We start from the raw sequence: 225,104 nt of genomic DNA, 5'->3' as shown, positions 1-225,104 counted from the left end.
TGGCAGCAGTACAATTGTGATGGGAATCAGGATATGAAAAGTAAAGTACTAATGGATAAATGAGGGAATTAATTTTGGGCCTTATCCAATTAAATGGCTCTCACTGACTTCAACTGGCATCAAATCAGATCCTTTATCCTCGGAGACAACCTCGTTTTCTTAATTTGTAGGCTGCCTACCATATAAACTGTGGGATTAGGTTAAAAGAACCAAAGCTGTATTGAATGGAAAACTTAAATTTCATATCTGCAAGAAAAGATGTACAGATTAATATATACATGTATAATTGAACATTAGTTCTTCCTAGTACCTGCCAAGTTATGTATATATTCAGAGTTCTTTCTCTCCTATAATGACTGGTACTGTTGCCAACACTCAAACCAGTACAAAGAATGCAGCACCCTGCGCTGTTCAGAGGTCAGGAATGTCATCATGGGCTGCACCAAACACACAGAACTTTCCCTCCTTTATAATCTCTCGGTGGTATTAAATCTAGTGTGTAACAGCACAATTGTTTCTGTGTTTCAGACACTGGACTATAATCCAACCAAATTAATTAGGCCAAAGGACCAGGCCCACAACAAAGGAGATGGTTTCTCTTAATAAACAATTATGCTAATACTCAGTACATGCAGAAAGGCCATGACACCTCTTTGAGGTATTTAGGATTAAAAAGGAAAGTTTACGGAAGTGTGGCAGTGGTTCTTTCTTCCTCTTAGCATATGCACAACATGCTTCAGGTGGCACATGACCAGGATTCATCACCAAATTTGGTCCACTAGTTGGATCATTATCTTCCCTGGCCTGGGCTGGGTACTGATGGGGAGTGCGATGTAAACTGTTTAATACACTGTTTATGTCAGTACAAGTGCCTGTTGCTACTAGAAAGAATCTGTTAAACCTGAATAACATTGAGCAGGCAGAAAATAGAAATAACATCCATTAGTAGTTTTTAATCATGGTCACCTTGGGGATTTCATGTTACTGTTGTGACAGACCCAGACCAGTGGGATACAGGAGTCTGGATGAAGGCAAATATATTGGCCACTGGATGAACAGTTTTCTGTTCCCTGAGTGACCAGAGCAGGGGTTGCCCTAGAACAATCAGGAACCTGCCAGAACCAATTAAGACAGGCAAGCTAATAAAGACACCAGGAGCCAATTAAGAACTTTCTAGATTCAATTATGGCAGGCAGGCTCATCAGGACACCTGGTTTAAAAAGGAGCTCCCATCAGTTAGTAAGGGGGGTGTGCCAGGAGTAGGAAGTGAGAAGGTATGTTGCTGGAGGAGTGAAGAGTTTAAGTGTGATCAGGCTTCAGGATGAAGCTCTTGCAGTGAGGATAAAGAAGGTGCTAGGGGGAGGGCAATGGGGAAGTAGCCCAGGGAGTTGTAGCTGTCATGCAGCTGATACAGGGAACATTGTGGATAGCTGCTATCCACAGGGCCCTGGGCTGGAACCTGGTGTAGAGGGTGGGCCTTGGTTCCCCCCCCTTCCCCCAACTCCTGATTGGACACAGCAGGAGTTGAAGCTGGTCTTTGAGAAACACCAGAAGGGAAGGCCTAAACTGGAAAGGGATATGACCTGTCCCCGACCCACTAGGTGGGACACAGAGACTGAGGGGATTGTTCTCTGTTTCCTGCATGCTGGCCAGTGATGAGGTTAGCTGAGTGGGCGGCAGGTTTGAGCCACTAGTAAGAGTGGCCAAACTGAGGTCTGCCATGAATCTCTGAGGCAAGCAAATCCGCCAATAAGCACAGGACCCACTGAGGCAGAGGAGGAACTTTGTCACACTGTGCATTTAACTATTCTGCTTCTCAAATGGATGTGCTCTTCAGCTGTTTAACATCCATATCATTGTAGTGGTTCAACCATATCATAATACAGAAAATAGCTGGAGTTCCCGCACAGCTAACAAGTTATGCTATGGGAAATAATACTGGTGATTCTGTAGGTGGCACTATTCCCTCTGGGCTCGCACATAACCAATATCCCTGCACGGTATTGTACGGCTAGAACTGCTTGTCTTTCTCATGAGACGTAAAACCAAGTTCCTGACCTGTGAGACTTGCTGCAGAAGCTGTATAGTTAACATCGGCATACTGGGTGAATTCTGTTTGGGATAATTACATTCTGCCCATGTGCCTTCTTCATGCAGTGTCAATTGGATATAGTAGCCTTCATTTCATGTTCTAAACTGTTGTGTATAGTGTTTTGTGCTAATGCTAAAAGAGTTGCTGCAAGTAAGAGGTGAATTCTTGAATATAGGTAGAAATCCTGTGGCATATTTCAGGATGGAAAACACTATATAAACAATAGACTAAATGACGAGTACAGACAAATCCTGCTATGTACTATAGAATTATTGGGGGAGGAACAAGTAACAAGCTAGATTAGAATATGACTGGGTATTGGGTGCATGCCCAAGAATATCAAGCAAGATAACAATAAACCTGTATCTGAAATATTTCTACTTTAATAAAGATAGCTCTGTATCTTGAGGACATCTGAAGTATTCTAAAACAATTATACAATATGCTGTTTATGGATGGGTTCTGCTTGTGATGCCTATTACCTATAATACTACCATATAATTTAGTTTATTGCACCCAAAATATCCTTATTAAATCTCTCCAGTAGTTTGAGATTAGAAATAGTTTTCTTATATTACTCTAGCAGCAAAATTGTATTTCACAGTATTGCCTACAATATGGCTTGACAAATGGTCTCCTAGCCTCCTTTTTTTAACTTCAAGATCTCCTGTTTAGATAAACTGGAGAGATTTAAAGTAAACAGTGCATTCCATTCAGTAACTCAATTGAGAACTGGAGGCACATCCATTTTAATAAAGGATTCTGCTCTATTTCAATAAAAATTGGAATGTAAACATTCTTTTCAGCAAATTTCTGAAGTTAAATCTTGCTGTATAATACAACAAGAAAAGGAGTCTATCCAAAAAAAAGGTACCCGTTCTAGTTAGTACTATCCAGTCACCTCTCCTTTCCAACACAGACTACTCCTTCAGTTACTCACCCTTGGGCCCAAAGAGACGTAAATGGAAAGTGAGAAAATAATTGTATGGAACTTTCAAAAGCTGATTGGAGGGCGGAGAAAGAAGATCCATATTACTTTGATTTGTGTTGCGGTTTCACACCCCTTCCCGTATCATGTAGGAATAATGTTCTTGGCATTGGAAGATGCACACAATAAATGGACTTTAGGGGGAAATCCAATGTTTCATATAGTAGTCCTTTTACTAGTTTTTATCAGACTTGTCCGCATTATATCATATGGGGTACCCTCTTGGAAGAAATCAGCTTAAAAATTGATTCTGTAATTCAGTCTGCAGATGCATTTTCCAAAGTTCTTCAGTCATTCTTATGGCTTTTTGCTGAACCCTCTCCATTTTTCCAGTAATGGTTTCACCAATGCCACAGGCAGGGGTAGTTAACCTTCCTATCGCTACTTGATATTCCCATTTATACATCTGAGGATCATATTAGACATTTTGACTATAGCATCACACCACAAATAAAGCCTGCTCTATAGAAATATAGATATGAAATACAGGATGATGCACTAATTACCACCAGTTTCAGAGTAACAGCTGTGTTAGTCTGTATTCGCAAAAAGAAAAGGAGTACTTGTGGCACCTTAGAGACTAACCAATTGATTTGAGCATAAGCTTTCGTAAGCTACAGCTCACTTCATTGAATGCATACTGTGGAAAGTGTAGAAGATCTTTTATACACATAAAGCATGAAAAAATACCTCCCCCCATCCCAATCTCCTGCTGGCAATAGCTTATCTAAAGTGATCACTCTCCTTACAATGAGTATGATAATCAAGGTGGGCCATTTCCAGCACAAATCCAGGGTTTAACAAGAACGTTTGAGGGGGAGGGGGTAGGAAAAAACAAGGGGAAATAGGTTACCTTGCATAATGACTTAGCCACTCCCAGTCTCTATTCAAGCCTAAGTTACTTGTATCCAATTTGCAAATGAATAGAAACGGTTGAATTGGAATTCATTTGCAAATTGGATACAATTAACTTAGCCACTCCCAGTCTCTATTCAAGCCTAAGTTATTATGCAAGGTAACAAGGTAACCTATTTCCCCTTGTTTTTTCCTCCCCCCCCCCCCCCCCACGTTCTTGTTAAACCCTGGATTTGTGCTGGAAATGGCCCACCTTGATTATCATGCACATTGTAAGGAGAGTGATCACTTTAGATAAGCTCTTGCCAGCAGGAGAGTGGGGTGGGGGGAGGTATTTTTTCATGCTTTATGTGTATAAAAGATCTTCTACACAGTATGCATCCGATGAAGTGAGCTGTAGCTCACGAAAGCTTATGCTCAAATCAATTGGTTAGTCTCTAAGGTGCCACAAGTACTCTTTTTCTAATCACCACCAGTAACTTGCAGCTCTCATTAATGTTTGAACAGTTTCAGTATTTTCAGTTCTTCTATATGGAGTACCATTCTTTATATGATTTATACAAATAATAATGAGACAATCCTCAAACAACCCTAAGTTAGAAACCCTGAATATTTTTATTTGTATTATGGAAGGGATGTTATGGTAATAGACAGGCATTGCAGATACCTTTACAAAAAATTAAAGTCAGTTTTCTGCTGGTTAGATAATCCTACCATTGCTGCTCTTTTATCCGAATTCACCATTTAGAATTAAACACTTTTCTGCATTCTGTGTTCTAGAGACTGAGATTCCTAGTGAGTTGGGTAGCTAAATATAAGAAGCACCCATGCCCTTTCTCACACTTCTCACTTCAGCATTCTCTTGTCAGTCACACAAAGCTCTGAAAAGTGATCACTCAGGCTTTTAAAATACATGTCACAAACGTGTTTCTGTCTTATAGAGCTACAGGTTACATGTAGCCTTAACTTGCGTCAAATCTTTATGGCATTTTATATAAACAACAGGAGACACTATTGTATTGTTTCTTTTTCAAAGATACATCTCTTTCACTTGCATACTACTTTGTAAAAGACTGATTTATGTCTCTTATAGTGCATTCCTAATTATATGGAGCTTTTATATAACTGGAGTTTGGAAAGAAAGTATAAACAACATAGTAGCATAAATGCAAGTGTAATGCCGACAGACCCCCCCTCGTCGGCGGGTGAGATCAACATAGTAGCATAAATGCAAGTGTAATGCCGACAGACCCCTGTCGTCGGCGGGTGGGGCCTTCTGGAGCTTAGTGCATGAACCTCTATTGCATGAGCTAAAAGCCAAATGCTTGTTAGCTAAGGCTTTAGAGCAAACTCATTAATTTCTCTCTAAGTGGTCTTGGTGCCACTAGATGGGACAGAACACCACACCCAGAAGGTGTGTGGGTTACAAAAGGAGCACTCATTTTAATTGATGTATAATCTCTTCTTTCTCCCACTATATACATATTCTTCCACTCTTCTATGTGTGTCTCTCTCCCTTCCTACCTCTTCTGTTTATAACCTTGTCTCACTTTGAAAGTCAATTTGGATTAAGATAGGATGTGAATTTAAAGCACAGTAGCTATTCCAGAATGACTCCATGTGTAGACAAGCCCGCATCCAGCATTAATTATCAGGAAGGAAAACAGTTGTTTGTGAACTTCAGATGAATAAAATAGGACGTCCCCTCTTAAATTAAGGGTTGATGCTGGGTGTCTATAAAAAAGTGGTAGATTTAGCTACAATTTGTTAGCAGTATGTCGAAAGAACTCATATGAATACTGTAGGATTTTATTCGAGACCTTTGAGAAAATGTATGTATCTGAAGCAGTTGGAAACAGTAAAGGGGAGTAGAGAAGTACCTGACTTCCCTGATAGATGTTTGAGTTCATTGAAAACAACCCTATGACTTGTTACATCAAATGCAACAATAGATCAAATACTAAAAAGAAAACCTTATTTTTTGTTTCTGAAATAAGGGAAAAGAATGTACCCCACACAAAATGGTACCTTGGGAAGAACAGAACTAAATGTCAATGAATGGATTGTCCTCTAAATCTCTCCTCTACCCCACATCTTCAGCTAATATTCCACAGCTAATGCTTAGCTATGCTTGTATGCTCCCTCTGCTACTCTCATGATTACAACTGAAGAAAAGAAAACCCAAGACATTAATGTGACAGCTGACATGGTTATATGCCTAAATATGTAAAAATAAAAAACCTCTCCTTTCTTGTTTTTGTCTTCTCCAGTCTTTCTGATGTGTTTACTTGTTGCATCATTCTAAATTACAGTGGAGCAGAACTGGATTTTTTTATGTATGGGGAAACCCCCCCACACACACACAATGGCATTTAATCTTTAGTACAAGCTGACACGTTCATACCAAGCAGCTACTGCATAAAAGAGCAATGTGACCATCAGTCTAAGGATCCTAGAAGACTGCATATCACCAGATCCACACTCAACCCAGCAGATTCTCTACTGCTTACGTGCACATTTGCAGCATTGTGTGCATAGGATTAACCCTACAACTGATGTTATTGTTAATAGAAATGGCATCTCTAATCCACTATGCACAGGGCTGAAAATGTGACGTCAGGCATTCAAACCTCTAGTGAGAATATGCAGCAATAATGCATACAAATCATATGGCTTCATTCCTGCTCTGACACTTATTTTCAGAATTTAACATTGACTGAGTTATATACTGTGTAAACTTTAGAATATCAGCCAGCTGTTTCTGTAATATAAAGTAAGACTTTTCTCCTGTTCATTTATTGCAGAGATTGTGTACAGAATGAACAATTGAATGTTCCCATTTTACATGATTTATGATTTATCTCCCTTTGAGCTAGTTTGCTGGTGATCCAAATATATACTCTGTTTATGAATTTGAGCAGTTCAGCACATGATTATTGACCAGTACATAGTCTTGTCATTTTTGCAGTCTCTGAAATTCAGCTTGATTCTGTGTGAGATTACTGGGACTATCATAAAAGAAAGGGTTTGTTTTAATTTGTCTAACATACAGACTCTTGTGTGCAAAGTATTGTCTAAAATTATTTCACAATTGCTGCTGTGCAACTTTCCTGGAGATTCATAGTCTTCCTTTGTTGACATCATCTGTTACAGTACACTGCACCTGCAACAGACTGCTTAACAAGGTTATTATTACCTACATGACTCAGTTGTTATAATTGCTTACCTACTTGTGGCCAATTTTCACAGCATTACAATAAGAGAAAGAAATGTGACTTTCCAGAGGAAAATACTTCATATTAAGTGAGACGTACATGTGGTTCTTTAGAAGGGATGCACAAAAAAACTTTACACAAAATAAAGGCTTACAACAAATAGCTTTCCAGACCCAATTTTTGGGGAGTGTGGTTGGTCTGTTAATGTCTGAACTCTGTGAATGTTCCTTCACAAGGAGAGGAACAATCACTGTTTAAAGGACTAGCAAGTGAGCAGAGACAAAATGGTAAATTACCAGGAAAAGGAAACCCTCCATTTCCCTTCAAAACCAGCAGCCACATTTTAGGCCCTTTTTCACACCAGATACATTTTATAAGCAGTTTGTTAATGACTATGCCTGGTATAGTATATGGCATAATCTGGAAAAAAGTGTTCTCATAAATTAATCCTTTAAAGCTGTTTTACTTAATAATAAAGGGAAGAAACAGCAATGTTTATGCTAACAATACTAGCCAGCACCAGGCGGAAAAGTTAGAAACACTGATTCCCAGTTCTTCCATATCTAGTCTAGTGAAAGCCTATGATAGCTCTCGATGTAAGAAAACCCTGCCTGCACCTTTATAAATAAACAGCAACCTACCCATACAGCACTATACATGCCATGAAATAAGACATTTGTGCAAGTGTTAGTTTTGTCTCACTGAAGCTATAAATTTGTTCCTGCCAGCATCCAGAAGCCAGGCTTTCTTTAGTCCCAGAATCAAACGAATGATGCTTTAGTTAGCAGAAGTAAATAAAAAATCAGGCTTCTGGCAACTTAGTTGGAAGAGTCAGCTCTTCCACCAGCTTACTTGGGCAAAATAGCAGGATGGATAAAAATTATTTTTCCAAACAAAATAATGTATTAAATTTAAATACATTTTTCTTTTAAACAATAGCCTGTTTAAAATTAAATTTGAAATAACATATATAAAGGCCTAAATTTATTATAATTAAAATAGTTTGAATAAATATAAAATGCATAGATAATGAGCCCTCCTTACATTTTAATAAGTTAAAGCATGCTGCTTTTTAATTCAAATCTCTGATCCAATGACTATTCAAACATTTATAAACAGTGGAACAGCTTCAACAGAAGAGATTGAGCCAGTCCTACATCACAAGATCCTTTAGCCCAGTAGCTAGGTCACTCTCTTGTGATGTGGGAAAGCCATATTCAAATCCCTTCTCCACATCAGGTAAAGGGGGGGGAACTGAATCAAGCTTTCATGTTAGCTAGCAGTGGCAGAGAATATTTTGTTCATTTGAACTGGTTCATTCGAAGCTGAGAAACCAATTGGTTGGGAGTTGAAAAAGCAGGAAAGTTTGTTTTCCTCTTCCAATCTATGAATAAAAACCAGGTAGGAGAGCATGAGATCTACTAATTCTAAAATCTTGAAGGAGATGGGGCCAGATTTTCAAAGATAATTAAGATATTTGAAATCAATGGGAGTTAGGTTCAGAACCTAATTAGGTGCTTTTAAAAATCCCACAAGGCTCCTAAGGACATCTTTAGGTGCCTAAATACTTCTGAAAATCTGGCCCATGGTGACCAGAAACTACCCATTAATTCACCAACTACAGATAATGTGTCCTTATTTTTAAATGCAAAACATATTTTGAGAAACTTACTTTTTCTCTTTCCATGTCCAGTATATTTAAGATTATTTTATGTAAAAAAAATAAAATGTAAAATGCTGTTTTCATGCATTTTTAATTTTAATTCCAATTTCCATTCAAATGCAGTTTGACACAAATTGAGTGAATCATCATGTAAATATATCACTCACTTTCTAAAATAAAAATGGAAAAATTAAGAATCTGAATAAATATTAAGATATATAATTGCTTAAATAAGTGTGTGTGTGTCTATGTAGATATAGAAAAAAATTCTGGTTAGCAAAAAATACCAAATTTAGTTTAAGGGCTATATTTAAAACTTTTATTTTCAACAACCAGTTACACCAACCAATGAGAACAAACCTTTCTTCAGGAAAATAATTGAAAAGTACACATAGAAAACAAGATTAAAATCAATTATTTAAATCAATTCACCATGGAAATAGGCTATCAACTCTCACAGAAAAAGGTGTTGCCCAAGTTTCTTCTTTTCCTTTGGTTTATATCCTCCACCCATTGGAAAATAGAAGTCCTAGCCCTTGCATCAAGGAACTCAAGTTTTATAATAAACAATACTACGCAGACAGATTTCTTGGAAAGTAATGGGAAAACAATTACTAAAAAAAACAAACCCTAACACCTACTTTTGTTAGTGAGACAAGGTGGGCAACGTAATATAATCTATTGGACCAACTTCTGTTCATGAGAGAGGCAAACTTTCAAGCTTATGCAGAGCTCTTCTTCAGGGTGTTGATGACAGACTAAATGGAAGACTATTTTGCATTCTACTAAAATGTAATCCAGTGGTTCCCAAACTTGTTCTGCTGCTTGTGCAGGGAAAGCCCCTCGTGGGCTGGGGCCGGTTTGTTTACCTGCCGTGTCCACAGGTTCAGCCGATCGCAGCTCCCAGTGGCCGTGGTTCACTGCTCCAGGCAAATGGAAGCTGCTGGAAGCGGCACGGGCTGAGGGACGTAGAAAATGGCTCAAGAGAATACAACCCAAAGCACGGCAAACTTTAAACAGCAAAATTATAGCCACAGCACAAATCTTATTTAAAACAGACGTAAATTAAACCTGCAAAAAGTCTGATTTAGATTTCAGTGCATTTCTGTAGCTAGCAATAATTAATTGCCTTTTCTGGTTATTAATTTAGTGTGAGTGTATCCATCTCGTGAAACCTCTTGTTTCAGCAGTTCTAGCAAGAATAATATTTTTTTGCACTGAGAAAGGAAGAGGAACAGAACTTCCTTTAGTTGTGGGGCTAGATGTGAAAACAGAAACTACAATCACACAAAAATCAAGCAGTTTTCCACATAAACACAGTCCCTTCTTTTCTAGCAATGCACCTGGAAACAAAGAGGCTAGGATTCTCCATCTCTGCCCTCATTACTGCCTACGTCCCCTCCCACATCCTACTCTCTACCCTAACTATTCTCATGACTCACTCATGACTTTGTGACTTATTTCATACAACCTCACATACTTTGGGCAACCACACACACAATGCAGCCAAGCTATGTATGTAGGACCTGAACCACTAAGGGCCTTAGACACTGCACCGCTTCACATCACACCACCTAATTTTTAGGGGCCTAGAAACTCTCAGGAGCAACGTTGTGACTCACAAAGCAAAGTAAGGCACATAGGTTTCCTATACAATGAATGGGGAGAGAGAAGAGCCGAAGCATATGATCCACACAAGCCAATATGCTAGACAGGGAGTTGCCAAAACTAGCCAATGGGAGATGCCAACAACAATAGGTGTGTGTGGTAAGCCTCACAAATCTCTCAGAGACAGGCACTTATCTCTGCTAGTGATCCATGAACAGGAACCAGCCACCTGAAGTCAGGGGGGCTTAAATGCCCTATGCCACGTGTGAACATGAGTTTGGCACCTGTCTTGCTGCACACAAAACAGCTGGAGGTGATGGTGCCAATGCCCACCTTATAACTTTTAGCACAGTATTTAAATAACTCTTGGGAGGTGGGAAACCCCAGTTCAATTCCCCCCTCTGTCAGAGGGGGAGGGAAAAAAACTGATACTTCTATGCCAATGCACAATGCAAAATTTACACAGAATAAATGTTTCCTGCAGAATTTTATTTTTTCCCACAGCATTTGTGATTTCCTCCCAACACTCCTATCTGCACCTGGCATGGATGGCTGGGGCTCCCACAGACAGCAGGAGCCTCAGCCAAGCAGGACTGACTGCAGAGCCCGAGGCACGTGGGGCTATCAGCAGGACCCCCAGCTGCCTGGGGCTGACAGCAGAAGTGTGATTATGTTGTATTTTGACAAATAAAATATGCAGAATTTTAAAATATTGTGCACAGAATTTTTAATTTTTTGGCACAGAAGTCCCCAGGAGTAATTTGAATAGGGTCTCCTATCTCTCAGGAGAGCTCTCTAATCACTAAGCTCTGGGATATTCTGATCTGGGGCTCCCTCAATCTCTCCTGATGAAACTGTTCACTGGGGCTAAATAACAAAAGAACAATTGGAGAAGGGGGACTGGCTGAAGGGTCTCCCACCTCCCATGTAGGAACCCCAACCACTGAACTACAGAGTAATTCTTGCACTTGTTCTCTCTCTGGCCCCATAGCTATTTAAATATTTATCCAGAGAGAAACAGTTTAAAGAGGAGAGACTGAGGGAACCCTCTACTACCTCCAGCTCAGTGGTTAAAGCACCCTCCTGAAAGGTGTGGGAGACCCCTATTCAAATCCTTCTTCCTCCTCTCAGAGAGAGGTGAAAATGGAACCTGGGTCACCCACATCCCCAGTAAGTGCACTAACCAGGAGGCCAGAACTTATAAGACCACCATGTCATCCAGACAGCTTTTGAATGGGACTTGACCTAGTAGGCATGCTCGGAAGCCACCTACCAAATCAGGCCCTGCATGTGACTTAGGTGGACTAATGCCTGCTTTTCCATTTGTGACTAGTTCTGGGATTTGGCAGGGGATAAGCACCCACGTGCCTAGAGCAGAACGTCCCTCGGCCCGCGCTGCTTCCAGCAGCTCCCATTGGCCTGGAGCAGCAAACCACAGCCACTGGGAGCCGCAATCAGCCGAACCTGCGGATGCAGCAGGTAAACAAACCGGCCCCGGCCCACCAGGGGCTTTCCATGCACAAGCGGCGGAACAAGTTTGGGAACCACGGGCCCAGAGAGATGCAGCAGCATGCATGCATCAGGGTCTAAAACTTAAGCACCTCAGGAACTCTTACTCAGGAAAGTTAGGCAACAAGTGAGATTAGGAACCTTGAAAGTTAAGCAGCAGCCAAATAGGAATTTTGTGGATCACAGTGGTGCTGCATACAGGGAGTTAGGCCCCTGGAGTTTAGACATCTAAGTTGCTTCATGGATAGCACCCCCAGCCAACCAGTGGAATCCACAAACTCTAGGTTAGGTGCCTATGCTCTCTATACAATGCATGGAGTCGGAGACATACTGATGCCCGAGAATGAGATCCAGAAAAGTCTGAGCTGCCTAAGTTAAATAATTGTAGATGTGATGGAGAGGGGTGTATCCTAAATCCTAACCTTCTTGGGGAGTTAAGCACCTAAGTCTGAGTTGGAGGGAGGCACATATCTCTGTTTGGGATCCACAGCACCTAACTCTTTTCTTGCAAGAACAGCAGCAGTGCATGCCAGCTCCACACAAAAGGATCTTGCGGGAGGAAGCAGAAAGAAGGCAATGGCAGCAGCAGTCTCCTTTATAATTTTTAGCCCAGTGGTTAGGGTACTCACAAGGGGCATGGGAGAGCCCAGTTTAATTCCCCCTCTGTCTGACAGGAGAAGGGACAAGAGCATGGGTTTTTCATCTATAAGGCGAGTACCCTAACCACAGGACCACCTCCTCTCTGATTACCACTCATGTAGCATTACCACTCATGTAGCATTAGCAGCAGCACATATAGCAATTGTTTACATGGCAAAATAATATTTTTAAAGTATTTATTGTATTTTTAACTTCTTTTAATGCTATTATTGAAAACAAGGAGGAGAAATCACCACCAGTCAGCTATCTGCACAACCACCAATAAGTGGTCCACAGACCATAGTTTGAGAACCATTGACCAAACTTCACCTTGAATAACAAGGAGGGCATACATTTGGAAAAATAAAGATGGGCAAAGAATTTCAAAAATGGTCCTTTAGCCACAATTAGACTCAGGATTTTGCAATATAAACACTGGGAGAGGTAGGGAAACTCCATTCACTGCTATTGTTCATGGTTTTTACCAGTTTGTTAAAAATATTTAGAATATATTTGAGGAAGAATATAGTTAAATAACTGCTTATTTTTAGGTATATCAATAATTATGGTAATGTATAGTGTATTTTATTCTAGATCTGCCTAGCTCCAGGTTAATAAAGCAATTCTGAGTAAATCTGAATTTGTCTTTTTCTTATGTCCCATTATCCTAGTCTTTCCTATTCCTAAATCTTTGCGAGAGGTGGAATTAGTTTACAAGGATGTCACTGTCCTACATCTTACTGCCAGCTAGTAGCACTTTGCATAATACTTGCAAAATAATTGTAGGTTGACAAAACATTGTGTTATGATGCCAACAGGTTTGTCCACCAGGACAATTTTATTCAAAGGTGGCAACTCAAAGGTGGCCATATTACAACATTCAAAACAGAGATGAGAACTGGTGCATTGAGACACATGGATATGCAATACAATTTTTGATATTTATGAACTGTCTTTTTAAGGCTATGCGCACTGCTAAAAGGTCAGAATAAATTTATGGTATATTAAATAAGCAGCTGAAGTTACCACATGACCTTCAGTCTAGGATTTTCAGCCCACTCTCTTCTACCTGCAGAACCAAAATAAAATATTATTTGGTTGTATTGTGGGCTCCAAGGGTTCATAAGAGTCATCAAATCTCCAGCTGGCTCTCTCAGCTAAAAATCTTTAATTTACCTTTTAACAGCCTATTCTATTTAACATGTTAAAAATTACCTCCAATTATATTTAAGTATTCAGTGTCTTGACAAACAATTTACATGGTATATGCTGAAAGAAATGAAGAACACAGAAATCAGCAGTTCAAACAAAAGAGGATTTTTTATCCATACAGTAGATCCAACAGTATGACTAATTAATCTTTTTCTAGACTAAGAGAAATGTTGGTAAGACTTACATAACCATATGATATTTGTATATATGTAATAGAATAGGCTTATTTTGCTGCTTTGACTCATAACAGATTAACATCTTCCGAGCTGTTAAATTAACTTTATTTTTATAGTTCTGCAAAACAAAACAATTTTTAAAAGCTACACGAAGTGATTTCCAAAGAAGCCTTTGAAACTTATTTGTGAACAATGAGAACCATAGAATCATTACATCAGTGTCCTTGGCTACATTTCTCATCCCTTATTGTTATGCACTATTGTATGGCGGACAGCAGCCAGCTGTTTCAAGGGCAGTGTAGCTATTATGATCCTGTAGGATGCCCAGGGACAGGGTGCTAGAAATAAAGAAATATTATTGCATTATTTTATCTCGTCTTTTTCCTGTAACAGTTAAACAACCTCTGTTATTTACTTATTGTCAGATGGATTGCTTGAGGATGCTTTTGTCCTTCAGGCTTCACGTCGCACGCCGCACTCCCGCACCTCCGGAGAGCGCTGATCAGAAGGGTTACACCTTCACTGAGGGCTCCTTCCTCCGGCTCCTTCCTGCAGTTGTCGCTGCAGCCTGCTTTCAGTGTAGGGCAGGAGGAGGCGGGGATGGGGACGCTCTGAGGACTTTGCCCCTGCAAATCCGCATTCCCCACATTCCAGCAGCGGGTGACGCCTGTGGGAAGCCTGTCAGCTCCGCTGCGACAAATGGCCCTGTAGAGTGGCCTTTTTCCTGCAGCCCCCCTGGGGCAAGAGCCTGGACCCCAGAGCGCCTGTTAGCGCCCCGGTTCAGTGATGGGAAGCAACAGTAACACAGAACATGGCAAGCAGCGGGGGGAGGCGGGGACAGCCTACGTTTGCTCGGGAGATGGAAGTCGCAGGCCAGGTCCGCTGCCTTGGGAACAGGGCGGGGACGGGCCCAGTTTGCCCCTGCAGCGGGCCCAGGGTGCGGCGTCAGCAGAAAATGAGCGCGGCTGGGGTGGGGGGCAGAGCAGGCGCTGCACACGAGCGTGAGGAAAAGTGGTGGCGGGCCGGGCCGGGCCCTGGGGAGAGGCCGGGCGACGCAGCGGAGGAGCGGACACAGCCCGGCAGCAGAGGACGGGAGAGGGTCTGGGGTGACAAGGCAGGCGCAGAAGACAGGGGAAAGGGCTAGGACACCTGACAATAAAGGGCACGGATGGGAGGGGGGAGAACCTAGGTGCCCGGGGGCGGGGCCCCGCTTGGGGGCGGATAATAACAACACTAGCACAGCGAGAGAGAGAGAGAGAGAGCGAGCGCGCTGCTGGTGTCACGTGGGCTAAAGGCCCCGCGCGCGCGCGCATGCCTTTTACCCCCCCCCTCCGCCCCATCCCCCTCCTCGATCGAGGCGTTCCGTCCCGGCCAATGGGGAGGCGGCGCTGTCGTTTAACCCCTGGCCTGGCGGAGCGGCAGGGAACGCGGAGCAGGAAGCGCTGAAGTGAGGGGCTGGGGAGCCCGGCCGCCGCCGCCGCCCTCTCCCCGCTGTGGGCAGCAGCCACCGGGAAGCGAGGCCTGTGGGGAAGCGAGAGGCGCCTCTCGTCGCTGCGGCCACGGTCTCCGCTTCCCCTGGCCGCTGAGGGAAGCAGCCCGCGCGGCAGCTAAGGCGGCTGGGAGCGACGGAGGCTGAGGAACCGCTCCGGAGATGATGCCGGTGAGTGCGAGACCCGCTTCGTCCAGGGCGCCCCGATCCCGCGCTGAGGGCGGCTGCGCTCCTCCTCCCTTGTAGCCGAGTCCGTGCTCATTTCCTTGGCCGGGCATGGCCAGCCCGGCGGTGAGGCTGGGAAAGGCGCTCGGCACCACAGCCCCCCTCTTCGGTCTCTGTTGTGTGTAGGCCACTTCGTGGTGGGGGAGGGGGACCCAGTCAATTACACCCCCGGTGCGGGCTGAAATGCCCCGTGCCCCGGGGTGGGCGTGGGGCCCCATGTCACCCCCCTCCCCATCTTTGCCTGGCTGAGGAGGTTTCTCTCAGAGCAAGGCGGCAGCCTCGTCTGTCCCTGTCCGTTTGCCCTGCGGGCAGAGGGGCTGCCCAGCCTCCTTGGGGCCGCGCGTCTGACAGCCAGCCCTGCGCGTGACGGGCCAAGGACCCTGTGGCTTTCGCGCTCCGCACTGCATGGCAGGTCTCCGGGCTCTGGAGACCGCTCGTGCTTCTGTGGTACATTAGTTTCCTGCTGATCCGTGGGGAGCAGGTTCGAGCCCTGTGGTTCCTCAGCGGTTACAGCGTGGGCTGGATTTTTTCGGCGTGAAGCCTTGTTTGTTTTTCTTTAAACACATTTTCATCGGCCACGTGTGAAGAAGGGTTAATAAGAGCTCTCTCGGGTAGGAGGTACATCTTTGGTCCTTTCTCAAGCGGCTTCATGCGCTTTCCTGATAGGAGGAATCCATGGAGCAGCTATATCTTCAGCCTCTCCATCTCAGGATGGCAGGACATCTCTCCCGTGTCTCCTTTCTCTGCTTCTTGCGACTTCAGTGTGGAGATTATTTAACTTTTTTTTTTATTTTTAAAAGTTAAATAAACAAATTAATTTGCCTCTCTCACAACATAAGAGTGGAGATTGCGTGTGGGTTTGGTGCAGTGGCCAGGAGAGAGTTGTGCTTGATGCCGGTATTAGGTTTGTGGCTAACTCTTGAGACTTGAAAAAAGAAAAGGAGGACTTGTGGCACCTTAGAGACTAACCAATTTATTTGAATGCATCCGATGAAGTGAGCTGTAGCTCACAAAAGCTTGTGCTCAAATAAATTTGTTAGTCTCTAAGGTGCCACAAGTCCTCCTTTTTCTTTTTGTGGATATAGACTAACAGGGCTGTTACTCTGAAACCTGTCTTGAAACTTGAGTAACACAGCCATATTCATTTGATTTCAAGTTCAAATTTGGGTTATTAAAAACTAGCTTCTAAAAAGTTCATATTGGGTGTCTTATTTTGATCTGTTTTTTTAATTGGAATTGAAATGTGTTTTTAAGTTTAAAATTCCTCCACCCTGTAGCCAGAACACTGCAGCAGGCTGCTTGTCAGTGAGAATATGGAAGTGAAATTGAGTTAAAACTATTTCTGTTCAAGCTTGAGAGGAAATTCAGAAACTAAGAGTAAATTAGATCTAAATTTTCATTTTGACCAGTACAAGGTGGTGGTTACCATGAGATATTTTTAAATGATTTTTTCATCTAGTTTTCAGCTACCAAATACAAAAGGATTCCATTAAGATTAAAAAAAAATCTTGTAAAACAGCGACAATAAGAATAATTGATTTGTAGTCCATAAACCTATGGATCTTGTGCAGTTTTAGAGAGTGGAGGGAAAAAATGACTGGTAATTTTATCAGCTTTTATGCTTCAGAAAAGATAACATGTAAACTATAGGTCATGGAAATCTCTGATTTAAATATACTTGTTTGCCATTGCTTCCTGTTAGCATATGATTTTTGGACTGGGAGAACTTCAGAAGTGAAGTGTTTGGACTCTTTCTAGGCCTTTGATTAGTCTGAATGTTTTGTATTCACTCCAGGCTAGTTTTAAATATTGCAGTTGCTTGTGGTAGTCTTGAGGTAACTTTTTTTTTATGTTTCTGAAACTTACTTCAAAGTATTTTAGTATTGATGTCTTTTTAATACAAAAATTCCCTTACAACAGCTATTTCAGTTTTGAAAACTAGAAGTTACTAAATCCAAATTCTGAAATATTTGATTTGTTTTCCTTTCTGAAGAATTGAGTGAATCCTGTGGTAATGAAATTAATAAATAACACTCACTTGAATCTGCCATAATGTAGCACATATGTGTACTTCAATAACTTTTTGAGAGTGCACCTCAATCCTGATCTAGTTTATCCTGGATATTCTACTTTTGGACCTCTACAAAAATGTCAAATACCAAATTCTCTCTGTGTAGTGATCTAGTTTTGTGAGCAGACGATCTGGGGGACTGGAATGGGACTAGACTTAGTTTCACTTTTGACTCAAAATAGGTTTTGAGCCCAGATTTTCAGGAGTGAAAGGTTAATGCCCTAACTTATTGTATGAGGTAGCTCCTAAACAAATTAATGAAAGATTTCTCCTTCATGAAATAGCTTTTGAATAATTAGTGAACAAAAACATGTTTGCAAAACACTTTTTACATATTGCCAGACCTACACTCTCTGTGGTTAACAGCTGTTTAGCCAGTATTTGTTTTAACAAGGTAAATAGAAAAGTTTAGAAATAATTGAAATCTGTATCCAACTGTTCTGTTGACTCAGTGATCAGATATCCAGGAATTGAATGGTAAACTTGACAGCTAATGGGTTGAAACTGGATTTCATCCTTAATTCCTAAATGTCTCAACTTGATGGGGAAGCATGATTCCTTTCTACCTTCCCTCCATGCTTCTCCCCCCCACCCCCCCACACAAAGGGAAGAGGGAGGATATCCTCTCCAGAAAGAGGTTTTACCAATAAGGATCTTCTTGCCATTTGCACACCTTTTCTCTCCTCCTTCGAAACTCTTCTTCCTTATTCTGCCACATCTTGGTGGAATACAAGAGTAACTGTTCAGTTGGTGCTTCCTGTGGTCCTGGGTGGTTGAATTCCCTGTAGTAATGGTGCAGAGTGGATTGATTTAAATCAAGGTGATTTTAAATTATTTAAATCACCAAGTAAAAAGCCTTGGTTATAAATCTATCAACTTTTCCATTCATATTTTAGTTATTTTCTAAAGAAAGGTGCATTCCCAATTCTTGATCTAACAGTTACAAGAAGTTGATTTTTACAACTAGAGCCTTTACACTGGTTATGCCGTAACTGTGTATATTTACTTAAGCAATTATGTAGCTTAATATTTCCAGGTTCTTATTAATTGTACATTTTTAGTATGTTAGAAAATGGTGAATACTATATTACTTATTTACTAGATAATTTTTTGCTCGTGATGTGTTAAGCTGCATTAAGATGATAACTGGAATTTAATTAAACGCAACAGCATATAAAATTTATTTTATTAAAGCAAGCCCTTAATACAGTGCATGATCAGTTGTGCCATATTTGTAAAGCTTGACCTCACGCTAGGTATTTTCCTCTGATGTCTTTAACTCAAAATTTTTGATAGGCTCCTTGATTGAACATATTTATATCGTTTGAGAGATCATTTTAGGCCTTGACACCTTTAATATGTTGTGTTAAATTCATATTTAATTTTAAATCTTCTTTTAAAAAATAAACCTTATGTGACAAAGTTCCTCCTCTGCCTTGGTGGGTCCTGCGCTTTATTGGCAGATTTGCTCGCCTCAGATTCATGGCAGCCCTCAGTTTGGCCACTTTTGCTAGTGGCTCAAACCTGCCTTTCATTCATCTAACCTAATCACTGGCAAGCATGGGGAAAGGGAGGAGAACAATCCCCGTAGTCTCTGCTGATCCACCTAGTGGGTCAGGGGACAGGCCAGGGACCTTACCCTCTGGTGGGACCCACACTCCAGGTCAACTCCTCTTGTATCAAATAGGAAGATGAGGTGGGGGGAAGAAACCCAGGCCCACCCTCTACTCTGGGTTCCAGCCCAGGGCCTTATGGATCACCGCTGTCTACAGGTTTCAGAGTTGCAGCTGTTAGTCTGTATTCGCAAAAAGAAAAGGAGTACTTGTGGCACCTTAGAGGCTAACCAATTTATTTGAGCATAAGCTTTCGTGAGCTACAGCTCACTTCCACAGATGCATACTGTAGAAAGTACAGAAGATCTTTTTATACACACAAACCATGAAAAAATGGGTGTTTATCACTACAAAAGGTTTTCTCTCCCCCCACCCCACTCTCCTGCTGGTAATAGCTTATCTAAAGTGATCACTCTCCTTACAATGTAACAGCTGTATGACGGCTACAACTCCCTGGACTACTTCCCCATGGCCTCCTCCCAACACCTCCTTTATCCTCACCGCAGGACCTTCCTCCTGATGATACTTATACTCAGTCCTCCAGCAGTACAGCTTCTCACTCTCAACTCCTTGTGTGCCTCTTGCTCCCAGCTCCTCGCATGCTCTTTACTATTGAAGTGAGGTCCTCTTTAAACAAGGTGTTCTAATTAGCCAGCCTGCCTGCCTTAGTTGGTTCCAGCAACTTCCTGATGGTTCTGAAACAGCCCATTATCTTACTTGGGGAGAAAGAACCTGCTGAATCTGGGGCTAATGTATCTACCTTCTAGCACTCTCCTATAGCCATCTGGCCTGACCCTGTCACACTCAGTATAACTCAAATAAACTTTTAATCCACCCTACTAATGGGAAATGGACAGAACACCATGCAGTTTGCCAGTTTTGCTCAGCTGGGAAATATTATGCAGGAGCAAAAATGGTAAACTTTTGGGTCTCCAGCTAGAAATAGGGATGATGAATACAAAAAGTCAGTGATTCTGCAGACTGTAGTCCCCATCGCAAAGTACTTTAATCAAGACATACATGTCCATTTTTTATAAACGGTTGATATCACTGACCTACTTTCACCAAAAGAAGTAAAAACATCTTTGATTTTTGTCTGATTTGATCTTAGTGGTAAGGCAAAATGTACAAAACCAGTAACTATCTGATACCTTTTCGTCATCTAACTTAATGTGGCTCTTTACAGGTTAAAATAGCCATTATGAGTGTTGACTTCCAAAAGTGCTGTGGGTACTCCTGGCAACGCAATTGCATTGACCATAACCAGTTTTGAGGAGGCTACTTTTCTTTTCCATCACCAACTGTATAATTCTTAGTCTATCATTATTACATTGAAGTGAGCTGTAGCTCACGGAAGCTTATGCTCAAATAAATTGGTTAGTCTCTAAGGTGCCACAAGTACTCCTTTTCTTTTTGTGAATACAGACTAACATGGCTGTTACTCTGAAACCTAGAACTGAAGGTTTGTGAGGTGGGGGGATGGAGTTAACTGGGGAAGACATCTTCAAGGAGAAGTGCTTTAATTGCATATTCCCTTTGATGATGGCTTCAAAGTGACCTGACCTTGCAGATTACTATCCGCCCTTTTCCCTTTCGACTCACCAGTGTCTTTCTGTCCTACACAAGAGGAGATGTGGTTGGGGAGGAGCTGCTACAGTAGAGCTCGGCAACAGACATAAAGTATTCCTCCAATATACCATTTGATTTCTAGGTAGTTGTTGGTAGGTTCTCACTTCCACATCCTATGCAGGGATGTGGATTTCATCTCTATGGCTTGGGAATGAATACTTGTGGGCTGTGCACCTTTAGTAGAGAGACATGGAAGAAAGATATTGTGATGCATGGGGTTCATTGAGATGAATTTTAGGAGTTGCTTGAAGAAGATGGGGGAAATCTATTTTGTTCTGTGGAACTTTGGCCTAGGTGTTGATTTCTATCTTGGATAGGTTGGCCTGCTGATAGCCAGTATCTGTAGTCTTGTGGTCTGGAAGGCTTCAGCTGTCTTTGTCTGGATAGAATCCTGTGGTGGTTAGGATGAAACCTTAACTTTGGATCTAAAGTTAAGATGCGTGTGTGTGGTGTTTTTTTTTGTTTTTTTTTTTGTGAGGGCTAATCAGTTACTTAGTGTGTTTGGTTTTTGTTCCTTTGTGTTTTGCAGCTTACTATGGTAGTACTTGAAATTATATCCCTTTTCCAAAATGCGTGGTGGCTAAGTATATGAAGTTTGAGTCAGTCGCAGTCTGGAGCCCTAATGTATGTATGTTTTTTTTTTTTTTTTTTAAAACAACAACAAGAACAAAAAAATCTTTACTGCATATATAACGGAACTGTTTTTAAATAAAATTTGCCAAAGGAGTCTACTTCTGTATTAAGTGCCTGCAGGACTTTTTTTATATATAGAAAGTTGGCTTTCAGATGAATGCTGAGAAGCGTACACTGTCATAAAGGTGCAGACAACATTTAATTTTTTTAAATTTATATTTTCCAAGAAGTCAAATGTGGGCATGGCTTGACCCTAATTTAAATCAGAATAAATATACACTTCCTTTTACTCAGCAAGGTCAACTGTTCTGTATTCTAGTTGTAGAGGTACATATGTCAACTTGACATTCGTAAATTCAGTTTCAGTTTGAACGCTTGGAGTTGGCAGTACTGCATTCATCCTGATTTATGCCTGTTCTTGTTGTTCTTCCCCATCCTCTTGATTCCACTATGGGTATGTTTCAGACTGCAAAAAAGACCTGAGTCAGCAAGTCCAAGACCTGGCCTACACTACACAGTTATATCGACATAGGTTGACATAAGGCAGCTTATGTCAGTGTACATACTATAGCCTTGCTCCTGCTAATGTAAGTGCCCTACTACACCAACATCATAACTCCACCTCCACAACAGACATAGGGCTTGTGTTGGTGTAGATAGGGCACTGCGTTACAAGACAGCCAACAGCTGATGTAAGTCAACTTCATGGCTAGGCTGGAGCAGTGAAGTTGACAAGAAACCCTGGCACCAGGTCTCTGCTCCAAACCAGATTGCCACCCAGGCTGCTAGCTTGGGCTTCTCCATGGGCTCCCTACTGTGCCCCCCCCACCCCGAGTCCCAGCTCTTGGCTGCCAGCAGCCAGTTCAGAGCCCAGCTGTCCACCTCCTGCTGGTCTGGTTCTTGGTTCCCCACCGAGAGCATGTCAGCTGGACTCTGGGTGTGGATCTCCCTGCTGGAGGTGAGAAGCCCTGGGCAGCTTCCCCCAGCTGGGAACAGGAAGGCAAGAAGCCCTGGGGCCAGCTGGGTTCCTAGTAGGGAGCTGCATGGGGCTGAGAGTCCTGGCTCTCAGCCCCCCCCACTGCCCCTCTTCAGTCAGTGGAAGTACTCCTGGTGAGGATGTGCACCACCAACAGAAGGAGGTTAGTGTGGACATCTACAGCCACCACGTTAATTCCTGCGGTGGCTGTAGGTCGACCTAGCTTAGGCCCACTTAAGATTGTAATGTAAATATGCCTTTAAGAGCCTGGATCAACTGATTCACCCCCATTGCTGGCTTTTGAGCTATGTCTCAGAGACCAGGCTCCAGCCTGAACCCCTATATCTGCACTCTATTTTTAGCATTGGATTGTGAGCCCAGGTCAGTTGACTCCAGCTTCTGAGACTTGCTGCTGTGGATATTTTTTTGGAGTGTAGACATAGTGTTCTTTAGGCTAGCTCTTAAGAGGTGGAAATAAAAGTAAGAGCGTACTGCTTTCACTTTGTGCCATTCAGTTGGGCAACAGACTGCAGTGTGTGTGTGAGGGGATATTAACTTTGAACTAGGAGACATGTATATATGTTGGTTTACTGATTCCTGTCCCTAATGTCTACTTTAAGGTAACATTTCATCAATTTGCATTCTGAAGAATACATTTACAAATGAAGCCTTCATTTTTTAATGACAGGTTTCAGAGTAACAGCCGTGTTAGTCTGTATTCGCAAAAAGAAAAGGCGTACTTGTGGCACCGTAGAGACTAACCAATTTATTTGAGCAGGAGCTTTCGTGAGCTACAGCTCACTTCATCGGATGCATACCATGGAAACTGCAGAAGACATTATATACACACAGAGACCATGAAACAATACCTCCTCCCACCCCACTATCCTGCTGGTAATAGCTTATCTAAAGGGATCATCAAGTTGGGCCATTTCCAGCACAAATCCAGCTTCTCACCCTCCACCCCCCCCCACACAAACTCACTCTCCTGCTGGTAATAGCCCATCCAAAGTGACCACTCTCTTCACAATGTGTATGATAATCAAGGTGGGCCATTTCCTGCACAAATCCAGGTTCTCTCACCCCCCTCCAAAAACCACACACACAAACTCACTCTCCTGCTGGTAATAGTTTATCCAAAGTGACCCCTCTCCCTACAATGTGCATGATAATCAAGGTGGGCATGAGAGTGAGTTTGTGTGTGGGGGGGTGGAGGGTGAGAACCTGGATTTGTGCTGGAAATGGCCCAACTTGATGATCCCTTTAGATAAGCTATTACCAGCAGGACAGTGGGGTGGGAGGAGGTATTGTTTCATGGTCTCTGTGTGTGTATATAATGTCTTCTGCAGTTTCCATGGTATGCATCCGATGAAGTGAGCTGTAGCTCACGAAAGCTCCTGCTCAGATAAATTGGTTAGTCTCTACGGTGCCACAAATACTCCTTTTCATTTTTTAATGAAATCTTAGGTTTTCTGCAGACTGTTTTACAAAAAGTATGGGGAGACCTTTTAATTCTTTAAACACACAATTTACCATAAATAGACCTCCAGTATAATCCTGTTCAGCCGAACTTTAGGTTCTGAAAAGATTTACATCAGAAGCAATGTTAGGAAATAGGCTACAGAAAATTAATTTGACATTACCCAGCTCAAAAAGAAAATGATTGAGCCAAGTAAATAAAGCAATGGTATCAGTACATGAAGACTAGGTTTTGTAGATTTCAGTTACATCCTGGGATATTGCCATAATTTTGTAGTGGTAGAGTTAGTGGGCATAACTTGAATTTTAATCTATATTTTAATTAAAATGTGCAGTTTTTAGGTTTCTTATTGACTAAAAGAAATCAATTTTATAATACATGAAGCACCTAGATTTGTAATACTGTTGAGAAGATGAAAGCAAATATATAAAGTCTCATCCTTCTTGTTTGAACACATGAATAGACTTGTTGCAAGAAGCTAAATTTTAATTCTTCAAGAATAAGGGAGAAATTTAACCAATCTTTAAGGGGTTGACTGAGGATGGGGAGAGAACATTGTCTTGATAACCTGGGTCTTTGGAAGAGTGGCAGTGATGACTCAGGATCTGGCAAAGACATGCAGTGTGGTGGGTAGCATGGGAAATAAGCATCTCTGACTTGTGTGGTTATGATGCATATGAATTTAACCAATAATACTGTGCTTCAACATGTGGATTGGACCACCCAAGATGGAAACGGTAATGATTTGTTTGTAAAATAGACCACCAGGATCCACTTGTGGCAACCATCCTTCACATACCCAAGAGGCTAACAGTTAGTTTATGGATGTTTCAAATCTTTAGTCTTAAAGTCGTAAAATATGAAAGCATCATGTTTCAGACTCCTTCAGATACCAATTAGTATTCAAATAGGTAGATAACTTTCAGTCAAATAGTTAATTTTTATATTGTATTTAAAAATGACAAGCCACTGGCACTAATAACAGGCAAATAAGTGAAGCCTGATATTTATTTGTGCCTTATGAAGGCATTTAAAACTCCCTCCTTCTCTATGGTTACCAGTGCTTGTTTTTTATTTCACAGGCTGTTTAATATGTTCTGTAGACTAACTAGCATTAGGGCTCAAAACCAACTGGACTGTCTATTTTTGAAGATTAGATAAGATACTTTGATTAGTGTTCACTGTATCTTTTTTTAATATTGTCTAAAGAAAGCATCTCTGAATATTTCAGCATGTCTGCAGGATTACTACTTTTTTGTCCACAATTGTCTAAGTTTTGGAGAAGATATTTGAATCAGATTCTTTGGCATGTGAAAGATTTGTAGTGGGAGACCTACTCTGTGCTCTTCAATCATGTCCGAATCAATTTAATTATTTTAAAGCCACACCCATAGACTGTTTGTTAAAACAGACACCATCTCCCTTGACATGACAGCATGTTCTATTTGTTTTAGCTGTCTTCTTCTAAATTTTTTTTAATGCTGTAGCTTACCTGCTTTATTCTGCAACTTACTATTTTTCTTCTATCTTGAAAGAAGGGAAGAACTTAGGGCCTGATCCATGGTTCCTCCTTTGGCAAAAAGGATCCAAAAGCTGCTATATGAGGGCAGGTGGAGATTCCATCAGCACTAGGGAATTCTTCGTTGGCATAGAGCTAGTTTGGCTGGCTCTATGTCCTTCTTTCCTAGTGTAGGCCAAGTGTGACTTGTGATTTGATGTTTCCCAACAAATGCTACAATAGCGCCTTAAGCTATAGCAGCCCTAAAATGATCTAATGTAGACTGGAGGCCAAACTGGCCACTAACTGTCATGGTTTTCTAACTTAAAAATATAAACTTATGTATATGAAAAAGGCCTAAAAAGTAGTTAAATATTTTCACTGTTTTTTTCTTAAATACTAGGAATGTAAAATCTGATCTTCAGTGGTTCTCCAACAAGCCACAGAAGTGTAAAGTAGCTTGGTCTGAGGCATTACATGCTCAGAACTGGCCTGCACTTAAATTAGGTTGACATAGCCATGATGCTCAGGGATGTGAAAAATCTATACCCTCTGATTGCTGTAGCTATACTGACCTTACCCTGGTTGTAGACACAGCTAGATTGATGGATGAATGCTTCAGATGACCTAGCTAGCATTGCTCAGGAAGGTAGTGGTCTGACAGTGACAGGAAAAACCCCTTCCATCACAATTCAGGGTTATACTGGCATAGCTACAGTGCCATAGCTATCCTACTATAGGCTCCATAATGAAGACGTGGTCTTAATTGAATGAGCAATGGCGTTAAATCTTTAACAAATGCATAGTCTTTTCAAAATCTTAGTTATGAAGTTAAACAGGTCCTAACAAAAAACAAACACATTAATTTTAAATTGTTAGGTGGTTTCTTTCCCTCTTAACAACTAAATTTTATTTATGTATGTCTTGTGATGTCACAATTTCACTAATTTTCCAGTCATTAAGGGTCATCTCTACCCTAGAAAAAAACAATATTATAAAGCTTTCCAATATCCTCTTGGCTAACCAAGATGTAGAATCTAATAAAGACAGAGAGAAGCTGTTTTAAAAACTACTCTATTTGTTACTATATATATTAGGTGTTAAATTGTCTAACATGCAGATAAGGGCTTCGTGTCTTGTTTAGGCTAGAAGACTTAAATCTCTAATGTAAAAATAACTCCAAGTAGAATAAAATGTTCTAAAAAACCGAAAACAACATTCAGGTCTCTTTAATGCAGCATAAAGAAACACACAAGGACAAATCCAATGTGTCTTCTTTGGAAGTTACATTTTTAAGTGCAAACATGAGGAGTGATTGCTTAGAGACCTTACCTATTTTTGTTTTTTAGCCCAACTTCCTTCTTTCCTAACACCAAAATCTAGTATATTCTTCAGCAAATTATGCTACTGGTGAACTGTAAGTGTACTTAAGAATCCATGCTTTCATTTTAAAACAAGCAAGTTTCTAGCCCATGTGGTTGCAAAGAAAACCATCCAAACAATCTGTTTCTTAGAGTTTTATATTCACTTCTGGGGGAATTCTGCACCAAAAAATTAAATTCTGCACACAATATTTTTAAAATTCTGTATATTTTATTTGTCAAAATAACACAAATTACAATTGAAACTGGAGTGATTGTTTCAAAATACCTGTCAACAATACAGATGAGCAAAAAAGATTCCCCCAGGAGTAGAGAATTAAAAAACAACTCCTACAACAACCCAGTTCCAGTAATGGACTGCTGGAGGGGGCTCTGTGGCAGACACCAGCACCCCTCTCCTCCTAGAGCCCCTGGCCCAGACACCAGCACCCTGGGAACCTTTACTCCCCCAAATTTCTTCCCTGTCCTGCCAGGGGACATAGTGTGGTGCAGCCCTACCCTTCCTTACCCTTTGCGAGAGCTGGCTGTCTCTCCCAAACCCTCTCCTGTCCCTGGGAAAATGAGGATCAAAGAGTGCAGCCTCCAGTCCCTCCAGGCTGGGTTCTCTGCTCACTGCAAGCTGGGCTCTGTAGAGTCCAGTGGCCCCTAATGGCGTCCGGAAATTCTGCAGGGGGAACAGAGAATTTTCTGAAATTCTGCATTGCGCAGTGGCACAGAATTCCTCCAGGAGTGTATATTGTTGCTGATCACTGTAGTACCCAAGTGCTTTGTAAACGTGACAGTACTAATGTCACATGAATTAAATTTAAACTAGTGCAGACTCTGAAGTGTTAATTGCCCCATTCATCCCTGCATGGAATGGGAGTCTAACTTTGAAATGTAGTGATTTACATTTTTGGTGTCAACACCAACTATTTCACTTTAATTTAATTTTAATACTTGGCTAACATGTCAATGCTAAAACGACTTTTGCAGATGCCAGAAGCCTCAACTGTCAAAATGTCCAGCTTCACCTGACTTCTTACTATAGTACAGTTTTATGTATTACAGTACACATTTCTGTAGCCTATTAAAAAAGAGAATTTACAGGCAATGTAAGCTAAATTAAATTTAACATCAAATTAAATGAGGAGGCAAGTAGTAATTATTCAGTCTTCCTGTGTTTGGGGCTGTGGACATGACTGGGGCTCCTTTCTTGGCATTACTGAAATTTTAAATAAATTCTTGCCTGGAGCTGTCAAAGAAGCTTCCATCTGCTACACTGGAGTGCTGAAGAATGTAGAGTGTTTTTGCCACAAAATCTAGAATTTTTTTTATTATGGGGTGTGCAGGTACTTGCTGTCTTTTCAGAAGCAAGAAAGAGAGGAGGGCCTTTTGAAAGCTTTTTCTGAGTGCCTTTAAAAAAAAAAAAGGCATCTCTTCATATGGCAGGGCCTCAGGGGCCCCCCTCTTCTCTTCACCCAAGTTCAGGGATGTAGGTAGAGTATGATTGAACTGTTGCAGTGGGCCCCTTGGACTTTGGGTTGAGGGGAGGGTAAGAAAACAGCTTCTTCTCTTATCCTCTCTGCCATGCTTGGAAAGATGTTCAGTACATTCATACCAAGTCAGTATGTCCCTTCATGTAATAGTATGTTGGTACTAGTATTGTTTTAGACCATAGCCACTCAAACAGTCTATCTTTCTAAAATCACTGGGGGGAGGTGGTTTAATAACAAAAACTCTTAAAGTATGCTGGGTAGGATATCTGTTCATGTAAAAAGTGTCTGTCTATATAATTAAATTTGTTTGAACATAATTAAGACAAGGGGAAGAAATAATTTGGATTACCTTAAGTTTGTTTGCTCTGACTGTAAAAGCCAAATGTCATCAGAGATCATATCCTATTTGGAGTATTGGGTTTGCAACTGTTATGGTGTAATAAGGCATGAATTTTTTTCATTGAAGCAGAATATATTTAAGAAAGGTGTAAATTGACCTGTCAGTTTACCCATGTGAGGGTGATATTTGAATCTTGTCACTTGGAATGCTACACCTTTACAATAAACTAAAAGGTGAGGATGGGTGGTGTCATAAATATAAAGGGAGGGGTAAACACCTTTAAAATCCCCACTTCTGCCACCATGTCAAGGTTCCTTCCCCACTCTGAACTCTAGGGTACAGACGTGGGGACCTGTTCATCTCTACCTTGGACTTAACTGAGGGGGTACTGGCAGGTACTGCTAGATGAATCTGCCAAAGAAAGGTCAGCCTTCACCACCCATGTCGGACTGTATGAATTTAATGTACTCCCTTTCTGGCTGCAGAGTGCACCTGCCACTTTCCAAAGACTTGTAGATGGTCTAGTGGGATTAGGAGAATGTGCAATCACCTACCTTGACGATGTGGCCATATTTTTGGATTCCTGGGCAGAACACCTGGAACATCTACAAAAAGTCTTCAAGCGCATAAGGGAGGCAGGACTAACTGTTAAGGCTAAGAAATGTCAAATAGGCCTAAACAGAGTGACTTACCTTGGACACCAGGTGGGTCAAGGAACTATCAACCCCCTACAGGCCAAAGTGGATGCTAGCCAAAAGTGGCCTGTCCCAAGGTCAAAGAAACAGGTTCAACCCTTCTTAGGCTTGGCCGGTTATTACAGGTGATTTGTACCGCAATACAGTCAAATCAACTCCCCACTGACAGACCTAACCACAAAGAAACAGCCAAATGCCGTTCAGTGGACCGAAGAGTGTCAGAAGGCCTTTAACCAGCTTAAAGTGACACTCATGTTTGACCCTGTACTAAGGGCCCCAGACTTTGACAAACCGTTCCTAGTAACCACAGAAGTGTCTGAGCGTGGTGTGGGAGCAGTTTTAATGCAGGAAGGACCAGATCAAGAATTCCACCCTGTAGTGTTTCTCAGCAAAAAACTGTCTGAGAGGGAAAGCAACTGGTCAGTTAGTGGAAAAAGAATGTTACGCCATTGTCTACACTCTGGAAAAGCTACGCCCATATGTTTGAGGACAGAGCTTCCACCTGCAAACCAACCCTGGTGTGCTATGGTGGCTTCATACCACCACAGGAAATAACAAAAAATGGAATGGATATTCCATTTTTTGTGTCTTTTTGTAATCTAAGGTTTTGCTTAGAGGGATTCTCTATGTTTTGGATGTAATTACCCTGTAAGGTGTTTACCATCCTGATTTTACAGAGATGATTCTTTTACTTCTATTAAAATTCTTCTTTTCAGAAACTGAATGCTTTTTCATTGTTCTTAAGATCCAAGGGTTTGGGTCTGTGGTCACCTATGCAAATTGGTGAGGATTTTTATCAAACCTTCCCCAGAAGGGGGGAGGTAACATTTGGGAGGATTTTTTGGGGGGGAAAGACGTTTACAAATGGACTCTTTCCTAATAATAATACTGGTTAGACGTTTGGTGGCAGCAAAAATCCAAGGGCAAAAGGTAAAATAGTTTGTACCTTGGGGAAGCTTTAATGTAAGCTGGTAAAAGTAAATTTAGGAGGTTTTCATGCAGGTCCCCACATCTTTACCCCAGAGTTCAGAGTGGGGAAGGAACCTTGACAGGTGGTAATTGTATTTGCTTGTGTGGTTGTGTTTTGTTTTTATTTCAAGTGGTAGACCCTTTGCTTCACTGTTTTGATTATCTATGTAGGGGGAACAGGGAATCGCAGTCCACCACTTTTTTTTTTTTTATTGTAAAGTGAACCTACATGAGGATGGGTGGCAGTTGTAGTTCATTGCACTATGACCCCCTTCTGACAACAAAAATTACTATATGACCTCAGTGCTCTGTCAGGACTGGTGTTAAGGAGTGGCAAGCAGGGCAGTTGCCTGGGGCCCCATGCCATGGATGGCCCCATGAAGCAAGTTGCTCAGGCTTTGGCCACAGGCAACCCTGGTGACCCTTTTAAAACAAACTTGTGTCCCACTTTGGGGTTACAACCCACAATTGGAGTATTGTTGGCTTATTGTAAAGGAGTAGCATTTAAAGTGACAGGTAACTTATATTTAAATATAACTTTTATCTCTGTGCTTATGTAATGCTGACAGACCCTGCTTGTCAGCGGGTGGGATCAAAGCGGGGACTTCTGTAGCTTAGTGCATGAGCCTCTACTGTTTGAGCTAAAAGGCAGCTGACTGTTAGCCAGGGCTGTGGAGCAGACTCATTTAACTCTCTCTAAGTGGTCTCTGTGCCACTAGATGGGACACAGCACCCCACCCAGAAGGTGTGAGGGTTACACTTAATTTTCTTCAGTTATAGTAATCTTAGCTGTTTGTAATAATGGCAGGTAACCATTTTTGAGCTGGAAGTGGCTTTAATGAGGTCTCTTTATAGTGAAATTCTTGAGATTGTGAAAGATATAACTTAGTTTTGTATAACTGTCAAGGCTGAAGTCTGGACCTGACAACACTGCCCAGTGGTGATAGTCAACAGCCATGTCACCCAGTGATGGGTAAATTGCTGGGGGTAGGGAAACCTTGGCCCGCTCTGCTCCACTGGGTTCTGACCAAGGGCCCTATGACAATTCAGTTGTGTGGTCAGGGGGCTGGTGCTCCTGTACTTGCTCCCTGGGCCACTTCCTATCTCAGCTTCAGTTCCTCCACTGGTCTGCGTCTGGATCCTCCTGGAGTCCTTTCTGATCATGCTCTGAAGGGTTTTCTTCATGACAGGGTGGATTTGATTTAAATCAAATTGATATAAGTCACTAGTCAGGAAGACTCTATGCAATCATAGTTTTCTACATAAAAGTGCATTCTTGTTTGTTGTAAACTTAATACATATTCTTCACAACTCCAAGATGTAGGTTTCATTTTTAGAATGATTTATTATAAAAACTTTTCTGATTTTAGTTTTACAGCTGTATCAGAAAATGAATGATTGTTTATTTCATTTACCAAAGGTAAATGAAGCAGATACTTATGAAGTCATTGGGAGTGGGAGGTGAACTATCTCCAATTCAACAGGTTAATTCATTAATATTTGGAGGATTTTTCTTGCAATGTAGTATTAGGAGGAGAACATTACCAGACAGACATTTTAAATTGTTTTAGTTAACTAAAACAATGTTGTGTTCTGGATTTTTTTTCTTCAGCAAACATATTTTCCAAAACAAGCATGAATTTTTGAATTTAAACATTCAAGATTTTTAAAATCAGGTTTGTTTTTATTCAAGTTATTTTTAACTAAATTAAATGATTTGATTTTTTAAATATTTCAGCTATGTCAACATGAGAAACTTAAAATATTGGCTTCTGCAGCTAACTTGGTCATCTTCACCTTCACTTTCCTGTTGGTTCATAATCTGGAAAAGAAAAATGAGCTTTCCTGCTTTTTCAGGTCCCAAATGATTTCTCAGTTTGGAATTAGTCCAAAGGAAGAAAATATTCTTTCTACACCAGCAGAAGAAGCTACTGCTGTTAAAAGTGAGATTATCACTTCAACAGTCTCTGGAAGTCACTTAAGCACTTGGATTCACCAGTTCACTGGTGTGACTTTCTTTAAAACATCATCAGCAAACACATTTCGTGAATGGTTCACCCTTAGCTCTGAAGTTTATTCTAGTTGGTATTATGGAGGGATGATTGTTGGATGTCCAGGTCATAGCCAACTCCTCTTCTTCAGCAGATCAGGTTTGACCCTGTGTAGGGAGCCAGGGTGGCTTCCTCTGAACCAGAGGGTAAAGAGCCACCCTCTCAGCCTAAGTGGGCAGGGCCAGACCAAGCTTACACCAATCCCTGGAAGGGGAGGGGTGGGACAGGAAGTACAAAGGGCGGGGCCCTTTCTCCAGTGAGAGAAGCACCAGGGAGGGAGACAGACACAGGCTGCTCCCTCCAGACCCTGCTGCCTACCCAGGGAGGCCCTGGGCCACAAGGAACCTGACCGGGAGGAAGGCCTGTGGCAACCAGGACTGCCAGCTGCTGAGTACCCGGAGGACCTGGAGGAGCCAGACTGTAACCCAGGCCAGCGTGAGCCCGACATAGACAGGGAGCTGGAGCTGCCAGCAGCTGAATACCCGAATGAGCTGGAGGGACCAGAGAGGCCTGCTTGAGAGACTGGGTAGGAATTAGCCCTTGGGCAGAACTGCACTGTGTGTGGTAGGGGTATTTGGTCAGCGAGGCATGGATGGCCCCCCCGCTGACCCAGCAGCAGGACCTTCGCCTCCCGCCACTGTCAGGGCCCTGGGCTGGAACACAGTGGAGTTGGGTGGGCCTGCGTTCCCCTACCTCGGCACTCCCCTGGCTGAGGGGCATGCTGCCGACTTGTGCCGGCGCTCCCTTTCCGCTAATTCCCCAGCGCCTGAAAGGTGTGACTAAGGCCTGCCCATGGGACCATAGCTCTCCATTTCCCCCTAGGGGCTCGGTGGACCGATTGAAACTTGTCACACCCTGGTTCCGAGTATTGAGAATCATTGCAAGAAAATGAGCTGTAGATAGTACTTGTCCGATTTGTGTGGTTTTTTTTAAATGCTTGTAATTTAACTGTCATTGCATATTTAAGATCTCACTCAGTTTCTTCCAAATTTAATAGCATCAGCAATAAAACAGCTATTTTGCTGCATTTTGTTCAAGGCTACAGAAATAGGCTTCAGGGTACTCAGTATGTGTTCAACATTTCTCTTAAGCCCAATGTTGAGAAGTTTGGCTGTTACAGTGCCATCTGTTTTTTCACTATTTTGTTCACAAACTGTCATCAGATTAGGCCAGTTCTTGATATAGTGCTCAAAACAGTCTACTGAGTTCCATCACAGGTCTTGTGGAAGCTAGTTTGGTTCCACCCACTTTTTTTTAGAGCAGCTGCTGCAAAGTGGTGGTTGTTGAAATTGCAAAATACTTCCATAACATATCACTATCCTTGGCAGATAACTCCAAAACTATAGAAAATGATAGTGATCTTGAGGGTGGATAGCCTTCAGAATCCTATAGGTTGAGGATGGATTCTCAACAAAATAAGTCAATGCAGTTATTTAATTTATTAGCATACTGTTCATTTAGTATTACTCATTGCATTCACTGACTACTATTATTCAGAACTACTTTAAAGGTGATATTGTAAAAGGAAGATCTGCCTATTTCAGCTATTTATTTTTTTATCAACTGCATCTAAAATGATAGTACTATAGTTTTTTTGCTCAAACATGAGATTTCAAGACTAGTCCAGAAGGTAGACAGGCAGTCCTTAAAGTATGAAATAAAAAAGTTTACCAACCTGAAGATCCTGTATGTTCAGACATGTTCCTTTCATCATCTTCAACACAGCTTCCTCCTAAGAAGGAACTCTTCTCATGATGTTTCATTTGGGCAGCCAGGCCTTGCATTTCTTTATTGTACTGTTTGCATTTTGCACATGTGCCTGTCTTAACCACAGGTAGAGGAACTTCATTAAACTGTTCCCAAATGGGTCTCCCTTTATGGGCTGCTACCATTATAGGTTTTCCCTTCTAGGTAGATCTCAAATCAATTAAGGGTTACACTCAGAAAGACCTCAAGACTTCTGGAATATGCTGCTCAAAGAGTTTCACTTTAGTTTCTACTGCGTGTCCCTCCCTTCTCTCATTTATCTCCAGACTTCTTCTCCTTGTCCAAATCTAATCCACCCCCAACAATTTTCTGTTCATTGAACTTTTAGAAACTTTGCACTTTTAGAGTGAGGTAAGGGATTGACTGTGTACACAAATTTGCAAAGGGACAATAGGGTTGAGGTCTGTTTCTCACCTCAATGTATGTATATTTACAAGCAAACATTTTTGCTGTTAAGAAGCATGTTATCTCTGGAGACACAAATCCACAGTTTGAGAACTGCAAAACTAAGCCTCTCTGATGGTATCTTCTAGACTGAGCACTGAGTCCCATTGGGTGGGTAGAAAGAGTAACTTAAATCTATACAGAAGCCTGTGGCACCCTGTAAGATTGGGTTCCTAATCCATGAACTACTAGAACTCATTTACAAAACTTTTCTTAAACATTACATGAATATATTGTCTCGTACTATAGAATTAGACTTTATAATCCCTATTCCATGATGAGATATCTTTAGATTGCTTTTTGAGGGGGGGAAGCATTTATCAAAAACTATTTTTAAAAAAAAAAAATAGTTTTTTATCCACCCTGCAATCATGTCCCTTCTTCATTAGCTCTTCTTTAGCCAAGCTCTTAAGGTTTCCTCTCATAGGATAGGCCCACCATTTTCTGATCATCCTTGTAGCTCTTCTCTGCACTTGTTCCAGTTTAAATTAATCTTTCTTGAACATGAATAACCAGAATTATGCACAGTATTCCAAATGAAGGTCTTCAGATGATGGCATTAATATTACTTTATTGCTACTGGAAATGCCTTGCCTTATACAGGATCGCATTTGTCGTCTTCACAGCTGCATCACTTTGATGGCTGTAGTCCCCCTATGACTGACCCACATACTCGGGTCTCTCCTCCTTTGTCACTTACTTCCAGTTGATGAGCCCCTAGCTTGTTACGAAGTCTTATTAGACCTTGAGTGCATGAACTTTCACTTTGTACTATTGAATTTCATCCCATTTCTTCAGTCTTCAAGGTCATCCAGATCTTCTTGTATAATATTCTGATCCTCCTCTGTACTGACAATGTCTTCTAACTTTGTAGCATTAGCAAACCCACCTACTTCTTATGCTAAGGTCAATAACAAAAATGTTGAATAAGATTGATCCCAAGATGGATCTTTGAGGAACTCTACTAGTAACCTCTCTGCAGTTAAATAACCTTGCAGCATAACCCATTGCTGTCTCCCCTTAAGATGCTTGTACTGATCTCCATCTTCCCTAATTAGACTAATTTCCCATGTTGTACAGTGCCAAGTGCTTTACTGAAGTCCTAATAGATTAGAGCTACTGCACTTCCCTTATTGAAAAATTCAGTTTTCTCAAAGAAGGAAATATGGTTAGTCTGGCACAATCTACCTTTGAACTCCCATTGCATTGCCATTTACCTCTAATTTAATTGTTCTTTACTTCACGTTTTTGCTTTAAAACCTTGCATAGTATTGATCAGATTAACAAATCTGTAACTGCCCAGATCACTTTTTCCTTTCTTAAATACAAGTATGATATTCTCCAGTCATATGGTACTACCCCTGACTAGACAGATTTATTAAAAATCCTAGCTACTGGATTAGCAATCTTGTGTTCCAGTTCTTTCAGCATGCTGGGATGGAAATTATCTGGACACTCCTCTCCCCTTCCCCCAATTTGAGTTCCTTAAACTCTTCAAGCTTTTCCATCTCAGATGTGGTAATTTTCCATTTCTAGCTGTACTGCCTTCGAGCACAAGTTCCATATTCTTGTTACTGAAATCTGAGGCAAAGTATTCATTTAGTTTTTGGGCCATACGTATAATCTTTAATCTCCTTCCAATCCAGACTGCATAGCAGCCCACCTTTATCCTTTCTTCTTTTTATTTATATAACTAAAAAACTTTTTTTAATTTCCTTGGCAAAAGCTAATTTGGCTTGACTTTTAGATTCTGCATGATGTAGCTTTCTTTGCTGATCAGTCCCTTTTTTCTGTTCCCTGCAGGCTCTTGGCTTATTCCTAATAACCTTTTGGGGGTGGTTATTAATCCAGCTGGGTCTGGAGCCTTTCCCTACAAGTCCTCTCCCCACTCTTTCTTGGGATCCAAATTTCAGATAGTGTGCGCTTTTTTTTTTTTTTTTTTTTTTGGTGAGGTTGATTTAAAGAAATTCCAAGCCTTCTCATTTAAGTCTTTGAGCTCTTCAGGTCAAATGATGACTATTTTAATTCCCTTTAATTTCCCAACATCTGTTTTTTGAAATAAAAACCCATAGCTGATGACCTGGTTTTGATTATCCTTCCATTTAATTCCAACTGAATCAATTCGAGATCACTCAGTCCAAGTTATTTCCTATGACCAGCTCTTCTATGGTATCCTCATTACTTACTAAAACCAAGTCTAAAATGTTATCACCTTCTGTTGGTTCAGTGTCAACTTGAAGAAACCTGTCTAGTACATCCAAGAATAACTGGGCCCTACTAATATTAATAGCATTTACTCTTCCTGATTCCTGCTCCCTGAATCTAGCCTGGTACTGCCTGTGATCTCTGGTCTCTAATTCCAGCCTGACTCTTGCTTATGGGACCTGGCTCTTGCATACCTGGGCCCAGCTGTGATGGCTAGGTCAGACTGGCTATGACCCAGTCCCTTACAGAGCTCAGTTTTAACTGTTAAGCTTGAGCTGACAGTTAGACATCCACAAGGAGATGGCAGAGAGACAGGCTGAGTTTGGACAAAATTAGACAGGTCTAGGGAAGAGAGCTCTAGGAATCCTCCACAGAGATTGTAGTTGAATTTGTGTTTGTGGATGAGATTACGTGTAGAGGGATAAGAGAATGGATCTGAGGACAGAGGATTGTGGAAAACCCACAAAGCTGGAAAGGGGATGGGGAGGATACTCTAAAGGAGCAATTAGAGTAGGAGGAGACAGTCATGGAAGCCAAGAGTAGATGTGATTTCAAGAAGAGCAGCATGGTCAACTGTTAAAGTGGCTGATAGATCAAGGAGGATGAGGATGGGAGTACCGATTTTTGAGATTTGGCTAGGAACTGGTCATTAGAGATGTGGCAAGAGGAGTTTCAGTTGAGTGCAGTGAGGTGTAAGCCAGATTCAGTAGGGTCTAGGATGGACTTCCTCTCCTACAACTCCAGACAGTAATTATAAATAGCACATTCAATGACCTTAAAGGTGAAAGGGAGATGGGCGGCACTTGGAGATACAAGTGGAGTAGAGTGGGATTTTAAAGTTGGGAGAGCCTACAGTATGACTGTGTATTGTGATGTGAAAGAGCTGGGGTAGGGTGGGGTGGGGAGAGAAGGTAAGGATGCAGAGGAGAGTGGGCACAAGGCAGGTTAGGATATGGAATTGAGTCATTGTGACATGTTAAGGGGTTAGTGGAAGAAAGCAGATGAGAAACTTTTGCATCTGTGAAGTGGGAGGGGAGAATGAAAGGCAAGCTGAGGAGAGGAGGAAGGTAAATTTCTCTTGAAAGAAATCCTTTGTGATTCTATTCAGAGAAAAATTAGAGGAGGAAGAAGGGAGGGTATGAGAAGTGAGTCAAAGGTGGCTGGGATTGTGGGGCCTGGGATTCAGTTAAATTGGAGAAGTAGAGTTCTTTAGCTAGAAAGATGGCAGAACTAAGAGGAAAGTAATGAATTTGTAAGGGAGGAACTCAGGCTGGCCACAGGACTTCCATCAGACCTCTCACAGTAGGAGCAGAGGAAATGTGGGTGTGAGCCCAGGGATGAGGAATGGGCAAGCCAGATCTCATGATGGGAGAGTGAGGTTAAAGGAGTCAAGGGTGTAAGAGTGAGGAATGGACAGATTCAACAACCATCTTGGTGGAAGAAAGTTATTTAAAGAGAAGTAGGAGATCTGTCATCTTCATATTGCAATCTGAAACACTAATCCTGCAAACTTTGAGTGTTGTGCAGATTTACTCATATGAACATATGCATAAGAGTTTGCAAGATGAGATGCAAGGAGATGAGATGAAGGAAATGAAAACAGTAGGAGGAGTCAAGGTGATTGGGGGGCAAAGGTTATAAAAACAAAAATATGGGTTAGCTAGGTAGTACTACACAGGTCTTACTATTCTTTTTGAATTGCCACTATTTTGAAGTAATTTTTAATCCTTGCTTATTGCCAGTGTGTATTTGTGTTTTTAATTGCATACTTCAAGTAATCATTTTTAGCCCATGCCTATTAAACATTGTCTGTTTGTATTCATTATCTCAATAATTCTTGACTCCTTTTAACTTGTGACTATTTAAAATGTCTTTTTAATACTTTTACTGTTTTCTCTTTTCCCATCTATCCCTGTTGGTTTTGGTGGAACTCTAAGGGGGTCATAAGGTTCTGCCTGTTTAAAATGCAACAGGATTAGGGCCCACATTTGTATTTCTCAGTGATTTTATGTCATTTAATTAGGATTATGGAACAAGCAGAGCATGTCCTGTCCTTGCAGTTATCCATCCCCAATGTTTTGCTCACTAAGGACTTTATTTCACAAGACCACTATTTCAGAGACTCTCATGAGCCTCTTGGACCTTGCATCTATCTGGCTTGTATCTAATTCAGAGTTGAAATCCAAAACCTATTGCTGTAGGTTGTATATACCCGTCTCTTCTCCTTAAAACTAATTCAGAATCTGACCCTTTGGGGGGAGGGGGGGAATTCATGCAAAATAACTTCTTTACGTACCCTGATACTTCTCTGAAGTAGGACCTTATTGATGACTTCAACAAATTAGCCAGTCAGGGAGCTGTTTAACTACTCTCTTCATCTGCTGTCCAGTGTTTAATATTGTTCCTAAGTAAGGGATTTTTTAAGCATTTTAGATCTTACAGACAAATGACTTGGGCCAAGAGCTCTGATTCAGAAGCCGTGCAACTATGGATCAGGGTTTTGGGAAAGAGTAGAAGAGACTACCCTGTGCTTGCACAGTTCTTGATTACTGCATTATTTAACCCAATGGTTCTCAAATTTATTTAATCAGGCTCCCCTCTCCTTTCTTTGTCTGTAGTTTATGCCACCTCCCACAAGTACATATATTGCCACCCAGCTCTGAAGGCTGGGCTGTGCCAGCAGCAGCACAGAAATAAGGGTGGCAATATGAAAAGCAATGGATTGGAGGGGAAGAGGTGAGCCCAAGCCTGGGCTGCCTCCTTGTGAGGGAAGAGGGGTGCAGGGGAGGGAAAGGCAAGCCCAGTCTCCAGCATCTACTTTTATCTCTGCCACCTGGTTGTGCATGGCCCTTTTGCAGGAGCCCTAGCTACCAAAAAATAGCTTATGCCTCCCTTGACACATTCCTGCACCTCCCAAAGGCATGCTCCATAGTTTATTGGGTAAAATCAGCAGTTCTTAGATACAGGTGCTATTCATCCTTCTGATGTCCTTCTTTGCTGAATTAAAAAGGTTTATTTTAGTTCATGGTTTTCTTTAAAAGAACACCGAAGAGCAGCTGACAGACTTGGAATTAAACCTATCAGTGAAGTTTTGCCTGTGTGTGCGTGAGCACAGGCACCAGCCAAGTCTACATAACAAGGTTTTGTGAGCATAACTGTTAAGAGATGTGAAAAAGCCAGAAGCCACCTAGCCAACATAGTTCTCCTGGCAAAACTCCCAGTGTAAATGCAGCTATGCAAACAGTACCTCTGTTATCATAAGTAATGTCATTCATTCAGGGATGTGACATTACTGTGCTGGCAGGAAAAACCCCTTCTGTGGGGATATGCCACATCTACACTTGTAATGTAGACAAGGCCTCTATCCACAATACCTCTTAGAGAAGGTTTCTTAAATTTCAGTATGTTTCCTGTTTCCAAGAATGGAGCAAGTATGCGTAGTGTAGTGATGGCACCGTGTTTCCCCTATTATCATAATATGTTCTCTTCAATTATGGATTATTTGGAAAAACCTCAATCTTCTTTACTGGCAACTAAATTTGCTGTCTGTGACAGTCCTGGGTTTGGAGAATTAAATTTCCCATTCCTTCAAATAAAATCAAAAGGTAACATTTTAGTTCTATAAAATGTTCCCATTTTCTAACAAGTTAAATGGTTCTGTTTCCCTCAAAGGAGGTCTGTGATGATCCTCCCAACTTTTTTTTTTAATAGACCTGTCACCCATGAAGGCCTCCTTCTGAGGAGGGAGGGAGACTGCTTGGATCAGCTATACCTTCTGCTCCCTGGCACCCCCTCCCACCCCAAACACTTCAGGAGCTACTGGTGATGTGTAGCTCAGCATGTCAGAGGGTTGTGATATGTGAGATCCACTGGTGGCTCCTATTTTTGCTTGTGGGGATACTTTGTCAGAGCCTCTTCTTTTCCGCCTTTAATTAGGTTCTCCGAGTGTGAGAACAAAAGGAATGGAGGGGCTGGAAAATGTGCTGTAGCTCTTCTGATGCCTTTAGGGAGCTGCAACTGGGTTCATAGGTGGAGTCTCCTGCAGCTTTGGATCCTGTGTGGTAGAGAAGAGGGTCTGTTGAGGAGTGGGATGGTGATGATCACTCTCTGGCCTCTGAGGTGCAGAAGCAGCAATAAACACAGCTTACCAGTCATTGTGCAGTAGCTGTTTGACCCACATCCAACAGAAGGCAGATTTCTGCCAAGAAATGGACAGGGCTTGAAAAGTGTGTGTGTGTATATATATATATATATGTGTGTATATATATGTGTGTATATATATGTGTGTATATATATATGGGTTTTGTTTTAAGCAAACAGACTGGGTTTCATTCTCAACTGCTTTGTTAGCATGTTTAAACATTGACATTAGAGCCATTCTTAATGTTCTTTGGGGCAACTTAGCATCTTTTTAACAAAAAAAAATTTGTGTGTTTCTAACAAGGATGGAAAGAGTCTTGTGTAATGATTTAACATAAATACTTAATCTTTGCCAACACTTGTTATAATCCCGAGCAAAGATGAATATTGCACAATAAGATGGTAGAACTCTCCTAGTGCAAGTTTGCCTAATTAGGTGAAACTTGATCCTCTATCTTGTTCCTGTCACAGCCCTGGCCTGTCTTCTCTCATTAGAACATCTTATCACTGCTCGTCATTACTTGTATTAATATGCCAGTAGACCAAAGGGACATCCATTTAAGCAGATTCTCAGTGTAGCCGCTGGTGCATAGAAACTATTTTAGACTTCAGCAATACATCACCTATTTAAATACTTTTTTATGTTCACTATTGTTTACTGCTCTGCACATGAAGAATATTTTAAGAATGGTTCTTCAAAGTATTATAAACAAGTCAAAAGAAAAATCTTGGCTACCAGAAAAGATTGGACTGAAGCCTGAAAGTAAGAAAATGGACAAAGTAATTAAAAAAAAGGTGGGATTCTATTGTTGTAGTATTTGCTCTGAAACTAAACTTTAATTTGTAACCATGTTTTATAAAGACTAACCATGAAATTTTATGATGGCTTGAAGCTTATAAGTGGGTGGGATTTATTCCTTTGATTTTTAGGAGCTTACATTTGCCTGATAACAGCCCTCTCCTATGTGAATTGCCTAAAAATAGCAGTTCTGAGTTCACTTTGAAGTTAAAAAGTAGTCAGCTAAATTTAAGTGCTCAGAACAAAACAGATGTTTTATGTTCTGCTTTCAACTAAAATTTAGCTACAATGTTTTTGTAATGCTCTAGCAGAGTTGTTACTCAGTGGTTTTGCAACTCACCTGAGGAGTATGAGAAGGAAGGGTCTGTCTTCAGACAGTCTTGACTTCTAAGGGATCTTTGGTTTCACTTTTTAAATACTTCTCAAGCCGGTAAACAATATATCCAAGATCAAGGGCTTGCTACAGTTTTAAAACAGCCTACCAAACCACTTATTAATTTTTTTAACAAGTTTCTAAGCTGTCAACTTCTCATGTCAGTGCTTGATAATAAAGAAAATGATCTAGAATGCCTGTGTCTACTTGCAGCAGGGTCTGTGCTTACACATTTTAAAGAAGCTGCTGCTTGCTTGGAGCATGTAAGTGTTCAAATTCAACAAGGCAGTCCTGAAGGTATGGTAGAATGAGAGGTATAGTACCTTTAATAAAAACTATTACTTTGTATATAACTTTTTTTTTTGTGGGTCAGTCTTACGAATAAGGAGGGAGATATTAAATGTACTAGTAGCCTTGCATATCTTGTCAGACAGCTGTTTGCCATGAAGTCCATACAATTTAATTTCCTGAGTCACAGTACATGGTCAGTCACTTCTGGAAATTAGTGGGAGTTGTGTGACCTTTCAGTGATTATTCACAAAGCCAGACATGGGACTGTAGCAAACAGCACTTCTTCACTATCCCAAACCTTGCCTAAAATACCTCTTACTACAGAGGAGGGTAAGAAGTCTGTTAAATGATGATGCTATTCATGCAAACTTTTGAAGATTGTGCCTCCTTTCAGAAAAACAATTAGTTGCCTCCATTCTCCCTCTTCAGTCCTGCTGTGTTAAAATCCTACCCAAAATGCATGGTCATTCAAAGCTGACTACAGTATTGAAGATCCCAAACATTCAAAAATCATGAATTAGGCCTTTTTAAAAATATATATATATATATATTTTTTGGGTTTAAGTGGCTTAAAATCACTTAACAAAATTTCATCTGGGTTCTTGAGTCTTTAGTGTTCACCATGATGGCTAGAAACTTCCTTTATCTAAAAGGAAAGCTGAGAGTCTCATGCAGTCAAGTGATTCCTGAAGTTGCAGCTTTAAGTAAATTAACAAATTTTATGTAACTCATGAACCAGTGATCTATCCTCGTCCTCCTTAAACCTTCAGCTGTCTTCAACCATGCTCCTCCTGAAATCTTGTCCATCCTTGGCTTTTGTGACTGTCCTATCCTGGTTCTCCTGCTTCTCATAAAGGCTTGTTAAGCGTGTCCCACATCCTCCCTTGCCCCCCTCCACCAGCCATCTGTGGACAATTCAGAGCTCTATTAGGGTGCTGAGGGAAAAGGGGACCGATCTTGGGATAATCTCATCCATAAGCACAGATTCAACTATCATCTCTGACACACTGATTTAAAAGACTAGTCTGCTTCTATCCAAACTAAAATCTTAGCCTGTCTCTGACTTCTCTTTGTGGATGGCTAGCCATTAGTTCAAATTCAACATGGTTAAAAAAGAGCTCCTAACTTTCCCTCTGACATTCTATAACTTGGAGTGTCCTGTGAACCCCATATTCCTTATTTTTATATAATCATGATCTTACCTTACAAGGCATGCTTTATATGTATTGGGGAAAGGTTTTGATCTGCTGAAAGTCTTTTCTCTATCCATATGTATATCATTAATACATATGAAGTTCTGACAATTGTGTTGTATGGTGGTCACTAAAACATGTTTTAAGTTGGGGAATCAGCCAGATATTAGCCCTCCAGAGACAACAGCAAGGACACCATGCCAAACAACCTATCAACAGCCCTTGTCCGGCAAGGGAGCTACAATTCAGTGACTCACCTAGATGAGGCCACACCAGGGGAATTGCTCAACCTTGTCTAGAGACTCAGTAATTCCCACCAGACATGCCAGGACTTGTGTGTTCCCCAAGCACATGGGACTTAGAACAGGGTATGCTTGTCCTGTTTTTATACCCTTCACCCACCTACACTGCAAGCAACAAGGACATTCTGAAGGGCCTGGGCCCAGATTTCAAGGGTGAAATCTGTGTACTATGAACAGCAGCATCCAGTGGGGTGAGAGAAACTGCTTAGTCTAGTTGCCCATTCTAATAGGGTTGAGAGTTTAGACTGCGTGCTTTGTTTTATTTCTTTTGGTAACTAACTCAGGCAAAAAGTCAGTCAATTTATCTTTTGTAATCAATAAACTTGTTTTACTGTTTCTTTACCAGTGAGTTTGTATGAAGTGTGTGGCAAATCTGCTCAGGTTTTGCAAAGGTTGGTGTATATCCACTTTCCACTGATGAAGTGGTGAACCAATTATTAAATCTGCATTGCTTGTCTTGAACAGCTCAAGACTGCATATTCCTGAGATGCAAGGCTGGCAGCTGGGGGATTGGGCTGGTGCCTTTCCCTGTCATTCATGAATGGCTCTTGGAGCATTCATACAATATAACTGGGTGTGGGACTCCACATGCGGTTGTGCTGAGTTATAACAGTTCATGGAGAGGTTTGCTGCTGGTAACTAGCAAGGCATTGTGAGAGAACTCTCTCTCTCCCTCCCTCCAGCCTGGGCTAAGGGGGCACAGCGGTCCCACAGACTCTGGCTGAACACCAGGGATCCCATCACCCTTCTTCCCCCCCCCATCTCTTTCTCAGTCACAAGTCCATTCTATATTACAAAGTTAGGTCAACGTAAGCTGCCTTGCGTTGACCTAGTTGTGCATATTTCTACACTTAAATCTGTTTTCCACTGGTGTAAGTGTCCCGTTTACAGTGGTACAATAACACCCTCTCCCTCTGCTGCATTGAGCTATAGTTGATATGCTGAGGTCAATGCAGCATAAGTGTAGATGTTGCATTACTTATGTCAACCCTAACAGTTCTCCAGTAGCTATCCCACAATTCCTGACACTGACTGCTCTGGTCACAATTGTGAACTCCACTGCCAGGGGTCACACAGACCAGAAGGCCTCCTACCACTCCCACCCATCTCCTTTAAATACCTTTTTCCTGATTGTCCAGCTAGCCAAGTACACATAGCAGCTTTTCTTTGTGTGCAACTGCCCCACTGACCATGCTGACTACATGCTTCATATGCGCTCCAGCTTGGAGCAGACTAGATATTTGATCTCCTGGCCCTGTGGGGAGAAGAGGCTGTCCAAGGACAGCTGTGGACTTAGTGTAGAAATGTGGACATCTATGAGCAGATTGCCATGGGGGATGCACAAGAAGGCTACCAGAGGGACTAGCAGCAGTGCTGCATGAAAGTGAAAGAAATGCATCAGGTTATCAGAAGACTAGTGAGGCCAACAATTCATCCCAATGCTGAACCACAAACCTAGTGCTTTTACAAAGAGGTGTATGTCCTCCTTGCTAGAGCCCACCACCATGGATCCCTCCAAGGAGTTGGAGTCATGGGCCCACCACATGAAGGGTGAGGAGGATAATGGGTGATGTAACCAGGGGTTCAGCTAAGCCACAAGCCAGGACCTGTGCCATAAATATAAAGGAAAGGGTAAACACCTCTTAAAATCCCTCCTGGCCAGAGGAAAAACCCTTTAACCTGTGAAGGGTTAAGAAGCTAGGATAACCTCGCTGGCACCTGACCAAAATGATCAATGAGGGGACAAGATACTTTCAAAAGCTGGGAGGAGGGAGAAGAACAAAGGGTCTGGGTCTATCTGTGTGATGCTTTTGCCAGGGACAGAACAGGAATGGAATCTTAAAACTTAATAAGTAAGCTAGCTAGATATGCGTTAGATTATGATTTCTTTAAATGGCTGAGAAATTAAGCTGTTCTGAATAGAATGGATATTCTTGTCTGTCTTTTTGTAACTTAAGTTTTTGGCTAGAGGGATTCTCTGTGTTTTGAATCTAATTATCCTGTAAGGTATCTACCATCCTGATTTTACAGAGGTGATTCTTTTTTACTTCTATTAAAATCCTTCTTTTCAGAAACTGAATGCTTTTTTCATTGTTCAAGATCCAAGGGTTTGGGTCTGTGGTCACTTATGCAAATTGGTGAGGATTTTTAGCAAACCTTCCCCAGGAAGTGGGGTGCAAGAGTTGAGAGGATTTTGGGGGGGAAGACATTTCCAAACAACACTTTCCTAATAAATAAACCCAGATAAACATTTGGAAGTCCAAGGGTAAAATAGCTTGTACCTTGAAGTTTTAAGCTTAGGAGGTTTTCATGCAGGTCCCCACATCTATACCCTAGAGTTCAGAGTGGGGAAGGAACCTTCTCAACCTGTTTGAGACTACACTCAGTTCAGTCCTAGCAGTCAAGCATGGGCAAGTCCCATGCAGGAGGATGGATCCTCCGGTAAGTGTGTACATTCATTTCTTGTTACAAGTGATTGGGGGGGGGGCAGCTTAACAGGACACAGTTATTGACTTTTCATTAATTTACTCTTACTAAAGAGGTAGTGATGTCTGCTTTTCACTCCTCTTTAGAGGTTTGGGAGGGCACATGAGGCAGTTTATGTACACAGGAATGTCCCTTGAATCCTGCTGAGATCTTAATGAAACTTTCATGGGGGTACTTTGTAATCCTATTCTGAAGGGTTTTTAGGGATGGCAGCCTTATTTCTTCCTCCAGTGTAGAACACACACCTATATCAGTCAACAGTAACTTCAGGAGGCACCTTTGCATACACAGGCAAGTAGCATTCAGGTCTAGTTGGCTTTGGGACACCAGCAGCAGCTGTGTTCTCTCTGCCTTTGTTACCCTCAAGAGTGAGATCAGCTACAATCACTGCTGTCTGGAAAATGGTGCCAGTATTCAGTGCCGTTACCCTTTACTCAGTTTCATGCAACTGAACAATTCCCTCGTCATTTTCCCTCATCCCAGGCAGGCCACGTTCACCAGGGCTGGTGCTGTGAGCACTTCTGTGCACAAGCACTCTGAAGCAAAAATGCTGATAAGCATGTCTTTTTTTTTTTTTTTTTTTTTTTTTTTTTAAAAAACTTTAGGGGAGCAAGGGAAGGGAGTTCTGAATCTTAATTTTTTGCTTTCTGTTGTGACTGTACTGACCATGGTACCTCCTGTGTTTCATCTGCGGTTGCTGTGGCCTTGAGGGGTTCTCCCTTCACATGTGTGGAGTGACTAAACCAGATAAGAGGACTTGGAATGATATGTTCAGTGAGTTTCTGCAAGCCAGTGCTGCATGAGATTGAGCAAAGTGCCTGGAGGGTGAACATTGCAGATGGCCTGGAGAAGGAAAGAGTGAAGAGAGTCTCAGCAGGAAAAGGAGGGGGAGATGCATCCAGACATAATGGGGCTTCTCCGGCAGCAAACACAGATGCTGCTGACTCTTGTGGACCTACAGGTTCAACAATCACCAGCTCATTTCCCTTTGCACTGCACGGAGAACTCCATTACAGCACCTCCCTTCAGCATCCACATGGCGTCAGGGGCTGCATCCCTACCACTCCACCCTGGGGGACATTAAGGACAACCCTAGCTTCATGTACACTAGAGATCTCAAACTCAAATCACCACAAGGGCCACATCACTGAAACCTTTTCATACCAAGATACAAAAGCCTGGCCCTGGCCCTGTCCCGACTCCACCCCTTCCATGAGGCCCTGCCCCTAGCCCTGCCTCTTCATCTTCTCTGAGTGCACTGCGTCCCCACTCCTTCCCCTCCCTCCTAGAAAGTCCTGCCAAACAGCTGTTTGGCAGCAGGAAGCACTTGGAGGTAGGTGGAGGAGCAGGGACATGGCATGCTTGAGGGGTGGGCGGGGAGGAGGGGAGCGTGGCTGCTGGTGGAGTTTATGCCTGCAATGGGCCCCCAGGAAATAACTCTATGGGCCGCATGTGGTCTGCATGTTTGAGACCCCTGATGTACAGTGACCTGTGAAAGCCACAGTTGCTGTATTTGTAGGTAAAATGGATGTGAACATGCTCTCCCCTTAAGTTCTGTTCCATTAAGTTTTTAATGTATTTGCTCTTACATTGTACACTTTTTGCACTAGTCTTATTATTGAATAAAATTCTATTTGGAAAATAATTCACCTTTATTAGTTCACAACATATGCTGCAGAGTGCCTAGCAGTTCAAAAAGCACCGACTTGTTACTATACAGTGTGATACAACTCATAGGATCAGTGACTGTTTGTGCTTACTGTATATTCATGATTATTAAAGTTTTTAATAGGTGCATTGAAGGTGTTATATTTATAGATGTACACCAAGCACCACACAATTCATAACAGGGCCCCAAAACAGCAGTGCCAGATAGAGCACAGTACACAAAAACCACATTATTGTGGCTCACTGTCAAAGTGCTCTTTCAAGCCTACCTGAGTTGTATAGCTCCACATTGAACTCGTCTAATAGCCCTTTTGTCTGACTGGTCAAACTCAGCAGCCACTATTCCACTTCTGCCCTGCACCCTGGCAGCAACTCTTCTCTTCCCCCACCTTGCTTCACAAATACTATGCAGAACACAGTAGGCAGCTATAACCATTGCAGTTTTTCCCCCATTGAGATCCAATCTTGAGTAAACACCAGCATCCCTCAGTCTATTAAAAAGTGCATTCAACTTTCATTCTGTACTTTCTCAGCCAGTAGTTCAACCCTTTCCTTGGTGCTGTCGAGGAGGCTGCAGTATAGCTTCATGAACAAGGGGTAGGCTGGCTCACCCAGGATCACTCTTGGCATTTCAGCATCACCAATAGTAATGCGATTTTTGGGAAAGTCGGTCCTTGCTTGTAGCTTTCTGAAGAGTCCTGTGTTCTTAAAGAAGAGTGTCATGCACCTTCCCTGCCCACCCAACACTAATGTCAGTGAAGTGTCCCCAGTGATCCACCAATGTGTGCATAACCATAGAAAAGTAGCCCTTTCTGTGGATGTACTCTGGCAAGGTGGTCTGATGTCAAAATAAGGATATGCATGCTGTCTATTGCTGCACCACAGTTATGGAAGTCTGTTTCTGCAAATCCATCCACTATGTCATGCACATTGCTGAGTCATAGTCCTGCATAGCAGGAGATGATTAATGACTGCACACTTGCATGACAGTGGCGCCTATAGTGAATTTTTCAGCTAAAAATATTCTCTCTAACTGGTAGCCATTTGGCATTGCAAATATTTTCAGTACGTTCACCATTCGCTTCTCCAGTATTATTGCAGTTCATTTTTGGTGTCCTTGCAATTGGAAGGTTGGGGCAAGCTGGGCTCTCAGATCCAGGAATGTGGCCTTGCACATCCAAAAGTTCTGCGGCTGCTGTTTGTCTTCACTTTCAAGTCCTTTATGATGTATCCCTACCCTAGCTATCCTTTCCTCATTTACTATTGAAATGTCAGTTTTTCCTCATCAGTTGGCAAATGATGCCTGCCTCCAAAGCCCATGAATTAAATTTTCTCACAAGCATCTTCATGCTTTTCTCTCTTGCTGTCCCTTATGCTTTAGGATCTTCCCATGAACATAAGAATGGTCTGACCCAGTAGGACCAAAGGTGTACCTAGCCCAGTATCCTGTCTGCCAACAGTGGCCAGTGCCAGGTGCCGCAGGGGGAATTAACAGAACAGGTAATCAAGTGATCCATCCCCTCTCGCTCATTCCCAGGTTCTGGTAAACAGAGGATAGGGACACTATTTCTGCCCATCCTGGCTAATAGGTCCATCAATGGCTATCCTCCATGAATTTATGTAGTTCATCAGACTTCAAGAATTAGAACATTCAAAAACCAGTTGGAGAACACTTCAATCTCTTTGCCACTTTTGGGCCTGTAATTGAGTGACCAATTCTTCAACAAAAAAACTTCAAAAACAGACTCCAACCAGGCTAAACAATAAAAGCTAAACAATGTTAATGGCTTATTGAGAACGCACACAAGGATTACCCTTGGAACTGTGTACAACAGAAACCACTCAGATAGCACTGTGCAATGGGAACTGTTTGACCCAGATCACAGGAAAAGAGTTTTCCAGCAAGTGGGAAGAAGATATAAAAGGGGGACAATGACATCCCAATGGAAACATCTAAGGAACAAAGACTGAACTGGGGGAAGTGATGGTCCCAGGCTAAAGGGATTTCTAGCCTGTGTATGGGAAACTCAAGCTGCAAAGCCAAGGCAGCTTGTGCCTTAGGAGTCTGCCAGCCTGTTTATCACTCGGGGTGAGAATTTGCATATTCATATCCCACCTGTCTAGTATGGTAAGATCAGTTTTGCATTTTTGTTTATTTACTAGGTAATCTGCTTTGATCTGTTTACTATCACTTATCAATCCTTTCGTAGTTAATAAATTTATATTTTAATCCAAACCAGTGTGCGTTTTTAACTAAGGTGTCTGGGGGAAAAATCTCAGCTTGGTTACCACAAGTGTGCATCGGCATCTTCACATTGAGGGAGAGGCAGACCAGGGGATAAACCTTTATACTGGCCAGATTTAACCAGGGCAGCACAGTACTGCTCTGGGATCAGAGGCTGGTGATTAGAGAGCCTGCATGTAACTGCAGCTGGATGTATCCCTACCTTTTTGAATGCTAGTGAAAGCTTGGGGGGGCTCTGCAACTTGTCACAGCAGCACAGTGTGAGAGGGAGCCTAGGCTGGTGGGTCAGAGGGCTCAGTGGTACCCCAGTTCAAGGTGGCACCCTAGGGGGAACCTGTCAGCTTTTCCTAATACCTAATCTAAATCTTCATTGCTGCAGATTAAGCCGATTGCTTCTTGTCCCACTTCAGTGAGCATGGAGAACAGTTGATCCCCATCTTCTTTATAACAGCCCTTAACATATTTTGAAGACTTATCAGGTCTGTCCTTAGTCTTGGTTTCTGAAGACTAAACATGCCATGGTGCACACCCCCCGCCCCCTCCCCCCCAACCTTTCTTAATAGGTCAGGTTTTTCTAAACCTTTTATCACTATTGTTGTTCTGGACCTCTTCAATTTGTCCACCTTTTTCTTAAAGGGTAGCACTCAGAATTGGACACAGTACACCAGCTGAGGGCACAAGTGTTATCTCCTATGTCTGTCGTGCAACACTCCTATTAATACACCCCAGAATATTAGACTTTTTTTGTAACTGCATCACACTGACTCATTTAATTTTCTGATCCACTGTGTTGGATCATATTAAAGAAGTTCTGTATTAAAATCACAAATGAGTTTGATTCCCCATAATTAATAATACCCTGGAATTTAAACTAAGGTCTCTTGGTTTTTGGTACTGTTTCTCTCCCTCTGTGTGAAACTTGCAAGCTGCTAATTGTGTTAGTACATTCTAAGACAGTCTGTTCTCAAAGCAATTCACAGAGAGAGACTCAACGCAATACTCTGTAACAACAGAAACAGCACCCAGAGACTCCCCGCCCTTTTGGTGTATTAACAATTGTGATTAAAATAGAGATAGAGGATGTATGTGGATGGATGCTTGGTGTGGATAATAACTGAATGATCAGGGAGGTGCCAGCCTAAGAATCCAGTGTCCATCGGCTGAAGGTGTCAAGTGGGAAATAACCAGAGGACCCCCCCCCCCCCCCCGGGAGGGCAGACTGGAATCCACCCAACAGCGTCAAGAATGGGAGAACCAAAGAACAAGATAACATCTTGGAGCCATCAGGAATGTGCTATCTGCTGATTGATTGATTCAGCAACAGCATGATGAAGCAATTCCCATAGACTGCCATAGGAAGAAATTCCTATAAAAATAGACTCTAAAAAGTGAGAACTTTGAGGTCTGATTCTGCAAACCAACTTCCAGGAGTATCAGATAAGCATGTGACAAGGCCCTGCTCCCTCCTCATGTCCAGGCCACCTGGCCAGTGGCTTGGCATGAGCAACTCTAAGCTGGTAACTATGATAACCTTGCAGAACGTGTGTGTGTGTTTGTATGAACCAATGTGTGAATAAATATGAGATTGAATGGAATGTTATAACTATAACTGCTTACTATGATTCTTTCTGTATGCACAATAAATGTGGTATTTTGCCTTTTCCCCTTTAAGATCCTGCTGGTTTTTATTTTATTGGTATAACCACTGTAACTCCAAGAAATTTATCAGTGTGTAGCTATTTCCCGTTTTGTAGTTGTGCATTTGATTTTTCTTTCCTAAGTGAATAGTAAATAGAACATAATGTTTATATTCTGTTTTGGTTTATGCCCTGTCACTTTATTTTTTACAAAATAAAGATTTAAAGCTCTTGGTAAAACTGAACTTTGTAATGCAACCTCAAGTAGCAGGGCTGTAGTTAGCAAAGGCAAGGTTGAAGAGTGCCTTGCACTTGAAATGAAATTTGGGGTGGTTTTTATGGTGTTTCTGGGAGTGCATGGAAGTTTGTTCTATAGTCTTGGGCTGAGTCTTAGGAAAGGTCTATCTCATGCACAAATTCTCTTTATCTTGTAATGGACAACTGACTCAGACAGCATTTGCTGATCAGTCCTCATCCTGGCGCTTCAGGCAATATTTTAGATACCTTAGGCCCAACCATTAAGTCCCTTGAAGGTGAGGACCAAGATTTTTTGTATGGGGTCATGACCTTTGTAGGGGTAATGTCCAGGTTTTCCTGCAGTGGCACATAATAGAGGAAAGTGGGATTGCTACTATGGAAATATCTTTGAACTCTGCGTAGTCTACTGTCTCTGTCGGCCTCTGGCTAACACCTGATAAATTTGAAAACAAATCAACCTCACCCTGTTTCTTCTAACTTTTGGAAAAGGAGGAGCATTATCTCTGTTTGCCCCTTCCACACCACAGCCTCCAGACTACAACAGTGAGCGTGGGAGCAATCTGATAACTGTAGTAATACATATGTACAAGAGTTTAGCCACAAACATAGTTATATTTGGGATCATGCTTCCTAAGTTAATGACTTCTACCAAATTATCTTGTACAACTTGACCATTTTGGTTACCCTTGTATCTAAAAATGGAAAAGATAAATGGGACAACAAGAAGGAAAATCTTGTTATTGTTCAATGTCTTGTGATTGACAGCCCTAAAAATACCAGATAATTAACTCGTGATTTATCACAAAACTAATTAACTCAATTTAAAAAATTGACCAGTTTTATTATTGTTTAACAGTGTGATTAAAATACCAATTTAAATTATGTTTGGATGACTTTTCTCAATGTTCAACTATATTGATTTCAATTACAGCACAGAATACAAAGTGTACACTGCTTTTATTTTGGGTTACAAATATTTACACTAAAGAAACCAGATATAGTATTTTTCAGTTCACCTCATACAAGTACTATAGTGCAATCTCTTTATCGTGACAATGAAACCTGCAAATGTAGGTTATATATAAATTTTGTGGTGGTGGTTATATAACTTCTGTGTTTGCATGTCATCTAAAACTTTAGAGCCTACAAGTCCAATCAGTCCTACTTCTTGGTCAGTCAATCACTAAGATAAACAAATTTGTTTACATTTATGGGAGATAATGCTGCCTGCTTCTTATATTTACAGTGTCACCTGAGAGTGAGAGCAGGTGTTCCCATAGCATGTTTGTAGCTGGCATTGCAAGGTATTTACATGCCAGATATTCTAAACATTTGTATGCCCCTTCATGCTTCGACCACCATTCCAGAGGACATGTTTCCATGCTGATTGTTTTTTAAAAACAAAACCCTTAATTTGTGACACAGCTCTCCCCAGAGGAGTTCAGTGTCTCCTGCTCTGTGATTTTACCCTCATTCTGCCATATATTTCATGTTATGGCAATCTCAGATGGCAACCCAGCATATGGTCAATTTTAAGACTGGGGAGGGCAAACTACAGCCCACGGACAGGATCTGGCCCATCAGGGCTTTCAGTCCGGCCAGTAGGATTGCCAGCCCTCTGGCGCAGCAGAGCTAAGGCAGACTCCCTGCCTGCCCTGGCCCCATGTTGCTCCCGGAAGTGGCCGGCACCATGTCCCTGTAGCCCTTAGAGCCCTCCCCTACCCCTCAATGTGCAGCCCTTGCCTGCAGGCACTGCCCCCCACAGCTCCCATTGACCAGGAACAGTGGCCACTACGAGCTTTGTGGGTGGTACTGACAGGTGAGGGGAGCATGCAGTGTAGCTGCCTGCCTCGCTCCACCCCATCCCACCCCCAGGAGCCACTGCTGGACATGGTGGCCACTTCTGGGAGCAGTACGGGGACAGGGCAGGCAGGGAGCTAGCCTTAGCCCTGCTGCGCACTGCTGTACCCCAGAGCTGCTCGAGGTAAGCGGCACTGAGCTGGAGCCCACACTCCAAACCACTCCTGCACTGCACTCCACTCCCCTAACTCCCTGGCTTGAGGCCCCTGCACCCCAACCCCTTGCCCTGAGCCCCCTGTCTTCAGCCCCCTTCCTGCACTCCAACCCCCTGCCCTAGCCCTACATTCATGGCCCTGTATACAATTTCCCCACCCAGATGTGGTCCTTGGGCGAAAAAGTTTGTCCAGCCCTTATTTAAGAACACTTTCATTGCAGATTTGAAAAAATGCAAAGAATGTACCAATATGAGATTTCTAAAGATAGCTACAGCACTCAACCCAGTGTTCAAGATTCTGAAGTGCCCTCCAGAATGGTATTCTGTTTAACAGCGCAATTAAAACTGCGATTAATTAGGATTCATTTTTAAAATCATTTGACTGCCTTAGTATTTTTATCTTAATCTATTCTATCCATTGCTTCAACAGTTTTTTTGGTTTTTATTATGTGGGATTTTTTGTAATCCTTAATGTATCTAACATTTCCAAATAGATAAGATAATGTGGACATAAAATAGATTACATGCAGAAAATGTAATGATCATATAATTCAGTTTGTCAGGAACCTCAGATTTAAATGGAATGAAATTTTAGATGAAAGGCCAGTTATTTGTAAAACAAAACCATGTAGTATTAACTTTTTTAAAAGGCTTGTATCATTTTCCCTTCATCCCCCACAGCACCACCAATTTAACTTTTTTCCAGTTTGTTAGGTTAAAAGTAGGAATCCTGTTAAAAGAATCATGTGACTTATGTTTTTAATATGATTTTTAAGTATCTTGAAATAGCATAGCACTATCTTGCATTCTGACAGCTTGTCCTACTTTCTGAAACTGAAATACTTTATGAACATCAGAAAGCATGCATTTGTGTTGAAATGCACTGAAGCCTGAAAGCCATTCATGTTAACTGATTAAGTTGATAAATATCACTGAAGGGTAAGGTAGCAAAAGGATTTTATGTACTGTTTTTAAAGTTGCAGTTTAAGACATTTAGTTAGCAAATCTAATCCTTTGGATCTTGGAGAAATACAAACCTAGCATTTGTAATGAAAAATATTTGAACTAAATATTTTCTTCTAAATAAGAAGTCCTATGTAGTGGGATAGATAGCTAGATAGCTAGATATAGATAGATAAATAGATATTTATCTCTCTATCTGCTGTGTTTGTTGAAGTAGTATTTGAGTACAAGATCCCGTGAGTAGTTCAAACAATACTGTATGTTCTTTCCTCCCTTTCTCATTAATAATTATCATGTTACTGTGGGAAAAGATGGTGGAGAGGCATTTCATTCTGAAGTTAAGGGTTGTGGTTTTTCTTGGCTCTTCAAGGAAAGTTTTTCACAGTCATAGGCCAGCTGCCAACATAGCGGTCTGTCCTGTCAGTTTTCCTCTTGATCTAGATAGTTACGATGTTCCTGAGACATGTAGCTCATGTGGTAAATCTTAAGTGCAGAGGTAAAGGTAATTCCTCAGAGACGCTCAGCCCATGGAGAGCAAAGAAAATAAGAGCAATATCTGAAACCTAACTTGGTATTCAGTGAGGAACAAATGAAAGTATTGCGGTCTGGAGATAGCTTACTCCTGAATTTTTTTGCCTCATTGTCTGGAGCATTGTTCCAAGTATCATGCATTGCACTAATCAAGCAGGGAGCATATGAAAGCATGGATTAAAGTGTCTAAATCCTCCTTTATCAGGAACAGGAACAATCTCTTAGTGGGAGCAGGTATTTTGCAGTGGCTTCCGTTTGAAAATCCATTATCCATAGATAAGGACTTGCTAATTCCTCCATACTTTAGTCAAGAGGTTAAAGAAGCCTTTTTCATAATGGTAAAAAATTGCATATGGACAAGGCCCCATGGACACACTGGTTCAAAATCTGAGGTGGAAGCTCTTAAGTTCTGAAGCAACATTCATTTATTCTGTCATCATGAACTATCATTACCACCCCATCATCCACACCCAATCACACATAGCTATGGCTCACAGTTGAAAATACTCTGCAAAATTTGTTGATTTACTTTCAACCATAATTGTGTTTGAAAACGTTTTCCCTGTGTTCTCTAGGTGATCTGTTCCACAGCTCCTTCCCATCCATATGTATTTGGAACGCTTATAGTTGGTTTCAGCAGCATATCTGCTGATCTGAAGGCCTCAGTTGCTGCACTGTTCTCTGGGCTGCCTAGCTTGCTCCCTATACTTCTGGTCCCCAGTTGCAAGTTAGACTCAGCACTGGTTCCCCATCCTCCTGCCTGGCTATCTGGAACAGTCCAAGGAACATTCTGGTGAAAGTTGCAGAGCAACAGAAAGTTGAAGGCAGGTCCTAGCAGGGCAGGCAGATAAAAAAAAAAAATGTATTGGGCACTTAAATGCAGTAAAAATGGTGAATTCAGTGGCAGGCTGAATTCTATGCCCTAGTGGGGAAAATATCAAATTACGTACTGTAAAATTCATGGTGACCCAATTTGAGATTAATGGGGCAGATCATACTTCACAAGGCTGTTTGATTTAGGCTGTCTGCAGATGCAGTCAGGTACCGTTGTATTGATTTACACTAGTTTCATGTCATGGTTACAAATTTCATAATCGGAAAGACTGGGAATTTTTTTTAATTAAAACTCAAGATTCCAGTAAACTATTCAGGTACAAGGGGGTGAATTCTGCAATAAATTCTACAGCCATGGAATACTGTGATCATGTCTGAGCCTTGTCTACCCTAGGAAAAGTCAAATATTTAATTCACTGACAGTGCTAATGACAGTCGAAGATATTGTGTAGGTACAGGCTTTTTTTTTTTTTTTTTTTTTACAACTGTTATCTAATCAAAAGATGGCTGCATCCTATCTACACTATAGCTTCCAACATGGTTACCACTGGTGGAGAGCCATAGGTCTGAATTTGTCTAGTGTAGCCTCATCTTTAGATTACTACCTTTCCAACATGGAAGTGTATTGATTTCAAAGACCTTAAGCTTCAGTATATTGGGAAGGAGGTGGCTGAAGGGAGGTGGGGGCAACAGTGGTATAGAGGACGGAGCTAAAAGCTAGGACACTTGGTTTCTGTTTGCAGTTTTGAATCACTAAAACTATGCAAATATCATCCCCTTTTAGAAAGTTGTGTGAGGTCTGTGAATGAAAATTTGTTATGAGTGTAAGGATCGAATTTAAGTCTATTAGGATGGATTAATGAGAATCCGTTGATTGAGAAGCTGCTTAATATTTTTTTTAATCTTCATTGTTCAATGTGTAGCCCTTGGCCTCTTACCGCACAGTGCGTACTATGTAAACCCTGCTCTGAAGACAGAATTAATAATTTCCTCAAACTCTTATGGCTCTCATGGCCGTAGTAATATTTCACAAATGTTGATTCTTCATAAAACTCCTGTAAGGTAAGGGGATGGTGTTATCCCCTTTTTATAGATGGAGAACTGAGGTGCAGAGATTCTATTCAAAAGTATCCACTAATTTGAGGTGCTTAATTTGAGTTACCTAGGACCTGATTTTTCAGAATATTTAACACTATATAGCACCCTGTATATTCCAGCCCAGCTGCCACTCTGTGGCAGAGGTAGGGGTAGAATCCAATTCACTAGGACAGTATTCAACTTCCTTACCCATGAGACCTTCCTTTTTCTTTCCAAAGTCATTCACTACACACCTTTCAACTTCATCAACAAATAAGGCAGGGGTCCTACAGACAAGACTTCTTTAAAACAACCCTGATTCATGCCCAGGGCAGGTCCATCTTCTGCACTGTGGAAAAAATAGTATCTGATAATTTACTTACAAACTGTAGCATAATGCATATGCACGTGGGGGCTGAATTAAGGCTACATAGGTAACAGTAGTTGTGACACTTCGTAACTTCTGAATGCTTGAAGTTGTAATCCTAATATTTCAGTGTGGTTGTGTGCATGTAGCTTCCTAGCTTTTTAAGAAGTGTACTGAAAAAACAAATTTCATCATGTAACGGCATACTGATGTCCACAGTGATCATCAGCAGAGTTGGTATCTTTAGATCCACCAGACAGATCTCTGCCACCTGTTACTATTGGAGTAACTGATCGCACTAATAATGTGTCATCACTAATAATGTGTCATGTGGATCAGTACCAGAGGAGGGGGGCACTTTGAGAGAAACCCACTGACAGAGATTTCAGGAGAGTAGGGGGAGTGGAGTGGTAAGATTCTGGAATTTTGGGCTCCATTGTAGGTTCTGGGGGAGAGTGCTCTAGAATCTAGTGGACACTGACTTTTTCTGCCTGTTTCTCCTAGACTAGACCCTTTCTACCCTCTTGTCTCTAACCTGTCCCATTCCTGTCTCTCCCTACCTCTGGCTCCTTGTAGCAGTTCCATTTTCCTCACCTACTTAGTCCCAGTCTCTGTTACTCAGGTTTCTCAGCCTCTTTGCCCATGTAGTTGTAGTCTCTCTCTCCCTTTTGTACTCACTGTCCAAGTCCCATCTCCCCTGCCCCAACTCTTTCCCTCCCCACATCCAGGCCCAGTTTTAACTTGCCCTGCCAGTCCCAGTTAACTCATTCCTCATTTAGTCTCTCCTTCCCCCACCCCCCTTATCTGTTTATCCTAGTATTATTGAGCCCCTCTAACCATAGTATCTGAGCTAATGGAACACCCCTCTGAGGTAGGGAAGTACTGTTTTATCCACATTTTACTAATGGAGTACTGAAGTACAGTGACTGAGGGCTAGTTTCACAAAAGGAGTTGGCTGCCTAACTGCTAGTGGAGCCTGATTCTGGGATTTACAAAACCCACACTCTGCTGCTGCCAAACCCTCTAGGCACTTAAACTCTGCCTAAATTTTTGTAATAAAATTCCTTAGTTGCTTATGTTTCTGCTTCTGGGCATGTATGGGACAGCCTCACTCTTGGCATCTGGACGCTTACGGCCCAGAATTATGCATGAACCAAGGGAAGATAGGTGTTCCTTTGTTAAACTCTTCTGCGGGGACTAATCAGGTAAGTATGTTCAGCACTCACCTTTTGGATCGAGACCTGATTGCAAATTGGCACAAAACAGGTGGTGGAGGGTTGCAGAGGAGGAGCCAGGGGACCTGATCCTCCTCCTCCCACCTCTCATATGAATGGTCTAGCCACCAAGCTCCAGAATCATTTTCATACTTGAACACATGTTCTCTCTTGTGTAATGATTCTTGCATTATTTATCTACAGTGGAACAGCGTCAATAGGAGAGACTGAGGGAACTCCACATCAATATACCCCAGTGCCTAGGACACTCCCCTAAGAGGTGGCAGACCCATTTTCAAATCCCTTTCCCCCCTCAGGGAAACTGAGGGTCTCCCATATCTCCGGTGAGTACCCTAGCCTCTGGGCTAAAAGTTTTATGAGGGAACTCCTCTCCTCTCCCTCCCTGGCTTCTTGCAAAAGTCATAGGTGAGGGTTTATAGCTGAAAATCTGAAAGCAGAGGGAGGTGCTTCCCTGCAGCCTGGGCTTAAGTGCCAATTTTCCTGAGATGTGCAGGATTTAGTACATACCCCTTGACTTGACATTATCTTGGTTAGCTTAGGTGGAGAGCTGCCTAGTGTGCTGGTTTTTGTAAATCTCCATTCTGAGGCTCATATCCCTCCATTCCTTGTGCAGGAGGCCTGAGCACCAAACTCAGACTTTATGAATCCTAGTGATTCTTTTTCTGGGCACCTAAAAGATATGGTGACACTGAGTGTCACCACTCCTAAGTACCTGTGTGAACCTAGCCCTGAGTGACTTGCCCAAGATCACACATGCAATCTTTGGTGAAGCAGGAAATTGAACCTAGGTCTTCCAAGTTCTAGGCTAGCACCCTATCCACTGGCTCATTCTTCCTCTAACCCTAACCTTTCTTTGGCTCCTACTCAGTCTCCTTGCATGGCCAGTTCCAGCTGTCCCCATGTACTCTAGCTCCTTGTCCAATCCCAATATCCTCAGACTTCATACCTTCTCCTCTGAAAGCCAACTGGCTTCTAATTGCAGTCCCAGAGTCCCCTCTCTTGCCCAGCCAGTCAGTTTCTCCCTCCAAACTCAGTTTCTCTGCCTGTGTCAGTGGACCAGGTTGTAGGCAGCCATGCTTAGTGGTGGGAGCTGGGGGGGGGGGTCAGGGCTGAAGTCAGAGCCTGAACATTGGATCTAAGTGAGGCAGAACTGCAGATCAGAACTGGATTATCGGGAGTCAGGGAAGACCGGAGCAGAGCTGGTTCTGAGGCAGCACCAAGGCTGGGTGAAGGGCAGGATTTTGGCCTGGAGTGGTGGAAGAGCAGATCAGGAGTAGGGCTTCAAGAGATGAGCAAAGGGAGGCGGAACATACATGGGCACGTACATTGAGCAGCCAGAGAGCTACTGCTGTTGCTAGGTTTAAGAACCTGCCTGGTGGCTTTTGCAGCCAGTCAAGCAGGGGAGTCCATCAAGCAACCTAGCTGGCTTGTTAGGGCATAGTAAATACTGAGCAGGTACACCTGAGGGCCTTACTCCTGACAGTCTGTTTCCCCTGCCCCCATCTTTTTGTATCACCTTTCCTTCTGCTCCTTTCTCCCCTCCCTCCCCAGCACAGTTATTGTCCCCTCTGTATTTGAATCTGGTAGCCTCCTCCTGTATGCTGGCACCTACTGGAAGTGGGTAGTGTCAGTGTGTCACTGACAGCAAAAGACAGGCAGGCAGTTTTGGGCAGTCAGTGGAGTCCCCCTGTGGTTGGAGGGCCCCTAGGCTGTCTGGAGCCCCAAGCTCCCACTCCCCACAGCCAGAGGAGCCCTGGGCCAGCCAGAGCCCCCTGCCGAGCTGCGCTTCACCTCCTCTCCTGAGGCTACAGCCACCTCGTAGGAAAAGCGTCTCTTCTCGATGAACCACCTGAGCTTTTTACATGTTCCATGCAGGTTCCAGTGCTGCTGAGAAGGCAGTATCTGCTTCTCCCCAGGGAGATGACTGTTAGACCTTCCAGCCCCCCTGGAACCTGCATGGAGCATATGAAAAGCTCAGGTGACTTGTCGGGAAGAGATGCAGATGGCTGTGATCTCAGGAGGGGAGGCACAGCCTGGCATGGCCTATTATAACTGTTGCCTATGCTGTTACTTCTAGGGCCTGGCCACGCCCTGGCCTGGAGGCAGTGGCCATTACAAGGAAAAGTCTTAGCTTCACTCCTGTAGTCCCCAGTTGGAGTGAACATGCTCAGTTGTTCTGTGGGATGGCTCGCAAATAGGGGCTGCAAGGGAATGGATGGAACATGCTCAGTCTCTGTGGGAATGGCATGTACACAGTCTGGTTAGCTTTAGCAGCTGAGAGGCTCAAGTGAGCTTGGTGAGGGACTCTTAGAATCGGTTAGTTTTTAGATGCTAGCAAGTTTGCTGGGCATGTGTAAACTCGGTGCTTTTGTTCTATTTCCCCCCCCGATTTATAGGTTGGTCAGATTTAGGTGGATTTTCACAGGGATGGCAAAAGCAAATACCTGACACAAAGGCACCCCCAAATTTCAAGTTCCTGCTCCAAAGACTGGGGGTACTAGAATATTTCAAAGAAAAGGTCTTGAGAGCCTTTTAATACGGGGGGGAAAAAACAGAAATATTATTTTGTTCTCACTTCATTTTCAGCAAGAGCTGAACCATTCTGGCTGGACCTTTCTTAAAAAAAAAAAGAAAAAAAAAAGAAATTCAGCTTGATACAGACACCCAACATAGAACATTTCAGCCCAAACAGTTAAAGGAATTGAAAATGGGGTCTTTAAATAGGAAGTGTCTGTGTCCTTAATATCAATTTAAAGGAAGACTGTATAAAACTGGACTCTGTTTCCGTTTGGTGTTTTTAATTGTTGTATCATTCTTCTTTTCAGATGATATTAACTGTGTTCTTGAGCAACAATGAACAGATTTTGACAGAAGTTCCAATTACACCAGAAACAACCTGTCGAGATGTTGTGGAGTTCTGCAAAGAACCCGGCGAAGGAAGCTGCCATCTGGCTGAAGTGTGGCGTGGAAATGGTAAGCGAAGTGCTCCTTGGTAACAGATGTACATTTCATCATATTTATTAAGATAAATGCAGATTTTATTACTGGTTTTTAGTTTATTTTGCTTTTTCTAGAGAATTTTTTGCTGAATATTAAGATATCAAATGGTCACAGCTGTAAAAAGAAATACAGCCCTTGCTGATTTTTTTTCCCTTGTCCCTTCCCAGCTGGAATATTTTATGAAATGTAGTAGACAAACAATAAATGTCTCTAAGGTTATGTGAGACATTTCACATTTTTAGTTTAAATAAACAGCTAAACTGAACATTTTACTTAAGCAGAAATTTTAGTTTAGTAAATTCATTTTGGGCTTGGTTTTTAAGCTAAAATCTCTCGCTTCTCCCCCCCCCCCAATTATCAAACCTGCAAACCCAACTGGGATCTAAGGCTACAGCTGCTCTACAAGCTAGAGGTGTGATTATCTTGCTCATGTACATGCTAGCTCTCATTGAGCTAGCCCATGTATAAATAGCAGTGTAGCTACCATAGCATGGGTGGAGGCATGGTTGAGGCATGCTGAGTACAAACTTGCCTGAGACAATGGATATATATGCAGTACAGCTCAGCTGTGCTTCTGCACTCTATCTTCCTCTTTTCATGGAAGCTTCATTTCTGGTGATAGCCAATGCTTCTGGCTCTGGGTTGTGATGTCTTGTATTTAATTTTCCATAAATAAGTGGTTTTCCATATGTCTCCGTCTCCTTGTTTATCTTAAACCATGAAATCTCCCTTCCTAACTTCTCTAGCCTTGCTTTAGGATTGGGGAAGATTGGGTGGCATTCTTCAGACATTTGTAGAGCCCTTCCAGAATAAGCTGTTCAGATAATACTGAAGTCCTATTCTCTTTATTAATTTCAAGATTCTAAAGAAGTGAGAGGTATCTCAATGTGTCTTCTCCTACGACCTCAGAACCTACATCTAACTTTTTTTAAAATGCTCCTTTCTTCCATTTGCACAGCTCCCATGTTGAGTTAAACTCACAGGATGGGTGTGTACAATACTGGGCTTTTAGTAATATATTTCCAAGCTTAAGTATAAATGTACTGTGCAGTATTTCTCCTGTGAGGGGAGAAAAAAGCAAAACTTAAAGTATCTCTATAGTTCTTTAGACACACTCCTGTGAATGGCACTGTGAGGTCTAATGTGTGTCTCCCCTCTTTTCTCCACCCCACCTCCCAGCACCACAGTGCTGTATAGTAGTTGTCTTAATTACCTCATGGCTCTGTGTAGAGGCTATATTCCATTTTGAATTGTCCAAGGGCTGGAGTATAAATTTAGCTCAAGTCTCAATCATACTAGCCTCAAGTCTCAGCAGGACTCCTAGTGATATCAGTGGAAGGTTTGCAAAGGATTGGGGGTAGAATAGGGCTTTTAACTTTACTTACTACTGCTAAGTGCATTATTGTCAAATTTCATGTCACTCAGTGGGAAGAGATGATTACATTTTAGGTCCATCCCTCCTTTTGTTTTTCTTTTCTTTGTGTCTTCTCATTTCTTCCTTCTGAATGGCTCTCCCTTTTTAAAGATCAGCAATAGAATAGTTAATGCTGACATTTAAGTGTCATTTAAACATTTCAGTTAGATTAATGAAAGATGGGGAAGTTCACACCTGAGTCATTGTTACAGACTGTCTGCAGCCTTAAGAATATCCACTTCCATTGTTAAGAAGTAAGCTGCTAACCCTCATGGATGCACAGAAAACTTTCTAAATGCAAACCAAATGTAACTGAAGGTATTGTCTTCCTAAGAATCTGAATGTCATGTGGACTGCATAAATACATAAAGTGGACCACAAGTAAGGAGTTTGACACCACTGGAATAGGTCTAATATCTTGAATGTTTTTAGCCCTTCACTTTGTTCCTGTATGTACCTCCAAAGTATCCGAAGTAAGGATGAATTTATTGGATTGTTCAGAGAATGTAGTATCAACTAGCTACAAAAGATTACCTGGCAAGTGATTTATTCAGACGCTCACTGGATATTTTTAGTTTCTAATGTTTTGGTGAGAATGGCAGGGTACAGCCTGTGTGACAAATATAGGCACAAGCTTTCTATAATAACTACTCGGATCCAGTAAAGACTACAATTTTGTGGTTGTAGTTCATGACCTTTTCAATGTGCTGAACACTTTGGGCAAAAATCCTGAAGTTGATAGTTTATCTAGAATATGATCCTCCCACAAAGATTAGTAAAAACTTGAACAATCTCTCAAAGTAGACATGTAGCTTCTGCTGTATGGGCTATCAAACTGTTTGATATATGCTTATTGTGATGCTGGCAGACCTCACATCCATGCATCCGGACCACCACGAGCCTCACCATGTCAAGCCTCACCCCTGCATCTGGAGCCCACCACACCTGGCCTGCTACCTACCCTCTGCCGGGCTGAGCTGCTAGTCCTAGCTGGGATGAGGGTGGGGGAGAAGTGCACTTCCCCTGCATGGATTGGCTGGGTCTGGGTCAGACCCATGCCCAGAAACTCCCCTGGCTCTGCACCCCCACCTTGCTTCCTGCCCCCTTTGCTCCATGTCCTGCAAGAGCTGCTATGAACACAACTTTGTCCTCCAAACCATCATCAAAATGACCAGAAGGGTGCAGAGGCAGTGCACGGTAGCAGGGCTCAACCTGGCCAATGCCTTTGGGTCCATGCCCCACCACCACATCTTTGCCATGCTCCAGGAGTTTGGGATGCCAGAGAACTTCCTCCGTGTGATCCAAGAGATGTACGAGGGATGCAGCACCACCATTCGCTTGGTCGAAGGGGAGACCGCCAAGATCCCAATCCGGAGCGGAGTTAAGCAGGGCTGTCCCCTCAGCCCCATCATCTTTAACCTCGCCATGGAGCCGTTGCTGCGAGCAATCTCCAAGGGCGCAGATGGCTTCAACCTCCACGGTGAGAGGGTGAGCGTCCTGGCTTACGCGGATGACCTGGTCCTGACCGCAGATGACCCAGAGAACCTCCAGCATATGCTAGATGCCACCAGTCGAGCCCCCAATTGGATGGGGCTCTGCTTCAATGCAAAGAAGTGCGCATCCCTCCACATCGATGGCAGCAAAAGGGACTCGGTGCAGGCAATGGAGTTCCAGATCCAGAGCGAGCCTGTCATCCCCCTGGCAGAGGGCCAGGCCTACTGACACCTCAGCACACCGATGGGTTTCCGTGTCCGGCAGACACCCGAGGACACCATCCAAGAGATCTTACAGGATGCTGCCAAGATCGACACCTCACTGCTAGCACCGTGGCAAAAGATAAACGCCCTGAACACCTTCCTGATCCCCCGCATCTCGTTTGTCCTAAGGGGATCTGCCATGGCAAAGGTACCCCTCAACAAGGCAGACAAGATCATCTGGCAGCTGGTGAAGAAGTGGTTGTTTCTTCCCCAGAGAGCCCACAATGAGCTGGTCTATATCACCCACAGGCATGGCGGTGCCAATGTCCCCCACATGGGTGACCTGTGTGACATTGCGGTGATCACCCATGCCTTCCGCCTGCTGACATGTCCCGACGCCATGGTAAAGAGCATCGCAGCAAAAGCCCTCCATGACGCAACACAAAAGCGGATCAGCAGAGCCCCCTCCAACCAAGACACCGCCAGCTTCCTGAGCGATTCCCTGGATGGCGAATTTGGCTGAGACGGGGGTGACATCGCTTCGCTGTGGTCCCGCGCCCGCAATGCCACGCGCTGCCTGGGGAAGCACATCGGCTGCCGCTGGGAGTGGTGCGAGGAGCGCCAGGAGCTGGGAGTTCTGGTGCTGCAGATCAGGTCTGAGGACAACACCATAGTCACCCCACGCACCAGGGGCATGCTGGAGAGGACCCTGAAGGCAACCATCAACTCGCTGTACATAGAAGCCCTGAAGCATAAGCCAGACCAGGGAAAAGCCTTTGAACGGACCAGCAAGTGGGATGCCAGCAACCACTTCCTCGCCGGGGGCGGCTTCACCCGCTTTGCTGACTGGCGGTTCATCCACCGCACCCGGCTCAACTGTGTCCCGCTCAACGGAGCCGTCCGCCACAGGAACCGAGACAAGCATCGCAGGAAGTGCGGCTACTCCAACAAGACCCTGCCCCATGTCCTTGGAGCAGGGCTTGCAGCTGCATGAGCCTGGCGGCTGCGCCACAACACCATCCAGAACCGCCTGGTGAAAGCTATCGCCCGTGCCTGCGGGAGGTCGCTGTGAACTGCACCATCCCCGGTACTGACAGCCCGCTGCGACCCGACGTGGTAGTCACTGACAAGGCCCAGAAAAAGATCATCCTCGTCGACATCACGGTCCCCTTTGAGAACAGGACCCTGGCCTTCCGAGAAGCCCGAGCTCGGAAACTGGTAAAATACGCCCCTCTGGCAGACACCCTGAGAGCAAAGGGCTATGAGGTGCAGCTGGACGCCCTGATCGTCAGAGCCCTGGGCTTTTGGGACCCCTGCAATGAATGTGTGTTGCGGACCTGCAGGATCTGCACTGATAAATCATCTCCCTGAATTACATTAGTTATGTTGACAAAAGTTCTCTTCCATTGACATAGCTGTGTTTGCACTGGAGGTTGTTAGCAGAGCTTATGTATGTCTTTCATACCTCCTGACCAATGTAACTATGGCGACTTACCTTCTAAATGTAGATCAAGCTTTAGGCTTATGGATTGTGACAGGGTCAGGCTGGATGGCTATAGGAGAGTAATAGAAGGCAGCTATATTAGCCCCAGGCTAAGTAGGTCCCTTTTCCCTGGGTAAGGTAACAGGAAGGTTCCAGAACAATCAGGAACCTTCTGGAGACAATAAAGACAGGCTGATTAGAACACCTGCAGCTAATCAAGAAGCTGCTAGAAGCAATTAAGTCAAGCTAATCAGGGCACCTGAGTTTTAAAAAGGAGCTCACTTCAGTTTGTGGTGTGCATGTGAGGAGCTGGAAGCAAGAGGCAGTAGGAGCTGAGAGTGAGAACGCAGACTGTTGGAGGAATGAGGTGTACAAGCATTATCAGACACCAGGAGGGAAGTCCTATGGTTAGGATAAAGAATGTGTTGGGAGGAGGCCATGGGGAAGTAGCCCAGGGAGTTGTAGCTGTCGCACAGCTGTTCCAGGAGGCACTCTAGACAGCTGCATTCCACAGGGCCCTGGGCTGGAACCTGGAGTAGAGGGCGGGTTTGGGTTCCTCCCAACTCCTGGTCAGACACAGGAGGAGTCAACCTGGGCTGTGAATTCAGAAAGAGCCAAGCTGAGGGCTGCTGTGAAGCTCCAAGGTGAGCAAATCTGCCAATAAGCGCAAGACCCAGCAAGGGTAGAGCAGGAACTTTGTCACAGGATCCATTTTAGAGAAGTTCAAAAACTCACTAGTGTGGGCAAAAAGAAAAGGAGTACTTGTGGCACCTTAAGACTAACCAATTTATTTGAGCATGAGCTTTTGTGAGCTACAGCTCACTTCATCGGATGCATACCGTGGAAACTGCAGCGGACATTATATACACACAGAGATCATGAAACAATACCTCCTCCCACCCCACTGTCCTGCTGGTAATAGCTTATCTAAAGTGATCATCAAGTTGGGCCATTTCCAGCACAAATGCAGGTTTTCTCACCCTCCACCCCCACACAAACTCACTCTCCTGCTGGTAATAGCCCATCCAAAGTGACCACTCTCCCTACAATGTGCATGATAATCAAGGTGGGCCATTTCCAGCACAAGCAAGTTATTGTAACTTCAACATATGCTAAACTATTCAAGTTAACTTGGTCTGTTTAGTTCATGTTAATCATACACTGTTTTGTCTACATTAGTGTTAGAACAGGTTAGCTAATACTCTTTAACACAGCACCTTTAAATCCTAGTCAAGACAAACACTTATACTCAAAACACAACTAATTTTGTTTAGGTTTAAATGGTGGTGCCTTGGTAACATATTAGTATATGCACTAGAAGAAGGCTTCAACATCCTTCTTGCATTTGTTATATTCAAGGAAATTGTAGCTGCTTTTTTTTTTAAATGAGATGAAAATTCCTAGTGGAAGGAATGGAAGCAAGTTTGAACTGCAGTGTGAATTGAGATGGAATTTAAATGAGTATGCATTGTGGGGTAGAAAGGAGTAATTTTAAATTGGATGTCAAATTCTGTTAAAATGTTTAGGCCAGAGCAACAAGAAAAGGAAGGCCAGCTCTTACTGCTTGTTTCTTTTACTACCAAATCAAGGAAACACCTATCATTTAAATCAGCCTCTGTAGCAGATGACTGTAGGATAGCTAATATGATGCCAATTTTTAAAAAACTCCAGAGGCAATTCCAGGCTGGTATGCCTAACTTCAATACCAGGCTAATTGGTTGAATTTTTGTATTAACAGAATTATCAGACGCATAGATGAACACAATTTGCAGAGGAAGAGTCAACATGGCTTTTGTAAAGGGAATTATGCCTCACCAATGTGTTAGAATTATCTGAGGGGGTCAACAAACATGGACAAGGGCGATCCATTGGATATAGGATACTGGGACTTTCATGAAGCTTTTAACAAGGTCCCTCATGAAAGGCTCCTAAGCAAAGTAAGCAGTCATGGGATAAGAGGGAAGGTCCTTTCTTGGATCAGTAACTGATTAAAAGACAAACAAAACGTAGGAATAAATGTTTTTCAGAAATAGAGATAAATAGTGGGTGTCTCTCCAGGGTCTGTACTGGCACCAGTACTGTTCAACATACTCTGAATGATCTGGAAAAAGGGGTAAACAATGATGTGTCAGAATTTGCAGATGGTACAAAACTATTCAAGATGGTTAAGTCCAAAGCAGACTGTGAGGCATTACCAAGGGATCTCACAAAACTGGGTGACTGGGCAAGAAAATGACAGATAAAATTCAATGTTGATAAATGCAAACTAATGCACATTGGACAACATAATCCCAACTATACATATAAAATGATGGGGGTCTAAATTAGCTGTTACCACTCAAGAAAGAGCTCTTAGAGTTGTTGTGGATAGTTGAGCAGCTGTTTTCAGACAATGTGAAATGTCAGGCAAAAAAGTTTGCAATGTTAGGAACTATTAAGAAAGGAATAGAGAAGACAAAATATAATGCCTCTATAGAAATCCATGATACGCTCACATCTTGAATACTACATGCAATTCTAGTCGCCCCATTTAAAAAAAGATGTACTGGAATTCAAAAAGGTACAGAGAATGGTAACAGAAATAAATGATTAGGGGGTATGGAACAGTTTTCATATGAGAAATTTAAAGGACTGGGACTTTTCAGGTTGGAAAAGAGAAGACTAAAGGGGGATAGGGTAGAGGTCTTATAGAGGTATAAAATCTTGACTGGTGTGGAGAAAGCGAATAAGGAAATGTTTACTCCTAATAGCACAAGAACTAAGGGTCCTCCATTGAAATGAATAGGCAGCAGGTTTAAAACAAAAAAGTACTTATTCATAAATGCACAGTCAACCTGTGGAGCTGATTGCCAGGTGATGCTGTGAAGGCCAAAACTATAGCAGGCATATAAAGAACTAGATAAGCTCATGGAGGATAGGTGCATCAATGGCTATTAGCCAGGATGGGCAGGAATGCAACACAATGGTCTAAGTGTCCCTAGCCTTTGTTTGCCAAAAGCTGGGAGTGAACCACAGAGGATGGATCATTTGATTGCCTGTTCTGTTCGTACCCTCTGAAGCACCTGGCCTTGGCTGTTATCCGGGGATCTTTCAACCCAAAGCTCTTGGTAACTTTTACTCTGTGTGAGGTGGTGTCAGGAAATAAATCAGGGAAGACATGAACATCTGACTGATAGGTGGCTGGCACAAACAGGACAACACGAGTGCTTTCACTTAAAGCTATATTTTACTTAGTCTCAAGCAGTTACACACGTCTGCAAAAGGTTAGTAAAACACTCCAACCCTTGATAATTACCAAAGCTGAGTGTGGCTCTTGAATGACATAGCAGCAGGCGTCCAGTGGCCAAATCTTCCGTCTGCCAGTGGGGACTGCAAGATGTATCCAGAGGGAGAGTCCAAAAAGAGTCCAACTACCTCAAACTTTCCCTGTTATTTATACATTAGTAATAGAATGACATGTCCCTTAAAGAAAACTTGTTAAGTAAGCAGTTTCAGTGGTCAAGCAAGAGGTTCCTTCTGAGTATCAATTAACCGGTGTGGGATTTTCCAGAGTTTGCAGCCTTGAGGCCCCAATAGACATTCCTGGGGCATATCCTGCTCTTCTAAAAATGTATGTATCAGCCACTTCAACACAATTCTTATCAGGAAGGACACGGGGTCAAGCTGCCCTCTCTGTAGCACCCAAAGACACCCTCCCTCCCCACCTTGGTTAAGCTAAGCCTGCTGATCTGGCCAATTTACAGCCTGCTGCCTTGGCTGCTTTTAGCAATAAGCCATAGTGGTTTCAGGCATTTTACTGGTTTGCCAAAGTCTCCCCATACATGGCCATTTTTGGAAGACAGGATCCTGGGCTAGATTGACCATTGGTCTGACCCAATATGGCTGTTCTTATGACCTAATTATTGATACATGCAATTATGACGCTATCTCAGGGTATATGATTCCCACTATTATAGTCACAGGCATTCTTTTCCATGCCTTAGGGGGGACAATGATTAAAAACGAGCAAAAGCATCACAAGCATTAACTAGGTCTGATTTATTATTAAAGATAAGAAATCATTAAACAAAATAGAAATGATTGAAATAAACTGGTTGTCAGTTGTGTTCTATTACAATCTCTTCTGTCTGCCTCTGTGGGCATGGCTACACTTGCAGATGTAGAGTGCTTTGAGTTAAACCAGCCTTTGTAGAGCGCAGTAGGGAAAGCGCTGCAGGCTGTCCACACTGATGGTTTCAAGCACACTGGTGTGGCCACACTTGCGGCGGCATTGGGAGCGGTGCTTTATGGGCAGCTATCCCAGCATGCAAGTAGCTGCAACGTGCTTTTCAAATGGGGGTGGGGTGGAGTGTGACAGGGAGTATGTTGTGTGTATGTGGGGGGAGAGAGTGGGTTTTTGGGGGGCTTAGAGCATGTCAGCATACTGTCCTGTAAGTCCAGACAGCAGCAGACCTCCCTCCTCTCCCTAACACACAGCACTCCACAGTAATGGTTGCTTTGTCTTGGAGGAGATAAGCAGCTGGCTGTTGGAAACTGAGCTTTAAATGGGCATTTCCACATTCCTATAGCTGATTCCAAACAATGACAAGAGTGGCTACTTGGCTTAATGGGATTATGGGACGTTTCCAGAGGCTGATCAGAGCTCAGTAAAGCAACAGTTCATTCACACTGGCACCGCGGCACTCCAGCAGGGACACAGCAAACATTATTCCACTCACCGAGGTGGAGTACCAGCAGTGCTATAGCCGCGGAGTCAGAGCGCTCTACGTGCCTTGCCAGTGTGGACGGGTAGAGAGCTAGTGCGCCTGGGGCTCCTTTATTGCGCTGTAACTTGCAAGTGTAGCCAAGCCTTATGTGTAGAGCCTTAACAGTGATTACACCTTTGAGAGTAGACCACATGCAGGGATGTTCTTCGTTTGGGAAATTAAGTGCAAAATATATTGTTTCCTAAAATATTGTGAATTCAGTCTCATCTTATTAAACACTTAAAACCTTTATGTATGGGCAAAATAATTTGTTTTAGGGTAGGTGAAACCTGTCTTGTTAATAATAATCATCCAGTTTGTAAATTGGGAAAAAACAGATTGTTGTAACTAAATCCTATGAAATCAAATAAACCTATTTAAATCAGTTACTTAGCTCCTTAAATGGCTTCTTCTATCTTGAGACAGGCCAATGAACCAATATTAAGAAACTTAAATCCAGTTAAATCCCACTATTTCTCTGTTTACCACTGTTTAGTCCCTGTTGCATCTTCAGGAGTATATGGTCTAACCATCTGATGATCAACAGGAGAAGTTGTTAATATTTTAAGTTACAGTTGCATTTCAGTATTCTAGTAAAATCATTACAAGAGTTTGTAAATCTAATCCTTTGGCAGGATCTTAGTTAACTTTTCTCATCAATCCATATTGAAGTCTTGGGGAGGTTTTCCTTGGGTTGATTACTTTGTCTTTTGTGTTTTTCTTAACTGTCTATGATAGTTTATTTGTACAGATGGACAGGATGAGTTGTAGACTCCTTGTTGTTGAAGCAAAGTAGCAGAGGGGTGAGTGTGTGCGGGGCTCTCATCAGGTTTTTTATACTTTTTTCCTCCTACTTCCATTCAATAGGAAAACAGGCATCTGTCAGTCTTATTTAGATTGAAGTTTGTTGCTATCACTCTTTCATTGACTCCATGCCGGTGGGGGGTTGGCTTAGTTGATACCTTCAGTTTTCGAATATGCAGTCTCTTTAATGGATATACATAATTTCTACTTGTCTTTGTACTTGTGTCAGGAGATTCTAAGAAATGTTTTTAAAGTTAGTTTTAACTTTTTCTTTCAGTCCATTTTCTGAAATACTTGTTCAATTTTATTAGCATATGACATGTAATGAAATTGTTTTTAAAAAGTCCAAACACTCCTGTACTTTATATATAAGTTTTCAGTTTTCAAAACCATCTTTTAAAATTAAACAATTCTTAAAAAAATCTTTAGCTTAAAGAATTAATTTCTTTAACTCTTTATAACAATTTTTGAAGAGATGGTTCTTGTCTTCCTGAGTTAAGTGAGGGAGTTTGAGCACTGCCAGTAATTATTGTTAATATAAATATTCTATACTCAGATGGCTTCTTGTATTAGTATTCTGTTTAAGAAGGCAATTAAATTTGAGGTTGGTACATAAGGCATTTTATCATTTACATAGCAACAGTATTAGGAGCTTTGCAGTTAGCAGTTTGCAAGTATGCATTTCACAAAGGTTTTTGCCATTTATAGATTCCAAGGCCAGAGAGGACCATTGTGATCTAGTCTGATCTCCTATACAACAAAAGACATAGAACTTCCCCCAAAATAATAATTCCTAGAGCATATGTTTTAGAAAAACATCCAGTCTTGATTTAAAAATTGGCAGTGATGGAGAATCCACTACGACCCTGGTCAATTTTTCCAATGGTCTAATTACTAAGGCTACATTTAGTCATGAGTATTTGTGTAAAAGTCATGGACCGGTCATGGGCAGTAAACAAAAATTCACGGCCTGTGACCTGTCCATGACTTTTACTATATACTCCTAACTAAAACTTGGGCCAGAGGGCCACTGGTGTTGTGGAGGGGCAGTCTGGGGGTGCTGGGTGGATGGCCCAGGACCCTGGCTGGTGCTGGGGGGAGGCAGGCGGCGGCATGTGGTCCAGGACCCCTGCTGATGCTGGTAGGAGGGTGTCGGAGAGTGGCCTGGGACCCATGCTGGGGGAGGGGTAGGTGGCTGCACCTGACTTGGGACTCCTGGGGCCGGGCAGTGCTGCACGGCCCGGGACCCCTGCTGGTGCTGCTGTGGGAGGGCGGGTGGCAGTGGCGCGTGGTTCGGGTGTGATGTTCCCCTGGTGTTATCTGGACCAGTGATCTGCTAGGTCACTCCAATCCTTGACTCTGGGAGCCAGTCTTACCCTGCTCTGCTGTGAGAGCCCTCACTCCTGGGCTGTTCACTCTCAGCCTCTGGCATGTAAGCTGCTCCTTGGATTGTGCAAATGAATGACACTAGCCAATATCTCCAGTCCCAGACCAACCCTAGGAACCTCCGTCTTGCAGTGTCCAGTTATGCCCACTGGACACTGCAAGCTCATGAGTTCGTCAATTTAACAAAGAAATTGATATGTATCCTGCTTGTTATCCCAAGGGGAGTCTCTGACTTTAAACCAAACGCACTGTTTCAGGTAGAACAAACAATCTATCTTTGTAGTTAATTTAAGCGATAGGCAAAAAATAAAATAAAATAAGCACACAGTCTAAACTCTCAACCCTATTAGACTGGACAACATCTAGATTAAGCAGTTTTTCCTCACCCCACTGTATATTGCAGTCCTTAATATGCAGGTTTCAGAGTAGCAGCCGTGTTAGTCTGTATCCACAAAAAGAACAGGAGTACTTGTGGCACCTTAGAGACTAACAAGTGTATTTGAGCATAAGCTTTCGTGAGCTACAGCTCACTTCGGATGCATGGAGTGGAAAATACAGTGGGAGGATTTTATATACACAGAGAACATGAAACAAAGGGTGTTACCTGATCACTCTAGTTAGTGTGTATGGTAAGGTGACCTGTTACCAGCAAGAGAGGGAAAAAAACCCTTTTGTAGTGATAATCAAGGTGGGCCATTTCCAGCAGTTGACAAGAACGTATGAGGAACAGTAGGTGGGGGGAAAATAAACATAGGGAAATAGTTTTACTTTGTGTAATGACACATCCACTCCTAGTCTTTATTCAAGGCTAATTTAATGGTGTCCAGTTTGCAAATTAATTCCAATTCAGCAGTCTCTCGTTGGAGTCTGTTTTTAAAGTTTTTTTTTGTTGAATTGCGACTTTTAGGTCTGTAATCGAGTGACCAGAGAGACTGAAGTGTTCTCCGACTGGTTTTTGAATATTATAATTCTTGAAGTCTGATTTGTGTCCATTTATTCTTTTACGTAGAGACTGTCCAGTTTGGCCAATGTACATGGCAGAGGGGAATTGCTGGCACATGATGGCATATATCACATTGGTAGATGTACAGGTGAACGAGCCTCTGATAGTGTGGCTGATGTGATTAGGCCCCATGATGATGTCCCCTGAATAGATATGTGGACCCAGTTGGCAACGGGCTTTGTTGCAAGGAGAGGCTCCTGGGTTAGTGTTTTTGTTGTGTGGTTGCTGGTATTTGCTTCAGGTTGGGGGGCTGTCTGTAAGCAAGGACTGGCCTGTCTCCCAAGATCTGTGAGAGCAATGGGTCGTCCTTCAGGATAGGTTGTAGATCCTTGATGCGTTGGAGAGGTTTTAGTTGGGCGCTGAAGGTGATGGCTAGTGGCATTCTGTTATTTTCTTTGTTGGGCCTGGACTGTAGTAGGTAACTCTTTCCCCATGTTTATTCCCCCACCCCATTCCTCACATGTTCTTGTCAACTGCTGGAAATCGCCCACCTTCATTATCACTACAAAAGGTTTTTTTCTCTCCTGCTGGTAATAGCTCACCTTACCTGATCTCTCATTACAGTGGGTATGGTAACACCCATTGTTTCATGTTCTCTGTGTATATAAAATCTCCCCACTGTATTTTCCATTGCATGCATCTGATGAAGTGAGCTGTAGCTCACGAAAGCTTATGCTCAAATAAATTTGTTAGTCTAAGGTGCCACAAGTACTCCTTTTCTTAATATACAGGTTTGTTCCTTAAACATGGGCCAATCTCCCCTGTTGGAGTCTTGTCGCCGTCTTCTCCGTGTCTTAGTTGCTTGCAGTGAAGGTTGGGGCAGGAGAAGGGCCCAGTATGTGTCCACTCTGTCTGTTTTATACCCTAAGTCCATGTGCTTGGGGAGCACAAGACCAGGCATGTCTGGGGGGTATTGCTGAGTCTCTCCAAGCAAGGTTGAGCATTCCCCTGGCGTCACCGCATGCAGGGTGAGTCATTGCATTGTAGCTCCCTTGCTGGAGAATGGCTATTGATTGGTTGTTTGACACTCCACCCAAGTGTTGATTGCTTTCCTTGCTGTTGCCTCTGGGAAGCTAATATCTAGCTGATTCCCCAATTTACATAGTTTTAGTGATCACCATACAACACAATTCTCAGAACTTCATATGCATTAATGATACACATATATGGATAGAGAAATGACTTTCACCAGATCATAACCTTTCCTCTGATACCTTGCAAAGCATCCTTTATATGTAGGATCATGATTATATGAAAATGAGGAATAAGGGGGTTACAGTACGCTCCCCCAAGGTATAGAATGTCACACTGGGACCCCTGCTGGTGCTGGGGGTTGGGACGGGAAGGGTTGGTGGGGCTGGCAGGCTCCCTACCCATCTCTGCCCGGCTTGTCCCTGCAGCTCCCATTGGCCAGGAACAGTAGCCAAAGGGGGCAGCAGCTGTGGGCTCGGGCAGCACATGGAGCCCTCTTGCCCCTCCACCTAGGAGCTGTAGGGACATGCTGGTAGGAGCCAGGAAGCTGCCCCCTCTCTCCCCCCAGTAAGCACTGCCCTGTAGCCCAGCCTGCTGCCCTAGCCCTGAGCACCCTGCCACACACCCAAACTGCTGCTGCTGCTGACCCAGCACCAGCCACTGCAGAAGTCACGGAGGTCACAGAAAGTCACAGAATCCATTACTTCTGTGACCTCCATGACAGACATGCAGGCTTACTAATTACTCTTACTGTTAATTTACACCTTATTTCCAGTCTGAATTTGTCCACTTTCAACTTCCAGTCATTGGATTGTTTTACATCTTTCTCTGCTAGATGAAATGTAATAATATTTTTTAATGACTCTTCAATGTTTAAGAAATAAACTGAGTTTGAAATGTTTCCAGCTACATTTTGTTTTCCTAGAGGCTTTTAAGGACAGAATCAGATGTTTCTAGAGTAATAAAATTCCTTCCAGCTAGGATATTTCGAAAATTGTGTGGATTTACATAGTTTTTTGTGGAAGAGTGGAAAAAACCCAATTAACACCTAGATTTATTGCTCTGATAAAGAACCCCACATTCCTTTTCACATTTAGGTTTTTTCCTAATGCTTTACATGGTTTTGTTTTCTTAAGGATTACATTTGTACCAAACTGGTATTTATACTGGGGGAGATGTCTGGTCTAGATAAGACACATTTAGGGATAATAAACATGGGTTTATAGCCAAAGAGGGCTATCTTCCTGACATCTGGCTTCTCTTTTGGTGAGAGAGAGAGAGATTTAATTGTAATACTGCAGAAAATTTAGTCCTATATTTTACTCCTGGATTTGTTTGGTTACTGCCATTTTGTACCAGTTTCTGCTGTATTAGTGACTATTGTGTAATCTACTCTTAGAGTGGTAGCACATAATTCATCCTTAAGTATTTAGTTATCATTCTACATGTGTATTATGTATGGCATTAATCTGGTGGACTTCACTGGAATTCTTATGGTTCAGACTGAGTGTGGTGCTTTCATAACAGGAACAGAAAACCTAATTGGCAAAGGAGAACAGAGTTGAAAGGTTTAACTCTCTGAAAAGGGTGTAGCTGATGAATTCCTGGCAAAATTTAAATATCACCGTGCCTCAGTGGGTCACAACTGAGAATCTCAGCAGTTTGTCCTGAATTTGGTAAACAGGGCAGTGTAAAGGAGCAGACTCACCCCTGCGGCACCTTCTGCTGGTCATTGGGAATTAGCTCTTTTCCAGCCTGGAGCACCCTCTGCAAGCAGTGATCCGCACAGCTCTGGCCCCTGTGTCTCTCATGGACCCCCGGTGCCCCTTTCTCTGCAGTTCTCCCCCTGGTAGTACCCCCACATGCTGCATCTGGGTCTCCTCTTCCTGGGGAACCCCCAACCCACTATCCCCACCTTGCCTCAGTCTAGGCTCCTGCCAGTCATCACCAAGCCCCCGCTCCCTGGGGCAGACTGCAGTGTAAAGGCCACTTATCATAGGCAAGTGGGTTCAGACCTGCTGCCTTCCTCTGCTTTCCAGTACTTCTATGGGCCGTGGACCAGGCCCTACAGTCTGGGGAGTTGCCAGCCTGCAGGGCCCCCGCTCAGCCTGCTCCTTCCCCAGCACTGCATTACCCTCAGTACCCTGTCAGGCAGGCAGGCCCTGTTCTCTCTTAGCCTGGAGAGAGAGCCCTTGGGCTTCTGGCTCACAGCCTTTTTATACAGGCCAGCTGGGGACCTGATTTGGGGCGTGGCCCAGCTGTGGCTGCTTCCCCAGTCAGCCATCCTCAGCCACAGCCCTCTCCAGGGCTGCTTTTAACTCCTTCTATTTTAGGAGTAGGGTAGCCACCCCCCTACAGGCAGACACACCCCAAAACTGGTGGTGGTTATTCCGTAAGATATACCAACCCAGCAACAAAACTTCTGTCTCATGACCCTGGCTAACACGAAGTCAGAAATGCAACCTCCTTAGGTATTCCAGTCCTGAATTCAACATCCAGACACTAGACTTAATGATGAGTGGTTATTTAAAACCAATTTCATCAATCGAAGTTTACTTCTGATCCTAAAGGACCAGTCACATACCCAGGTCACTATATAACTCATATTTTACCCAATAATCTTGTTACCAACCCTTAAATCTTGTTACCAACCCTTAAATACATAATTGTAACGATGTTGGCTCTGGCAGGACCCAACTGACAGTGCCAATTCAGGACAAATTGCTTAAAGCAGGGCAGTTACAGCCCAAGGCTCGGGTTCTGTGCACACCAAAGCAAACCAAACCAGCCAAACAGAGAAGACTTTGGTTTTACCCCACTGGCTAACCACAAGTCACATAAGCAATTCCCTTAGTCCTCCCAGTTTCACCACCAGTGCCACTCGTTATGGGGACAAATGGTTATGAAAACCAATATCCCACTAAAAGAAAAAAGGTTCTTTTGATCCCAAAGGACCAAGCCCCAGACCCAGGTCACTCTACAAATCAGATCTTACCCACGGATCACACTGTTGCCACTCCTTTAAAATCTAAAGATTTTTTCATTTTTTCATAAAAGGAAAAGATATAGATGAGAGCTAGAATTGGTTAAATTACATACAGTAATGGCAAAGTCCTTGGTTCAGGCTTGCAGCAGTGATAGAATAAACTGCAGGTTCAAATCAAGTCTCTGGAGTACATCCACAGCTGGCATGGGTCTTTCAGTCCTTGGTTCAAAGCTTCAGTGTAGCAAAGTTCCTCCAGAGGTATGAAGCAGGATTGAAGACAAGATGGAGGATCTGCAGCAGCTTTTTATATTCTCTTGCCATGTGGTCTTTCTTTGTTCCAAAGACAAGCTGTCCATCACATGGCATGGAAAAACCTCAGAGCTGTCCATAGGAATGTCCCTGTACACCTTGCTGAGTCACAAGGAGTGACTGTCTTCTCTCAGTGGATCAGTTGTATAGCTGATGGTCCTTAATGGGCCATCAAGCAGGCTAGGCAGAGCTGACACCAACTTTTCTGGGGTTGACACCCAGAAGGATAGCATAAGTTTGAAATACAGACAGTATAGAGCCAATATTCATAACTTCAGCTACAAAAATGATACATATAGACAGCATAATCATAATCAGCAAACCATAACCTTGTCTTAGACACCTCGTTTGACCCCCTTTATATAAGATTTGGTGCCACTACAGGACCTTGGTTGCAACGATGATCTATACGGTCCCAGATTATGTCAGTAATGTCACAGTAATATCTAAAGGTTTATAGGAGAAAAGAAAGAGGTAAGAGTTTAAATTGGTTAAAGGAATCAAATACATACAATAATTGCAAAGTTCTTGGATCAGGTTTCAAGTAGTGATGGCATAAACTGCTGGCTTTTAAGTCTCCGGTTGCTTCCAAATGATTTGAAGGCCCTTAGTCCCTTGGTTAGAATGCTCCCATTAGTATAAATCCATAAGCCAGAGATCAGAGCAGGGAAGAAGCAAAATGGAGATGTTTCTAGGGCTTTTTATAGGCTCTCCTATGTCGAGGGCAACTCGGTGTTCGAAGCAGAGCCCTCAGCACAGTTTCTGGAAAAATACAGGCACACAAGATGGAGTTCAGTACCACATGATCTAGTCACATGCTCTTGCATGCTTCGATGAGTCATACCAGGGACCTTACTCATATTCTAGCTAAAATGGTCTCAGGAAAGTCCATCAGGTATGGATAAGCTTCTTTTATGGCCCATTGTGTTCTTTGATGGGACGTCAATAGAAGTATTCCCTTCACAGTGTGCTGGCTAGACTGGATGCAAAATACCTTGTGGGTGTTATCCAGGAGCAAACGCATTTGAAATGCAGTTAAATGGCCAAAATTCATAATTTTGGATACAAAAATGATGCATGCATACAAATAGGATAATCACATTCAGCAAACCATAACTTTTTCATTGATACCTTACATAACATACTTTGTACAAGATTTGTTGCATTGTATAACAATGGTAGTTATCAGATGTGGGCAAACTATGGCCCGCGGGCCACATCCGGCCTGTGGGACCCTCCTGCCTGGCCCCTGAGCTCCTGGCCTGGGAGGCTAGGTCCTGGCCCCTCCCCTACTGTTCCTCCTACCCTGCAGCCACAGCACGCCATGCTGCTGGTGTAGTGTATTTAAACTGCTCTGCTTAGGAATGTGCTACTGGTAGCAGTTATGGAGAGGAATTTACTACACTACACTGGCGCAATGCTCTGGGTGGCATGGCTGTAGCGCTGCCAGCTACTGGTGCTCCAGGCAGCACGGTAAGGGGGCAGAGAGCAGGGGGGGGTTGGATAGAGGGGCAGGGGAATTTGGGGTGGTGATCAGGGGGTGTGGATGGGGTCAGGGTGGTTAGAGGGTGGGGAACGGGGGGGGCAGTCAGGAATGAGAGGGGGTTGGATGGGACGGTGGGGGGCAGTCAGGGGCAGGGGTTCTGGGGGTGATCAGGGGACAGGGAGCCGGGGGGGGAGGTGGATGGGGCAGTCAGGGAACAGGGAGGGTTGGATGGGGCAGGAGTCCAGGGGGAGGCACAGCCTCCCCTAACTGGCTCTCCATACAATTTCCGAAACCCAATGTGGCTCTCAGGCCAAAAAGTTTGCCTGCCCCTGATCTACGTGGTTGTATTTTAATCATATAATGTCACAGAAGGTGATAGAGAATTCCTGGCAAAATTTAAATGAGTGCATAATAGGATTATAAACTTTGAAATTATGTAGGTGGTTGTACTATCTAAAATTGTCACTGTTGCTATTGTTATGTACTTAACTTAGTTATTTTAATAGTATGTTAATATGCTGTTAGTTATTTTCTTCTTGTTTCTGCTTTTATTTTGAATTCGTTTTCTACGTGTTAAGTTGTTAGATGACTGCTTGAAGTGCCAAAAATGCACCCACATTTTAAAGCAGTTTTTTTTTAATGTTACACCGGACTCTCGCTAGAACGTGGGATTTGGGATCCATGCGCGGTACCGTGTTAACGCGGGAACTGCGTTAAAATGAATTCCAAGTCAAGTAATTAAATATGAGATTCATGGCTGCGACCGCTTTATATGTGAATTCGTGCTATATAGATGCGTGTTCTAGCGAGGGTCCGGTGTACTTTGTAAGAAGTTGCTGGACTCAGAAATATTTTATTCTATATTTCCAGAACGCCCTATACCCTTTGATCACATGATGTATGACCATTTACAGAAGTGGGGACCCCGTAGGGAAGAAGTGAAATTTTTTCTTCGGCATGAGGAATCTCCAGCTGAAAACAATGAACAGAGTAAGTACACTTACCTTACACAGGTAATAACTAAGGCTACGTTTTAGTCATGGGTAATTTTAATAAAAGTCAGACAGGTCATGGGCAGTAGACAAAAATTCACAGCCCATGACCTGTCCATGACTTTTACTATATACCCCGACTAAACCTTGGGGGAGGGGGCTACCTGGGGCCACTGTGGGTGCTGGGGTGGGGGTGCGGGTGTGAGGTCAGCAGCAGTACGCTGCCTGAGACCCCCGCTGGTGCGGGGGGCTTGCTGCAGTGCGCGGCCTGGAACCTCTGCTGGTGCTGGAAGGGGGATGATCAGCGGCGCGCGGCCTGGGACCCCCGCTGGGGGTGTGGGTTTGGTGAGGCTGGCAGGCTCCATACTTGGCTCTGCGCCTCCCACCTGAGCAGCAGCAGCAGCACAGCTTGGGTGCGGGATGGGGCAGGGGAGGTGGGCAGTGCTTATCTGGGGGGCTCCCTGGAAGCAGCGACATCCCCCTCGCTCAGCTCCTAGGCGGAGGCATGGCCAGGCAGCTCTGCACGCTGCCTCCACCTGCAGGCACCCCCCTTCTACCCTTCTGCAGCTCCCATTTCCCAGCCAATGGGAGCTGTGAAGCTGGTGCTCTGGCGGAGGCAGTGCACAGAGCTGCCTGGCCACTCTTCTGCCTAGGAGCTGAGTGAGGGGGATGTTGCTGCTTCTGGGGAGCACCCCAGGTAAGCGGCACCCAGAGCCTGCCTCACCCTGTCTCGTGTCCCAACCCCCTCCACCCTCACACCCAAATTCTGCTGCTGCTGTGGGGAGGAGCACAGTGGCCCGAGACTGCCCCTGCAGCAGCTGGTGTGACTGGCACAGGAGCTGCCTGAACTGCCCCTGGGCCAGGTGCACCAGCCACTGCAGAAGTCACAGAGGTCACACAAAGTCCGTGACCTCCATGACAGACTTGCAGCCTTAATAATAACTAAAGCTAACTAATCAAATTGTTTTATGGAATTATTTACAGGAATGTATTAAAATAGTTAGCATTTTGTCACAGTTCAGGGCAGCTGTACCTGTATTCCCCCTCATGGTCCAGTAAGGGCACCCTCTCTTAGGCTTCTGGCTCCCCAGTCATCACCTCTCTTGGACAGAGACACATGTCTCCCTTCTTCCTAATGAGGATATCTCCAGGCTGCACGTTCCATGCCTACACTGTGAATTCCCAGCAACTCAGACTGCTTTGGCAGGCCTGTTTTGCCTTCTCTGTAGAGGTTATAAATGGCATAATTGCCCTCCAGTTAAGTTACCACATAACACTTTCTAAGCAATTTTTTCTTAAGGTAAAAGCATTACAGAGAAAACCTATTAAAAACAATAAAAGAATCCAAATGCATGCTGACAAGGTTACCAGAGATCACCCCAACACCCACAAAGGCTCTGGCAGGTGAACAGTCCTTCAGACCTTACCAAAGGGGGTTTTCTGTGATTACAAGTCCATCACAGCTGTTAGCTCACAACAGGCACACGGATTAAAAGTTTAGTCCTTTCTTTGTACAGCCTGAATCTTTGATTTGGGAAGAGGTAATTCGTAAACAATGAGTTTCTTCTCCTCAGGTCCCTAGCTTCAAAAGGCTGGATTTCTGAATAACTTGAGGTGTTACATGTGCATATCCCTCCCCTTAGAGATTTCATGGGAAACCCACTTCATTTTAAAAGTTTGCATTGTTTCAAATAGTCCTTTGAAGCTCATAACACTTACCAGGATTTACATTAGTCACGTCTCCTCTAAGACACGTAATCCCCATATAATATGTAAACATTTGCATTTTTAATACAATGAAGGTTTAACTTAATTCAGTAAAGTATGTTCAAGATATTGCAGGAAATTGCCATATCTGCCACAACACTGTATTAGCCTAATATAATACATAATTATTCATACACTTTATTGATGCACGTTGTATAATTTTATAAAATGTGTTGCCAAAAGGCTTATTTGACCATGGCTTTGAAAGTGTTTACCAGGAAATATTATCTTCCCCTCACTTATGTGCTGTTTGAGTATGAAATAGTATACGTGCCCCTCATGCTAAATATAAGAAATCAAGAAAAAATATATGTCCTCTTTTTTTCCATAGGATGAAACTGACTGTTACATTAAAAAGGCTCCCCTTCCCATTCCTGCAGTATATAAGAATAGCATTCATATAGGAATTATTGAATATCCATTGATTTATTTTTCTTCTGTGATATATTTATTCAGTTAATGTGTTAAATGTTATGTTTGGCACTCCTGACTAATTAAAAAAACCAAAAACTCTGGACTTTGAACACTTTCATCTGGTATAGGAATTTGTTAGTCACAGATTAGAATTCGGTGACATTTTAAATTCTTTTGTTTTTCTACTTAAAATTTTAATGACTGAGTGTGATAACTTTTTGCAACATTTAGATTGGAAATGTCTTGTAAAATTAATTTTCATTTTCTAAATGTATTATTTCAATTTGTCACAAATTCAGAATTATTCATTTTATTCCAAAATATATCCTGGGAATTCTTTTTTGTATTATGCCATCCATTAACAGTGGTAATCCAAAACTCAAGAGAGAGAGTTCATTTAGGGGTGAGGGCAGCGAAGCGGAGAACTAGAACAACAAAAATCAGAATTCCACTGGAAAGTGACATCATTTGTTTTTGAGAGAGAATTTTAATAAAATAAAGCTAGAAAACTGCCAACATTCAGTTATTCAAGCATGCATTAAACTTGGCTTTAAAACCAGTATTATTGCTTAAAATAAACTCTGTATATAAATTCAGCATCCTTTTTCTGCTAAACCCCATTCAAAGACTCCTAAAAATTCATTACTTTCCTAATATTTCTCCATGTAAGAAATTACTGTAGTTCCCATAAGGATATTATGCAACTGTGGTGGAAAGGGGAGGTGTGTCCCCAATACACTCTGTAAGAAGTGACTCATGTGATCAAAAAGTTTGAGAATCCCTGCCATAAATACCTTTCCAGTCATGAATGCCCCTCTCTGAACTATTCCCTTCAGGAGTTTCCTGGTAATAGCCAGATACCCTGTAGCCACTGGCAGGGGTGCTGGAACAATTTATGCAGTGGGGGTGCCATTGAACCAAACTGTAAACCCTGTATACGATGAAAATGACTTCAAGTCGGGGTGAGGCACCAATGGCTGCTGGAGCTTCCAAGAGTGGACCAGGTGTCTATTAAGGGCAACAGGCAGTACTGCAACTTGCAGTATCAGCTACACACTATAGTACCTAGTGTGGCTAATAGCCATGGAATTATTGATCAGGTTCAGGTGCAGCAGCTCCTAGTGACCGGCTGCCTCGGCTCTTTATTTTGCTTCACTTGACTATTCACAATTTTACAGTAGTAGCCTAGCTGGAGAAGTACACTTCTTCTTCCAATAATCCTTGAGACAATTAACTTGTGTTCTCTTGCCTTTTCTACGTAATTGTATCTTGCACAAATTTCTCACTTTCTTCTACTCTTTTTTACTGTACAGTTACAGGTTAGCTGCTGAAATCATTTGTCTCCTTTAAAACTGATAAAGGGGATTCCTAGGCATTCACTTTTCACTTTTGCTTTTCTAATATAAAATGTAACCATTATTATGATAAATATATTTACCTTAATTTTTTTCACTCTTTTGGCAGAAAATCTGATCAGAATAGTTATGGACATTAGTCCTCCTCCCTGTGACTTGCATGCTTTGGTGCCAGAAATGACATAAATGAGTTTTAAATGTTTTTCACTCCAGAACTAGTTAAAATGCTGAATGCTTTTTCTGTCATTACAACAGAGCATAAGTACCACATATCAAAAGACAGAGGAGAAGTGGGAAACAATTAGACTTGCCTCTTATGAGGACAGCTTAACAAAAAAAAATGGTTTGCTTTATTTCATAAAGCAGTTTTTTGTTCCTTTTGATACTGATCCAGAAATGCTGATGGGTATGCAAGGCTTAAAGCAGTTTTTATATTAAAGGCAAGGTCCCTTGTTTTACTTCCCTGAAAGAGGGCACTGTGCATCTCCAAGCAAATGACTTTGATCCGAGAGAGAGGAAAATCTATTTTGCAAAGTATCCCTGACAGACTCTTCTACTCTTCATGTAGCTATAATTAAAACAAAAATGGAATAGCAATTTCTGTCATGAAAACGCTATGGTCTACTTGACTTTTAGAAAGAAGCTTTCTATCAAGGAGTGTAGTATTAAATCAGGAGAGCCTTAAGGGATTGGTGTAGGTAATAGAATCTGTTTTCTCTAATCAAACAGAGATAGATGATAGTTAATTTACAAGAAAACTTTGAGATTATACTTGTATATGTACTCACTTTGTCATGCTCAGTTAATCTGTCTGAAGGCTATGAAGGAATCACCAGTTGAGATGCCTACTGGTATGCTCAGGCTGTTTTGACTCAATTCAGTTAATTTGACCATCTCTAACAAGTAACTTTTGTTTCTTATGTCTCAGCTAAGGCTATGGCTACTCTGATACTTTACAGCACTGCAACTGTCTCTCTCAGGGGTGTGAACACCCCCCCCCCCCCCCCGAGCACAGCAAGTTACAGCACTGTAAAGCGCCAGTGTAAAACTAATCCCCTGTAAAATAATCCCTTCATGGAGGTGGAGTACCAGGAGCGCTGGGAGAGCTCTCTCCCAGTGCTGGCGCGCGACCACACTCACACTGCAAAGCACTCCCGTGGCAGCGCTTTGAAGTTTCGTGTGTAGCCAGGCCCTTAGTCTTGATTGCTTTAATTAATTCTCCTTTTGAACCTTTCTTGGGTTGTTCCATAAGTAAAGTTTTCTAAAAGTATTATTTTTTGACTCATTAGTTTTACAACGGTGAGGCATAGATGATGATTTAGATTACTAAAAGCGGCCCAGGTTTAGTTCCTACATTAACTTTTACCTTATGTACTAAGGGATATTGCTCTACATATGAGTCATGATTAGACTTAAAATTGAGGTACTGACCATTTGAGGTCATAGAAATTAATTCTGTGTTTCTATTCACAAGAGAAAGATGGTGGATTTGATGCCATAGCCAAGTTCCAACAAACATACCCTGTCCACCAAAATTATTTCTATAGTTTCAGTGGAATAAGGGATTCCCCACTACCTCTCTTGAAAGCTGTAGAATATAGTGGTGCAGAATGGCTCCTTGTTTTTTGACTAGGTGAAGTCCAGTAGTGCATGAAGGGATGTTGATACATACTGATTTGTATAAACTGTGAAGTGCTTAACCATCCTCTGTGATTAAAGTGCAATATAAATGTATATGTATTAAATATGTTTTAAACATGGCCTGGAGTTTTATGTACATGGAAAACATGCTTGTCCTTTCTAAATCAGGCATGCAAGGCTTCTAAATCAACCATGGTAAGATTAATCAAGCTTTAAGGAACTTTGGAAGGCATCTGGGAAACGGCCTCTAATATATACATTTGCAATGTACTCAGCCAGAACTATTGTTTCTTGTGGGTACAGAAATATGAGGCTTTAGCAGTCAAACTGTGACAATATGATGCTCAGTTCACTGACTTAACACTATTTCTTGGATGTTTGTGGCAACAAAACTTGTTTGAGGCAGAAAAATATAGAGCCGCATATTACAGATCTTAATACAGGTGGGCCATGAAGTCAACATTTTCTACTTTTGCGGACTCTGCGATCTAAAAAGAGTAACCTAATGCCAAAGGTTTGTATTGATACAGTAGGAATTGGCAGAATTGACATTACAGATAAAAGGAAACTTTTATGTGCTCATAACCAAGAGGAATAGTTCCATGTTAAAATGAATATTGGCAACAACTAAAGCAGTCAATCTATTCTTTTGATAAACCTGTCTTGTCAAATAGTTCCTGAAGTGCTGAACTTCTGTTGAGAAATTTGTTGCCTCTTTTTAAAGGCATTGGAATATTATTGTAAAAACACAAACAAAACAAAAAACTTGATACTGTAATAAATATTGATACATATGGAGTGGTTTGTAGAGGATTAGAAAGAATATTTTAAGTAATTCTTAATTTTACAAATCCCTTCAGTATTGTTGTGAAAAAAGCTCGGTGCTGTTTGGCTGAGCTTCAAGTAAACTTGATTAACTACCCGTTGTATTAAAAACAAAAACACCTGCTCCCTCGTCTCCCAAAAGAAGAAGAAAAACCCTTAATAATCTAACAATTTTTAATTGCTTTTGAACTTTTTTTTTACCAAATGACAAATATATAGTTGTTGTAGTTTGTAAGGAAGGAAATTAAACTTACAAAAAGCTGATTTGTTAAAGAGTGATTGTAATTTGTACAGATACATTGTAGTTTTGCAGCGAAAACTGTCTGAATTAAAAAAAACCAAAAAAATACCCCTTGCTAATAAGATTGATACTTTATTTTTAGGTGGGCATCAGACCCAAAATCAAAGAAATGGAATAAATATACCTGTGGAGAAACGTACAGAGAATGGGGTATGTAACAAATGATAAATACAGTGTGTTCTTTTTTTTTGAAAATTGCCATTATTTTCAAATTTAACACCATCTGTTAAATTCATCTCTTATAGCTGGGAACTGCAAGAAATATCCTGAAGCTTAAGATTCAATATTGTATTTTTGAAAGGGAATGGGAGAGTACAGTTTAACTCTTAGAACATAGAGAATAGCTTGTCCTCCAGAAAGTTTAATCTTCTCCTCAGTCCCTCAAAAGCAGCCTAATGTCCTGCCAACTGCTGATTGTGTCCTTTTGGTTTCCCGCCTCTCCTCCCCTGCCTGTTTGATAAAGAACCACCCAGATTACTATTTTCAGAGTAGCAGCCGTGTTAGTCTGTATCCGCAAAAAGAACAGGAGTACTTGTGGCACCTTAGAGACTAACAAATTTATTAGAGCATAAGCTTTATTTGCAAACCTGAAGCAAATACTCTCCAGCAACCACATACCACACAACAAAAACACTAACCCAGGAACCTATCCTTGCAACAAAGCCTGATGCCAACTCTGTCCACATATTTATTCAAGTGACACCATCATAGGATCTAATCACATTAGCCATGCCATCAGGGGCTCGTTCACCTGCACATTTACCAATGTGATATATGCCATCATGTGCCAGCAATGCCCCTCTGCCATGTACATTGGCCAAACTGGACAGTCTCTACGCAAAAGAATAAATGATCACAAATCTGACATCAGGAATCATAACATTCAAAAACTGGTAGGAGAACACTTCAAACCTCTCCGGCCACTCAGTAAAAGACTTAAGGGTGGCAATTTTGCAACAGAAAATCTTCAAAAACAGACTCCAACGAGAAACTGCTGAGCTTGAATTAATATGCACACTAGATACCATTAATTTGGGTTTGAATAGAGACTGGGAGTGGCTGGGTCATTACACATTGAATCTATTTCCCCATGTTAAGTATGCTCACACCTTCTTGTCAACTGTTTAGTTGGGCCATCTTGATTATCACTACAAAAGTGTTTTTTTTTTCTCCTGCTGATAATAGCTCATCTTAATTCATTAGCCTCTTACAGTTTGGCAACTTCCATCTTTGTCTGTCTGTCTATATGTTCCATTCCATGCATCCGATGAAGTGGGCTGTAGTCCACGAAAGCTTATGTTCTAATAGACTTGTTAGTCTCTAAGGTGTCACAAGTACTCCTGTTCTTTTTTCCAGATTACTTTGAGACAGTGGTGTCCCTCAGCACCACTTAGCCAAACATCATCTTACATGAACTGCTTCTCTACTGCTGGTTCCTGATTTAGCAATCATGTTAAAGGCCTGTCAAAATTAAACCATATATCTATGGATTAGGTACCTTTTTAGACAGCGGTGAAGTAGGTTGCGTTTTCCTGCTAGCTGAAAGTTTCGACATGCCGTATTTCACAGCCACTTCTATTTATATTGTTTTATGCTTTGTAATAGCAGATTGTGTTTTTTTTTGTTTTATTCCTGTGTTTAACTTAGTAAAACTTCAAAGTTTGAAGGTTCTCTCTCACATAAATAGCATTGTGGAGATTCCCTGTTTGTTGTGTTTCAGTTATTTCCACATTTAAACTTCCTCTTTACAAGTAAAAACGCTTTTCTGACCGCCAAGCCTAAAAAACCCAAACCTGGGACCTGAAATCACTGGTACATAGGACTGGAAAGGACCTTCTGGATCGTCAAGTCCAGTCCTATATTGCCACAGGCAACCCATGTCATATAATCCAATTCATAAGTTTATCAGGCTCCATCAAAATTGGACAGGGAGTTTGCTTCCATTACTGCAATTGGAAGGTTGGTCCAGAACCTCACTCTGTTGATGGTTAGAAACATTCTTCTAATTTCCAGCCTAAATTTATTCATAGGCAGTTTATGTCCAAATGTGTTTGTGTCAACATTGTCCTTTAGCTTAAATAGCTCTTCTTAGAGTGCTGTCCCTGTGGGTGCTCCACTCCAGGTGACAGTGGGTCCTGGCGCTGTTGATCGGAGATCTTCGGTAGCTGTGCCTGGTTGTAATGCACATGCTCAGCTGCTGTCTCGTGGTCTTGTTAGTCTGCCTGAGTGCGCGCCCCCCTCAGTTCCTTCTCAACCGTCCTTGACTGAAGACGGGACTCGGGGCAGTGCTGATCCTCTTCCCTAGTCTCTGAAGGAAACAATTACAAATAGTATAGAAATAGTTAGTAACATCCCAGTTGTTTCTCTTCCCTTAGAATAGTTACTTAGTTTAAAAAAAAAAAACCCACCCTTTTTTTCCTTAAGTTTGTCTTCCGCGGAGACACTCTTCCCTGGCACTCCAAGCTCAATAATGCCAGGGGATTCAGGATTTAAGAAATGTGCTTCCTGTAAGGACTTTATGCCAAGGTCCGATGGACACTCACATTATGTGAAGTGCCTCGGCAAGACACATGGCCCTGCTAAGTGTGTCCACTGCATGAGCCTCAAAACCAGGGCTCGTCATGACAGGGACCTGCGGCTGAAAATGCGGCTGCAGAAATTTCTGCATGAGAAGCCACTGGAGACTGACACTGTCAAACCCTCTACCCCACGCTCCCCGGCCAGGTCCGAACCAATTGGGAGCATGGCTTCACCCTCTCAGGCAGAGAGGCAAGAAGCCCAACTGTTTCCAAGCAAAGACTTTCATAAGGGTAAAGGGTCTCCTGCGAGATCCTTACCCTCAGAGCTGTCAGTGCCGAAGTCAGGCACCTCCAACCATCCTGCCACCTCAGCCATGGCTCTCATGGAACGTAGAGACAGGGACCCGACTTCCCGTGCAGGGAAGATCTCCTTGGCACCGACCCCTTCAGCACCAAAAATAGACCCAGTGCCAACAGTGCGCTCTACTCTGGTGCTGATAAGAACGTCGGCACTGAGCCTGCCTGCTGCTCACGTGACAGCAGCAGACCTCCCACAGGGTGCATACAAGAGACCTGCAGCACTGGGAAAAGCCAAGCAAAAGTCTGTGCACGTCTCTGAGCACAGATCGCTTGCAGCAGACTCAGATCCTAGGGAACAGCAACAACAGTTCCCCTGATGATCACTTTAGATAAGCTATTACCAGCAGGACAGTGGGGTGGGAGGAGGTATTGTTTCATATTCTCTGTGTATATATAAAGCCTGCTGCAGTTTCCACAATATGCATCTGAGGAAGTGAGCTGTAGCTCACGAAAGCTTATGCTCTAATAAATTGGTTAGTCTCTAAGGTGCCACAAGTACTCCTTTTCTTTTTAAGTCAAGATGATCTTTCAGTGGCACCTGAGCCTAACTCTCCACTGCTGGACACACAGTGCTCACTCTTTGACCAGCTGCTCTCTCCACCTGACCTGGCTACCTTTATTGACAGCGAGCCTGATATGCAGCAACAGCAGGAGTTCTCCTCACCTGCCTCTCCTCCTCCACCGGAACCTTTTACGCCTCAGATCACGATTAACAACCACCAGCCTCAGTTTCCCTACTTCGCCCTCCCTGTGGGCGGCACCTGACTTTTCCTACCCAATGCCTTGGCCTCACTGGTACCCTTGGCCAGCTCCTACTGCCACTCACCTTCATGCTTCTTCCACCAGACCACAAGCTCCTTCTGTGCCTCCATCTACTTCTAGACTGCCTGAACTCCCCTCTGAAGAGGAGGGCCAGGAACTATACCCTGATTCGCTGACTCCTAACTCTCCATCAGCTCCAGACAGAGCCCTCATGCCTCTGCCTCCACAGAACATGGACGACCTCAAACAGTTCCAGGAACTTTTCAAGAGGGTGACACTCAGCCAAGACAACCCTTTAGAGCAGGTCCAGGAGACACAACACAAACTCCTCAAAATCCTACAACCACCTCTGCACCCTCAGAGATTGCTCTTCCCATAAATGAAGCACTCCTAGAACCAGCTGACACACTCTGGCAGACCCCAGCCTCTATCTTACCAACTTGCAAAAAGGCTGAACGCAAATATTATGTTCCTGCTAAGGCCGTAGACTTCTTATTTTCTCATCCACAACCAAATTCTCTGGTAGTGGATGCAGTGACTCAGAGGATGAAACAGCTGCACTACCGGCCCACCCAGCAAGACAAGGACCTCAAATGTCTTGACACCTTTGGCTGCAATGTTTATACCTCCTCCACTCTGCAATTTAGAATTGCAAACTATTCCGCCCTACTTGCAAGCAATGATTTTGATAACTACAATAAACTTTGATTTTACTTCCCATATTCCAGAGGACAGGAGAGCAGACTTTAAGTCAGTCCTTGTCAAGGGCCAGTTTGTTTCCAGAACGGCCCTACATGCATCTCTGGACATGATGGATACTGCTGCTCTCACTACTGCGACTGCTGTGGTTATGCGCAGATCTTCCTGGGTGTCTGCATCAAGTATCCCCAAAGACTTGCAGACCAAAGTGGAGGACCTCCCCTTTGACAAAGGCAAACTTTTTTCCAAGAAAACTGACGAAGTCCTTCACACCATGAAAGGCTCTAGAGCGACCCTGCGCACCCTGGACATTTACTCATCCCTTCCCAGAAAACAACAGTATCAACCTTACCAGAGGCCACGCACACAACAGTATCACTAGCCTCAGAACAGACCATACGATATACCCAGGAATTGCCCTAGACCTCCTAGGCGCAGACAAAACGAGCACAAACAGCTACCTCCCACCCATCGGGAAATAAACAACAATCTTGAAGCGTTGGTCGAGGGTCTGCATGACGACTCCTTGACTCCACTGCCTACTTACCCATTTGGCCACCACCTCCAGGTTTTCCACTATGCCTGGCAGCAGATTACGCAGGACTGTTGGGTCCTAGAAATAGAGTAACCAGACTGAACTATCCCTTCCCCATCCCTCTTCAGGGACCCCTCTCATGAGCACCTACTTTGCGCAGAAGTGGATCACCTTCTATGGATAGGTGCAGTGGAACCTGTGCTGACACAACATCAAGGAAAAGTGCTCTACTCCCACTACTTTCTGACCCAGAAAAAGACCAGGGGATGGAGGCCTATACTAGACCTACGCTGACTGAACAAATTCGTAAGAGTACAGAAATTCAAAATGGTCACACTGGGCACAATAATACCTGAGCGGGGACTGGTTCACAGCCCTCGACCTACAGGATACCTATTTTCATATATCCATTCATCCAGCCCACAGATGCTTCCTGTGGTTCATAATTGGACACGACAATTTCCAAAACAGCGTACTCCCTTTTGGACTCTCCACAACACCGAGAGTATTCTCCAAGTCCCTAGCCGTAGTCGTGGCCCACCTCCGCAGATACGGGATCATACTTTTCCCCTACCTAGACGATTGCCTCATCAAGAGCAACTCATACGACAAGATGCTACAAGCTACCCATTTCGCCATCTCCCTCTTCGACAGCCTCGGCCTGCAAATAAATGTCCAAAAATCTACCCTGACGCCTACACAGCAGATTGAATGAATTCATTGGAGCTCACCTGAACTCAATTCGAACCAGAGCCTCACTACCACACAACAGATTCCTCACTATCCTATACCTCGTATGCACGCTCTCTGTTCATCCCAGGATACAGGCAAGAATTTGCCTACCGCTCCTTAGCCACATGGCAGCCACCACCTTTGTGGTCCAGTACGCCAGGCTGCACATGAAATGTCTTCAGGGTTGGCTCAACTCAAACTACAAACCCAGCAGGCACAGCCTCTGCATGCTGCTGACTCTTCCAGCGAACGTACTAGCTTCCCTGCAATGGTGGATAAGACCAGAGAACCTTTGCATGGGAGTTCCCTTCCAACAACAATCCCCTATGCTCATGCTCACCATGGATGCTTCCCTGGTCGGTTGGGGAGCGCATCTGGGGGGACACACAGCACAAGGCCGGTGATCCATGCCAGATATGCGTCTACACATAATCCTCCTAGAGCTCAGAGCAGTGAGACAAGCCTGCCTTCACTTTCTTCCCTTCATAAAGAACAAATCTATCCGGGTCCTAACGGACAATATAGCATGTATGTTTTACATCAACAGACAGGGGGAAGCACAATCACTCTCCCTATGCATGGAGGCCATCCGATTATGGAATTTGGTGCATACTACACCACATACAAATTATTGCGTTGTACCTACCCGGCTATCACACCACTACCGCCAATACATTCAGCAGACACTTCTCCAAAGAACACAAGTGGGAATTGCACCCCACGATACTACAACAGATCTTCTCCCAATGGGGCATCCTGTCAATAGACCTCTTTGCCACAACCCAGAGTTGCAAATGTCACCTATTTTGCTCCAGAGCGGGAGTCGGGACCGCATCCCTAGGAGGTGCGTTCCTCATCCTGTGGAACAACTCTCTCATGTACGCCTTTCCACCAATCCTTCTGATACAGAGGGTCCTGCAGAAGATCAGAGATGACAAGGCTCAGGTCATACTCATTGCCCTAGCTTGGCTGAGACAGACATGGTATCCTTACCTGCTCCACATGTCCGCCCATCCTCCATGGACTCTCCCCAACAGACCAGATCTGCTTTTTCAGGACAATGGACGAATTCTTCACCCTCAGCTCCAGAAACTCCTCCTGACAGCATGGTTCCTTCATGGCTCCAGACCCACGAATTAGCCTGTTCTGAGCAAGTCTGATATGTCCTCCTGCATAGTGGAAAAGACTCCACTCGTAAAACTTACCTGCAGAAGTGGAAGCGCTTTTCCCTGTGGTGGTCAAACACTTATCACCCCATACCATGACCCTCCCTAATATCCTAGACTACCTTCTGAAACTAAAACAGGACAGACTCTTGCTCAGCTCTATCAGGGTACACCTAGCGGCCCTTAACACCTTCCATGATTTGTTAAATGGCTATTCACTCTTTGCCCACCCACCATAAAACGCTTCCTCATGGGCCTACAAAATCTCTACCCCAAGATTTATCCATCGGCAGCTGCATGGAATCTCAATCTCGTTCTTTGCGGTCTTATGAAACCTCCATTTGAGCCCTTAGCTACCTCATCTCTTCTTCATATGTCCATGAAGGTAGCTTTCTTGGTTGCTATAACATCAGCAAGGAGGGTAGGGGAAATAAGCTCCCTGATGGCCTACCCTCCCTACACAACCTTCTCTAAAGACAGAGTTACCTTGCTACCACACCCTAAATTTCTCCCTTAGGTGGTGTCCACCTTCACCAATCAATATACTTACCTACATTCTAACCCAAACCTCATGAGACTCCACATGAAGTGACTCTGCACACCTTCGACGTCAGACAAGCAATTACCTTCTACTTAGACAGGACTAAACCATTTCGTAAATCCTCGCGATTATTTGTCTCCACCAAGAGATCAAAGGGTGCAGCAATTTCTAAACAACGACTTTCCAAATGGATCTCCGACTGCATCAGATCCTGTTACTGCATTCAGAATGCTCAACTGCCTCAAGGCATCAGAACTCCTTCTACTTGAGTCATGTCAACATCCGTTGCCTTCCTCCGTAATGTACCCATTCCTGATATCTGTAAGGTGGCCACGTGGTCATTTGATCACACATTTACTAAACACTGTGCTGTCACGCAGGATACCACGGCAGACACCACAGTAGGCCATACAGTACTGTCTACAGTACTCACTGCCACAACTCCAAAGTCCTACCAGCTTAGTGGGTACTGCTTCACATTCACCTGGAGTGGAACAACCACAGGGACAGCAGTCGAAGAAGAAGAGAAAGTTACTCATGTTGCTGTAACTGAGGTTCTTCGAGATGCGTGTCCCTGTGGATGCTCCACTACCCGCCCTCCTCCCCTCTACTTTAGAGTACTATTCTGAGGTCTCCACGGTAGAGAAGGAACTGAGGGGGCTGCGGGATGCGCGCACTCAGGCAGACTCTGAGACCGTGAGACAGCACCTGAGCGCGTGAATCCTGACCGGACACTGCTACCGAAGATCTCCGATCAACAGTGCCGGGATGCACTGTCACCTGGAGTGGAGTACCCATCTCAAAGAATGCATCTCAAAGAACCTCAAGTTACTGCAAGGTGAGTAATTTTCTCTCCTCCCTCCCTGCTGTTTACCTCCTAATGCAGAGGTGGGCAAACTATGGCCCGCAGGACTGTCCTGCCTGGCCCTTGAGCTCCTGGCCGAGGAGGGCTAGTCTCCGTCCCCTCCTAGGCTGTCACCCCTCCCCTGCAGCCTCAGCTCGCAGTGCCACCAGCGCACCAGTGAGCTCTGGCTGGGCAGCGCAGCGGCATGGCTGGCTCTGGCTGGGCAGCACGGCTGCCAGTCCTGCTGCTGTGAGCTGCATGGTAAGGGGGTGGGGAGCAGGGGCGTTGGATAAGAGGCAGGAGGTCCCGGGGGGTAGTCAGGGACAGGGAGCATGGGGCAGTTGGATGGAGTGGAGGTTCTGGGAGTGGGGGGTAGTCGGGGATGGGGAATGGGGGGGGGGTTGGATAGGTGTGGGAGTCCCCAGGGGCCTGTCAGGGGGTGGGGGTATAGATAGGGTCAGGGCAGTCAGGGGACAGGGAGCAGGGGGCGATTGGATGGCACGGAGGTTCTGGGGCGGGGGGCGGTCAGGGAACAGGCGACGGTTGGATAGGCGTGGGAGTCCTGGGGGGCCTGTTAGGGGTTGGGGTGTGGATAGGGGTCGGGGCAGTCAGGGGACAGGGAGCAGGCAGGGTTGGATAGGGGTGGGGTTCTGGGGGGGCGGTTACGGGCGGGGGATCCCGGGAGGGAACGGTCAGGGGACAAGGAGCAGGGGCGTTGGATGGGTTGGGGGTTCTGAGGGGGGCAGTCAGGGGGCAGGAAGTGGGAGGGGGCCGGGGACAGGCTGTTGGGGAGGCACAGCCTTCCGTACCCGGCCCTTCATAAAGTTTCAGGGTAGCTCCTATGTAGCTCCCCAAATCCTGCCCTCCGTATGCAGGAACACTGCACTAGTTCCACTTCATCTGGGACCTCCTATGCCTCTGGAAGCAGAGAGTCACACACACAATTTTCCCTTTAATCACCACCTGTTGACAGTATTAAAGTCGATGAAAGTATGGCTTTGTGTCCAATTTAGCATGCAGATGTTAATTTTACATTTATGACTCAGGTTCATACATGATAAATGGTTTAAGTTTTTGTAAAAAGATTTTCGCGTCAGTGTTTAAATAATAATAATTAATAATAAATAATCAAACTTCTGCTTTTAGCCACAAAGGAAGAATTTATAATGAGCTGTTTAAACTCATGTGAAACATGGCAATTTGTGTTTGTTTGAATTCAAGATTTCCCATTAATAAGCACTAAATCCCATTGACATTAAGGGGTTAAACTGATTTAAGTTCTTGTGGTGTGTATATATAAAAATACACATGCTAATGATATGAATAATGCAAGTGCTGAGAAGCATAGAAAACTAAGATTCTGTTTGTGACAAGTTTCAAACTGCAGGGGGAGGAGGGAAAGACGTGGTTTCAGGCTCAAGGATTTAATAGGCTTATTCTTACGTAATGCATTAGGCTTATTCATTGTTACTGAAATGCTGAATATTGTACTGCTCTAGAATAAATATAATACAATGGAACACTGAAGAAGCTTACAAAACTTAGTTAGCAAATTTTCTATAATCAGGTATCTTTTTACTGTACTCTTATTGTGTTAACATTATTGAAATATTGATTTTGCCAAATATAATTAACTGGAGAAAGCTGAAAGTGTAACTGATGCATAGAAAGCTGTGTAGTAGGATTAAAATGTTTGTCTTGGTGTTTAAATCAATACTGCTGGATGAAATCACAGTAAATCTGTTTTATTAGAGTTCAGCTTGAATAATTTTATGGTATTAGTCATGTGTGCAATTGCTTTTCTGTTCTGTGAAGCTCTCTGTTTGCATGATCACTACTTTTGATCATCAGTAGTGGTGATTTTAAAGTCAGGAGGAAAACTACTGTTTGATTTTTATCAGATTATTTTCAAAAGGGAGACTTCAGTATTAATAGTAGAGCAAGTCTCCTCAAGAGGTCAAACATACATTATTATAAAAGCAATATTTATCATCCATAAGAATGAAACAAGGCCTATGTAAGGTAGCATTTGTTGCCAGGTTCTTCTTAGGTGCCAGAGACTGAGTATAGGTTGTCATGGCCTGGCTTTTGTTTCCAGTCTTACCAACTTTTCCTCCTTGGAGGAGAGAATTGCATTTTTCTCATGACACGACTTCTCCCTGTCCCTATGGATACGGGATTCATACATCTAGATTTCTTCCCCTTGCCTGGAGCCCTGGGGAAGAGGGTGGCTTCTCAAGATCCGTTCTTCTTTCCTATGTAAAATACCAAATTTCCAGTTTCCTCAGTGAAAAATTATATTCCTGAATTGAATGTAAGATTAATATTTTTAATTATATGATTAGACTTTTTGCCTTATTGCCAACCTTATGAATAACATTGGAAAACTCTGCTGTTTCTGTTATTTTAGTTTGTTTAGTTTAGTTAGTTTAGTTTAGTTTTTGCCTTTATGAGAAGATGGAACAAATCAAGGTTGTCCTTCAAAAGGTTAAATTGTGTAAAATAGCTATCTTGAGAACATGACTAAGACAAAGCGGAGCCAAAAAGTCCTAATTAGTGTAATAATGAGTTTATTTCAAAATTTGCCATTTGAGAAGGTGTGTGGCTGTCCTAAGATTAAAGTCATGTTATGAATGGAATGTTACTTTATAGCTGGCTTGGCTGGTAGATAATCTTGCCTTTCAAATTCTCACTTCCTAAATTTTTGAGAGGGGCCACTCTCATGATTAGGGCCCTACCAAATTCACGGTCATGAAAAATGCATCACGGACTGTGAAATCTGGTCTCCTCCTATGAAATTTGGTCTTGCGTGCTTTTACCCTATACAATACAGATTTCATGAGAAAATCAGTATTTCTCAAATTGGGGGTTCTGACCCAAAGGGAGTTGCAGGGAAGTCGCAGTATTGCCACCCTTACTTCTATGTTGCCTTCAGAGCTGGGTGGCTAGAGAACAGTGACTGTTGGCCAGGTGCCCAGCTCTGAAAGCAATATCCTGCCAGTAGCAGCACAGAAGTTAGGGTGGCAATACCATAACATGGTGTCCTTACTTCTGTGCTGCTGCTGGCGGTGGCTCTGCCTTCAGCACTGGGCTCCCAGCAAGCAGCCACAACTCTCCAGCTGCCCAGTTCTGAAGACAGCGCCACTGCCAGCAGCAGTAAGGGTAGCAGTGCCCCAATCCCCCCCCCCCACACAAAAACCTTGTGACTCCCTCAACCCTACAACTCCATTTTGGGTCAGGATACCTACAATTACAACCCTGTGAAATTTCACATTTAAATAGCTGAAATCATGAAATTTACAATTTTTAAAATTCTATGACTGTGTAATTGACCAAAATGGACTGTGAATTTGGTAGGGCCCTACTCATGATGGATCTAGCTTCTGGAACAGGGATGAATATTGGATTTGGTACCAGGACAGCCTTGATTTTTCTTGGCTCAAGGGAGACTTACAGGTAGCAAAGTTTGAAAACCAATGTTTTTGAGCAGAAGGGAGTAATCCTGATTCTGCTGCTGAATAACATTCACACTAATGAGTAGCTGCTTCTCTTTTCCTCTCACTCATATACCTGAGATAGTTTTGTCAAGACTTCAATATCCTAGCAGTCCACTTGCTTTATTTATATTAGTGTTTTCTGCTGTTGCTTTATATTAGTGGTTTCAAAACAATGGTCTGTGAAGAGCTGATTGCTCATATGGTGCCAGCTGCTTCTACAGGTATCTAGTATCAGAGGGGTAGCTGTGTTAGTCTGTATCCACAAAAACAACGAGGAGTCCGGTGGCACCTTAAAGACTAGCAGATTTATTTGGGCATAAGCTTTCCTGGGTGTAAAAAACACTTCTTCAGATGCATGGAGTGAAAATTACAGATACAGGCATATATATATATTTATTTATGCCTGTATCTGTAATTTTCACTCCATGCATCTGAAGAACTGGTTTTTTTACACAGGAAAGCTTATGCCCAAATAAATCTGTTAGTCTTTAAGGTGCCACCGGACTCCTCGTTGTTTTTACAGGTATCTAAGCTCTTCATTGCAAATTGTCTGGAAACAGGGAGGAACAACAATAATAGCAGAATCCACTAGGGGCCACTGTTAACACAGAAGAGGAAATGAGCCACCATTGGGAGTGGAGTTTCTGTCTGCCAGGAGGAAAAGTAGCTGGGGGGTTATCTGAGGGGAGCAGAAAGAAGAGGACCAGGTATCCAGTTACGTCCAAATGAGAAGAGAGCCAAATGAATGTTGGAGGTACATGGTGAGAGGAGAAAGGGGCCAAGCACAGAAGAGCATGGTGGAGGGAAACAGGGTGGGATGGGGGTGGTGGTAGAAGTAATGCAGAATAAAAGTAGGTTAGTGTGATTCACATATCAAAAAGGACAAAGTGTTGATAACGTTAAATACAGATTAAAAATACTTTTTTTCATGTAGGCAATTACTGCAGTTGCACAGGGATGCTGTGAGAACACAAGTGGGACTGGAAGTGGCATCTGGGACAGTCTCTTTGTTAAGAAGTGACAACCACTAAAAAAAAAAAATCCCTACTCTTCATCCTAACTCAGAATTTTTTGACACGAAAGCTTTCTCTAAGAAGAGGAAAGGAAGGCAGTGTATAGATTATAGAGTAGGTCTCGCTACAGTTTATTTTGCTTTTCTTAATGCCAGAACTCTCTCCTAGTTTGGAGAAGGGAGACGAGCTCAATAATCCTTCTCTTGGATGTATACTGGGAAGAACTTCTGCTACTGGGCGGTGTGGGATAGAACTTGAGGCTGATCTTACCTTCCCTAAGGGTTTTGGAGTCCTGCTAGGTAAATCATGTTCGTTTCAGTCTAGGGGAATCTCAAGGAAAACAGGAAACTCTGTTTTCCTACCAACTGGAAGTTAAATTCCTTTAAGCTTCCCTAGTCTGGAAACCTCAACCGAACCAGGAGATACAAATGGGAATTGATAGTATCTTTTAGTAGGCAGATGATGAAAGTTTGTTTTTGAGTTTTGACTGGTGAATGTTGTACCAACATCTTGACAAGCGGGTTAATTCAAATACTTTAGTGTGAGGAGGATGGAATAAGCAACCCAGTAGCTTCAGATTGGGAGAGATCTTCAGTTTTCAGATAGGAAAACAGTTTTTCCCTTCTAAGTTTATTTAGGCACTGAAGCAGCTATTCTTCGTATTTGATTTGACAGAGGGGAACATTAGAACTAAATCTAGATCTCCTAGATCATCTCTCCATATGGAATTTCTTATTCATCCTTCTGTTGGTAGTGAGGGGAGTGAAAGGGTTGCCCCTCTGAAGAAGCAGCAGCAGCAATAAAGTTAGCTCTCAGATCTGTAGGTCCTCTACTACACCAGAGACCAGGGCCATACATGAATGCTGAAAACTCTGGGAACTGAGAGAGGAAGACCGAAAGCAAGACAACAATTTAGAATTCTACCCTGGTCTACCAGGGTGCTTTTTGCTGCTGTAATGGCCAATATTTTATTATTTAAAAAAAAAAAATGTTTGCTGAGCCACTTCAATTTATTGTAAGAGATACGTTCTATTGTGGCTTCTTAAATGACAATGAAATTTAGGTTGATTTAGCATAATAGTTTATGAATCTTAAATATATGTGCAGCTATATAGCTGTTCTTTAATACATGCAAATATGTCAAGTTATTAAACCTAAGTATAGGACTTCATATGCAGCAGGATTTAAAAACAAAAATACTAGAAGCATTGTGGTGACATAATCCTGAAAACAATCTGTCTGTAACTTATAATTTTGTTGAAATGTTCCTGCTTAAAATGATAGCATAAACAAATGAAGTTACTGTCTGAAAAAATATGTAGTCTTTTCAGACTGATTCTAAAACTAGTGTAGGTGTGGGAGGGAGAAAAATAGTTACTATTTCTAGTGTAAGGAAATAAAAGAATGTATTTCCTTTAGCTACAGCTTTCCAGAAGATATCTAAGATCTTAAATAGGAATTAAATCTAAATATAGATAGTAGTAATCCAAATAACAGTTCACTATATGTGTTACTTCCCACTCCTACCCCACCCACACATACCTTTTTTTCTCCTCATTTATCAGGATTTTTTTGTGAACCTAATTTGGAAAATTAAAAAAACCCGTGTAACCGTTTACTGAGCATAGGCTAGCGGTAATCAGTCTGAAGTACTGGCTCTATATAACATTCCATTCTGATTGTAGTAGAAATGAGCTGCTGTCAATTATGAGACTTGTGAAATTTTAAATCTTCAAGTATATGTCCTTATGGGTGCTCCATGTTTTGTATGCCCGTGCCTATGTTCCTTCGAGCTGAGAGTTTCATCAGCATTGACCATGGGTCTCTGCACGCTTCTTAAACATCCTTGTGCGCCACACAGTGGGTATGTAGGGAGAGACATACCCACTGCTGCTCAAGTTTCTTCTCAGTCTCCTGCAGCTACAGACAGAGCACTGTTATGTCCACTAGCTTACCTTTGCTTTGTGCATCTTTTTTTGTCTTGTTTGTTTTATTTCCTTTCTTATATCTTCCTTTTGGCACAAGTTTTGTGCCCTTGTGCCCCTCTCTCCTTCCCACTCACCTTTGTTGGCCATGGCTAGGGCTGCTGCCCTCAGCCTTCCCTTACTTGAGGTCTTTTCTCTCTGTGTGTTTATGCCCAAAACTGCAGGTTATGTCTGAAATCTGGTCTTCAAACCCTGCCAGATCTGCTAGAGGACTTTCCTCCTGCCAGAATAGCTAGGTGGCTGGCTAAGGCAGGAGCAGATGCAGAAGCTGGCTAGCAAGGAAACAGGCATGGGGTAGAGCAGGAAGTAGGAGTGGGCTGGAGCAGGAGCACTACTAGAACTACTAGACATTGGAAATGTTCCTGGCCAGGTAGCAACATTGAGCAGACTAGAGAGACTGCTTCTTTTAGATTCCTATATATCTGCCTTGAAATCACATAGGTGGGTCTTTGCCTATGAATTGACTGAACCGTGGTTGAATGGCATGGCCTATCACAAGAGTTTCAGGTAATTGCCTCTGACTCATCTCGCACTCTGGTCAGGGATGACTCATCAGGCTGAGGCAGGCTCTGGTTCAGAGGGGCCTCATGGATGAGTCCTCACAATCCCTTAGTGATGGGCATTCCAGCTGCCTCAGAGAGTCCAACATCCCGTCAAACTGCAAGTTCTGCACTGGCTTCAAAAGCAGATTGAGGAAGCTGCGGGAGGACAGACTCAAGCTATTCCTAATGGAATGCTCACTCAGATCCATGGGATCTGACCCCTTCCCCCTTGGTACATTGGCCTTGGCCTCTCGCAGTACTGTGGCAACCTTCTCAACTTCAGCTCCAGTTCTGGGGAGCAAAGACCAAGATAAATCTTCTGAGGCCCCCCCAAGCCTTTCCAGTAAGAAGAAACTTCAGTCTCCTGATAGGGAGTTGGAGTGCCGGGAGAAATCCACCCCTTGGTGGTCAGGGTCTGAGGAGACTTCGTGTCCTGCTCCATGTATGAACAAGGCTCCTGATTCTTCTGTCAACAAGAGACCAGTACAGCTGAAAAGATTGTCTAATCTAAAGTCCCTCAGCAAACAATCATACTTAACACCATCTTTGGTACATTTGGAACCCTCTGAATGCAGGGGCTCCTCAAAGAAAACACAGGCTCTGACTTTGGCTCTGGGCATAAGGAGCATGTGGACAGCTCGTCCGTACCATCCCTGGTACCACTAGGCTCACATCAGATTGGAAAATACTTCCTGGATTTGCTGGTACTGACATCAGTCCTCTCCCTCAAGGACCTCTGCATAGCAGAGGAGCCCTTTTCCTCTCTCCTCATGAGAAGTTGGCTGCCTGTACCCACTTAATCACTGGTACCAACTTGGCTGCTAGTACTGGCACCCCCTAGCTTCTCCGTTGGACACAGGGGATGACATGTCTTCTGAATTGGATATAGTCACCCAGGATTCAACTACATTTCCTTTCCAATGTCTGTCCCTACAATGTACCCTGAAGAGGAGACTCCGGGAGCCAGTCGTCACCCTCCCAGCCAATCTTGGCAGGAGCACCCCTGGAGTCCTGCTCCATTTCCTTTATTCCCCACCACACTGAGCATTTTGGAACACGTTTCACCAACCTCAGAGTGAACTGGATCACTTGGTAAATTGAGCGCAAGTAAACAACAAGTATTTTAATACGTAAATGTATACATTTAGGAACAAAGAATGTAGGTCATACTTACAGGATGGGGGACACTATCCTGGGAAGAGTGGATAATCAGCTGAACATGAGCTCCCAGTACAATGCTGTGGTGGAAAGGACAAATGAAATCTTTGGATGCATAAAGAGAGAAATCTTGAGTAGGAGTAGAGGGATTATTTTACTTCTGTATTTGGCACTGGTGCGACTACTGCTGGAATACTGTGTAGTTCTGGTGTCCACAATTTAAAAAAAGATGTTGATAAATTGGAGAAGGTGCAGAAAAGAACCACGAGAATGATTAAAGGATTTGAAAATATGCCTTACCATGGGCAGACTATATAAGAGGCCAGAGGAGGCTAAGCCTCTCCAAACAGGATGCTGCTGCCAAAAGGGTGCCTGGACGGTAGCCCCACTCCCGCTCATCCTCTTCTCTGTGGCCCCACCCGTGCTGCTCGTCTTCCTGACCATGGTCCACCTCTTGTCCCCGAGGTCTCACCCTCGCTTGCGCCGAGGCCCTGCTGCTCATGCCTCTCCACCCTCTCCCCCAAGCTTCCCCCCTCCGTTAACTGTATGTTGGTTTTTATAAGGCTAGGGATTCAAAGTTTAAGTAGTCTATATTTCAGAAACCATTTAAGCAATCCTTTTCTCTGTCCTTCTTTCTCTAAGAAGCCTGGGCCTTTGCGGCTGTAGTAACTGATATGGAAAATATGTGTAGTACTTTCTGTATGCAGTAAAACAATTTTGGAAGGCGGGGAAAAGTTGAAGAGCCAAGAGCTTGGTCTAGAAAGAGACCCAGTTCTTCAGATCTGAACTACGTTAAACATTAATGTAAACATGCAACATTAAATATTTCTAATGTTAAACTCTTACTGCCACTTGCAGTGTGAAAGAATATAAGTGTTATAACAGGCTGGCCTTCTAAGAAGGTCACACTTCTGGAGTTCTTTTTTAAAAACAAACAAAACAAAAGCTGTCCCCAGGGTTTCTTATTCTGCCACCAGACTTCTGGGGAAGAGTCTGGAATGTCCAAAATCCAAACAAACAAGCTCATATAGAAATTTCATATAAAGAAATTAAAATTTTTAAAATACTGTGAGATTTCCAGAGTCTATGCACAAATCTGGACGTCAAAATGAAGTTCTTCCTGTTTTATGGTGGAGACTGACAGCACTTCATCTTAGTCTCTTTTCTAATGCAAAGAGGTTGTTTTTTATACTGCCTCCTTTCACAGAATGGTCCATAAATCTGAGTGACTGAGACTTAATTTCCCAGGATCCCTTCCCACTGGCTGAGAGATCTAGGAATCTTGTTTCTCCTACACTTCAAGGCTCTCCTCCTGGGCTCTGCACCAAGTTATCAGCCTGGGTTCTCCTTAGATCACAAACTGCCACCCCAAGACCACTTCCTCTCTTTTAGTGGCTGCCTCCTAACTTTCCTGGATCTGAATACAGAAAACCCCCTGAAACGCAGTTTAATAGCCCAAGGCTTTCCTTTTTAGTCTTAAAGGGCCAGCATACCCTGTTATACCTGGCTAAAGCCAGGTTATTTCCCAGATGGTCTGCAATGTCCTGTACTTCACAAGACATAAAAACTAACCAAACCTATTAGAACTGGAGGAAAAATAAGAATTAGGAAGCTACAAGCTTACAGTGTGAAAACCAACTCTAGTGCATCCAAAATGGTTTTTGAGTTCTTGCTTGACTAGAACTCCCTGATCTTTGAGATTTTTCATAAAGGGTAGTTTCTTAATTCAGGGTAACAAACTTGGGAGACTTTTTTAGCTTTTTTAGCTGCTTGGAAAGATTCAGGAAGCACTTTAGGCTCAGGCCTTGGAACAGAAATAAACTGGCCATGGTTCTTTACAGGTCCACAAGAGGTTCTCTTAAGCTACAAAACCCTGATGTCTGAGAAAGGGGAATCTACTAGAGCTCTTTGTGGCACAGGTCGCTGCACTGATGCTTGGAACTACTTTGAATTCCATCTCTTCTGCACAGCAGCATGAGTCAGTTGCTCACGGTGTAGACAGGTCAGCAGTCCTCTTCAAAATGCAGAGGTAATCCTAGTGGCAGTTAGGTCTCTGAATATGGAGATCATAGTAGAGTCGGCTGTCTTGGTGCTGAACTCCAAGAGCTCGACTGTAATTGGGATCCGGAGGTGGTCTCTTCTTTCAGTCACATCTCTTCCCCTGCCCCCAATGCTCTAGGAGGTACCTTATTCTAACCAACAGAACCTCCTTGCCTTCATTTTGCTGCCTCTGCAGCCGCCTCCTGTTCCAATTGTTGCCATTTCTATTCCACAAACCATCTTCTTAACATCAAGTAGCAGTAAAATGGAGTCTATTTTTGGCTGATTTAGGAGAAAGGGAATTAAACCTAATTTTTGTTATCCATCTTCACATGGTGTTACTGGGGGATCTTGCTGTAGCTCCAAGTTGATCTCTTTTGCCTAAAAATAAGTCTGATTCTATGCAGCCAGAAAATATATTTTATTGTGCTTGGATTGGATACATGATTTTTCCATATCCTGATGGAGATCAATTTTGCTGGACCTCTAGTGTAAGCCTGAATCAGGTTTATGCCTGAATTCCCTTCCTGAAAGAATGGAAGGGCAGTGTGTGCGTGGGTGGGTGGGTGGGGAGGAGTGTGTTGTAAAACATGGACAGCCTTTTATGTTTTCATCTTCTATATTGTTAGAAGTGTGCTATGCTGGAGGACAGAATTGGGGAATGAGCAATGGGTAATGAGATTCAGTATTTTGTTTTGGGTTTACAGAGGGATTGGAAGTAATTGAGTTGATTTAAATAATTGAAAACATTTGGGTCTAGATTTGGCTTGATAGTCTTTTGTATGATGCTACCTCTTGGCTAGTATTGTACGAATGCTGTGTTGCTGGCTGTTTCATTTGTTCATCTTGTGCATGTTTTAAGAACAAATAAAAGTTTGGAGGAGAAAATCCCTAAGCGTAGAATTGACAACTTCCACAAAATTGTACCATGTTCATTTTGCATGTGATGTTTACTTTGTGTCTTATACTGTAAGTTTCTCGCAATAAAGATACAGATTTCAGTACACCTCAATCAACATGATCCTCTGTTACTCTAAACAACAAATATTGCAGGGAGACAGGGGGACAATGACTTTTCACAACCTGTGATACCCAGACTTTTGCGTTGATTTGTAAATATTACAAAACTAAAAAAGAAACAAACATTCTATTGTCTCTTAGAATCAAAATTGTCTGCATTTCAGTATTTTCAGTTTAACCCTGTAACTAACTGTGAAAGAAAAGAGTATTGCTCAACATTTTCCATTGGCTATGGAAAAGTGCAATACATCAAGCTGATTACAGTTGACAGGTGGCTTGATCTTGCCATGATTAGGTCTTTCACTGCTGGCAAAATCCACTAGCCTTTTCCGTTCACTGATTGCTGATGAATGCAGAGAGACAGCTTTCCATATTGATAAAGGATGGGGGGGAAATCCCTCTTTTTAGTGTAGAAAAAGATAAAAAAACCTTACTTGTTATTGATTATACCTAGCTGCGAAGGCATGAGAGAGGGCTCATATTGTAGGATTTCTGTGGTCATTGGCTAACTTGGCTTAAACAATTAACGTGGTTGCTGTAAGAAGAGAATAGCAGAAAAAATGGAGTTGAAGCAGGTTGAAGGAATGCAAGAGTTTACAGCTGATGGGCAATGCAGCAAAATAAAGATGTGCTCTTTTACAATTACATGGGAAAGTATCCATCAGGTAATTACTTTACAAAAATTGTTAGTTTTACACTTAAATAATACTTTAATGAACTGCTTGCAAAACAAAGTACTGTATTACTTTTTCACTTGAATTTAAATTATTGTGGTTTTGGAGTCACATGACCAAAATGCAAACTAGTTTGTTTTAATAACTATAGTTTTTAGCATTGAAAATGCAGTTCTGAAAAAGAGGTTATTGTTTGGCATACAGATAACACACAAGGTGCCAAATGTAAATTATAAAACTGTAGTCATTTTAAAACATGACAAGTAAATTATTTAAAAGGAAATGTTAGGAGCTATCTGTGAGAAGTACAAGTCATACACTAAGTCATAAAATTGCTTTCAAATACAGGCTACTTATTTTTCAATGCATTTGGACTTGCTTTTGGAAATGTTTTGTTGTATCATCATGTAAACAGTATGACATCACTACTGTAAAACACAGCATTTGAAACCATTACTTAAGGGAAAAATAAACATATTTGATACTAACCATATTATTTAAGAGACCTGTAATGAAATGCTTTTTTAACCATAATGGACTGGCATATCAAAATAAGATGTTTTTCTTCTTCAATACCCAGAAAATCTAGATCCAAAAGCTTATTTTTAAAGAAACTCACAGTGTTTACTTTGAAAGCTTAATGAGACATGACTCATAGTTACTCTGAGTAAAAGATTGGTATCATAAACAAGTTTAAAGTTTTATACATAACTGGTCTCCTGCAAGTTATTTCCACGCTTATGCATGAAAAGCTTTTCTTTTTTCTTTTTCTTTTTTTTTTTAATGGATATATGTTTCTAGTTAGTAGGATGAGAAGGGGAAATGTATATGTTGCTGCTGCAGCAAGTAAAAACAGTGGTATCTTCAACTTGCATGTGTAGCTGAATAAAAAGTTTGTTTTTTGTGTTCTTTTCTGAGCTCTTTGGAATTCATTTATTTTTTTCCTTATACAGTAGAAATAGTTGTAAGCAGTCCTGTTTTATCCTATACTTATTAACATGTGCTCACTATATATTTATACAATAGATAAATACATCCATTTGCAGCTTTTGAAATTGTTATAGAATCATAGAAATGTAGGGTTGGTAGGAACCTCAAGAAGTCCAATCCCCTGAGCTCAGGCAGGACCAAGTCCTGGAGTCAGTTTCCTGTTTTTGTTTAATTAGTTTGTTTTCTGAAACTAATACCAGGGTAGCTGCTGGTCTGCCTTGCCAGAGAAAAATAAGTGGTCATTACACTTGAAAGTTCTGAACATTGGAGAAAACACTAATAAGTGATTGATTGGCTCTGAAGTTTGGGACTTAAAGTAGCCTAAAACCTTTATTTGTAGACTGATCCAATTGTGTCAGCATGAAGTAGGGGGGTTGCTAACAGAATACTCCTTTTTAGGAAGAGCTGTCGAGACTTTGACAAATGTAGGAAAAGTGAAACTCGTCTGCAAATTGTGAGGCAGTACAGCTGGTATAATATTTTGCATTTTAAAGTAATTAAGTATTAATGCACAAAAATAAAATAACTGAATGCTCTTCCATTGTAGGTGTCTAAATAAAATGACCAGATTAAATCGGTGTTAGATTGAAGGTTGTACTACACAATCGTACGTAATGATTGTCTGCAGATAATTTGTTAACTTCGTTATTCTTTATTTTTTAATTTCTGAAATTGTTTGCTTTATCTGTGTTTGATTAGCTTGTTCATCTCCATAAGCCTAAAAAAGGCATTGGATTTTTAAATGGATTTCTGCTGCTGGCGTTTTCTGACCTAATTTAAAAAATGCAAGACAGAATTGTGGATAAACCATTAAACTGGAAATAATGTCATCTGCACAGAGATCAGTAAACATTCTATTTTAGTTAAAATCGAACCAGATAATCATTCTATAATGTTAAGTATGGGTCTGTTCACAAGACTTCCAAAATGTACCATACCATAGCAAGGTCAACTTCCTATATGAAATACAGGCAAGGGAAGTCACAAAGGATTAAACTGTTTAATTAGACTTTGGGTGTAGGGAGGGGATTATCAAGTCTTTAACTCGGTGGTGTCCAGGCTTTTCAGGCGGGGGCTGAACATTACCTCAAAAGGTCAACTGGCCGCAGTAAGTACTTCGGAGCAGACTCTCTGCTCTGTGGTGCTTCCTTTGTGCTGTTCAGCTGGTAAAAAGACAACAGAAACAACTTGGAAGTTTCAGTGGATATAATAGCCAGAATAACCAACTCTTACATCACACTCCCTGCTGCCGCTGGCATTAAGGAAAGGGTGTGTTGAGGAAGGGTGGCTAAAATTTGCTGCACTCTGGCTATTCCCAACTGCGCTATGGTCTCTTGGGCACCATTGCCAGTTAGGTTAAGTCCATAGCAGCCCCCAGGGTACCTTAGCTTGCAGTAGGGCTAAGGCATAGAATTGGAAAGCTATATTTGGTTGGTGGGTCTCAGCTTCTCCTCCTTTTCCCTGTCCTGAGTGGTTGTTTGGGGGAATGTAGCCGTCCTTTGTTAGATGCAGCAGACAGGCAGGCCCCTATCCTGTTTTCTGTAGGTTTCTGCAGTGTGGCAAGGAAACGGGCAGTGGAGCAGCCAAAACTGCTCTTTCCTCCCTCCCCTATGAATGCAGCAGGGGGAAGAAGCGCATAAGGGATGTGGTCGGGGGCTGGACAGCAGCCACCTGTTTGAGGATTCTGGAAGCCTTGCCTCCAGCCTGGACCTCACTGGCCAGGCACAACTCTGCACCTACCCCAATTCATTCTACAACTCCTCTTGTGCCATGTTCATGTGCACACCCCCATTCTGAAGTCACTCATTCCAAATCTGCCCATTCTACAAGCACCTTTACCCACTCCCACTGCCAACTCTGTGGAGTCTCTCTGTTGATTATGGGTTTTTAGGCCCTTCTACATGCCTCTGAGGGTAAACTAATGTAGATAAACTTTTTCATCTGATTGGCTGCTTTTCCCTAATACCCCATTTGTGAGAAAAGGGCAGCCAGTCATATAAGTGCTACACACACTGATGGAAAACTCCCACTTCCCAACTGTGAACTGTCTCAGAAGATACCTCTAGGGAAGAGAGAGCTGGGACTTGGGGCTAGGTGTGGGTGTAGAGGGGCAGCAGCACCACATCCAGGGGATTTGAGGTACTAACATGGTAAATGAGGGAATGGGGGCAGGCAGTGCTGGGCTCGGGGGCAGCAGACCAGATGGGGAGGGGAAGGTAGCACATAGGGGCAAGAAAACATGAGAAAAGGTGGAGCCCTGGGCAACAGCCACCTATTTCAGGAGACTGGCGATACTGGAGGCTGCACTGGCCTGGTCCAGAACTCGAGGGAGGGAAGAAGCAGTGTCAGTATCTTCATCTCCTTTCTGTCCTTGGGGAGGGGGAGAATAGGGTGGACAGGAATTACTGGTTAAGGGTTTGTAATGGATATCTCTACTATAGCTAACACATGCTGCCAGTTCTTGTGACTGTATTATGAGTTGCAAAATATTTGTTGTTTTTCCTCAAGCAACAGCTCCTGGAATCCTGAGATTCTTTGGTTATTTTATTTTATTTTTTATTTTATTTCATTGTATTTCATTTCTTTTCCCTTGTGGTTATGGAGAAAACCTGGAAAATGTGACCAGACTGAACTCAGAAGGCTTCTTCCCAGCACAGTGTATTTTTTAAATCTCATGGTTTTGTGGGCTTTTCTTACAACTTCTGAGTAGTTGGGGTTGGCAGTACAGCTAACAGCCAGCTGAGATACTCACTTTAAGTTGAAGGATAGGGTCTTAGGAAATGGGCTGGATGGGAGCTCCTGGGATCTATCTTCACTGATTAACAATGTCTGTCTGTATTACACAGATGTTCTGGTTGTTGAAGAAATACTGCATCTGAACTCACACAGAATTTCCTCTGCCAGTCTTCCAGGCTGCCTGTAGATGAGCCATTTCTTTGACTCATAAGCAAATTAGGGACGTAGGGAGACATGCCAGGAGATGGGGTAGACAACTGGAGAGATACAGCATGGTTTTGGGATAGAAGTAAAGGAAGACGAGAAGAAACAAGAGGATCAAGAAAATAGACCTCAGAGTACCCAGACTGAAATGTGGAAGTAATTATTTAATCACATATATATTTTATAAATGATAAAAATGTTTAAATGGTAAGGCAGTTCTTGGGATGGTTTAGCAATAGAATAGTACAGAAACTGGTTTATAATCTGACTTTTGGTTCTCATTGCCAGTGCCACAGATATTCGTGTTCCGCAAAATGGTAGCCACCAGCAGGAGAGTCATACGTCGGAAATTAAAATTTCAAGCCTCATTGTATGTAGGTGTTCCATGACCAGCTCATAGGGACATCACTTTTTCGTGATGTTTCAAATGGGCAGTTTTTATCCTGGCAATACCAGTCTACAGATGGGCAACTGAGGTTTAGAGAGGCTAAGTGACTTGCCCAAGATCACACAGGGAACTGGCAGAACAGGAAACTGAATCTTCTTCGAGTGCTTGTTCATGTCCATTCCACATTAGGTGCGCGTGCGCCGCATGCACGAACGTCGGAAACTTTTTCCTTTAGCGGCTCCTGTCGGGCTGGCGGGCCTCCCAAGTGGTGCCACTGCACCGTGCATATATACCCCTGTCGGCCTGACCTCCTCCAGTTCCTTCTTACCATCCGTGGCGGTGTTGGAACAACCTCTCTCTCTGTCATAGAAGAGCAGTCCCTTAGCCTTTAGAGTAGCTGTCATCAGTTAGTTTACATACAGATTGTGGACACTTAAGTTATTAGGCGCTTGGAGGCCTCCAGCACCTGCCCTGGGCTGCGGGGCATGCCGCAGGCCCACGGCTTCAAGGCTTGCGCCATGTGCCGCAAACCTATGCAAGTTAGTGACCCCTACGACTTGTGTCTACGTTGCCTGGGGGACAGATATCCAACTGAAAGGTGTGGGATTTGCAAGGCATTTAAACCAAGGACAAGGAAAGAGAGACTTTCGCCTAAAGCAACTGTTGATGGAGACTGCATTGCAGCCGGCAGGTCTGGAGTGCCAGACACCGGCTTAGGCTTCCTCGGTGCGTAGTGCCCTGGAGCGTCGAGAGACCCGGCACCGGCTAAGCACCATAAACTGTTGGCCCCGGAGCGCCAGGCTAGGCCCCAGCACTGATCGTCCTCCCCAGTGCGGCCCCCGGTGCAGCCTAAAGGAAGGCATGGTCGTTCCCCACACAGGAGGCTGATGCCTCCCAAGGCCCCGAGTGCCGACAAGAGCGGGAAGCCCGCGGTACCAGTGCTGACACAGGTGGTCCCAGCAGCATAAGCCCCACAGAGCCCAGACCTAAGTGAGCTCAGTGCGGACGATGGGCTCGAGGGCATAATGGATCAGCCCTCTATGCCTGGCACCTTTGAGGCTGCAAAGGACCTCATCGAGCTGTCGGTGGTGAGCCCCCTCCTGTATGGGGAGAACCCTCTGGTGCCCGTGCCTCGGGTGCTGTCGAGGGGTAAGCCGGCAATGGTGTGCCGTTCGAAGACACCATCCCGGCATTGGTCCCGGTCGAGCTCCGACTCTGCAGACTCGCACTTGCCAACGTCCCAGAAGGAGGTTGTGGCACCGGCAGCGAGTTGACGCAAAAAAGCACCAGAAAGGGCATGCCGGTCTCCGGCACTGCCCAGAGACCGGCACCGGGAGGAATTGAGACGGCCCTCACCAGAGGTCTCCTGCAGACGGCACCGATCCCGGTCCCAGTCCCAGTCCCGGGGATACTGGTACCGCTCCCAGTCCCACTCAGCCAGGAGCCGCTCGTTCTCTTGCCAGCACAGATTGTTGGCACCACCATGGCCTTCACGATTGGCGTTGCTGCAGTCCGGCTCCGGCTGCTATAGCTACCCGCACCAGGGCCCAGAAAGCAGGGACCCTCAAGGGAGCTGGCAACCTCAATGGGACTATCAGGAGCGCCAAGGGGTCCCGTCCAGGGCAACTTACTTGGTGTAGCGGTCCTGGTCCTTGCACTGATGCCAGACGGTGCCGAAGGCAACAGTATTCAGGCCTCCAGCATTCCCCCAGCATAGATTGGAGAGTCCCATGGACTCCCACCCTGATCTGAGCTGGAGGCCCCTACCATGGGAAATGGGGAGCAGGAGGACCAACCAGAGGGGGTCGAGCAGCAGCTAACTTCCTTGTCTTCGCCCGATGAGGTGGTGGTGGGTACAGAGGTGTCCGGCCCTCCACTGATAGACCTTGGAGCCCACCAAGAACTGCTGTGCAGAGTTGCCCAAAATTTGGGGTTGCAGGCCGAGGAGATGGTTGAGCAGGAGGACCCCATGATGGACATTTTGAGCCCCGAAGGTCCATCCAGATTAGCGCTCCCGCTCATTAAGACCATCCAGTCTAACTATAAGACTGTATGGCAGACCCCAGCCTCCAGTGCTCCAACGGCTAAAGGAGTGGAGCGTAAATACTTTGCCCCATCTAAGGGCTAGGAGTTCCTGTTCTGCCACCCGAGTCCATGATCCCTAGTCGTTTCGGGGGTGAACGAAAGGAAGCGCCATGGTCAGCAGGCCCCAGCCCTAAAGGCCAAGGAGGCGAAACACCTGGACCTTTTTGGTAGAAAGGTGTACTCATCTGGGGGCCTTCAGTTGAGGACTGCTAACCAGCAGGCCATCCTCAACAGGCACAATTTCAATTCCTGGGCGGTGGTGGGGAAGTTTAAGGACAACCTCCCGCAAGGTTCCCAACAGGATTTCATGGGTCTGGTGGACGAGAGGGCAAGTCAGTAGCCAAGACCTCTCTCTCCAGGCCTCCCTGGATTTGGCAGACGCGGTGGCGAGAACAATCGCTTCAGGGGTGGTCATGAGGTGCTCAGCGTGGCTCCAGGAGTCAGGCCTGCCCCCTGAGGTCCAGAATACACTCCAGGACCTGCCCTTTGAAGGGTCCGAGCTCTTCTTGGACCAGACAGACGTGAGGCTGCATAGCCTCAAGGACTCGCGCGCTACGCTCAAGTCGCCGGGTATGCACATCCCGGCGACCCAGAGGAAGCCCTTTAAGCCACAGCCTCCCCCTTAATGCCAGTACCAGCCTTGCCGTAGGCGAGGCAGGGATAACAGGCGATGATGCAATAACAATAATGCACCATGCCAGAACCAAGGCCAGCACAAACCCCAGCCAGGCACTAAGCCAGGCTTTTGAAGGTGCGCTCGAGGACCGCGTACCAGACCAGTCACTGGATTCATCCCTTTGTTTGCTGAACATCCTGTCCCATTTCTCCTGTGCGTGGTCCACCATTATGTCAGACCGTTGGGTCTTACGCACGGTGCGGAACGGGTACTTGCTGCCGTTCGCCTCCCTCCCCTCTTCCCTTCCCCTTTCCCCGTCCCTCTTCAGGGACCCCTCTCACGAGTAGCTCCTAGAGGAGGAAGTCGGCTCTCTGCTAGGGGCGGTAGAGGCAGTGCCTCAGGCCTAAAGGGAAAAGGGTTCTACTCCCGGTACTTCCTCATCCCCAAGGCCAAAGGGGGCCTTCGCCCCATCCTAGATGGGCCTTCGCCCCAGCACATTGACGGTTCCTACGCTTCATGGGCCGAGAACATTACCAGTTTGTGGTTCTCCTGTTCGGTCTAGCCGTGGCCCCAAGGGTGTTCATGAAGTGCATGGCGGTGGCGGCGGCCTTCTTACGGAGGCAGAGAATCTGGGTGTACGCATACCTCGACAACTGGCTCCTGGTGGGCCGATCCAACGCGGAGGTGTGGGGCCATGTGGAGGTGGCCCTGAGATTGTTCCGCAAACTGGGGCTCCTGCTCAACGTCCCCAAGTCCACGCTCGTACCCACACAGAGAGTGGAATTCATAGGGGCGGTCCTGGATGTGATGCAGGCCAGGGCAAGCCCTCCGGTATCCCAATTCCGGGCTATCCAAAAAGCAATGGCCTCCCTGCGCCAGTTTCAACGACAATGGCCAGGTGCTGCCTGTGGCTGCTGGGCCACATGGCAGCATGTACGCACGTGGTCAGGCATGCCAGACTGAGAGTCAGGACTGTGCAGGCGTGGCTCTCTCAGGTGTACCGCCCAGGCAGGGACCTCCTGAACTTGATAGTGACAGCCCCAAGGGATGTGCTGGACTCCCTGCTGTGGTCGCAGTCCCAGCCTGTGGTTTGCGAAGGCATCCCCTTCGGCGCCCCACTTCCGGACCTGATGCTGGTAATGGATGAATCAGACCAAGGATGGGGGGCTCACCTGGGGGACTTCATGATGCAGGGGTTGTAGTCCAAAGGAGAGCTTTCGCTCCATATCAGCGTGAAGGAGCTCAGGGCGGTTTGTCTTGCCTGTCAGACCTTTCACGCCACTCTGAGTTTTCACAGCGTGACAGTTCTGACAGACAACACTACTGCCATGTTTTATATAAACAAGCAGGGCGGGGCTCGTTCCTCACCACTCTGTCACGAGGCTCTCCTCCTCTGGGACCTTTGCATAGTCCATGCAATTCACCTCGAGGCGTCCTATCTCCTGGGGGTGCGGAACGAGCTGGCGGACTCCCTCAGCAGGTCGTACCGCATGCACGAGTGGACGCTCAGGGCAGAAGTCATGCTTTCGCTCTTCCGCAGGTGGGGGTTTTCCTGGGTAGATCTGTTTGCCACCAGGGCTAATGCCCAGTGACTGCGGTTCTGTTCGTTCCAGGGCCGCAGCCCGGGGCTCACTTGTGGACGCATTTGCGGACGCATTTGCGATCCCATGAAGAGGGGGCTTGATGTATGCCTTGCCCCCGCTCCCCTTCGTGCACAAGGTGTGCAGGGACAGGTCGGTGGTGATCCTCATCGCCCCAGCCTGGGCCCATCGCTCCTAGAGCTGTCGGTGGAGGCCTCAGTAGTCCTGCCCCTACACCAGGATCTCATTACACAGGACGTCGGGCGGCTTCTCCACCCTGACCTGCAGTCGCTACACCTGATGGCGTGGAGGGTCTGTGGCTAAACGCCCTGGAGAGCCAGTGCTCCCTTCCTGTGCAGCAGATTCTGCTTGGCAGTAGAAAGCCCTCTACTAGGGCGGCCTATATGGCCAAGTGGAAAAGGTTCTCGTGTTGGTGTGAACCCTGACAGGTGTGGCCAGGCCAGGCCCCGGTGCAGGCCATTCCGGAGTACCTCCTGCACCTCAAGCAGCAAGGGCTAGCCCCCTCCTCACTCAAAGTGCACCTGGCAGCCATCTCCGCCTTCCATCCGGGGTTCTCGGGGGGGCTTGGTATCATCTCACCCAATGGTGGGACGGTTCCTTAAGGGGTTGGAGAGGGTGTTCCCGTACTCCCGCCCCCCAGTCCCTCCATGGAACCTTAATCTGGTCCTTTCTAAACTCATGGGACCCCCTTTCGAGCCCCTTGCTACCTGTTCTGTCCTCCACCTTTCCTGGAAGGTGGCATTTCTGGTTGCCGTTAGTTCAGACACCCTTCTGGCTGAGGTGAGGGCCCTTACCTAGGAGCCATCATACACAGTATTTCACAAGGACAAGGTGCAGCTCCGGCTGCACCCCAAGTTCCTTCCTAAGGTGGTCTCCCAATTCCATCTGGGCCAGGACGTTTGTCTGCCGGTGTTCTTCCTGAAACCCCATATGGACCCGAGTCACCGCGGCTTGCACACCCTGGATGTGCGTCGAACGCTGGCGTTCTATTTGGAGTGAACCGAGCCTTTTCACAAATCCACACAGCTGTTTGTGGCTGTATCTGAGAGGATGAAAGGCCTCCCGGTGTCGGCAGCGGATTTCGTCTTGGATTAAAAGCTGCATCCGGGCGTGCTATGAGCTCGCAGGTGTTCTGGCCCCGGCGGTCACAGCCCACTCGACCAGGGCGCAGGTGACTTCCACTGCGTTCCTGTCACAGGTCCCGATCCAGGAGATCTGTAGAGCAGCCACCTGGTCCTCGGTGCACACCTTCACAACCCACTATGCGGTCAACCAGCAGGCCAGAGAGGACGTGGCAGTTGGCAGAGTGGTCCTCCGAGCAGTTGTTCCGTGACTTCTACCCTCCTGCAGAGGTAAGCTTGTAATTCACCTAATGTGGAATAGATGTGAACAAGCACTCGAAGAAAAAACGGTTACTTAGTTTCTCGTAATTGTTGTTCTTCGAGATGTGGTGTTCACGTCCATTCCACCACCCACACTCCTACCCCTCTGTCGGAGTCGCCAGCAAGAAGGAACTGGAGGGGGTCGGGCTGGCATGGGGGTCGGGTATATATGCATGGCGCAGTGGCGCCACTCGGGATGCTCGCCGGCCTGACAGGAGTCACTAAGGGAAAAAGTTTCCGACGCTCGTGCACGCGGCGCGCGCACACCTAGTGTGGAATGGACGTGAGCAGCACATCTCGAAGAACAACAGTTACGAGAAAGTAAGTAACCGTTTTTTTGTCTTCCATATTCCAAGCCACTGCCCCAACCACTCGGATATCCTTCCTCTCCTCAAGCCTTGTTATTTGTTGCAAATTCCTCTTGCCCGATGAGCTTTCGAGATGATACGATGAGCAAAACAGGTGCAACATTTTTTGAAAATGTTTACTACCTGTAAGCAATTCGTGGGCATAGATGGGAACTACTTTGTGAACGCTTTTGTTTATGGGAGGTAGTTTGTTACACATCTGTAATGTTTAATAACTGAACCAACAATATTTATTTAGGAGTTCATTTTAGAGTGTAAGACTCCCAAGTGATGAATGTAAAGAAAGTTACAGTTCAGCAGACCCGCCTCCTGGAACTTATAACTATATTGCAAGTGAATTTATGGAATCTGGAGGAGGAGATATTTGCAGTGCTCTTTTGTTGTTGTTGTTGTAAAAAGTGCAATCCCAAAGGAGGTAGATTTTCCTTGCTGCAGGAATAGGAAGATGTTTTATGGCTTAAATGTAATAGGTCCAGGTTTGTTGTGAAAGGCGAGTGACACCATGTAATAGCTAGTATGAGTAGAAGAAATGTATTGGAAGGATGATGATCTCATTAAGGATACATACTGTGCTGTTTTGCATAATACTGTAACACAACAGTTACTTCTGAAGAAGGACTTGGACTGACTAAATAACTGTTCCAAACTTTCCTGTGTTTTCACAGTAGTTTTGCTTGAATTGAATACAGATTATTATAAACTACATCAGTAAAGATAAAGTGGTTGAAACAAACTGATTTATTCAACTAGATCTTGACAGAGAAAATATGTTGGAATTTTTGCCTTTTTGCTAAATTTCCTGCTGTTTCAAAGACTATGCTACTATACTTGGGATATCTAACATATGTTGGTTTTTACTATCTTTCTGAAAATAATTAACTTGAAACTGAAGAGGAATCTTGCTTGGTTTCTGTACTTCATTTATCATATGGATGAAAAGGAGGCAGCAGCAGCAGTGAGTGAAATTGCAGGTTTAAATCTCCTCCCTCCCCTTCTTCTCCTCCGCAACACTGTGTAGTTATTTTAATAGTGAAGGGCACTTAGCCATAATAGTTTTCAGTAAAATAAATATTTAGAAGTTTTAGAGAAGATTTGTATATAAAATGCAGGCTGTCAGGGTGATCGGTTTTTTTTTTTTTTGTTTTGTTTTTTTGCAGATTATACAAATAGCTTTTTAAAACCTTTATGTATGCAAGTTAAATGTTTTTGCACTATAAAATTAGTTTATATACAAATATTCTCAGAGATTTCTATATGGAGAGGCTAATGTATGAATTTATCATGCTCTCCTGTTCTGTATGCTGTATGTAGCATGTGTTTAAGCATAATAATAGTTTTAAAAGATATTCATAAAACATACTGATCTAGAGCAGTGCTGAGTTCTTAGTTATCGGGAGTCAAACTGGGGATGGCTTGTGGTGGCTCTGAAAATCAATTATTTTCTTAAAGGTTGTCATTTTGTACTCCAAGATCTGAGCTTTCATTTTGAAACAAATGTGTTTAGCCTTATTGTTGGGATGATGATCTTGAAAATGTGAACAGACATAACCTGATGCAGTGATGTTTTCCTGAGTCTGTAGACATTCTTAACAATAGCTCTGAGAGGTGTGGATTGCGTCCATATGTCTTAGGCAGGAAGAGAGGGGGCAGTCTGAAGTTTAAGGATGATAATTTAAATGTCAACATTGCCAACTTTGACTGCTGATCAAAGCATACAAGAAGGAAGGACTTTGAAGATCTGCACAGTTTAATGCAAGTGGTATCTCATTTTGGTATAAAGTCTGTGGTGCATGGGAGAATACCACCTGTTTTTCCCATTCTGACCCTTGGAGCCATTAAGCAGGGAGAACCAGGAAGCATCTGTGCCCTACCAGTCAGGAGCCAAGTCTGAAATCCACCAAACACAACAAAGATCAGGGATACCCTGAGCCCAGCTGGGGGATCCAAGCCCAAGAAGATCAGCTGAGCCCAGAGAGTATCTGAGCCCTATTGACAGGGAGTCATGCCCAAGGAACACAACAGAGCAGTTGTGATTATTTTCAACATGTGCACAGTATACTAGGAGCAGCATTTCATTTTGGTATCTTATCTTTGTGTCTTTAAGTGAACATATGCTGATTTGTGGATGGAACTTACTTTTCTTTTCCATTTTGAGCCCTGCTTTAATATATAGCTCATTGTAAAATGTCTTGGCCATTTAATGGTAATAGTAAGCAGGAAGCTTAGGCAAGGTATGAGACCTATAAGGGAGAATACTGTGGAAAAGATGTCTGTTACAGTCATGCTACTTAAAAAATTTAGAACAAACTACTATCTAGGATTTTCTTTTTGGTAAATCAAATTAATACGAAGGTGTTCTGTATCTGATCTAGACATTATGCCAGTATTTTTATACCCCTTTGTTTTAGGGCCACTATTCCATACCCTACCCTATTCATCACCTATTCATCTTTTATAAACAGCTTCCATTGATGCTGACATTTACTAGGAGTAGGGTTACTTGGGCTACTATTTCCAATATGATTCTGCTCCATAATATGACCAGCAGGAGGTGTTCACCAAGTGGACGGTCTTTTTCTCCTCTGGAATTTAAGTAAGTCATGTCTATACCATACTGATGTCTTAGCAGCTTGCAAAGGAAATATTCCAAATTTGGATCTCCCTAGTGCCTGAACTGCTTTCATGCATCTGAGCTGATTTCGTGTGTGAGTATATGTAATAGTATATACAATTCATATATTCAGTTAAACTCAATAGTTAAACTCAAACTTGCACATTTGTTCATTTACGGTAGGATAAGTGATGACAGACAAACAGCTTGTATTCTAAATTAAAATATGTCTATAAAAATTATTTCCAGTCTGAATTTCAGGATGGATATAAAATAAAAACTTGAATGGAAATAATTTGGGTTCCCTTTACATAAAAATGAAGTGTGATTCAGAGTTCAATTTTAATTCAAAGTTTGAAATAATTAGCAGATATTGAGGCAGAATAGTATACTGGAATAAGTTTGGTTATGAGAATATGAAACCTTCCTGAGTTCTGATACTTGCTTTGCTATTGACTTCGTATGTAGCATTGGGCAAGTACTTACCCTCTCTGTTTGTTCCTCATCTGTCAAATGGGAATGATACTTAACTTGCAGGAATGTTTTGAAGGATTAGCTAAGTGTTTGTGCGGTGCTTTGACGATAGGAAATGACTATGTGCATATTACTTTTTATTATGCTATTACTGGGTGCAAATGGATAAAAAGGACACTCACCTGAAAGGAACATTTTAAATATTCCGTGTTGTAAAGAATGACCTCTCAGGAAGACTATATGAAGTTATACATAAAATATAAAAAAGTTAAAATGGCATTATTTGCCATTCCTCCCCTCCCTCTCCCCCCACCTCCTAGTTAGCAATCCCTGTTGCAGTATGAATATACAGTAGTTTTATGAAAGTCTGTTCTTGTGACTAGGGAAATTTTTTGCTTCTTTTCATTCTATACTGTGAAGGGCAACAAAGAAGCAGAAAGCCCACCTTAATATGAGCTTGTCAAAATCGTTGTTTTTCATTCCCCACTACTTGCACCACTACTCTGCAGGGACACAAAGACTGGAGATCTGTAGCTTTCAGAGCAGTGTGTACCAGAGCTGGAGGTCAGTTACTCAAGTGCCCTGTTTCTCTGTTACCTGGCGGATTTCAGAGCAGGAGTTTTCCTCTCTTGGGAAAGATACTGGTATGGCAGGATCTGTTGGCAGCTCAGATCATTACAGAACTATGCAAGGCAACCTGGGAGGACCAAGGAGCAGAGACTCTGAACCAGGTCTCCTCTCAGATGTCAGGAGATGTGGGGTTTGGCTTAGATTTCCCTGTGATTGTTGCTTTGCCCTGTCTATGAATCTTAAAACCTCTCTTCCCTCGTGTAAGCATTGTTTTGAGTTTCATCTCACAACACTTCCGGAGCGTTTAACTTCCTTTGATTTTTCTGTGAGAGTGATTGTAATGGGGTAGGATATGCTGTACATTTAACTTTGTTATTAATAATGTAATCTTAAGCATTGGCTCAAATGCTGCATTGAATGTAGAATGATAACATTGCCAGCACAATAGCCTGCCTGTTTCATTACTAAACTTTGCTGATTGCATTACATTTCAAACCAGTTGTAACAAAAGTTGCACTATTTTCGCCTACCAACTCTTCCTACTATTCAGGTGTTGGTATACTATGTTCTGTTTGACAAGATTATAGTGAAGTTCTGGTATTGCAACATTCATTTATCTAAGTGTAGCAGAGCAGATATTTGGTGAGAGATATAGAGCAGTTTTGACTTCTGGAATTCACTTTCGTTTTGTTTTTTTACTCCCACTTTTTTAAAAAAATTCTTTTTATGAACATGTTTCACAGAGTAGAAGGCCTGAAAGTGTAGGTACAAATGACTTTGGTTTTTTTAATAAAAGATTATGAAATTATTGAAATAATTTGAATAGTAATTGTATTCCTGTTAAAACAATATAATACTTAGCATTTCATATCTTCAAAGTGCCTTACAAATTGTAAATAATATTCAATACTTGCTCCTCATTAACAAAGTGTTTAAAATTGTCCAAATATTAGATGATTTGGCTTCAGTTTTGTGAAGGCTTTTGTTACCTTTCACAAGCAAAATTTGTTAAAACACAGCACAGTAATTTATTGGCCTCAATTTAATTTTTATTAAATCTGCCAAAAAATGGATCTTAAGCAGTACTAGGTCATCAAAAAATGGAGGCTTTTCTATTTATATATTTTTCTCATTTCTATTAATATTTATTGCCATTAGAGAAAAACTGCTTTCATGTGCTGTTGTGGGGGAAAAATAGGATTTTTAACTCTTTAAAGCTTGTGATGGCCATCTTGTGTGTAATCCTTATGAGGAATTTTCATGACTGTCTGAAGCGTGAAAATCTTTACTTTCACTGGGAAGTTAAAAACAAAGAGAGCCCCGTGTGCATTCTTTCTTATATATGTATTGGCAAAAGTCAGAATTGTCTTTAGGATTTCTTAGAGAGGACCACTGGAGATGATTCATGATGACATCACATGTAACTTGCTCAACTTAAATAAGGGCGGAGAGACAACCTTTAGGCCAGAAACTGGAAATCTGCCATAGAAATTCAATAAAAATAAACACATTTAAAATAAATACTTATTGAACCTAAAAGATGTATCTATTCCAGCTTTTCCCTTTTTCTCTGTATCTCCCCCCTCCTTTGTCTCTTTCTGTCTTACTCATTCTTGTGGCATTGTACCATTTTTGTTTTTGTGTACTGTTTCCTGTTCTCTTTTCTCTTTCTTTGAGTTGCAGCATTTGTTTTCTCCTCATTCTTTGTCTTCCATATTTGCTTCTCTTCTTCATCCACTTCCTTGCTTTTTCATGTTAACTTTTCTCTTCCACCTTGTATTCTATTCTCTCCCCATGGTATTATCTATCTTCTGCCTCCCACTGCCTTCCTTCTTATAGAGGTCCATCCTTCCTCTTCTGTTATGGGAGCTCTTATTAGGGATGGGGTGCCTCTCTTGCTGCCCCTCTGTGGGCATGTCTGCATTGCCTCTCAGAGCAAGCATTCCAGCCTTGATCCACAGACTTAGAGCTGTAAAAATATCTGTGTAGGACAGTGCTTTGATGTGGACTTGGGTTGGAGCTCGGGTTCTCAAGCCCATCTCTCCCCCCAGGCTTCAGAGCCTGAAAGACTCTTAGATTTTTAAAGAGACTACACTTCGAATAATAATTGTTAGAAACTAATTCTTGCATGTGCTTTTGCTCACAAAATACATAATTCACCATAATTAAGGAAAAAGTCTCATCTTAAACAAAACAAAACAAAACAACAAAAAAAACTACCCAGGAACATCAAGTATTTATCTCTTGGCCATGTACCAAATGTAACATATAGAACAAATGCCCCTATAGAACCAAGGGTATTCAGAAACCTAGAAACAGAAAACAAACAAGTAAATTACATATTATGAAATTCTGATCTTGTGTTTCTGGAAAATCTGATTTGTGGCATTTGTAATCCCTTTGCTGGTTGCTTTTTAGCTGCAGTCCAAATGCGTAAAACTCTGGCAAAGCTCAGAGGAAGAAAAGAAAAGAAAATGTATTTTAGATTTTAATTGGGACTTAGAAACATTCTTAGACTACTGATGTCTGGTTTTTGATGTCAGAAAATTCAATGTGTGTAAACAAATAATCATCTTAATGTAGTGCTTTGTGCTTTCTACAGGTTGGGAATCCACGTGTTGAACTCACGCTTTCAGAACTTCAAGATATGGCTGCCAGACAACAGCAGCAGATTGAAAACCAACAGCAAATGTTGGTTGCTAAGGTAAAAATACAAAGGAGTGGAAAAGAGACAAACTGCAACAATTGAAAGACTAGGCTTTCATAGATAAAATTATATATAGATTTCCTTCAACATAGGCATATATAATTTTCAAGAACTTAGAAAAATACACTACAACATTTTGAATAAAAGACCCTGAGAAATCTGCTGCATTAATAAATACTTCTAAATCCAGGCAATATAGAACACTACAGCTTAATAAACAGTAGACATCGAAAATTAGTATGACTCCCTAGTTATATGCATCTTTAAAAGGATTAGTATATTGTTGTTACCTCTTTGTATTAGACTCCCTTCCAAATATATAAACATGAACGTATGTTCAAAGTTTTGTATTTCTGTGAAGCATTTTGTGACCCTATTAATGATGCTATATAATATATACAGTACCTATTGCATGCTTGGACTGCAGGACTGAAATATATTTAAATAGATTTAAGCTAACAGAGTTTGCTGTATTTGCAGTTCTCTGGAAGAAATTATATTGGAAAAAAAAGAAACATTTCCCGTGTTTGCTCAGTGCGTGGGCTGTCATTTAGAGAGCTGGAACTTTATCTTATAGCAGATCTCCTTATCTTTGCCTGTCTAAAATCCTCTACTGACCATTGTTTGCTTCCTTTGGGAAATTAAGTAATGGACGGTTGGAAGACATTTTGCAACAGCAGGAAGCATGCTCCTAGCAGCAGGAAACAAATGCTTGCGGAAGCTTCACAGATGTGTTGGAATGAATGTTTAGTCTGAAATTGTTTTTGGTGTACGTTTGATGTTTGACTTAGTAGCTTCAAAAGCAGTGTGCCCTATTCCTATTTTTAAGACAAATTTGTGTAGGCACAAATTATAGTAGGTTTTTCTGGGAGTAGTGTTGTATATTTTAATTACATTTTACTATCATGTGTGATTTTATTTATTTAGAAAAGATGTATAGGCAAGAAAACCATCCAAAGTTGATAGTGAAGTTTGGGTTTCTTTAAAGTCAAGTTTTGTTGTTTGTTTGTTTTGCCGTTATCCACCTATTAAAAAAAATTCCTCTAAAATTAGAATACATGTTCTCCTTGTTTTGGCAGGAACAACGTTTACGTTATCTGAAGCAGCAAGAACGCCGTCAGCAGCAGTCTATTTCTGAGAGTGAAAAGCTTCAAAAACTTAAAGAACGGGTGGAGACCCAGGAATCAAAGCTGAAAAAAATACGTGCCATGAGAGGACAAGTGGACTACAGCAAGATAATGAATGGCAATCTGTGTATGTGGATATTTCAGATCTATTTCCATTGTTAATTTCACTGATGTTTTGTACCGTAACTTGCAAATATTAGTATAGCAACAGGATATTGAATTGGGTATCTGTTCTATTTTTAGAAAGGGTCTTTCACAAGTGAATTAATTAAATAATAGATTTTAGTAAATATGTTCAGCTTTTTGCAAATTATGTTAGCATGTTATAAGCATAAGTTTGTATGCTATGTTAAATTGATGGAAAAGTATCTGTATATAGGACTACAGTTTCCAATAACTGTATGTTTAGAACCATGAAAACACACAAGACAGTTGTACTGGTATTTCATTTGGTTGTTGTGGTGTGTTTTTTTTGTAAATCATAGCTACTGAAATTGAGCATATCAGTGCCATGTTCCAGGAGAAGCAGCAGGAGTTACAAGCAGCAGTGTTAAAAGTGGATCAGTTAACTCAGCAATTGGAGGACTTAAGGAAAGGGAAATTGAATGGATTCCAGTCTTATAATGGACAGATGACCGGACCTGCTGCTGTAGAATTAAAAAAGTTGTACCAAGAACTACAGGTAAACCTTTAACTGAGACATTTTTCACAATATCTATAGATTAACAAAAATAATACTTACTTCCCCCACCTAGTGTTGCAACTCATGTTGTACTTGGTTTTGGGAAACCCCATTAACCAGTATGATAGAATGTGTGTGTTATTTTTGTAAGGGCACATTAACTGAATAAACTTCAGGTAAGGGAACTTCATTAATTTTCAAAACCACTTTTTTATCACCACTTTGTTATAATTTGTAAATAATATAATAACCTGTATAAATGATTTGAAGAGGATTACTCAGCAGTGAAGAGAATGGATATGCAAAAATTGAACTCTGCATGTAAAACTAGTGCTTGTTTCGGTTTTCCTTTTTTCTAAAATTTATGATCTCAGACTAATTTCAGATCTTAATCGTTTCTCTTTTGTGCGGTAGTAGGTATAGCAAACCTTGTGTAAGCTTCTTTCATAGCTAGAAAGTATGATTAAGCAGTGAAAATATCCATTGTAAAATGCAGTATGAAAACATAATAGTGAATATATGATATAGTTAAAATGTGTAGGGGCTAAATAACAAGCCCGTCCTGATTATATTTTAACAGAATCACCAGAAGTAAAATATAAACTGCAAATACAAGAAAAATTTGCAATTACTCTCTACCTTATTTCTCTAAGTATACCTTTATAGCTATAGTGTAGCTCTTACTAATTTAGAAGTTAAAGTATTTTGTTTACATTGCTATGGTTTCTGGTTTATATGTATGAAATTACAAATATTTAACTACATGCCATTTTGCCAGAATTTCATCGATTTTATAATTTGCTTATCGTGTTTTGTGGTTGAGTTGTGAGCTCTACCATGTATTAGTTTAAAAATGTGAAATACAAGTAATGCTTTTCAACAAGTCTCACTTTCTTGACATGCATGTATTTCTTTTATCCTTAGGTTCTGAACCTTTGAGTATAGATTGACGTGATTTTTTTTTTTTAAATGGGGACATTCTCTTGTATGATGATTTCATGTAATTGGGATATGCTCTTTAACAATCACTAAAATATAATAAGAAAAGGAAAGGAGTACTTGTGGCACCTTAGAGACTAACCAATTTATTTGAGCATAAGCTTTCGTGAGCTACAGCTCACTTCATCGGATGCATACTGTGGAAACTGCAGAAGACATTATATACACAGAGACCATGATTTGTGATTTGTGCTGGAAATGGCCCACCTTGATTATCATACACATTGTAAAGAGAGTGGTCACTTTGGATGGGCTATTACCAGCAGGAGAGTGAGTTTGTGTGTGTGTGTGGGGGGGGGGGGGGGCGTGAGAGAACCTGGATTTGTGCTGGAAATGGCCCAACTTGGTTATCATACACATTGTAAGGAGAGTGATCACTTTAGATAAGCTATTACCAGCAGGAGAGTGGGGTGGGAGGAGGTATTGTTTCATGGTCTCTGTGTATATAATGTCTTCTGCAGTTTCCACAGTATGCATCCGATGAAGTGAGCTGTAGCTCACGAAAGCTTATGCTCAAATAAATTGGTTAGTCTCTAAGGTGCCACAAGTACTCCTTTTCTTTTTGCGAATACAGACTAACACAGCTGTTACTCTGAAACCTAAAATATAATATAATTTTTTTCTCTGAAGTGGAGGGAAACTTCATTTAAAGTATGATACCAGGTTGCACAATTTGAAGCTTAATCTAATCTTTCTTTCATTTTTATTTAATTGAAAAAGAAGTAGCTTTTTTCCCCCATCACTTACACTAGGTGCATCTCTATCTCTGGAGCAATTCTAAGTGCAAAGATGCTTAACAGATTGCTGCGGTCTGTATTGTTGCTCGTTGTCAGTTTGACCCCCAACATATTTATCAAGATTTAAATTTGCCTCATGTAAAATCTTTGCATGTAAAATCAACATGGGAAGTGGAGAACTGGGACAAACTATCAGAATTATTGAAGGTGCCAAAGAGAGCCAATGGGGAGACAAGAAAAATAATTATGAAGGACGCAATGATTTATTTTAAACTGTAGAGGTAACCCACCCCCTTAACCTTTAGAAGCCTTCAAATGAAGGTTTCACCTTAATTCCCACATAGAAAGGAAAATCAGTGTCTAGCCTATGCACCAGCATTTCAGTTAGAATCCCATTCATGTATCAAGAGGTTTCATTTGGAATTGGAAGCAGAATCAGTAGCATAGCTTCTGTTGTTGAAACTGACATTTTCTTTAAATATATATATATATATTTTTTTTTTTTTACCATCCAGGTAGTTAAAAATTGACTGACTTTAAGAAGGTTTAAAAAGATGAGCTTACTGTGACATTTTATATATGATTTGGTTTTTATCTCATCAGTGTTCCTTTATGAAACATGTTTATGCTTAGATGCTTGGAGTTGCCATAAATTAGATGATTCATCATATGCTCATGAATGTACAATTGCTTCCTATGATATATTTTCTTATTATTCTAAAGAATTGTCTTTCAATGCAAATGTTACAGGCTATGTAGAACTGTAGACTTAGAGCCAAGAACTTAATCTACATTACTTCATGTCTTTGGATATCTTATAAAATACTTCTTCACCTGCTGTCAAATTATCTACTTTAATTATAACAATTGCATTTTTAAAGATTCGTAATAGGCTTAACCAGGAGCAGAACTCCAAGCTTCAGCAGCAGAAAGAACTTTTAAACAAACGTAACATGGAGGTGGCTATGATGGACAAGCGTATAAATGAGCTGCGTGAGCGACTATACAAGAAAAAAGTTGAGGCACGTCAAAAAGAAAACATTCCTGTAAGATAAACTATTAAAAGGGCCACATTTTAGTGGTTTCAACAACCTAAGAGAGTCATAAAATGTAACTTTTTTTTCTCCAGCTGAAAAACCACAATTACAAAAACACTTCTTTTGAAAATAGTAACCTTTAGAAATCCAGAATTTTGTCATTCTTTCCACTGACATTAGGAAAAGCTTAGATTGCAGTGTGTTTCCTTTTATTTTTATGTTGGGAACTAGGATATTGTTTAAAAATTGCAACAGTAACAATATTTCAGAAATGAGGGCTTAATTTTTGGCTTTCCATCATGGCATTTGTTAGGTTTGGATAATTGGTAAAATATTTGTTCCCAAATATGAAAATCACCACCTCCAAGGATGGAGCAGAAAGGTGACTTTTATTTAAGTGGTTTGATGATCTGCCCGTAGTTCAATAACCTGGACAACCAGTGCTTAATTTGTGCCAGGGCTTGCAAGGCTGAGCCCCGGCACTTCTAGGCTTGGCAGTTCGTAGCCCTGTCACCTCTGGGCTTGCTGTATCAGTTATAAATGTAAAAAAATTGCTTGAGCCCCGGCACCTCTTTTGTTACAAATTAAGCACGGTGGTCAACTGCATGCTGGATACTGTATGTAGGGTGACCAGAAATCCCAATATTAGGGGCTTTGTCTTATGTAGGCAACTATTACCCCCTTCAACCCCAAATCGATTTTTCACACTTGCTGTCTGGTCACCCTAACTGTACATTTGTTTTCTGATGGTATGTACCTCTGGATGACCAGGTAAAGGCCCAGATGGAGGGGGCCATTACAGTTAGATTCACTTTTGGTTTTCAGTGCCCTATTAGGGCCCCAACCTTATAATGTCTGGAGGTGAAGCAAGCCCTTAAACAGAAGGAAAATATTTTTCTTGTGGAAAATATAGCTGTGGTTGAGAACTCTGTATAGTTTCAGGTGGACGAAGTCTGTTTTGTGGAGTAGAAATCTGCTTTTCCGGTTCAAATTTGATTAACAAATTTGAGGTGACTTGTCTACAGTGCATAATTTTAGATTGTTCAACTATACTTTTTCTTAACACACTAGAAATACCTAGATAAATAGACATTTACATAATTTTTGATTTGTCTATTTTAGTTAAATCGTATTAATGGAACATCATCGCCCCAATCATCTCTGAGTGCTTCAGGAAGAGTAGCAGCAGTGGGGCCTTACATCCAAGTTCCTAGTGCTGGCAGTTATGCTGTACCAGTAGACCCAGTGAAACCACAGTCTCTCACCATCGCTTCCACTGCGACTCATGGGAGATCAAAATCTGGTAAGTATTTAAGTGTAATGGTTATTAAAATATTTGGGGTAGGAGGAGGCAAAGGAGTGGTCCTTGGAGATTGCATGTCTTGACAATCTTCTCTGGTCAAAGTGAGCTAGGCTTCTCAGTGCTGTTCTGTGAATTGGGCATATTAGTCATTCAAGACAGATCTGAGGTATTTTTGTCTCTTCTCACTCATTCTTCCTAAGAGGCTGAGTGTATGTTGTCTCCATGGCTTTTCCAGTCTTTTACATGGCTAATGAACTGAATAGGGCACCTACAAAAGAGGAAGTGCAATTGTCAGAAATATGACCATGAATAATTCTGCTCTATGAGTGTTTGCTTCTAAATAATGGATTTTAAATCCGTTTGTATTTTAAAATCCAGTATGTAACTCCAATTTAATCTGTAAATATAATACAACTAATTTTTGCAGCGTTTTGTTTTCATCTGTTTAAAAAAGTATTCTGCTTTGTCTTAATTTTTTTTAATTTAAGCAGTATTTAATTGGGCAAAATACACTACTTCGCAAAAAATGAAGTTGTAATAGATTTCTATTCTCAGGTCTGTTTCCCCAGAAAGAGGAGAGCTTGCCAAAATAAGTTTGAAAATGGTTGGTTGGTTCTGGCTCTGGGGTGTGTCTGTCTTGTGCTACTTCTGCAGTGGAATGTCCTTTAGTATTCCAACTGCCAGCTCCTTCCTGACTGCGGCTAATGAAGGAGCTTCTCTGCAGTCATACCTATAATATGTTCTTCAACACTATAGCCTCCAGGTATCCCATAATTAACAATTCTGTCCATATTGTAATACTCCTTCTCATATGGGGCCTGGTGTAGGAAATCTATGCCATGGGTGCTTGAGCCTATTGGCTCACATTCTCCTAGAACTCTCTGCACTGGCAGTTTGTCTTAGTAAAGTCAAAACTCTGAAGAATGGGTTGGTAACAAAGACTTAAGACTGAGAAATGCACCAATCCACGTACTGTGGTCACCTTTCAAGTGAGATCCAAAAATGGGTGGGAGGAGACATTTGAGCCAATCATCTGTAATAGCTAGGCAGTACTGCACCTATGTTTTAGAGTAACAGCCATGTTAGTCTCTATTCACAAAAAGAAAAGGAGTACTTGTGACACCTTAGAGACTAACCAATTTATTTGAGCATAAGCTTTTGTGAGCTACAGCTCGCTTCATCGGATGCATCGATGAAGTGAGCTGTAGCTCACGAAAGCTTATGCTCAAATAAATTGGTTAGCCTCTAAGGCGCCACAAGTACTCCTTTTCTTTTCACCTATGTTTTGATGGTTGGAATTGAATACCCACTCAAAGCTTGGACCTTGCTCCCTGGGTTGGGAGTTGAACCAGTCCATAGGACATACCCTAAGGACTTGCTTTTGGATGAATGCAAACTATGTTTAGATGGATTGGACATAAACCTTGCTCTTCAGCTGTAGTATTAGAGTGATCTATGAATATCCTTTTGTGATATCAAGGGTGTTAAGGTATTTTGTTTTTCCTACTATATCTAGTAGCTCATTCCAACCTGGGCATAGGTTTGACATCAAATATGGACACTTTGTTCACTTTCTGGAAGTTGGTACAAAATCTTCTAGACTCTTCCTCACTTAATCAATGATGGGGTGTGCATATCCTGTCCTTGAGGAAAATTTAAATCAGATATTTATGGTGATTTAAATGTGGAATGAAATGACAGATTAGCAACTCCTTTGTGTTGGCTTCTATTTTGTTGCATGTAAGTCTCTCTTATCATGTGGAAAGGGTCAATTCATAAGTTGCAGTTTATATGCAAACACCATTTTGGTATTAGTAAATCTCACTGTATTTTTTGGATAATTGCATATGTACTTCTAAAGCTGCTGTATTCTACCAGAGGGGTTATTCTGCATTAGACCTTTTCAGACTGTAAAAGAGAGATTGTTCTCTCTGAGACTTTGTAGTGTAGACTGGTTCTTACAATTACAATCATAAACATGTAAAGTATTTAAAGCAAATTTTTCAAAAGAGCTGTATATGAAAATATTGTCTGTCCAGTGCTAGGAAAAAAAAATGAAATTTGAGACTTTTTTATTTCAAGTGTCGTGTTTGTTTCCGCATTTCTGAGTTTTCCTGTTCTAATTTCTGCATTGCCATTGTATTGTAATTTTTCCACCACTTTTTTTCTTTCTTTTTTTGTGTGACTGAATCTGCCTGTCCTGTAGAGACAGATTATGGGTGTGTGAAAAAATCTCCAGGAACCTGGAAGATTTCTGATTTAGACATAATAGTGGATCCTATTCTGTCACCTCCCACTTCCTCTCTTCAGTCTGCTGTTCAAAGTGTCATCCTCCTGGCACCTACTCTGTCTGACACCCTGCACTGTGAGTGTGTAGATGATAGCTGGCTAGCTAAGAATGCCAGTTTTTAATATGGTGATCTGAGCTCATGCATACAGATGCATATTAAACAGCAATTTTAGAAATTGTGCTGTGTCCTGGTATGCAGTAGATACACTATTGTAATGTAAACTTTCTAGGAGGCTAAATTGGGGATTAAAAGGAAATAAATGGATTTGGGGCTAATTCATCCCTTGAGTATTGCCAGATGAGTTTGCCCCATTGAGTGTTTAGGTCTAAAAAGATACTGAAAGAATAGTTATAAAAACTTACTAGAAACTTTGTATTGGTCATCAACCTATAAATTAGGGTGGATTCACAAAGTTGGGGAGACTTGGCATATGTAGGCTTACTTTGGAGATAGGATTATGTGTGAGGCTATGAGGGTTTATATAGTCTGCTGTGCTGGGAATTGGGAGATCTGATTTCTGGTCCTGGGTGAAATCTCAGCCCCATTGAAGTCAATGGCAAACTCCCATTGACTTCAGTGGGACTAGGATTTCACCCTTGCTTTTGCAATTCACTTTCTACATGACTGTGGGTAAATAAAATGGAATAAGTATTATCTCCTGTTTATCAAGTGGTCTGAAATCTATGAATACAAAGTTCTATAAAAGGCCCAAATATAATAGTAATAGTGAAATCAAGAATCTTCAGATTGTTGGTTTACAGTATATGGTTACTGTTAGAATATACTAGTAAAATGACCAAATTAGATGAAATTGTGTGTGTGTGAGAGAGAGAGAGAGAGAAGCTGGGCAATAGCATTAGCGGGAGTGGCTCAGAGATACTGAAGGGAAGTTGGATTTTTGGGGGTTCATGGGCAGAAGATGAAGGCAACAGAAGTGTTGGGAGTGCTGGAGGAGGGACTAGCTAAGGGAAGCTGGGTTTGTGGGAGCGTCTGGGTAGGGAAAGATGGGGGAAGCTCAGAGGCTGAGGGAAGATGGAGGCCTGGGTGGAGGGGAAGGATTTGAAGATGGCTGGGGTTACAAAGGGTGTTGGGGGCAGCTGGATAGTTAGACTTTTAGGAGGATCCAGGGGGATAACTTGATAGTTTGGAGGAAGCAGGGGACCGCTGGGTTGGTGGAGGTGTCTTGGGGAAAGATGTAGCTGGAAGTGGCTTGTGATACCTAAGGGAATTATGGGCAACTGGGTGGGGTGACTGAGGGCTGGGTAGGAGCAGGGGGTAGCAGGGACCTGTCAGGGGAGCAGGTCAGCTTGGTGAATGGTGGAGTCCAAGTTAGGAGACTGGCTGGTTGCTGAATAGGGGAGCCTAGGGCCAGAACTGCATCTTCTCACCTTCTGACCTTGCCTTTGCCTCCGCTTGCTGCTGCTGCTGTTGCTGCCCAAGGTTTGGCAACTTTAGTTGGATGAATTCCTGGAGGTTTCGTCACATATCTTTAATTAAAGATTAATCTTTAATTCCTGGAGACTCCAGTACAAACCTGGAAGTTCGGCAACCCTCGCTGCCACTGTCAGGGTTTGCTTGTTCCTAACAGCTGGTCCTTCTCTGGTCAGATGCACCAGAGGGAGCTGCAGACAGCAGCAGCTTAGCACCTCTCCACAGCAGCTTCTAGCGGCCAGAGCTGTAATTGTAGGCTGTTACTGCAGTTTAGCTGAATGTGTGACACGCAGTTTAGGTGGTAATGTGAGAGGCAGTCTCCATGCGTGTCTAGCTCTTTGAGCATTCTTTTTAAACCTATGTGCATGTATATTTATAAGAGTGAAATATGTTTTATGATGTCTTGCTATTTCTTACCCCTTAAATAAGTTTAGTGCTTCCTTCTTTTCATTCTTACCTACTAAATCTAAATCTAAACTACTAAATCTAAATCTTCATTCCTTTGTTTAGTGTAAATAGGATATAGGAACTGCTGGAATTGAACTATGAACTGTAACCATAATAAACATGCTAGAATTAAAAAACATCTTGGGTATATCGTATAGTAAATATTAATCCAATGCACTGTTCACATTTAGAAAAATTACCCTTACTTAGAGGCACGTATTTTTTACTTTTGTCTTTTTTTGGTCTTACTCTTGTCACTTAGATGATGATAATAAAAACAAGGTGCACAGTTTATGGACAGTGTCAGATCTTGATGTCGGCCCTGACTACAGCACTTCCTGGCATTCTACAAACTCTGAAAAGCAGTTTCTGGACTGTATGTTACACAAAGTGCTTTGGGCAAAAAAATCTACAATGGTCTTAACTGTATTAAATTAACAATCAGAAAAGCATTCTTATCCCAACATAATTATCTCTCAGAATTCAACCAAGATTGACTTGAAATTAAAATGTTGTTATAACTTTTTAGTGTGGAACATTTAGAAAAGGTAATTTAAAAGATAATTACTAGGGCAGCTCACTTGCAGAGAGTGTAACTTGCAAATGAGTAAAGGATAGAAAATAGATCACAATCATGTGGGCTAGGATAAAGACAGATTCACGAGCTGATTAAACTCTGAATGTGGGCTGGCATGGTGGAAATATGGGTTGCTGAACTGTCTCCAGAGTCTAACTTCTTTAGAAATTGGATGTTAAATAAAAGTGGCTCAGGTTCATAAGCCCTAAGATGAGTGGTGTAAACTGCGTTGTATCTATCACACCCTTATGTGGCCTATTTGTGGGGTAGCAGTCAAATAGTTTTTGAAAAAAACTGTACAAGATAGAGTATGGTAACAAATCTGGAAATGGAAAAAAGGATCAGTGAGAGGCCTAGATAAAATTTCTCTGTAAAGTTGAGATGAAGTGGAAGGCTTTGTCACTAAGTATTGCTGACCTTCATTTGGTCTTCTCTCAGTGAGGTTCCAGGAATCCCAATAAATTCCCTTTTCTCCACATAAGACTTGGCATTTCAGTTACCGTCCTCTGGTAAAGTAAGGCTGTATGTGCCTCTTTCACAAGCCATCAATACTACTATTAAATTGTTTTGCTGTGGTCACTATAGAACAGTGGGAGAACGAAAACAACCGTATCCACTTCATAGAGCAAGAGTGAGTCTAGCAACTGAAATATGATCTTTTAAACAGGAGAACAAAGCACTAATTCAAAACTGTTTTACAGTGTAACAGCATAGGTCTAACTTTCAGATAGTTTTAAAACTTTTATCCTAGTTGGGAAAATAGAAAGTGAATTGTTTCCTCCAGTTACTAAAATTGTACACTAAAGCATTAAGGACTCAGTCAAGTTCTAGCTACTTCAATTTACATGCAATTGTGCATAATATTTTTGCATGCAATGAATAAATATGCCTGTGGCTTGAAATTTTCAACTGATTTAAGATGAATTTCTGAAAAATTAAATCTTTAACAGGGAGACACTATTACAATTACTGAAGGTAGTGGGAAGAGGAGAGACATTAATGTACACTTTGGGAGATTTTTGTTTTCTGGAATTAATGTAGCTACAACAGGTCTTGACTTACAACTGACTGCATATCAATGACTCTGGGCCAAATTGTGTTCAGTTCTACAGGTGCAAATTTGGAAAAACTCCACTGAAGTAATGCAGTTACTCATGATATACATTGGTATAATTGATACGTTGCAGAATTTAGCCTTGTATCCTGGTAGTTCACCAAAAATTATCAAATATTGAATGCTAATGGCATATTTCTATGTATAGATGAACTTTTTTTAAAAAAAGTTTAATTTTGGAATATAACTGAAATTGCAGTTAGTACCCAAATATTCACTATCTGTCATTAGAGCTGATTTTAATACAATTAATTTGCATGTCAAAGGGTAACGAATAGCTTGTTGTTCCTGGTTGTTAAGCTTTTATTCTGCTCTTCTGGATCAGACACTAACATTAATGAGAGCTTATCTGATTTTTGGCATCATATTAATCCCATTGTGATTAAACTAATCTGAATAATGGATTCCACTTCAAATGTTTTGTTTGTTTACAGTGATCGACATTGGTAACCATAAATATCACATTTTCCCTCTATTTCAAGCTAATGATGGAAACTGGCCAACGCTTAAACAGAGTTCAACCCCTGTGGTAAAACCACCTCAAATCTCCAATGCAGACTGGAAGGAATCAAGCATGGATACTGCTTTAAAACAAGGAACTGTATCCAGTCAACCTTTGCCATCTTCAGTATTAGGAAGTACTGATAAGCTGGTGGGTTTCGTATGTGGTGCTCTTTTGTTTTGCAGCATATAAAAACCACTAAACTCATAATGTCTACCAAAATTGTGTAGTATTTTTATAAATCTTTTTTGCTAAAACTTTTGACTATGGCTTTGGCCTCTCTAGCAGGGTTTGCCTCAGGTCTCTGCTCATCTCAATTTTTCCCTTCCATTTATCAAAAATGCCGCTAATAAAATCCTCTTCATCTCCCTTCTTCAAATTCTTTCACGGTCTTCCTGTCTCTTATCACATCAAGTTTCAACTCCTGTCCCTCACCTTCAGGGTCCTGTGTATTGTCATTCATGTACATCTCTGCTTTCACTTTTTCCGACTCTCCCCCTCAAGCCCTTTCCTACTCCTAATTCTCTCCCTTTACATGTTTTGTCTCCTCCCTTCTCAGTTTCACACCTTTCATGTTGCCACTTGCTGCTGCTTGGCATAACTTCCCATTTTTCCACTAATCACCCTCCCTCTTCTTTTCCTTCAAAATCCTTTTTAAAAAAATCTTCAAATCCATCATACACTGAGCCTGCCAGTGTTGTCTTTTTTGTGTCCTCTGGTGTTTGCACCATTGCCCAGTGGTTTGTATTTTTCTTAGACTGTAAGCTCTGACAAGTGACAACCTTGTCTTAATTTCTTTTCTTGAAGTGCCATGTAGATTTACTGCACTTTATTACCAAATGGATTTTGGGGTCAAACTTGCAAACTTAGGTGCCTAAAGATATGCGCTTAAGTTTGAAAATTGAGCCCTTGATGATGCAAATATTGTTTTGATTCATATTTACATATTGCAATTGGAGATATCTTACAATGGGCTTGTAAGATGTGTGCATACTCTTTCGCTCTCTGATACATATTGGTTCTCTTGATCTTTGAGTCTTCTGTGGAAAATTCTCTTGAAAGCATAATGTCTAATACAATTTTATAAAACATGCTTTATAATTGTGTGTATATATGTAAATACATATAATTTATTCCTTGTCCTTCAGGACTATGAATCTGACTAGTTAAGATGTGCATGTTTTTGCTCGTGGTTATTTTTATTTTATTTGTGAGATGGTGCAGTCTGCCCAGTTTTTCATACAATACTTGTATTGTTCTTATTTAGGGCCTTGATATGGGGAAAGTGCCACCTACTATCCCTGGTGTAAGTAAGCAGTTGCCTCAAAACTATGGAACCTATCCAAGCTCTGTTCCTTTAGGAACAGGTTCTACAAATTCACTGGAAAGGCGGAAGGATGGCAGCCTACCAAGACCTGGCTCCAGTATAACAAATCGGCAAAGACCTATTCCATTACCACCATCGAGCAATATACATCAGCCTAGTTCCTCACAACAGATACAACAGAGAATTTCTGTACCTCCTAGCCCTTCTTATCAACCTTCTGGTCCCTCCTTATTTCCTGGCGGAGATGGCAGGCCTGAGCTCCCTTTAACTGTGGCTATCAGGCCTTTTCTAGCTGATAAAGGATCAAGGCCTCAGTCTCCAAGAAAAGGACCTCAAACAGTGAACTCCAGTTCCATCTACTCAATGTATCTTCAGCAAGCAACACCACCAAAGAACTATCAACAGGCTGTATACAATACCCTAAATAAATCAGTAAAAGCAGGTAGAATATATATATTTATTGCCTTTCCCTTTGAAATAGGCTACTATTACCTCAGACCTACTCAGTAGACTTGCTTTTTGATCTGTTTGTAATAAATAATAATTTAATTGAGATTAATGTAAATACAGTTACCTTAAAAGCATTATTTTGTTTGAATAGCTTGTCTAAATTTAGAGGAAAGGAGGAGGATTTTGCTTTTTCTTATTCAAACAGTATGGCACCACAATTTAATTTAACCCCATTTGTAGTTTTTGAGGTGGCAAATAGGCATGTGCTGTGAGACATCTTTATTTTAAAACATACTAACTAACTATTGGAACAATATGGATTATATTAGATGTAATACATTGTATTCCAGATACTTTTACAGAGATTGATTAAAAAAATAGTCTCTGGCAGGGTTTTCTTTACAACAATCCTTCTCTTACCATTTGTCAATGAATAGTTTATAACTATCAGAAGTATCTCCATCGCTAACAGATGAGTATTGATATCCTAGTTTGATCAGCCAACTGGGTGATAGGTTATGACATAACCTAGCTATTGACATATTTTTCTTCTATATTGATTTATGAACAAACAGCAGCATGCGCATCCAGCAGCTTATTGCATGACCTTTTTGATATAAATTCAGAACAGTCCCTCACTTTCATTTTCTCTTCTTCAGTTTATGGAAAACCTGTTCTACAGTCTGGTTCAACTTCTCCATCACCTTTACCATTCCTTCATGGATCTTTGCCCGCCCACACATCACAGCCACAATCTCAGCCTCAGATTGAGTTCACTGAAAAAGATCAAGAGCTGGAAAACATTCCACCATCAGGTGAAAATAGCAATGTGGAAAACATTCCTCGCCCTCTCAGTCCTACTAAGCTTACACCTATTGTGCATTCACCCCTACGATATCAAAGTGATGCTGATCTTGAAGCTCTTAGAAGAAAATTAGCCAATGCTCCTAGGCCATTAAAGAAGCGTAGCTCTATCACTGAACCTGAAGGGCCCAGTGGACCAAATATACAGAAGCTGTTATATCAGCGCTTTAATACACTTGCTGGAGGAATAGAAAGTGCTCCTTTTTATCAACCAAGCAACCCACAGGACTTTATAGGCAACTTAGCAGATGTTGATAATGGAAACACTAGCACCAATGGCAATGTTGAAGAACCTATTTCTGTGCAACCCACGGTTGCTCTTCCTGATGAACCTCCTCCTTCATCAGATGCCAATGATAATGAATTACCTTCTCCTGCCACTGAGGAACTGATTAGCACTGAAACCACTAACCAAACCTCTGAGACAACTGAAGACAATAATAACAATCCTGCTGTAGTCCCTTCCACTGAACAGTCACCCAGTCCCATACCTGAGGTCAGCTCCCCAATAGAAGATGAAGTTCCTGTGCCACCAGCTGTTCCTCCTCCACTTCCTCCAGTAAGTGATGGCAGAAATACAGTTATATTGCGTATTACTCTTGGCCTTTGGAAGTTGCTATACAGTCAATTATTCCTGCAGTGACTGGAAGACAATGGGATTATGCTAAATAATCTAAATAGCCTAAGGTTTATGGTATCAAAGGAATAAAGGGAAAATGAACATAGCACCATGGAAGATTCCTATGGATAGGTTGACAAAAATGCTGTTTCTGTACTAATATTACTTCATATGCAACTCTGGCTAGATAGTAAGGAAATGATGCACATACTTTGTAGATGATCCTGCATGTTCAGGGTCCTGTGTATCATCTTTCTGAAGAACTTTATCTGAAATTACCCCTTGCCAAGAACTGAATTCCAGAATCAGACTTAAATTTAAAAAATGCTTTCAGACCTCAGGGTTGCAAAGATAACTGTAAACATGAACCTGAGTAGAAACTGCTGCGCTGATGCTTTTCTAGTTCTGCAGGCAGTCTGAAAAAACAGCTCTGGGTGGTGTGAACTACCCATATTCCCCTCAATGGGAAATTACCTCGACACCCTAAAAATGACAACATAAATGTTAACATTGCTGATTTATTTTAGCAGAAACATCCATCTAATGTGCTTATCCCACAATCCAAATTACCCTCCATGTTTCCCCAGGTGCCACGGCCCCCAACTGCCCCCCTTCCAGCTGCCAAAACCTCCAGTTTCAGCTTGGCACGTCTACAACACTATTTGTCTTGTCAAAATCTGCACTATGTAGAGAATTGAAAATGTGGGGACAGCATAAAATAAATTGGATTTAATATAAAAATATTACTCCGCTACAATGACTGTATTTTCACTTTCATATTGAATACAGTGAGCACATCTACTTTTTCATTTATCTAAAGCTGTCATAGAATCCAAGGACCTTGCTGAAGAATTTAGGTCCAGCTTGGCCACGGAGTACACACGGCCTTGCATGTATCCCCTATGGGAACAGGTGAAAGTGATTTTGGGGAGAAGGGGGAGATAATCTTTTTTCCCCAAACTTAAGTATAACGGAAATTTAAAACACACATTTCAAAATCCTTCAGCCTGTAGTCCACATAAAGCATAAATTGCTAAAACATTTTGCTGGAGCCAGGGAAAAATGCATGAGTGGTGTAAAATGCTGTTTAACAAAACAAATTTTAAAATGGTTCAGTTTTTGTGAACATGTTTCTTCTGGAACTACTGGCTAGAAAAACACACAAAATAGTCTAGTGCTGTGCAAGCTTTCCTTCCTCACCGCAAACAGCGTAGCAAATTAATGCATCTCAGTCCTAACCTGTAATGAACACTCCTGCTAGCTCAAACCTGAGATTTTCCCGAGCAGAGACTGCCAGTCATGCTGAATCATTTAATTTGTAATGAGACCAAAGTCTTGCTAGAGACTAGGATGAGCCCACCAGACTTGCTTTCATTTGTGATGTCAGATGAGATTTAAAACTATTATATTCAGAAATGTGGGATGAACTAAGAATTAACCTACTGTACCTTCTAACCATTTTTTTAAACAGTAATTTATTGTTGTGTTGGAATGACTGTCAGATTTCCACATGATAAGATTAGTATTTTCAGGGCTTCATATCTGCTACTGTGGTTTTATAATGGAAATGCTGACAAATCTTAATCAGCACTTTGGGGGCACAGTAATGCTTGTTTGGTTAAAACAAGCTGAATATTTTATGCTATTTATGCAACTTGGAATGACATCTACTTTTTCTTTCACTCAGACTAAACGTACCAACCTGAAGAAACCTAACTCTGAACGAACTGGTCACGGTTTGAGGGTAAAGTTCAACCCTTTAGCTCTCCTGCTTGATGCTTCTTTGGAGGGAGAATTTGATCTGGTACAGAGGATCATTTATGAGGTGAACTTTTCTAAATGTAGTCTGTCTCTTCCACGTTTTTTCAGTGAAGGAAATGATTTGGGCTTAAGTATTTCAATTTTTTCGCATAGGTTGATGATCCCAGCAAACCCAATGATGAAGGAATTACCCCTTTGCATAATGCAGTGTGTGCTGGTCATCACCACATTGTAAAGTTCCTGCTTGATTTTGGTGTTAATGTGAATGCAGCAGACAGTGATGGATGGTAAGTGTGCTAGCACTTTTAACTTCAAAGTCCCAATTCAGTCAGTTTTGAAATAATGAAATTTAGTGGAGAGCTATCTAGGGATCAGATTATTATATATTTACTAAATGACTCTTTGGTAAATCTATAGAGTTTTTTGTAAACTCTAAGGGTATGTCTACACTAGCACTTTTGTCAGTAAACCTTATGTCGCTCAGGAATATGAAAAAAAACACACACACATCCCAACTGATCTAAGTTACACCGACAGAAGCGCCAGTGTGGATAATACTATGTCGGCAGGAGACTCTGCTGCCGACATAGCTACTGCCACTCATTGGGGATGCTTTAATTATGTTGACAGGAGAGTTCTCTCCTGTTGGCATGGAGCAGCATGATCTTACAGTGGTGTGGCTACATCAGTAGAGCTGTATCACTGTAAGGTCTCTAGTGTAGATATAGATTTAATGATTGAGGTATTGAAATGCATGACTTTACTAAACGTTCACCTAAGTGTAATGTACAAACTCTTCCAAATAATAAGTAAATGCTATTGTGTATTGTTTATATTTAACTGTATAGTTCTAATTTGTGTCCCATATGTTTAATAATTTTGACTTGAAATACACAGCCTTCCCCATTTTTATCTAAAAGTGGGTTTACCTTCTTGGAACCTTTGTCCGTGGATTGTTATAATTTCGCAGTATTAGTAATGAACTACTTTATTAAAAAATACATGAATATATATATATTTTTCTATAAGGTCTTTTTTGTGTCCTCAATTTTTTTAAAACTTTCCATTGATTTTAAAAAGGAAAGCTTTTTAAAAAGTTGATCCTAATATTACTCATGGGGACATTCTATGCCCCAAAATTAAAAATTCGGCACACAATATTTTAAAATCTGCAAAATTCTGCAAATTTTATTTGTCAAGAAACACTACATAATCATGCCAGTTTCAATTATTTTGGTAATTTATTTAAAAATACCTGTCAACAAGTATGTCTGTAACAAATACAGACACGCACAAAAATTCCCCCAGGAGTAGAGAGTTAAAGAAACCCCTATGACAACCCAGTTCCTATTTCTCTGTCCCCTTCCCCACCATCCCCAAACACCCACAACCCCTCCCCTGCAGGGCCCACCTGTACTCCCCACAGCCAATACACCCAAACCCCCTCATCCCCAGAGCCCAACTGCAGGGCCCCCCCCCAGCCCAGATACCCACATCCCATCATCCCAGCCATGGGGCCTCCCCGGCCCAGATACCTGCAGAACCTCCCAAACCCCCCGCAAGCCCAGCTGTGGGGCCTGCCCAGTGATGAGCTGCCAAAATCTTAACCAGTTCCCTCGTCACCCTGCAAGGGGGTCGTGGCCCACTCCTGCCCCCATCCAACCCCCTGTGTTCCTTGATGCCTCCCGCCCCAGGGCCCCTGCCCCATCCACCTCCCTCCCCTATCCCCTGACTGCCCCCGGAACCGGGCAGGAGGGTCTCGTGGGCCACCGTAGTGGGTGCCCCATCCACCCCGTAGTGGGTGCCCCACCGCCCCACCCTGCCTCTAAGAGCTAGAGGGACCTGCTGGGGGGTGAGGTGGGGAGTCCTGGCGGTGCTTACCTGGGATGGCTCCTGGGAAGCATCCGGCAGGTCCCTCTGGCTCCTGGGGTAGGGTAATGTAGCTAGCAGGGAGCAGGGGGAGCGGCTGCCCCCCCCCCCCACTGATCACATCAAAAGTGGCGCCTTAGGCTGGAGCACTCAGGGGGAAAATTTGGTGGGTGCGGAGCACCCACTGGCAGTTCCCAGCCCAGCTCTGCTCTGCCTCCTCCCCTGAACACGCTGCCCTGCTCTGCTTCTCCGCTCCCCCGCTGCCGGCGTCCTGCGAATCAACTGTTCGCGCAGGAAGCCTGGGAGGGCTGAGAAGCAAGCGGCGGCTTCGCACTCAGGCCCAGGGTGGCGGAGTGGAGGTGAGGTGGAGTGGGGAGTGGTTCTGCTGCTCCCCCTCCACCCCAGGTTACCTGTTCTGGCATGGACGGCCCTCCTCGTGTCCCGTCCCCCCTCCTCCCCCCAGCTCACCTCTGCTCTGCCTCCTGCGGGAAGCCGGGGGGGCGGGGTGGAGAAGCAGAGCAGGGCGTTCAGGGGAGAAGGCGGAGTGGAGGTGAGCTGGGTGCGGGCCGGACACCCACCAAATTTTCCCTGTGGATGCTCCAGCCCCAGAGCACCCATGGAGTTGGCGCCTAAGGTGCCACGTTTGGCCGGTTGCCTTGCGGAACAACCGGTTCTAAAAGGGCTTCTAAATTTAACTGGTTCCAGCGAACCGGTGCGAACCGGCTCCAGCTCACCACTGGGCCTGCCCTCTTGCCCAGACACCCGTCCCCCTGTCCCCCAAGATCAGGAATCCAGAGGGAGAAACAGCCTGATTCTGTGCAAGCCTGGGACTGAGCAAGCGTTTCCTGTGCACCACCCTCTCCTTCCCTCAGGGCATACTGGGAACTGCAGCTGCCAGGAACCCTCTAGCTCCTTCTCCCTCCCCCAGCAGTGTCTTCTACGAGCAAGCTGGGCTCTGCTGAGTCCAGCGGCTCCTAATGCTGGCTAGCAGTACTGCAGCCCATTTCTGTGTGGGAAAGGGAATTCTGTGTGCACAACGTTAATTTCTGCACAGAATTCACCCAGGAATATAATATATAGTCCATTGTTCGAGTGTTTGTCCCTATGTGTAATCCATTTCAGGTTTGTGCATGTGCTCCATCTGCCTAAGACTGAAGATTTTTCCCCAGTGTCTGTTTGGTCCTCACATGAGCCCCCATTCTCCTCATGCTCACCCTGAGCTGCCAGACCATCACCATATTAGTTCCTTCTTACTGCTCATGGTTTAGGATGAAGTTTTAGTGTATGTGCTGACTACTTCAGCTTTCCCTGTAGATGATTTTTAAAAATTAGTCTTAGTTGTTTTAATCAGTACAGCTTTTTGGGGTTTGATTTCCTAAACTTTGGGAATCCCACCCATGGCATGTGGAGCAATGTGATTCCTGTACCACACATCATAATTCCTATTTACACACACTCACTCACCTACTCTTACCACCCTCTAGTTCTTCCAACGGCAGTGTGGAGAGTAGGCCAAGGATCCCTGGCTTCAAAAATTGCATAGACTGCCAGAAGTAATTTCTGGTTACATATTATCACAACACTTGCTTGGACTGCCTGGGAAAACCTGTGTCCCTTCTAGGTGCGGTATCTGCAGGTCATTTCCAAGGATGACAAAACAGTCAAGGGAGTTCTAACCTAAAAGATTCCTCATGGAGAGGTCTATGAGAGCGGTCACAGGCTCTGACTGGGGAGATCCCACTCCCAAATGTCTTAAGGATGGTAGGAACATTCCTTGTAGTGGCTCTGGCTGGTTCCAAGGCACCGCCCACCAGCTCCGACAAATTCGGGTGAGGAGAGTGAAGGCAAATGGAAGGGAGACAAAAAGTCTCCCATAATCTTCCCTCTTGTCCTTCCACATCCAAGTTCTCTAAGAAGAGGCAAAAGTCTCCGTCCTGCACCAAGTCAGGAGACACCTCGTGCTTCAGAGTGGGGCCATCTGATACTGGGACTTCATCAGAAGGTAAGGCCACACCACATTCCAGAACCAAGAGTGGTACTTTGGCACCATCAACAGCTGCTGCATCCGCACTGCCAGCTCTGGCTTCTTCTGCACCAATGGGCTGAATTACAGAAACTACTCTCTCCGCTCCAGCCCGTTTCTCAGCAGTGGGTGACTTAATTGTATTTATGGAACTAGAGTCACTGTGATACTCTCTGGAGTCCCATGTCCAGTACCAAGATATCATTCAGTACAGATATCTCTGCAGTCAAGCTATCCCATTGCCAGTATCGTAGAGGGAGGCCATCACTGCCTTCTCTAGGACCAAGAGCTCTCCTGCTGAATTTGGGATTGGAGTCAGAAGAATATAGTGGATACCCATCCTGGATTACTTCCCAGAGGGTGTCTAGCAGGGGTTGAGCTCAGAGGGTATCTGTATTGTCCAGAGTTTCTCAGTACTCCTGTGCAATTAAGAACACTCCCTATACATATTGGTATCTGTCACCCTGGGGCTTTGCTCCGAGGAGATATGAGGTCACGATCACCTGACATACCCATGTTATGGGACAGAGGATATATGCCATCATGTGCCAGCAATGTACATTGGCCAAACCGGACAGTCTCCAAGTAAAAATAAATGGACACAAATCAGACGTCAAAAATTATAATATTCAAAAATCAGTCGGAGAACACTTCAGTCTCTCTGGTTACTCGATTACAGACCTAAAAGTCGCAGTTCTTCAATAAAAAAACTTCAAAAACCAACTCTTAACGAGAGACTGCTGAATTGGAATTAATTTGCAAACTGGACACTATTAAATTAGGCTTGAATAAAGACTGGGAGTGGATGTGTCATTACACAAATTAAAACTATTTCCCCATGTTTATTCCTCCTCCTCCTCCCCCCCCCGCGTTCCTAACACTTTCTTGTTAACTGCTGGAAATGGCCCACCTTGATTATCACTACAAAAGGTTTTTTTTTCTCTCCTGCTGGTAATAGCTCACCTTACCTGATCACTCTCTTTACAGTGCGTATGGTAACACCCATTGTTTCATGTTCTCTCTGTATATAAAATCTCCCCACTGTATTTTCCGCTGCAAGCATCCGATGAAATGAGCTGTAGCTCATGAAAGCTTATGCTCAAATAAATTTGTTGGTCTCTAAGGTGCCACAAGTCCTCCTTTTCTTTTTGCAAAGATGTCTGGCTCTCAGGGTAGAGGAAGAGCACCCTCAGCCTCAGAAGTCACAACAACAATCTGGAGGAGAGGCCCAACAGGAACAAGATGCCATCATGCTGCTGATCTTGTTGTCCTTGTCTCCCAACGAAGCAGTGATTCCTGCCTCCCTGCCATACCCTGATGATTCTAAGGTCTTCCACGACTTCGTTAAACTGGTGGCAGAGGCATTACACATTCTATGCACTGCTAGACATTCTGCATGGCTGAGGACAGAGTGGAATGGTGCTCACCAAAGCCATCACCAAACCTACAAAGACACTTTCGGCAGATACCTACCACAATTCCACCACTAGATAAGCAGGCTGAAAAGATGTATTCTGTACCTGTGAAAGGGTTGGAATACCAATTCTGTCATCTGCCTCCCAACTCTCAACTAGTGTCAGGAGCCACCAAACATAGTAGGTAGAGACAGGCAAGTGGACACTTACTCTGTGTTTTCACACCCAGTCACATCTTGATTCCTGAAAAGTTAGGTTATTTTTCCCTCCCATGGCAAAACCTACACCAGTCTGGGACCTGAACCTGGTTTTAGCAACTCTGACAAAAGCACTGTTTGAGCTTCTGGTACCCTACTCTTTACTGCAATTCTCAACGAAGGTAGCATTTTTAGTCGCAGTCACTGGCCAAAAGAGATGGGGAGTTAGGAGCAGTCATGGCAGACCTCCTCTGTCCCCCTCCAGTAGTTTCCCACAAGAATAAGGTATTCCTGAGACTGCATCTGAAGTGCATCCTTAAGATAGTGTCAGACTCTCACATTAACCAAAACATCCATTTCCTGTGTTCTGCTATAAACTACACACCAATAGGGAAGAGGTAATGTGGCACTTCTTGGATGTGCATGGGACCCTTACCTTTTACCTACAGAAGATGAAGTCATTTAGGAAATATCCTAGACATTTTGTATCATTTGTGGGAAGGATGAAAGGAGAGGCCACTTCTACCCAGAAGCTGTCAAAATAGATCTCAGGATGCATCATACTTTGCTACGAGCTGAATAATGTCCCTCTTGAGAGGAGTGTGAGAGCACATTCAACAAGAGTCCAAGCAGCCTCAGTAGCCTCCCTCAAGGGTGTATCTATTATTGACACCTGCAAAGCAGCAACATGGGGTTCTGTGCATACCTTTGCAAGACATTATGCACTGGTACAAGCAGCTGCTTCGGATGCCTCCCTGCGTAGAGCAGTTTTGCATTCTGTTGACACATTGAACTGTGGGTACCCACCTCCTAGAGAGACTGCTTCTGAATCACCTGAAGTGGGGCATGACACATAGGGACAAGTGTCTTTATGTCTACTACCCACCTCCTTCCCCACTACCTCAATTTCCCTAAGTGGGGCCTAGCGGTAGAGAAGGAGCTAAAACGGTGGCAGCCTGGCAGCCCCCTTTATAGCTTCACGGCAGAGCATGAGTGCATGCATAGAGCAAATGGACACTGCTAGGGAAAAATCTTTGGTCCTGGGAACATGAAGTGCACATGCAAACCTGAAGTGCATGACACATTGGGAGAACCCACCTCGGAGAACTCCAGTTACTACATGGTGAGTAACATTTCCTTGTCCTGCAGCACTTCTGTAGTGGTATGTGAGGAATTTAGAGAGCTGGCCTTGCTGAGCTATTTCTCACCCTTCTTGCCTTGCCCTCTGCCCTTTAAAACTAACGTACTGCAGCCTTGCAAAATGTCATGAAAACTTACCCTTCTCATTAAAATCTGTTTGCCCCATTTGGCTTCAGTGCGGTCAGAATTTTAGGTAGGTTATTTATTTACGTTTTTACTTGTGCCACAAACATTCTCCACATAAAAGTTAATTTTCTTTCAAAAGTAACTTCTAAAGGATGACTGAACCCTTTGTTCCAGGTTGGATTTGTAGGATTCCTGGCCTGTTTTGATGTCTAAATGTTGGCTTTGTTTCAGGACGCCTTTGCATTGTGCAGCTTCTTGCAATAGTGTTCATCTCTGTAAACTACTTGTAGAATCCGGAGCAGCAATTTTTGCTTCAACTATAAGTGATATAGAAACTGCTGCGGACAAGTGTGAGGAGATGGAGGAGGGTTATATTCAGTGTTCCCAGTTCTTGTACGGTAGGTTGCCAAGTGTATATGCTTGATAATTCCCTTTACAGACCTTTATCACTTCTCTGAAATTCAACCTTTCTTCTCTGTTCTGACTGCCAAGTTGCTAGTCTAAGTTCTGTATCCTCTACATAGGTCTTTGAAATTAGCATTGCCCTTGCCCCCACTCTCGTCCATTCAGAATACTGCCAGAATATTTTCTTGGCCGTTTCTTTGGCCATGTCATCCCTCCCTCTTCAAGTCAGCTCACTGTGGCATTGTGCATGATTTTTAAACATCTCTTCCTTCCTTTCTAGGAAAGGGTTCTGATGATGATAGGGTTTTGGAGTTAGAAGGGTGTTGCCATGTAAATTTCACATGGAATTTTGTAAGGATATCCCAAACTTCTAGCAGACCACACCAGGAGGCTGAAGATCTAAACTTACTTGCATTCCTTATTATGAGTAATTATTCATGTTTTGTTCACTGAATTAATGAGACAGATGACTTATAGCTTTTAAGTTCAGTGCATATATCACAAGAGAAGCATCTTTCCAGAAGCAGCAATTAAATAAAATTAAGATTCTAACTTACACCAAAGAGAGTATAAAGACTTCATTAGGGTTTTAATATACCCCTTAAGGCAGATTTGCAGTGTGATGAGATATACAGCAAATGCTGCAATAACTAGGCTGAGCAAGAAGAACTCTAAACCTGTTGTGCTAGAGAATGTGTATGAGACTAGTATATGTATGAGACTAGGGCTGTCGATTAATTGAAGTTAACTCCGGCTATTCACTCAAATTAATCGTGATTAAAAAAATTAATCATGATTAATCAGACTGTTAATACCAGTTGAAATTTATTAAATAATTTTGGATGCTTTTCTATTTTCAAATATATTGATTTCTATTGCAACACAGAATAAAGTGTACAGTGCTCACTTTATATTATATATATTTATTTATATATTTATATATTTTGACTATCATTTTTACAGTGCAAATATTTGTAGAGTATTTTTCAATTCACCTCGTACAAGTAGTGTAGTGCAATCTCTTTATCATGAAAGTGTAACTTACAAATGTAGATTTTTTTTTGTTACATAATTGCACTCAAAAACAAAATATAAAACTTTAGAGCCTATAAATCCACTCAGTCCTATTTCTTGTTCAGCCAGTTGCTAAGACAAACAAGTTTGTTTACATTTAGGGGAGATACTGCTGCCTGCTTCTTTTTACAGTGTCACGTGAAAGTGAGAACAGGCATTTGCATGGCACTTTTGTAGCCAGCGTTGCAAGGTATTTTACATGCCAGATATGCTAAACATTTCTATGCCCCTTCATGCTTCAGCCACCATTCCAGAGGATAGGTTTCCATGCTGATGATGCTTGTAAAAAGAATAATGTGTTAATTAAACTTGTGACTGAACTCCTTGGGGGAGAATTGTAGGTCTCCTGTTCTGTTTTACCAGCATTCTGCCATATATTTCATATTATAGCAGTCTCGGATGATGACCAGCACATGTTTATTTTAAGAACACTTTTACAGCAGATTTGACAAAATGTGAAGAAGGTACCAATGTGAGATTTCTAAAAATAGCTACAGCACTCAACCCAAGGTTTAGGAATCTGAAGTGCCTTCCAAAATCTGAGAGGGATGAAGTGTGGCACATGCTTTCAGAAGTCTTAAAAGAGCAACACTCAGATGTGGAAACTACAGAACCTGACCCATCAAAAAAGAGAATCAACCTTCTGCTGGTGGCATCTGTCTAGGATGATGAAAATGAACATGTCTGTCTGCTCTGCTTGGGATCGCTATCAAGCAGAACCCATCATCAGCATGTGTCCTCTGGAATAGTGGTTGAAGCATGGAGGGACATATGACTCTTTAGCGCATCTGGCACGTAAATATCTTGTGACGCCAGCTACAACAGTGCCATGCGAATGCCTGTTCTCACTTTCAGGTGATGTGAACAAGAAGCGGGCAGCATTATCTCCTGCAAATTGTAACCAAACTTTTGTCTAAGCAACTGGCTGAAGGAGGACTGAGTGGACTTGTAGGCTCTAAAGTTTTACATTGTTTTATTTTTGAATGCAGTTATTTTTTTGTACGTAATTCTACATTTGTAAGTTCAACTTTCATGATAAAGAGATTGCACTAAGGTACTTGTATTAGGTGAATTGAAAAATACTATTTTTTACAGTGCAAATATTTGTAATAAAATATAAAGTGAGCACTGTACACTTTGTATTCTGTGTTGTAATTAAAATCAATATATTTGAATATGTAGACAACATACAAAAATATTTAAATGGTATTCTATTATTAACAGCATGATTAATTGTGATTAATTTGTTAATTGCATGATTAATTACAATTTTTTAAAATCACTTGAGAGCCCTAATTTTCACCTAAAGTAAGGGCAACTAATTTTCAAATACACCGTGCAATGAAAACATATTCCCAACTTCTATGACAAGTTTTATGCCATATCAGGTTTTAATCTTCAGTTAAGTTCCTGAGGGGGAGGGGAAAAAAAAAGTATAATGGAAACACTGAATCTTAAATTGCAGCAGAATGAAAGTCTCTCAGGATTTCCCACTGGAGAGGAGGACCCAAAATCCCAAGTGGATAAAGTCAAGGTACTCTACCATCTGTAATGTTCGTTTACCTTTTGTTTCTTGGTAACAGGAGTACAGGAGAAGTTGGGAGTCATGAACAAAGGAGTAGTGTATGCTCTGTGGGATTATGAAGCCCAGAATAATGATGAGTTGTCATTCCATGAAGGAGATGCCATTACTATCCTGAGACGCAAGGATGATAATGAAACAGAATGGTGGTGGGCTCGACTCAATGATAAAGAAGGCTATGTGCCTAAAAATCTTTTGGGGGTAAGTTACTTTAAGCTTCTTCCTTCCTTCCTTCTCCCTTGAACTTGACCTATTGTTACACTTTTCCTTAGGTGGGAGATTAGAGGGAACTTCCTCTAGAACTTATCAATGCAACATCTAGGTAAATCATTGCTGCAGAGTGACGCAAAGAAAGCAATCCTTCTGTCCCGGGGCTTGAGTGCACCTTCTCTGAGCATTATTATTGCTGTAGAAGAAAGACAGATTGTAGTTAGGAATTTAACCCAGGACAGTAAAAAGAATAGTAATCATTAGGCTGCCTTAAGTTTTTTTAGGTTATAACTTTTTAATTGATCTTTAGCATATTAAATAGTGGTATTTTCCATGAGATCAAACTGTCTCCCTAAGTATAGTATGGTGGCTGTTGTGCCAAATATCAGGGTAGGTCACACGAAGATATTTAAATAATTGGGATGTAACAAGTTTGTGGCATGGATCACTCCTGGTGGGAGTTTGTTCTATTTACCTGCCAAGAAGGTAGATGTGGCTAAAATGCAGATTGGAATTATGCAACTGGTAAACTTTCACTTTGACTGCATAAAATGATGGAAAGTTATACCTATTTACTGCCACCTGCTGAAGGACGAACATAAAAATAGTTAATAGCATTAGTTAATTAGGTTAGGAGACTGTTAAAGGTTTGAGTTTCCTCTTGAATTGTTCAGACTTGCATGTCACTTTGTAATCTAAAGAAATGTACTAAATATGTCCAGTGGACAACATGTTAATGACGTCTTACCCTTTGCTGTACAATCCATTCATGTGTAATCAGAAATAGCCTTTTGGCTGTAAGCAGGTTATATGTTAATTATAGACTTGATTTTCTAGTTATCACATCTAAAGCTTGGGTATTTACTTTTGATTTTGTTTTGCAGCTATATCCAAGAATAAAGCCTCGGCAGCGAACCCTTGCTTGAATTCAGTTGTTTGGCAGTGTAATACGTGGCTGGTAACTGGAAGCTTAAACCCACACTGGAGTCATCCTTTTCTATCACATTTCAACTGGAGAAATAAAATTATAATCTTTGTTTTTAAATGGTGCTCTCTCTTGTTAGTGGACAGCAGTCAAGGATTTAAAAATCTGCAGTTTGTAAATGAAGATAATTCCATGTAACCAATCACTGACTGGGAGAGGTACTTGCAGTCTACAGTATTTTGTCAACTCTAAATACCAAAAATATTCTTATAGAAGAGTCCACAGGTGGAGGTTTGTGTTAAATATTCACAAATGTCATTTCCAAATTGCAGATGTGCTGTCCAGTCTGTTCTAATCCTACAATAACTGTCCCATGTGTCAAGATTTTGGATATATTTTGACACCATTGAATGTTGTTTACTCATTACTGACTGTGTGCTACAGAGAAGACTTTCACATGCTAAGTGCATAAGCAGTAACCAAGGCGCTCTATATATACACACACACACACACACACACACACACACACATTCTAGGATTTAGAAATAGAACATTAGTTAACATATCTTAAGTCCTAGTCTAAGGCCTGCTCTACACATAAGACTTAAGTCAACCTAGCTACATTGCTCAGGGCTGTGAACAATTTTACATCCTGTATGACAGTTAGATTGACCTGACCCCTACCATACATGCAGCTATTGCATGAGGTAGTTTACCTACAGCAATGGAAAAACCCCTTCCCTCACTGGAGGAAGCATCATGCTACAGCAGCACAGCTGCAGTGTAAAGATACCCTTTACAAAGCTCAAACAGAAGCTTTAGAGATGCTAGGATCTAGATTTTGTTTGCATTTAAATGACAAGCTAAAAGAATCAAAACTAGTGTTTAGTGTAGGGATTTTGAGAAGTATACAATCAACTTGTTCATTTTCTTGGTATTCAGCTTATTACACGAGTTTTACCTCTACTAATTTAAGTTACAGGTCCCACTCCCACTAACCTGTGAACTTGTCTGTTTGGAACAAAAGAACATATAACAGTGGATTTGCAGTCAGATTAAAGGATTTGTATGTTTGCATGGATGAAAGTGCAATAGTTGAGAAGGGTAAGCGTCTGATACGCTAAGAGGTACACTAACTTGAAGTCTGCCTGAGTAGCTGAAGGACTAAAAAGTGGAGAGCTAGTTGTACTAATATTGAGAGTCAATGACAGGAAGGAGAAACAAGGAGTTCGAGAAGGATTTGAGAATGGCAATAATTTGCTATTTTGGTAAGGACAGTTTCTGTGGTTCTTGGCAGCCCTACACCTATTGCCAGGGTGAGTTATGCAATAACTTTTCCACTACATTGTAGTTTCAAGCAAAAAAAAAAAAAAAAGCGCAAAGCACTTCACTGGAGTTAATTGTACATGGTTTTATATACCAGAAATATATTTTGAATTTCTCATAAGTTGTAGCCATGTGTTTTGCATTTTTTCTTCCATTAAAGTGTAGGCCAGTTGGCTTAACTCATGTACAAGTCTTGTGTATAATTTATATAGCATTTATGCAGCGCTGTAATTTGCTTTTACCACCATTTAACATTAATTGTATATATTGTGGTGATGAAACGTGAAAGGATATTAAAGAACATTTGGTACATGAATGTGACAATTTCAAGAGCCTATGATGCACATTTTCATGTTCTCTGGATTAGTGTATAATAAAATACTGCTAAGGCATGGCTGCATTTTGAAGTGTTTGTTTTAAACTAATGTTAGGCAATGGCAAAGTACTGTAACCTTTGTCCACCTAACCTGCAAAACTAATCCACACTGAATGAGGATAATTTAGTCACAATTGGGTGTGCATAGTACTAAGAGGCTAGCTTGGCAATACAAAGAAGAAAAGGCTGAAGGTGCTGCACACGCCCAAGAGGTGTTGCTCTGTGACTAGGTAGGCTTTCTCACTTAAAAACAATTTTTCACCTTAAACTGCTAGCTTCTATTCTTCAAGGACAGTCTGAATGTTTGAACTTCATTCACTACCAAGTGCAGCCAGCAAACTCCTAGTTGGTTTTCTTAGAACAGCTGAATATATGAGATTTTCTAGTTCATGCTAGAGTGCTTGAACAGAGTGTACCATTTGGACAGGAGGCACAGGACATTTTTGGGTATTGTAAATAGCCTTTTATTCTCTCCTCCACTCAAACCAAGAATATTGAAGTCTTTAAGGTTGAAAGTTAGCTTAAGTTGCTTAGCAAGTTAAAGTAAATGCTATCTTGAGCATTTTGCTTATTTTCAATAAGTATGAATTCATCTAATCCATAAGACTTGTACATTTAAAATACTGTATACAGTATGTCCAAACATTAGTTACAATAATCAGATTAATTAGCAAAAGGTCATTACAACAAGTAAAATGAATACAAAACTTCAAAATCATTTTCTGGAAGCTTGTATTTTCCTACATACGGGCTCCAAGAGGTCATGTTCATACAACCCAGTTTGTGGTATTTGGTGAAACTTATCTAAGTGTTTGATCACATGATAAGAACCCAAAATGATTATTTCTATAAAAGGGTATCTAAGGCAGATTTCATTGTACATTGATCTTCAACATTTGGATAAGAAAAACACCTGAGATCTCTGTAGAAGAGACTTACAAATACATTTGTTTGCTGTTTGTAGCCAACAAATTAAATACATATAGTATACATAATTGGTACTACAAAAATTGTGCTATACATTTTAGCTGTAGTGCAGGTCATACTTTCGTTTTCCATATTAAGTGCCAATAAGATTTAACAAAATAATGAAGTCTTAAACATGAGGCTATGTTTAAAGCATTAATTGTATACATATTGCACACTAGATAAGTGAATACTCATGGTTCCAAAATACTCACATTGCATTTGCCAGTGCTTACATAATGAACCACATTTGGGGTAGAGGGGTTCATAATACCAATTACCATGGATCAAAGTAACTAGCAAAAAGTGAGAAGCGGTTTTTCATAGAGCTGGTCTCTTCCGTCAGAGCTCAGACAACTTGCTGCTGTTATTGGTCCCGGGATTCATAAAGGAGTTTTGCTGCCTATGATTACAAAAAACGAGATACATCATTGCAGTTTGCTATATAGGCACCTTAGTGATAAACAACAAACTTAAGGTCTCTTATCTTCCCCTAGAAACTACTGTAAAGCCAAAAGCTGTAACTTGTTATCAAATCCTGGCTCTTCTACGTATGTATAGTTTTCTTACATGGGAGAGAGACTAAATCATATTCTAGAGCTTACTGTCAGGGCACATCCATCAGGATTTTAATCGGATTCTCAACGGGTAAAACTTCAGAATTTCATAAAAATATGTTGCAATCTTTAGAACAGTGTGTCATGATAGAACTGCCAGATAATGACTTCTCAAAAAGAAATGATCAGTTTAGTGATGTTGGCTAGGTAACCGCTTTCTAACCAAGTTGCTTATCTTATTTGTCATTTGTATTTCAAGAAATATTTCTGAGGAATAATATATCAGTGCTTTTTTCAGTGCTAATACCAAGGCTATCTGTTGGAGGGAGGGGGTAAAGGGGTATTCTATTAAACAGTGAGTACAGTGGTAAAAAACCTTTTAAATGGCCTTTCTACAACATGAGTGATCTGGCCAGTTTCCATGTGAAATAATTCAATGTATTTTCTTTTTAAGCAACTCATTTTTCATAAGCCTGGTGTTCACTGCCATAAGAAATGTTGATTTATATGATTACAGAAAGCATCTTACATGATTTCAAGATGGTTTACAAAGTCTGGGAGGATTGCCAGAAATTCTCAACTCTAATTTCTTGATTAAGTTTGAGGTACTATATACTGTTTCTTGTACCCCCATCTAAACCAGGATTAATAAAAACATAGCCCAGAGAGTGCCTGAAGTCAGCCTGGAAAAAGTAGTTAACAGCCATGCTTGTTTAGGGTAGTAAAAAGTCTATTAGACAGCTGTGCCTTGCAAAAAGCAGAAGTCAGTATAAGCTGGGCCTTCTGGGAGAGATGTTAAAGGAAGAAGCAAACTCCTTAATCTTGTCCTCTCCCCAGAAAGGAGTTTCATGGAGTAAGGGACCACCTCAGAAACACAAATGAAGCAACATGGAAATTAACTGCACGGTAAAAATAGGTGTAGCAAGAAGCTTTTTGAGAGACAAGCAAAGGACATTAATATGTCCCAACTGTATGAAGTTTAGGTATTAAAAAAAACTGAGGCCAGAGGGACTATTGAGGTCTAATTTGCATAATTTAGGTAAGAATTTCACCTACTGGTTCCTACAACAAGCCCATAAATTCTATTTGACCAAGAAAATCTAAAAAAAAAGACATCCAATCTTGTTTAAGTGATGCAGAATTCACCACATTCTTAGGGCTTGTATGCACTACCACTTATGTCATTATAATTTGTCACTTAGGAGTGCGAATAAGCCACCTCCACAAGTGATGTGTATTACACTAGCCTAAAAACTGGTGTGGACAGTGCTGTCAGCAGAAGCAGCTCTCGCAAAGCTCTCCCATCAGCATTATAAAACCACCTCCCTCCAGTCAGTACAGAGCATCTTCACCAGTCTTGCACTGCTGTAGCACTTCTAGTGGAGACTAGCCCTTAGATAAATTATTCCATTTTTACCCTCTCTTAAAAAATGTGCACCCTTTTCTAGTGTAATCTAGCTTCAGTTTCAGCCCTTACATCTTGTTATGCCTTTCATCAACTCCTGTTGGTACTTAGGTCGAATTTAGCAGCATTAAATCGATGTAAACCTGCACCCGTCCACACGATGAAGCCCTTTATTTCGACTTAAAGGGTTCTTAAAATCGATTTCCTTACTCCACCGTGACAAGTGGATTAGCGCTTAAATCGGCCTTGTCGGCTCGAATTTGGGGTACTGTGGACACAATTCGACGGTATTGGCCTCCGGGAGCTATCCCAGAGTGCTCCATTGTGACCGCTCTAGACAGCACTCTCAACTCAGATGCACTGGCCAAGTAGACAGGAAAAGAACCGCGAACTTTTGAATCTCATTTCCTGTTTGGCCAGCGTGGCAAGCTGCAGGTGACCATGCAGAGCTCATCAGCACAGGTGACCATGATAGAGTCCCAGAATCTTAAAAGAGCTCCAGCATGGACCGAACGGGAGGTACGGGATCTGATCGCTGTATGGGGAGAGGAATCCGTGCTATCAGAACTCCGTTCCAGTTTTCGAAATGCCAAAACCTTTGTCAAAATCTCCCAGAGCATGAAGGACAGAGACCAAAACAGGGACCCGAAGCAGTGCCGCGTGAAACTTAAGGAGCTGAGGCAAGCCTACCAGAAAACCAGAGAGGCGAACGGCCACTCCGGGTCAGAGCCCCAAACATGCTGCTTCTATGATGAGCTGCATGCCATTTTAGGGGGTTCAGCCACCACTACCCCAGCCGTGTTGTTTGACTCCTTCAATGGAGATGGAGGCAATACGGAAGCAGGTTTTGGGGACGAAGACTATGATGATGAGGTTGTAGATAGCTCACAGCAAGCAAGCGGAGAAACCGGTTTTCCCAACAGCCAGGAACTGTTTCTCACCCTGGACCTGGAGCCAGTACCCCCCAAACCCACCCAAGGCTGCCTCCTGGACCAGGCAGGCGGAGAAGGGACCTCTGGTGAGTGTACCTTTTAAAATACTGTACATGGTTTAAAAGCAAGCATGTGAAGGGATTACTTTGCCCTGGCATTCGCGGCTGACTCATTGTACAACAAAGCATTGCAGTGTATGTTTGCTGGTGTTCAAACAACATCCGTTCTTTATCTCTCTGTGTTATCCTCAGGAGCGTGAGATATAATTCATGGTCACCTGGTTGAAATAGAGTGCTTTTCTTCAGGGGACACTCAGAGGAGCCTGTTCCTGCTGGGCTGTTTGCCTGTGGCTAAACAGAAATGTTCCCCGCTGTTAGCCAAAGGGAGGGGGAAAGGTTGAGGGGGTAGCCATGTGGTGGGGGGAGGCAAAATGCGACCTTGTAACGAAAGCACATGTGCTATGTATGTAATGTTAACAGCAAGGTTTACCCTGAAAGAGTGTAGCCACTGTTTTATAAAATGTCTCTTTAAATACCGCTGTCCCTTTTTTTTCTCCACCAGCTGCATGTGTTTCAATGATCACAGGATCTTCTCCTTCCCAGAGGCTAGTGAAGCTTAGAAAGAAAAAAAAACACACTCGCGATGAAATGTTCTCTGAGCTCATGCTGTCCTCCCACACTGACAGAGCACAGACGAATGCATGGAGGCAAATAAGGTCAGAGTGCAGGAAAGCACAAAATGACCGGGAGGAGAGGTGGCCGGCTGAAGAGAGTAAGTGGCAGGCTGAAGACAGGGCTGAAGCTCAAATGTGGCAGCAGCTTGATGAAAGGAGGCAGGATTCAAGGCTGAGGCTGCTGGAGGACCAAACCAGTATGCTCCAGTGTATGGCCTTTGCTGCAGCTCAACAGCTGGAGCACAGACTGCCACTACAGCCCCTGTGTAACCAATTTCCATAGCCTCCACACCCAGAGGCCCAAGAACGCGGTGGGGGGGGGGCTACCGGCCAACCAGCCACTCCACCACAGAGGATTGCCCCAAAAAAAGGCGGCTGGCATTCAATAAATTTTAATGTAGTAACTTTTAAAGTGCTGTGTGGCATTTTCCTTCCCTCCTCGGCTACCTTGGTAGTCATCCCCCTCTTTGTGTGATGAATGAAGAAAGAATGCATGAATGTGACGCAACAATGACTTTATTGCCTCTCGAAGAAAAGGAGTACTTGTGGCACCTTAGAGACTAACCAATTTATTTGAGTGTGAGCTTTCGTGAGCTACAGCTCACTTCATCGGATGCATACCGTGGAAACTGCAGCAGACATTATATACACACAGAGATCATGAACCAATACCTCCTCCCATCCCACTGTCCTGCTGGTAATAGCTTATCTAAAGTGATCATCAAGTTGGGCCATTTCCAGCACAAATCCAGGTTTTCTCACCCCCCTCCAAAAACCACCCACACAAACTTGCACATTGTAGGGAGAGTGGTCACTTTGGATAAGCTATTACCAGCAGGAGAGTGAGTTTGTGTGTGTGGTTTTTGAGGGGGGTGAGAGAACCTGGATTTGTGCAGGAAATGGCCCACCTTGATTATCATACACATTGTGAAGAGAGTTGTCACTTTGGACGGGCTATTACCAGCAGGAGAGTGAGTTTGTGTGTGTGTGGGGGGGGGGGGGGGTGGAGGGTGAGAAAACCTGGATTTGTGCTGGAAGTGGCCCAACTTGATGATCACTTTAGATAAGCTATTACCAGCAGGACAGTGGGGTGGGAGGAGGTATTGTTTCATGATCTCTGTGTGTATGTAATGTCTGCTGCAGTTTCCATGGTATGCATCTGATGAAGTGAGCTGTAGCTCACGGAAGCTCATGCTCAAATAAATTGGTTAGTCTCTAAGGTGCCACAAGTACTCCTTTTCTTTTTGCGAATACAGACTAACACGGCTGTTACTCTGAAACCTGTCTTTATTGCCTCTGCAAGCGGTGATCAAAGAGAGGAGGGGAGGGTGGTTAGCTTACAGGGAAGTAGAGTGAACCAAGAGGCAGGGGGTTTCATCAAGGAGAAACAAACAGAACTTTCACACTGTAGCCTGGCCAGTCATGAAACTGGTTTTCAAAGCTTCTCTGATGCATACTGCACCCTCCTGTGCTCTTCTAAGTGCCCTGGTGTCTGGCTGCACGTAACCAGCAGCCAGGTGATTTGCCTCAACTTCCCACCCTGCCATAAACATCTCCCCCTTACTCTCACAGATATTGTGGAGCACACAGCAAGCAGTAATAGCAGTAGGAATATTCGTTTTGCTGAGGTCTAAGCGAGTCAGTAAACTGCGCCAGCGTGCCTTTAAATGTCCAAATGCACATTCTACCACCATTCTGCACTTGCTCAACCTGTAGTTGAACAGCTCCTGACTACTGTCCAGGCTGCCTATGTACGGCTTCATGAGCCATGGCATTAAGGTGTAGGCTGGGTCCCCAAGGATACATATAGGCATTTCAACATCCCCAACAGTTATTTTCTGGTCTGGGAATAAAGTCCCTGCCTGCAGCTTTTGAAACAGACCAGAGTTCCTGAAGATGCGAGCGTCATGCACCTTTCCTGGCCATCCCACGTTGATGTTAGTGAAACGTCCCTTGTGATCCACCAGAGCTTTCAGCACTATTGAGAAGTACCCCTTGCGGTTTATGTACTCAGCAGCTTGGTGCTCCAGTGCCAAAACAGGGATATGGGTTCCATCTATGGCCCCACCCCAGTTAGGGAATCCCATTGCAGCAAAGCTATCCGTTATGACCTGCACATTTCCCAGGGTCACTACCCTTGATATCAGCAGATCTTTGATTGCGTGGGCTACTTGCATCACAGCAGCCCCAACAGTAGATTTGCCCACTCCAAATTGATTCCCAACTGACCGGTAGCTGTCTGGTGTTGCAAGCTTCCACAGGGCTATCGCCACTCACATCTCAACTGTGAGGGCTGCTCTCATCTTGGTATTCATGCACCTCAGGGCAGCGGAAAGCAAGTCACAAAGGTCCATGAAAGTGCCCTTATGCATGCAAAAGTTTTGCAGCCACTGGGAATCATCCCAGACCTGCACCACTATGCGGTCCCACCAGTCTGTGCTTGTTTCCCGAGCCCAGAATCAGCATTCCACAGCATGAACCTGCCCCATTAGCACCATGATGCATGCATTGGCAGGGCCCATGCTTTCAGAGAAATCTGTATCCAGGTCCTGATCACTCACGTGACCAGGCTGACCTCGCCTGGTATCGCTTTGCCAGGTTCTGGTGCTGTATATACTGCTGGATAATGCATGTGGTGTTTAATGTGCTCCTAATTGCCAAAGTGAGCTGAGCCGCCTCCATGCTTGCCTTGGTATGGCATCCACACAGAAAAAAGGCATGGAACGATTCTGCTGTTGCTCTGACGGAGGGAGGAGCAACTGATGACACAGCTTACAGGGTTGGCTTCAGGGAGCTAAAATCAACAAAGGGGGTGGTTTTACATCAAGAAGTATTTCAGGCAGGACTTCATGGAGGGTTCCAATAAGAAATGGTGCACCTAAGTTATTGTTCTTATTGGAACAAGCTGGTCTGGCCTCTGATTGATACATGGCTAGATTTACCTCACTGCACCTTCTCTGTGAGTGACTGCAGTGTGACCTAGAGGAATGAGTCCCCTAGACAGGGGAGGAGGCAAATGAATACAAAACAAAATCTGGTCTATTTCTTGTTTTGATCCACTCCATCTATCTTTTACATCTTTGGCTGGCAGCAGACGGTGCAGAAGGACTGCATGCCATCCACATCTTATGGCTGCTCAGCAGAAGATGGTGCAGTAGGACTGCTAGCCATCCTCATCTCTTGCCTGCCCAGCAGAAGATAATGCAATAGGACTGCTAGCAATCTGTAGCGCCTGCCTGCTCACCATAAGACAGTTCAATAGGACTGACTGCAGGACTAAAGAGAATGACCCGGTCAAGTCACTCCAAATTTAGTCCCTGCGCCCATGTCTGCCCAGGTGCTCCCAGCTGATGTGACCAGGAGCACCTTGGCACTTGACGAGGACAGCTACCAGTCATACTGTACTGTCTGCTGCCAGAAGGCAATGGGTTGCTGCTACTGTAGAGCAATGCCATACCACATCTGCCAGCACCCAGGAGACATACGGTGACAGTTACCTGAGTGGGCTCCATGCTTGCCGTGGTATGGCATCTGCACAGGTAACTCAGGAAAAAAGGCACAAAACGATTGTCTGCCCTTGGTTTCACAGAGGGAGGGAACGGGGGCCTGACAATATGTACCCAGAACCACCCGCGACAATGTTTTAGCCCCATCAGGCATTGGGATCTCAACCCAGAATTCCAATGGGCAGCAGAGACTGCAGGAACTGTGGGATAGCTATCCACAGTGCAACGCTCCGGAAGTCTACTCTAGCCTCGGTACTGTGGAAGCACTCCGCCGAGTTAATGCACTTAATGCACTTAGAGCATTTTCTGTGGGGACACACACACTTGAATATATAAAACTGATTTCTAAAAAACCAACTTCTATAAATTCGACCTTATATCGTAGTGTAGACATACCCTTAAACTCTGATCAAGTCACTTCTGAAAATGGAAAGTTAAGCTAAACAGATGGAGCAGCTTTAGTCTCAGTATAAGGTAGGTTTTCCAGAGCTCAAACCTGTCTAGCTCTTTTCTAAATCCTTCTCAAATTTGGGACACCAACTTGATATTGTTCCAGTAATGATCTCACTAATGCCAGAGGGCTGATATCACTTCCCTAGTTCTACGAGGACATCCCAAGAAAGTGGGGAGGGGAGGGTCAATTTATCAATTTGCCAGGGTGCTACTTAGATTTTAAAACTGAAATCTAAAACTAGGTTTGCCAATATAGAACTGGATCTAATACAGGAGTAGACAAACTTTTTGGCCTGAGGGCCACATCAGGGTGGGGAAATTGTATGCAGGGCCATGAATGTAGGGCTGGGGCAGGGGGTTGGGGTGCAGAAGGGAGTGCAGGCTGTGGGAGGGGGTGTGGTGTGCAGGAAAGGGCTCAGGACAAGGGGTTAGTGCAGGAAGGGGCTCAGAGCAAGGGGTTGGGGTTCAGCAGGGGTGCAGGCTCCATCCCAGTGCTGCTTCCCTCAAGCGGTTCCAGGGTGGCAGCAGGGCTAAGGCAGGCTCCCTGCCTGCCCTGGCCCTGCGCCGCTCCCAGAAACATCCAGCATGTCCAGCAGTGGCTCCTGGGGGTGTGGTGGGGCAGGCAGCTCCACCGTGGGCTGCCCTCACCTGCGGGTACCACTCCCAAAGCTCCCATTGGCTGCGGTTCCCCATTCCTGGCACACAGAGCCCTCTGCCCCCCCCCCTTCCCTCCCAGGGGCCGCAGGGACATGATGCCAGCCACTTCCGGGAGCAGGCAGGGAGCCTGCCTTAACCTCGCTGCACCATGGGGGTGGCAATCCTGCAGGCTGGACTGAAAGCCCTAACAGGCCAGATAGTTTGCCCTCCCCTGATCTAATGGGATAATCTCAAAGTAGAGAAAGTGTTAGTTTACTAGTTGAACACTGAGGTCTTGTCATGTCAATTTTTAATTTGAACAGTATTTCTCATATCGGGACACTTGCTTATTCTTAACCAAGAACTGATTAAATTACCAAGAACCACATCAGTATATAATCAACAGCTCACTACTCAAACAGACACAATCAACTGTGTGTACCACACATATACACAATAGTCTTGCAAGCAATTATCACAGACTAGAATTGAGGCTCAGTTGTTATATCAAAGACCAGTCAAATTACCAATATTTCTTATTACATTTACTTATCAACAATTCTCAATTCTTTAGTACCTAAAACATCACATTTCCAAAGGTGCACTTGTTTTAAAGGCACTAACCACAATCCTCTATTAGACTAGTCCAAAAGGGACTAATTTAGAATATTAAAAGCAATTGCTTAAAACAATTCTTTTCAATCTCTAATTCCTTTAGAAATCCAAACAAATTGATCTAAAATATGATTACTTGAGACACTAACTGAAGAGTGTAGATTCAGCAAGCTAACCTACAGTTATTTATATTAAAGAATGGAAGGGGAATTACAATCTTTGAAATTAAATTTCACCACCTCTGCTTATCCTCTTAACCTCGGGATGAGGGACAGTCCTTTCCACGTGACGACTGAAATGGGTATTGGTTGCATTTAGGATTCTGCAGCTCCTTGTGTTAGGTCACTATGTACTCAGAGTTGACAGAACCTAAGTTTTATACACCCTAGTTTCAGTGCCTATTGGAGAGGGCCACCCTCCAATTCCTATAGGAGACATAACAAAAAGGTGCTTGGGTTTGTTTCTCTGCTGCTTCTATTGGTATCTAGTACATGGTTGTTGGTGTATAACAAAATTCCCCTCATCCTTCTTAGCAGAGGCTTTAAGTTTGAATCAATTAAAAAACTTATTTGCCTGTACAACCACTTGGGATCCCCCACTCTGAGCAATTTCTCTTAATATCCCGAAGTTTTACCCTGCTGTATATCTTTACATTTCTCCTTCCTTCTGCCAGTCGTTTCCTATTAATTTAAGAGCTCAACAATTTGAAAGGATTTTGTTGGTTTTACTGTAATCTTCTAAATGTGGACAACATACTCCATACATTCTTTGATTACAATATGCATTTCACATTATTTAGGACTTACAACTGAACAAGTGTCATTTTCCACATATAGGATATAGATCTGACTCACAATGCAAACAAATGTGCTATTTCTAATTTTGGGTGAAAGATTATTCACAATAAATTTGATTTACAAGGAAACAATGTACAGTTTATAATTTGGGATGAAAACGTGGGGCTTGGATTTCTTGGGGTAACAGCCCAATTTAACGTTCAATTTTATAGCCACAGTTCTTAGTTGTTCAACTTGCAGCTTCCCCACCCGTCACTTCTTGACCCACGCAATGTGTAACAAGCCACTTTTGTTTGGAAACTTGGAATTCTTTTTAACTAGGGAGAGAGAAAGAGGTTTATACATATTCATATTAGGAGAGATTCTTGCCTAGGTGATTATACTTATTTAGCTATTTTAAGTTCTGTAGCTGGAGAGGGAAACACTCAACCTTGGCTGATCTGTGGGTCCTTATTGTCACATGATGTGAACCATTTTCTTATTGTCCTCATAGGTGGATCCTATTTTGAGATAAACAGAGGTAGATAGCTTTTCTAATTTGAGAGCCAAAAGGAACAATTAGTCAAGACATATGTCCCATACATCCATTACACTTCCTATTCAACTAATGATTGCATTTGCTCTTAGCCCAACATCATACGGTGAACTTAAGTTCAGTTGGTGATCTCCCATGACCCCTAAGTCCTTTTCCCAATCACTGCTTTTAAAAATACTTTTTCCCCCCATCCTACTTTCTTGGTTCCTAGATGTAGAACTTTGCCTTAAGCTGTATAAAACCACGTTATTCAAGTGAGCCCAGCTTAGATCACTCTGTGGAACCGACCAGTTATTTACCATTCCAATTTTGCACCATCTGCAAGCTTTACCAAGACTGACTGACCACTTCCAGATCACTGATAAGATATTGAACAGCAGTGGACTAAGAACAAATTGCACTGGAAACCCTCCCAATGGACTATGATTCCCACTTACTTAGAGAGCTAGCTAGTTTGTGATATAGCACAAAACAGAATCTGCAGCACATAAAATAAAGTATTAAATCAAATGCCTTACAGAAGTACGCCAGTTACTTTTGTCAACCAAACTGTAATCTCCAAAAAAAGTCTGACAAGACTTCTTCCATAAAACCATGTGATTGGTATTATGTTACTGTGCTTTAATTCTTTACTGATTGCATCCCAGATCAACTGCTAACTGCGGTAACTTAAGCACATTTATATCAAATAGAGGAACAGATGAAAATTAGATTGTCTGCCCCCTTGTAAGAGGTGGTAATGGCTGAGCTGAACGTTCACTGCCAGTACCCCAACATGCAGAGCTTGGATTTGGCAGTTTTGACACTCTAGCCCAGCGATACTCAGACCTCAGTGGTTCAGGAGCCAAATCAGCAATCAACATTATCCAAAAGATAATAGTGTGAATTCATTGTTTTATTTACTATTTTTATTATATACAGTAACTCCCTGCTTAACATTGTAGTTATGTTCCTGAAAAATGTGACTAAGTGAAACTAATCCAATTTCCCCATAAGAATTAATGTAAATGAGGGGGGGGGGTTAGGTTTCAGGGAAATTTTTTTCACCAGACAAGAAACTATATATTAAACAATTTAATACTATACACAGCAATGATGATTGTGAAGCTTGGTTGAGGTGGTGAAGTTAGAGGGTGGGATAGTTCCCAGGGAATGCCTTACTGCTAAATGATGAACTGGCATTCAGCTGAGCCCTCAAGGGTTAACACATTGTTAATGTAGCCTCACACTCTACAAGGCAGCACGAATGGAGGGAGGGGAGACAACGTGGCAGAGAGACACACCCTGTGTGAGAGAGAGAGAGATGCGCATTGCTCCTTTAAGTAGGCTGACACCACTCTAAGTACACTGCCCTTTTAAGTAGATCAGGAAGTTGAGACAGCAGCTGCAGCCAGCAAGCTCCCTCCATCCTGAGTCCTGTTGTGTCCCCACCCCCCACTCTATGGAGAAGGGGTAAGCAGGGTGCAGGCACGGGGGGGAGGGGGAGAGACACCCTGACATTAGCCCCCACCCCAACAAGCAGGAGGTTCAGGAAGCAGCTCCAAGGCAGATGGCAGGAGCAGCACATGGCAGTGGGGGGAGGGACAGCTGAACCGCCAGCAATTGATAGCTTGCTGTGCAGCTGCCGCACAGGGAACTTAGGGGAGTGGGGAGCTGATAGGGGGGCTGCCGGTCAACCCTAGTTCCAAGCCAGCTCCAACAGGCTGCTCTTCCTGCAAACAGTGGACAAAGCAACATTATAAGGGAGCATTGCGCAACTTTAAATGAGCATGTTCCCTAATTGATCAGCAATGTAACAATGAAACAACATTAACCGGGACGACTAAGTGAGGAGTTACTGTGTGTGTATGTATGTACACCCTCCTCCACAAATGACTGACCAAAGTATTATTTTATCAACTACAATTGGTTAATGTAGTAAAAGCATTGTGAGTGGTTAATAATTAAATCAGCCAGCATTTTAATATCATGTGCTGCAAAGAGCCATAGGAGACACATTAAAGAGGCACTGGTGGCTTGAGAGCCTCAGTCTGAGTATCACTGCTCTAGTCCCTCATTCTATTAAGATTTAAGATGAGGCTCCCTACTGGAATTTTATTATTTTCCTGCTTAGGAATACTCTCAAGCTGAACTTTAAAATATTTGTTCAAATCAGTGAGTCTTAGATTTTTTACTAACTGTTCTAGAGTTCAGGAAAAGGGAAGCAGAGGAAGAATAGGCATGGAGTGACTCTTCCCTCCCACTTAACAGCTTTAATAATGGCACAGAAATGGAAGTTTCCATAGTAGCAACTGACTGATTTTGTGGGAGAGAATTTCTTAAATGAAAACGTGGAAGCTTTCAATATGATTTCAAGACACCGAGGAAGTCAAGTTTTAGATGGATGGGAACTTGACTTCTGATTTTCTTGAAATACTCTTAAGGAAGGTGGCTGGGGAATATTAAAGTTGAATATATCAGGCTGTGCAGCTTAAAATAAATGTAACACACCCATCTAGTCATTACAATAATGCTAACTCACTCTGCAGCTTTCCCCTTCCTTTTGGAGAAGCCACACTGCCACCTGAAAGAAACTGTTACAGTAGTATGCTCTTGGCTTTCGTGATTGACATGTTAGACAATTAATGCATCTTAAGAACCTGCCTCGTTCATATATCAGATGTGGAGGCAATCTCAGGCTCATCTAGGATAAAGAGACTGTTACCTGGCTGATCAGGGCAGATGTGAAAAAGTCGCTCTGACATTTTGCTGGAGTGTGGAGGAGTGAGTCAGTCATGGGCAGTGCTCACTGACCCACACTTGGAAAGCAGGAGGATCTAGCCTTTAATTATTAAGGCAGTTTAATTAAAAAAAAACAACAAAAAACCCCACTCACATGACAGTATATAGTTTCTTCTCTAACAGAGTACATTTTTGCTGACAGTTTTAAAAGGGGCAGGGGAGAAAAGCTACTGAACTGGTTGGTGGAAATCACTGGTTAAGCACTTGGAACTTTGGTTCAGCGAAGTGCTAAACTAGCTTTTGACAGCAGTAGCCTCTTCTGCAGGTGCAGAGGAAATATTTTCTTTTCAGCTTGTTCTACTAGTTCAAAGTTAAGAAACAGGCCTGGAATTAAAAGTAGTAAAGCTTGTTTTCCCCTCTTTCAATCAATGAATTAAATGAGGTGTGAGGATTTGGTCTATAGTTCTAAGATCTTGAAGGACATGGTGACTAGAAACAATCAGTTCAACTCACTAGCAACATATAATACTTTTGTTAAATAAGTCACTTAGTTTTGATATACAAAACTGTATTGGAAATCCCGTTTCTTATGTATCCAGCTCATTTAAGGTAGTTTGATTTAATATAAAAATTAAAAAGTGATGTTTGTACATTTTTAATTGAATTCTAATTTTCATCCAAATGGAGCTTTACCCAAGTCTAGTAAATGTATCAGTCATCATTTTAACAAATGTAAAAGTTAATAATCTGAATAATTGCAACTATGTAGCTTACACTGTACAGATAATGTATCCTCAGCAAAAAGTACCACCATATTTAGTGTAAAGGCTGAAGTTACTTGCCAGTCAACATGTTTTAATGGTTACCAACCAGTAAGAATCAAACTTTATTAGGAAAATAAGGACAAATGCAAAATAAGATTAAAATAGATTTAAATCAAAGTTTTCCGCTTGCTGATTTAAATTATTTAAACCTGATTTATGTCACTTTGATTTAAATCAATCCACTCTGCTTTCCAACATTAATCTAACCTTTAATCCAAAATCCTTTCAGAATGTGTTATGGCTGTTTTCAATACCTGTTTCCAAAACTAAAATTTTATTTGGGATTTCCTTAAGGTTCGGGCTGATTTGTGAAATAAATTTAACTATTTGGAGCAGCATATATATCATGGTAGCCCCCAGCAGTCCCAATCAGGATTGGGGTCCCATTGTGCTGGATAACAAAAAAACAAACAAAACAAAACAAAAAACAAACCAAACATCTTAGCTGGGAATCAAAGAAGTTCTAAAAACCCAGGAATCAGGAAACAGATCTTATAGAGGATTCAGTGTTTCAGAGCAGTTATGAACTATACAGATTTTTGCAAGTTAGGCAGATGTTTATTCTCCTTACTTGTCAATTCACCCTGTATAGTTCATTATACCCCAGGATTAACTGTACCCAACTACTAATTCTAGTTAATGCAAAACAGATTCACATTTTTATTGAAGACCTGGAAGAAAACCAAATCAACGGATAAACTTTGCAGATGACACAAAAAGGTTGAGGGAGTGATAAATAATGAAGAGGACAGGTCACTGATACAACCAACTGTGAACGTATACAGCTATGAGCAAATAATGTAGGCCAAGTTTGCAGTACAGGAAGCAGTGACTGAATGATTTGAGGCTCATGGTGGATAATCAGCTGAATATGAGCTCCCAGTGCAATACTGTGGACAAAAGGGCTACTGAATTCCTCAGATGCATAAACAGAGGAATCCCAATTAGGAGTAGTACGTTATTTTACCTCTGTATTTGACACTTGTGAAACTGCTGCTGGAATATTGTGCAATTTTTAAATCAAGATTGGATGTTTATCTAAAAGATCTGCTCTAGGAATTATTTCAGGAAAGTCCTATGGCCTGCATAATATAGGTGGTTAGACTAAATGATCACAATGGTCTCTTCTGTTCTTAAAATCTATGAAGTATTCCAAGGTCCCTCTATCAATTGAGTATTAAGAATAAAGATAACTTTGGAACTTTTAAAAAAAAAAAGTTACAGTATGAAAGATATGGCCATCTGGTCTAGTTTCACTGATTTATAACTGTTTCACAATGTAGACGTTAAGGTTTAGCAAGATTATGTTCTTCCCCTGCAGCTGGTGTTCTGTTAGCGTACTAACATGCCCTGTCTGCTGCTGTTTGATATATTTTATATATTATCGCACTCCCCCAGTTACTTAGGTCTGAACACACAGTGCACTGTTCTTACCCATTGATATTACAGTTTTTTGGGTTACGAAAGTGAACTACATTGGATTCCAGGATTATTACATAATAACTAATGGAAACCTAATTCAGGGTGTGTGTCTGTGTCTGTCTAGTGGGCATACAAGATGAAACCCATGGAAGCGAAAGCTCTAGTTTGTAATCTTGTCAAATGCTGAGAATCAATCTATGGCATCTGGAAATCCATGTACCACCAAATATTAAAGCCCCAGAGTAAAGAGAGTTTCCCTTGCTTGCTGTAACCACTCAGTTTCCCCCCACCCATTTAGATGCCAAACCAGCATGTTTTCTAGACCTCAGCAGAAGCCAGTGCTGTAGTCAGAGTATGGTCTATCTAGTATAAAATGGGTTCTGGCCCTATTATATTTATAGTACAGTCACAACTAATTGTTTTGTACACAAATGGTGACCAAACTTAAGGTGATCAATTTTAAACATTAAATGTATTTTATACAAGTTACCTTATGCATAGCTGCTAGCCAGGCTGCTGACAGCTTCTTGTTGGAATTGAAGTCTTCACTGGCAGTAAATTTCATCTGTGTGAGCTCCTCTGACCCTGGTACCTTATACTGCAGGAGCATACCTGTGGCACGAGTATTGCCTCCTGAAAAGGGAAAATTAAAGTAGAGTCCTGAACAAGCAGTAGGAGAGCAAAGTATTTAGCCACCTAAGAAACAAAAGAAGAGGATGCTCTGTCCATAAATCACCAATATAACTCATTCCCAACACCATTTAAATGCTTTAAATGTCTTGCATTAACAGCTGCTGCTATTGTATGCTACTGTGTGAGCATGAACCACAATGTGTTACCACAACCCAAAGCCAAGAATGCACGGTCAGAAGATCACTCAGGGAAGCTAGCAGCAAAGGGAATTATTGCTGGAAACAAAGCTATTTATATACTGACATTGCAAGAACACCTTTCTAGCTTGGTATTTTTCTAAGTGTTAGAAGTCTTAAAAATAAAATTCATGGTAATTCACCACAGTATCTTGCAGTTTGCAAAGAAATGGAAGTTGTTATTGTCAGATTTAAAAAAAAAAAAAAAAAAAAAAAGGGTTCTTTCTTGATAGGAAGTCTGAAAGCTTCCTGGTCTCCACCAGATAGATGGGAGGACAGGTGGCCTCATGGTGGAAACCTACTATGAGGCCAAATAACTCCTGAAAGTATCAGCATATGGGGTGTGTCCACCACAGAGGATGGCTTCACTCAAGGAAGTGTGTGGGAGAGTACACCACCTTATATAATTTATATTCTAGCTGTGATTTTAAGATGTGTTGTTCTTAATAGGCCACCCAGTGAAAACAAGGAGGGAAGTGAAGAACGCACATTGGAATCAGGTTAGCCTTAAAGTCAAGAAAGATTCTTATGGAATAAACACGTACTGTAACATTTTGCACCTTATTGTTTGGGGGCATTTAGTACACTATTCTAGGATTAACTAAGTCACCAGAACCTTCAAAAACCAATCCTCTTGCAGGTCACCTCACCTGCCTGATCCAATGTGCCTTATGAGGACAAAGGCCTCATTTATTTCAATGAAAAGATTATCTTCAGATGGGGTAGGGCCCTAAGGGGTCAGTGTCCTTATGGCACCATCCAAGAGAAATCCAGGCACAAAGATAATCTTGCACTAAGCTTCTGAAGCACCATGTTATGAGTTAACATGTTTTTCAATCTCTTTGCAAAAGGATTCCTCTGCCCTCTCCAATTTACCTAGTTGGATTATAAAACTGAGTACCTAACTTTCAGTGTACTGAGACCTTGACCAAATTCAGACTGTTGCAAATGTGATTACATGACACTGATCTGATCTACCAGTAAGCAAAAGTCAGTAGTAGGTTACATAAACGATACAGCACACTGCAAGACAGGAGAAAAACAAATATAGTGACCTGTATTTTCTCTTTATGATTTACTTAGTCACAAACCCATCTTTCCACCCAAAAAAAGCCTCCCACACCACTTGGGCATAAAATAAATAGCTTCTCCCCTCCCTCAAAAGGGCAGACAATCCTTAGCTTAAGAATAAAGTCATGCCAAATGTACTGACTATCCAAAATTAAGATTTTTATGAATATCCATTTTTAAAATCTCATGACGTGCTAATTACATTTGCAGTACATTTCAAGTACATATACTCTACATACCCAGCTACACAAGACGATCGTTAAGATCATATACTGAAGCATAATAGCAAGATGATAATCCATGTTGAATATGCACACTTGCCCATGTATTTGTTATCAAAGATACTTAAAGAAAATCAATTTATTTACAATATTTCATTATGAGGACTGGAACAAAGCTTCCAACTTGTGCTCACTATTGTGATTTCACTACTGCTTTGGTCTAGAAACTGACCCAATAGCACACTGTTTGAAGCACCAATATATTCTCTTCATGAGACATAAGTGGAAGAAACTGAACTGTCTTAGTTATAGACCTACAACTCCAAAGCAATACTAAATACTGGTCACTTCTTCCGTTTCCATTTCCACCACTTATTCCTTCCATTTACCCCTTTATTCATTCATTCCCTCTGCTTCCTCATTTATTCTATAACCGACATTCAACACATCCACACGTTTCTTCCTCTACCCATCCTCCCATCTTGAGCAGCAGTACTTTGGTCACTTCAGGAAGTGAACACTCTAGTGCTCACCCATTTGTACAACAGGAAGTGAGCAATGCATAGTGCCTGTCAGCAAGGAGAATAGCCACAAGTATATGATTTAAGGGAGCCCTGATCAAGGCAGAAGTATTTTAAGTCATCCTCCAATAGTCAAAATGTTCTCCACTTTAGAATTTAGATTGATAATCTCTGTGTTCCTATTCTTTCTAAGGGCATCACACAAAATACATGTTTAAATTCTAACACTTTTAAACACAGGTTGCCCAAAATTAATTTTAGTAAGATCTACAGATGGCAAAGAGGAGAGGAAGAAAGCAGCACTGAAAAGGGCATCATAACAGCATGCTCAGGTGAATCAAGTTCACAACAACATTGCTGACCTTCAGTAATGTGTTGGCTCTCCAGAAGGCTGGTATAAGTGTGAATATCTTTTTCTACATCAAGAAGGTAGGCAAGCAGTGAGAAGAAAAATTAGTCAGAAGAGCAGTGAATAAGGAAATTGAAGGAGCATTAAGATACATTCACACATTTGATTGACTACACTGGTCCCACATTCCACAGATGTGAGATTTACAATGGAAGTCCAGTAGTACTTGACAAAATTATTAATGGTAAAGAATCACTTTCGAAATCCTTGTTCCCATTTTTTATTTACTGTACTCTAATACTGGGTTTGCGCCTGATGAGCATATTTTGTAGGACTTGGGTAAAAGTTAGTTACCCCATTCAGATTTTGGTTGGCCACAATCAGGGGTCAGGTGAAAAGTAACACTCTGCATAATTGTTTGGTTAGCCACATACCAGTTAGATGTAGTTAACAGTTTAATTTGATAATACTAATTGGTCCCAATCTGTGGTTCTGACACTGCACTCCCATTAACTCCGGAGTCTGTCCCTTATAATGCTGGCTTCAAGCAAAAGCAGGCCACAGCTGGGTCCCGATACTTTCCATTCTGACGACTAAAGTTCTTCTCCACCACTACCCGTACTCAATCAAGAGTGCATCTCTATGGTTCAGGCAGTGGGAAGTGGCAGCAGGGCAGATGCCCACCGTCACTTCCTTCAAGATACAAAGTTCTACTGGATGAGGATCAAAAGGTCAGAAATCAATTCTGAATTCTTGAGTTTTTTCTAAAATGCTACTGTCAGCAGCCACAAGGATAGGCTTCCAAATGCTGCTGTTGTACTCCAAGTGAAATGAAGCACCCATATCTGAGTTGTCAGTGCAAAAGAAGGTGTATTGTTTTATTAGGTTAAGGAAAAGCGTTGCAAATTTGTAACTTATGACCATTAGTTTAGATTCATTGCAAGATTTACCTCCAGGAGTAAATCCCTCGGTAAGAATCTGGACAGTCGAAATCTGTGCAATTTCAATTTCATAATGGCTGTCTCCATCCAGAAACAGATATCTACACAACAGAAGAAAACATTGCTTCTTACAAGTGTGTCATTTTGTGAACTTGAAAATTAAGTCTGATTCAAGAGAAACAACAGGTTCTACCAACAGTATCCTGGCAGTTTATGTACTTTAACACAAACCTCACAGGAATTAATTCCCACAGACAATCACAAGCTGTAAAGATAGGAAGAAAAGCTTTTAACACAAAAAACAACCAACCAAAGAAACACCGCCTTCCACCAACCTTCTGATCTTCAGTTAAAGCCAGTTGAAAGCTATGGGCCAGACTGCCAGGTGCCTCTTGCAAAACTTCCTGCAGAGCATCCTCAAGAGGAAAAGCGACTGAGGCATTTTGAAAGATTGTCTAACCATCTATAGCCTGAGGATCACACTCAGCTCTGTGGAGGCTGGAACCTTATGCATGAGTTCAGTTTTTAAAACAAACATTTTGAAACAATTTTTTCAATGGTTAAATTTTTCCTCTCATGCCCTCTCAACCAGTACCCTTCCCATTACTGTTGGCAACACATTATTTATATTCCAATAGCACTTACAAGTCATCTAAGGTTGAGATCCCACTGTACTAGGCACTATACAAACATACAACAGAAGACTGCACCTACCCCAACATGGTTAAAACAAAAAACGAACAAAAACTACAGACAGTAGGCAAAAAAAACAAAAGCAAGCAAGCAGTCTGGTGGCACCTTAAAGACGAACAAATTTATTTGGGCATAAGCTTTCATGGATAAAAACCCACTTCTTCCATGAAAGCTTATGCCCAAATAAATTTGTTCGTCTTTAAGGTGCCACCAGACTCCTTGTTGTTTTTGTGGATAAAGACTAACACAGCTACCCCCCTGATACTAGACAGTAGGCAGTTTAAGATTACACTCAATTTCTTTCCACTGTTATTCACAATCAACCAACCAACCCACCCTCTATTCTGTTCACCTCCAATAGGGAATACTCCACCTCCCTCTGGCTGTAGGAGTTTAAATTAAGAACCTGCCAAAATTATCTGAAGGTACCCCCCTGGCCGTTTCATCTCCCACAAAGAAATGGACAGGACACTCACCTGGTCTTTTGCACACCAGGTGTCCACTACCAATGACTTCCATCCCCCACTGAGGCGAGGGGCCCTACACTGCCCCTCCATTCTTCCTACCAAACCCCACAACCTTGGGGTCAGCAGATTCTCCTCTCCTCCTCCAGAGCCAGGCTTTCTTCTTTCCGAAGAACTCTAAAATTCACCCTTTTTTCAGTATCCATTACCAAACTCCTAGTCCACACGCTGGTCCTCTCCCAGTTTAACTCTGCAAGACATATACCTGTCATCATCCTGAGGATTCTGCTTGTATATTGTACCTCTTTATCCCCCACATTCATCTGATGCAAGTCTTTGCAGATTAACAGCTCAGAGGGGGGTTAAGGACAATCTTCCTTTGCGTGTACATCTAATGGTTTTGGAAGCTACCAGTACACAAATAAAAATGAGACTAGTCACGTGGACTGTACAGTAGGCACAGTATACAGAACTCATTTCTTCTAGACAACCAGCGAGCAGACAGCAACAGTCTGTCACTACCTGCCTAGCCAGATTCAAATTAATGACTTACATGCAAAGTGCTTCATAATATTCCAACATTAATGTCTGGAGCCATCCAAGCTTCTTAGGGTATGTCTACATTGCAAAACAGAAAACAAAACAAAAAAAACCACACACACACACCCCACCACACGCACACAACTGAAGCAGTGAGTCTCAGCGCCCAGGTCAACTGACTAAGGCTTGCTCTACAGGGCCAAAAATAGCAGCGTAGGCATTCCCACTCCTGCTGGAGGCCTGGCTGAAACCTGACAAGGGTGGCTGATCTCAGAGCCCAGACTCCAGCTCAAGCAGGAACATCTACACTGCTATTTTTAACCCTGTAGCATGAGCCTGAGTCAACTGACCCAGGCTCACATTCACTGCCATGGGTCATTTTTTGCAATGTAGACATACTTTTAGTGTAAATTTTTGCTGTGATCAGCAAGGTTTCATGAACAAAAACAAACAAAAAAAACCCCCAAAAAACAACCAGACTGATGATGCATCATATGACAATAAGCCCAAAAGGGCTTACCCTCTGCTAATCCCTAGGGCCCTACCATTTCAGGGCAGTGTGTCACTGACTCTGAAATAAGCCCTTCCCCATGAAATCTGATCTCCCACTTGTTGCTGGAGTGCCCCAGTCAGGGGGCTCCTGGCTGCAAGTCCTGGCTAGACCGGGGAGGGAGAGGACTTATCTTTTCCATGCACAGCCACTGTCGCTCTCAGAGGGAGATCAGACCCACCTCGGAGTACCTGCCTCACCCCACTGCAGGAAGCTCCAGCCCCGGAGGTTCCTGCAGCTAGATAAGACTTGTGAAGGTGGGTCAGATATCCCCCTGCTCTTGGGAGCACCCCAGCCAGGGAGCTCTAAGCTGTGAGTCCTTGCTGGGCTAGGGAGGGACAGGACCAGTGTTCCCTCTAGTTTTTTCCACCCATGTGCAGAATTAATTTTGTTATATGCACCAATATGACACATCACCTCCATATTGGTGCACATAACAAAAATTCATGTGGTGGGGGTGGGGCCGACTGGTTCGGAGTGTGGGAAGGGGCTCAGGGCTGGGGCAGAGGGTTAGGTGCAGGGGTGTGAGGACTCTGGCTGGGGGGGGTGCAGACTCAGGGGTGGGACTGGGGACGAGCGGTTTGGGGTGCAGAAGGGTGTTCTGGGACTATGGTGGGGAGAGAGGACTCCCCCCAGCTCTCTCCCGCCACAGCAGCAACTGGGCTGTGGGCGAGAGGTGCCTCTCTCCACCATGGCAGCTCCAGGGCTGGGGCTGCAGGATAGGCGCCCCTTCCCCAGCAGGTCAGGTCCGGGCTGCCCCGGTCGTGCCTGAGGCTGGGCCGTAGCAGAGTTGGGGCCAGTGGAGGGCCGCCGCGGCAGGTTGGGAGCCAGGCTAGGTTAAAGCCATGGAAGGAGCACCCCTCCCCTGGCCGGTTCCCGGGTGGGTTCTCTGAGCACCTGTGCGGCACTAAATAGGCTGATGCATGGCTGCGCAGCTTACAGAGAACTTAGGACAGGACTTGTCCTTCCCTTATATAGCAGCTCTTGGTGGAGATCAGACCCACCACCAAGTGCCTGCTTGCCTCCCCCCTCCTCCAGAAAGCTCCAGCCCTAAGGGTTCCTGCAGCTAGAGGAGATTTGTGGAGGCAGCTGGATATACTCCTGCTCCTGGGAGCACCCCAGCCAGGGAGCTCTTAGCTGTGAGTCCCTGCTGGGCTTGGGGGAGAGATGACTTGTCCTTCCCTTGCATGGCAGCTCAGAGGGGGGAGGCAGGCAGGCAGGCACTTCTGGGTACCTTTTGGGTTGGGACCCCCACGGTTACAACATCATGAAATTTCAGATGTAAACAGCAGAAAACGTGAAATTGACTAATTTTAAAACTCTCCGGCCATGAAATTGATTAAAGGCCATGAAATTGATTAAAATGGACGGTGAATTTGGTAGGGCCCTACTCATACCATGTACTCACTTGCTGATTCTGGAAACATTTTAGAGCACAAACCAGCAGGAATGCTGTAGAGGCAACACACAAGACCTCACGAAGAGCGGGGATGGGGAGATTAAATAAAAATTTTAAAACCTAACCAGATTTAACAAGGGCAGTTTCCATTCTCATTTCTCACCTCTGGTTGTTGGAAAGTCGACAAACCATCATCTCAGATTTTTCTGATGTTCCCCGAGCAACAGAGAATGTAGCACCTTAGTAGAAAAAATTTCCCAAAAATTTATTCAGTTATTCAAATGCTAAATTTGTAATTTAAGAAAGAAGCAAAGTTAGTGTATCAAGAACTTTTATAAACTTTTGCACTTCATGCACCTATCCTAATGGCTTGAACACCTTAAGCTGCGTTATGCTCTCCATTTTACCCAATCTATTTAAAAAGTCTAATCCTGAAAAACACATCAAAAGAGTTCACTGTCACCATCAATAGCAAAATGGTGCAGTTGTAACTAAACATCCTGTGATCAGTTAATATTTCTTCTCCAGTGTGTCACTCCTGGAGGAATTCTGTGCTACTGCGCGCGCACATAATAAGCTGCGCACAGTTTTTGTGTGCGCAGAAAAAAAGCTTCTGCTGAAATGCTGATGCAGTTCCACCTTTTGCCCACCAGAGGGCACTGTGGCACAGGAACACAGCAGCAGCTCCCAGCCAGCAAGGGAAGAAAATGAGCCTGTCTTCTTCGCACTGCTTGCCCGGCCTGGCCCAGGAAACAGGGGCAATGGGGAAACAGATAGCATGGGGTTGCTGGGGAGGACAGACTGGGGCAGGGACTGAATGGGAGTTGAGGCACGGGGCCAAGGGTGGTGCAGGGCCACATGGTGATGGGGGAGGGAGATGCAGGGCAACATAGGGACAGCGGGTGGCTGAATGGGGGTACAGAGACATTGGGAGAGGGGGGTGCAGGGCCACATGGGGATGCAGGAAGACCTGGGGACAGGGGCAGATGTGCCTGACTGAATGAGAGAGGCTAGGTGTCAGCCAGGGTCTGCATGGGGGGATGCTCTTTAACCATCCCTCCCAACCCCCCCCCCCCCCCAAAACCTGTTGTACATACTTTTCCCACTCATACCCAACAACCCTCCAAGTTCACACAAAGGCTCCTTCCCAGCAGTTTACTTCCCTCTCCCTCAGCTCCTCCATTACCCCCAACTCCCACAAGCATTTGCACTGCTTCTGAGGGGTGCAGGAAATAAGGTTCTGTACTGTAGTTTATATGAATTACTGAGAGTTGTGTATCAATATGCCTAGTAATGAATCTATTTGTCAAAAGATTTCCTGAACCTTTATTGTTGTCTGTATTGTTACAGACATACTTGCCGACAGGTATTTTGAAATAAATGACCAAAAATAATTGAAACTGGTGTGATACTGTGTTTAGACAAAACATGCAGAATTTTGCAGATTAAAATACTGTGCGCAGAATTTTTAATTTTTTGGCCCAGAATTCCCCTAGGAGTAATGTGTGTAGATTGTTGTATGTTTACTGGATTTAAGGCACACCCTCAACGTCAAAGCAAGAGGCAAAGGACAGTATCAAATGATTGTTGGACAGTTTCCTGCAGCTACACTGGACCATTTTTTGTAATCAAATATTGCAGTTAGTAAAAATATTATAGAAACTTTTTAAAGAAGTGTACAGAATATACAGAAAGAAAGATTTTATTGGCAGGTAGCCGTTCAATTCAGGACTGTCCCATGCTCAGATTTTCTTAGTTACACCAGTGTAAGTCAGGACTCCATCAAAGTCAATGAAGTTATACTGCTGTACATGAGAAAAATAAAATAATCCTCTTACAAATAGTTTGTTTAAAAGCCGTATGTGCCTCACCTCCAGAGCACATTATAGAATAACCAGTGCATTATATTATACGTAATCCATGTGTAGATGTGTTCGGAGAGCACGTTTCCCTCCCCATTAGGAGCACTAATTTTGGTTCAGTCTTTCACAAACCAAAGAGATCAAAGTGTTAAAATTAAAATGTAAGTGTTCTATAGAAATTGGTACATTCCTTCCTAAGCTCATGGAGCTGTAGGACATCTCACATGGAACATGCATTCTAATTAGGAGGTGTGCTTTTGCCTAACTACTGAAAATACCTATTAAAGTCACATTCAGCATCCCTTGAAAGGCATGTTCCCAATTATAAATAGTCACAGAATATTTTTAAAATTTAAGACATCAGATTCTTCATTTTTAAAAGTAGTGCAATCAGGGCTCCAGTTATATTTCATACTACTCTTTAAATCTATTTACAATTGACAGTTCAGTGACAATCAGAGCCACCTACACAGTCTAGGGAGGAAGAAGAGATCAGAGGCTGAAATGAAGTTTGAAGCATGTATTCTCTCTCATTAGAAGAATTCAAAATTGTTCTTTTTACTGTTAAGTGTGTATTTGATCCACATTGTGATTTAATAAAGTGCAATATTACAAGAGAGCTATTATCATGACCTCATACATTCATCAGCTAATAAGAGGCAGAGTTCCTTTGACTGTAGGAGCAGAACTTTTAAAATATATAAAAATAAAAATCTCATCTCCGAAGAACAGATCTGGCTGGATAACAAAATAATGGGCAAACAAAAAAAAAAATGACAGTGGGAAAGTATTTCAAAGGAGATTTCTAGAGACTGCAACATAGCGCCTTACTTGACAACACAAGGGAATTAGATCTGCTATTTATCTCATTTGACACTCACTAGAATAACTATGTACAAGATCAAAACAACAGTTGTGCATGCAGTACTTACCATTCATAAGCACTTTAAGCTGCTTGTCATAAAATTCCATTTCTTTCTGAGAGATGAGAGCACATTCAGCACACTGACGCACAGGATCTACAAAGCACATACGAGACAGAGGCACTTTTTTGCTGCAGCACTTGTCACAAAAGCACTTCCCACATCTCCGGCAGTGGTGCTAGGCAAAAAATAAAATAAAATAAAATAAAATAAACTAATATTACAAAAGATGCAATTAATACAGAGCTGATAATGTTACCACATCAAGAACACTAGTACTCCTAAAGCATTGGCATGCTCGCCTAGTTTCTCTTGTGCAAGTAATACCAAGATACACAGAGGGGAAAAAAAATACTAGATATGGCTAATTAAGTGTCACGTGATTCTAGAGATAGTAAGAAGTGCTAAAATGACATCTCTGGAGACTGGAACACTAAAGACGGTCTAGCATGAGCAATAGCAGTGCAAGCTTCTCCAGATACCTGAGCCCTGTGCTTCAGGTCTGACCAGAGTGAAAAAGGATGAAAAGGAGTCTCCATGGACCATTAAATCCTTGTCCTCACTGTCAAAAAGACTGCAAAATATAATGGTGGTTTGCATGTCCTCTTCACTTTCCACTGGGTTCCATCTTTAGCCCATGCCTCTCTCTCCAAATATTTAATTCCATGTCTAAACAGTGACAGAACCAATTCCAGGTTTTAGAGACAGGATTAAAAATAAAAATCATTAAATCAGAAATAACAGTTAGTAGAACAAGAAAAATCCTACAAGCGTCCAGTGAAGTTGAGATAATGGCAAATCATTTGCCAGTGTGATAAGACCTATGTCACAGCAATTCTAAGTTCTCAGCAAGTCAGCAGTGGCAGCTATCCCTCAATACAAGGATGTTACCTGCCAGGAGGAAGAAACTTAAGATAGCTGACAAGTCCAATCTGTGCTCTACAGGTTTTTCCACATACATGACAGGGGGTTGCTTGGAGAGAGCACAACTGCTGGCCAGGATGATGTACATTTTCCCTCTACCTGTGCTGTTTCTCAGCCTCATGAGCAAAGCAATTCTCTTTAAAATGGTTGAGGCTTGATGTATGATGCGATGCCATTGCAGTCTATTGCCAGCCAGCTCTTCCCAATTCGTGGGGTCAACACCTCCCTTCTTAAAATATACTTTCCAGTGAGTCCTTGTAGCATTTTTTGCCCCTGTGGGTCCTCTTACCATGACTAAATTCAGAAAAGAGGATTTGCTTTGGAACACAAGTATTGGCCATCTACACACAATGACCAGCCCAGCGAAGCTGATGTTTCATAACCTTCGCCTCAACACTGGTGATGTTAGTTGCAGAGAGAATGCTGGCACTGGTGCAACGGTCTTCCCATCTGATATAGAGAGAATCTTCCTAAGACAGCACTGTAGGTGCCACTCGAGATGCTTAAGATGGCTTTGGTATGTCACCTAGGTCTCACACCCATAAGGGGAAGTGAGGATCTTAGCTTCCATTCGCAGCTCTCTCTCTCAATAAAGACATGACAGAGCAACTTTCCAAAGGATGTGTTGGCACAACAAGTCCTATGTTTGATCTCCACATCAAGATTGGCTGTCTGGGAGAGAACTACCAAGGTAAGGGAAATGCTCAACATTTTTCAGGCTTTAACCACAGATGATAATTTGTGGGAGAAGGGGGGCAACTTATCCTGGGACAGGCTGATGGAGCATCTTAGTCTTCCCAATGTTGTGGGAAAGTCCCAGGCTATGATAGCACCACAGAAAAAAAAATCTAGGGTGGACTGCAAGTCAGCCTCGGTGTGCATGGGGATAGCACAGTCAACATACTGAAGGTCTATAATAACAGTTCTAATGACCTTTGTTTTAGAATGAAGATGCCACAGGTTGAAGAGCTGGCCATCCATGTGATTCTTCAAGAATTGGGCTTGAGTAAGGCAGTCACAAATAAGAATCAAGATCACAGCAACACAGATGGGAAAAACGGGTTGGGGCAGTAACGCAGCCCTGCTTGACATCAGTCTAGGCAGTGAAAGGGTCCATCTCTAACCCATTAAAGATGACAGTACCGGTCAACCCATCATGAAGTAACCTGAGAACGTGAATGAATTTCAACGGACAGCCAAACCTAGACCTTCAATAACAGTTCACAAAGGAGGGAATCCAAGACCTAAGTTAGGTCACTAAATGCCATGAACAGTGGCTGGTGTTGTTCTATACACTTCTCTTGGATTTTTTTGTGCAACAAAATATGAGTCAACAGTGTGCCCTTGTTGCCAAGAAGGCCAATGGCATTTTGGGATGTATAAGTAGGGGCATTGCCAGCAGATCGAGGGACGTGATCGTTCCCCTCTATTCGACATTGGTGATCCCTTATCTGGAGTACTGTGTCCAGTTTTGGGCCCCACACTACAAGAAGGATGTGGAAAAATTGGAAAGAGTCCAGCGGAGGGCAACAAAAATGATTAGGGGACTGGAACACATGAGTTATGAGGAGAGGCTGAGGGAACTGGGGATGTTTAGTCTACGGAAGAGAAGAATGAGGGGGGATTTGATAGCTGCTTTCAACTACCTGAAAGGGAGTTCCAAAGAGGATCGCGCCAGACTGTTCTCAGTGGTAGCAGATGACAGAACAAGGAGTAATGGTCTCAAGTTGCAGTGGGGGAGATTTAGGTTGGATATTAGGAAAAACTTTTTCACTAGGAGGGTGGTGAAACACTGGAATGCGTTACCTACGGAGGTGGTGGAATCTCCTTCCTTAGAAGTTTTTAAGGTCAGGCTTGACAAAGCCCTGGCTGGGATGACTTAATTGGGGATTGGTCCTGCTTTGAGCAGGGGGTTGGACTAGATGACCTCTTGAGGTCCCTTCCAACCCTGATATTCTATGATTCTATGTCGGTGGTGCCCCGACATAGAATGACAATTTGACCACCTTGGGATTCCGGAAGGATGTCTTTGGTAAGAGGCAGGAGATTGCTCGCATCCTTTTGAACAAGGATCTTCCCCGCAATGGAGAAGAGAGCAATGCCTCAATAATTCCCTCACATTGCCAATATTGTGACCATTTTTAAGAAACGGGACAAGTCACTCCTTACGTTGGGTAGAATTTTCTCATGAACTTCAGAATCGTGCCAGTTGCGAGACTCTTCACAATGCCTCATTGAGAGGTTCTCTGACCTACCTGACAACGTCAATGACATCCAAATACATTGGGAGGAGTTCAAGACCATTATTCACAAGGCATATGCTGAATTCACAAGGCATATACTCCACTCACCGTATTGGATATGATGAAAACAAGGAAATCCTAACACTTATTCATCAGAAGAGAAGCACATTTTGCACTTGGTAAAATGAACCCTCTAACCAGCAAAAAGAGACACTTATCAGCTTAAAGTTGTAGTTCAAAGGGGGCTGCATGACATCAAGAATCAGTGGTGGCAAGCAAAGGCCATGGAGATCCAGAGCTTCACTGATCCACATGACATGAGAAGCTTTTTTCAACCGACAAAAGTCACTTACAGGCCACATTCAAAGGACACAACCCCTCTGCAATCTCAGGACAGCTCCTCCCTTCTTAAGGGCAATGTAACCCTCAAGCAATGCTGGAAGAAGCATTTTGAGACACTATTGAACTGCTAATCTGAAGTCTCAGCTGCCACCACCCAGTCCATTCCTCAGCATTCAGTAATAGAACCTCTTGCTGACCCTCCATCTCCTGAGGAAGTTTGGATGCCATCACTCAGACTTGAAACAACAAGGTCCCAGGCCCAGATGGCATCCCCATGGAGGTCCTCAAAGCTAGTGGAATAGCACTCGTGCAAAAGCTTCAATTTCTCAGCTTGCAGTGGGACCCCAAATCACTATTTCCACTGGAAACGATGACAGGCACAATAGTTATTTCTGGTTTGAGATCACAGAGAAAATTAAGTAAAACTCTCCGTGGGAGATGGAGCATATCAAGCAACCAACTTATGGATCAAAGTAAGTTTCAACCACTGATGTGAACGAACAATAGCTTGAGTTTCTGAATATTTCTTTAATTAGGGAGCAAAACTTATGTGCGGAGAACCACCAATAAACCTCTCCAATATGCCCATTCTCCTCATTGATCAGCCACATTTACTTACCATAGTTACCAGTCTAATACTAAGTCCTGAAGATTCCCAGTATCCCATATTTAATTAGATTTATTTTCCATTTCGTTACACTGTATCTGTTGGGTTTTATATTCCAAACAACAAATTGCAAAACAAGAGTTTCAACCCAAGATGCATCTTACATCCATCTTTCTTCCTTTCCATCAGTGTATGCTAGCAAAATGTCTGTGTAATTAGGTAGTTATGCAAGGAATGTTATTCATTGCTAGTTTGTGCAAAAGTCAGCAGGACAATCATTCTAGCTATCTAAAACAATTCTGCCTCCCCTCCTTCAGCAAAATGCTCCGTCTCCTCCGACGGTAGTTCCCAGTAAGACAGCATCTTCTCTATGCTGCTTGCTAGTAAAAGTTCATGCAACAGAAGACAACATAAAAGTTAATTAAAAGACTTCTATATGGATGGACTGAATTACATGCCCAATGCAGCCCACCTCATTAATTTCAATGAATTACTGTTCATAATTCAACAAAAGAACTAAATTTTACTTATAGCAATTGCATCTTTTGCCAACATCTTCACCCATTATTTGTTTTGCACATTTTGTCCAATTACTTTATAAACAGGCTCTCCCTAGAATCCAAGCCCTGAAAATAAGTTTTCCTAATATTAGACTCTTTCACTCACATAACTAATTTTTTATGCAATCTGAGTGTACTGAAATGAACGTTTGTTGTTTACTTGTCAGCATTACTGACAACAGCATATTTTGAGAAGTGTTACTTACATGTTGCCTCAAAACTAGCAAAGTATTTTAGTCCTAAAAACAGGCATTTATTTTAAATTTCACAGCAGAATAATAGATTAAAAAGAATGAAGACATATTCCGGGGGGGGGGGGGGGAACAAAAGCTATTTTTAAGGCATGTGAAATTTTGGGTGTAAAGTACTTGACAGCATCCTTTTGAAACACAGGTTTCAACACATTTCAAAACAAGAGTTCACAAAAAAAGTTCCACAATTTAATGTATTTAGGCTATTATGTTTTGTTGCTCTCTTACCTTTCTGGTTATGAAATCAAACTTAGTTTCACACTGCATACATCTTGGACACTAGAAAACAGTAAAGAGTACAAGATTTATCTACATCTTTATCCAGATACAATGCACAAGACTAAACATATTAGAGTAATTTCTAGGAAGTTAAATAGCTAATGAATTTCCATACAGTATCTAAGTAATGCTTGTTTCTCACTTATCTTAATCTTCTGAACATGTGTGTGGTAGGCAAGTACTATCCACATTTTACAGAGAAGAAAGAGCAAAAAAAAAAACTGATTTTCCCTAGGCACAAAGTAAACCAGTAACAGTCAGGATTACAACTCAGGAGTTCCAATCTCCTGCATAGTCCATTAGGCTATGTGGCCACTTCTGTGTTCCAAATTTGTATAGCGTACATAGAATACAATACAAGTTATTCATTTATTATACTGTTACATATTTTTAACTCACAAGTGTTGTTAGTTTATGCACTTTAACAACATTATCAGTAGTTAAAATATCTGAAAAATAGCATATTTATCTTGGAAGTTCTGTTCCCTCCTCCCTGCTGCAACCATGAAGGCTAAATCGATATCGGCAAAATTTCACTTGATAGTTTAGAACTTTTTCCTAGAAAGAGCTTGGTGAAAGAAAATTATATATATATATGAAGTAACTTTAATTTCTTTTCCCCCTCTCATTAAACATTTGATAAGAGCCACCTGCTCTGGGCTTTGTCGTCTAAATTGGTAACAGTGCTTGAGAGAAACTTTATTCAATAAGTATTAGATGTGGTCATTATCATGGCATTTTCTATGCAGATACTAACAAAACCCACCCACTAACATGCTGATCTACAGCACTATTTTACATCACTGGCATCTTCTGCAAGACCCTCATTTCTACATTGTTTCAATCCAACACATAATACCAGATAATTTTTCAGTTACAAAGCCTTGGATAGTATCAGGTTTATCTGCTAGGCTATTAATGCAATGTTGTGTTTGAACATCTGGGACAGGTTGTAGTATGTTCAGGTTCTGCATTAGCTTTTGGAACTATGAAGACTATAAGCTCTTTAGACCAGAGCCCATCATCATCTTATGTTTGTGCCATGCCTAGCACAATGGGGGCCTAATCCCTGTCTGAGACCCCTAGATGCCAGTGCAATACATATAAAAGTATCTAAAATTGAGAGCACAAGGCAATGGGTTGGGAGGTGAAGGGGCAAATGGTGGAGAGGGGCAAGAGAATACTGCAGTTAGGAGTACTGTCTTTCAGATGATATATTAAGCCAAGATCTCTCTTGCCTTCAGTCATCATTCAGGTGAAATATCTCATGGACCATTTTAAAAATTGTGCGATAAGACACTGTGCCTCAGTTAATATCCCCTTTCAACAGGCTCCAAAACAGAGTATTAGAATTTAAAATAAAGCAGGTTGTAGAGTGATCAGACAGCAAGTGTGAAAAATAGGGACAGGTGGTGGTAGGGTAATAGAAGCCTATATAAGAAAAAGACCCAAAATTGGGACTGTCCTTATAAAATCGGGACATCTGGTCACCCTAGCAGGTTGTAATGTTCAAGGTTGAGAATGAGCTAACTGCTGAGCATACAAGAGCTGTTATTTGCCTGTTGTTACCATGCTCCCAGTATTTAACTCCTTACTTTTTAAAGTTCTTTAACGTAACTAGAACTTTCGTGATCTATTTCAGAAAGTTCTAGATATTTCAGCAGGTTCCAGATCAGTATCAAAGTTCAATAGCAAATACTACCCAAGAAATGCCACATCAGCTAATATACAAACCTCAAATTCCTAAGCCACCTACTTTTAACTACAGCTTGATGCGTTAAATCACTTATGAAATTTGGCAAATTCAAGTACCTGCACTTAATCTGCAACTAGCCAGTTCCAATTAAAGAGATTGCTCAACTGTTCAAATTAAAAAATGGTACAAGAACCAATAAATTTCTAAAAGCTTCCTAAAAACCAGATGATCAGAACTGTTCTCAAATCATGAAAGTTCTTTCAAAAGATGTACTTATCATCAAACCCCTGTCATAATGGCTTCAGAAATGCACATTTTACCTTCACTGAATTATTAGTTTAATGCATTAAACCCTTTAATTCAATTTGTACTGTTTAAGATGGAGCAATAGATCACACACTTTAACGAGCAATTTCAAGAACAAATTATAGTTACTTCCCTGATATTTTCCCCTCAGTGCAGAGCTTTTAAAAGCAGAAAGTGGAAAAAATGGAATATAAAACAATGGAAAATACCACAAGAGCAGGAGGTTATTACAGAAATCACATTTAGCAAGTATGGCTTAGTGAATAGGGCACTGGAGTGAGACTCAGGAGACCTGGCTTCTATTTCCAGCTCTTAAACTGGCTTGCTGGTTGAAAATGGGCAAGTCACTTGCCTTCCCCATGCTTCAGTTTCCTTACCTGTAAAATGGGGACAATGATACTAACCTTCTTTAAACCACTTTTGAGGTCAATGGATGAAAAATGTTATATAAAAAAGAGTTAGGTATTATTGTATTATGCTAACTGCACAGCTTGGATGAAAAGTGCACCTTACTCTCCAATAAGGAGTAACTGTACATTCTTTATTTCACAGTCACGACCTCCATTCAAAAAAAGAAAAGAAAAAATGCCCCCTTGCCATCATTAGCATGCCTGATATTAGAGAAGAGCCCCTGGTGTTAAACATCACAGAACGAGGTTTTCCTAACTGAATATTTTACTTTCGCATTAAGTATCATGGACATGAATGCAATAACATGTTATAAACAAATTCACTTTTTCATCTTCACAACAGTAATGGCCACAGTATATTAAATACAGAAGAATTATGTTCAAATACTGTAATGCTTTGATCCTGGCTCAAAAAAAAACAAAAACCAGGAGAGTCAATTTACAGATTGAATGTGTCAGGCCATGTCTACACTAGGAGCACTGTACTGGTGTAGGTATACAATACCTACTCTTCTACTGGTATAGCCTGTATCAGTTCCTTACACAAAACAAGTTATTCCAGCAAGATTACTTATTTGCTGGTATAATGACATTGACATTGGGGCTTTTACTGGCACACCAACGTTGGTTAAGCATCTGATTTTTTCACACTCCTAGCTAAAGTAGCTGTGCAAGTAAAAATTTTTTAAGCATAGACCAGACCTCAGACACTTCATTCAAGAACAAGAATTTTCACACAAAATATACCAAAATCAGCATCTAGTGCTGGAAGTTAAACAACTGGATTAGTAGGCCTATCTAAAGTGGTCATTCTTTTAACACTGGTATTAGCACATATCCACTCATAAAGCAATGGTAACAAAAGACACTATAAAATACTGATTACACTTATCTCTATTGCAACAGGCTACTATTATGTGTGTTATCTTTGCTAGCATCTATGTGCAAGATGTGTCAAGCTAAGTAATATTTATCACCATCAAAAGAAGAAGAAGTAGTGGATGCATTTTTCTGACAGCGTTTGACCCTATCTTGACATCCTAGCATGGCTGGGTATTTTACCAAACCAGAGAGTTCCCCACTGACTACTTATTCTAGATAGGTATTTGTACTCATCCATATTAAATAAATACATTCATAACCATTTTCTTTTTCAATCTTAGTAAGCAAAAGTTTATTTCAAGGATAAGAGGCCTCAATCTTAGAAATTAGTTTTATTTTTTAAATGCATTTAAGAATAAAAAGTATTTTCATTAAGCACATCAGGCTTCTTAGTTCACAGCATTTTAATCTCATCAGGAACCTCAGTTACTTTTGTGGTGGAATCCCTAGAATATGACGACCCTGGAAAATAACTCTCTCTATCCTTTCTATAGTCAGTGACTATAAAAACCAGAAGGGACCACCACCAAATCATCTGGTCTGATCTCCTGTATATCACAGGCCACTAATACCACCCGCATACTAAAGCCAACAACCAAAATTAGACCAAAGTACAATAGCCCACAGGAGACTAAACTATTATGTGCCACAGGAAGAGAACAGGAGGGTCTGAGGTGCACGAATGCCTGAGGCCTCTGCAATAGCAGAGAAACGATTAAGTGAGATGCAGCCATATAATCCTGACAAGTGACCCACACCTCATGCTGCAGAGGAACATTAAATTTTCCAATGTCACTGCCGATCCACGATCCTGTGGGGCTTGTCTACACTGGCACTTTACAGCGCTGCAACTTTCTCACTCAGGGGTGTGAAAAAAAAAAAAAAAACAACAACAACTCTGAGTGCACCAAGTTTCAGTGCTGTAAAGCGCCAGTGTAAACAGTGCACCAGGGCTGGCGGCCACGCTCCCAGGGCTGGTAGCTATGCCTCTTCTGGAGGTGGGTTTTTTTTTTTGAACACTGGGAAAGCTCTCTCCCAGGGCCCTGCCGTGACTACCCAAGCCACCTCAAAGCTAAGTGAAATACTGTGCATTGTTTACAACAGAAAGGAAATACACTCTACGCACAGCCAGATAAATGAGATGAATCTGCGGGCTTGTCAGTTTTTAAAACATGGGCTAAGCCAGGTTTTCAGCACATTACTCTGGAGATAAACATAGCAGAACGAGGTGTGAACTCTAACAAAATCAAACAGCAGCAAAAAGGGACTTTAACTTCACTTGCCTTCCCCCACAACTGTTTAGGGAGCAGATTTGCTCATATTTTTTAAGTCAACCCAACAGAACCCTCTCCTTAGCCATTTCTCCAGCAAGACAGCTGTCTGCACATACATGAGGTTTTGCCTATAATTACTTCGCCTCAGCTAAAAGGGCATTTCCTGCTGGCAAATATGGGAACCATGTATTGACAAGATGGGAAAAGAGACATAGCCAGCCTCAAGATAGGAGTGATAAGATAAAATAAAAAGGGGAGAATAAAACCCCAACGCCCCAGTAGCCTTCCATCCCAGGCCACTGAGGCTGCTTTGCTGTGCCCTATACAAGAGGGAGAGAGAGACGCCAGAGCACAGGCACATAAGTGAAGTGGGTTTTTGAGGGTAGGGTGGAGGGACAGGCTCCTTTGCCCATGGGACTGTAAGCGCTCCAGGGAAGGGTCTCTGCAGAGCCCAACACAAGGGGAAATACTGAGCTCCACCGTAATGAAGGGAGCGGCCCGAACGCCCCGGGGTGGGTCAAGGCCTTGGGATCCCCACAGGCACCTTAGAAAAGATTTCACCACAGCTGGGTAGCTGAAGTCAGAGTCCAAGCAGCTCAATGCAAGGAGTGACGCAGGGGAAAGGGGCTCACCCAGGCGGGTCAGGGGCTGTTGGAACCAGGAGTGAAGGGGAAGACGGACCCACAGGCGAGGGCCGGTGGTGAAGGGGTGTCGAGAATGGGGGGGAGGGCAAAGGCGGGGTGGGAAGGAACGTCAGAGCAGAAAGGGGGGTGGCGGGAGAGGTCCCGCTGGCGGTGGGGGAGAAGGGTCAGAGCAGAAAGGGCGGGGGGGGGGGGGAGAAGATGCCCCGCTGGCGGAGAGAAGGAGGGTCAGAGCGGACGGCGGGTCCCGCTGGCGGGCCGGGAGAAGGGTCCGCTCTCCTCCACTTACGTCCTTATCAGGCACCCAAGGCGGCTCGTCCAGGCCGAAAGGGCTGCGGGCGGCGTGGTGCTCGGGCACCATGCGGAGACCGCTGGACGAGCGGACCAGCTTCTTTCCGTCGCAGGCCTCCCCGCCCGACATCTTCCCCGCAGCGCCACCGCTACCAGCCCAAGCAAGGAGCAGCAGCGCGCCACCCAATCTCCCGTTACTTCCCTGAAACTGACGCCTCTCTCTGCCAATGAAACTCTCCGACTAGTGACCCGCCCACTACTACGTTCACCCAATGGAATGTGGCCTCCACAAACTCTCAGCCAATCCCCTATCGCAATGTAAAACCGCAGTTAAGGCGCATGCGCAGCTCCAAAAACCAGGCGGTAACCCCGAGAAAGGAGGGGAGCCCGTCTCACTCGCACCCCAGTGTCTGTACCCGGATACGTCCTGTAACCAATGAGCGAATCGGAATGTGCGCGGGGTGGAACCAAGGGTTGGTACATCGGCAAGGCCACGACTCCGAACGCTCTCCCTGGGATTGGCTAGCCTCACACCCACTCCGATTGGGTTTTTCGACCGCTTCTCTGATTGGTGTGCGCCTGGCGCGGGTTCAGACAAACTGTCCTCGGGTGAGCGGCCATCTGTAACGTCTAAGGCGCCAATTCCCGTTAGCCTTCTTGGGCGTGGTGCCCTCTGATTGGTTGGCAAGCTGCGTGGGCTCAGGCCCAGAGTGTTGGCCGCGGCCGTGCGAAGACCCAGGCAAGTCACTCCCCGATTGGCCGGCCCTAGCGCCCTTGCTGTGGACTCGGCTTCAGGTGCGCGGCGTGCGCTCCGGGAGCGCCAGTCGCCAGGCTTCCCGCTGGGGGGAGAGATGGAGGGTGGAGTACTAAGGAAGCGTCTGGAAAATAATGGGCGGGGCTTCACTTTGGAGGCGGGGCCGGGTGGGGGCGGGGGGCAGGGAAATTTTCACTTCCCTACCTGCGCTGTGGGGCGAGCCGGGCCCTCCTTGAACGACACCGGCAGGGGCGTGGCGGGCCTAGGGCCTCACCCAGGGCTTTGTAATCCCCCGGGGGGGGGCATCTCGCCCTGCTGGGAGGGAGGCACTGCTGCCCCCGAGTTGGGGTGTCAGTGGGTGCCCCCGGCTGCTCTGGTTTGTGCTGCGACTTGGGGGTCCGTGCTGGTGGCTGAAGGGGGGCAAGTCCCATGGGTAGACCAGGCTCGGTGTCGCCCCTTCTTGCTCCACGGATGACAGCTGCACTGCGGGGCCCTGTGTGGTGCTGTCTCCTATGAAGTGGGTTTTCCTCAGAGGTGTCCGAGTAGCAGCCGTGTTAGTCTGTAGCCGCAAAAAGAACAGGAGTACTCGTGGCACCTTAGAGACTAACAAATTTATTAGATGTCATAAATATAAAGGGAAGGGTAAACCCCTTTAAAATCCCTCCTGGCCAGGGGAAAGCTCCTCTCACCTGTAAAGGGTTAAGAAGCTAAAGGTAACCTCGCTGGCACCTGTCCAAAATGACCAATGAGGAGACAAGATACTTTCAAAAGCTGGGAGGAGGGAGAGAAACAAAGGGTCTGCGTCTGTCTGTCTGTACGCTGCTTTTGCCGGGGATAGACCAGGAATGGAGTCTTAGAACTTTTAGTAAGTAATCTAGCTAGGTATGCGTTAGATTATGATTTCTTTAAATGGCTGAGAAAAGAACTTGCTGACTAGAATGACTATTTCTGTCTGTGTATCTTTTTTGTAACTTAAGGTTTTGCCTAGAGGGATTCTCTATGTTTTGAATCTAATTACCCTGTAAGGTATCTACCATCCTGATTTTACAGAGGTGATTCCTTTACTTCTATTTCTATTAAAAGTCCTCTTGTAAGAAAACTGAATGCTTTTTCATTGTTCTCAGATCCAAGGGTTTGGGACTGTGGTCACCTTTGCAAATTGGTGAGGATTTTTACCAAACCTTTCCCAGGAAGTGGGGTGCAAGGGTTGGGAGGATTTTGGCGGGAAAGATGTGTCCAAACTACGTTTCCCAGTAAACCCAGTTAGAGTTTGGTGGTGGCGGCAGTGGATATTGCAAGGACAAAGGATAAAATTAATTTATGTCTTGGGGAAGTTTTAACCTAAGCTGGTAAAAGTAAGCTTAGGAGGTTTTCATGCAGATCCCCACATCTGTACCCTAGAGTTCAGAGTGGGGGAGGAACCTTGACATTAGAGCATAAGCTTTCATGTGTTTCATTCATGGGGACAGCTTGGTCCCTCTGGAAGCGATATAGGGGATGGAGCTGTTTCTGTTGACTGTGAACCGCTCTCCGCTGGTGCACTATGTTGGGATTCAGGCTCCGGCTGAGCCTCTTGTGTAGGGTTATCGGCTGCTGCCAGTTCAGGTTCGGTGGGGCCCTCTGGTGTTGAGGTTGCAAGTACTGGATTCAGTGCTGACACGGGGTCTGGTGTTGGTTGTTCGGCTGGTTCCGGTTCTGGGACTGGTTCCGTCTGGGTCTCTGGGACTGGATCCACTACTGCTGTTGCAGACATTGGCCTGGGGTCCAGGTCCATCACCTCTGACTGGGTCCTGATAGAAGTTTCCGGAACAGAGCTAGGCCTCACGGCTTGTTTAGCCTGGTTGCGGGTGACCATTCCCACCCTCTTGGCCTGCTTCACATGATTGGCCAAGTCTTCCCCCAACAGCATGGGGATGGGATAATCATCATAGACTGCAAAAGTCCACATTCCTGACCAGCCCTTGTACTGGACAGGCAACTTGGCTGTAGGCAAATTGAAAGAGTTGGACTTGAAGGGTTGAATTGTCACTTGGATCTCTGGGTTGATTAAATTGGGGTCCACTAAGGAAGCATGGATAGCTGACACTTGTGCTCCGGTGTCCCTCCACGCGGTGACCTTCTTCCCACCCACACTCACAGTTTCCCTCCGCTCCAAGGGTATCTGGGAGGTATCTGGGCCTGTGGACCTCTGGTGTGATTCCGGTGCAATGAACTGTAATCTGTTGGGGTTCTTGGGGCAGTTGGCCTTTACATGCCCCAGCTCGTTACACTTAAAACATCGTCCAGCTGACGGGTCACTGGGGCGAGGAGGGTTGCTGGAGAACGGGGTGGTGGGACGATAAGGGGTCTGGAGGGTTCTTTGGGAGGTAGGTGGGGCTTTGGGTGGCCCCCGGTAATAGGGTGTGGTCTGGGGTGGTCCCTTCTGGTCTCCGCTCCAACTGCGACCAGTTTTCTTCTTCTCTGCCACCTCCACCCATCTGGCTCCAATCTCTCCTGCCTCAATTACAGTTTTGGGTTTCCCATCTAGGATGTATCTTTCTATTTCCTCAGGAACACCCTCTAAGAATTGTTCCATTTGCATTAGGAAGGGCAAATTTACTGGAGATTCAACACTTGCTCCTGATATCCAGGCATCCCAATGTTTTACAATGTGGTAGGCATGTCGGGTAAATGACATGTCTGGTTTCCACCTTAGGGCTCTGAACCTCCGACGAGACTGCTCGGGTGTTATCCCCATTCTGACTCTCGCCTTGGATTTAAACAGTTCATACTTGTTCATGTGTTCTTTAGGCATTTCAGCTGCCACCTCAGCTAAGGGTCCACTGAGCTGCGGCCTCAGCTCTACCATGTATTGGTCAGTAGAGATGTTGTACCCAAGGCAGGCCCTTTCGAAGTTTTCTAAGAAGGCCTCAGTATCATCACCTGCCTTGTAGGTGGGGAACTTTCTGGGATGGGAAGTGGTACCTGGAGAAGGATTGCTAGGGTTTGTTGGTATATTCTGCTGGGCCTTTATCCTCTCCATCTCCTCCACATGCTTCCTCTCTTTTTCCTTCTCCTCCTCCACATGCTTCCTCTCTTCTTCCTTCTCCTCCTTCTTCAGCCGCATGAGTTCTATCTGTCTTTCATGTTCCCTTTGTTTTTCCTCAGCCTGAAATTTGGCTAATTCCAGCTGTAGTCAAGCTGAGGATTTGGCCATTCTAACCTCTCTGTTTTTAACTAACTTTACACCCGAGGTTTAGAAATAAACAAACAAAACTTGGCTGTAAAATTTTGCTGTGCTGGAATAGAATACCTATTCTCTGATAGTGATTGTCAGCCTACAGAAAAAGACAATTCCCTTGTCTCTGCTCTGGGCCCAAATTAAAGCAAAAAACCTCCAACTACTTGGAAACCTGCTTACCCAGCCCAAAGAAGAAAAAAAATTTCTTTTCAAACCTGTGCTCCTTGTAAAACAAAAAAAAAATCAAAATCCTAAAAAAAACCCTGCCACTTTTGTCTCCAGGCAAATGGGTAGAGCACACACCCCCTATTTACTTTTAGGAAGAAAAGAAAAAAAAAACAAAAAAACCTCTGGGTTGGAAGACTGTGAATTTCCCTGCAGGAGTTAAGTACCCTGCCTCCAGGCAAAGAAAACCTGCAATTCACAAGATAATCCCCTTTTGTCTCTGCTTGGCCACAAAGCAGAGAGAAACCAAGCTGCTTTCAGTTTCAAAGCTGCCTTCTGGACTTCCTAAAAATTCCTTTTTAAAATCTGTATTTCTAGTTCAAAAAATCTCAACTGGATCTCAAAATGATTTCAGGTTAATCCCACCACTGTGCCACCATGTCAAGGTTCCTCTCCCACTCTGAACTCTAGGGTACAGATGTGGGGACCTGCATGAAAAACCTCCTAAGCTTATCTTTACCAGCTTAGGTCAAAACTTCCCCAAGGTACAAAATATTACCCCCGTTATCCTTAGACTGGCCGCTACCACCACCAAACTAATACTGGTTACTGGGGAAGAGCTGTTTGGACGCGTCCTTCCCCCCAAAATACTTCCCAAAACCTTGCACCCCACTTCCTGGACAAGGTTTGGTAAAAAGCCTCACCAATTTGCCTAGGTGACTACAGACCCAGACCCTTGGATCTTAAGAACAATGAACAATCCTCCCAACACTTGCACCCCCCCTTTCCTGGGAAATGTTGGATAAAAAGCCTCACCAATTTGCATAGGTGACCACAAACCCAAACCCTTGGATCTGAGAACAATGAAAAAGCATTCAGTGTTTTACAAGAAGACTTTTAATAAAAAATAGAAGTAAATAGAAATAAAGAAATCCCCCCTGTAAAATCAGGATGGTATATATCTTACAGGGTAATTAGATTCAAAAACATAGAGAACCCGTCTAGGCAAAACCTTAAGTTACAAAAAAGATACACAGACAGAAATAGTTATTCTATTCAGCACAATTCTTTTCTCAGCCATTTAAAGAAATCATAATCTAACACATACCTAGCTAGATTACTTACTAAAAGTTCTAAGACTCCATTCCTGTTCTGTCCCTGGCAAGCGCAGCATACAGACAGACACAGACCCTTTGTTTCTCTCCCTCCTCCCAGCTTTTGAAAGTATCTTGTCTCCTCATTGGTCATTTTGGTCAGGTGCCAGCGAGGTTACCTTTAGCTTCTTAACCCTTTACAGGTGAGAGGAGCTTTCCCCTGGCCAGGAGGGACTTCAAAGGGGTTTACCCTTCCCTTTATATTTATGACATTGACAGACAATACTTGTCCTTGAAGGGTAAGGATAGGCAGGGAATGGGGGGGAAGTGTGGAGTTTTTTGTGTCTATTTGTTTTGCTTTGTATTGCAATAACATTTTCAATGCCTTGCATTTCATCAGTTGTCTTTTGTGACATGCCCTTCAAGCAGGGTCAGACCCACCAACTGCAAAACAGTGCTTCAGAAGATTGGTCAGGGTTCCAAGGAGGAGAGGAAAGGAAAGGAAATCCATTTATTTCTCTTTCTTCCACACACAGTTCTCTACTGCTGACCAAAACCACCTCCTGTGTGCCCACATCCTTCCTTGGCAAGTATTCAGGTTTTTCACTTTGAAGACCTGGTTTCTCTAGCTCAGTGGTTTAAGTATCCAGTTTAATATCTGAACTCCCCAGGACCATAAATTCAAATACCTTCTGAGCTGGTTCTCCTCTTCATCCTTCTTTGATGGTGCATTCCATACCATGTAGTTTAGTGCATGTGAATTAGATTTTAAAAGCCAAGATCCTTTCTACTCCATGTGAATATTAAAGATCCTAAAGCACTTCGTAAGCAGACATGTTTGTCCTCATGTCTTGCTGAAAATTTCCCTTCCCTTCGCACTTGTATGATGCGGTGGCTACCTATACAGCATCATTGAAATGCAAAGTTTGTAAAGTGCTTTGGGATCCTTTCGGTCTAAGGGCACTGTGCCCATCTTTAATTATATTAAGTTTAGCCCTCATAAGTTTCTTTTAAATAGGTCTTAATTTTTAATGAAATAATGTTTAAATCACTGCCTTTTTTATATATTAATCCTGCTCTCAGGACCCATTTCCATATATTATGTATATGTACCCAAATAATTGGACCCTTGTTTTTAAAAAGCAGATTAACTGGGGAACTAAGTCTGGTAAATATGTTTGATACTTGTCTGCCATTATATTGCACAATCCATTATATAAATAGTAACAAGCCTTATAATGCTACTTTGTTATATAGTTATAGCACATGACTCGGCTTTTCTTTTTTAGATCAAAGTTTCAAAAACAATTGGATTGCATTATGCTGTAGTATTTAGTCACCCCATGTTTTAATAAATCAAAACAGTTCTGAGTAACAGAAATATTAACAGTCATGGATTATTCTATATTACATTTGTATGATTTTATTTCTCTTTGAAAATGAAAAGCTAGGGAGGTGTACAGCTGTAACTCATCTACAGGCCATTGAAATAATTACCAACTGTTCCCTTCATCAGTGTTACTGTAATCTGTCTCCAGTAAGGTGTAGACAAAGAGCCATCTGAGGAGAATTTCCATCATGTGAATGGCTAATTACATTCTGGGCTATAGATTAAAGACAAATACATTTTTAGGAATTAATAGTATTTGAATGTCCATTTTTCCACAGAGTTGGTCAAATGAAATAAATACTTATGTTCTGTATTTCATGTATGTTTGATAAGACTTCAATTTACAGGAAATCAGCAGGCTCTGTACTCAGTACAGTACTGTATCAAGACATGGATTGGGACCAGTTTGACATGAACCCCAAAGTGATAGCTGCTGTTAAGAAAGGTAATTTAATCCACCTGTATGTACATTCCTGATTTGCTATTACCATAGTATCTATCTGTACATAATCATATCCATACTGGAAATGTAATATAAATACTTGGTGAGACAGTGTGTATTTGCAAGTGATACCCTCTTCTCCCAATGATCCAATGGTGATCTTTCCAAACAGTTTATAATCTGTTTTTGATAAACCCCAAATGCATGCTGCCTTCCATGTCAAAAGCTTGTCAAGAGTAGTGTCCTGGCTTCCAAGCAGTCAGGAAGAGGTTGGAATACTGGAGTTTGTTCTATTAGGAAAGAAATGAATGGACACAGGCTATCCTTTTCTAGTCTAGTCAATTTTATTTGCAATGTGCATTTAATTTCTGTTGTCTTCTTCAAGAAGAAGTTAAAAGTCAAAAGCAGCCACAGAGTTTACATACAAGTAACTCCATTTTGGTGCACCAGAAGAACATTATAGTGAAATTGCTTCTCTATCAGAGCCTTCTCTCAAGCACCACTTCCATCTGATGTTAAAGAAGATAATGCTTTAAAGCCTTCCAAAAAACATTAAAGTCCCTTTCCATTCAAAATCACTGATGATCATGATAATATAAACAAAACTTGTAACTTTTTTTTAACCAATACTCTCAGTAAATTAACCATAAGTGGAAGTCCTTTTCTTTTGTAAGGTTATAGTCAATCCAAAAGCATTTATGAGAATTTCTCTAATTTCAGCTAATATAAAATCAATAAAAGAGATTTTGAATCTTTCTGGAGCAGACTTGCAAAGGCTGACAAAACTGTCCAGTATGGATGTACAGTGCTTACTGAAAACAGTCTCTGGTACACTGAGGAAAAGCTGTGTGCTTACAGGTAATACTGTCAATACAGATAATTTACATAATTAAAAACCATTCTAGACTTTTGAGCTATAATTAAAGGTTTACATTTATTGCTTAAAGATCTATTGTTGAAGTAGAATACACCATTTTTTTTATAGCAGGTAATAGTATCGATAAATTATTGATAAACTATTTCTCAAAGTTAAGTCAATTGTTCAGGAAATAAAAAGCTGTAAATTCCTGTTACTCTTTAGTAGATGCTTTTATAGTCTGAAAGGGCCTGATCCTGTGAAGTGCTGAATGTAAATAGAAGTGGATTCTACTCAGTCTTCTAGGGTCAAATAATTCCCCTACATGGAAATCTTGGCTGGGGGACAGGACACTGCAAGATTCCCTTCTTAGAATTTCCACCAGAATATTTCATAGGGCAGGGATTGCCCTCCTCTAACGGAATGGGCTAGGAGTTGAGCAATTGACCCCCCCCCCCCATTTCTTGTTATCTGTGTGGATCTTTAAAGCTCATCCAGAAGTACAGAGCCTTCTATGTTTTCACACTGCTTCCTGACCCTTAGCAGCTCTCTTCCACTTAGGGTTGTCAGGTGTCCGATTTTCGACCAGAAAGTCCAGTCGAAAAGGGGACCTGGCAGTGTCCAGTCAGCTGTACTGATCAGACACTAAAAGTCCGGTTACCGCGGGGCAGGGGGAGGAATGGGGTCATTAACCTGTGCCAGCGCTGCTCAGCCGGGGCCACCTTCTACCTGCAGTTAAGCTCCTTGTCAGGCTGCAGCAGCTCTCATTTCAGTCCTGGAGCAGAGGGAGCCCAGCTGGAGGGGGAAGTGTGGGATGTGAGTGACAGGGGCAGGGTCTTGGGGGGGAAGAGGCGGAGCAGGGGGCGTTGCCTCAGGAGTCTAGTCACCAGCTATTAGAAAGATGGCAACTCTGTTTCCACTTCCTGGTCATATCTGCTTCATTGAAGTCATGCAGACAAGATTTTCCTTGCTGGAGCTGTCCCCCAAAGTCTCCTTAAAGGACAGGAAGAGGGGAGAGTTCCAGAGCATGGAGGAGATCAGCATAAATGCAAGCTGTACCAATTTATAAGCAGACTTCTCAGTTGGTAGATTGTTAGTTGTGGGGGAAACAGGCTGAATCATGCTTACATCTTGAAAAAAATGTCAATCATAGAGCTATCTAGACTGTGGCAGCTATGTTATGTTGTCCCTTATTAAGAAAATGCTAAATAGAATTCTTTCTTTTAAAAAATATCCTCCAGCACTTCAGCTGTACCAAGACAAAGATCACTGCACATCCCAACACCAGAAACTAAGCCTGGGTTGCTCACTACTAGATAGCTTATTAAGAGGTGGCATTCCTGTGGTGGGGATCACAGAACTTGCTGGTGAGAGCTCTGCTGGGAAGACTCAGATTAGTTTGCAGCTGTGCCTTTCTGTGCAGTATCCTTATGAATATGGAGGATTAGAATCTGGTAAGTACAATACACTTTCTGATTTACTTATTGTTTTAAGAAGTATGCTAGGTTTAAGATAAGTAATTTTTGTATTGCAGTAAATATTTGTATCAGTGGATTTCTGATCATTTGCAGCATCATTAGCAGTAAGATGAGAAACTGGGCATTTGGAAAAGAAAAGCATGCTGTGTACATTTCCACATAATACTTTCCACTCTTACTACTGGCTGCTGAAGGCACACAGATTAGGGTGCCTGTGTGGCTAGAATCAGACATGACTTTCCACTGAGTTATGATTGACTTTTTCCGTCAGTGATCAAGGGTAGTAGGAAGTTTGTTAATCAAAATACATAAGACATATAAAGATGGAGTGTGTTAGGTTTCAGCATCATGACCATCCCCTGCCTCTTCATGAAAACTTACATGACAAAACAGTCCACATGATAGCTATTTTTACATTAATATCTTAGGAATGTGCTAAGTATCCCTTACGTAAAACAGGGGTTACAGTATCCCAAAGGAGCTGGTCATGATATACAGGACAAAACTGATGGACATATAGTCAAAAAAGTCATAGGCATTGTGTTGTACCCTAAATTTTCCCACTTCTGTGCAAGTAAGTACATAACCATTATTATTGTAGAGCCAACGATAGGTTATATTTTTTGTTTGCATTTTTGTACTTTGTTGGGGAGGAAGAAACCTATGTCAATTCTGAGAACTCATTAGTCTGGTCTTCTTTATGACTAATGTTTTGGCTAGGATGTTGTTCTGCCTCCCATGCAGCATCGTGTTTAACTTCGAAGCTCTCACAGTTTGCTGTGCGAAACTTGCTCAGCTTGTTTCCTACTGTGTCCAACCACATGGAAAATTCTTGAAAAGTCAAAAGGCAGGGATGGCTTTTCTGGCAGAAATTAGTCCTTGGCTTACATTTTTTCGCTCTAGGTTATATCAGTAATCAGAGCAGAAGCATATATGATTTTAGTCCTCCCCTTCAGTTCCTTCCTTGGATGCTACTAAGTGTTACATGTGTCAAAAGTTCAGATCTATGCTCATTTACAAGACCAGATTTTAGCACCTCGTCCTAGTAGATACCAGGGCTATAAGAAGAGCTCAGCAGTAAGCTATACAGCTCAGGGAGGCATCGAAAGACAGTTTTAATAGTGAGCCACAGTAATATGTATTGCTGTAGTGTGTTCTCCCTGGCAGTGTTTTTTGCACTCCAATATGAACTTTGTAATGAGTGCCGTGTGTGTAGTAATATAACATTGCACATGCACCTATTGCTATTATCTCTGAATGATGTGAGAGCCACCCAGCATATACTGTGAAATAATAACGATGAATTCAGTTTCCATATCTAAATTTTTATTCCAAACCCAAGCAAACAGACATATTTATAACTGAATGAAACTTTATAAATACAGGGAAAGAACAGTCATTTTCATTCCACGAACACATACATCACCCGTGTCTCTCACAGGTCAGTGTTTTGGGATCTTTGGTTCCCACAGTCAAGTGCTGAAGCGGCTCCTGGGCTGGAGGCTCCACCAAGTGTCCTCCCTCCTCGGTGGTCAGCCTAGAATGATTCCAGCCAGGGCAGCACCACCTCATAGAGCTAGTGGGGGGGGCTCTGGCCATGAGCTGCAAGCGCTGCTCTTATGGATACTGCTAGGCAAAATTCTCTGGCTCTGATGCACTGGGTGCGCACACACACAAAATAGAATACATGGCTGCACCTACTCGAAGAAGAACAGCTGGAGTGGGTTTGTATGACTGGACTTCTTTAAATCCAGTGAGGGGTTGATTACTGGTGTGTAAAGTATGGTAAAAGTGCACACCCATTTGACACCTGTAAAGATGCAAAGGATGAGTTTTATTGATCGGTGTTGTTGGTATATAAAATAAATGATGCAGCATTGGTGTATTTGTCATTGAGATATGATCTTCATAATGTGTCTACACAGCAAAGGCATAAGCCAGGGACCATTCCTCAGTCCTGTTGGGTTCTGGGTAGGTTAGCTAAAGGACCCTCCCCCAGCCTATTGGGAGGATCCACTGAGCCTGGGCCTCATATAATTACGGGGAGACAACAGAAAAAACAACAAGGACAAGTGTGAAGGTCAAAGGGTCAAAAAAAGGGACCTTGAAGAAGACACCGAGTGTCAGACAGTTATGTAGCTAAACAATAAAAGTGTCATCTGCTGGGTCAATGAATAGTGCAAAGAGGAGTCTGTGAAACCAAAGGATGTGATCATTGCACTGGGCACCAAAAGAACAGCTGGCAAGACTGCTGTGATTGTAGCTATATCTTTTGTTGGATTATCAAGTTTAAGTAAAAAAAGTAAAAATTGTCCTTTTAACGTTACCAAGATTTTGAGAGAGTTCTCAGAAGAAAATAGTCCCTAATTTGAGTGTTCATTGCTAAGCAGAAAAAGGAATTAATTTTTAAAATGTATATGTATATGAGTCGTGTAATATCAGAGGTTGTTTTTTTTTTTTTTTCTTATTGCAGGTGCTGTCTACATTTGCACAGAAGATGTTTTCCCAAATAAACGCTTGCAGCAACTGATTGATCAACAACATAAATTTAGGGCAGATGTTCCACTTGATGTCATACAGAAAATAAAATTTGGAAACAGTGTTTTCATTGAGCATGCCGCAGACCTTGTAAGTAACAGTGCGACTTACAAATAAATTACTTGGGAACACTAAATCCAATTAGTGCAGATGCAAACAAATAGTACAGGGGCCTAACTGAGGCAGTAGCGCTCACAAAGATGACAAATAAATCAAGATGATTTTCTGTGTATACCAGCGTCCCAGTCTCTTCATATTGTATTGAGGAGACTGATCCAAGTTTTCAGAGATTTAATTGTCTCATACAAAGTTTCATTTTGAAAAGGACAAGAGATCTTTACACACTAACATTCAAATTCTTCCAAAATCCATTATACTTTTTCTAGTATATGAGGCATTACACCTCGTTCACACTAATGCCCAGGCGTTTCACCAAGGCACAACAGGCATTCATCTTCTCACCGAAGTGGAGTACCAGGAGTGCTCTAACTGTGGAGTCAGAGCGCTCTACGTGCCTTGCCAGCGTGGACGGGTAGTGAGCTAGGGCTCCCGGGGCTGCTTTAATGTGCTCTAAGTCGCAAGTGTAACCAAGCCCCTAGTGTTTAGAGAACTTGTTGGTACTAACTGAACTACAGACAGGTCCAACTCTAGGTGTTTTGTTGCCCAAGGTGGAAAATGTTTTCAGTGCCCCGCCCTCCTCAAAGGCACAAGCAAAATCAAAAAATACCTCATGTGTTTGGCATTCCTAAATGCAAGGATTTGTATCCCTGAATGTTGGCACCCATGGGCTTGATCACCCTCTCCTAGGTTCAGCTCTAGTTACAGCAGCATATTCTTTTGAGCTGATCTTATGTAATTGATGATATTTCAAAAACCACACATCTGAGTTGCCCTTTGTCACCTCAATGTTTTATATAAGCATAAATGAGTGACTGGTTTAATTTTCCTCTTGCACATAGCCTCCCTCATGTATGGATTTTTGTAATTATATTTAGTGCTATGTGGGATCAGAAGTTTTTAAAATATCAAATAATTGCTTTAAAAATTTAGGGTAGCTTTTCCACATCCAAAACTTCTGAGAAGCATTCCCAGTCCATCAATATTTTAGTGAACTGTTTATTTATAACCTGAATCATAAATAATTTATAAAGCATCGATCTAAATGCCCAGCCAAAGCCACTTTGACGTCTCTCCCATTTTCATGAGTAGCACATCAGGCCAGTGGAAAGGTCTTTGCAACACTGGAAAGGGGAAATGCAATACAAGCTTCTGATCAGATCTGAAATGGTGGATCTCTCAGTTAGAGGATAGTTTTCACATTATGCTTCCTGTTTAGCCTTTTTCAGACACACACATACTCTCTCTCTCTCTCTCTCTCTCTCTGTGTGTGTGAACCCTGCTTGCCTGGGAGATTTTCCCATTTCAATGCTCCATCTATCAGACCCTCGCCCTGTATGCGAGAAGAGATGGACCAATCCATTCTTAGACTCTTTTACTATCAGAAATTGTAAAACTCAGTTTACCTGTTCCAGAAATTGTGAGTTCACTTGGTTTTGGGCAGGAACTGTTGAGGTTCTCTTAGGTTCCTAAGGACTAATTTAGCTGCCCAGAACCAGATTTATGAGAATCTGGCAGGCTGAGAACTGACGCTATGATCAAAGGCTTCCTTAGGATGTAAGGGTACTATACCTATCTCAGTTCTATTGATTCTGAGAGTCACAGATCTGAAGATTTTTGCTACACAGCCTCTGTAGGAGAAAGGTGTTGCATTTTTGCAGATCGCGGATTGGATGTGGATACAATTTTTGTATTGGTGCAGGGCTCTATTCATCTGTCTTCCATTGAGCTACTCTGCTTCCATTTTTAAGCTCTACTTCCACCATGGACAGGCTTTACAGGTGCAGTGGGGTGGGGCTGCCTGGGCCCAGAGGAGCTCCTTAGCCCCTACTTCTCCAGTGTGGGGTTTGTACACCCCATCACAATTCCAGAGGCAGAACTCTAATTTCCAGGAATATTCCAGTATTCCCATTCTTTGCCATCGTCACATGTCTCTTTACATATACCTCTGCATCAAAGAAGACCTTTAGCAATACCCCGAGGCATTTCTGTGGTAGCAAGTGTTCCATTAAATGCCTACCTGTCATGATTATTCTCATTGAATGGTTGGGTGTCTGTTTGGGAATAGACTTTACCCTCAGTAGCGTGGCTGGGTGGTTCTTTTCTAGTAGTTGGCACAAACAAGGGTATTTTCATGCGAATTTAGAAGATGTGTGATCACTGAAGCCTTGATATATTTTAGACCTGAAAATTTTCCTGTAGTGTAGAGATTCCTTACTAGCACAGTTATGTGATACCTTTAAATACCATGCTATATATGAGGTCTCACCAAGGCACTGTATGACTTTGCTGCCTTTTCTTGATGCTCAGGTGTTCGTAATCGCTCAGTATTTTCCAGATGCCTTATTTCATAAGACAGAGTACGAACATGCCCCCAGGGAGTTCCCTTATCACCTTCCTGCCATCTGCAGTAGCACTCCTAGAGGATGTAAGCAAGGGCTTCTTCAACTTGATTTCCATCCATTCCAAGGTTTGTGATCTCAGTGAAAGATGTGATTCCACATAAAGATACGGGAGCTGAGAGCTATTTCTCTGACTTGCAAGGCTTTTCTTCCCTTCATAAAATCCAAATCTGTCTAAATTTGTAATGGACAGCATTATGTGAGTATGTTACACAGATCACTCAAGAGGGGTTTGCTCAAACCAGTTGTCAGGGAAATTTCCTCTTAAAAAAAATTCACTGTCCTCATTGGATGGGTCTAATATCTCACCTACCAGTGAAAGATTATTGGTAGATTTTTTGAGAAGAATTTTCATTGAACAGTACAAGTGCATTAGCGAGGGCTCCATTTTACAAAAAGAAAAGAAGTACTTGTGGCACCTTAGAGACTAACCAATTTATTTGAGCATAAGCTTTCGTGAGCTACAGCTCACTTCATCGGCATCCGATGAAGTGAGCTGTAGCTCACGAAAGCTTATGCTCAAATAAATTGGTTAGTCTCTAAGGTGCCACAAGTACTCCTTTTCTTTTTGCAAATACAGACTAACACGGCTGTTACTCTGAAACCAGGCTCCATTTTATATTCTTTTGTTCCACAAGTGGGTAAATACCAGTTAATTCCCAACAGGAAAACAATGCTTGCGTATGGTTGTGATCCAAAGTCAAACACATCCTAACATGAATATCGCACTCTTTTCCTGCACCAAGAGCAGGAACTTAACTATATGTTGACCCTTATTCTACTGAATTAAGAGATGATTTAAAAAAAAAATGTTGCTCCAGTTGGTACCAAGTTGCTATCATTAGCCATGGTTAAAGATTGGCAATTCTGTCATCAATATCATAGAGATGTCATAGGGTTGGCTGCCTTCTAAGTGCCCCCTTGTGGCCATGGGTGCCTTCACAGTGTCTTGCTCCTGTTTTCCCTTCTTCAGGTCCCTTTAAGAACTCACCAAGTTTAAAAGAAATTTAAAGCAATCCCCACAAAGGATCCTCTTTATTTAGTTTTTGGTCATACTCTTGCTCTCTGGACCTCAACTCCTGTTCAGTCTCTCACACAGTAATCAAAAATGACACACAGTCCTCGAAGAACAAAATATAAACTCATGAGGTCTGTGTCTCAGTCTCTACCTTGCTTCTTGGAGAAGGTCTCACCCAGGCTTCCCTGCTTGGAGATCTTTCTTCTGCTTATTCAATAGGTTTCCTGCCTCTGGCAATTTCAGTTACTCTCTCAACCAGCCCCACATCTGCAGCATCCTGCTGTCTTTTATATTAGATTAGCTGATTCAACCCCAATGTGGCTTGTCCTGTAATCAGGATTGGCTTAGCCCCAGGCTTTCCAGACCATTGGGGGCATTTACACTATGATATTAATGTCTATAAAGTCATTTTTTCCAAACTACTGAGTCCCCTGCCTGTGAGATGAGGTGGGAGTCTCCACCAAGGTTCAGAGTTTCTCTGGTTGACATCTTGATTCTAGATTGCTTGGTGTCTTGATTGTGAGTGTTAAGCTGAGGTCAAAAAGAATCTAGTGAAAAAACATGAATTTTTGATTAGTCAAATCTGATCTATGGCTTGAAAGAGATCTCCGATCTGGTCATCTCTTAAGTGAGTAGATCTGATAAGGTCCTTCTCAACTGTTATTTTACACTGTTTAAGTGGAGATGCCATTCTTGATACTCAGATAGTCATTAGGCTTGTATTTCAGTAACTTCTTTAAATTGCATTCTTACAGAACAGGTGGCCTTGCCCACATCTCCATCCCAAGAATCTAAGACGTCTGCGATTTCCATCTCTTTCAGACCACTAGACTGTTTCTATCCCTGAGCCTCTTTTATATTCAGGGAAGCAGGTATCATATTTTTGCATATTCAGAGAACATTGTCATTATATACATCAGGCCAAAGCTTATCTACAAGTTTCCCCAATCCTTTGGAGAAATGGAGCTCACACGAGGAGCCAAAGGTTGTCCATCTGTCACATTGTGTTTTACAATTGTCATGACCTGACACAACTTCAACGTCCTGGAAGTTGTCAGTCTTCATCCAGAGCAGAGACCATGTCTGTGGCATGCCCTCATGCTGTCATCATCAGATCGTGTTGCATGACTGATACTGCAGCTAAATTAGAGAGACAGGGTGCTGAGGTGATATCTATTATTGGACAAACTTCTGTTGGTGAAAGAAACAAGCTTTCAAGCTTACACAGAGTTTTTCAGCTTCATGTAAGCTTTAAAATTTCTCTTACCAACAGAAGTTGATCCAATAAAATAATTCTCACCCACCTTTTCTCTCAAATATCTTGGGCCCAACACAGCTACAAGAACACTGGATACTGCAGCTATATGTGTTTTTAGCAAAAATATTCCATCATTAAGACTTGTTTTGGGAGAGCAAGATTGGTCACTTCTGTTCCTCTCAACCTGGCATCCAAAGCTGATGCTTGTTTGGCAGTCCTGTTGACCCTTGTTTACCTAGAACACAGTCCCCTTTCCTGGGCATTTTACTGCTTGCTACACTCCCACAAGTAGGAATATGCAAAGGCCATTTGAAGATGAAATGAAAGTTACTTACCTAAAACTAGAGTTCTTCGAGATAAGCCTCTGCATATTCGCACTCCCAGCCCACTTTCTCCACTTCTTCAGAGTCTCAGGTTAGGAATTCCCAAATTAGTGGAAGAAACTGAGGGGTGACTTGGATATTTCCCCTTTTATACTCTCAGAACTCTCCAGGTTGGGAGCGAGGAGGAGGTGCAAGTAACCCCAGTGGACACTGCTTTCCAGAAGGTTCCAGAAGCTTCCAGCTCAGGCACCTTCATCCCAGAAGTGTGACTATCCAGAGGCTCATCTCAAAGAACTCTGGTTGTGGATAAGTAACCTTCATTTTCTAATGGGCTCTAAAGGTTAAAAATAACATTTGTTCAAAGTACTAGATCAGTATTTTAAACATTCTGGTTTAAAGTAAATATAAGAACACATTGTATATGCTGATAATATTGCAAATTCTAATCTAAATGTCACATTTGTTGCAGTCCACACAACAATTGGCCCTCCTATGTTGGGAAACAATGGTAAAGATTTTATTCCAGTCCTCTGAAATTATAAAATGCATTTATCATGGAGACAGTCTGCACAATAACAGCAGGAGTTCTGAGAAACATCTTATAATAGGATATACATAGAACCAAAGTATCCCCTCAAATAATAAATGTTACACATACTGACAAGGCAATAAATTGCAGCAATAGAAGTAAAATTTAAACCTAAAGCATACACATTTTTCCAGTGACAGCTGCTCCTGGTGCTGCTTCTCCTCCCTGCCCAAAAAAGACAGTCATTGCTGGCATCTGTACTCTGTGTGTGAAAATCTGCTTGTCTCGGGGAAAGTAAGAAACTATTAAAAATAAATAAATAAAAACCCAATCCAACTTTGTTGGCTGCACTATGAAATGGAACAATCTCTATTTTATTTTACATCCTCCACTCCCTTCCTTGTCAAAACCTTTGACATCTTGCATGCTGAACAATCCAGTTGTTCATGTGTCCTTGATGAGAGTAAGTTTTGGATGTTAACAAAAAGACCAAAGTATTTTTTGGTAACTGGAAATGGTTAGAACCTGACAGATGTTCCACTAAGAGTATGTCTACATTGCAATCAGAGCTGCGATTGTAGCTCAGGTGGGCATACCTATGCTAGCTTTAATTTAGGTAGTGCAGCTAAAAATAGCAGTGAAGGTAAGGCAACACAGGCTACAGCACGGGCTGTACAAGCACACCCAGAACTCTGGGTACGTCCTCATGTTGTTAACTGGTGCTGGGGTCTGTTTTGTTAAATCTTCACTGCTATTTTTAGCTGCAGTAGCTAAATTAAAACTCATGGCAATGGCTCCCTAAACTGCAGTCACCTCTCCAATGCAGTGTAGACCACCCTTAGTGTACTGTGAACATAGTAAGAAGTCTCTCTAAAGAGGTCATCTATTCTGCTGAATGAATTCTTTTCAACAGTTAGAAACACATAGTTCTGATGATATTTGTGGGAAGAGCAAATCAGTTCAGTAAGGTGAAACCTACTATAATCCAGTTCCAAGAAATTCAGTCTAATTTTGACAGACATGGAATGTAGAAAGTCATCAGTGTGTAACCTCTAATCCTGGCAGAATGTTTATAAATCTTTAACTGTGTATTCGTATTTATGTGTGAAGAATGGTGTCTTCCACAAGAACAGTGCAAGGGTGTCAAGAGAATTCCCTCTTTGCTAAGATGAACAAGTGTTACATGTGATAGAAGAAAATTAAACTACTAAGTACCCAGTGGAGTGTAATTTCTATCTAAAATATTTTGGGGACTTCAGAAACATTCAGATGATGGAATTTTTTATCAATGGGGGAGGAAACAGGAGTTTCAGGTGTTACTAACTTTTACCAGGAGTTTTGGTTAATAGAGGGTCTGATATAATAGCTGTATATGGTACTATCTCAATTCCTTTGATGAAAGAACACGGTCTTTTCTCATTTATCAATACTCTGATGACTTATGCTAGCCTTGAATTAACTCCTCAACATTCAAATGAATGCAGAGTGGCCATGGAGTAGGACTGCACTATTATGTTCTTAGGTAACATTGGAATTCTATACGTGACTCAAAAATCCAGGCCAACCTTTTTCTTGACCTATTAAGTGTTGTGCAGCTCCATTTACTTGACTGTGCTAGGCTGTATGTGGTGTAAACTAGTGCTGCAGTTGATCCTTTTTTATTGGAGGGTTGGTTGGTTGTTAAAAGTAGTCACAAGCAAGACAGCCAGACCTACACAGAAGAATACAATTGTGTCAAAGATCCATAATCTTGGCTTATGAATATAACCTCCCATAAATAACCACAGAGCCAAGCAGTGAAATGACAGGTATCTGTCTTAAAATTTTATAGGTACCAGCATTCTAACTAGTTCTAATATTGAATGTTTGTATTTTGTGGTAGGACACATTCTACAACTGCATTGCTAAAAGGATTTCCGTACTGCTCTCAAGAGGCATGGTGCGTTTGGTGGTCATTGATTCTATGGCTGCTTTGTTTCGATGTGAATTTGGCGCAAAAGATTCAGTTATGAAAGCCAGATATCTGCAGACATTCGGAGCAAAACTTCACAGTTTAAGCAGTAGATTCAGAACGCCAATACTATGCATTAATCAGGTATGAAACCAGAAATTATTTCCTACTCTGCAGAACCGTTGAACAAACAAAATAAAAGAGACTTCTTGAAAAGAACCACAAACAGAAATGAACCTGACAGTATTCTTTTTGATCACACACTTTTGGTCTATGATCATTTAAGGATTAATGGAGGAGTTTTATCATACAGAAACAAATTCACTAGTATTGAGACATCTGTTGGCCTGAAAGTATTTGTAGGAATGTTATACAAGCCAATTGATACATTCTGGAAGTGAAAACATATTTGTATTAATACAACAATTTCCTTCTCCCATGAAACTGAAAAACCTATATAAGAACTAGGAAAGTCAGTATGTCCTAATATTTTCCTCTCCAACATTTTAGGTTTTTATTACATCTAGTCAATTTATGATAGCTCTGGAGGCCTCTATCAACAGAACACGTACAACCCAGGCAGTACCAGTGGCCATTATGGTGACTTTGTGATGTGGAACTTAATCCACTTAACGTTGGCCCAAGGAAGTCATAAGCTTAATTTTTTGAGTAACATGTGTAGGAAAATAATCTTACTTTTAAAAAAATATTTGAGGTATTAAAAGAAACTAGAATGAGCCAAAAGGGAACAATCAGTACAGAGAACTAATGGAAATATTTTCTTTAAAATTGGGACGAAGCATTGGATCTTAAACTTGCTTATGCAGCTTGATCTGTTTTTAGCTTGGTTTTTTCCTACTAATATTTTTGGAACACTTTTGGAGACAGTTTTTATTGTTATTTGTATCACGGTAGTGCCTAGAGGTCCCAGGTCCCAAAAATCTGATTTTGCAAGTTAGTGCTCAGTACATTAGGAAAAAAGGGCTGCTTGAGTGAGAAAATTGTCTTGTTTTAAAGGGATATTATCAACTTCATCATAATGACTAACTGAAATGTTCCAGTTGCTAATAAGGCGGGCTTTAAATAATGTCCTGAAATTTTTTTAAAAATTATTTTTATAAATGTTTTTGCTCCTCCGCTGTTAATGTTTGCAAGGGTCGTTTTTTGCTAAGGGAGAAAGTGGAGGAGAAGAGGAGAAAGTGAAAGTATATAGAGGAGAAAGTGAAAGTAACCATATGTAAAGCATTGTAAACTGCACAAAGTGATCAGACTGAAAAAAAAGATAATTTCTCTCACTTACGCTAACTTTGAAGGGGTCCCACAGGGACCGGTACTATCCCATTTTCTCTTCAATATCTAATGAGATAGGAGATGTTATCGACCCAGCTGCCAACACTGCTAATGACACTGAACTATATATCTCATTCACAATTCATGCAACTACTGTCACTACTAAAATGGCAGAATACCTACAAGACATTGGTTCTTGGATGAAGGTCTGCTGGCTCAAGCTGAACCCAGCAAGACCAAAGTGATGCTAGTCAGAGAGGGGAAGCATTTTGAAGAACTAGCCAAGACATTGTTTCTACCTTCCATTGATAACATAAAGCCTCCATCAAAATAGTGTGAAGCTTTGGCTTCTAGTCTGACTCATTAAACTTAGATGACCTTGTACCATCAGTATCTAAAAAAACTAGCTTCATCTCCAGTTTCTTAGGTAACTTTTTCCTTTTCTTCTGAACAAGAACCTGGCAATGGTCAATGCATTTGTCACATCTAGGGTGGATTACTGTAATTCACTGTATCTGAAGCTGAATGTGAAGACAGTGCATCAGCTCTAGCTGTTACAAAATGTGGCTGTCTGCATGTCTGTGGTTTAGGAGGCTGCCTGGAGTACAAGAGGCTTATGCTGAAGTCCCTCCATGGGCTCCCAGTCAACTTATGATGCCAATTTAAGGTTCTGGTCCTAATCAACAAAGCAACTAGTGGATCAAACTCCAACTCCATTAAAGACAAAAATTCTGTCTATGAACTATAGTGACAGCTGCAGTCCTCTGAGACAATCCAGAAAATGAAGCCCAGGATGAAGTTTGTGAGAGCTTGGGATAAAACATTCTCAGTCAAAGGGACCTACTATGAAACAAACTTCCAGAAGAGATTGGGCAAATCCAGAATCTGACCACCTTTTAAAAAACACTGCAAAACTGTCTTCAAATTTTTTTTCCTCTATAATGATGACACAATGGTGACACCTCCTTGTACCACCATCTAAGGAAAGGAAAGAAAATCTAAAGGATCAAAACAAAAAAAACCCCATATTTTTATCCTGAAAAAAGGAGAAGTGCTAGATACTCCATGAAGTCAGGTAATGCCATTGATTTTACATGGAAGGCACTTGGAATACTACAGTGGTGGGCAGCAGAAAAAAAGCCTTAGATAAGCAACGTCTTTCAGATCTAATAATTTTAGGGATCACTTGTAACAATACTACAAGCTACAAGATCTAATAATTTTATTGTCACTTGTAACAATATTACAATGTTTTCAAACAGAAATGATTCAGCAAGTTGATGGTAGCATCCCTTTAACTTTAGTCCATGATAAGATTGATAAACCTAAACCTAGGGCTCTGCTTCACTAAGCTGCTATTAATTTTAAATGGCTGTACTAGAAAATGACAAGTTATTTCTATAAGATGAGACCTTCTCCCCACTAGAACCACCTCTGGAGAGGACACAGGAGGTGTGAAGCTGAGGCTTCCCTCAAGTTTCCTTTGAATTCTTGGTAGAATCTGTACTCAGAAGCATGATTCAGGCCCTAAACATAGTGGATTTCTGGGGATGTGAAGCCCCCTCAAGCCTCAGCACTTACTGTAGGACAGGTCCCCAAACTGTAGGGTGTGCCCCCCTATTGGGGTGTGGAAGAACATTTGGGGGGGTGAGGCTGGGGCCCAGGCCAGCCCCCACAGGCGGCAGGGAGGGAGTGCTGCCCAGCTCCGCTCCTGGCTGCTGGCCCTGTGCTCAGGGATCTGCTGCTGGCCCCAGGCCCTGGCTACTGGCCAAGGTCCCTGGCCGAGGCTCTTCTCCTGGCCCTGCCCCCAGCTGTAGCCCAGGCTTGGTCCCCTTACCCCTGTCCACATCCCCTCCCCGGGAGCTGCTGCCCCGCTCCCGGCTTGGGGGGATGGGACACCGACGGGGGTAAAGGGGGGCATGAGGTAAAAATTTTGGGGACCACTGCTCTAGGACCTTCTGTCCTGGTCTCCTCTACAGTGCAGTTCCTGCAGAGCCTTGTCATGGATTCTGCCACTGGCCCCTTGGATATCCTTTAGAATGGGACTGTGCATTGTGGAGTCAGCTCTTTTTGGCCGTTTTTCCAGGGTTTTCTGGGGCAGCTATGCTGCAAATAAGGTGTCTGACAAGGAGGCAAGGGCAGGACAAGTATGTATCTTTTCAAAACTCTTCTGCATTGAGAAGATTCTCTGCTCTGCATCGGAGGTAGTTTGAGTGCTGGTTAGATCTGTCTTGAGAATCATGGAACAGTAGATTGGCTCTGGCCCGAGCATAGGTTAGAGAACCCTAAGGTTTGCACTGACCTGTCCCAAATAGACTGATTTCCATTTGGCTATATGCTACCCGAAGAGGGACATCCTTAAGGACTATCTTCTGATGAATGTGTAGTCTAAAAATGAATGTAGAGTAGCCTACAGGCTCCTCAGCCAGGTGCTTATTACTGAACATTCTGGGAGGAAAGGAAAGGTTGAATGGGTAATATTTTGTACTGATCGACAATTTGTGTAGGTGTGCTTAAAAAAAAGTTTCCTAGATATTGCAGCAATAGTCTGGGGGAGGAATTTCTCTTGTTTGTTATTTTGGTCCAAAGTCCTCCATCTTTGGGGAGCACCTTTGGATTTGGAATGCTTTATTGGGTTATTTTCCTATGCTTTTGGCTGTTTAGGAAATCTTTTTTGCAGAAGGAACTTCCTTTTGCAAAGGAATCAGAAAGTATGCTAGATTTCTTCCAAGTGACTCCATCACTTAAGAACTTGAGATTGAACTGTAGTGCTTTATGTGTTTAGAGGTGGATTGGACCCCTCAGTTCCAAGTAGTATTTTGACCTTAGGACTGAAGAAATTGCTCAGGCAGGTCTGGTTTGACTCCCAAGAGCTGAAGAGAACCAATGTGCCCTTGAGAAATTGTCTTTAGAGGAGTCTTTGCTGATGTGGTGGGATGCACAGGTCCCAGATTTATGTAGACAAAGTCTCTCTTCCTGGCAAAGCAAGATTCTGCAGATAGGGAGCAATTGTGGAAGAACTACCCTTCCAAATGTCCAGAAAGGGTCTCGTAGCAGCTTGAGCATCTCTTAGCCTTTGAATTGCTCCATTTGGACTGCTCTGCTGTAAAAAGAAACAAGTGAAGTGCAGAAGCCCAGTGGATGGGCTCATTTGGGGAAAAGGCTCCTGAAATTTCAGACCCCAAAGGCAAAGACGAATTGGGAGATCGGGACTGTTGTTTGCTTGCTGTAATCTCAAATTCATCTTTAGAAGCTGGGAATGCTGGATTGCCGTTCTGCTTAAAATGCTGGAGATAGAATCTGACACAAGGGTGGAAGGGTGAAGCCTCATGGACAGTCTGAACTGTCTCTGGTATTTGCTGAGAGAGAAATGCAGTCCAGTCCTCTGAGGAGGAGGTCAGGATCCAGAAAGCAAATGCATTTTTAATTAAAAAGTTTTTTAAAAATAACTAACTGGACTCCTTTTAAAATAAGACATGTAGCATATCCAGTAGGCTACAAAAATTGTAGCTACAGGAGGGAGCTGTGAATGTAATAATTTTTTTCTCATCTGTATCTTCAAGCTGTGCTTCTAAGAAAAAAATCCTAGTGTATACTAAGGGCTACATACAAACACAACAACTCTTTTAACTTACTGTGCTTTTGTCAACAGAAAGATGTTAAGAACAAAGATTTTTTATATGTTTCATCTTGGAAGATAATTAATGTGGTTGAGATGCATTCCTGGGAGGCAGGACACCTGAGTTCTATTCCAGGCTCTACCCACAGTCTGAGTTTGTGAACTTGGGCAAGTCACGTAATCACTCACTCAGTGTCTTCACTTACACACATGTAAAATTGGGTTTATTCTTTTATAGTTCTTCAGATGATGGTACTATCTAGTGAAACTATTCTATGGCTCTTTTTAATTTTTAATTAATAGATTGGTACAAGCTGTGACTTAGTGAATAGTTACAGTGTTTAGGACTAAGTTTATACCCCATAGTACCCCTTCAATTTCAGCCTGGATAACTAAGGGTTGGGTTTTTTTGTTTTGTTTTTTTTAATTTAGCTTAAGTAATTGTGATTCAATATAAGGTCTTTTGTGTGTGTCACCCTCTTTCCCCACCTTTCCTTGGGTAAATACAAATATATATTCACAGTACAACTTCATTCAAAATCTGTTTATTACTTAGGTAACGGATGCAGTGGATGAGACAGATGTTTCTCAGAGCAATTTTGGGTAAGTAGTTCTCCATAAACTGAAATGTAATAATAGTACACACACACAAGGAAGATTTAACCCTGCACTCTTTCTTCTTTTGTCAGTTTATCCTCAGTATAATATATAGGAACATAGGAATTACCTTGCCACATCAGACCAGGGGTCATCTTATCTAGCATTCTGTTTCTGACAGTGACCAGTACCAGCTCTGGAGGAAAGTGGAAGAAATCCTATGGGATACAATTATGGAATAATCTGCTCCTAGGAGATATTTTTTTTAATCATTAGGTATTAGTGATTGGTTTACACTCCAGCACATGTGGGATTATATCTTCTCTTGTCTGTCTGATGTAACTGTGGATGTTGTCACTTTCCATATAAATTTAAAACTTTATTAAAATCCTGTTTTGTTTTGTTTTGAAAAATGTAAAGATATAATTAACCAGCAGAACTTCATTGCTGCAAGATACCTTTGAGGCCAAAAGATTAGTAGGATTTAAGTAAGGCCTTGACATTTATATGAATGAGAACATTCCCACAGACATAAGGTCGTATTTTTAGAAGAGGAGATATAAATTTTGTGTTTCAAGGGCATGACATTGTTGACAGGGGATAGGGAGAAACTTCTTCTTTGGGCAGGTTATTCCCTGGCTACTGGAAGGTTATTTCCACTTTCCTTTAAAACAAATTTTATAAACAACAAATCAAGAAAAAAAAATTGAGGGTGTTAAATCTACCCTACCCTATGTAATGTTGCCTCTGATGGAGCCCAGGGTAGATGGCCCTGTAATTTGTATTTTAAGTGGCTGAAAATTGTTTGAGAGGATTTGTCCAGACAAGTGCCATCTCTGTGAAGCATTGCAGCTACTTATAGTTGAAGTGTAATTTCTAACGTATGTCTACTTAAAATGAATGAGCAATTTAGTGTGAAGCATCTTATGTTTCATGCATGCAAAAACTTATAAAACATTGTTTCCTTCTAGCTTATTGGATAAGAATGTTTCTCCAGCACTTGGGCTAACCTGGTCCAACCAACTGTTGATGAGATTGATGGCCAGTCGAACAACACAATCAGAACAGTCACCTGGAGGTGCATTACAGCACACTGGAAGTGTTTTGAGGACTTTAAGTGTGGTTTTTGCTCCTCATCTCCCTCAGTCCTTTTGCTGCTATGCAGTAAATTTGGAAGGTGTGAAAGGAGTAAAAGTGAAAACCCCCCTGTGAAAATGTTACATATCTATATACTCCAAAGGTAGATATAAAAGATTGTGAATCAAGAAGCCATTTGCCTAATTTTTTTTCATCTGTAGAAAAAAAGATGCCTAACATGTATATGGAAAATGTTACTTGGACAATACATTTTTATAACCATATTCTGAGAAAATACAGAAGCAGTGATAGAGAATAGATTTCTGTACCTACTTTTAGGTTCAGTTAGGTTTCCACCTCGATGCACCTATCTTGGAAAAGAAGGGATCTTAATAAAATATTACCTGCATCTTTGGGAGGCAGCCTGTACTAAATGCTGGCCTGCTTTAAACACTTACTGAAGTAGGCCAGCTGTACTTTCAAATGCTGACTCTAGCAGGGAAATACCATGTTTATAAAAAGAAAAGGAGGACTTGTGGCACCTTAGAGACTAACAAATTTATTTGAGCATAAGCTTTCGTGAGCTACAGCTCACTTCAACGGATGCATGCATTGGAAAATACAGTGGGGAGATGTATATACACAGAGAACATGAAACAATGGGTGTTACAGTGTGTGTGGTAACAAGAGTGATCAGGTAAGGTGAGCTATGACCAGGAGGAGGGCGGGGGGGGAAACCTTTTGTAGTGATAATCAAGGTGGGCCATTTCCAGCAGTTGACAAGAACATGTGAGGAACATGGGGAAATAGTTTTAGTTTGTGTAATGACCCATCCACTCCCAGTCTTTATTCAAGCCTAAGTTAATTGTATCCAGTTTGCAAATTAATTCCAATTCAGCAGTCTCTCATTGGAGTCTGTTTTTGAAGTTTTTTTTGTTGAAGAATTGCCACTTAAGTCTGTAATTGAGTGACCAAAGAGATTGAAGTGTTCTCCAACTGGTTTTTGAATGTTATAATTCTTGACGTCTAATTGTCACGATCCATTGTCTACAGCCCAGCTCTATGATACAACTGCATTTGCTCCAACCCCTCAGACAGAGACAAACACCTACAAGCTCTCTATCAAGCATTCTTACAACTACAATACTCACCTGCTGAAGTGAAGAAACAGATTGACAGAGCCAGAAGAGTACCCAGAAGTTACCTACTACAGGACAGGCCCAACAAAGAAAATAACAGAACGCAACTAGCAGTCACCTTCAGCCTCCTCTCCAATGCATCATCAAGGATGTACAACCTATCCTGCAGGATGACCCATCACTCTCACAGATCTTGGGAGACAGGCCAGTCCTTGCTTACAGACAGCCCCCCAACCTGAAGCAAATACTCACCAGCAACCACACAACAAAAACACTAATCCAGGAACCTATCCTTGCGACAAAGCCCGTTGCCGATTGTGTCCCCATATCTATTCAGGGGACACCATAATAGGGCCCAATCACATCAGTCACACTATCAGAGGCTCGTTCACCTACACATCTACCAGTGTGATATATGCCATCATGTGCCAGCAATGCCCCTCTGCCATGTACATTGGCCAAACTGGACAGTCTCTACGTAAAAGAATAAATGGACACAAATCGGACATCAAGAATTCTAACATTCAAAAACATTACATTCCCTCTTATCCCAGTGATTTAGTGATTTAATACCTCTTTGAAATTACCCCACAGCACAGTCAATTAGTAGTCCTTATTTGAACATCCAAATATAGTCCTGGATCTTGCAGGTTACAACAGTTTATAATAATTTTCTTGAGCTTTCTGCACCCACAAAAAGAAAGTGATTCTAGAGTTTAAAACAAAAAAACCTTCCACTGTACAGTGAAGCACTTATCATACAGTCAAATAAAGTAAATGTTTAAGAGAATTTTTTACAGTATTTTATTTCATCAGCTATAGCTGTATAGAGGGTTCACATATCTTAAAATTGCATTTATGAACTACACTTTAATTCAATACAAGTTAGGTGGTGTAAAACCCATGAAAAGCAGATCTGTATACAGTGCTAAGTATTTATTTTGTGGGTGTTCCTTATTTTTCAGCAGAATATTATCATCAATACAGGAACATACTGTAACTCTCCATTGTAAGTCACAGCTGTTCCAGAAGTTTTTTCTTTTATGTAATAAATGCATTTTATTTAGGAACTGTCCCTTATTATAGCTTTATTAATCTTTGGGTTTCACAACTGAGGTTTGCTTCTGTACAGGAAAAATACATGACTAAGTTGTTTTTACATGAAAGATTTACATTCTAAAATGCATAAATACACCCATCTTTATTTTACATAGAATTATTGTAAGATTACATGTAAATATTTTATTTTTGCACTTTGAAAATAAACATCAAATCAAACCATAGCTCTGTAACAGATACAAAGTAAAGAGACATTCAGTGGTAACAGGATATGCTTCTGGAACCAGATTGCTGTTGAAAATTAGAATGGTAGGACAGTTATTCTGTGCACTCTAAAGACACTGGTGTATAAAAAAGTGCATTTACGGAACTAAAGTGTTAACACAACAGATCTAGTTAAAAAGCCTAACCTTTAACTTCATGACAAGTTCTGCATTTAAATCACAGTGATTTACTGATATTTGTTACGATTAAGGTTTTGTTTTATTTTGAAGCTTTTCAGTTCTTACCCTTCAAGAAAGGAATTCAGGGTTCTGTTTCTCCTTCAACAGTTGGAAATATACTGTACAGTATTTGAGAGCTAAGATCAACACAAGCACCCTCAAAATCAGTCTTTGAAGGTTTTAAAACTAACGTTTGTAATCTAAATCCACAGATTTTTTTTTTTTTTTACTTGGACTTAAAGGGAAAGGTGACATTAGAATCATAGAATATCAGGGTTGGAAGGGACCTCAGGAGATCATCTAGTCCAACCCCCTGCTCAAAGCAGGACCAATCCCCAATTAAATCATCCCAGCCAGGGCTTTGTCAAGCCTGACCTTAAAAACTTCTAAGGAAGGAGATTCTACCACCTCCCTAGGTAACGCATTCCAGTGTTTTATCACCCTCCTAGTGAAAAAGTTTTTCCTAACATCCAACCTAAACCTCCCCCACTGCAACTTGAGACCATTACTCCTTGTCCTGTCCTCTTCTACCACTGAGAATAGTCTAGAACCATCCTCTCTGGAACCACCTCTCAGGTAGTTGAAAGCAGCTATCAAATCTCCCGATTCTTCTCTTCTGCAGACTAAACAATCCCAGTTCCCTCAGCCTCTCCTCATAAGTCATGTGTTCCAGACCCCTAATCATTTTTGTTGCCCTTCGCTGGACTCTTTCCAATTTATCCACATCCTTCTTGTAGTGTGGGGCCCAAAACTGGACACAGTACTCCAGATGAGGCCTCACCAATGTTGAATAGAAGGGGACGATCACGTCCCTCGATATGCTCGCTATGCCCCTACTTATACATCCCAAAATGCCATTGGCCTTCTTGGCAACAAGGGCACACTGCTGACTCATATCCAGCTTCTCGTCCACTGTCACCCCTAGGTCCTTTTCTGCCCAACTGCTGCCTAGCCATTCGGTCCCTAGTCTGTAGTGGTGCATTGGGTTCTTCCATCCTAAGTGCAGGACCCTGCACTTATCCTTACTGAACCTCATCAGATTTCTTTTGGCCCAATCCTCCAATTTGTCCATTACTATCCTTAAAGACAGAGCCCTGCAAATCTGCTAATATCTGTGGACCAGATGTAGATACAAATTTTGTATCTGAGCAGAGCTCTACTTTAAAAGATGTTACTAACCTTCATTTTCCTCCCCAACCCAACAAAACCAAAATACCCTTAGTTATTTAATAGAACTTGAGCTGTGCATTCTTAATTTGTTAATTTTGTTACACCAGCCTCCAAGTTACATAGGAAAATACTTTTCATAATTTTAAAAAACTTCATAGAGCTTTAAGTTGGAGACAGTGTCTGATGAATACATCGAGATGCTGAAGATTCCTCATTATTTAACCAATTTTTAGTATTCTTTTTATATCAAATTGTATGTAGTTCTTAGTATACATTAACAAAACCAAAGTAGAACTAATCTGCCATACTTTTACAGTCCTAGGCATCTTCAGTGCTTTAAAATGCAGGTGGAATGTTAACCACTGAATTTTAGCTATGATCTTTTAAATTATTCCTATTTTAAAGCAGTCATAACAATTGTATTACAGGGATATAAAGAGTTTTGCCACTCTATCACGTAAGCCTTCATTTTTTCACCAAGAAGGTGTATTTTAGGGCTGCTGAACTCAGGGTGATGAATGTGAGGGTAACTTTTCATTTAGCTCAACTTTAAAAAAACAAAAAAAATACACTACTTACCTCTTCCACTCAAAGTACTCAGACTACAAATGATTTGAAACAAATGTAAACTTTCACAACTTCCCCTCGCAAATTAACCATTTACTTTTTAAAGAGTATTTATACCCATGCATTTACAAAAATACATTTTTATCATAATGCAAAGTCTGTACTATAAAACTAAACTTTACACGTTCATGCTTTCCTTCCAATATTTATTCTTTTGATATAGGCAGACACTTTGATTACTAAAATGCAATACATACACTTAGCAGCTTTCAGACAAAGTAAGTGACCTAACTTGACAAAAACAAAATTGTACACTTGAACCTATCAAATACTGTAAACATCCATTAGATGAAGCACTGCATGCACACCCCATTTTAACAGTACATACATAACACAACCTTGCTTGGTTTTCTCTTTTGTTTTTTAAGTCAATGGAATCCTTTAACTGTACAGATTAACCATAGATACTTCAAGCTTAAACCTTTTGGAATTACTACCACTCATCCTTAACAAAATACAAAAGCATGAAAATAAATGTCAAACGTAGTTCATCCATAGTTTGTTTTAAATACTTTGCTACCACTGGGGACATCGTTTACAAACAGTAAACTGCTAGTTCAGTCACCCATCTACAAAGGGAGCTTATGAATCACTGCTAAATTTTACCATAATATTTAATTAGATCTTCAATCAAGAACAAATAGTGACAGTCCTGATCGCAAATGGTGCACAACATGACAGAGTCTGGCAAAAAAAATTAAAATGGAAGTGTCAACGATTATTTAAAAGTAAACTCAGAAGTCCACTTAAAAACAAACAGATGCATACACTGGCAAAGTAATTTTTTGGATCATTTAAACAGAAGGAAGTTTGATACCAAAATCCACAGAAAAATTACATAGATTTTGCAAGTTGTTAAAAGAGTGGTTTTGTTTGGGAAGGCGGTGTGGGATAGAAAAGTAGGTCAACATTTTAACCTTATGATTCCTTGACAGGATTTCTTTAAATAACATAAAGCACGCAAGTCACATCTGTAAGCACAGTACTAATAGTACCACCTACAATATTTTATTGAGCTATTTAAAAACCTAAAGTTGAGATTCCACTAACACCAGCGTCTGACATACTCTAGTTTTGAATTTTAAAGACCATTTAATAAAATGTATAGTTAAGCAGGTCTGAATTAAGTTTTAAATATTTAAACAGATTTCTATTTACACAACAAGTTCCAGTTCTTTGAGAGGCTGCAAAAACATTAATTCAAATTTGAAAGATAAAGGCTTGGAAACAAGTTCTTAGATTGCACCAAATATCTAATCTCAAAGTCATCTTTGGGTTAGAATAGCTACCTTTCTACAAAGTCATACCTTTATAGGTGCTCTTCACATTGGTGAAAGTCACGTTGGATGTAAAGGGCCTGTAAAAAGTCCTCTGGGCCACTATTACTGTGATATCTCCTCCTATACCAGCAAAGACTGACTTGTAGGGCAGGCCTTTGCACTAGAAATCCTTCGTAGACATTGCAAAAGGGACAGCTGACACAAAGCAGTTGTGGTAGCCCTGTGGCCTGCCCATCAGTTAGCAATGGATACCATCTTCTTACCCACCCAGCAACTGCTGTTTAGTTCCATGGGCAAAGCTAGTTTACTTCAAACTTTGTGCAGAGAACTATGAATCCACCAAACATATATGTGATGTTTTATTAAAATAATATAAGATCTCTAAAAAAAAAATTAAAATTCGAGCCCACATTATGTCTACATCTATAAAATAACTGAGCAACAATTTGTTCTCAAGTTCATCAATGAATTGCACTAGTCTGCGCTAAAACCACTACACATTAGCAGCATCTTGTTTCCATTTCTGGACTGTTTTTATGGCAAGTATACCATATATACAATTTTCTTCTTTACAGAGATGCTAATGAAGTACCTCATAGTAAACATAAGTGCATTACACATATAACTTGTTGCATCAGTCATTAAAATAAGCTTTAAAACCAGATGCAAGTTGGTCAAGCAGTTATAAAAGTATTCGGTCTAGTGAGTTCTTCACAGCCTGATCAAATACCAAAACTTATTGTTTACCTTCCTCTATCTTATCTCAATGTGTGTTAGTCTTGGATTAGTATTCCAGCTTGTCCCATAGTTATCTTTTTGTTCTGTATATTTCAATTATTTCTCTATATTCACAAACACATGCACATTTTTACCTTCTCCTTCCACTTGCATGTAAATAACAGTTTTCACCTGCCTGCAAAATTCTAAGTGTGGAGTTTTAAAAATCACATATTTTACAGAAAAAACAAACTGAAAATGTTAGTGTTCACAAGATACTTAAACATTACATACTTAGTCCCAGCAGCAGGCCTGAATACAGACAGCATATCTATTAATTGTATACAGATTAAAAAAGGATGGCTGATCAAAAATGTGACATGTCTGCCAAATAAGGGCATCTAGTGCTTCTGATGGGGCCCTAAACATATTAAACTTAAGTGGAGAGTTTCACAAGTAGGTCCTCTGCACAGCAGCTATTCCACAGTATAACAGCCTAGCATGCAGTCACCTGCTTCATTTGCTCCTGTTGCCATCAACTATTATGGAGAGAGGCAAGAGTTGAAACAAGCATGAAGAAACAATGGAGTAGTTTTAGCCTAAAGAGAACTAAGGGATAAGAACTTCAGCGGACAGGCACGAAAAGTGTCAGCAACCTGAGGCATAATATTTTGCATTAAAGCAGCAGCTGCTGCTCTGGGACAGTTGCACCCCACAGCTTCAATATGCATCTACTGTAAAAAAAAAAA

At 42.3% G+C, this 225,104-nt stretch overlaps 4 protein-coding genes across 20 annotated transcripts; 3 read left to right on the top strand and 1 right to left on the bottom strand.

Annotated features, from left to right (window-relative positions):
- Window positions 1-15,299: 15,299 nt before the first annotated feature.
- On the top strand, window positions 15,300-154,458 carry PPP1R13B (protein phosphatase 1 regulatory subunit 13B). Of its 4 annotated transcripts, none has more exons than XM_084630988.1 (18): window positions 15,300-15,617; window positions 62,142-62,289; window positions 81,472-81,591; window positions 87,979-88,046; window positions 124,611-124,712; window positions 125,795-125,969; window positions 126,328-126,524; window positions 129,142-129,306; window positions 130,420-130,600; window positions 135,032-135,145; window positions 136,943-137,112; window positions 138,230-138,731; window positions 139,399-140,162; window positions 141,910-142,047; window positions 142,137-142,270; window positions 148,985-149,151; window positions 151,816-152,015; window positions 152,909-154,458. In XM_084630988.1, the coding sequence occupies exons 1-18, from the start codon at window positions 15,609-15,611 to the stop codon at window positions 152,948-152,950; spliced, it is 3,396 nt and encodes a 1,131-aa protein (XP_084487114.1). In that variant the 5' UTR covers window positions 15,300-15,608; the 3' UTR covers window positions 152,951-154,458. The 4 variants fall into 4 exon arrangements, with proteins under 4 accessions (XP_084487114.1, XP_084487117.1, XP_084487116.1 ...); XM_084630991.1 differs by lacking the exon at window positions 135,032-135,145 and adding an exon at window positions 21,514-21,608 and having other exon boundaries at window positions 129,142-129,282; XM_084630990.1 differs by lacking the exon at window positions 135,032-135,145 and adding an exon at window positions 21,514-21,608.
- Window positions 154,459-155,366: 908 nt separating this feature from the next.
- ZFYVE21 (zinc finger FYVE-type containing 21) lies at window positions 155,367-192,013 on the bottom strand. 5 transcript variants are annotated; one of them, XM_084631021.1, is made up of 9 exons: window positions 191,801-192,009; window positions 186,252-186,302; window positions 181,106-181,274; window positions 178,475-178,550; window positions 174,675-174,766; window positions 173,738-173,791; window positions 171,184-171,326; window positions 165,622-165,691; window positions 155,367-156,020 (listed from the first exon to the last, which is right to left on the bottom strand). In XM_084631021.1, exons 1-9 carry the CDS (start codon window positions 191,930-191,932, stop codon window positions 156,001-156,003), a joined length of 807 nt encoding a protein of 268 aa, XP_084487147.1. In that variant the 5' UTR covers window positions 191,933-192,009; the 3' UTR covers window positions 155,367-156,000. The 5 variants fall into 5 exon arrangements, with proteins under 5 accessions (XP_084487147.1, XP_084487149.1, XP_084487150.1 ...); XM_084631020.1 differs by lacking the exon at window positions 155,367-156,020 and adding an exon at window positions 164,514-165,508 and having other exon boundaries at window positions 191,801-192,013; XM_084631023.1 differs by lacking the exon at window positions 165,622-165,691 and having other exon boundaries at window positions 191,801-191,997.
- Window positions 156,027-159,770, top strand: LOC311522091 (uncharacterized protein). Its single transcript, XM_084631018.1, has 2 exons — window positions 156,027-158,597; window positions 159,073-159,770. Exons 1-2 carry the CDS (start codon window positions 158,021-158,023, stop codon window positions 159,465-159,467), a joined length of 972 nt encoding a protein of 323 aa, XP_084487144.1. The 5' UTR covers window positions 156,027-158,020; the 3' UTR covers window positions 159,468-159,770.
- Window positions 192,014-192,041: 28 nt separating the features above from the next.
- XRCC3 (X-ray repair cross complementing 3) lies at window positions 192,042-219,798 on the top strand. Of its 10 annotated transcripts, none has more exons than XM_084631004.1 (10): window positions 192,042-192,411; window positions 197,572-197,621; window positions 198,773-198,870; window positions 199,633-199,725; window positions 200,965-201,177; window positions 203,675-203,829; window positions 211,269-211,481; window positions 216,803-216,849; window positions 217,815-218,083; window positions 218,974-219,110. In XM_084631004.1, exons 1-9 carry the CDS (start codon window positions 192,142-192,144, stop codon window positions 218,053-218,055), a joined length of 1,380 nt encoding a protein of 459 aa, XP_084487130.1. In that variant the 5' UTR covers window positions 192,042-192,141; the 3' UTR covers window positions 218,056-218,083; window positions 218,974-219,110. The 10 variants fall into 10 exon arrangements, with proteins under 10 accessions (XP_084487130.1, XP_084487128.1, XP_084487129.1 ...); XM_084631002.1 differs by having other exon boundaries at window positions 199,588-199,725; XM_084631007.1 differs by lacking the exon at window positions 192,042-192,411 and adding an exon at window positions 192,426-192,541 and having other exon boundaries at window positions 199,588-199,725; window positions 218,974-219,798.
- The last annotated feature ends 5,306 nt before the right edge of the window (window positions 219,799-225,104 follow it).

Source organism: Lepidochelys olivacea (genome assembly GCF_965140295.1).
Source record: "Lepidochelys olivacea isolate rLepOli2 genome assembly, chromosome: 6".
In the NCBI taxonomy this organism is placed as follows: Eukaryota; Metazoa; Chordata; order Testudines; family Cheloniidae; genus Lepidochelys; species Lepidochelys olivacea.
This window is presented reverse-complemented; position numbering and strand designations above follow the sequence as displayed.

Coding starts and splice junctions, on each gene's coding strand:
- PPP1R13B (XM_084630988.1), top strand. Junction 62,290..81,471: donor TGAAGTGTGGCGTGGAAATG/GTAAGCGAAGTG, acceptor CTATATTTCCAG/AACGCCCTATACCCTTTGAT. Junction 81,592..87,978: donor AGCTGAAAACAATGAACAGA/GTAAGTACACTT, acceptor CTTTATTTTTAG/GTGGGCATCAGACCCAAAAT.
- LOC311522091 (XM_084631018.1), top strand. CDS start 158,021: ATGCAGAGCTCATCAGCACAGGTGACCATGATAGAGTCCCAGAATCTT. Junction 158,598..159,072: donor AGGCGGAGAAGGGACCTCTG/GTGAGTGTACCT, acceptor TTTCTCCACCAG/CTGCATGTGTTTCAATGATC.
- ZFYVE21 (XM_084631020.1), bottom strand. CDS start 191,932: ATGTCGGGCGGGGAGGCCTGCGACGGAAAGAAGCTGGTCCGCTCGTCC. Junction 174,767..178,474: donor CGACTTTCCAACAACCAGAG/GTGAGAAATGAG, acceptor TCTGTTGTGTAG/ATATCTGTTTCTGGATGGAG. Junction 165,509..165,621: donor GGACCCACAGATCAGCCAAG/GTTGAGTGTTTC, acceptor CTCTCTCCCTAG/TTAAAAAGAATTCCAAGTTT.
- XRCC3 (XM_084631002.1), top strand. CDS start 192,142: ATGCGCAGCTCCAAAAACCAGGCGGTAACCCCGAGAAAGGAGGGGAGC. Junction 201,178..203,674: donor ATATGGAGGATTAGAATCTG/GTAAGTACAATA, acceptor TTCTTATTGCAG/GTGCTGTCTACATTTGCACA. Junction 203,830..211,268: donor TTGAGCATGCCGCAGACCTT/GTAAGTAACAGT, acceptor ATTTTGTGGTAG/GACACATTCTACAACTGCAT.